At 42.1% G+C, this 288358-nt stretch overlaps 2 protein-coding genes across 2 annotated transcripts in view; one reads left to right on the top strand and one right to left on the bottom strand.

Moving 5' to 3' along the window:
• Positions 1-14861: 14861 nt before the first annotated feature.
• Positions 14862-160999, top strand: Plcl2 (phospholipase C like 2). The gene is made up of 6 exons (XM_051153047.1): positions 14862-15209; positions 99985-102471; positions 104713-104916; positions 129338-129413; positions 145471-145580; positions 160786-160999. The coding sequence occupies exons 1-6, from the start codon at positions 14889-14891 to the stop codon at positions 160963-160965; spliced, it is 3378 nt and encodes a 1125-aa protein (XP_051009004.1). The 5' UTR covers positions 14862-14888; the 3' UTR covers positions 160966-160999.
• Positions 161000-187141: 26142 nt separating this feature from the next.
• Tbc1d5 (TBC1 domain family member 5) overlaps positions 187142-288358 on the bottom strand; it is a 414735-nt gene continuing 313518 nt past the window's right edge. The window contains exons 16-23 of the mRNA XM_051153048.1: positions 266175-266260; positions 248603-248901; positions 244630-244695; positions 229631-229794; positions 207471-207570; positions 196824-196903; positions 195583-195726; positions 187142-187779 (exon numbers count right to left, since the gene is read on the bottom strand). Coding sequence (XP_051009005.1) covers positions 187486-187779; positions 195583-195726; positions 196824-196903; positions 207471-207570; positions 229631-229794; positions 244630-244695; positions 248603-248901; positions 266175-266260 — 1233 coding nt within the window. The 3' untranslated portion in view covers positions 187142-187485. The remainder of the gene's footprint in view (positions 187780-195582; positions 195727-196823; positions 196904-207470; positions 207571-229630; positions 229795-244629; positions 244696-248602; positions 248902-266174; positions 266261-288358) is intronic.

Consider the following 288358-nt stretch of genomic DNA (forward strand, 5'->3'; position numbering starts at 1 on the left):
TGACCTTCCTAAGTCCCTTTGACCATTTCTGAAGTATGTCCAATACTATTGTGCCTTTTTTTCCCTAGCTTCTAGCTGTAGATGCATTAATTTGAATTAAAATTTTATTCTTCCTTGTGTTCTTAGGTAATCCCTCTTTCTTATTGAGAACATGGTGATGGAATTTACGTGTGGCTTTGGTGTAGAATAGCTCTATGTATGTTGCTAATTTCTTATAACTGACTCCACTGATACTAGCGTTCCATTCAAGGGGGGATCCTGATTGTTCTTGTGTTGGACACGGCTTCCCTCCTGGTTTGCTTGTGAAGTGTTGCTTCAGGTTTTGCACTTTTATGAGTCTTTTTGAGGCTCAACGAATTCATACTGTTTTGAAGGAAGCACACCATACTTTACGACTATATCTTGAGCAATTTAAGCAGTGTAGACATTGCTTGTCCTTTGACAGAATGCACACTACTTCACTGGGAGAACCGTCCTGTTTTCCACGCCTGGCTATGTGTTTTCCACCACACGCTTATGCAAAATCAGGAAAGCGTGGCTCTTAAATCAATTAGTCAGACACAGCTGAGAATAATGGCTTTTTGTTGGTTTCTTTGTTTGCAGGCCGGGCACTGAACCCAGGGCAAGGCCTCTACCACTAAGCTGCACCTCCAGCCCGGAACGGTGGTGCTTAAAACTTAATTAAATCAATTTGATCTTATTAGTTAACTTGTTATTTCTCCCTCCATCCCTCCCTCCCTCCCTCCCTCTCTCTCTCTCTCTCTCTCTCTCTCTCTCTCTCTCTCTCTCTCTGTGTGTGTGTGTGTCTCTGTCTCTTTCTCTCTTTATTGGTTAATAGTTGGCCAGTTTTGCTTAATTTGTCCAAATGCACACTACATTTGTATTGGTTTTCCTTATAAGGTTGCCACCATGTTTTTATTTTCTTACTGTGTTTTGGCTCATTATTTCCGTGCTAGGAATTGTAGGTAGAGAATTAATTCAGGACATTTCTAATCTCATTTTCTTGGGAGGATGTACTTAGAGAGGGAAATTGACTTGCAGGAGCTCCTAGAATTTGTTTGTTGCTACTATAGGTTTCTTCTGTGAGGGTTAATATGGGACTTTGGCTTCCCTTTCCATGAGATTGCCTCTGCAGACTTTATTCTCTTTGTTTAATTCTAACTGTATTGCCACATTGTAGTGTAAGAATATGGTTTTATAGAGTTCATGCTTTTGTTTTCCTGCAGTTAGCGGAAGTGCATTTTTCTACCTCTGTATATGATGAATGTGTGTGACTCAAAAGGACCTTTTAGGTTGTTTGTTCTAGGTACACTTTCCGCATGTTGTCTGCTCCTCTGTTTCATTGCTTCTGTGTCCTCTTCAGCTACGGACTTGGACTCTCTGCTATTTGTCTTAAGGTTCTGCTATATATTTCAGTACTGCTATCCGCGGCTCTAGTCCCAGGAGGGTCTTCTGTTGTCCCTATGTGTTCTTTCCTAGAAGGAGCTTCTGGTAGGTTATGACCCACTCACAGCCTCCTATTCTCAGAACTTGGTCTAATTTTCTGCTGTTACTCTGACGTCATTGCCTTAGGAATTTTCAGCCATGTCAGTATTTGCATTTGCAGAGAGCACCTCAAATTACGTGGCCAACCCTGTGTAGTCAGTGAAATTCCGGTTTATCACAGACTGATTGGAGATGGTTTGTTGAATTTTTTTTTTCTAGATAAGTTATTCCATCGTCTAAATGAAATCCTTCCCCAGCAGGCAGCTTTGAGAAAGTCCTCGGCTTAGCCTTCACCACAACCAGGATGAAATTACTGCAAGCAGTTCTCTCTGTGTCTCCTTCACTTAATGTCAAATGTTCCTTTATTGTTTCCAGAGGAGCTTGAGGTCAGATGTCCAACAGATGGGACTAAGCTCAGGCCCCGCCAGGGCTTTTGTTTGGAGCCGCCGCTAGAGTAAAAGGAAGCTCTGGTTTTAATTTTCTCTCTCTCTCTCTCTCTCTCTCTCTCTCTCTCTCCCATAATCCGTCTGCAGTAACCACACCCTATCGTCACCTTGGAGGTACAAGACTCACATTTCTCAGAAACACAGCCCTTCCTTGAAGGAGTGAGGGAGGCAGCCGAGTCTTCTCGGAGTGTTCCAGATAATAGAGATGTCTTTGGGGGAGCAAGGTGGGGCCAACCCACACGGGAGCATACTAGAGCTCTGGCTTTCGTCCTACATCAGGGCATTCTCATCTTCCCTTCATAAAATGGAGAAAACAGCGGTAACCTTTCGTGAGCATTTCTGTGCGGCGAAGAGAGGAGAGTCTGAAGAAGCCTTTGAAATAAAGCAGCTGCCTGAGAAATACTCACCGCTTCTTCTCTGAGCTGCATGGCGGAGCCTCAAGGTCACGCCAAGATGGCAATGGTGTTTGAATTCTCAGACGTGTCTCCTTGTGCTGTGGTGTCAGGAAGGGAAATGGGAAGAGAATGGGAAGATGGGCCTTCCCCAAGCCTCTGTGCCTTGGTAAAGGAAAAGCTAAGCAGATGACTTGCCTTGGGTCCCAGTGCTGTGGAAATGACTGTGCTTGCTATACCTACCCATTCTATTGGGCTGGTCCTGACTGCCTCCCTTGGCATTGCCTTAGTTGTGACAGAAACGGGTTTGGCTCAAGAAGAGTTGTGTAATTGCAGCCGTGCTTCAGTGTGTCATCTGTGAAATGGACACAAGTGTGTGCATTAGGCCAGTCCTGTTCTTACTAAACTGCTGTTTCTTCTGTCACTCAGATGGGAGGGTGTTGGCTCAGAAGGAGATGAACACTGTTTGCTATCACTCTAATTCCCCTTGCCTCGTTCTTCTGTCTGTCCCCAGCTGACGGGTTCCTTTTCAATTTAGCTGATGCCGAAGGCTTAAACAGCAAAGGAATCCCACCTCCAGATCTTGGAAACAAGGTCTCTATGACGTAAATCCATAATGCCCAAACATCAAAGCAGGCCTACCATAAAAATCTTAGTGCACTCCCCTTGAGAGGCCGCTGTGACAGCCTGGGTGTGTAAGGCTACTCTCAGATGCCCTGCTCATCCCAGGATTCCTGGGGATCAGCTGGACTTGCCAGGAGATCCAGGAAATGAGCATTTTCCCACTGTTCTACCCAGGGCAGAAGTTAGACCATTGAGCTGGCTGCACAAGGAAGCCTTCGTTCTATTAGGTCCTATCATTTTGATACTGGGAACAATCCCAACCTGTGATCCTCATTGCCTATCTGCCTTTCTGTATTGATGAGTGGGTTTCCTCAAGGCAGGTTCTGTTTGCTAAGGAAGCCCCCCCACCCCCCTGACCCCTGCCTTTCTCCATGAGACCATCTGTTCTCTCAGTGTTCTGTTTCCTTCTCTTTGGAATCAACAGCTTAGATTTAGAAGACTGAAAGGGCTTTATGGCTAAGTATGGATGGAGAAATAGATGTGCAAACAACCCCCAAGCCAACAGGTCAAGCAGGGGGTCATTGTTAACAGATTTCGATGGGGCACAATGCAGTCTGCGTTCCAATGAATATCCATATTCCACATTAGAAGAAATATTTTATTATGTTAAATATGGAAATAAGGAGGCTGCTGCCTATACGATATTGTACCTAAAAAAAAAATAACCCCTTAATGAAACAGTGAGAAGGGAAGTACATTACATGTAAATGGGGCTGAGACTTCCTATGTGTGCCAGAAATGTTGGGTAAATTATTGGGAAAATTTTATTTACAGATTTACATTGCTACTTCTAAAATCTGTATTCATGATATTCTTGAAGTCTTGTTCCACCATCCACTTTGGGAACAAGATATAAAGGCCAGTCACTATTTTTATTTTTATTTAAAAATAAAATGTGTGTGTGTGTGTGTGTGTGTGTGTGTGTGTGTGTGTGTGTGTGTGTGTTGTTTCAGGAGTTGCTTCTTTTCTTTAGGCCATACGCACCTCTACCTTCTGAGTCATCTCACTGGCCCCCAGTCATCCTTTTTATCCCCATGTGTCCAAGGTGAAAAATAAAATCCCCAAGGTTTAAAGGATTTGTTTTATATCCAGCAGAGACTGGCTGCCAGGGTTCCAATCTACACTCCCAGGCAGAATGCCTCAGGTCTGGGCTGAGTCACCCACCCAGCCAGGGTGCTTCCTACTAGCCTAAAGTACACAGAAGGCTGGAATTCTGTTGAAAGTCAGAGCAGCAGCGCTAGCCCGACGGACAGAAATGTTTACACACCACTACAGAGAAAAGGGCTTAGGGAAGAGCTCTGAAAATAAGCTACATGTTTAAAAGGGAAAAAGAAACGTAGTGGAGACAGTGCGGATGGTTTTTATGGCTTTGGTATCAGCGCAGACTAATAAGGTCTTCACAGGGAGAAGGATGGGGAAAGAATGTGGTTCTGGCTCCGTGGGAGCTTGTGTGGAGGCAAGAGGGCTGAGTTTGATACAGGAGAATATGGAAGCGAAAACAACTTATTTAGGATATAACATGAGTTGAAACCCTAAAGGACCAATACCAGAAATGAGGGCTGAATGCGTTACCTCACATACCTCACATCACTCTTGCAGCATACCGTACTCCTAATTGTCCCTAATTATCACAAACACAGCAAGCACAAGAACTTACCATATCCGGAAAAAGGCATTTGTAATTGACCAAGTCACCCAGAATCTCTGGCTCAATGATAAAGAGAGAAAGGGAACCCCATCTACAAAGCAGGGGAAACGGGCGAGGTAAGTGAAATATTAGAACTCAGACTCTGGAAATACGTGAAGGCAAAGATATTTAGTTCAAGACCCTAAAACTCCACAGGAGAGAAACATGCGTTTGGAGGAAGGCTAAAACATCTCATTGCATCACACCAAATAGTAATTCCACTAAAATAGACTAGGAAGAATTGGAGGTGAGGGTAAGGGTAGGGAGACTGGGGGTTGGGGGGAGGGCCTACGGGGAGCTGCTGGTGGTGGTAAAACATTTCATTTGACTTCAATTATAAATTCAAAACCCACCAGTGATTGACCTCCCAGAATCACCAGGTCAACCAGAGTCTTTCATTATGACCTTTGCCTTGGGGCTGGCCCCGCCCCTATCATCCTGGCAGATAATTGCCTTCCCAGTTTCTCAAGGTTCTCATGAAAAGGAAATTCCAAGGCTCCATTGGTAATGCCTTCCAGTGCCTGACGCAGATCAGGAAGGCTTCCTCCATCCCAGCCTAGCTCAGGGTCCCTGATTCCTATGAGATCAAGATCTTTAAAGACCCTCTGAGGCTCCCTCCCCGTGGGGCCCTAACACCACTTAAATAACAGGAGGGCCATTTGTACAGGACGCTGATGGAGACCGAAACTAAGGTGCAGCTTCCCCGTTATGACCTTCTGACCCCATGCAGCAAGGCAGCTCCATCACTTCCTGCAAGGCCAGGCTCACCCAAGCCTGACTTCCTTTTTGTGCTCCTCTGGTGTTTCTGACCCTTGACTGACACCAAACCAGATGATACCAGATTATAAAACCATGACACATGATTCCCGGTCTTGTTACTTGCCCCAAGCTCCTCCATTTTGCCCCTCTCCAAGTCCCACAGAGGCTAGAATACACTGTTTTGAGTCTTTCCCTACTGGGCTTCATGCTGTCTTTTGGCACCAAGGATGAGGTGAAGTTTGGTGCTTCCCTCCCCAACCCCCACCCCACTAATATGTGTAAGTGGTAGCTGTCTGGGAGGGCTTCCTTTTGTCAGGTAATTCAATCATTTTAGCAGCAGCTCTCTGGAGATCCCATCCTCTCTTGAGTTGTGTGGTGGTAGTGGTGGGGATCTCTACCTATGGAGTTGGGTAGTATGGCAAGCTGAAGGGGTGATGCGTTTGGTCTGGTTGGGCTTTGCTATATCCTACCTCTCAGGTGTAGGCCAGGGGTCTTAATGCCCTATAGTGAGGGCTGGATGCTCCACTAACATATTTTTAATAGAACTGCAAATTTATATACAGCGGTCAGCAGATACACTTTCTACTCCAAAATTCTAATGACCTTCCTCCATAGAATCAAATAGTCACTTTCACAGAGGACTGTTGGTAGTTACACGAAGGACTTTATTTGTATGGAATTATAAGGCAAAAAAAAAAAAAAAAAAAAAAAGAAAGACGTGTAAAGTACAGAGTTATTAGAATGTCCACATATCCAAGGAAGAGGGCTTAGGAAACAAGAAAGGAGACAAAGCTTGTCTTATTAATTAAAATCTACAAATGTACTAATGATCTATGGTGTGGCAGGCCCTGGGTTGGCACAGTTGAGGGTAAATCCTATGTAATATCAAAGGCTGACTAACTTAGCATGGAGAAAAAGCTTTAAGTAGCGCTAACTCATATGGGGAAGGTGATTAATAAATAAATTAATGAAATAGATTTTAATAAGAGCTATGGTGGAGGTATGTACTTGGTGCTTCAAGAGCCTTGACAGAGTAATGAACTATGGTTTTGGCATTAAAATGTATTACACAAGGAAGAAATATTTATGCTTCTTGAAGAATGCCTCTGACTTCTAGTGGCAAGGAAAAAAAAAAAAGGAATTCTACACCTAGCAGACACCACAGGTAGAAGGTGACAATATCTGGCTTTCTCACATGTGAAACTGTTGAGCAGGAGATTATACTAGAAAGAAACCCGAGGCCCGACTTCTGATGGGCCTTGTGTATATCCATAAGAAAATAAAGTTTCCTTAAAGCAAGCTTGTTGGAGACTTTTGATTTGAACAGGAACACCCCCGCGCCCCCAAACATTCACTCCCCAATCCTTCTGTTGGAGCTGGAGAATAGCTTGACATGGGTAAGGTACAGCAGCAGGCAGGGTTAGGAGGCAAGTGCAGGAGTCTGGGTAAAGTGCGATGACACAGTAAATAGTCCATCCTGGTGAGAATGAGCTTGGGAGACATTTCTGGGCTGCTCTGTAATGCCTCAGTGGTTAAATGGAGCAACAGATGCAGGAGGTGGCTACTGATGCTGACTTTCAGTGAGGCTACCTTGTGCGTGGAGCACTCCTCAGTGACATATGGAGTATAGAAAAATAGATGGATGGTGTTCAGATGCAATGTTGTTAGGCTGATGTGTGGCTTAGTCAGGCCCAGAACCTTCGTGGGACAGGGAACAAAACTAAAAATTAAAATTCCAGCGTAGAATGCGTTCACTGGGTGCAAGCCAGGGTCTATAGGAGGGGAGTTCTGGTAGAAAGGCAGGAAGCAGACACACAGCCTGGAAGTAGAGAAAGCTACAAGAATCATACAACAGGATGTTTTCTAGACCGAGAAGTTTCATGTGAGAGCAAGGGGAGTGAGACGAGAGAAAGACAACGAAAGGCTTTAGGAAAGCACTCTACAATATGTTACTGTAGAACCAAAGTAGCCATGGAGAGAGAAATAGACTGAACAAAAAGGTGGGCGAGAGGGAGGTTAGGAGGATGTGGGGACCTGCCCCACATCAGTGAGATTATAGGAGAGGGCCCCCGACTCCAGTGGCTGCCTTGGCCTCTCTCTTCAACTCAAGAGTTCGGTTTGCCCTGGTATCTCTCATCAGCACCATGCTGTTTAGGAGCGAGGTAGGGAGGAGGATGTCCTCATTCTTTGTTGACTGTCCTTTTCTCCATAGTGACACAGCAGAGAGGAGCAATGATTGGTACCATCTGTCTTAAGTAACACCATCAGGGACTTAAACCACACAGAATAACTTCAGGCTGGTTACCTGGTGTTTCTACCTCCAGGGGCCAGCCTCGGGGAGCCTCTGATGAAGGAGCTTCTGCCTGGCTTCTTAAATTCCTTCCATCATTGGCTCCCTTTCACACCCCAAGTTTTTATGCCATCCATGTACATAGGTATTTAAAACAGTAATATAGATGAAACCTTTGCTGACAGTGTATCGTAAGCTTCTTTTAAAACAGTTCTTTGGACACATAGAATTTTACTATTTACTAAAGACAAAGGCAAGTTTCATTCTAATGAGATGTATGTACCATGTGGGTTTATTTTTACATAAAGATTAAAATCTTGGCTGGATATTAGCAAGATGTAGAACATCTTCAGTGTTTTTCAGAACTGATTGAAAATTTGATTCTATGATTGTCAATGCAAAGGACAATGCTTTGCATAAATATGTAGCACAAAGTGGCAGAAGTATCTGTAGGGCCATTTTGGTAGTTGTTGGAAACTGTCTTAATTCTAAGTCAAAATTCATTTAACAATTAAAAAAAAAATGGAGCTCAAATTAACAAGTTAAATGGCAATTTTAAATACAAATAATTCTGAGGCAACATGATCCAATACACTAATTGATATTTACATGCCAAAAACTGATGGTAGGAAAAGATTAGAAGTCGTTGTTTTCTGTAATTAAACCACAATTTATCAATGAACAGAAGACTCTGTGTCTTCAGCAAGAGCGCTGCAGCTCATAGCACACAGCAGGGTCTGCCTGAGCTGCGGTGCTCCTGGCAGCATGGTTGGTGTGGCACAGCATGTTACATGAGCGCAGAGTGCACTTCCAGATCCAAGGCTGTGGCGAAGTCATGCGATGCAGCAAGGGCGAGTGCTGCCAGATCCCTCACATTCATCATGCACTTGACCTTGAATGGATTTTGATCATGTGTTCTGAACCCCTTTACTATGGCCCAGTCTTTTGTGACCCCTTCCACTCACTTCTGTGACCCCATATGGAGTTGCTACCCATAGTCTAAGAGGCGGTGCCTGGAGCACACTTGAGGTACTTTGTTCTCTTCAGTCCTGGGACCTTGTGCATGGGAGCCAAGTGCTCACCGCTGAGCAGAACTCCCATCCTCTTCTGGAGGCACCTATTCCTTTGTTGCTTTATGATACCAGACTCAAGGCTGTCTCAAAAAAAATCTAGACTTCTCGCTCTTATACATTTGGCATTGGTATGGACCACTCCTTTGGGAAAGACTCCTCTTCACCTTGACTCACAAGATGGTAACAGCGCTCTATGATCTCCCAAAGACTAACCATGTTATAACAGAGGCTGACAATCAACACCTAACACACACAGTTTCTCATTTGAAGGGTTGTCAGAGGAAAGGAACAGCCAATGTAGTTTATTTCTTGAGGAGGTTTATTGTCTGTATTAGAATCCTAGGGCAAACTCCTAAGCCAGGGAGCCAGGGGGCCAATCAGAAGACCACTAGTTTGGAGAATAAAGATCTGTGCCCAGTACCAAAGGGTAAAACGTTGTCCAAAAGCACCGAGGACCCCACTAGAGACAAAAGTCACATAGTTTTCAGATAGCTCGGCTATGTGATTTTTTTTTTCTCTCTCTCCAGCTGAGTGGCAGCTTGAAGTACACATGGAAAAGGCCATGCAGGAGTAGATATATATGGGGATTTACATTGGCAAGGTGGACACTGGAGGGCGAGAATAAGAAAGAACTAGCTTGTCAGTGAGAATCTTAGGTTAAAAGCCTTGGCCATGGGGCCTGGCTGGTCAGGGGAAACTGATGTAAGGATGCTGGTGGATTGAGAATGGGATGGAGTGGAGGATGCCCAAGGCATCGAAGACTGGCAGGTGGGGTTAGGGCAAGGGGGTGGGGCTTGTGCAGGTTAGTGTTCACTGTCAATGTGGCACAACCTACCATCATCCCAGAACAGGAAACGTCATCTTGGGAATTTCCCAAATCCGATTGGGCTGTGTGGCTATGTCTGCAAGAGATTATCTTGTTTAATGATTGATGTGCCCGTCCCACCGTAGCACAGTCCCCAGGTGGGGTGGGTCTGGGCTGTATGAGAAAGCTAGCAGAGCGTGAACCGGTGAGTGATCTAGTGAGCAGCGTGCCCCTGTGGTTTCTGCTTCTAGCTTCGGCCTTGAGTTCCTGTCATGACATCACTCAGTGACGAATCGTGACCTGGAAGTGTAAGAGGAACTAAACCTTTTTCTTCTTCTCCAAGTTACTTTTGCTCACGGTTTGATTACAACAACAGAAAGCACACTAAAACAGGACTGATGAAATGGCGAAGTTTCTGGTTGGATCCTGGGTCCCTAGTTTTGGGTTTCAGAGACGAGACATTTTTAAGGTTGAGAGGTGGCTAACGTGGGGTGGCTAAATGAAGGGAAGTGGGTTGGGAGCAACACATTGCACACTGCATATTTAGCTGCTAACATTCATGAAAACAAAAAAGTGTGTCCTTTCAAACAATGTTAACAAGATACAAAGAAGTGCAAGTTTAGAAAGGAGTTTCCCAAGCTATCGCTTATCATGTCATTGAAGGTGGAATAGGAGAAAACAGGCTTTTCTACAAACCTTCTAACGGATAAAGGTGGACATGGTGGCTCATTCTGTAATGTCAGTATCCAGGAGGATTGCTAAGGGTTTGAGACTACCCTGAGATGCCTATTGACCTCTAGGTCAGCCTGGGCTACAGCGAGAGACCTTGCCTCAAAAATATTAATATAACAATAGAAATAAACATCAAAATCTTTTTCATTTTGTGGTATCGCTAAGAAAATGAACCGAGTAAGTAGCAATTTTTATAATCTTGGTTTGTGGCTTCTCTGGAAAAATAAAATGGTCCAGATGATCTGAGGCCTCAATACACAATATTGCTGTCCCACACTGGTTGAATGACAATTGTATTCATCAGTATGTTCACATGTCTTCCTCAGAGACAGGAGAACACTAGAATGTTTCTTGTGTCAAGTATCTATGAAAAATTAGAAAATCATAGATGAATCAGGCAAGATATTCCTCTGTATTTTATATGCAAAGTATATTACTGTTGAAACTATACATTCTAGCACTCTGTTAAACAAATATGCCAGGCTGTCTCATAGGCCACATAGACATTTATGTTTGCAATGACCAATTTATTACTCCTATAATAAAATAATGACATAAAAGCACTCAAGTATACAAGAGAGAATTAAAAAAAAAAACTGTGGTAAACATCATGGACCTTTGGGGTGAATTGTATTAGTTTATGATATTGTTATTTTTTTACTAGAATAATCTTATTGAATCCCCAGTAATTAATAGATTACTTCAAAGTGCTACCTAATTCAATAGCCACTAAGAAAATTTAATGAATTCACAAAGTGGTTCCTCCTTGACTGGAAAGCATTGATGTAATTCTCTGAGTGCACAGTTTCTTGGCAGCCACATATACTTGTAGAAGAAAGACAGAGCCAAGGAAAGTGGTTGAAGGTCCTTTCGTGCCAATGGAGAGTAACAAAGATGGAAATGAAAACTTTTGGCAGGTCTGATTTGCCACATAAGTGCCCAGAAAGAAAAGGACAGTACCCATTTCTTGTTGTTAAGGATGATGGTAAAATAAACAGTGTAAGTTTCAGGGCATAACAGATGGAAACGCAAAGCATGGATTGACTCAGGAAGCAAATGGGCACCATCTACGGACCAGTACTTTGATGTAATCTGCTACTTCCTTGAAGTATTTTATACTTTCTGCTCCAGTTGTCTCTCACTAAGCATGTGGGGAGCAGTCAAATATGAAGTGCTTGAAGCTGAGCATCTTTAGAGAAACATAGGAAATAAGATGAGAGTGGGTTTGGAGAAATAAAAGTTGTCATAATGCACTGACTGAGGAGAAATTAAAGTGGAGGCCAACCACTCAGTGAGTCAGAAAAATTTGGAGTCGTAATACTAGAGCCTATGAAGTGGAAACCAGATCCGAATTCATAACCTACGAGGGTATAAGTGACAGCGAGAAGTCTGTAAACAGCATCAGGGTTATCTGGGGAGACTGAAAGTTTACTACAGACCAGGGACCCTGAGCAGCTTAGGTCCCATGTCTCAAATTAATAATGCAAGCAGATAAAAGACAGTTTGGTGGAGAAATACAACCATTAAAAGCTGAGGTGATTGAAATGTGAACAAGGCTAAGAGAGACAAAGCTAGGAATTGGCAGCGTGCTCGAATGGGAGCATAAAAAGTATCTGTTGACTTTAAAGCATGAACAAATTGCTTATCAGAGTTCAACCATTACTGTATGGATGCCATAAACTTATACCAACACCGAAGAGTTACCCAGAAGGAGCATCTTACCAACAACATGAACGGATTTTATTGTTTGGCTCTAAAAATCAGTCGAAAGGAAACGCTAAACAGCATTTGTTGGGCGACTGTATTTTGGCTCCGTTTCTACTCTAACTTCTACGAATTTTACAATGCTGTGAAAACACTTCAGCAAGGATTTTGGCATGATAGTTACAATTTCTTTAATAACACTGCTCACGGAAAGCAATCACTTAGTAACTGAAGAGGCACAGGCAGGAAGGAGAAATAATTGCTTACCACGCGCTTTGTGATGAAGAAGTCTTAGGTGAGTTTAAGAAACAGGCTGGAGCCAAGAACTGCATGTCACAGGGTCACACCTCTTCCTGTCACCATATCAAGGTACCTCTCATTTGGCTGTTGGTGGAGCAAGTGCCTCACTAACACGTGTGTGACCCATGGCTTGCGGGGGAGACAAGCACTTAGGTCAGGGACGAATCCCAACCTGGCGCAGGTCTTGGGTGTCTGCCATCATTTGTTACAGATCTGCCAAGATGCGTGGGGGGGGGGGGGCATTTTAATTTAAACGCCAAGTATATTTCAACGAAATCTCCCTGCTGTGTGATCTGTTGGGACTCTAGAAAGAAACAGATAGGTGCTCATTTCGGAGAGCATTTGTGAATCAGATGATGGCTTCATAAGCAACAACAAACAAAACCACAACAACAACCCATTCTGGGTTCCTAACCCTCAGCTCAGAGCGCTCTTGGTAAGAGTTGATGGATGTCTGTTGGCCACAGGGTTCTGTTGTTGACATGTAAACACAGAGGACTGGAGTCTACTTACTACAGAACAGGCAGGGTCCTCCAGCGATCACTGAAAACAGCAGCATTGGAGAACCGCAACTGCGCGCGCTCTCTCTCTCTCTCTCTCTCTCTCTCTCTCTCTCTCTCTCTCTCTGTCTGTCTGTCTCAAGCTACTCACAGGGAACTAGGTGACTGTGACCGTGAATCTACTAAAGCAAATGAAAAGCTGACTTGAAAGCCTTTTCCTGCGAAACTCACAAGACAAAAAAATGTTTTGGAGCTAAAGTAGGAAAGGAGTTAATATAAAAGGGTGGGGCTGGGAAAGAAGTAAAGTATTGTCTATCGGTAAGAAGACGTTTGTTAATGTGTAGGCCCCGTTTGGCTTGCCCATTGGTTCACAAAGCACGGCCGGGGAATCATAAGAATACCAGGGAGGAATTATGATGTTGCTTCTGAGCAAGGGTGGGTATGTTTCAGGATCTAAAGCTCGTTTCTCCAGAGGCTTCTCTACAATTTGCTACCATACCACGAGGGCAAGGTCTCTTAAGTTCTGTCCCAGTGTGCTCTCAGTTTCTCCTGTGCCTCCCGCAAACGTATTTCCGGAAGAGGAAATGCAGTGAGAGGAAAACTGGGGTGTTAGAGCCAGACATGAGGCTGGGCTCAGGGTGCCAGGGATGGAGAGGTGGGTGGAGCCTCTGGTAGCACACAGGGCTGTGGTGCTGTCACTCTGCTAGTGGTTCCGCTAGGCTGCACAGTGGACCCCCACACTTTTCCTCCGCTCCAGGTTTAGGGAAAGTATTTGTATATGGGAGCAACACGTTGAGCACTGGTTTTTGATCCTGTCCCAAAAGATGGACCTGATTTGGATGATACCCAGCATGGGTTGGGGGAGCAAGCATCCTTGGTGGCAGGATTAAGAAAGACACAGGGAAGGGATTACAGTGATAAACCTCCGCGGGACAGCCCAGAGGCGGGGGATACATTCTGCGGATGTCTTGTGTCTCTCAACGCCTGCCTGCCACCCCATCCCTACCCCAGATCCTGGCAACAGGTCATGCCCACTGAGTTTAGCAGTCCGAGGGCACGCAAGGGGATTGATTGGTTTCTGTATGTGAAATGGGTCTGCTCCACTGAGCAAGCCCAGAGGGAGCAGGATGGGAAGGCGCAGGGTCCTGAGTCAAAGGGCTGGGGCTGGACACGAGGTGCAGCGGCCAAAACTCCGGCCTGCGGGCTCGCTGTCCCCTGGGGCGCGGGAGGGGGGAGCGCGGGGGGGATGCCTTCAGGTGACTGACAGCTGGCGGTGGGGGCGCGCGCCCCTCCGACCCAGCCTAGGAGACCGAGCACAACCGCAACGGCTGCGACCCGAGCCCCGGACCGGTCCCCGCGGCCTGTAGGGGGCAGCTCGAGGCTCGGGAGGCGATGGCCGCGGGTAGGTCGCGGTGGGCCCCGGGGCCGTCAGAGAAGCCGCCCTGGGCCTCGGCTGAGCCCTGAGGGGGGCCGACGGGGCCTGGGCGGAGCCGGGCTCCGCGTGTCGCCAGCGCCTCGGGCGCCGTGGAGTGGGCGCCCGTGTCCCTCGCGCCCCGCTGCGAGCCCGCGCGGGAGCCCGGGCCTGAGGGGGGACGCGGCGCTCGCCGGTGAGCGCGGGGCCTGAGGGGACGCGGCGCGCGGCGGTGGGCGCCGGCGCGCGCGCGTTATTTTTGGCGCCCGCAGCGGCGCGTGTACCGGGGCGTGTTTTCCTTCCCCAGGTGCCGGCAGCCGGGGCGCCGCCGCCCGAGCTGACTTGTCTCTCTCTGTCTCTCTCTTTCCGACCCCCCCCCCACCTCACCCTCCCCACCAGCAGGACCCCAGGGGGTAATTCCGCCCGCACGACGTTCTCCGCGCGGGAGGCGAGCTCGCCGCGCGCGACACCTCTAAATCAAAAAGAGAAAGAAAGAAGGAAAAAAAGAAAAGAAAGAAAGAAAAAAAAGAAAGAAAAGAAAAGAAAAAGCGGAAGAAGCGGCCGAGGCGGCGGCGGCGGGAGGCGGCGAGGAGGAGGGGCCGCGCGCGGCGGCCCGAGGCGGCGGCGGGGACGCGGGGACGCGGGGACGCGGCTTTGTGCAGGCGGGTCGTGGGGCGCCCATGGCGGAGTGTGGCCGGGGCGCCGCAGGCGGAGCCCTGCCCACCTCCCCGGGCCCGGCCCTCGGCGCCAAGGGCGCCCTGAAAGCCGGAGCCGGGGAAGGCGGCGGGGGAGGTCGCCTCGGCCACGGGCGGGCGCGCTATGACAGCGGCGGGGTTTCCAACGGAGACTGCAGCCTCGGCGTGTCCGGGGACGAAGCCCGAGCCAGCCCTGCCAGAGGACCTCGAGGTGTGACGCTCGCACGGACCCCTAGCCCTGCCGCCGGTCCCGTCCCTAGGGACAGCAAGCCGGGCGGCCTGCCCCGCCGGAGCAGCATCATCAAGGTAGGTTAGGAGACCCGCGCGCGTCCTTGGGCTCGGGTTCCCCGCCCCGGGGGAAGCGGTGGCGGAAGGAGGCGATGCAAAGTGAGCCCGCCGCGATGGGGAAGCGAGGGTGCTTGGGTGTTTGGAGTGCTGGAGCAGGGATTGGAAGCCGATGGCTTTGGGAAAGAATGGAGAGGTGATCTAGTGTGTGCAGGAGAGCTGGGCTCTGACATCCCCCAGAGCAACTTGGGGCTGTCACCTCTCTCCAGATTGACTTGGAATTAAATGGCCTTGTACCTGCCTGGGTAGGACAGGCTTTTCAGAGGCAGCTTCGCCCTGGTGGCATAGTCCTTGTGAGGTTTCTATTGTATGTTAAAAACAGGGATCGTTAAATATTTTCTTAAAACCCTAGGCAATGAACGTAGTGTTTAATAGGTTCCTTCCAACCTATGTTGTAATTTGGTGCCCCTTGCAAACAACAGTATTTGGAGGGTGCAAAATATTCCCTCCTTCAATTGCTTGGAGAAAAGGAACACAAATACAGATTTCCTCTTTCTTAGCCTCACAAGCTCTGAGAGATTACAGTTCCGCACAATTTAATTCTTTCCTAGCTGCCATAGGGAGGCCTCTAGATCAGCAAAACCTTTGGAATAGTTTTGCTTGTTTTTGTTTTTTACATGGTGTTATCTGGGAAGCCACCGATTGTTTTGCGAATTTTAAATTTCAAGAAGTGACATTAAGAGTTTATAGTGGTTTCCTTCAAATGTTACAGTTTAGTTGGCAACATAAAAATATTTCTTGTGATGTGAAATGGAAAAAGAAAGTTGATAAGCTAAGAAAAGTAGAGCCTTGAGTCAGATCAACCCAATATGGAGTGTCGCATTTTGAAAACTGAAGGGGTTTTTAAGACAGGGCAGTGAGTCTCAGAGCACGTTTGCAGTGCTGCACCCATCCTTCTTGTGGCTGGTAACCCTTAGGAGAGAGAGGTCAGAATGTGCCAGCAACAGCATAGAGTTGGCACTGGTGGTATTTGAAATTCAGAAACCTTCAAGTACTGTGAAAGTGTGTGTTATCAATGTCTGCAGCCATCTAGTGAAACACACCACTTTGCTCCTGTGAACGAGGCAGTTGTGAAACTGCATTTAGCCTTGTCATCTGTGTGTTCAGTTTATATGTGGACAAGGCACAGCTGAGGGCGTTGAAGATCAAGAACATCACCTTGCTTTAAAGATCAAGTGTTATCACCTAACTTTTAAGCCAAGAAGAGTAGCGGCCTGGTGCTGCCTGTGTGGCTTGTAGTGATGTATCTTTTCTGCTAGTCGGTAGTTTGTTTCCATGAAAGTTTTCAAGTATGTATGATTATTGATTCTATTTGCAGAGCTGTGTGATATTTCTGCTTTTATTGGTTAACAAATATTTGTGTTGATTTTGAATTGTGACATTAATAAAATTTTAATGAAAGTTTCAGAGAGTATGTAATTTTAACAGTCTTTTCCCACAAGGGGTTTTGAGGGCCTGTTTTTTACATTTAAAAGGCTAGCAACTATTAGCAACCATAGTCAGATTCATAGGGGAACCTAATAGACTGTAGCAGTGTTGTTCCACTTTACAGCTGTGGGAGCCAAGAAAGAAGGGTGACTTGCCTATTTGTGACACGAAATTGAGCCTGAGTCCCTTGGTATCATTTCTATGGTAGCACATGAAAAATGATGAATTTTTCAGAAATCACTTTTTGGGAAATAATAATGCTACTTATATTGAATTTTGAGTCTCAGAGTTATGGTTTCTTTTTTATTTTTTTTATTTTTTTTAATTTTAACCTTTATTACACAGTGCTGGTATCATAGAAGGTGCTCAGTAAGTTACTTACTGTAGAGCAGAGGAATGCTAGGCAGGTGCCTGTTTTCTCTGTTTTGTTACGGGCTGAAACAGGTGGTTTTGTATTGATCAATCATATCTTGGTGTCTTGTACCACATAAGATAACTAGACAGGTTCTCCTTTCTGGCCTTTATTTTCACCTTATTTTTTCTTAACCATTCTTGAAAATTCTGGCAGTAGTGTTGACAATTGATTGTGCTTACAGGATTCAAAAGATGGCCACTCTAGATAGCTAAGTAGTTGTGTTTCTCCATGAATTGATGTCTTGAAACATCTCGACTTTGGGAGTTTAGTGTTGTGGTTTCTAAGGGCACCTTGTCAAGATAATATCTTAACAGAATAAAGAAGTCTTCTAATTTAGTGCCCAGTGCCCATAAAGCTGTGAATATTGCACTGGTATGTTTGCCACATGAAATGGCAGAAATAACAAAAGTGCTTCAGCTCAAGCAGAGCCCACAGGAAAAGGTCATCACCATCTCTCTCTTTGGTTTCTTGCGCCCTTTCTAAAGGGCTTGAGGGAGTAAATGTGGTCAGGTGGTGTGGGGGGTGGGGGGTCCTGATGAGTAAGCAAAGGTGCTAAAGGCTGCAGCAGGCCAGTGAGTATTGGCTGAAGAGCAAAGGCTCCTATTTATGGGGTTGTGTTGGGTGAAATGTCAGTCTCATGTTTCTTTCCTGTCTTCCCTTTTTCTTTTCAGTCTTCATACCCTGTTAGGTAGGGGGTCACTAAATCAAGAGGCGTAAGGCCTAAATGTGATAAACGGTAGGCAAAGAAAGGGTCAATACTAACGTGTGTGTGTGTGTGTGTGTGTGTGTGTGTGTGTGTGTGTGACACGCTTGAAAATACCCTGTAAGCTGACCAGAACGCTTCTTATTTAAAAAAATATCTTTGGTGTCTCATATGTTTTTATAAATAGCAGAGCGTAAGAAATTGTAAAACTGTATTTTTCTGCCAAAACAGATGCACAGATCTATACTAAAAGAACTCCTCAATTATCTTAGCAATCTTGATGAAGATTGGGAGGGAGGCTTATAAAATCTTTTACAGGTGCTTTGAGATGATACAGAAGTCATGGAAAGCTTTCTTTAACTTACTGAGCATAACAGTGTGTTCTTGAGATTATCTGCAAAGCACAATACTGGACTTTTAGGGATGAAGCTATGTTAGCCATCTGTAGCAACCTACCCAATGAAGACAACACTTTCATTTTCTCTTTCCGTAATCCACTTGGTCACAGCTCTCAATACAATCTACTTTATTTCCAAGTAGATAATTTGGCTAGTTTTTCAGATGGCCCCTTATTTTTTTTAAATAAATAGTTTATTTTTTCAATTAAAATAGGAAATAGCATTTGCGGCCTTAGATTTATTTATTTATTTTAGAAATCAATCTATCAAAATGACTATTAATTTGGGCAGTTTGTTTTAATCAGAATGCATTAAATAATTTGCTTTTACAAGGGTTCTATGATTACAGTCACACTTGGTGTCAATTTTATGAGCTACGGCAAATGCATGAAATCTCCTAGTGACTCCCTACAGAGCAGTTTGACCAACCTTCTTCACCCTACCCCCAGATCGTGGTCATCCTCCACTCTTCACATTCTTAGGGTATGGCAGCCATTGATGCTGGGCCCTTTTCTGTACTTAGGATATGTAGCTATTGCATTACTTGGTATTCAGATGAAGTAACAGTAACCACTGCTTACTACACTCTCACTGTGGGCAGGACATGTGAGAAGTGTGCTGTTTACCCTAATTCTCTGACATGGTCCTGATGGAGGCAGGCAGAGTGTAGCGAGGTTAAAAGCGTTTCTGAGGTGCTGGAGCTGCGTGAGTGTGTGTCTCTTGACCAATCTGTGTTCCATTAATATTTTAATTACTCTATCTATTTACACTTTTTGTTTAAGTAGGGGAGCTTTGCTGGTCTTGAGATACCAAATTTTATTTTCTTTTTTAAATGTACAGGGTGTTGGAGGGAAAGAAGCTCTTTTCTGCTGGCTGAGTAGTTGATAGCAGAGAACATAGCCAGGCAGCTGTTTTGTCACCTGTCATAACTATTTGGCCAGCATCACAGTGACTTTGTTTTTCTTAAAGTAGATATCATATAATGCTGAGTAGGAAAAGTCATTTTACTATCTTTATATCAACATATATTCTTCTGCCTTGATGCCTGAACTCTCAAGCATTTAGAACACCAAACTTTTTATACCTGTTGTCCATACTCAAGCGAAATAGTACAAACATATCTGAGCATTATACAGGGGCGTGGTTTAAGTCAAGTAGGCTCTTCACTGGCAGAAGCTGTCATTGGCCAGTTCTGCACTGATGCTATAAGGCATTTGGTGACTGTTTTTGCATTCGAACGTGGTATTTGCATTCAGCTCTAAAGTTTTGTATTTCCATTTCTCACACAAGGAGAAAGAAACAAAGGCAACTGCGTGCCAGACACGTAGGAACTGGATCGCAAAGGAAGTCAGATCCTAGTAGATGCCCTTAGATCAGGGAATGCCACAGCCAGTCGGCAGCTCTGCATCCCCAGTGACAGCTGCAGAGTCAGAGCAAGATTGCTGGGCTCAGTCATGATTCAGTTGCCAAAGTAACCAGCGTGCGCTGCTTTTTATACACCAGGATTTCTTGCCTCCCCCCTCTTTGCTTTTCCTTCTCCTTTTAATCCTTCTACTCGATTTGCGTTTTAAATCAAATCCATAAAGACAGACGATGGGAAATTGTTTTACTAGTTGATTGTATCAGTCATTCAATTACTTCCCTAAAATGTTCTCTTCCCAGATCAGTTTGCTTTCTTCTTACAGTGCTGTGTGCTCTGTAAGAGGTTTAGAAGTTTTTAAGGCTTAAGTTATCAAAATTTGAGTTTCAACGGATACAGCAATATTGTTTGTAGCCAAAGTGCACATACAAGACGAACATTTGTAGTTTTTTTTTTAGACATATATATATTGGTCCCAAAGTAAGTGCTCTTTCCCTTGCAAGTTTTTGGATGGTATTGCCTATTCAACTGCTAAACCTCTGCGTTAGTTCTGCTACTTTTTGGTTCTTTACAAGTGGGATGCAGGTATTTTCACAGTCGGTCACTTGAATGGCAGCAGCTATTAAACTCTATGTTGAGACTATGTAAGCCACCCAACCAAGGCTTTTCCTACTGATAATCAGGAGGCTTGTGCTTGGCACAAGAGTATGTCATAACTCTACCTCAAGCCAGAGCCACTGGAGAAATCGTAGTCATACTTCTTATTTATTTGAGTTCTCAGAGCGTGTAATTAATCGCATTGGTCTGGCAGTGGGTGAGTTCAGGCTGCAGCAGAACACGCGACCCCTGTGTGCCTTGTCAGAGCGGGGTAGGCGTCTGCTTTCTCCACTTTAGCACTCTTCCATGGCAGGATTGGTTAGGTAAAATGTATTCTAGGTAACCCTCTTATTTTGGCTGCATCCTGGCTGTTTGGCACCTGTTTGGGTTCTTCCTAAGGCAGAATACTGAAGTTAAACAAGAGGATTGTGAATCATCTAGCTCTCCTGCATCCTCTTTATGTATCCCTGTGTACCCCCTATCTAGGGTGAGTAGGATAAAGGTCCTCTCATAGCACTGCTAAGGTTCTCTGAGATGGTGTGTGCTCAGTGCACAGCAGGCACTTGGAATGCCATGAGCATTATCTAGAATGTGTTTTTTTTTTTCTCCCATTTCTCACTGAAGGCCATTCTGAAATGAGCCGGTTCCTTCATGCTCATGGGAATTGAAGTTCACTAGTACTGCCATGCCCATTTTGGAAGATTTATCTTTCAGCACATATAGACAAATGCTGAGAAACTTCCCAGGTGGATGCTGTTGATGCTCTGGAGTTTTTAGGTGATCTTCTGAAGTCCATGTTTAGTCAGTAGGTGCAGCTGTGTGCCATTCCCATCTGTCTTGATTGGCTCAAGAAAATCTAGACTTTTTTTTTTTTTTTTTGGTCACTACAAAATTATTGATAGTGTCTCCATTCACGTTCAGAAGTGTCCCAGTTTGGAGGATCCATTCCTACCTCTTCAGGGACATTGTGGGATGGCCTTGTGTATCAAAGCTCAGCCTTTCTATTAGTCCTGCTGTTTCTCTGCTCGGAATGGTTTTCTCCTTCTCAGTCATGCCTAGGATGCTACTTAGTTGTCTCTCTGTTAGGGTGAGGTGTTTTTTTTTCTACCTCATTCACACACACACACACACACACACACACACACACACACACACACGAGGTTAATAAGTTCTGATGACTGACTGACAACTCAGTTTTATGAAGAGATTATTAGCTTTAACTCCAAGTGATTCTGATTGGAATATATTGCTTTGTGGGCTGCGTACTTCAAAAAGAAATTTCTTTCATGCACTTAATTTTGAAAATAATCAGAACATACCTTCATGTAAAGTTGGTCTCAGGAATTTCATTCCTTCCCGAATTGTTCGGCATGAGGCTAAATGATCTGTCCTTTTTGTGTTCCTGAATTAAGAATAGACCGTTGAACTGTTGTTTTGGTCTCAGAGTTTAAAAAGCGTAGCTGGAGAGTGTTGTTGTTTGTTAAAGCACTTATCTTTTCTCTCGTGTTTGGTGTTTGGTGACTTACATAGTTTTTGCTCTTTGTTTCTTTTTCAGGTGATAAATTACTTAAGCTTTTATTGTCATTGATATTGGAATGTGAAAAGGTGTTTATGGGGAGTGTTGTGAATTAATGAAAAACAAGGAAGCCTAAGGAGCACAGTTCTGATATGGAGGGTGTCACATGAGAATCTCCATTCCCTCAGCTTATTTTGTCATCTACTGCTGGAAACTCAGTCCTCTGTTGCAGTGAATGGATTAGGTAGAGAAGAAACCTGTTTCATAGCCGCCATTGCACACACCTCTCATCAGAGCTTGCAAGGAAACAGCCTTTTTTTTTTTTTTTTTACAAGCAAGGAAACCTTTTCATAAGGATTGAGAATTCCCAAGCAGGGTCACAGAATTTACAAGGAGCAAAGCTAGTGAGTTCAGACCAAATTTGTCTGTCTTGAAAGTCTTTTTTTTTTTTTTTGAGACAGGGTTTTTCTGTGTAGCCTTGGCTGTCCTGGACTCACTTTGTAGACCAGGCTGGCCTTGAACTCACAGTGATCCACCTGCCTCTGCCTTCCAAGTGCTGGGATTAAAGGCGTGCGCCACCACTGCTCGGCCTTTTTTTTTTTTTTTAATATTTATTTATTTATTGTATATGAGTGCTTTATCTGCAGAAGAGGGCATCAGATCACATTATAGATGGTCGTGAGCCACCATGTGGTTGCTGGGAATTGAACTCAGGACCTCTGGAAGAGCAGGCGGTGCTCTTAACCGCTGAGCCATCTCTCCAGCCCCCCCCCTTTTTTTTTAAGTATTCTCTTTTTATTTCTATTTGCCCGAGCCATTCTGGCTCCTTAGTTGTAGATGTTTCCACTACTCTTGAAATGGTAATAGATTTCTAGTTAGAAGAGTGTTGACACTTGTTTTTAAACTCTATTTTATTTGGGGTGTTGAAGCCTCTGCTCCCCTTAACCCTGGGTAAGAGAGGAAGACGGTTAGTGGAAAGAGGGGACATAGACACTTTTACTTCTGGCTGTTTAGGGTCCAATGGTTCTTTTGGAGCATTACCAGTCTCCATCGACAGCAGCGCAACAAGCAGTCCCCTCCAGCTGTTCCTCTCTGTACGCCACGCCATCTGTCTCTGGTCTCTTCAAACTGCTACACGCCTCACGCCGTCACAGCACGCCACCCCTTTTATGTAGGCCCCTGTATTTACTATCCTCATAGTCCTAGACCACGCCCCTCTTTATGCTGCACAAGGCAGGTCTTTACCAGTTGACAAAGACCACGCCCGCAGCTGTGGACAAGCTAAAATCCCACACCTGGGATTAAGACAAAAACATATTTACATAACATAACTGAGTTTACAAAGAAACCAAAACTTCCATTACAGAAGAGTGTGGCTTCCTAAGAGAAAGGTGCATATACCTAACCATGTGAGCCTAGAGTTTAGTCCTCACTGCAGTGCCCCAAGTGTTGTCTGATCCACAAGCCACTTTTCTTGACTGTGAAGTCAGTATTTGGGCATCTTCTTGTAGAGTGCTAATTATACTGAGTTGAAAGTTGCAGGTGTTAACATCCCCCAAACCAAGCAACTGGATTTAAAATAAATAAATAATGAAGATTCATGGTGTTTTCAGAGTGGAAAATGATCACATAAAAATTTGTCATTAGAGTTATACAAGGCCATACTGATTAGTAAGTATATTTAGCTCCTGGCTACGGTTGAATTAATTTATTTGCATAGCAGTATAACAGAATTGGAAAGTTTGTTATGTAATACTGCAGTATGTGGCTATTAATAGAACGAAATGTCGTCTTACAGATAGCAGTTTTTGTGAATTTTTCTGCTGTAGATAGCTGCATATATACACTCTCTACTCATGCATGCATATACTCTATTCATAAATAGTAAAGATTGAGCGCTACGTTAACCAAACAGTATAGAAGAGGTATGTTGGCCTGAGTCCAGTCTGTTTCATGACAGTATGCGATGGGTAGCAGGTTTCTGCTCTCTAAAGTAAAAATCACCAAGAAGTTGAATGTCTTTCTGAATATTATTTATGAAGATTTAGTTTCCTTTTTCCCCAATTAGTGGGATCACAGAGGAATAAAGTGACCTGTTTGTAGCTATCATTACAACCAAGCTGACTGGCCCCATGGTCCCCTTCTTCCTTTTATTTTCATCCCTTTTAAACATTTTTATCCTGTAGACATAGTAGCTATGATTTTTCAAGTTATTTTATATTTGAGTGTTTATTTAGATATAAATGAGTTGCTTGGTCTCCCCTCCCCCCCGCCATTGAGCCATTCACTGCAGCTGCCTATAGAAGTATTCAGATGCTCTCAGTTTGGGACTAATGAAATAATAGTATGAAGGATATATTTTTGGAGCCCTTAATGGTTTGTTGAAAAGAAATCTGTACATTGTTTGAAGGCTTTCATTGCGTATATATGGTCTCATAAATAATTTTCTATTTACTGAAATCCTAACCCCTTTCATAGGACATATTTAAGTTTGTTGTAGTAGATGCCACCAAGCAGTTTTTCTAGCTAAAGTAGTTCACATGTTAAGCAGGTTGAATAATTCTGTTTGCTCAAACATACATAATTGATATTGTCAGTGGGTTTGGCGTGGTTTTTTTCTTTCTTTTTTGTAACCATTTTCATGGTTACGTGATTAATGGGACATTACCATGATTTTCTGGTTGAATATCCTAGTGCCTATGATGTTTCTCATGTTTCTTGATCATTTGGATACTGTCTTTGTAAAAACAAAATGCTGGTTTAACTCCTTTGCTTATTTAAAAAATTGTTTTTTAAAAAGCTTGATTATATGACTTCTTATTTTCTGGATGTGTCTTTTGTGAGATAAGATATAGATATGAAAATGTCTTCTGGATATGGCTTGTCTCTTGACTTGCCTCAGAGGATATCTTGCAATGAAAAAAATTTCTAATTTTAGTGAAACCAAATTTGTTAACCTTTTTGGTTAGGGTTTTGATTTTTGTGTCCTGTTTTAAATAAATCTCTTTTTAAGACCATAAATATTTTCATTTATTTCACTTTTGTAACCCTTGATTTACTTTTCATATTCTATGTTGAATACATGCATACATACATACATACATACATACATACATACGTATATTGAGATGGGGAGGGTCAAGATTTTCTTTCCATAAAAATATATGATTCCTTCAACATCATTTATTTGAAAATAGAATCTTTTCTTCATGTACTGCATTGCCTTTTTTGATAAATCAAGTTGCTAGCTGTACGTGGTTTTTCTGTGCATTGCATTCTGGGTCATGGAGAAAGCCTTCCCAGTGTAATCATTTTTACAAAAAACTGATGTGACAGTGGAACCAGCACTATTCCTGGAAAGATGTGCCTGGATATTTCAGCCTTTGCTGGAAGGAGTCTTTACATTTCCTTTAATCCTTTCAACTTGTGCTCAAATGACACACCGTACATATATACAGTGCTGCTTACTCAGAGGAGATTATATAGGAATGCTTGTTAGCCCAGGTGCACTCCTGAGCAATTAGGTGCTCTTGTGTTTGGTGCATTCGGATTGTAATATCCTGTTGTTGGATTTTCCTTTAAAGAGGATAAATTGTCCCTCTTTATCTCTTGCCTAGTAGTGGTTTGAAGTTGATTTGGTCGGATATTAATAGCCACACCTGCTTGTTTCTTGGCTTCATTTGCTTAGAATACCATTTCCCAAACTTTTATCATAAGGTGATGTCTATCATGGTCATGAAGTATGTTTCTTTGAGTCAGCAAAAAGATGGATTCTTTTCTCCCTGATGTGTCTCTTTATTATAACGTAATGACCATTAATGTTAGGAATTACTATTGAACATTGTATATTAATTCCTGCCATTTTGTTTTTGTGATTCTCTGTTAGACTTGTTTTGGTTGTGTGTTCTGGAATTGCTTATTTGTTCTTTTTGCCTCCTTGGTTATGTTTAAAGTTCTCTTTAGACCTAAGAGTTCCTTTTAATATCGTCTGTAGAGCTGGATTAGTGGTCATAATTCCCTAAATCCATTTTTTAATCACAGAAAGAATTTCTTTCTGTTCAGTTGTCACCAGCAGTTGGCTGGTTACTGTGCTCAGGCTCTTCAATGACAATGATAACAACGATGATGATGAGGATGACAGCAACATGATGTAGTATTCCCATATCATCTTCATCCCAATCCTGAACTACCTCCTGACTTCTTGCCCTGTTTGTAGCTGTATCTTGAAAGAGGATCTATGCCTTCTTTCTCCATCTCCTCTTTTTGAGCTACTCCTGTCTTCCATTGGCCAAGATCACCAGTGCACTCCTAATGATCATCCCCTGTTCCATGGCTCATACTTGACAACCTTTCCACAGGTGTAGGTACAGTTAAGTATGGATTCACTGATGAGTTTTAATTTGATATCTTCATCTCAGGTTTCCCCTTAGCATCCATGTTAGCACATCACTCCAAACACCTTACTGCATATGGCCAAACTTAGTCTTCTTTTTCTCACCCTGTCATCACCTTCTTTGTCGTCTATTTCTAGTCTTAATTTCGTAAATGACACCGCCACCCATTCTTCTTTCTTTCTCTTTCTCTTTGTGTGTGTGTGTGTGTGTGTGTGTGTGTGTGTTTATATGTTTGTATGTGTATATGCATGTGAAAGTGTATCTGGATGTGGAGGTCAGAGGTTATTTTTTGATAAAGAGTCCATTGTTGAGTCTAGAGTTTGCCATTTCAGCTAGGCTGGCTTGTCAGCAAGATCCTAGGTTCTGTTTGTCTTCCTTGGGGTTACAGACACATGCCACCGAGTTCAACTTTTTATGGGGGTGCTGGAGATCCAAACCCAGGTTTTATGCTTGTGTGGCACTTTACCATCTGAGCCTTTCCTTCAGCCCCCATTTTCATTTGTATCCATTGAATCAGTTTAAATGAGAGGGGATATATTTATTTTTTTTCAAAAAGAAGTTGACAAGTTGACAAATTATAGCTTGCTTTCAAAGAGGTATGATCAATTCTTATTCTAATGCTTGCTATAGTATGAATGTGTGTCCTCCAAGGGCACTGAGGCCTTGGTCCCCAGGATGGCAGTGTTGGGAAGTGATGAAATAAATGTTTAGGAGGTGGAGCCTTGTGGAAATTCTTTAAGTCATTGAGAGTGCGCCCTCTTAGTGGGGATTATGGGACTTAATCCTACCTTGATTTGCTTCCCAGACATGCAGGTAACAGTTTGTTACAGAGTGTTACAGTTAAATACTCCCATCCATTACCGTCCAGTACAGCCACCAGAAGCCCCACTCTCGCATTAACTATCCAGGTGTATTGGTATGGTGATGGAAGTCTGCTAATGTACTGCTATGAAAACAAAGTGAGTGATTCCCTGTACAAGAATTAGGTATACCTTAAAATTTCAATCTAAAATGCTAAGGAAGGAATCATGTAAGAACCTAGGTGCTGATTTGCCTCTACCCTCAACCTCAATTATCTATGTGAAAATATCATCGCTATGCTGAAGTTGGTACTAAACTATTAGGAATCAGGTGGGATCTATTACCTTCATGTGAGATCTGGAAGTTGGCATTGGTGACCTTCACTTTCCGGGCACAGGTCTGTCCTGACATGTTCATAGACCCCTGAGAACATCTATTAGTTAGGGGCCCTACAGCTGTGATAAAACAGAATGACCAAAATCATGTTGGGGAGGAAAGAGTTTATTTTATCTTACAGCTTATAGTCCATCATCCAGGGAAGTCAGGGCAGGAACTCGAGGCAGGAACGGATGGATGGGTGCTGCTTAGTGGCTTGCTCCTATGGCTTGTGGAGCCTGCTTTCTTATAGTACCTAGGACCACCAGCCCGGAGGTGGCACTGCCCATGGTGAGCTGAACCCACCCACATGAATTGTCAAGAAAATGCACCACATGCTTGCCCACAAGCTAATCTGGTTGGGGAATTTTCTTAGTTGAGATTCCCTCTTCCACAATGACTATGGCTATAGCTGTGTCAGGTTGACATAAAAGTAGCACACACAGAAAGCAGAATACATTGAACTTCTGCTCTTTAATTTTACTTTCATTGCTGAGTATATAAGAGACGAGGCCCTTGAGCTGGTTTCACAGCAAGGCATTTGCCAGTGAAAGTGTGGAATCTGTAGGAGTTCTGGTATGTCTACCACTGTGCACCCATATTTGTGAGAGGATATAGTCTGAAGGTTGAGAGAGGTTGGGTGTCACACAGTCAAGTGGGAGGAGAAGCCACACCCAGTGGGAGGCATCCTGTGAAGCTTTATTTCTGGGAAATGATCAAATTGGGTTTGTGGCTGTGTGCTGAAGAAAAGATTTGCAGCAGTTTCTGTAACAAGGTGCTGTAGGCTCAAGTTCTGAGGTTTCTTTTGATGTTCTCCAGGGGCTTTAGGCAGACTGGGCCTCTTCAGCCTACAGTTAGTGCTCTGCAGTTGTGACCTCATGTTGGTTTCTGTCATTTATGTGTGTTTGGGAACTATCCAATAATTATTTTTTGGGAGGGGTGTTCTCTTGGAAAGTTCACTGTTCATGGACGCCTTTGACTGTGCTGGTAAGAAAGTGTTGTTCCCAGGGAAGAGACCATTGCATGTGGACAGCTAATCTGGCTTTTCTGATTTAATCAAAACAGACAAACAAACAAACAAATGCCCCCTATGTCTTGAGTTATCTGTAGCTTTTCATGTGTCTGTTCAGTTTTGTCCAGCTGTGCTATCTAGTAACTCTGTTAAATTGCCTCAGCCAGGGACATGATTTTTTACTTTCTAGCCTTTTCAGATCTTGGTAAAGACAAAACCATTACCACCACTACCACCACCCACCCACACGCACACCACCCACATCCACACCCACACACCCACACTCGTGCATACACACAATAATAAAACAGTATAGAATTTGTTACTCTCTAGGTTTACTGGTTTTCTAGAGAACCAGGTGGAAGGGAACATGTGATTGTGGAAGGACATTGAGGAGAGCTTTCAAAGAGTCAAACTTTGCAGGGGAAGAGCTTACTGGTGGGTTGGCCTATTTAGTGGCTTGCTGGCTCTGTGAATTAGGTCTTTCAGTTCAGTCTTTGCCATTCCCACAGTGGTTACTGCTCAAAAGCTGGGAGTGCTTTTATCCAGCTGCTTTCTGGAAGCACAGCCTGTAAGCAGACAGCCACATGCATCTGCAGGCTTGAGTCAGGAGTGCTTTGCAGTTGGCAGCCTCTTTGCAAGCAGAAGCCATGGACTCCAGGAGACACAACAGAATGTCCTTTAAAGTCACTCGATTCCCACAGCTTCCTGTTGAAATATGGACTGCGTTCTCTCCCTCCTGACACAGATGTCATCAGAATGGCTATCCTTACCACACAGTAGGGAGTGTGAGCATGAGGAGTGATGCAGGTAGATGTAGCCAGAAGACAAAGGACTTTCACTCTGCTGTACACACACCATCCCAAACCTGGCAGAATGGTCCTCACTCCCTGCTTGGCACCACGTGTCTTTGTTATCACTAAAACAAAACCTAGAAGCAGACCGCAGTTCCAACCTTTGTATGAAACTAAAGTAGCAGCCTGCTGGTGGAAATTCTGCTTTTGGGCCGGCGGTGTCTCACAACTGGTTATTTATATAATTTAAAAATTGTTCTGTGAGGAGAAAATGAATTGTCAGTTGTAAAATTTCATGGAAAAATAAACTATATGAAAAAAATTGGCAGTTATGTACATATGTTTCTGAAACATATTCATCTGATTTACAGAGGCCAGAAACCAAGCACTCAGCAAATGGTTGAGAGTAAACTCTGCAGGTTCAGTAGCTCCAGCTCTCTACTGGAATCTCCAGGGAGTGTCAGCAGCTGGCCGGAGCCCGCTCAGCTCTGCATCTCTATCTCTGCAGAGACTGGAGGCCTTGGAGATTGGAGAGAGCCCTGGGAATGATGGGATATGTGCTGATAGTGGCCTGTAAATTTCCCAGGCTTATCTAAGACACCACAGGCCCACTGTTGCTTCAGCAAGGTAGTGAAGAGTCACCCAGAAAAGTTTCTGGAATTGGAAGGACTGTATTTGCAGTAGGGCTACATAATGCTTTTCTTTGTGAATCTTTCTTCCATTGAAACAAAAATAAGAATGTCATTGTCTTTGGATATATTGACAAATAATGTTATATATTAAAACTACTTTTGACTGAAGTGACCTTTTCATTTTCCTGATTTTAGAAGAAAGCAAAAACATTTTTTTGACCTGTAAAAGTCCTGTGACCCTTATTTCAGCATTGTGTGGGCAGTAGATGTGTGGCCTTGATGTGTGCAGGCTGCCTTCTGATTTTCTTGCTAACAAGTGTGAGGACGGTGTAGAATGCAGAATTGAATGTTTCTTTTTACTTTCAACCTGTAATTTCCAAGCAGAAATTACTATGTTATTTAAAATTTGAAGATAGAGAATTTTGCAATAATTAATATTTAACTTGTACCATCAATTTAGATCCAGTGTATTACTAGTTTTTGCTAAGATAATCACTTTCAAATTTGAACAGATTAGAATTTTAAATTTTAAATTTTCAGATATTAACATTAGAAATGAATTGTCTACAAATTGTAGGATTTACTCTTCTAAGTATAGTATACAAGGCAAGGTATTTTAAGCACTCTTTATAGCTTACTTAATTTGTGAATGTATATAATACTTTTTACGTAAAGTTACTTTCTAAATGAAATAAGCTTCATGTAAGAACTTACATGTGCCTCTTTTTGATTCTGTGATGTTTCTATGAATTCTGTGAGTATAAAAAAAAAAAACAAACCCTATTTTAAAAAACAGCAGGCCATAATTTGTGACTAGGAGATTTCAGAGTGGCCAGGAAGTACATACTAAGAATAGAATCTGTGCTAATTTACTCCACTCCACCCAGTCTAAGGCCCAGCCGTGCGGCTGCAGATGCAGGGAAGGCCAGGAGTGACTTGGGAGACGCTTTTTCTCTAGTTGCAGAGTTGTAGAAATCATGCATTTGTGTAGCTTCTGGACTCTGTTTCATTTCTTTAGCAACTCAGATAAATTAATTTGTATAAGCTGTTACCTAAAAAAGAGTTTGACCACATTAGCTTTCAGTTCCTTCTTACTCTCTTTTCTGTTTTTCTATTTAATATTGGTCCATGATGGAAGTGTAAAATCCACTGTGATGCTCCACAGCTTCAAATGACTATTCTAACTGTATAGAAGTTCATTGAGATGTGTAGATTTTGGTTCTAGTTAATACCTGTGTGATTTTTTTTCAAATTTATTCTTTTTTAAATAAAGTTGAAAAATTTTTTAATAAAAAGGAAATTTTGAGGTTGTGGATTTTTGTCACTAGTTATGCTATGAAAAATTGTCACTTATAATTTATACATTTCCCAGATGTGCTGATTAATTCTCACTGTCAACTCTGGAAGATACAGGCTGGCGTTTCTTCAGTGTCATTCCCAGAGAGGCTTAAGTCAGCAACAAACACCCAGAGTGTGGCTCAGCCTGTGTTATCAGTCCTAGACTTGAATGGAAAGCAGAAAAGGAGGAAGCCAGCTTCCTGCTTCCTGGTCTGCCCAGATGTGGTAAGCCAACTATAAGTTTCTGCCACCATGAATTCTGCTCTGGCTTCCTCGCTTTGAAGCTATGAGCCAAGGCAACTAAGTCCTTGTTAAGTGGTTTCTGCCAGGTATTTGTCAGAGCAAGGAGAGAAATAGCCAGTGCACTGACATTTTAATGAAAGCCTAAAGAGTGGCTGTTAGCTCAGTGCATTTGTTCATTATATTTAAAAAGAGTCCAGGGGTCTGGGGCTATAACTCAGTGTTAGAGCACTTGCTTAGCATTTCCAAGGCACATGAATTACACACACAAACACACACACACACACACGCGCGCGCGCACTCTAGTTTAGATGCACTCGGCGGGTGGGGTGGGACGGAGTCTAGATAGTGAGCTAGGTTTTTGTGCAGCCTGAGAAGCTGGGAACGACACAGCTTGGGTCCTGAGAATCCTAGAGACACACACAGATACGGCAGCGCCACGAGCACTGCAGAGTTAGTCCATAACAGCACTGGGCCACTTACATGTGTTATTAGTCAGACACAGTGCTGGCTGGTCACTAACTGTGACCAAGTCTTGGGCATAAATGGAGCCCATTTCTATAGGGTGCTGCTTTGGAAGGAGGAGGGGACGTAGTGCTCAGGCTGTGGGTGTTAGTTACTCTAGGTTGAAGGTCATCTGCTACCTAGTTTCCTCATCTCTGTATTGGGTGTGATGCTGAGATCATTGGAGTTTTGTGAGAATTCATTGAAATGATGCAGGCAAAGCACTGTTTTCAGTTCAGTATTAAAGTTTGTTGTTGTTGTTGTTTTTACGAGTTAGAGAATGGGGTTCTTTGCTTCATGATGCTTTCTACTCCTTGCTGAAAAAAGGTGTCTATTAAGTTATGTCACCACATTGCAGCTCATCTTACTTCAAAATGCACTTTACGCATTTATTCATGACACTAACTTTAACATTTTATACCAAATAATGTTGATGTCAACATATGAATACTTACTGTTACTGGCAGATTTGGCACTAGCAAGCTGACATTCCTATTGTATATTTGACTCTCTCTGTTTCAAGCTTGCATGTGCTGGGGTGCACACCCTCTGTCTGTCTATGTCTCTCTGTCCCTGTCTATTTCTGCCTATCTGCCCACTATGGCCCATCCCGGCACCCTGTGTGTAAAATAGCCACAATAGAGGATGCTGTGTGCTGTGGTAAACTCACCCCACCCCCTGCCACACACGCGCGCACACACACACACACACACACACACGTACACACTTCATTGGTTATCACTGTATGGCTAATCTTGTTTTCTCTGTATTACTATTACTTATGCCTGTCTGTTGTTTAAAGAAAATCCCATGAACTACTATTACACATAAAATTAATAACTTCTAAATGTTATCAAATATCTAATCTGAATTAAATTAACTAACTAACTAAAACTAACTAAAAGCCACAACTTAAAAAAAATTATATCTCCAGTTCCCTGGACTTGTTTTGTAACAGAGTGAACAAGTAAGTTGACCAAATCAGTCGCTAATTAAAAAACAAAAACAGAAACCCACATTGATGATGTCCTGTCTACTTCTCAGTGTCGGAGCATTAACTGAAAGGGCCCCAGCTTCCATTTCCAATATAGTTTCTTTCTCACGTGTTGAGATAAAGGGAAGGTTGGGTTCCGCGGGGCCTGTCAGCTACAGTGCTTACACATATCCCCTCTATCATGGTGACCTCAGGTGCTTGATGATCCTCGAAAGTGAACTGCTAAGAAAACCAAGTGAAGCTTCATGGCCTCTGTTCAACTGCATTCTTTTTTAAGTTACAAGCTAAGTACTGGTCAGCACAGATGCAAGGTGAAGGCTCTGGGACCCTACTCCTTGACCAGGGAGTAGCAAGCTCACATTGAAGAGGATCATAGGGCTTGGGAGCCATTGTGGTAGTCATCTTGGAAATTTCTGCAAAAGAGAAATTGCAGTATCTTGGTATTTGGACCATATGACACCAAATTTTAATTTTCTTATGTGAATCATTCAATGTTTCATTATTCAAAACTTTAGTATTAAGTAGAAAAAATTAGACAAATATGTGAATATGCCTTTATCCTCTATGTGTGCTGCTGACATAGCTTCTGTATTAACTGCAGGAACCACGAAGAACAGTTGGCAACTGAAAAACTAAAACAAGACTGTAAGATTGTGCTGGGTTATTAGGAGGGAAACACATGTTTAAGCCTAGAAGATAGAAGATAAATGTTCAAACAATGGTCTTTTTGGAGTTTGCTACTGAAAAATATATACATTGATACAGAAACTATCACAAAATTAGATTTTTGAGTTTTATTGATCAAGTAATTCTGCCACATATCCTCAAATTTTTAATATGTCTGAAAATGAAGTCAATTTCAAATGACAGTGGATGACTCTAAGAACAACATAGGAAAGAAAGTAGCTTCCATAGATAATATATGAAAGCTCTCATCAACACTGATGGTTGTGCTGACCATAAATAGTATACCGTAGAAGTGCATGCTGAGATTCAAGTCCTACTGTATTATTTTCATAGTACAGATACCTGGCAGGGCTGTGTTCACAGGGTGTAGACTTAGGCCTTCCTGTACTGGAGGGAAAGACTAGGCTAACAGTTCATTCAACTCCCTGGGTCTCAGTTTCCTCATCTATAAAGCATAGATAGGGTTGAAAGCTCCTCTAATAATGTAATTCTTTGACTTTGCATATTTATAATACTGCAATAAGGCAGTTATATGGCAGCTCAAAGTTAATATTAAATATGGGAGTACAAAGATCATTTAGTTTCAGTTCAGAAAGTTTATAAATTCTAGCTACTTGCTACCAAGTAATCTGTTTGAACTGACATTCATTAATCCTAAAACTTAAACAGAAAGGTTTAGGAATACTTTAGGAAAACTCCAGATTAAGTAAAACATTTTTTAAAAGATATAATACAAAGCAGAAATCCTTGTTTTAAATATTTTTTCATACTCTATTTTGATCGTATCCTTTCCATTCTACCAAGTCTTCCCAAATCTTCCCCACCTCCCTGCTCACCCAACTTCGTGTTCTTTATCTTTCTCTCAAAAATAAAAATAAAATATAATCAAAACAATAAGATGAAAAACTACTAAAACAAAATAAAGTAAAACAAAAAGTCCACAAACAAAACAAAACAAAACAAACAAGCATGCAAGCAAGCAAGCAAGGAGTCCATCTTTGTTGTTGTTGTTGGCTGGTTACACCTCTGAGCAGCTAGAGTGCCCTGCAGGGTGGTTAGCATGCCCAGTGATACCCCACTGAGAACACTGATTTTCCCTCTCCCAGCAGGCATCAGTTGCAAATAGCGTCTGGGTCAGAGGTGGGACTTTGAGTCTCTCTCCCCTTCTCAGTGCTGGGGCTTTGTCTGCTTTGAACCCGCGCAGGTCCTCTGTGTGCTGTCACAGGCTCTGTGAGGCCATGTGTTTCTCGGTTCTGCTGTGTCTGGAAGATACTGTTTCCTTTGACTCATCCACCACCTCTGACTCTCACAATCTTTCCCTGTGCTCTTTTCCATATATTCCTGAGCCTTGCGGTTTTGTGAAGACATCCAACTTAGGACAGAGTGCTTTAAAACGCCCTCTCACTTTGTACATTGCCCTATTTTGGGTTTCTGTATTAACTGCCATACACTGAAAAAAAGAAACTTCTCTGATGAGGGTTGAGTGATGCATGGATTAATGAGTATATCGGTATAAAAGACATTTATGAGTGATGGCACCTAGAATTATTTTATTTAAAATAGTTAGAACATTTATGAGTGATGGCACCTAGAATAATTTTATTTAAAATGGTTAGAACATTTATGAGTGATGGCACCTAGAATAATTTTATTTAAAATAGTTAGATTTATTTATTTGAATTTATTTATTTCCTACACTAAGTTCCACTCATTTTTTTTCTTAGCAAAAATTAAATTACTAGATGATAATTTAATAGGAAATAATCTAATTTAAATTCTGACACTGTACATTGTAAATACAGACACTGCATTATTTTTATACAGTTCGGTTATAAATTTGTCCGTTTTGCATTAGTTTTCAGAAGTACTGGTGTAATGGTCATTATGTTCTCCTGTCTTTTCTGCTATCCACTGTGTGTGTGGTTTCTACTTTTAATGCTGTTGTTCATACTGTCTCTTTTCTTGATTGGGTGTGTCAGAAGTTTATCAGTTTCGTAGTCTTGACCAGCGTTGGCTTGTCAAGCTTGTATATTGTTCTGTTGTATTTCTTTTTTATTTCATCGACTTCTGGCTTTATCACTGTCATCCCCTTTAACTGTATTACTTATATCGCTTTTCTCCTTCTGATAATTAGTTTTTGTTCTTTTTTCTGACTTGTCAGTTGTCTGCTTAGCTCTTTAATACTTAGCTTTTCTCTAGTGTATTACTTTTGTGGCTCGTGTGCTTGCTTTAAAGTAAATGTGTAGTTTTTTTACTTGTGTCTTCGGGGGTCTGGCTGAGGAAAATTCTCCCCTCTTGGAAGTATTTCCCTCAAAGTGAGTGAGGGAGAGCCACCTCAGGTAGCAGCGTTTAATTAGGATTCTTTCCTAGGGCCCCATATCTTAAAGGTGCTGTGAATTTGGACCATATCGTCTTCTTTACATATCAGAATTAGTGAAGCAATGGGAAATTCATTCAGGAAGATACTAAAATGAATAGTCATGTTTTGTCATATGAATAGCAGCAGTATGGAACCTAGCCACCAGAATATATTTGTTAATACAGTCCCGTCGGCCTCAGAGGATGAATGCATATCAGTGAGATAAAATATCCTGTGTGTTCTTAAGCAAGGTGAAATAAGTTGTCTATTATGTTTTTGCTAATGGTGTTACTTATAGTTTAGTTGCTCTGTTGTTGGTAAAATATCTTCCACTTTCCAGCCTGTGAAGATGACACTGGGTACTTAAGACACTGGGCTGTGCGTCCAGATTCTATAGTGGCCTGTTTTTTATAAGGCAGTGACTTTTTATTAATCCAGTGGCTTAAGAATATCATTTGACTTTTTAATACTGCATTTGTGAAAATGTGAATCTTATAGATTATATAATAACATGTTAGTGCTGTGTTATGTGCTAAGAGTTATTTCAAATACATATGTTGATTTTTATATTCTATGATTATCTGATGTATCAGTCAAGGGTATGAGTATATGATATGTTTACTGAAAACTAGCTGAAAAGATCAACAAAATGTTGAAAGGGAAATATATAAAAGAGACAGAGAAAAAGCAAGAGAGCAAACCCTTTGAGCTCCACGAGGGGCTTGGATGCTGGTGTGGCTCTTTGGAAGGGTTTGCTCGTGGGGTGTTATTGTTTTGTTCATTCAGATATTTGAGACAGAATCGATCCCAGGTAGCCTTGATCTCACTATGTAGCCAAGGTTGGCTTTCAACTCCTAAGTCTTCTACTATCTCTATATCTCAAGTGTTGGGATTGTGGGAATGTGCCACCATTGGTTGCTCTATTTTTGATTATTTTAAAAATAGATTTATTTCTATTTAATAGGAGATCACCCACTTCCTCAAATGCCATGGATAAGTCAGTTTACTATATTGATAATCACTATCTGGTAGCTACTACTGAATGAGAACATAATAAAGCATTATGAATATTAATTTATCAGTATCAGATGACAATGTGTAAATGTGGTTTTTATAATTCCTTATTTTCTTTATCCTTGACTTTTGGGAGGTCAGTGTAGTAGCTGATATTAGAATTTTACCTGACTTAGAAATTTTTATGAAGACTACAATAAGTCCGTTTTTTAAAAAGGCACTTAATATATTTTACTTAAAAGCACCCCGTTCCCTCTGTGCTCGAGATTGTTTGCATATGCTTGACAAGTATCCTAGGCCAGCTCTTAAAAGCAATTCTAATTCCTGAGAAAATGGAGTCCTATTCAGGTGTCCCTTTCTGCATCTTTATTTTTTAGGGTATTGCCTCTGTTTGTTTCTCCTTCCTTTTTTCCTTTGCTCATTTATTTATTTGTTCCTTTTGTAAAAAGCATTTTAGTGTTTCAGATTCCATATTGAGGTCTTTCATCCATTTGGAATTGGTTCTTGTCTGGGGTGATAGATATTGGTCTGGTTTCATTCTTCTGTATGTGAACATCCAGGTGTCCCAGCACTATTTATTGAAGATGCTATCTTTTCTCTATTGTGTATTTTTGGCTTTAAAAAAAAATCAAATGTCAGATGGATATAGCTTCACGTACTAACTTTTGTATCTTCTCTTTTGTTCCATTGATCTACTTGTTCTTTTGTGTGCCAGTACCATGCTGGCTGTTTTCATTACTATATCTCTGTAACAGAGCTTGAAATGTGGTATGTTAGTATGTCCAGCATTGTTCTTTTTGCTGAAGATTGCTTTGTCTACCTGCAGTCTTTTGTGGTTCTATAGAATTTTAGGGTATTTTTTTTCATTTGGGGATTTCATTTCATTGTCATGGGGATTTTGATTGGGACTGCATTGAATGTGTAGATTGCTTTTGATAGGATGTTCATCACATTGTTAATTCTGTCAATCTATAAGTATGAGAAATCTTTCCATCTTTCAATGTCTTCCTCAATCTCTTAGGAGACTTGAAGTTTTCATTGTAGATATCTTTCAATTCCTATTTCTTCTCCTAGATTTTTTTTGGAGGAGGCCATTATGAATGAGAGTGTTCTTTTCCATACCTGTTTGTAGAAAGGCTATTAATGCTTATAGGTTGATTTTTTTTTTAACCTGCCACTTTGCTGAAAGTGTTGATAATTTCCAAAATTTTCTGGTGAAAATTTTTGGGTGCCTTATATATAAATAATTAAGGCCAACAATGGATAAATGTTATGGAGGGGGGCTCCTAAAACTGTACAGCAACAGAAAGAATAAACAGTGAAGAGGAAATATCCCAGTGAGAAAATCTTTGCCTGCAATATATATGACAGAGGATTAATATCCAGAATACACACACACACACACACACACACACAGAGAGAGAGAGAGAGAGAGAGAGAGAGAGAGAGAGAGAGAGAGAGAGAGAGAGAGAGACAGACAGACAGACAGACAGACAGAGACAGAGACACAGAGAGAGACGAAGACAGAGAGAGACAGACAGAAACATATATCTCAAGCCTCAACAGCAGTACTCTAGTCAGGTGCAGTGGCAGTCACCTGTACTAGCACTCAGGGAGGCAGAGGCAGGTAGATCTCTGAGTCTGAGGCCAGAGTAGTCTACAAAGAGGGACTAGGATAGCCAAGGTTACACAGAGAAACCATGTCTTGAGAAAAAAAACAATACCCCCCGCCCCCGTAAATTCCCACAAGACCCACTCATAAGCTGGGTTAAGGCTCTTAGCAGAGAATTCTCAAAAGAAGAAATAAAAAGGGCTAAAAAATCTCAAAAGATGTTCATCATCTTTAGCAGATAGCAAATCAAAACAACTTTGAAATTTCATCTTCCAATCAGAATGGCAAAGATCAATGAAAGATTCAGTAACAAATGCTAGAGAAGACATGGGGGAAAGGAACCTTCCTTCATTTACTTGTTGATGACAATTCAAACTGGTCCAACCACTCTGGAAATCAGTGTGGAGAATTCTCAAAATGCTAAAAATATGTGGAATTCATCAAGAAAATTGTCCATTTCCCTTAGATTTTCAAATTTTGTGGTGTATATGCCTTTGAAATAGGATCTTATGGTTCTTTGTCTTTCTCAGTGTCTGTTGTTATGTCTCCCTTTTCATTTCTGATTTTGTTAATTTGCATAGTGTCTCTCTCCCTTTTAGTTAGTTTGGCTAATGGTTTGTCTGTCTTGTTGATTTTCTCAAAGAAGCATCTCCTGGCTTTGTTGATTCTTTGACTTGTTCTCTTTGTTTCTAATTTATTAATTTCAGCCCTGAGTTTGGTTATTTCCAGACGTCTACTCCTCTAGGGTGTTCCTGCTTTTTTTTTCTCTAGGGATTCCAGCAAATCAAAACGACTCTGGGATTCCATCTTATACCCATCAGAATGGCTAAGATCAAAAATTCAAATGACAGCACATGCTGGCAAGGATGTGGAGATAGGGTAACACTCCTTCATTGCTGATGGGAGTATGCAAACTTGTACAACCACTTTGGAAATCAAAATGGTGCTTTCTTAGAAAACTGGGATTGGGCTACCTCAAGACCCAGCTATTCCACTCCTTGGAATATACCCAAAAGATGCTCTATTAAACAACAAGGACATGTGCTCAACCATGTTCATAGCAGCCTATTCATAATAGCCAGAACCTGGAAACAGCCTAAGTGTCCCTCAGTCAAAGAATGAATAAAGAAACTGGTACATTTACACTATGGAATACTACTCAGCTATGAAAAACAAGGAAATCCTGAATTTTGTGGGCAAATGGATGGAACTAGAAATGATCATACTTAGTGAGTTAACCCAGACCCAGAAAGACTCACATGGTACATACTTACTTATAATTGGACACTAGCCCAAAAGGGATGTCCCATGAAAGTCTTCACTTAGCAGGAGATTGGGATAGATATGGGGACTTCCTATTGGGACTCTAGGTGAAAGAAGTATGGGAGAATGGGTAAATAGAAGGATCCAACAAGAAGAACATCATGACGGATCTGGACCCAGGGGCGAGTGCTTAAACTACTGTACCAACCAAGGACAATACATGCAGTAAGCATTGAACCTCTATTCAGATCTAGCCAATGGACAGGACATTCTCCACAGTTGTGTGGAGAGTGGGGACTGACTCTGACATGAACGCTGGTACCCCGTATTTGACCACTTTCCCTTGATGGGGAGGCCTGGTGGCACTCAGAGAAAGGATAAGCAGGCTACCAGGATGAGACTTGATAGGCTATGACCATCTGGTGGGAGAGGAGGTCCCCTTCTATCAAAGACATGGGGGAAGAGAATAGGGTGAAAGAGGGAGGGAGGGAGGAACCGGAGGATACAAGTGAAGGGATAATAATTGGGATGTAAATCAATTAAATAAAAAATAAATTTGAAAAAAGCTAAAAACAAGTCTACCATATGCCCCAGCTGTACTACTCCTTGGCCTATGAAGAAAGGATGCAGCATCTTATTCCACAGAGACATGCTTAGCCATGTTCATCGCTGCTCTAGGCAATGGTGACAGCCTAACTATCCTTCTCCTGATGAATGGCTGAGGAAAACGTGGAACATACATACTATGGAATATTATTCAGCTGTTAAAAATGAAATATTCAGGAAAATGGATAGAATTAGCAAATATTATATACAGAGTGAAGTAGCCTAAACTCAGGAAGGCAACCATTTTACATTCTTTCTTGTTTGTGGACCTCAGCATTGGATCTTTAGATGTGAGTATATAACCTGGAGTAATCGCAGAAATCAGGAAAGTACAAGGGAATATTGGTGAAGGGTCAGGGAAAGGGCTCTAGAGAGAATGACAGGACATAAATGTTATAACATGGGAAAAGAATGCGGGGGGGGGGGGCTTTAATCAACAAGGGAAGAGGGGTAAATAACCATAGGAGAAAAAACCAGCAAAACATTTTATCTTCAAAAAATATATATATTAGTACACGTGTGTGTGTATATGTGTGTGTGTGTATGTATGTATGTATATATATATATATATAGAGAGAGAGAGAGAGAGAGAGAGAGACAGAGAGAGACAGAGAGAGATTATCTATCCATTCCTCCATCTATCCATCTTTACTCATCCATTTATCTGTCCATCTGTGAAGTTATGCCATTTGGGTTGATAATTCTATCCCAAGAGCCACATACTGTCTGACATTGCCAGGCATGGGAATCTTCCCTTTGAGTTGTTGGTCAGGGGAGTCCAAGAGACACACCCCCCAACACCATAGACTATTACTTGATTCCTGACAATTTCAAGGTAAGACCATATGTGAAGATGCCACATATTTTGTACATAGGATGGAAGAATAGAGCTGGAACTGACTTAGAAGCCTTCTCCTCAAGGACCATCTCTAGTAGTATCTGAGGTGTTGTGCATGCTGCCTAGGGAGCCAATCAGCAGTCCTAGCCCGCTGAAAAACCAGTGGGCCATTGTTAACGATCAGCTGCCAACATCTTCCCTGTGGTGCAATTGTGGCTCTTTTATCTGGGATAACCAACAGCTGTCTAATTGATATAAGGCCTGCTCAGTAGGAAGGAATTAATGCCTGGTACTGTAAACCTAGCTACCTCTGTGGCTAGTGATTGTGTGGAACCTAGAGGGAAAACTTATTATTACTGCCACATTTCTAAACCACTATAATTCTATCCCCTTTCTAAATACTTATCGTTATGCCCGCAGATTAAGTGCAGTTTCCACCTCTCATCAAAGAAGTTTTTGTATGTAGCTGGTAGTGACCATTGTAGAAATGGACAACTGGGCAAAAGTCAGAGTATAACAAACTATAGCTTTCCAACCCAATTGACACATCTATAGTGCAACCACTGTACCTGTGGCTTAGTGAACGTTTTGGAAGAAGGTGTGGGAAGATTATATGAACTGAAGGATCAGGATGTCTGCTGGGAGATAGTGTCTTTCCTCTATATATGACAGAGAAACTGCCTCTGTAAAACCAGGAAAACAGGCATATCTAAACAAGACCTGCACGGTGACGGTGACAGTACTGGTCAACATGCCAGTGCAGATGGAGGAAATCTCACAAGGCTCTCTACCTTAATGAAGAACTACAAGCAATTAATAGCTGCTGGGAAAGGGAGAATCAGTTTTCTCCAGGGAAGAACTTCCTGAGAGACTAATCCCTGGTGGTGCTCTCCCCCACCCCCCTCTGTGTGTGTGTGTGTGTGTGTGTGTGTGTGTGTGTGTGTGTGTGTGTGTGTGTCAGAGACAGACAGAGAGACTAAGAGGTCATACATTTGAAAGGGAGTCACCAGAGGGGTTGGGGTGTCAAGAGATGCAGTGAAAATGATGTAAATACACTATGCATGTAGGAAATCCTAAAAACTAAAAATGTTTAACATTAAGAAGTAGCTTTACTTATTTATGGACCTAGCTCAGAGAATAAGGTTCCCAAAGGCAAGGAACCAGGTTCTTTTCCTTAAATGTTTCTTAGCAGGAAACACTCTCCTTGAAAGGCCTGTTTTCGTTTTTTATTGTTTGTTTGTTTGTTTTTCGAGACAAGGTTTCTCTGTGTTATCTTGGCTGTCCTGGATTCACTTTGTAGACCAGGCTGGCCTCGAACTCACAGCGATCTACCTGCCCCTGCCTCCTGAGTGCTGGGATTAAAGGCGTGCACCATCACACCCAGCTGTGAAAGAAGATTTTACTCGGGTGTCTTATATGGGAGAAAGGCATTCCAACCTACAGTTCAGATACTTTGGAGGCTAGAACACGTTTTCTTCAAGATAGCCAAATACACATAGCCAAAACACTAGGAATGTAACATTAATATAATTCCTGATTGCTTCATGGTTCTTCTTGTTGTATGTAGTTTATTGTATAATATAAATATATATGTAAAAGAAAAGGAAAAAAGTAATAAAAAAGGAACTTGGGGAGCAAGCAATTAACATTTGAGTACATAGTAATTCCAAAATAAGCCCAACTGTTCTTAAAGTGATCTTACTTAAACAGTTCCATTTTCTTCATCATCTTTTCTTTTCCATAGACTGGTAACCTCAACTGACTTTGTCTTTAAGTTTGATGAATTTTCTAATGGCCCAGATCTGCTGTTGAATCCTAGTGAACCCTTTACTTCCCTTTTTGGAATGTAAAATGCCAGAATTTATATTTGGCTCCTTTAAAACTTTTTTATTCATAATCTGAAGTTGATGACACATCATTCTGGCTTAGAACTCATGATATAGCCCATGGGGGCCTAAATTTGTGATCTTCCGGTTTCAGACTCCTGATTGCTGGGGTTGTACACACTGCAGGAGATGCCCACTGAATGAGATGTTCCCTTTTGGACCCTGGATTAGGTACAAACCACACCCAAACACTGTTTTCATGTAGATATCCTTTATAAAGAGAGGAAGACAAGTTAGTAGATGCTTTCTGAATCAGGCAGAAAAACAGTGGCAAATGAACTGGCAGGCGTAAGTTTTAAGAAGAGAAAAAGGAGAGGCATGTGTTAGAATGGCCTAGGATGCAGTGGCATATTTTGCTTGGGCATGTTAATTAGAGCTTTTGATTTTTGGACTTTAACACTTTGATAGCTGGACCTTGGTGGTCAGCCTCAGGAGGAGGAAGTGGCCAAATAAAGGAATAAACCTTGGTGGCCAGTTTTAGGAATGTAAGCTAACATTTTTTAGCAAGGCAGAGGGAATGGCAGAGAAGGGCGGGGCCTGCAGAGCCACACCCAGGCTGGCTAGAGTCCCTCTACATGTGAACTTCTATGTTCAGCTTATTTCCTTTTGTTCTATAAACGCCACTCATTCATTTTAGCTCTTGGGCATATTTAAAAGAGCTAAAGATCTGTTTACCAAGTCCTGTGTGTGGGATTCCTCAACTACAGGCTTGTTTGTTTGCTTTTCCTTATCAATTGCCTTACTGGATATGACATGCAATTAAAAACCTTAAATTTTAATATTATAGTGTAGAAACTGTACATTAGAGTCCTACAGTAGCTGCTTTTGTTTGTTGGTGATTTTTTATTGTGCTGTTTTGTACTGTTTTCTGTCTGGCTGTTGGAATCTCTTTTCCATCTGACGCAGTCAGCTAGTGATTGAACTATAATTCTTTCAAAACACAAACAGCTCTCAGTCTGTGCAGTTGGACTTTGTGTTGACACTAGCTAGCAGCTTACAGCTCAGCCTTAGCCTTTACTTCCTGTTGTGAAGCGCCCGAAGGCCCATCAGAGGTGAGGTGAAGGTTATCTGAGCTCTGTCCCGGGCCTTCCTTACCACCTGCAGAAAACCTTGTTGTCCATCAGGGAGGGGCATGGAAAATAGTTACAGGTATCCCCCAGCTGTTACCAGAAACAGCATAGAAGGTAGTTTGCCATCGCTGAGGAATAGGAGTTAGTGATTGGAGTGCCTTTATCCTCTTGAATGCCAGGGTTTTAATTGGGTGTTAGAATACACCTCTAAGGCCGAGTTTCAGATTTTATTGAACTGTATTTTATTTACATGGGATTTACGTTTATAGCATATGAGTTTTTTTAAATTATTAAATGTGAATAGTCTAAGTCAGTATTGTTAACAGACGTCCACATTAGGTTATCTAATCCTCTGTATACACGTACTTACCGTAATCAGTTTCAGTTGTAAACAGGAGCTTTATTCAATTTCTTTATCACAACTGTTCGGTGCGTTTTGAGATACAGTAATTTATAAGCTATAAAGCTGACCTTTAGAAAGCATACAGTTCTTTATGCTTTTTATCATATTCACAGTTGTCTAGCCATTAATTACCACTGTTGGATTCCAGGACATCTTTATGTCCTGTAGCACAGACACCTTGTCCATTGATAATCATTCCCAGTCCTTGGCGACCCAAACACTCTCTGACTCCCTGCGTGCCTCTTTTCTGAACATATAAGATAAGTGAGACTATATAGCCTTTTCTAACTGGCTTTTTTTCATTTTCATAGTGTTTTAATAATTTATCCTGTATCAGTTTATTTACTTTGTATATTTGAATAACTATAGCCTTTGTATGCTCTACCATCATTTACTCATTCATCAACCAAAGAACCTTCAGATCGTATCTACTTATTATGAGCAAGGCTACTGGAAATATTAGTATACTGATTTTTGTGTGGACATATATTTTTGTTCTACCATAATACCTAGAATGGTACTGACACGTTACATAGTAGCTCTAATACTTCTAAATATATATGCCAAATTACTTTTTAATATATTTTTAATTGACATAGACGTTAGTCACTTTCCCCCACTCTTGCCTCCCTTCAACTCTAAGGTACCCTCCTTCTACCTGCTCCACCCCCCACTTCAAGCTGATAGCCTTATATTCTTTGTTATTATTATTACATGCACGTATATGTATGTATAGGCATAAATATATAACTGCAACCTGCTGAGTCCATTTTAGTGTTTTTGTGTATGTGTGGTCTTAGACCAGTCAACTCATCATTGGAAGAGGCTAATTCTTCCAGCAGTCGTCAGTTGCCTATAAGCCTTTGTTTAGGACCCCGTGAGCGGTTTCCCTGTCCACGTTCTCATTCCGTTGTTACTGCTGTTGTTTCAGTCTTGTTTCTGAAGTCCTTTTCAGGAGAGCCTGTTTCACAGCAGACTTCTTGTTATTCTGCCTCTTACAGCCTTTTCTGCTCCCTCTTCTGAGATGTTCCTTGAGCCATAGATGCAGGACCTGTGAAAACAGATGCATCTCTTGGAGTTGGGATCCACACAACCTGTTGATTTCTGCATTGTGTCCAATTGTGCTTTTCTGTGATGGTCTCTTTCCCATGAAGAGAGGCTTCCTTGATGAGGGTGGTAACTATGCTTATATCTAAGCACTAGCAGGGTTCCACTTCAGTTCATAGAGACGACACTGACAGGCTACATGGCAACTTTGATCTTTTAGCAACCTGCCTGGTTGTTTCCTAAGGCAGCACAATTTGCTTTCATGGTGAGTGTTTCAAGTTAGTGAAGCCAAGGAGCTCAGCTCTTTAGACAGACATACACACTAAGAACACCCTTTGCAGGGAAAATGTTTGCATGAGAACTGTTGGGATTCCTTCCTTTTGGAAACTCTGCTGGACTCCTTTATTACATCAGAAGCAAGTCATTTGGTGGTTCTTCACCAAAAGTCTGGCTCTTCTGTTTATTCAACTTTAAATTGCTTGTAATTTAACAAAACTGGCCCACTATTCACAATCAAACTCTCCAGAACAGGCAGAAACAAGATTTGCTTTGCTGCTTCCTGGTAGCACCACTTTAAGGAATAGCCACCTTTCTTGAAAAACCTTGAATTCCTTCCTCTGTGAAATGGGATTATTTTTACCTACCTCTTGGTGTTTCTGAAGGTGTTAGAATTGGAGCCTGGGGAAAAAAAAAAAAAAAAAAAAAAAAGAATAGAAGCCTGTTCAGAAAGACACTGTCAAAACACTTCTAAGTGCTCAGTGGATATTAGTTATTGCTGTTGTTATCATTATTAGGTTATTGCTAACAAGAAATTTTTCAGAAAAATGTTTTGTAGAAGATGAAATGAAGTGTATCTTAACTAAAAATCAGATTTTTAACTTAGAAAATGAAGTCAGTTATAATAAAAACCTTTTTTTTTTTTTTTATGGTGAAAAAAAGAATGGGAAGCTGGGCATGGTGGCGCACGTCTTTAATCCCAGCACTCTGTGGGAGGCAGAGGCAGGTGGCTTGCTGTGAGTTCAAGGCCAGCCTGGTCTACAAAGCAAGTCTAGGACAGCCAAGGCTACTGGGAGATACCCTGTCTTAAAAAACAAACAAACAAACAAATAAACAATGGGAGATGACTGGAAAAAAAAAGCAGTTGAATTATTCCTTTAAAAGCACCTATTTTTTGTGTGTGAGTTTTAATTCATTTATGTCTGTGTACCATGTGTGTTCTCGCAAAGGTCTAGAAGAGCATGTGAGATCCTCTGGAATTAGAGTTCAGATGGTTGTAAGCTGCCGTGTAGATGCTGGCAATTGAACCCAGGTCTTTTGGACGAGCAGCCAGTGCTCTTAACTCATGAAAAATTGTTCCAGCCATTGGAATTATTCTTTCATAATTTTTATTTATCTTTGACATGTATTGAAAATCAAAGCATTTTCCCCTTTTCCTTTCCTAAAGCAAATTGAGTTTAAACAAAGACTTATTTTTTAAAAAAGGATAAAATAGAATGCTAAACAAAATCACCATCTCTGTTAACACTTGGGCTGTCTCCTAAGTAAGAACTGAGTAAACCTTTCCAGAATGTTTGGAAAACATTTTATTTCACAATATGTTGTGAACTGTCACATTTCCTTTTAATTTTGCTTATCTTTTTATAGCTAATGATCAAATAAAGTAAGTTTTTTTTCTAGTAATATTTTTCCATAAGATAATTCTCCAAATGCATTGCAGATGAAATATTGGCAACAAAATGCAAAAATTAAACATAAACACATGTACAATCAGTTGAAGACAGAAATGGAAATAGCCAAGAAAGTTACTCAACAGTCTGATCAAATACTTTGTTAGTTGAAAAAGAGCACATCTTTGCTCTCTGTGCTAAGTAAGCTGACCCATTGTGTCATCTGGAGCATCTTAGTAAGCTTGGCATGACTTCTAGCATTAGAAGCTTTAGAGCTGGAGGGTGATGGTGGGAGTGATAGGCAAGATTGGCTTGTGTAAGGTTTAGAATCAGAGCATCATTGACATTTTATACCAGTAATCCTTGGTTATGTAGGCCGTGCTGTGCATTGTAGGATACTTGACAGCATCTCTGCCTCTGATCTATACCTCTTAAATGCTAGTTGTCCCCACACATGGGTAAACCACTAACATAATGTTTGCCAAAAGTGATTTAGTCATAGGAGAGTGTACAGGACACTCAAGGAAGAGAAAATCATTTGTTTATGTAGGTGTGGGGAAGTATGATTTGAACAACAGATTGACAGAGATTATAACGTCTTATCTAATGTGAATTTTCAGGAGGAGAACATAAACCTTAGCTTTTTTGACCATAGCCCCCTTTACAAAGGGCAGCAACACTTCATCCCCTTGCTCAACTCTGTCATTTTCCAGGTCAGAAATTGAGGCCTTGGAAGGTTACATGACTTGTCCAGGGGCTCTGTATTACTTCATTACTAAATGGACACCTGGCTGTTTCTTACTCCTGTCTTAAGGAACAGATGCTGGGCCAGTGTAACAGTGTGGTTATAACACTGAGGATGGGACATACTAGCAGTGTGGAGGGGCCACAGAGAACACAGAGAGGACAGAGAGAGATAGCGGGATTATAAGGAGGATGAGTAGCTGTGGGGAGGGAGTTGTAGGTAAGGGAGGTGAGAAGGGCTAGGATATTAGAGTGGACTCTGAAATGTGTAAGGTACTAGAGGAGCCTGGAGGCCAGCAAGAGCTTTGGCATGCTAATAGGCACCACAGGTAATCATTTGCCCCTTCTGCAAGGTGGAGGAGAACTGGCCTCACAAATTCCTAAGAAATGCTGACTTTTATCTAACTGCCAAAAATCCTCCTAGAGTCCAGGTTAAACCCTTTCCAGATATTTGGACTGCATTTTGGAGTTTGGGGCATTGGAGCTTCCTTTGAACCTAACAAATGTGAGCATCCCAGGGACAAAGAGCCAAGCAAGGATAGAATCCTGCCATCATCAATGTTTAAGGATGTACACAACACAAGTAGAGCCACTGAGGGCACAGAGGAGGGAAGGCAAGTACAGGAGAAGAGAAACAAGCTGTAGGTGAGAGCTTGGGCTTTAGACCTGAGCTGTGCTTTGAACTGTCTTCCCTTCCATAGCCTGTGTGCAGCTGGACACATCATCAATTAAGAAACTTAGCTGAGTGTATGTATGAAGTACAGAATACCGTGCTTGCCACACAGGTGCTCAGTAAATGCCATTCTGATTGACAGGTAACAGGAGGACCTCTTGCCTTTAGAATGTCATAGAGATTGTGGGAGGCTTTGGCAAGAATCACATTTCAGTAGGATAGTTTGAAAAGAAAGGAGGTGAAAGAGAAGAGGCTTTGAGGTCAAAACTTTCTCAATTAGTTGTGAGCAGCCCTGACCAGGAGGTTTGTTGCTGGTTTGAATGCAGGTTTGAAGGAGGAAGGCCCTGGAGGCTGGGGGATGGCAAAGTGCTTGTGAGCAGGAGGTAAGGGGAAGTGGAGGAGGGGAAGCGGAGCAAAGAGAGGAAAGTGGATTTAGGAAAGGCCGGCAGGTGGATTTTGTGGTCAGGGACCTGCTCTGAGGTTGGGCTTTCTCAGAAAGTATAAAGACTACTGGAGTTGAGATTGCTGATTCCTGAAAATCAAGGTGGAGTAGAGTACTATCCTTTCCATAAAGATGATATCCTCCCAAACTCTGAAGGACAGGAAGAGTCAGCAGTCAGTGTGCCTTCACAGCCATCTACCATCCTTCGAGACGCTTGGGAATGCAAATGTGTTTTGCACTCATTCTTAACTTTGATTAACTGTGTTAAAGGGGTTTGTAGCTCAGCTGGTAGAGTGCATGCCTTAACATACATGTAACCCTGGGCTCTATCCGCAGTACCACATAAAACTGGTATGGTGGCACATACCTGTACAGCCCTTGTGTAAACACTTGGGAGGTAGAGGCAGAGGGATCAGAAACTCAGGGTCTGTCTTAGCTACATGAAGGCCAACCCCTGCTACATGAGGCCTGATCTCAGTAAGTAAAAAATAAGCAAGCAGCATTCAAACACCTCCTAAATCTGAATGGAACGGTAGCCACTCGCTCTTTTCCTAATTTCTCTTGGTAGAGATGTGTTTGCCATAGTTTTCTCCTCTCTGTTGGCTAGTGGTCTATTGTTTGTCTGACTAGGCATACCAAACCCTCTCCTTTCCCAGTGTCCCTGCAATTTTGAAACCTTGGAGGTCTGAAGAAGCTGAGACCCCCTAGAACTTGATAAGAGGAGAAAGTCTTATACTTCCTGGCATCGACATGGCGGTGTGAAGCACCCTACGCATGGGTGCAGTGAAGCCAGTGGACAGCTGACCTATTTTCACATTGTTCGGCCTGAAAGGTCACCTGAAAGGTCACCTGGTATCTTAGCATTCTTTGCAGTTGTCCCCTTAGGGCCCCCTCAGAGTCCCGTATGAACTTGTGGCGGGCAGAAGGCTCTCCTTTCCAGACCACAGGCCTGGACTGCTGCAGAAGAATCAGGAGATTCTGAACTTAGCACCATCCTTTCCTGTTAACGTCTTCCTGGTTTGTCTTCTAGAGCTCTAAGAGCCCAGAACATTGCTCTTCTGAGGGAGGCATACCTCTTTGTTCTTTTTCTTACAGTCTAAAAGAATATTAGTATGGATAAATATGCCTTTGATTTTTTTTTTTTTCTTCATTGGATTTAAGGAAGGAACCTCTGGGTTCCTGTTTTTCCCCCTTGTTTAGAAGACAGGCAAGATTCTTTGAGTAGTTGGAATAACACCCAAATTTTCACGAGTTCTTCAAAACTGAGAGAAAATAATGGGCCTCCCTCGACTCCTGCAGAGCAAAGCTAGTATTGGAAACAGCTGTGTTTGAGTATCCCCTAATTGTTATTTATTCTATCTGCAGATCTAAAGCCCAACAAATGTATGAAAAGGATCTTTGCTCATCCTATCCCTGTTTTGGTCAGAATTGCTATAAATAAGAGAGCCACAATGTTCTGTTTTCTTAAACTTGCAGGGCTTTGCCACAGTTCCGTTTTTTTCCTTTGAGACTGCCGCCTTCCTTTCTACGACTTGAACTGAGAGAAGAAAATAAGCGATGTTGCTGTTGGTTCTGAGGGACTGCTTCTTAGCTCTGTGAGCCCTGTCAACCTCTAGGCCCCCAGGAGCTCTCCCCACAGCACACACCCACCTTCTGTATGTCACTCCCCCAGCGCTCTCTGTCAGTTAGTGGTGTTCTTTATGAACCCTGCAAGAATTCTGGAGAGAACATCTTCTTTCTTCTTACGTCCAGTGTCCGCCTCTTGCTGTGTTGCCCAGATGGATAGTCCAGGGAAGTTGCTTCTCTGTGGATGCAGGTTGTCTTCTTCAATCCTCTGTTCTCTCTTCTTTATTTCCTTTTAATACTGTGAACTCCAGTAGCAAAATTTATACTTCCTACTCTTCAGCTGTGCTGTCCCATAGTCCTGATTTTCCTTTACGGCTATTCCAGCACTTCTTTCTGAGAAGAACCTGTTCTAGAAAATTGTTGTACTTAAGTATTGTTAGCAAGAGGGGACATTTTATAGTGGCTGTTGCTCAGGTCACTGTGATAACAGACTGAGAAAGAGAAGAAAGCAGAGCCAAAAGAGAAGGCACCTCCATTTCCACCCCAGACACAGTTGCTAGGAATCACCTGACAGGAAGATAGTGCTGCTTCCGCCTACCGGCTGCTGATTCATGAGTGCTGGAAGAGGCGGTGTTTTTGCTGTGTGTGTTTGTTAGAGGGAGGAGGGAAATTAGCCTTTGAGTTTCTCCCATGAAGAGTTTTGTTAGTCCTGTCTAGTTAGTTAAATAAAAACCCAAAGCAAGCTACTTTTGAATTCTGTAGTACATTAGCAAGAGTTAACTATAAAGATGAAGCAGGGGAAAAGCCTTTGTTCCCTTCTGTCCCTTTTGTCCAGCTTCTGCCCCAGCAGTAGTGGCTGCGTAAGTTTATATACATGGTAGCTTGTTGCAATGTTGCTCTGAATTTTCTTTTAAAAACTTTATACTTTTTTCTCAAGTTAGTCTGTAAAGATGTTCTCCTTTTTGTGGCTCCACAGTTCTCTGCTGTATGGATGCATGATATCTTGAAGCAGTTTCCTCATGAGGAAGATTTAGGTTCCTGTTCATCCTTGACTATTACCAAAAGTTCTGAATTTAAGAAGCTGTTTTAGAAGTTCTCTTCTTGGTTTGTGAAGGTAGTTCTGTTCAACGATCCGGTAGAAAAATTTGTTTCCAAGTCCAGCAGAAATCACATTGGTAGGTTTTAAAGAAGAACCGGCAAACACGCGAGAATCCAAAAACTCTGAACTGTGGCTCCTGTGCATCAGGTAACTATCGGCAAGTGCTGTCCTACAGAAAAGTTAGCTGAACATGTGTGAAAGGAGTGTTAGTGCCATTGTTATAGCATTATAGGAGTGCCTTCCCGCTGGGGAATCCTCATACGCACTTAGAGAGTAAGAAAGGAAAAAAGCTCTTTAATAATAGCATGCAACTGGCTCTCACTAATGCACAAAGGTTACCAGCCTCAAACAGAAAATCTTATCAGCTTATAGGCTTATGCATCCCACATATGCAGTCATCCTTACATACCCTTCAGGTCCCAGCCCCAGGGTACGCTTTGAACAATTTAAACAGACCGGAGACTACAGGTCTGGCCACTTGGGCATATGGGGGTTTACCCAACAAAGACATTGCCAGATTTATTTCTGAAGTACACCTGTGTTGTTCTTTTCAAATAGCTGTTACCTAGGGTCGTCTTCCCCACTTGGCATAATTATGCTTTTTCTGACAAGAGCACAGGGGACTTAATGGCAGACCAGGGCTTGCTGATGGCTGTCACCTTGTTCTGCTCCCTTGAGCTGCCGGAGGCATGTTCTTTGGTATGGGGCTGATCCTAATGGCTGCTTATAAGTCAGGATTGTCTGTTTTTGCCAGAGGAATGAGCCTAACTGGAGGTTAATCTTGGTGAGCAAACATTAGCTGAATTTTTTTCTCTGCAACCCTAACAGCATTTCTAAACTTCAATTGTGGCACAAAATTTTCTTCCTTCAATTTCTAACAGGCCTGGTTAGTATACTGCTTATTTCCCAGTCATACTGGAGGCAGTATATAAATTCTGCGTTTTGTAACATAGTATTTCCTTACCAAGTTTATAGCATCATATTTATTACTTAAAGTGTCTCCTGTATCACTGTAGATCAGAGACGTTGTTGTAGGAACAAAGTGGAGAGATGGCCTTTGGGCATGTGGTGCCTAAACACAGGCTAGAGTTAGTTATATGAGAAGAGAGAATCCCTGAAAACACCTCTATAGGACTAGCCAGTGGGCAGGCATGTGGGCATTTTCCTAATTAGTGATTGATATGGGACAGCCCGTCTCACGGTGGCTGGTGCCACCTCTGAGTAGGTGGTCCAGAGGTGTATAAGAAGCCAAAGAGAGCAAGCCAGTAGGCACCTCTCAACAGATGTTATGGAGTTTGAATTTAGAAAATAGACCAGAAAGGAATCAGTTGATATAGTACTATAATATATAATATAATTAATATAATACAATGATAAGCTTGAGAGGCAATGGTAGCTTGAGCTGTTAGGCGAGAGGGGGGGGGGGGGGGTGGGGTGCACGTAGAAGAACCTTATTGACAGTGGTATCTTCCAGAGTTTGAGGTTGGAGAATTGTGTGTAGATGTGATATACTCAACATTATGATTGTTTATCTGTAACAAAAATATTATAAGCAAGGTACTCATTATTATTCATGCACCTTTGTGAATCTTAGTATTTCTATTGGAAGTAGAGCTGTTGAGTAAAAGGAAATAAAATTTGAAATCATTTAATAATGTGGTGAGATTGCCTCCAGAAAATCTAATTTGCCAGTTTGCATGCAATTAGGATGCTGCTTCAATCTACCCAGCATGATTGCTGTCAATTAACACTAATTGATAGAAAATTGTACTTTTTTTATTTGTTTTTTTTTTTTCAGTACTTGTGTTGTTGAACATTTTTCACTAATTCTTTTACAATCTTTTTTTTTTTTTTTTTTTTTTTGTCCCTCCTTCCCCTTCCCCCATGCTAGAGATGAACTCAGAAGCCTTGTGTGTTAGCAAACACTACCACGGAGCTAATTCCCACTTGGTTTTCCTTATTTTTATTTTGAGCTGTTTATCTTTTTTTTTTTTTTCCTTTTTGATTTTGGTAGTACTAGCAGTATTTAGTTGTTGTGCTCCTTGCCTTTTCTATTATGGCAGCCTTTCTCTAGTTTGTTTGTGCTTACTCTATTTATGTTGTTTCATTGATAAGAAAAAATGTCTAAGCATTTTACAGTAAGAAGCTTTGCCTCTGCGTTCTGCTTAGTTTTAGTGTCAAGAAATCCTTAGTCACCACCATCTTGTCTAACTATTGGTATTTGTGTAAATATTCCATTTATTTCCATTTTCAGCTGCTTCAGATATTTAATTCATTTTTTTTTATAAATGCACTATTGTAGGGATGTTGCCTTTTAAGTTTCCAATAGCCTAAAAAAAATGTAAGAAAAAATTAACCTTAAATCAGGATAACTTACTTTAACAAAAAATTTCAAAAAAATTTAAGTGTACTTTTATTTTATGTCTATGATGTTTTACCTGCATCATGTACTGTGTGTCTACCAAAGACAAAAGAGGGTGACAGAACCTCTGGCACTGGAGTTACAGGTGTGTGTGACCTGCCAATGGGTTCTAGGAATCAAACCTGGATCTTTATAACAGTTGTGAAATTATTTTAACTGCTCAGCCCTCTCTAACCCAAACAATGAATTTCTGTATAGGGCTTTTTTTTAATGGGGTGGAGTGGGGCATAGTCTCTGATTAGATATAAAAGGCTGGAATTTCCAAGACACACTGCTGTATTTTGCCAAAAGAAAAGAATGTTTGATATTGAGAGTAGATGAGAAAGTCCAGGTTGTAAAATACTGCTGGTGGTTTGTGTGTTTGCAAGCTGTATTGTTCATGAAGTTGGAAGCTGCCTTTTTTACTTTGAAACAGAGAAACACAGAAATGACCTTGCTGGCCAATAGTGGCTTTGATCTTTTCCTGTCTTTTCTATGCAGAGTATCCAAGACAGCCCTTCTCCTGAGTGGTAAAGGTCAGAACAAAACCATAAAATGTAGAATCGACCACAGCACTGCAGGGAAGCCTAAAGTGACTAAAGGGATCTTGGGGAAATTAAGTGTTACTCTCCCTGACATTTATCATCTGACACAAAATAAACATATGAGAAATAATTCCATTGCCTAATCGAATTGTTTATTTCTTTTTTAAATTATGGAGCGTAATTAGTTTTTCCTGAGGGACAGTGCTGCCTTTTCCCTGTAGAGGAGGAATTGAAAGATTGGAGCATGGTGATAGGACTGTTTGAGGTTTGCTGACAGGGTCTGTATTGCCCACACTACCATCTACCGTTGGGTTCTGCATGGCTTGGGCTCCCAGCAAATGCTGGCTGCAAAACTAAGGTGGGTCTCTGTGGTTATAGGCCACCCAGGGTGCCATGTGTGCCTGTTTGATAAACTCTGAGGTTCATCTGTTCCGTGTTTTTCCCAGCTTGCTTAAGAAAACACAAAACCAGAAAGTGAAAAGTAAACAGACATGCATAATGTGTTACATGTTTATTTTTAATACGAAAATTTGGAAATTGTAACTTAATTCCTGAAAGAACAAAAATTTATTTCCCTGGGAGATATTTATGGGAGAGGCATTCACACTTCAGGGAATTATGGGATTTGGATAAAAAGTATTTTTCTTTAAAGGCACAGATTTGCTGATGCCGTTTAGGAGACCTAACCTTGGATCTTATCTCTGTGGTCCAGGTATTTCCAGCCTCAGAAGCATCGCCACGGTTTCTGCCAACCAAGTGCTTCAGGCCCATTTACACCCCAGCTATTACAATTAAAAACTCCCATGGATATTGCCAGGTGTTCTCTGGCCGGGAGTATAGTACCTGGTTGAGAACTGATGGGAGAAAAACTAAAGGCTGGATCAGGATTTGTTTGACCAGTGGCTGGAGAGGTGGTTCAGCAGTTAAGAGCACTGGCTGCTCTTCTAGAGGGCCCAGCTTTATTTTCCAGCATTTACTTGGTGGCTCGCAACCATTTGTACTTCCAGTTCTGTGAGAACCAGTGCCCTTTTCTGGTTTCAGCAGTTACAGCAAATGGTGTACAGACAGACATACAGGCAAAACACCCTTACCTATTAAAATGGGAAAAAAAAATTGTTTGACCATTTTGTTTGCTTTTTGAGACTGTATAGCCCTGACTTGTCTGGCCTTGAACCTACAGTGATGTCTCTGCCTCCAGAGAGCTGGGTTGAAGGGTGTGGACCACTATGCTAAGGGCTGGGTTAACTTTTATGTGGCTATTGTACACAGCAGGTATTTGTTTTCAGAAAAATAGGCTCCTAGAAATCAACCTCACTAACTAAAAATTCATGAATTAGATCTGAAGATAGGTTAAGAGACTGGAAGTTGACTTCTTGTTGGTGTTTTGTTTTTTTGAGACTGGGTTTTTCCGTGTGGCCCTGGCTGTCCTGGAACTCTAGACCAGCCTGGCTTTGAACTCAGAGATCTGCTGGCTTTTGCCTCCTGAATGCTTGCACTAAAGATGTGCCCTGCTGAAAGGGTACTTTCTAAAAACACTGATCGCTATAGATTCCAGGTCAAAGGCAGGAGTCATAGGGCAAATCAGTTGTGATTGTAACATTTAGCTTTTCTGCGTTGGTGTATAAATCAAAGAACAGTAAACATCATTTTTGGGTTTCTGTTTGTTTGTTTGTTTTCAAGACAGAGTCTTTTTTTTTTTTTTCCTGTACTCATTCTGTAGACCAGGCTGGCCTTGAAGTCACAGAGATCCACCTGCTGGGAGTAAAGGCCACCACTGCCCAGCAATAAACATCTTTCTTAAAATATCTGCATACCCTTCTGGCTAGGCTGATCACAAGACTTGCCAGTTGTGGCCTCTTGTAAACATTTAGCTTCTTCAGATGAAGTGCTTGCCTGTCACAGAAATCTGGAAAATCAAAACCTCACTGACTATGTACTGTAGTAACTTCAGGTTACACACTTAGACTAGAAATTAGTGGTGTATGTTTCTTCACGTGTGGCTTAATTTCCTCTTCATTATTGCTTAGTTTTAAAGATGTTTTCTTTTTATTAATACTGACATACAGATAAAACAAAATCTGAGGAACCATGCCCCAGATTCAGGCTCACCAGTGAGTGTTATATGGGCATTTAATTTTGGGTGACAGGCTATGGTTTTACATTTTATTTTTGATAGCATAATAGAAATAATTTTAGTTTGAAAGATAATGGTTCATGTGTGATCTCTTGTTCTATGTTAAAATGTATTTGTCTTATATAATTTATAGTACCACTTCTCAGTGCAGCTTGTGTTATTTCATTGTTAAATGTATTTTTTACTAATTAATTAACAAGGATGAATTATAATGTTTTGCCAAAACAAAGAATCTTGCTTATACTGGACACACAATTAATCATGTTTTTAAAAGCTTTGATGGCTTTATAACACTTTGGATAATTAGGCAGAATGTAATGTTTCTGTATTTTAATGCATTTTAAAAGGCCATAAAATAATAGTTGGAAATTAGAACTATAGTTAATTTCATTTTAGTGATCACTGCCAACATAAGAAAGAAGAGGCATTCCAGAAAGCAAACCATCCTTTGCTTAGCCATCCTCATTTTCTGTCCAGTCTTAAGCTTCATCCTCCGTGAGAGGGGACTGGCCTTGAGTGGTGAAGCCACTGCCTTGAGAGAAAGCAATTCACTGTGAAAGGCTGTGTTAGTGTTGTTTTGTTTTCAGTTTCATTGGCCCTTGTTGGAATATATTTCTTTTCTTTCTTTTTTATTTTGCTGAGACAGTGTTTCTCTGTATAGCCTTGGCTGTCCTGGAACTCTCTCTGTAGACCAGGCTGGCCTCAAACTCACAGAGATCCACTTGTCTCTGCCTCTGGGTGCTGGGATTATAGGTGTGAACCACCACACCTGGCTGAATATATTTCTACATGAAACTAGAAAGTAATATTTTTTGTTGTTACATTTATAGTGCAAAGGTAGCATTTAAAAGCATTGTGATGGAGCAGACACCAAGATGGGTCATAGCCAGATGCCTTCTGGAACATGAAGATGACTTTAGGATTTGATCTTTCTGTATCCCTTTTCACACTCAGGTACCAGTTCTCTAAAGGAATTGCATTTAGTTTACTGCCTCTAAATTTGTTCCTGATGTAGAGAAAAAGAATTCAGAAACATGTGCTATTCACACACATGTTTACAGAAATATACTCATCCTATTTAAACCTTTCTTCAGTTTTTAACAGCTCTAGGAGTTCCTTGAATTATACCTTGAGTGTCTAAATATAGGCATTCCCAGGAATAGTGTGAATCTGTGCTTTTACACCTTGTCTTCCTTAACTAAAGTCCAGCCATCCTTGTTTTTGGGTATAATTCCACTCAGAATTTTAACTAGCTGGAGTACTCGTGGGTCTGAGATTTGTCTCTACTGACTGCTGACACTGTCTCTGCGGTCCTTCCACCGCAAGCGCCTCCTCAGGTCTCACTTCCACCGTTGGACCCATCTCTTAACACTGTTTTTCTTCCTTACAACTTGGCTTCTCTGTAGCCTGGGTGGTTTATGGAAGGGCAATGCATTCCTGAGGAATCCTTCAGTTCTCAGTGGTTCCAATTCGTTGACTTATGATGCCTTTGGCAAGAGTAAGGTGACCATGTTTATGCTTACCATGTGTTCTGTGAGGGCCAAAGCTCAAGAGCTATTGGGGTGTAGATGGAGCTGAATGGGCAGTTTCTAGAGTAGCCTTCTAGAGTTCTTAGGATGTAGATATGGACATAGCTATAAACTTTGGCTTGTGGATAGTTATCTTTGTACACTTACTCTAGGCAGCTGTGTTTGCTGAGTTTGTTGTTACATGAACTCCGAGTTCTGCTTCTGGTGCTTGGCTTTTCCAGACTTCATGATTACACTGTTTGTCTTGAAAGAGAACGTCTGTATGGGCTATGTCCAAAGAGCATCTTTCATTCTAGGACTCTAGTGCTCTAGGAAGAAACCAGGAAACAAGACAGACCACAAATTTACTCAAAGAGGTGAGAGGATTGTCAGTAATTATACACAGGGTATTAGAACAGGGAAGTACAGTCAGCCTTGGTGCACACGCCTTTAAAAATAGGCCTTGATACCAGTTAGATGGCTTATCTCTGCTATAAAGCTGACTGAAACAAAGCAACTTATTTAACCTTTAACCCTTGATGTTTGCACTACAACATGGGCTGTTGATAGCTTTTATTATAAAGATCAAATGTGTATAATATGTATGTAAATCTGTATGCGTTTAGCATGGGGAAGCCCCCAAGAAAGATCTTCAAGATGGATGGCTATTGCTACTGTGCTCCCTCCTACCAGGCCTGTTTCTACATTTGATTTTTCAGGCGTGTAGGCCTCTCCACACTCTGTCCTTTGGTTTCCTGGCTTGGACCTTGTAGGTTAGTGTGTTCTAGTCTGTGCCCACCCTGACCTCCCTTGCCTATTCTGCCTTTCCTTTTCTTTGGGTCTGTTATCCCTCCATCTCCCATTTCCTTTCTACTTTGCCACCTACACTCATGATTTTAACTCTCCTGGAAAGCTTATGATTCTCAAGTTTCTTTTTGACCTGCTGACATCATCACTGGGATGTTCATATTGCTAAACATTCCACCCTCTACCAACTCACTGTTGTCGTAGCGTCATAATTATTCTTTCTTTCTTTCTTTCTTTCTTTCTTTCTTTCTTTCTTTCTTTCTTTCTTTTCTTTTCTTTCTCTTATTCTTTCTTCTTCTTTCTTTCTTTCTTTCTTTCTTTCTTTTTTAAGTCCTTCTCTTCTCCTATTTTCTGTCTCCCCAAACTCTCCACCTCCCTTTTTTCTTCCTTAAAATTTGGCCATTCCACAGCCAGAATGTTTTCTAGAAAAAATGTGAATTAGATTGTTCCCATAAACCCTTTAGCCAAGTGCCTGGCACCTCTAGCAGGTCTGACTCCGGCCCCTGGTGCCTGCCGTTACAGCTCTGGCCACAGCCCGTCTCCATGTTGCTCAGCACCCTTTGACCATACTTCTGTCTCCTGACTCCGCAGCCATTTGGTGTCCTTCTTGTGCCACAGTGTGTGCTCTGGAAATAACTAATGCAGTCCATCCACCAAACGAGTGCATTGCCCACACTGTCCGCCTTTGTCTCCACAGGAATGCTTTCCTCCCTTCTCATCCCAAGTTGCTTCCCTTTGGCCCAGTCAGCCTCTTAGGAAGGACATCTTTGAAGTCTGGATGTTCTTAGCCCCTCAGTTTTTCTCACACAACAGCACTCCTGTCTTTCAGAGCTGTGGCCCATATATTGCAATTTTAAATGGAATGGAATGGACTAGAAAAGAATGCTGTATTTCATGCTTGTGTGCAGATGTATACAGAGTTGTTGGGTAAACTGTTTTCTTTCAGTGCCATTCTGTACTGAAATGATCTGTGGCTGTGGCCATTCTTAACACATTGCCTAATCGAGTACAGTCAATGAAGAGCTTGTGAAATGGAATCTGCCCATCCCTGAAGAAGTACAGTTGAAGGGAAATAGTGCATTTTGGAGCTTCTGTGAATGACTGTGGTTGAATACTGAAAAAGAAATCCATGCAGAAATCAGCCAAGAAGAGCCTTGCCGCCTCATGTCTAAGTGCATGCTGTACAGTGTCAGGTCCTGTCACTGTTTAGGGATAACAGCTCTCTTTTATTTTGGGGCTGAGCATTAGTCACATCAGACACTATAGATGACCTTCGGATCTCCAGGGGCACTTAGAGTGAAAAACATGGTAGAGGATGGTTCTTGGTTACTATATTTCTCTGCTGGAAGGACCAAAACAACCTGGAAGGAGGGGTGCTCCCTTTCTTTCCGTCCTCACTGATGTTCTTACAACGGAAGCCAGACCTCACAGTCCAGGCGCCTTGTTATGGTCCAGGTTCCTTGCTAACTCCCTTGTCTTGGCATGGAGCCAGATGTGACCCAGCTCACTTTTCTGTTCTTCTGGGTTGTTCTATTTTCCTTATTAGTATTGTGTTGCCTTCACTCATTTTCACCATCTTTGTGTAAGTTTTTCTTTCCATCTTATCCCCTAACTCGTTTCCCTAAAAGTGAAGAACTAAACACCTTTAATAAGACCTGGAAGTGGAGTAACCTATTTAGTGACTTCTACTGCATTTGCCTTCCTCCACTCAATGAAAGGAAGAGGATTTGTTTATTGTGCTACAGCCCACACATTAGAAATGATAGCAGTCCTGAAGCCAGCGTACACGCGCTGTCCTCATGGTGTAGCTGGAGCAGTGAGCACAGCTCTCTGGCCAGCTAGATGATTTTGTTAGCTCACCCTTACACATTTTTCCTGCTCTCTTTTTTGTGTCTCCATGCTGCCTCGTGTTTTCAAACATTATTATTGGCGTTTTATTTTATAATTCTGACATTAAAAATGAGGTTTGTTTATTTTGTATGAGTGTGTTGCCTGCATGTATGTACATGCACTATGCATGTCCCCGGTGCCTGTGGATGCCAGAAGAAGATGTCAGATTCCCTAGAACTTGAGGTACAGAGGGTTGCAAGTTGCTATGTGGGTTCCCAGAATGGAATCCAAGTCCTCAGAAGAAGCAAGCGCTCCTAATTGTTGAGCTGTTTCTCCACTCCCTTTTAATTGTGGCACAATGACAATCTTGAAAGGTGTGATACTATTTAAAGCGCCAGCTGTATAATATCCTTTCATTTCTTGAGGTCAGACACCTCCTTTGATTCTCTCGAGTTACTAGCTGTCAGAAGCTATTCTCTGAAGCAGCTCTAACCGTCTAGCATTGACATTGACACTGTGAGGCGATCTGGGGTGTAGTTTTTGCCATTTGCATGCAGTGCCTTCAAAGAAGTTTTGAATGCCAGCTAGTCCTAGAAGCCCTGAACTTGAGGAGAGTTTGAAGGAAAAGTTATAAAGGAATTTGTTTTAAAAAATACGGCTTGGCCTTTAGGTGTCTGCCATACCTGCCCCTCTGGGTCAGGAAGTTGTGGGTGGGGGCTTGTCTCCTGAGCGGTTCTATGGGTTTCTCTGTTTTGCTTTTTAAAAGAAAAGCCCCACCTACCCCTACACCACCCCTAAAGCAATACCAGGAGCCATCTCATGCCCTCAGTAGCTTGCTTCTGAAAGCAGACTGACCCAAGAGACCTCTCCCTGGGCTTGTATCCCAGTGTCCTCTTCTCCCTCAGGGACATATCCATTGCACCTGGTTGAGCTCAGGCCAAGGAACAGGGAATCTTGGGCAGGGGGGGGGGGACTCTGTATATTGTACATGTCACTGAGTACCTTCAACATAGCTGTCTCTTACCTGCCACTGTGTGAATCTGGCGGCTGAGTACCTCAGGCCCTTTGCATTTCTTCCAGCCACAAGGTTGGTTCAGCAGAGGGGTGGGGGTCTGGTCCCTTCTAAGTAATGAGGTGAATGTGTACATTTCTCAGGCCAAGGCCACCAGGGGTTATTTTTCATGTGATAGCTTGTACAATTATCTTTTCAAAGGTCCTTGGATAATAATGAAATAAAACCATTTTTTAACCCAATAAATAAATAAATAAAAATAACAGCTTGCCAAAATATCCTTTTTTGAATGATACATTTTACCTATTTTTGTATGTATATCTAAACATTTATATTCATATATTATATTAAATAGTATATTATATAATTTTAATGGAATACTCTAAAATTATATTTATATGCTTTAAAAAGCAGTCTAATAGATATACATGCACATAATATGTGTCTCCACAGTAGTGTTTTAATGGTTTCATAGTGTTTTATTATAAGGCTATTCTATAATTTTCTAACAAATAACATGTAGATACTCCTGTTATTTTAGCATTAGGAAGGTTGAGAACCACTGCTCTATCATAGTGTCCTGGAGGGGTATTTTCTTGATTAATGAGTGATGTGGGAGGGCCCAGCCCACTGAGGGCATTACCACACCTGAATAGATTGCCTTAAATCTTTTAAGAAACCAGACTGAGCAAGCCATGGGGAGCAAACTAGCAAGCAGCTCTTTTCAGGATCTCTGTTTCAGTTCCTGCCTCTGGGTTTCTGTCTCGAGTTCCTGCCCTTCCTGTTTTGATGATGGACTGTGGTGGGGACTTATAAAGTAAAAGTACTTACTCTTTAACCCTCAGTTGCCTTTAGTCATGGTGTTTGTCATAGCAACAGAAAGCAAACTAAGACAGGTTGGATTTATACACATACATTGTCTTCCTTTGGCTTTTTCATGCACACACAGGCATGAACACCACACACACACACACACACACACACACACACACAGAGAGAGAGAGAGAGAGAGGGAGGGAGGGAGGGAGAACCTTCCTATCTCTTATTTTGCTTTTCTCCACAATACTTTTATCACTTTACATGCACATAATCTATTGGTATTGGTGTGTGTGTGTATGCGTGTATGTATGTGTGTGTGTGTGTGTGTGTGTGTGTGGTATTCATACCTGTGTGTGCATACAAAAGCCAAAGGAGGACAATGGGTGTTCTAGTCTATCTCTCCACTGAGACAGTGTCACTCACTGAACCTGGTGTTAGGTTGGTGGCCAGGAAACCCTGGACTTCTTTTGTCTCTATCCCTCACAGTTCTGGTGGTACAGGTATACATGGGGCCACATGCTGCTTTTTTTCTTTCCTTTTTTTTTTTTTTTTTTTTTTTTTTTTTTTTGAGACAGGGTTTCTCTGTGTAGCCTTGGCTGTCCTAGACTCACTTTGTAAACCAAGCTGGCCTTGAACTCACAGCAATCCACCTGCCTCTGCTGGGCTTAAAGGTGTGTGCCACCATGCCTGGACACATGCTGCTTTCTAATGTGAGTGCTGTTAGGGATTTGGACTCCAATCCTCTTGCTTTCATAAAAAGCTTACCAAATAAACCATTTTCCTAGGCCTATTTGTGTTTTTAAGTTTGTGTGTGTGTGTGTGTGTGTGTGTGTGTGTGTTTAAGTTTTAACCAGTTGCTGTTGTATTTATAACTTCCACAAGAGGTGTTAATTTTGTCTGTTTGTTGTGTGTCTGTAGCATCTGGAATAAATATTGCTTGGCACATTTTAGGGTATTCTATAAATATATTTTCAATGAATAGATGTTCTTTTGACTCCCTGTTAGTCTTCTACCCTCTCATTGTGCGACATTGGATTTAGTATACTTTGCATATTTATTCTTCCTCTATAGACTTTAATTCCTTAGACATAAAGCTGCCATATAGCTGTTCCTCTCCAAGGTATGCTGTCTGTATACGTGCTCATAAAGGAGTATGCACAGCCAGCAGTCATGTGCCAGCTTGTTCTTTCCCTTTTCGTCCAGAGCAAACCTGTAGGCCTTGAGCTCACAGGCTGCCTTAGAGGTAATGTAGGGCCTTCTGACACAGCTCGACCTAGCTCGCTGTTCCCTCCACTATGCGGCTGATGATTCTAACACTCTACCTTTCCCTCAGTTCCCCTTAACTAGCTGTGAGTTTTATTTCCTTCCTTTCTTTTACTTTCAGTGAGTCCCTCAGTTTACTAAGTTAATTAGTGAGTGCAAACATTTGCCACCAAAGTGTTTATTACTTCACTAATTGACAAGATTTTAATTCTTTCCTCGTTTTTTCCCAGAAAGACTTTTCATTCTTTTCTCTTAAGAAATCTGAATCGAAGTCTAACTGCTGACTATGAATATTGTTCTAGTTATAAAAAATAATTTTTTTGGTCTAGAGAGATGGCTCAGAGGTTAAGAGCATTCCTTGCTCTTGAGAGGACCTTGGTTTGAATCCCATCCCTTACATACACTCTACCATTTGAAATGTTAGCTTCAGGAGGTCTGATGGTCACTTCTAATCTTCATGGGTACCAAACATTTATGTGGTACACATACATACATGCAGGATGAACATGCACATACAAGAGAAAGTGAATGCCTCTAATAAAAATTATGAGTTAAAATTCATTTCTTAAAAGTTGTTGAGAGAAAATTTGGAGGTTACCTATGGCTAATGTGATATCAATAGTAGTGCTCTTTTTATTACTTTTACAAAATGGCTCATGAGTCGCTGGGGAGTACTTGATGGTGGTGAATAAAGAGAACGTTTCTGGTTTAAGTCCTGAATATATATTAAAATATTCACATTTTTTACAATGGCTAGCAGTCACATAGATTTTCCTTTTTGAACTTGGTGATATATTAGTTGCCATCATAGATTTTTCTCATGTAAAATCAGTTATATTTGAGAATAAATTATGCTGTACTTGGTACGTTGATTGGCCAGTATTTTATTTCAAATTCTTTACATTTTAGTTCATAAGTACAGATGATTGATTTTTTTTATTTTATCATAGTTTGACTTATATATCAAGGTTATGCTAAACCATGAATACCAGTTTATCTTTCCTCCTAAATAATGATTTTTGTCTAGTCTGTGGAGAATGCTATTTAAGAAAATAGTTTGCCAAATCTAGCATAGACTATGCTCACAAAAGAAGCTGGGTGTTTCTCTACTTTTTGTATGTTCCTATATTGTTTATACAGCATAGACATTACATATTCTTGGGAAACTTGGCATAATTATTCTTAGTTGACCTGAGCCGTGTATCCTTTAAAGGTAGATAATTTAGAGCTATTTAAATGCTTTTCTAGGCTCTCAAATGATATTCTTACTGAGATAAATTTGATAATTTTTTATTAAAAGTCATTTTTGATTTTTGAAGCATACTATATTGCTCTGTGTGTGTGTGTGTGTGTGTGTGTGTGTGTGTGTTGTAGCCATACATGTACAGATCCAAAGTTTGTTCTCTGCTTCCACCATGTCAGTCCTGGGCATTGAACTCAGGTCTTCAGTCTTAGTAGCAAATACTTCAGTCCACTGACATAGCTTACCATCCGTGATAATTATATTTTCCTGGAAAAGAGCATTTTGTTCTTCAGACTTACTCATAATAATATTATTGCTTATTATCTGAATTTAAAAAGTAATAAGCCTGTTAGCTCTCTTTAAAAAATTAATTTTGCCAAAAGTGGGTTTCTTGCTTGTTTATTTATCCTGAGTATTCCCAGGTTTTAGTTTCATGGATCAGTCTACTATTATCTAGGTGATACATCTGTCTTATTACATTCATCCAGTTTTCTTCATGTTTATTTTGTTTCTTTTTTTTGTTGTTCATAGTTTTTAGAATTAAAAATCCAACTTTTCTTAGTTTAAAACAGATGTTTGAGGTGGTTCCTTTTCAGACTAGCAGTTTTCTAGTAGTACACATGTGGTGTGTGTCCATTAGTCACTTTAACCCTGCTGGTGATTTTCCCTTCCTTCCCCCCCCCACCCCCAACCTTTATTCTTTTCTCATATAGTACATCCCAGCCGGGGTTTCCCTTCCTGCCACTCTTCCCAATCCCTCACACTACTTCCTCTCTCTCTTGGACCCACTCTTTCTCCATTTCCCTTCAGAAAAAAGCAGGCCTCCCCCACTAAGACTAGGCACAAATGCTCATGTAAGGGCTGGGTAAGGCAACCCAGTAGGAGAAAGATCCCAGGAGCAGGTGAAAGAGCCAGAGACTCTCGCCGTCCTGCTGTTAGGAGTTCCTCCCAAGTACCAAGCTAGCAATCGTGACATGTATGCGGAGGAGCAAGCACAGACCCAGGCAGACTCGTGATTGCTGCTTCCGTCTCTGTGAGCCCCAGTGAGCCCTGCCTAGTTGATTGTGTGGGCCATGTTCTCCTGACGTCCTTGACAACCCCCACCCGCTGTTCCTACAATTTGTCTTCCCTTCTTCCTCAGGGTTTTCTGAGCTCCAAGGGGAGAGACCTGATGGAGATACCCAACCTGGGCTTTCTGTCCACCTAACGTTTGGCTGTGGGTCTCTGCGTCTGCTCCCATCAGCTGCTGGAAGAAGCCTCTCTGATGATGATTGGGCTAGGTGCTGATCATGTTTGTCTTCTCATTGTGATTTTTCCAGTTGTATTTGGATGACATTGTTTCTTTTGAGTTGTCTACCAACCCTGGCTTTCACAATATTTCCACATCCTCTTACTCCCAATAGATCCCTGAGCCCTGAGGAGAGAGGCTTGATTAAAGTCATCCCATTTAAGATTGAGTGTCCCAAATCTCTCATTCTCTGCACGTTGTCCATCTTTAGGTCTCTGTGTTAATTACTGTGTGCTGCAATAAAACACTTTTATGATGAGAGCTGAGTGATGCACAGACTTACAAGTCTAGCAACGTTTTATTAGGAGCCATCTTATTGCTATGTTCCTTTAGCAGAATAGTAGTATTAGGTTTCCCCGAACCCATGACCTATCTAGTCTCAGGTTCTTGGCATCATTTGCAGATACAGGCTCCATCTCATGAAGTCAGTATTAAATCCAGTTTAAAAAAAAAGTAGTTGGTTACCCGCCCTAACATTAGAATCATTATTGCAGCAATATAGGCAGGTTATAGGCAGGTCATTGGTGTAGGTCACAGTGTCTGTGCTACAGGGTAACACTGATGGTTACTTTTCACCTCTAGTAGTGTGCATAGTGCGTTCCAACACCATGAACACTAGTCAGTGAGGATGAAGCTTCCAGCTGGGGACCAGCTCAATTTCTCTATGTTTGACAAATGTCAGCGTGTCTTCAGCAGTAGAGCCTTACCATCAAGTTGTGGAGGGTAACCAATTACAGTCAAGAGGGTGTAATATTATGGGACCCCTTTGGCTAATGATTCAATAAAGTGTAGCCCATTTCTGGCACTAGGGGTTTTACTTGGCAACATAAGATGCCTAGTTAGGACATTGTTTCCATCATTATATGATGACTCTGTTTAAATTATTTTTATAATTGTGTGTTTTAGGAGACTTCTAAGGTAGAGTTGGGTTTTCATATGGCTTTTAGGGAATTCACTTGAACTCATTGGCATGTAAAGAACTGTCTAAACAGCATGCTGATAGCACAGGCACGGAGTCTAACAATTAATATATGGGATCTCATGAAGCTGAGAAGCTTCTGCACAGCATTATGAAGAGGCAGCTTACAGAATGGAGTAAGATCCTTACTAATTATACATATGACAGAGAGTTAGTATCTAGAATATACAGATAACTAAAAACAAACCAAAAAACTAACAAAGCAACCTAAACACCAAGAAAACAATTAACCTAATTTTAAAAACACATATAAAACTAAATGACTAGTTCTTCAAAGATGAAATGGAAATGGCTGAGAAGCTCTTTAAAAATGTTCAACACTCTTAGCTGTCAGGAAAGTGCAGATTATGACTACTTTGAGATTTAATCTTGCACAAATCAGAATGGTCAGGATCAATAAAACAAGTGACAACTCCTGCTGGTGAGGATATAGGGAAAGGAGAACGCTTATTCATTGGTGGTGGGAGTGTCAACTGGTAGAGCCGTTATGGAAATCACTGCGGCAGTTCTTTAGAAAACTGAAAATAGATCAGCCTCCATCCAGCTATATCATTCTTGCAACAAAGATACTTGCTCATGCACAGTCATTGCTGCTGTATGTATAACAGCCAGAAATCCAAAACAGCTTAGATTTCCATCAGCTGATTAAATGGACAATGAAAGTGTGGTTCATTTACACAATGGAGTGTTATTTAGCTGTTACGAAAGCAAAATTATGGGATTTGCAGGTAGAAATAATTATCCTGGGTAAGGTAACTTAGACCCAAAGAGACAAACATTGCATATTTTCTATTACATGTAGAAGTTAGCTTTTAAGATTTAGATAGGTCTGATTCCGAGTAAATACCCACAGAGGTTAGGTGTTAGGTTGCTAGTAAGGGTCCCAGGGAAGGGGGGAATCTTCCAAAGGAGGAGAAGTAAGATTTTGTGTTATGAAGAGATAAAGGGGAAACTAGAATAGGAATTCTAAATGGGGAAGGTTTGGAGAGGGTAGGCTAAAGAGAGGAATGTGGGGAGGAAAACTAAAACTATAGTTCATGATTTTTTCCCCTGAGACAGGGTTTCTCTGTGTAGCCTTGACTGTCCTGGACTCACTTTGTTGACCAGGCTGGTCTTGAACTTACAATGATCCACCTGCCTCTGCCTCCCAAGTGCTGGGATTAAAGGTGTGCACCACCATCACCCAGCTTATAGTTCATGATTCTTAATTAATGAACCCATCCCGACCACTTTTAGGAACATGACTCAAGGAAATGCAAATATAATTAGTGATGCTTTTTTGCTTTAATTTTTTAGGGTTTCGTTTTTTAAATGAATAGTTTTAGACTTATTTTTATTTTATGTATATGGGTATTTTGACTGCATGTAAGTCCACCATGTGCATGCAGTGTCTGCAGATACCAGAAAAGGACATGAGCTCTCTTGGGACTGGAATTAGAGATGTTTATTAGCCACTAAGAGGGTGCTGAGGATTGAAGCCATGTGTTCTGGAAGAGCAGTCAGTGCTATAAACTGCTGAGCCATCATCTATCTCTTCTGCCTGCCTGCATCCTCCTCCCCATTGTCATCATCATTCATGCATGCATGTGTGTGATGTGTGTGAGGGAGGGGTGCTCATTGCTGTGGAGTGTGTGCCGAAGCCACAGCTTTGTGGGGTTGGTTCCTTCATTTCTGTGGGTTGCAGGAATTGAGCTCAAGTCCTCAGGCCAGTGGTTCAGTGTCCTCTGAGCCTTCCTGACAGCCTCTGTGCATTACTTGCAATAATGAAAAGTCAGAGGTGTGCCTCTGGTAGACACAGGTAAATAACACATTCAGTAAAATATATTTAAGTGTTTCTTTTTTACAAGTATTAAACATTAATAACATTTTAATGGATGTTATTATATCATAGTAATAAATTTTCTAGAAGTCAAATATTTGGCACTGAGTACTTCTTGACCTCAACAAACTCTAGCGTTAATTTCACTGAAATTTATCTGGATAATGACACATAATTTGTCTAAGAAAGTAATTCATAAAATTAAGAAAATTAGTAACACTAGAGCAGATTTTTGGGGGAAATTCATAGGATTTGAACAATTGTATCTTTGATAGAAGACATAGAAATAAGTTTCAGAAAAAATTTTAATTATAATAGGTTATAAGTATATGACATTAGAAGATCTAGTATAAATGCTGACATTTTGAGTTGAGTTTTTATTTTCATATAATATACTGATGTACTTTAAAGTACCTGTTACTTTATACAGCATTAAGTTATGATTTTTCACTTCATAGGGTTTATATGATTGAGCATTTCTGTTATCCCTTCTTTAAAAATTTTTAGCTACCATAAAACACTAAGGAGCCAAGCTAAGCAAAGGATGTGCAACAAAACATTAATTATACATAATTATAAGGCTGGTCTTTAAAAATACAGTGCTTGTAGAAATGTCACATCAATTCAGATTATATGCTAAGTGTTTTTATGTTTCGATATTTTGTTTCTGATATCTGAAAATGTACTTTGTGTACAGTAAATGTGGGAAACATTTATAATAAGGCTATATAATAAAGCAAATTAAAAGTATAAACAAAAACAAGTCCTTCAATTTATACCCTGAAACTTAGAAAATAAGTTAAAGCCAAAGCCATTGTCCTTCCTTCCTGTCCTTTCTTTCCTTCCTTCTTTTTCGTTTCTTTTCTTTTCTTTTCTTTTTCCTTCTTTTTTTTTTTTTTTTTAGCTAGGGTTTCTCTGTGTAGCCCTGGTTGCCATGGAACTTACTTTGTAGATCAGGCTGGCCTCAAACTCACAGAGTTCCACCTGCTTCTGCATCCCAAGTGCTGCAGGTAAAAGTTTGCCACCACTACTTGGCACCATTGTTTTCTTTGAATCACGCCTACATAATTGAAACCAATACCATTTGAATTCTTTAAACACATATCAGGGAGGGGAGAAGAGGAGGAGGGAAAAATATTAGCCTAGAATAGCTGTCAAATTCTATATAAAAAACAGTCACTTTGAGCAACTTCCAGATTTTCCTTTTTTTTTTTTTTTTTAAAGATTTATTTATTTATTACATATTCAGTGTTCTACATGCAGGTGTACATGCAGGCCAGAAGAGGGCACCAGATCACATTATAGATTGTTGTGAGCCACCATGTGGTTGCTGAGAATTGAACTCAGGACCTCTGGATGAACAGTCAGTGCTCTTAACCTCTGAGCCATCTCTCTAGCCCAGGATGTTTCTTTTTAACCACTTGGAAACTGATGCATTAGCTTGCCTTCCTCAGCTTATGTCTCTCAGATCAAAGCAGATACTTATTTTCTGCATAAATTTGTTTAATTGCACACCTGTGTCAGGAGCGGTGCAAACCAGGTGTTTGGAACTGCCAGTGAGGTTACTGTTTCTGTTAGCTTTGCCCTTTCTTTCAGCTCTGTAGATAATGTGACTTGCAGGCCTGATCTTTAGTTCTCCCACTTCTTTACTGGGATTAGAGTTCTCTGCTCTGTTCCTTTTGCGTTTGGCTTCAGTACCTCAGACCATCTTCAGGGGCTTCACCTCACCCTTTGGCTTCCCAACAAGAGGCAGAGAAAAGCTGCACCACCCTTACCCCACAGCCAATTCTCCCCTTATTCTCATGGCGTCACCCTCAGTCCAGGATCTTTGATCATTCTCTCTGAGCCCAAACTTTCCATCATGATAGTCTGTGTCCCTTGGCTCTTAGTCTCTGCAATCTAAGCAACCCCTCTCTTTACTGATTATTTTAATCTTTGTGTTGCAAAATTCAAAGACTTCTTGCTTATTGTTTCTTGCTGTGGCCTATCTGCGGCACTCATGTCATTGACCATGGCCTCTGTGAGATTATTTTCCTTGTGTTACCCATCTAACCCTTCATACCCTATTTTCTAGCTTGCTGTGTTGGTTACTTTCCTCTGGCTGTTGACGTCACATGGATGTTCATCGTAGACACACTCTCAGGGCCACAAGCTTCAGTGTTGGCCTCACCTTCGTCATGGTTGTCAACACTGTGCCCCACCTGGGGGCAAAACCTTTTAGATGCCCAACTGCAAAGGAAAACCACCCTTTCTGTGATGCTAGTCTACCAGATTTCTTGACCTTGGCAAGTCGCTATCGTTTTCTAGTTGCTATGAATGTCAGCCACCCTGCTAGTGATTTAACCAACAGTCTAGGTGTCTCCTGTAAGTCTACCCACGCTCCGTTATACCTTATGAAGCCATGTACTGACTTAGATCACCTCTTCCAGCATGGGGCCATCACCCTGCTCCTTCTCCGTCTGACTCTTCTTTCCTAGTTCCTCAGGGTGCCTGCTGTCTCAGGACACTTCCTAGGACCACGGTACTCCGCCACTCCTTTTTCCTTTGACATTGACTTCATCTCCTATTAGGTACCTCATGGCAGTGCATTTCCTTTCTTTCCCCATTTACCATTCACTCTGCTTGACTCTACTGTCCCATTAAGGCTTAGTTTTAGAGGCCCTCCTAATTGGGATTGTCCTTGTCACCCATGCTAAGCCCTGTCCAGCTTTGAGGACTAGATGTGTACTCTGTAGAGTAGGTTTTCTGCTCGTGTCATGTGTGGGTGAATAACTAACCCATTAAATTCACCTTTGTTGAAGCCTTTCCATTTTCTACTGTTTTTAATTTTTAACTGTACTTTAGGCTTCTTGAGTGTAAGAGTATATCTTATCTCCTCTGTCTCCTGTGAGGACAATAGACCAAATTTCCATAGGTACTGAGTGGTTATTTAAGCTTTCACAGCTTGAACACCTATCTAGTTGAGAAAATATGAGATGTGAGGTTTCAAACTGTAATTATCCATATTCAACAAAACATCAACCACGTGTGCTGACAGTATGTACCAGGGCCTAACATTCCTGGAATTAAGACAGAAGAAAACTGTTTCTAAAAGGAAGCATACTAGGGGAGAATATACCACCCTGTTTCAATGGAGATAGGAAGCCAGCTGGTTCCCCTAAGATAACCTTCTAACACTACCTCAAATTATTTCATGTCATAATGTAGTGGAGTCTGACCATTCATGCTAGAAGGGCGTTAGAGATAGCTCTGAAAGAATGTTCTCTACTCACAGTTGACAATAGCCGAGAGTTAGGGGCTGCAGCAGCAAAGGCAGTGTATAGCCCTTTCCAGTGCGCATTTGGTATATTAGTGGTGCTGACTTTTTTTTTTTTTTTTTTTTTTTGTCTGTTTGTCACAAGCAAGAGTCATCTGGGAAGAAGGACCCTCAACTGAGAAAATGCCTCCACCCAACTGCACTGTCTGTATGGCATTTTCTTTTTGATGACTGATATAGGAGGGCCCTGCCCACTCTGAGCATTGTCACCCTAGGGAAAGTGGTCCTGGGTTGTATAAAATAGCAAGCTTAATGAGATATGGTGGAAGACAGTCAGTAAGCAGCATTCCTCAATGATCTCTGCTTCAGTTCCTGCCTCCAGCTTTGTGCCTAGACTGCTTGGGTTCCTGTAGCTCCATTATCCCTTAGTGATGGATTGTGACCTCAGAGTTATGATATGAAATAACCCCCTTTTTCTTCAAGTTACTTTTTCTCAGAATATTTTATCATAGCAATAAAAAGTAAGCTAGGGAAGGAATTGACTATGTTGTTTTCGGATGATTACAGAAGGATTTTGGAGCTCTGGCCTGGGAAAGCTACCAGGTACTTGGAGCTTAATGGGCTGTTATGAGAACTTGGAAGATAATGCTGAAAACAATGCAGACGATTGGGGCATGGCTTGTGAAGTGTCTGAGGAAAGTTTGAGAGTTTCAAAGATGATCGAGGGCTCTAATTTGGTGCTTTGAATTAAGAATCTGTGTTTTCTGGTCACCTGGGTCTGAAGAATTAGTTGTGATTAATAAAAGACCAGCACCACTAAAATGGTACCTTTGTTTTACGGGGACAAACGATACTGGTTATCTGGGCATGGTAATAGAAGACCAACATCATTGAGGCAAACTCTTCAGGAAATTATTATCTCAGGGTCAGCACAGTATACACAAACTGTGCTCCAGAGGAGGCCAAGACTGAGTTTTAAATTGGCAGGAACTTGGTGCTGTGTAAGAGTCTCGCACACGGCACTGGCTTTGCCAACCTAAAAGCTACGGAACTGGAGGAGTCGTGGAGAGAACCTGAGGCTTAGTACCGCATGGCAGGGTCAGAGTCACTGAGGGGGCCAGTGATGAAGGCGCAGCCTCTACTGCAGTGGAAACACAGCACACTGGAGACGCCAGGGTTGTGGGACCACAATCGAGAACAGTCTCAGTCTGCCTCCCCCCTGCTGGGATTTCAAGAATGTAGCACTGTGCTTGGCTTTTTGTCTAGGTCCTGGGGAGCTGAACTCAGATCCTTACGCATGTGTGACAGTCACTTTACCAACTGAGCCATCTCAAGTCCCAAGGATTCATGTTCAACATCTAAATTTTTAGGAAGTCACATTCACATAAAACCTACACTGAAAATTTATTTAGTGCATATATTATCCAGTTTTTACGCTACCTCAAACCTTGCTTTATTTTTTATAGTTAAAATGTAGTCTTATGACAGAAGAAACAATAACCTTTCTTTTTTTAGTTGTTAAGAGGATAGTCTCTTGCCAGGAGTAGTGGCGCACGTCTTTAATTCTAGCACTCGGGCAAAAGCAAAGGCAGGAAGATTGCTGTTAGTTCGAGACCAGCCTGGTCTACAAAGTGAGTCCAGGACAGCCAAGGCTACACAGAGAAACCCTGTTTCGAAAACCAAACCAAAACAAACAAACAAACAAAAAGGACAATCTCTCATGGTGACCTATTGAAAGTTTAATAAAAATGACTACAAAACAAATTAAAATTGATTTGTGATGGGTCCTTACAGTGAAGGGCTGGCCCATTATCATAAATGCTCACAAACCTGATAGACAGTTTTCTTTGGTGTCTTGTTAAATAGCAAGGCTCATATTGTTACTCACAGTTTTGTGTCAGCAAGCTACCACTGTCGGCACTCCTAGTTCCTCCTGATGAGAAGGAACGAAGCAGAGAAGATACCAAGGGCAGCAGGGAGCTGGTGGTCTGCTACCTACTGCCATGTCTTTTGCCAGTCAGCAAGTTTGGGTCTAGACTTTGTGTATTAGTTACTTTTCTGTTGCTGTGATAAAACACCATAACTAAGGCAACTTGTAATAGAAAGAGTATTTGGGCTGATAGTTCCAGAAGGATGAGAGTCCTCACAGAAGGGAGGAGTGGCAGTAGGCAGGCATGGTGACTGGGGCAGCAAGGCAAGACTTCACACCCCGAGTTGCAAACATAAAGCAGAGAGGGAATTTCTTCTTTTTCTTTTTATTTATTTATTTATTTATTTATTTATTTTATTATTTTTTTTTTAATTTTCCAAGACAGGGTTTCACTGTATAGCCCTGGCTGTCCTGGACTTGCTTTGTAGACCAGGCTGGCCTTGAACTCACAGGGATCCACCTGCCTCTGCCTCCCGAGTGCTGGGATTAAAGGCATGGGCCACCAACAACAGCCGGGCACAAACTGGGAATTTCAAAGCCTGCCTTCAGTGACATGCTTTGTCCAGCAAAGCCAGACCCTTACCTTCCCATACTGCACCACCAACGGCCGACCAAGCCGGTGTTAACACTCTTACTCAGCCGTCACTCTCCATATCACCACTCAAGAAAGAAGAATAATTTAAGTGTAGAGAGATGCCAGTAGCCACAGTGCTCCTGGGAATGAAATCATGCACGAAGCTCATTAGTTTTCTTCCCATAGAGGCACTCATATGCACAGGGGCCAGAGGACAGTGTATCAGTGCAACAGACCCAGAATCCTAGCAACAGACTGAAGGATGCTGACTTTCTGCAAATAACCCTTTTCACATTCAGAAGTTTCGTTGCCAGTGAGGAAGCATAGCTTTGTCAAGGCATAGAAAAACTCATGTTAGGTTTTTTGAGTCCCTGTTCTTCTAGGGCAGTGGTTCTCAACCTTCGTAATGCTGCAACCCTCGTGTTGTGGTGACTCCAACCATCAAATTATTTTCCTTGCTACTTCATAACATAGCTTTGCTACTGGTATGGATTGTAAATATATGATATGCAGGATATCTGATATGGGACCCATGTGAAAGGGTTGTTGAGCCCCAAAGACTTAAGAACAGCTGTTTTAGAACTTTTGGTAGGTGCAGTGTCACTGGCCAAAAGAAAATGATTGTAAAAAAACAACAGTAAGGGAAGTTTTGTTGGGGATGTTTACTGTTGTACGTACAGCACTGTAAATACTGTTCCTCCCTTTCTGACTTTGGGATGATCAGCCTTTGGGCCATTATAAGCCCAAAGCCCAGGAGAGATCTGATTTGACTGGCATTTCAAAGCCAGCTGCTACTGTGACATCTTCACCATAGGTCACATTTATTTTCCGATTAAAGGCCTCATAAGGGCTGACGAGATGACTCAGAAGGTTCTTGCCTTAAAACCCTAATGACCTGTGTTCCATCCCAGGACCCACAGAAACATGGAAGGAGAGAACTGACTACAGAGTTGTCTTCTGACCTCAACATGAATGCTGTGGCACGCACCAACACACCCCATATACAATAATAGTACATAAAATTAAATAAAGTCCCCCAGTTAAGTCTACAGCGTGAAATCTTATTTCTTTTAGTCCTCATGTCTCCCAGAGTATTTTGTACACACGAACTCTGTTTGAAGTCTAGTTTAATTTTGAAATACTGCTTTGAAAAGAAAACCTGTCAAATGCTGGATTATAGTTGCCATAATTTATATTTACTGGAATTGGGCTTATTTAAGATTATAATACTAAATATATTGATCAAATAGCAAAAATGAAAAAGCACATTTCCCTAGTTTATTATATGTTTTAATTCAAGATAATTTAATATCAGTTAGGGTTTTTTGTTGTTTCTTTTTAAATTTTTGATGTACTTAAAAGATGTATATTAGGGATTTGGAAATAAGAGCCATCCATAATATCTTAACTGAAATTGGGGCATTACTTCCATTTTTAGCATCTAGGAGGAGTGAGTAACTTTAATAGTAGCAAAGCAAGCATGGAGTGTAATTTAAGAGTGAGGAGGGTTCTGCCAGTGCGGCTCTTCACTTTGCTGTGATTTCTGTTATCTACAGGGACATTTCATGTGGTTAAAGTTTGTTTTTTGTGTAGCCAAAGGCTGTCTTGAAGAGTTAATTACTTCATGCCTTCCCTTTCCAAAAAAAAAAAAAAAAAAGTGTTGCCATCTATTTTAATTTTTAGTGACCTACACAAGAACCGTTTGATAAATTACATCCTGACAGGGAGATTCCACAGGGACTTGTACTTGCTACATTCTCCTGCACAGTTAAAATTGTGAGGCCTTGTTGTCTGCCACTGTAGCCAGTTTGTTAAGAAGATTCCAATATGTAACAACAGCAGTTCATACACTTTATGAATGATAATGTCTTAGTTCAAAGCTCCTTTGGCTGTTACATTTTCTTTTTCAAGTATGGTCCATGAATCTATAGGTCCCCTCAGATTCTTGAAGCTTTCTAGTTAATAGTTTCATCTTCATGAAGTGGTGCAGACAGGGAGGCATTTCTGATGCAGAAATACCTGTACTCTGTGTCCAGAATCCTAGTTCATTAGAAAAACATTTTGTAAATACCTGTTCATTCCTGCTGACTGTACCACATAACTCTCCCCAGGCTCTAAGCACTGTTCTCTGAGTGCCGTTTGCTTCATTTAGCTTGTACATTTTCTCATTTTACTAACCTTATTAGGACTTTGCAAGGTTTTAGGAACCGTGCTGTGGCTGCCGAGAATTCTATAAGAGCTTCTGAGCTCTGGATCTTACAGCCGCCACTTTTGTCCTTCTTTCCTGTAGTAGAGTGTCCACATGCTTTGGGGTGGCATGGCATTTGTTATCACTACAGCAACATACATGACCACGACTGTTCCTCAAAGCCCAGGGGAAATTAACATCTCTGAGGGAAGGATTTTTAACCTAGAAGCAGTTGTCAGAGGCAGAGCCAGGGACATTTTGGTTCCCGAGCCATTCCAGTTTAATTTAGCATTTAGTGTCTAGCCATTGTGTCCCTTTCTCCTGTTCTTAGGAGCCTGCTGGAAAATGGAACGTGACTTTGTAACAGCAGTGCCAGTTCTTCCTTCATTGCTAAATTTTCTTTTCCTTCCTCTGCTTTTCTTTCTTTCCCTCAGTTTATCAAACGACAGACGCTGTTCTACCTCTGCATGTTCTCTTATGTAACAGGAGGGCAGGCCTGTAATCCCAGCACGCAGGAACTGAGAGCTGGGCTTTAGGCTGCAGGTGACTACACAGTGACGTCACAGACAACTGGGCTACAGGAAATGTTACCAAAACTCCAGGAGATGGGGTGAGGGAAGGCTGAGGAACAAAGCCATATGGTTTTACAAAACAAAACAAAACAAACAAACAAAAAAAAACCAACAACAACAACAACAAAACAGAAAGAAAGAAAGAAAGAAAAAAGAAAATTATATTCCTGGAAAATTCTATCTCTACAGAACGTGGGCATAATCATTTCTATTTGTATGATGACTTCTTTTCTCAGATGGAAAACTTAAATAATAATGTTCTATTAACAGCATTAATCTCCAACTGGCAAGTATTAATATTTGCTTTTGGTTGAAATGAGCAACTATATAAGTGGTTTTAGGTATTCTAGTATTTTTTTTTTTTCGAGACAGGGTTTCTCCGTGTTGCCTTGGCTGTCCTAGACTCACTTTGTAGACCAGGCTGGCCTCGAACTCTCACATCAATCCACCTGCCTCTGCCTCCTAAGTGCTGGGATTAAAGGCGTGTGCTACCATGCCGGCTCTGATATGTTTCAAAGAAGTATGATCTGAATAATTCTAATAACCTTGTATTTTATGTAAATACTAATGCATTAATCTATAGTTAGTAAGCTTCTGTTTCAAATTATGTTTTTCCATATCAGATGTATATTTCTGTCTTTCAATTTTTCTGTATTGAGAGTGATAAGTATATGTCAAAGAACATTGTGGGTGCTCCCTACAGTCTCATCCCTCTTACTCAGATATATTCATTACTTCATGCTGTGTTCTAGCTCTAAAGAATGGGTTTTCCTTATGGTTTGCTTTGTCATGGTTCATCCAGTCTCTAATCCACATTCCTTTGGGTTTATAAATGGCTGAGTTGCAAAGTCTACAATTTGTGGCCGTGGCTCAAAGGGGAGCTAAGTAGACTGAGATAAAGTGGGCAATGTGGGTTGAGAGTCCATGTCTGCAGAACAGTTCTGCAGACAAATGTGTAGCCAGATGTTCACCACAAGTCTTGTACAGAGCCATTAAACTCAGAGGACTTGGATAGTGGCAGAGAAATGCTGCTGGGAAGGCTGATTTTACACTACCTAGAAAATATCCTCAGACATTCCTGGGATGTCATTAGAACAGATTCTTGTTCTTGGATTACTGTTGAAGACGAACGAGTGCTGTCCGTGCTAAGGCTTTTGTTTCATTTCACAGTCCCATTTCAAATGCAGTGATTTTGTGCCTTGCTGTGGGTTGGCCACAGTGTGTTTCTATATGGGGTAAAGGCAGTTAGTCAGAATGTGGGAGCTGTTTATTTTCAACCATTTAGGTAAATTGTTCTTTAAGATTGATTATTCTATTGTTTTGTCAGAAGTCATCTTACTGTTTTTGGCTTTTGAATATATGGAAGATATTTCATTCCTAAGATACTAAGAGGCCACTAGCAGGTAGTTATCCTTGCTTTTAGTAAAGATGAGGAAAATATGTATGTATATTACTTGTAAAATTTCTGACATATTTATGGAAGAAATATGATTCTAATAATTCTAAGAACAAAAACAGCTTGCCACTAGCTGTTTTCACTATTTCATCCTTTCTACTTTGTGTAATGATTCTGCTTCGTGGTCTTATAACTGGTTATAAAGTTCTGGGTTTAGGGGAAAATAATGTTTTATTAAGTAATGAATCACTTCCCTTGCCTTTGGTTGTAGGACTTATTGCATGAGCAGGAGTGTTAGAGTTTTTTGTTTCTGTGTGAGTCTTCTCAGTTTATTTTTAAAAACAATCTATTTGGCTTCTGTTCTTTGAGTAATGTGTGAGAAAATCTAGCCCCCTGAGGTTGTCTGTCCTGGCCAGGGACAGCAGGGATGCAAGCACTAGTGTGGCCCGGTGTGTGCATGGGATTGCTTCCTGCTTTGATTGAAACACATACCGGCCTCCAGCAGGTCCAGGCCACCATGAATGCCAAGGCTGGTCTGAGTTCTTCTCACTGACTTGAGGCCCTGTACCTGACATAGTAAACTATTCAATAAATATTTACAAGCTAGTGAAAAATCTCAGGGTACAAAACTGATTATTCCAGCATGTGGCAGATTGTCAGCCATATGAAATTTGTCATCTTTACAACTTTATTGAATTGCTGGAAAACATGACATTTATTAACAAGAGCTCCACTCTGGTGGCTATGTGGCAGCTTAAAGATCTGTGTTTAGAATTGAACAATATGTAAAAAACTGACATAAACCCAAAATATGTCAGTGGTTTCAAAACTTAGACTAAGGAGACAAATGCTGCCTCCAGAGAGAAGCAATCTGATTGTACACTACAAAATATCCTTTAAAGTAATGAAAATTGACCCACATATATTTCACTTAGTTTTCTCCAAAGTTTTAGTGCTTGAATATTACCATTATGAAGATTTTTTAAAAAGCAGTAGTGTCTTCATGAAAAGGGCAGTGTTTATTCAGATTGAAATAAAACAAATATTAAAAAGTAGTAAACTTTTTCTTTCCTTAGCCTAACAAAATGACACTGTTAGCTGTGTGTGTCATAAGGATTTTATATGATAAATCAGAATAAGTAGCTGGACATTCATTATTTGTTAGCAGTCGCAGCACCATGGGTTTGTCATGGGATCTAATGAAAGATCTACTAGGTTAAATAAATAAAATTTTAGTTAAGTTAGGCTATTTTCACTGTAGTTTACAAAAAGGCGGTCATTCCTCCTAGGGAGTGTCCTGTCTTGTATGGGATAGAATTTGTGGGACCTCGGCCCCATTTAGAAGACAGGGATCATTTCTATAACTCACCTGAGTTCTGTGTTAGTTTTTAATCCCCTTTAAGTGCTTTATCTTAGACTACCTTAAGCTGCTTAATATAATATCAAGCATACGCAATCATTTCAGTAGCTTTGGGTGGTTCTTTCTGCTCTTTTAGTATGATCTGAGATTGTTTTTTTTTTTTTTTTTTTTTTTTTTATCTCAAATCTCTTACTCTGTTTCTCTCTGTGTGTTCTCTCTCTCTCTCTCTCTCTCTCTCTCTCTCTCTCTCTCTCTCCCTCCCTCCCTCCTTCCCCCTCCTCCTGTCTCCTTGACCTTGTTTACTTTGTGTTTGGTGTGACTTAATAGTAGTTTTTTTTTTTAAGTTTTTAAGACTCTGAAAAGTGTTATTTCTTTGAAAAACTACAGATTGGCCTCACTTATCTTTATAAATTATAGCCTTTCTTTCCAGCTAGTGAATCTAGTGAGCATTTGCTGGGTGCTCTAAACTTTAGGGAAATCATCACCAGAGAAATATCAAGGGAGATTTGGAATTTAGAACATTCCTGCCCTTGGGAAGCCTGTCATCCTGACTTGACCTACCTGGCATGGTAGCCGCTGGCTCAATATTTTTGTTAAGCAGTGAAAGGAGTTAGTCCATAAGGAGAAAAGTGAGATGTGCTATAAATATAAATTGTGCTAAGTTTCAGAGGCTTAATGTAACACAAAAAAAAAACCCAGATTATTTCAATTATTTTCATATTATGTAGAAATGATGGTGTTTTAGATATTTAGGTATAGGTAATTACTAAAGTTCATTTCACTTGTTTCTTTTTATTAAAAAATTCATACATATATATTGTACTTTTTATAACTTTTAAAAATATGACAATTCTTTTGAGTACGATTAATTACAGGATATCTTTACATCCTTCCATCACCACTTGTAAGAGAAAGTATCCATATACAAAGAGGTAATTGAAGTTTTTCCCATAAGTAAATGTGTTTCTAACCACCATAAGCATTAACAACCAAAGTATAGGATAAGAAACCAAAGTATAAATTTTATAAGCCTCTTAACCCTTTGTTATACAAAATCGTGATTAATAGTATAATCTTTTTCTTTTACAGTATGATAAAATTAGTAGTGATGCTGGAACTAAGGGTTCTAGGTGCTAGAGACAGACTAGAAATAACACAGAAGAAAAGAGACATGGTGGCAGGAGTAGGGTGTGGGAGTATCCCTGTGACTGTTTGGTATATGAAGCTGAGACTGTCACTCTACTGGAAGTGATACAGATAGAAGAGATAGCTCTGACCAAGCTCTGACAAGATACAGAACAGGAGGAGGAGGAAGATTAGTAGTAAACCAAGCTCATTATATGAACATACAATCAAGATTTTAGTGAGGTTTTGTGTTGTTTTGTTTGAGACTAGTTGGCAGGTACCAATACTTTAGTCTGTGCTCAGGACTAGCCACACTGCTGATAGTGAACTGGAAGTCAGATAGCAGCCAGCAGCCATTACACCACAGTGCTCTGCAAAAGGATGGTGTACTCCCTTGGCATAGCTTATATTGTAGACGTCAGACTTTGGAGACCATTGGCCTCCGAACTCCCTTCCTAAAAGGACAAAGTGTTAGTAAATCACACTTGAGGCTTTTACCAGCATTCTGCCATCTATATCCATGAGATTAGCTTGAATGTTGATTTCAAGTAAACTACCTTTCAGTGGATAGCTAATTCTAGCAAATGAGTCTTGAGAATTTGTACATCTGTGCTGGCTAGTTCTTTGTCAATTGGACACAATCTAGAGTCAATGCAACCCCAATTGAGAAAATTCTTCCATCTGATTGGCCTTAGGCAGCCTGTGGGGTACTTTCATGATGAATTATTGCGATAGGCAAGGAGAGCCTAGTCCATTCTAGGTGGTGCCGTCCCTGGATGGTTGCTCTGGGATGGATAAGAAAGAAGGCCGAGTAAGCCTGTAAGTAGCACTTTCCCATGATCTTTGCTTCAGCTTCTGCTTCTGCTTCTAGGTTCTTGGGCAAACTTCCCCTCATGGCGAACTATAAACTAAGCTGAAACAAAGCCTTTCCTCCTCAAGTAGCTCTCATGGCCTTTATCATAGCAATAGAAAGCAAACCAGGACAGGGTCTCAGTGAGTAGCCTCTCCTGGGTTTTCACCTCCATATCATCTCCTTATTGCCTTCTTGCCTTCCTGAACCCAGAAAGAAAGTAATTACTTTGAGAAAGGTTCTTCTAAGACCACATAGGCAGTAAGAGGGGCCCAGCCAGGAGTGAAGTCAGAATGGAGACCTGTGAGGCCAGGCAAACAGGCTTTAGGATCTGACTCTGTACCTAGCAACTAGAGCTTTAAGCACTTAGCCATTCCAGGGACCCAACTAGAAAAATAGTATCAAAACACAGAGGCCGTCAACAAGGGGCATGCCCAGTGGTGTGAGAAGCAAGAGGTTAGACGGGTACTGAAGCCACCAGAGGTCGTGCCCTGCAGAAAGTTGCCCCATTTCCTGATAGCGTCATAAGATGGAACTAGAGGTCAGGAGCCATACGCATGCAGAGGGGCATGCAGCCTCTACTGGTGACCTACTGGTGACCCTCTCCCATTCTTTGCGGGGAGAGGAGGAAGAAGCCCACTCTACTTTGACCTTCTCCCTGTTCAGCCAGTATCTGTTGCCAGAGCCCAGATCACCCAGAAGGCAATGGGCAGACACAGGTCTGAGGAGGACTGCAGGCCAGCCAGGCATTGCCACATGGAGCTGCACAGGGATCAGGGATGACCACATCTGCCAGGGTCAGCTGTTGAACCCCTGAAATGCGGTGATAGATAGGGCCTGTTTCCCAGAGCTGAGGAATTTACAAGAGAATGCGTGAGAAGGGCCAGAATGTGGGAGTGGTCTAACCTCAACCATCCTGAAAAGGGAGATGGGCTGAGCTTCTTAAGCCGCCACATGGCTTGGAGAACCTACATATGGGCTATTGCTTGCCGAGCTTTTGAGTACTATGAGCAATTGCAGATTTTTCTTGATCGCGATTTTACCCTCTACACTTCATTTTATTAGGAACTTTCTTCTCTCTTAATTTATAAAGTAAAATCCATTCATAAATAAAATCTATTACATTTTCTAGATCAAAGAGGCTATAATGGGCTGCAAGAGCTGTTACAGTACAGAAGACTGATCTTCTCAAACTCTTAGTCCTAGCTTATTCTTAAATTATAATCTTATTAAATTAAAACTGTTCTACAGCAATGCTTTCAAAAGCACAACTAAATTAGTTTTAAAATTTATAATTGGAATAAAACATGATTCAGCTAAAACTCTAGCTTTTTCCAGAGACAAATGTGATTTCTGTTTTGCCATTATAGTTTCCAGTAAATCTGAGTGAATTTTACATCATATTTGGGTTGGAAGAGGGAAGAAAATGTATGAAATTAGATTAAAAGAAAACCATTTTTCTAATTTAAGTTTTGATGCATCTCTCTAATATCATAAGCCACAGAGTAACCTTGGAAAGGATTTCTGAACTTGGAAAGTTAAATTTTGGGATGATTGCAGGATATAGGAGAGCCCTAGGCTTATCAGTGGTGGTACAACAGCAATGACATCATTGGTATGTAACATGTTTCTATTTGACTTAAAATGTAAGTAGAGTGCACTTGCTTATGAGTAGGGCAGGGACATGCAGTGGCAGCTGGACACTGTGCAGCTGGACACTGTGTGATCACCAGGAGTACCAACTGGTCATCTGTTAGAAAGTCAGCTGGGCTAGCCCATGCACCAGTTTCTTCAGCCTCTTGTTTTAGATCCATGACCTCAGACGTAGTCTTCAACGTCCCCCTCCTTTGCAAAGGGCTGTCACCTGCCTGCCCTTCATAGTGCTCATGCGTGCTTGTGATCCCGTGAGCTCTCCTCTATGTAGCTCTGGGCCACCTGTAGGCAGTGCAGGCAAACTTTCCTGAGATAAACTAGGAAAGCCAGCCCGTGTCATAGCTAAGAATGAGGGATCTTAGTTAAAACATCCGAAGGTGGGGCAGTGCACCCAGGCCAATGCTGCCAGCGCAGTACCTCACAGGAGTCACATGCGAGCAAGACTTTGCATGGCCAAGAAGGTAGTGCCGCTTTGTGCTCCCACAAGTTCTGTGCCAACCTACAAAGTGCAGCCAGCAGCTGGGTTCAGTCTCCATTCTAGTCAAGCAGGCTGGGGTTTAGTGAAGGGTCTACACACACAAAGGGAAGGGCGAGGAGGAACTGCAGCATCCTCAGGATATGAACAGGGCCTCATCCTAAGTGGCCAGTTTACGATGGTCAGTACAGCCTGCCCACGTGGTAATAGTGAGACTAACCCAAACCCGGTGAGCAGCTGTAGATGGACCAGGAACTGCCTTCCAGAACTGTCCAGCCAGACCAGTACTATCAGCCTGCCTGCTTGCCAGTCAGAGGATGGACCTGCAGAGGCCTTAGACTTGATTGTACCTGCCTTTCCAGTGTCTGGAACTGCAGAGTTACCATATGTTTCAGTTTTCTCTGTTGCAGCATATTTATTAATATCCACTTTTCAGTCATAAAGTGTCCCCTTCAGGTGTTACTATCTAAAGGTGTGTATCTACTACCCACAATTATATATGTACTATATGCCAGAGACCTTATGTGCTCCCTGCTCCTTCTAGGAGCCTCCTGCCTTGCACCAGTTCACCGCCTGTGTGCTTTCTCTTAAGAAACCCTAGCTTTAACAAGCCAGCATGGAGGTGTGTATGGAAAGGTGAGCTTCCAACCTCAGATCACAATACTGCTTAGAAGTGGGGGTTAGTCACGGCAACCTGATTTGGGAATAAGGATGGCATTGTATTCATTAAGGGGTTTTGGTGGTTAGTTTACAAGTAGACTCAGAATTTAGTCCTTTGTTTTCTGGAGTGTTTTAATGAAATAAATTACAGTATAATTAAATGTGACATTTTAAGATTACATTATAATACCTAAGCGTGCTTTATAAATGACTGTGTTTCATTCTCACACCAATTTCTGTATAATTGGTATAATAATACAAAGCCCTTTTAATTCCATGTGTCACAATTAAAGTTTGCAGGATGTATTCTGTAGGATTGCCCAAGTTTCTTGCTTTTGTAGTTGGTATGAAGTGGTATATAGACTATTAATAGGGTTATGTTATTTCAAGCATGGATCATGTTTAGGAAGCTATATTTAGAATGAATTGCATGTGCCCTGTGAATTAGTTGTGTATTTGTTACCAACAAATTTATCTCAAAAGCTGGGACTTAGAGTACTGGGGCAGAAAATGGTGATCTCATTGACGCCGTTAAACTTTTAGGTACTGATTGCACATGCCATCCAAAATACATAAATGATGAGACTTGTTCTTTTTTAAACTGCTTTTCATTTTGGTTTGGTGAGCTGATTAATTTGGAAGAGACTTGTGGCTTTGAAAAGGTCTCCTACAGCTCAGGGAAATGGCAGAACTGGACCTTTTGCCGTCCAAATTGGCTTTGCAAATGCTCCGCACCAGTCTCTTGTGTTTTCTGGGTTTCTGCCATACAGGCATTGACATTTTTATCGATTTCTTAACCCAAGTATAGCTTTTAATTTAACAAACCAGGAAACTTGCCATGGGTATGATATAAAACTAGAGTGTTTTGATGCTCCCTGCCAAATGGACGCAAAGACAATGAAAATGTATCTGTTCCACATCAGCGGACACACTGGGTTTGTTTTGTCCTTTAGAAAATGAAAAACAGTGACTTCGAATTTACTATAATTTTAAAGTTTTTAAAATATTTAAACATTTTTGAGCTATGGTAATTGAAGTATTTTGAAATCGTGGCAGCTATTTTAAGCCTATTTGTAAAAATACACCACCTTCTCTGTTGTCTCGCAGATGCTCAGGCATCAAATGCCAATCTCTGTTCCCAGCCAGGTGTTCAAGCAGGTTGGCAGGTTTAGGCATTGTTTATTATTTAATTCAGATTTATGAGAGTGCTAAGGCAGAAAGAAGACACACCCCTCCACAAATGGGCTGGTGGTTCTTAGAGTTGTAAAGCAAGCAAAGCCTTTCCTACCTGTTGACCTTTAGAAACAGGTGGTGAGGTGTATTTTCACACATGGGGAAGTGTGGCTTATCAGTGTCACACATGTTTGTATCTGTTCTGTCTGGTGTGACTTCTCCAAAGAGGCACTCTGTCCTCTGGCTCCAAGGTTGGCCAGCCCAAAGCTCACCACTGAGCTTTCTTGTCTGCTTCACCTTGTTCTGCCCCAGGTCCCATCAGTTTCTTCCCACAGTGTGGCCTCTTTCCTACTGCATACCTTTGTGTTTGCTGCTTGCTCAGATTACCCTTTCCCTCCATTCCTTTCCACACAAGCATCTAGCTCACAAGTTACCCTTCGGGAAAAGCTACTGTGAGGCCATGCTCCATTGCGTCCTCAACAGCCTTGTTCCCTTGGGTTGTGGCTCCCTCTCCTGCACATTAACTTCCTCCTCTTTATTGGATTCATAATCTCTCACATAAGCAGAGACCACTGCTTTTTAGCTACCAGTTCATCGCCCCGTTTTCCCTCCACAGGGTTCTCTGTCCTCACTTCCTGCCTTCACATCCTTTATCTCTAGGTCTTTTACCTATCGCCCTAAAACTTAACTTGCTGAAGTCATAAAAGAATTTTGAGCTGCTAGATTTCCAACATACTTCAAATAAAAAAGCAAAAAGACATGATACATTTAGAAAAGGTAAAATGGGAGGTAAAATTTAACTGCCCAATACTAAGGTAAAATATGAAGGAATGGAATGGTCCAATCAAAGGCAAAGAAAATAAAGCTAGATTTAAACAAAAAATGTTTCTATTCTGTGTTGTTTATAATTTAGATTCAGAAAGACAAAGAGTTTAAATATAAAAGAATAGGAAAAACACCATACAAATAGCAATCATAAGAATATTTTAATCATTTCCCTTCTTTGGGGATTATGATAAAATTACGTCATTTCTCCCTTGGCTTTACTCTTCCAAGCCCTCCTGTATGCCCCCACTTCCTTTTTTTTTTTTTTTTTTAAACTTCATGACCTCTTTTTAAATTCACTGTTGTTACACGCATATATACACATTATTTTCCTAAATATTTTCTACTCAGTCTGAATAGTGTTACCTATGTGCATGTTCTCAGGGCTGGCCATCTGGATTAGATAACACTTGTGCTGTTCCCTGGGGAAGGCTATTTCTTCCACTCTCAGCACTCCTGAGTTGCCTGTGGTTCTGTGCAGGGCTGAGGCCTTAGGGTCTTGCCCTCATTTGCTTTGCATGTTTATTGTTTCCTTGTTAAGTTCATGTCTCAGCAGTCATATTGGTAAGACTTTAGTGGGTGTAATTTCTGACAATATTGAGAAACAGTTTCACAAACTCCTTCTTACAATGTTTCTGCACCTCTTCAGCAATGTTCCCTGAGCCTTGGGTACAAGAGTTGTATTTTAGTGGTCAGTTACTGCATTAACCAGCACGTTAGCTATGTTTTCCTGGTTCTTGAACCCACAAGAGCTGTTCAGTGTCCCCCTTGAAAGAGTTAAAACGTGACCTTTCTTTTAGAGATTCCTACAGTCAATATACATGATTTTATGTTACTGCAGCAGGTGTACTTTATGACAGGCAAGCCTGTATTTGTTTAGGAATTTTAGAGAGGAAAAAAAATATGGGGAGAAACTGGGATCAAATGAAAATACCTTGTTTCACCATTGTTAGTTCTCAACTTCATAGAGAATGGTAAAGCTGGCCTCTCCTGTAACGCAGAGTAAGAGAGCTGTACGGCACATCCCAGCACGGTCTCGGGCATCCTTTAGAGCCTTACTCTGGTTAACCGACTCTCAGCTTAACATTATGTCTGTTGAAACTCTGATAAGCATTCCGCTTTTGTTATTTATTACAAGTGTCAAGTCTTTTGACTATTAAAGTACCACTGTAATTTAAAGCATCCATGTGTATGAGAATTTCTTGTATAGTATTTAATAGAGTAATTTCAAAGAACTCTAAATGGTAAGTTTGCTATAACCAAACACTTGTTTTGAACTTTTTTCAATTATGGTGTTCTTATAATTTAAAAATGTAAACTGTATTTTAAATCCCAAACATTAAAAACTGAATGCTCAAAAAAAAAAAAAAAAAAAAAAAAAGTTGTATTTTAACACTGCTAAAACTATACACTTTAAAAGTGGCTAAGCAGGGCTGGAGAGATGTTTCAATGGTTAAAATCACTGGCTGTTCTTCCAGACGACCCAAATTTAATTCCCAGCACCCACGTGGCCTCCTCAGGCTTATACATGGTGCATCTATGCATAAAGTAAAATTTTAAGAAAAGTGGTTAAGGGTATAATTTTTATATTATATATTTTTATTATAATTATTAAAATTTTACATTAAACGATAATATTAGAAGTGTTATATTTTCTCTTTATATACATTGTAATTAAAATATTATATCCCTTTTCTCCTTCCCTTTTCTCCTCTAGCTCTTCCCAAGGCCCCTCCCTCTATCGCCTCCCATGCCTCCTTCACTCTCACATTGGTAGGCTTGCTTGATGTAGGCTTGCTTTTTTGATCCCTGTACTTGGGAAGCAGAGGTAGGTGGATCGCCTGTTTGGTCTATGTATCGAGTTCCAGTATAGCTAGGACTAAAAGAGAGACCCTGTCATAAATTAAAAAACAAAACAAATTGATATCCTCTTTTTATTTGATTATTATTGTTACATAGCATGTACACACCACACACACACACATACACACACACACACACACACACACACACAATCTTCTAAGTTTGTTTTTTGTTGTTTGTATGCACATAGTTTCAGGGCTGACAGTCTCTGTTGGGTGGCCGGTTAGGGAGTCCGTCGCTGGGAGAGGCTACTTCTTCCACTTGAAGCCATTATCAGTTGACTGCAATTTTTTTGTCTAGTGCTAGGACCCCTTCTGTGGCATTATATTTTAATCTGCTTTGCTTTTAGCATTTTAGTTATAGTCTTTGAAAAGGAGCTCATATTGCTTAAGTTCAATTCTGTTTTTCTTAGTCTATAAGCATGATCTTAGTCTTTACAGGACGCGTTAGACAACTCGGAGTATAGTGAAATAAGCTCTTTATAAATGCATGCTTCAGCTGGAGAAGGATAGTTCACAGGTTTTATAAATAATTTTTGTTTGTGTAAAACAAAAGCAGAAGAACATTTAGAAGAGAGAGATTAGTCCATCCTCCACTGTCCGTTTCCCAGACTGCCTGGGATATCAGCCTAACTTCTAGGGCCCATGCGGGCGGAACAAAGAATGACAACAGCTGCGGAAGTAGGCCCAGGAGTAGCTGATTAACCTTAACGTTTTATTGCAGGAAGTAGCTTGTGGCCAGGGAGAGATGGAATATTCAGGAGCACAGACTACTGACAATCCTGTCAGCGGCTGGGTACAGGGTGTAGCAATAGGTCCATGGCCGACAGTGTTGTGTTTGTAGCTCTGGGCTCCTGGAGAACAGCAGTGCTGTCAAGTTAGAGAGGGCTGTGGTGTTACGTTGACCTGGTGAGGGTTTGGATTCATTTTTCTGCTTTGCAAGCCCTTCGTCCTCTTACTTGAAGCCTTAAGGTAAGCATGCATCTCCTTGAAGTGTTCTGAGGATTAGAAAGGAACAAAACATTTAGTTCAGTTGTCAGCACATGGATACTAGTTAATATTTGGCGGAAATAGCAATTTCTATATTGACATTTTTAATGAAGCAGTATACAATATTTGCATGCCATAGGATTGCTGCTCAAGCCTTCTTGAGGGCCAAGTCTGTTACTGCATGCTGCTTGGGTCTGCTCTCCTGGCTAGCCTTGTCTTTTAACCTTGTCTTTTAGCCATGTCTTAACACTGTGGGCAGGGTCAGCTCTGCATAAACAGATCATATCACATAACAGGATCGTTGAGAACAGAGTGAGCGGATAGTTAGTGAATGAAAAATGAAATGAGGACATGACTGCTCCTAGGTATGATTGAAGAGGGGTATTGTAGATATGAGGGCGAGCACAGCCAGAGGCAGAGACAGAAGTCAAATGAGTTTGCTTTTAGAAGGAAGAGCTGAAAGGGGTGGGGGTGGGGGAGAGGTAAAACATTAATAGTAAAGGGAGAAATATTAAATTATTGGTATACTGCCTTTCAACTATGTCTGCTTGCTATTGTACAACTGAATGCCCTCTTAAACTGACGTTTTTGAAAAATTCTTTCCAGATATTTCACATTAGGGTAATATAACCTGTAACCTTTAAATTGAAGAAATAACAAAATGATTTCTACTTTTTATGAAAATAAATAAATAATACTTTTTATTAAGTTCAAGAGTTAACTTGTTTGGGCTTCCTGGTAATTCCAAGGCTGCAGTGAGCTTTATTGAAATGGTAAACTCATTAGAATGAGTTCTTGTCTGGCTGCCAACTTTGATCTTGTTAGGGCAGTCTAGAATGTATGACAAAGCCTGTTTTCTTTAAAATTTTACATCCTACTTGAGATAAGACTGACACGCATAAAACAATCAGAGCAGCAGATCAGCTATCGTTAAGTGTTGAATTACAGAGCAGAGACGATAACTACAGCCTAGAGAGGAGACAGCACTCCTGAGAACTAGTGTAGATTCAGGAGTGGCTTGGAACTTACAAAGAATATTTTACAGAGAGCTGAGATTTTCTTTGATATGATTCATTATTTTATGTCTTTTTTTCTGATCTGTTACCTTTACACATGTAGAACTTCCATATGTGTGTTAACGAGATTTTTTAAAGGCCCTGGAAAATTTTTTTCTACAAGATTGAAAATTGAGTAAATATATGCACTTATAATATAGTTATGGGACAGTATCTTTGTTACTGTTCTGTTACTATGAAAGGCCACCATAACCAAGGCAACTTATATCAAAGAAAGCATTTACTGGGGGCTTCCTTACAGTTTCAGAGGGTGGGCCCATGAGCATCATCATGGCAGGGAGCATGGCAGGCATGGTGCTGGAGGAGCAGCTGAGAGCTTGCATCTAATGCACAAGCAGGAGGCAGAGAAAGTGACCTTGGGCCTGGCTTGACAGACCTCCTCCAACAAGGCCACACCTTCTAATCCTCCCAAAATGGTTTCATCGGTTGGACTCAAATATTTGAGCCTGCGGGGGCTGTTCTCATTTAAGCCATCAGAGGCAGCTCTCTTTAAAATTTGACTTTTAAAAAGTGTTGTAGAGCTGTTAAATTTCCTGATGAAAAAGTTGCTGTTCTTCACTCATTGTGTTTAATCTGGCCAAGGGCATGAGTTTTCCTTCCAACTGCTAACTGCTGCTTTGCTCTTCCATTTTTCTCTACCCTGACCAATGCAATATTCAGGAGGTACAAGAGGAAAAGACCTAAGTCTTCTTTCTAAATTATCTTTGAAATAATGGAGAACCAGCACAGTTTAGGGGAGAAAAATTAGTGATAAAAACAGTGCTCTTAGAACTAGTCAGTCATATTAAGTGATCAGCTTATATTCCTTTTCAAATTAAATGCAATTTACTAGAAAGTTTTTGACAGTTATATGAGCACGCCTTTCAATCTCTGTGCTATACAAGTCATTAGGCTCTGTAATGTACTACATAGGAAATTATCAGCTGGGCACGATGGCATACCCCAGCACAAGGAGGCAGAGCCAGCTAGCTAGATTGTTGTGAGTTTGAGGCCAGCCTGATCTACAGTGAGTTCCAGGACAGCCAGGGTTATGTAGAGATCCTATCTCAAAAAAAATTATCATCTATAACAAACACTGCTGATAGTTTCTGTATCAGATTTGGGACTATTTAATTACCATTATTATAGTTCATAAATTAAAATGCTTTAGCATCAGTATTTCCCCTGGAATTAAAGACTAATTTATGGGAGCCCTGAGCTTTTACTATTAAGTTTTTCATTACTGTAGAAAATCAATGAGCTTTATTGCAGTTTACATTAGACACATATGTAAGTCATGGTTTTGAAAATGTACTTTGAATAAACATCTCAGCAGTGGTGAACTCTGTCGTTAAAACACTCTTGTGAAGGTGCCATTCATTTATTACAGCCTCTGATTCCATAGTTATAGACCTTGCTGTTTTAAGGGAGCATCCATCACAGCAAGTGGTGTGGATGCTTCTGCCTGACCTTGAAAGCATTATTTCACAGAAATTGGCAATTTGCTTTCTGTCCTTAGAGTTTAACACTGTAATATCTACAATAGAATTGGCATGAATATGAAACAAACACAGTCATCTGAAGAAGTCTGCTCACAAATGGCTTTGAGTAAGGCCATTGGAATTTTGTCATGATTTTTTTTCACATTTCCATTTTTATATATGGTTATTTATATAGAAATTAAAGTGTGGAGAGTGAATTACATGTGGACATGCATGGACTCAATAAGTAAACTGATGACAGTAGCACAGGCTCTGAGAACTGGTTTAGTTATTTCTCCCTGGAGGGAGATGTGGAAGCATTGTGTTGAGAGGGCTTCTGGCTGCCATTGACACTTCAATGCGTTTTGGCCTTACACTCACTGCTCATGCTCAGAAGCTGTGTGGTTGCCCTCAGTAGCTGCTGTCTGTCATCAGGAGCTGGAGAAAGTTGTGTGTGGACTGTTCCTTCTGAGACAAAACAACTATCAGCTGACTTAAGTGACTGGACTGTTACAGTTACATATTTACAGTGGTATTTTGCTTTGTTTTTTCCCTCATGAAGAACTCACATTTCACAGAACCTAGTAAGATAGGCCATGCAGAATTCCAGGCAGCATGTAAAGCTCCTCTCAGGTATGGACTAATGTTATCCTAACAGTTCTATGCTGTAGCTGCTCTTCATAGCTCATGAGGGGTGAATATTACCTTGAGGCCTCTTGTACTTGTGGGAAAACTGAGGCACAGCTAATCATGTAGCATTAGCTCACACTTGTGGCTGAACTAGAAACTATGAGCTAGTGAGCTAATTGTTCTTCCTTGGTATGAAGAAAAACATATTACAGCTGTTGGAGTTTTTTTCGGATTCATTTTATTTTTATTAATAAAATGCTGTTTATATTTCTAATTTATGTACTATCTGTTTTTCTTCAACCTTCATTTTTCTTCTTTCTTTTTTTGCTTTCACTCTAATGTTTAATAAGGTTGGCATGCTTTCCTAGGGAGCCACAATCCTTTTCTTTGCCCTGTGAGTCATAGCTAGTAGTCCATGGTCATAAACCTTCTAGATGAAGTGGGGGATGGTTTTACCCAGCGCTTGGAGAAATGGATCAGTCTTTAGGAACTACTGAAATGAACTGGGGCTCCTCAGGGCCTGGCATCAGGTGCCCAGGGACAGCTTTGTCATTGAAAACACAAAGCACTTCAGAGACTACTTGAAAAGAAGTAATTGTTCCCTTAAAACTGCCATACATTTGTAAGCTGCTCATCAAGTAGATAATGCATGGCTCCTTGTAAAGATGGTCGCTAATCCATATGAGCTACAGTTATTTATGCTTCTTTGTATGTAACTTTCTTCTCTTGCTGCCTCCAACTCTTTCTCCTATTAGAGTTTTTAATTGTTTGGCTCCAATATATCTAGTTATGTGTGTTTGATTCTGCTTGGTCTAATTTTTCTTTTAAATTCCAGGACACTGGTGAATGAAAAAAAGAAATAAGGAAGGATATGAGAAAGGAAGGAGGAGAAAGTTTATTGTAGATAAAAGAGAGAGTATAGGCAGAGGCAGGGACATCTGAGAGAGTCCAGAGTGGACGTGACCCTGAGCCGTGTGAGGAGAGCCGGGTGGGGAGAGATGAGTGCAGCCGCTGGCCAAGAGAGTAGCCAAGAGAGTAGAAACGGTCAAGGAACCCAAATGGCTGGATTTTCCTTATATAGGGAAGGGCAGCTCAGACCCTGGGCTGGAGAGTTCAGGGTGGGAGGTGGCGTGTCACAGCCAGGAGGACCTAGTCACCCATAGGAAGGCAGCCAGGTCCTTTTTGATGTGTTAAATAGGCACCTCAGCCCTGTGTCCTGTTTTTGTGACCTAACAATCCTGTTGATTTAGAGGACCCTGTTCTCTTGGTGTCCTCCATCCTTTTTGGCTTTTACACTCTTTCTGCCTCCTCTTGTGCAGGGTTCCTCGTGCTCTTAAGGAGAGGGATTTATTTGGCGAGGACGTCTCATTTAGGGTTCTCAGTCTCTGGGCCATGTAACTTTCTGATGCTTGGAGTTAAGCATCCCCACACATAAGCCAGAGTCAGCACTGACTATACCTGAGGGCCTTCGCTCATACTGTCCTGTAATTCTTCACTTCATCTCATTCATACATGAGTGATAAACAGAGTGACTGTTTGCCCCAGATCTTCTTCCTGTCCCCTATCTTAGCAACTACATCAAAATTTTACTCTACAAGGTAAGCTGCTAGGCTGGCATGACTGATTCTTTAAACTCAGAGTTACTGTTGTTGAACTGTGCTTGCTTAATGGACCTCATTCATTCTTCCCTTTCTCTTTCTTTCTTTCTTTCTTTCTTTTTTTTTTGTTTATTTTTTTTGTTTTGTTTTTTGTTTGTTTGTTTATTTGCTTTTAAAAATAAATTTCTTTAGTATGGTGTTTCTTAAGTGATCTAGACTCCCCTGGATAGATTCATTTCTTTCCTCTGTGATAGTTATAATCCAAATGAAATTGTTTCATTCAAAACAAACCACAAAGTATTGATCTGCTTCCATGTTTTAGCCTCTCGTCATTCTGAAATTCTCCTGTCCACACACTTGCTTCTCTACTCAGACTTATCCAGTCTTTTGCAAAGGTATTGATGCTGGGTATTGATACATGATTTTTGCATGGTGTTTATCAAGGAGTAATCAACCTTCTGTTATGTAGCAAATCACTTCAGAAGATAATGGAAATGCAACAGGAAGTGGTGTGCCTGCCGCCTGTGTGCTTGTGGGTAAATTGTACCTACAAGATGGGCTCTTTTCCAGGAGCAAGTACATCAGTGCCTGCCACTTGGCTGCCAGCAGGGGAAATGAGGCTCACCTCTTTTCTACCTCATCTCAGGGTGAGAATTTACGAACTCTTGCCCATTATGAAACTGCTCCTGCTTAAATATCACAGATGGCCTTCTAATTTTGGTCACAACTTTCTACTAACTAAAGGAAGCAGGTTTTTTTTTTTTTTTTTTTTTTCTGGAAACACAGTGTGGCTCTTTGAATGCTTGATGTGAGTCCTAAAAAGATTTCAATTTTTTTCCCCCCGAGGTTTGCTGTGATGAAAGAGTTTCCTTAGTCTCATCCTAATTCATTGCTTTTTCTAAAATCATTCTTTGTGCAATATTCCTGTTCTTTAAATAAGTTTTCATTTGTGTCTATTGGAATCTTTAAGCATTTTTTATGGTTCTTTATAATGAAATGGAAATTTCCACAGTTGTTAGAAAGGTAAATGCTTTAGGAAGCCGTTTATCTCCTAGTCCAGGCTGTTGTCATGCTCCTTCTCCTGATGTTGATGTGCACCCCGGAGCAGCAGAATGTATCCTTAGACCAGGTTTTCATATTTTCATTTACTCTATTCCAAAGTGGCAGGCATGTGTATAAGCTAGCTCTGAGAAGTAAGTCTCAAAAAATTTTAAACTATTTGAGACATATCCAATTCAGCAGAAAGCTCTATTCTTTTTCTCTAGTTTCAGATGATGCATGTCAGATCCACTTAGTTTGTACTTAAAATAAAAAAATAAATAAACCTGTATTATGACACATATAGTTTGAGTCCTTTTCAGTATTCACTTTATCCCAGCTTGTGTTAAGAAACACATACAGAATTGATTCCAGCTGTGCTACTGACCCGCTGCTTAGCCCTAGCAGGGCTAAGTCATGGCTGGGTTAAGAAGTGAAGGTCAGGGCCTGGAGAGATGGCTCAGAGGTTAAGAGCACTGTTGGTTCTTCCAAAGGGCCTGAGTTCAATTCCCAGCAACCATATGGTGGCTCACAACCATCTATAATGAGATCTGGTGCACTCTTCTGGCCTGCAGGCACACATGGGGGCAGAGTACTGTATAAATAATAAAATCTTAAAAACAAGAGGAGGAGGAGGAGGGAGAGGAGGAGGAGGAGAAGGCGAAGGCCAAGCAAACTAAGCAGGAAAGCGTAGAGGCCAGGAGTTAGGTGGTTTGGGGACTGGCCTTCCTCCATCTCACCCTAGTTCTTTCTCTTCTGCTCAGCTACTTCTGTCTTCCCTTTCCTTTCATCTCGGCTATAGGGAACCCAACTGTACAATTGTCTTTGCATCATTTCCACCTGTTTTTTTTTTCATCCAGGAAATCTGGTCCAGCTAATGATATATAAATCAAATTCACACCTGTTCTCCTCATTGACCGAACAGCTTAGTAAAACATCTTAGAAAGAGAAAGCATTTATTTCAGATAGTTGTTTAAGAGGCTTCAGTCTGCAGTTCTTGTCTTCATTTTTTTTTTTTTTCTGATCCTGTTGTGAGGTGGAATTACATGGTTGGGAGCACATGGAGAAGCTGCTCACCTCATAGCAGCCAGGAAACCAAGAGTGAAGAGGAGCAGGGACAAGATACACCCTTCTAGGACATGCTTTCCATGACTCACTTCCTCTAACAAGGCTCTAACTTGGAAAGCTTTCGCCACCTCAGATATTCCAAGTAGTTAGGAATCCATAAATGGAATAATGGTTTTGTCAGTACTCTCATGGTCCAGTCACCTCCTCAAGGCTCAGCCTCTGAATGTTGCTGAACAGGGATCAAGCTTTCAACACACGAGCTCTGGGGAAGGAGGTACAGTTAAAATCCAAACTATAATAGTTGGTGAGCAAGCATGGTCTTCTCCTTGAGATTTCTAGCGACTTTATCTGCTAGTAGTGAGGGAGAAACAGGATGATTCTTACGGAGAAGGCAACATGGCTTTGGCTAACAGCAAATAGGGAGGGGAGACTGACTAACTACAAAGGCTGCATTTGAGTGTCCATCATGAGTGTGCGTCAGTATAGCCCGTGCTCAAGAGTCACCAGTCAGAGCCTGGCCTGGGTTGGAAAAAGGGAGGCAGTACCTGTAAAGCCACAGTGTGGTATGCACGCTGATGTCTGTCCCGCAGACACTGGCACTAATGCATGTGTATGCTGTATGCACGCTATGAAGGAACTTGGCTGTTTAGTCCTCTCCTAAGAAAACCATGAATGTGAAATGTGACTTTTGCAGCAAGCTAGAAGGTAGCAGTAAATTATTAATCAGTGTGAAATGGGAGAATAAAAGATGGAAAGTGCTGAGAAAATGCTATGTATTTTTAATGCATCAGTGCATAAACACCTTCATTTGTCTTTGTGACTTCATTTAACCAGTAGCACTTTGAGGTATAATTTATAGATTGTGAAATTCCCTTACTGAATTATCATGTTGCCCTTACTAAAGGAAAAATGTGTCTTTTTAGAGGCAAAGATGCATTTTGTTCTGACAAATAGGAAATTTATACATTTGTTTCGTGCCCTTATGCATGGCTGATTACAAATTTGATTTTATGCCAACTCGCTTAAAAAGTTAGAATGCAATCTCTGCTCTAGGGATTTGGAACAACTATGATACAATTCATCTTACAGATGCTGTTGTCAGAGCTTTCGCCTCCTTTTGTACTTTATCATTCCGATGATATGGTGATGAAGAATGCTCTGCCCGATGGCTTCATGTTACCTTGTATCTCAGATCATCTAAAACTCTGAGGAAAATGGTACCCATATGATTTAAGGATTAAGTTTAGTTACCGTCTGCAAATTGCTTTTGGAAGTATAATCAAAGTAAAAATGGTTTTAAATTTCAGATATAGATAGAATAATGGTTGCTTTTTTAAATATAGAGGTACTTAAATAGATTCTGTGCAGAGCAGGAAAAGCAGAATTGCCTTTGAATATGTCTACATGATGAAATGTTTTTCTTTTAGTCTCAAACCCACATTCCTATTCTGCTCCTTATTTATGAATATAGTAAGTTGCTAAAATTTGTCACAAATTTCATATGCTTTCTGAAAAATCAGTGTTTTTTAAAGCTCAGATCACCTTTTTCTTTTCTTTTTCTTCAAATAAAGGTATCTGTCTGTGTAGGAAAGGTGTGTATTATACAGTTGAATGTGACTGTTAGCACTTAAGTGTGAGTGAATATGTTGAATTTTGCAGGAAAACAGAGTATGCAACTTCCCTTTAAAATAGGGCGTATAGCTCAGTGGCAGAATGTTTGCCTGGCCTACACAGAGCCCTGGGTTCAATTCTTACTACTGCAGAGTCAGAAAAAGTCAAACAAAAAATAGGTGCACCCTGAAGCTTTTCACTTGGGTAGCACTATCACCCATGTTTATATTGGAGGTTCCTTGGCAGCAGCATCCAGATGCACAGCAGCAGGTTTTAATAAATCTAAGCTTATAATTTTTGACGCACCTTAGCTATAATCTATAGCTCCTCTTATGCCCAACATGACTGCAATAGCAATCTGTGTCTACCTGAAGTATGCAGGACTCTATTGTGATACTGCAAAAAGCCAGGAATTCCAGTTATTTAATATACACCTTAACTATGGGTCCATCCTTAACCATTTCTAGCCTAGTCATATATAAAGTTCAGAAATAAAATAGTCAAAACATACTAGTGAACCCAAGTGGCTAGAAAATGTCTTTCAGACTTTAGTCTATGTACCCAGCATGTGGGCTGCTGCCTGAGTACAAACTCCTGCTTCCACCCCTAGAGATCTGATTATATAGGCTCAGAATCTTGAATTTTAACCAAGTAACCTAGGTGATTTTTTGAAGCATGTAGTGCTGAGCCCATAGGGAACACTGATGTAGGAGATCTGTACCCGTACAGAGACATCAGTGGTGTAGTTGCAGGTGGGTCTCTGTGAATTTGAGGCTAGCCTGGTCTACAAAGAGAATTTCAGGACAGCCAGGGCTATTACACAGAGAAACCCTGTCTCAGAAAACATAAAAACAAACAAAAAAGCAAAGGCCTCACATGCAAATGGGAACTGTGGTTGCCTTAATGTTCTTTTGATGCCTTGGAATTCTTGGTTGTTCGTGAGCAAAAGAGTCTTCCTGAAAATTATGTAGCCAGTGTAAACAGGTGTCTGCTTTGAGTGACTGAGATTCTTTGACAGATATGAGTGTGGTTATTGAGCAATAGTTTCTTGCCCATCGGCATGAGAGCACAGTCTCTCAGACCTCTTCTAAACTCTACAAAGATGAACAGCTGACAGGCATCACAAGATGCAGAATAGAAAATCACATTATACATTTTCTCAGGGAATTCTATTTTAATTCCTAGTCTGAACATGAACACCTGTGTTTGTGTTTTCCTAACACAACTTTTCTTCCCTCCAGGATGGCACGAAACAGAAAAGAGAGCGGAAGAAAACTGTGTCGTTCAGCAGCATGCCAACCGAGAAGAAGATTAGTAGTGCAAGTGACTGTATCAACTCAATGGTTGAGGGTTCTGAACTCAAGAAGGTTCGGTCAAACTCCAGAATTTATCATCGGTATTTTTTGCTGGACGCCGACATGCAAAGCCTGAGATGGGAGCCATCTAAGAAGGATTCTGAGAAAGCCAAGATCGATATCAAATCTATCAAGGAAGTGAGAACAGGGAAAAACACAGATATATTCCGAAGCAACGGAATTTCCGAGCAGATATCTGAAGATTGTGCATTTTCAGTCATTTATGGAGAGAACTATGAGTCACTTGATTTGGTTGCCAATTCTGCAGATGTTGCAAACATCTGGGTGACAGGACTCCGATACCTGATTTCCTATGGGAAACATACACTCGATATGTTAGAAAGTAGCCAAGACAACATGAGGACTTCTTGGGTTTCACAAATGTTTAGTGAAATTGATGTAGATGATCTTGGACATATAACTCTGTGTAATGCTGTGCAATGTATCAGAAACCTCAATCCTGGTTTAAAAACAAGCAAAATTGAGCTTAAGTTCAAAGAATTGCATAAGTCAAAGGACAAAACTGGTACTGAAATCACTAAGGAAGAATTTATCGAGGTTTTTCATGAACTTTGTACTAGACCTGAAATTTACTTTCTTTTAGTTCAGTTTTCAAGCAATAAAGAATTCCTTGATACCAAGGACCTTATGATGTTTCTTGAGGCAGAGCAGGGTGTAGCACATATAAATGAGGAAATAAGCCTTGAAATTATTCACAAGTATGAGCCATCCAAAGAAGGCCAGGAAAAGGGCTGGCTCTCCATTGATGGGTTCACTAATTACCTGATGTCACCTGATTGTTATATATTTGATCCAGAACACAAGAAGGTCTGTCAGGATATGAAGCAACCTCTGTCTCATTACTTTATAAACTCATCTCATAATACATACTTAATAGAGGATCAGTTCCGGGGTCCCTCTGACATCACAGGATATATCCGAGCTCTTAAAATGGGTTGCAGGAGTGTTGAGTTAGATGTGTGGGACGGGCCAGATAACGAGCCTGTGATTTACACCGGCCACACCATGACCTCTCAGATAGTCTTCCGCAGTGTCATTGATATTATTAACAAGTATGCATTCTTTGCTTCTGAGTATCCTCTCATCTTATGTTTAGAAAATCACTGTTCTATTAAACAACAGAAAGTGATGGTTCAACACATGAAGAAAATTCTAGGGGACAAGCTGTATACAACATCACCCAACTTGGAGGAATCTTACCTACCATCCCCAGATGTCCTGAAAGGGAAAATTCTAATCAAAGCAAAGAAGCTGTCTTCAAATTGCTCTGGTGTAGAAGGGGATGTTACAGATGAAGACGAAGGAGCCGAAATGTCTCAGAGGATGGGGAAAGAGAACGTGGAACAACCCAACCATGTGCCTGTGAAGCGATTCCAGCTTTGCAAAGAACTGTCTGAACTGGTGAGCATCTGTAAGTCAGTCCAGTTTAGAGAATTTCAGGTATCATTTCAGGTGCAGAAATACTGGGAAGTCTGCTCGTTTAATGAAGTGCTTGCTAGCAAATACGCCAACGAGAACCCTGGGGACTTTGTCAATTACAACAAGCGCTTTCTTGCCAGGGTCTTCCCTAGTCCGATGAGAATTGACTCTAGCAACATGAACCCTCAAGATTTTTGGAAATGTGGCTGTCAGATTGTAGCCATGAACTTTCAGACTCCAGGCCTGATGATGGACCTGAACATTGGCTGGTTTAGGCAGAACGGGAACTGTGGCTATGTCCTTCGACCAGCCATCATGAGGGAAGAAGTCTCCTTCTTCAGTGCCAACACAAAGGACTCTGTCCCTGGAGTTTCGCCTCAGTTACTTCACATCAAAATCATAAGTGGGCAGAACTTTCCCAAGCCCAAAGGGTCGGGTGCCAAAGGGGATGTGGTGGACCCTTATGTCTATGTGGAAATCCATGGAATCCCTGCAGACTGTGCAGAGCAAAGGACAAAAACCGTCAATCAGAATGGAGATGCTCCCATTTTTGACGAAAGCTTTGAATTTCAAATCAACCTCCCTGAGCTAGCCATGGTGCGCTTTGTAGTCCTGGATGATGACTACATCGGGGACGAATTTATTGGCCAGTACACGATTCCCTTCGAGTGTTTACAGACGGGCTACCGCCATGTCCCCCTTCAGTCCTTGACCGGAGAGGTCCTTGCCCATGCTTCCTTGTTCGTCCACGTGGCTATTACTAACAGAAGAGGGGGAGGGAAGCCTCATAAAAGGGGCCTTTCTGTGAGGAAAGGGAAGAAGTCCCGGGAGTACGCATCTCTAAGAACACTGTGGATTAAAACCGTAGATGAGGTGTTCAAGAACGCCCAGCCCCCCATCCGGGATGCCACAGACCTGAGAGAGAACATGCAGGTGTGTGCTCATGTTTAGATCTCTACTTTGTGCATGTCTATGGTTTGTAGATAAGTTTTTTGTTTGTATGCTTGCTTTTGTTTGGTTGGTTGGTTTTTTTCTTTTTGCAATAGATTTAATTTTAAATACTTTGTAATTTTCAAATGTTTACTAGAGTGTTTATTACTAGTCTCATTTCTGAACATTCCAAAACCGTAGTTGTTGAAATACTGATTCCATGCTAGTATAAACTGGTTTTGTTGCTGACTCCTAAACTGCTTACCCATGTTTCTCTTATGACCAGTTAACAGCTATGCTACATGGGACTCTTTGATGTGGTCCTTAGGTGGAACACAAATCGATGACCTATCAAAAGGAGGTTGGCTAAAGTAAAAGGGATGTGTTCCGGATCTTTCTTATGGAGCTCCAGTGCTTAGGAACACTTATGAGCCAGTGTTCTCTTGATTTTAGAGGATAGTCATTTACATAAAATACTTATGGTAAATGTGTTTATGAAAGTCAAGATGGTAATTTGCTCTGAAATAACATGTCTTAGAGCAGTCAGTTAGAAGCTGTGTAAGTGTTAAGTGTGGGCCACATATCTACCTGTGTGCTAGGATTGGTGAATGATGTAGGTATAGAGCCCTGGGCCCCCCCCCCCCGCCCCTCGGAGAGCTCACAGCAGTGTGTGAGGTGTGCTACATGTGGCACACACTCTGTTTGTTCTTTTAAAACGATTTGTTGATTTTTATTTTACATGTATGGGTGTTGTGCCTGCATGTGTGTTTGTGGACTACATTCATGCCTTGTGCCCACAGAGATCAGAAGAGAGTGTTGGATCCACTGGGACTGGAGCTAATTATGGTTGTGAGCTGCCATGTGAGTGCTAGGAATCAAATCCAGGTCATCTGGAAGAGCAGCCGGTGCTCTTAACCACTGAGTCATCTCTATCCCATTTGTTTGCTCTTTCACCACTATTACAAAAATGACATTCACAGTAAATTCTAAGCAAGGAAACACTTTCAATATATGTGTCCTATCTAATTCTGTAACCTCCCCATGAGTAAGAGGTTGCCTGCAATAAGGATGTTTATCGTCTTCCTCTCAAGGTCAAAGCATAACCAAAATTAGAAGGGTTTCTCCATTGTGGAAGGTGCATGCATTTTGGCAAACTGTCAGTTCCAAATAAACCACACTGTCCCCTGCCTGTGACTACTGACGCGCATATGGAACATGATTCCTCCTGGGACCTGATAGGGCTCAGCCATCATGCCTTCAGGACCTGTCTGTACTGAACCCCACAGAGCCATCTGTAGTGGTGCTTAGTAAGCACCTGCTCTGCACAGTCTCCTGGCTGTGAGAGCCTGGTGGAACCAATAGGCAGCAGCTTGTCCTCGAGGGACTTGTGCTACAGTTGGGGGTGGGTGGCAGAAAGAGGAAGTGCAGGCTGAGGTGGCAGATGCAGGATATGCTCTGAAGAAAAATAGAGTTATCAGACTGCTTGGGGGACCATACTTTAGATATCACAATAATTTATTTCTGTACATGGTCACACAGTGATTTTCAACAAGATTTTCAACAACATGGCTTGATGGCCATGTTTAAAGCAATATTAATAAAAATGAAATGTTTAAATTCAAAACTTGTTTCTAGAACATGAGTTACTTAGGAGCTTAGATCTGCTCATTCTGCGCACCTGTTCTATCTAGACAGGGCAAAAGCATGCCTCGAGTCATACACCTGACTGTGTGTGTATGAAGACAGACAGACAGACAGTGTATGAAGACAGACAGACACACAGACACACACACACAGGGCTTTTAAAGAATGACTTACAGGCTGTGGTCTCTGTAGTCCAACAATGATTATCTACCAGTGGTAGGTCCAAGAATCCAGTAGTTGTTCAGTGCTCCAGGCTGATGTCTCAGCTGTTCTTCAGCATACATTGGAATCCTGAAGAATGCCAGTGAGGGAACGGACTTGCTAGTGAGAGTCAGAGAAACAGTCACAGAGGGAAAAGGCTCTCTTCTGCTGTGCCCCTGTATATAGGCTTCCAGTAGAAGGTGTGGCCCAGATTAAAGGTGGATCTTCCCACCTCAAAGATCAGATCCAGATTAGAAATGGATCTTCACACTTCAAATAATTTAATTAAGAGAAACTCCCTCACAGCTGTATCTAGACATCTGGATTTAGTTAATGTAGTCCAGTTGACAACCAAGAATAGCCACCACAATGACCACAGGTCTCCTTTCTATTTTGCAGAATGCAGTGGTGTCATTCAAGGAGCTTTGTGGCCTCTCTTCAGTGGCCAACCTCATGCAGTGCATGCTGGCCGTGTCTCCTCGCTTCCTGGGGCCGGACAATACCCCCCTGGTGGTCTTGAATCTTAGTGAGCCCTACCCCACCATGGAGCTGCAGGCCATAGTGCCTGAGGTTCTGAAGAAGATTGTTACAACTTATGACATGGTGAGTGCTGTTTGTCCTGTTCCTGGGGAGAGAGGTACCTTAGGTTACCACACAGGATGGGCTCAGCAGCCTTTGGTCACCTGTAATTGTACTGTCCCATGCTTCCTGTACTTACATTGGAAAAGTGTTTGGCCTGGCTTTGTTGTGCTTGAGTTTTGTGTTGTATCACTGTATTAGAAGGCAGGAGCCACAGACACTTTTCTCCTCCGTCAGACTAAACATTAGCTCCCCAAGAACTGAATGGGAATCAGCTTCTAATGAATGCTTTGTATCTTTTTTTTTTTTTTCTTCGAGACAGGGTTTCTCTATGTTATCTCGGCCGTCCTGGACTTGCTTTGTAGACCAGGCTGGCCGCGAACTCTCAGCAATCCACCTGCCTCTGCCTCCCGAGTGCAGGGATTAAAGACATGCACCACTGTGTCCAGCAACAACTCTGTGTATCTTCTATTTATGTGGCTTAAAATTTTGTATCCCATTTTGGAACTAGTCACTGATTTATTTTGTTACCATTTTTCCCTCAGCCCAGTAAGGTAATAAACTTGATGTTCTAAAAGATGAGTTTGAAACACCGTTAAGGCAGCTGCTCCCATCATACAATGCTGTTGTGTGGTGGTTTCCTTCCTGGAGCAGCTGCTCTGAGACATCTTCATTGGTAATCAGCTTAGTGGTAATAAGTTATGTTCAGGACACCTAGAATAGTACAGTTTTGCCTTTAAGATTTATCTTGCATTGTTCTTAATTGCACGCTGCTCTTTTGTTGTGCTTTTATAATTTTTCAAAACTCTGAGGGAGAACTTTGTCTTTTGTGGGTTCATGTGTGTTTGTGGAGGGCTGCTGCAGCATGTGCCATATCATGTTTGCCTGGGTCAGAGGACAGATCTTGGGACTTCTTCCTCTCCTATTGTGGAATGCAGTGAGTGAGCTCATATCCTCAGGCTTACAAGTCCAGGCCTTTTCACCATTGAGCATTTCACTGGCCTGCTAAGCAAGAATTTAATTTATGACCAGCACTCATTTCAAATTACTAATATAGGATAGAACTGGCTGTGTGTATCAGTAGTGACTCTTTGGACTGAGAGTGCTGGGCACTTCCAGGTAGGCAGGGCTGTCACCTTTTACCATTGAGGATATTCAGTGATAAGTACCTTGCTGTCTCCTCTTTCACCCTAAAAATGCCAGGTAGGCCAGACTGGGATGGTAGTGATGGTGGTGGTGGCACACACCTTTAATCCTAGCACTCAGGAGGCAGAGGCAGGCAGATGGCTGAATTTGAGGAAGCCTGGTCCAGAGAGGAAGTTCCAGGATAGCCAGGGCTACACAGAGAAACCCTGTCTGAAAAAAACCAAAAATAAACAAGCTAACACCAACGAAGGCCAGCTGTGTTCCAGGAGAATATAGGATTGGCATCATTCATTTTATCTAAAACATTTTTGGCTGTTTTTTAAGTTGGTCTGAAAGCTGTAATTTAAATGAGCTTAGATGATTCAAGGGAAATACCAACATTATAGGTTAGCATTTCTCCTGCTGCGTTATAAGGAACATCACCTGGGGAAAGGTTGCATAGAGAAGCCATTTGGGGAAATATTCCTGAGCAGCGGTCATTACTGCCTTCTCCTTTTCAGGACACCAACTCATGGGATGGAGCCACCTTTAGCATAGTCAGGGTGGCGCTTCCTTCCCTTGTAGGGGTGTGTTTTCATGGTGACTCTAAACCCCACAAAGCTGAGGGTGAAGATCAGCCATCACAGTAGACACACCTTATTTACCTCAACTTTCATGTCAGCTTAGATTCAGAGAAATTCAAGAGATGAAGAGACTGAGCATTTCTTCCTGGAGAGACAAGCTCAGAGAGTATCATCCACTGGAGGGAATATTTAGTTCTGAGGAGACGTTTAAACACATCTAAGAAAGCAGAAGGAATAACCGATTCCAGAACATGTAATCAAAAAGGTATAATAAAACACCATAAAGCAACAAAATGACAAAAATGAATATACATTTTCAATAATAACTCTTATTATTAATCATCTCCCTACCCCAATTAAGAGACACATACTAACAGTTTGGATTGGAAAACATCCAATGAAATAAAAGAAGTAATTAAAAATTCCCCAAATTAAAAAAAGAAAAAAGAAAAAGAAAAAGTCTAGGGCCAGATGTATTCAGTGCACAATTCTACCAGATTTTCAAAGAAGAACCAAAACCAATATATTTTTTTGTTTTTTTTTCTTTTCTTTTTTATTAATTTATTCATATTACATCTCAATGGTTATCCCATCCCCTGTATCCTCCCATTTCTCCCTCCCTCCCATTTTCCCCTTACTCCCCTTCCCTATGACTGTGACTGAGGGGGACTTCCTCCCCCTGTATATGCTCATAGGGTATCAAGTCTCTTCTTGGTAGCCTGCTACCAAGGGGCTTGGAACTAAACAGAAGTTCTGAAAATATAAAATAAATATATAAATAGCTGAATAATAGTTTTTAAATTCTTCAGCATTTTTAGCCACCAGGAAAATGCAAAATAAAACCATTTTGAGATTTTATACTACCCAGTCAGAATGGCTAAGAATAAAAAAAAAAAAAATGCTAGCATCGATGTAAGGAAAGGGGACACTTATTCATTGCTGGTGGGAGTGTCAACTGGTACAGCTATCGTTGTAAAACACTACATACTTGAATCATAGACTATGGAGAAATCAAGCTTCAACTCTAGCTAGCTTTCATAGTGCTGGAAGGTGCCAGAGAAGAAAATAGCTATAGATTTTACCTAGCTATAAACTTTGCAAGCTACAACAGTGACTGGTATGGCAGGATATGCTTACCGGTGTAATAGTGGCATGAAAGCAACCAAACACGTTCTGATTTTAATTAAGGCCCACAATGTAAGATTGGACCCATACCTCACACCATATTCAGTGCCAAGAACATGTGATTAGACAGGTCCTTGGGGTGAATCTACTGCTATTATTATGCTAAATGGACATTGTATTTAACAACTCCTAGTGAGTTATGCTGTACCCAAAGATTAATGTATCTCTCAAAAAAGAGAAGCTTCTTTTTGTAGAAATCATGAATATCACATAGATTCACAACTGGTCAAGGTGCAAAGAATAAGCAACTGGAGTAATTAGCCCTGAATGGGACATCTGTAATACACCTCTTCCTCTACGTCCCAAGACTCAGGGGTATTGCAGAAGAGGAGGCAGGTAGATTGTAAAAGCTGAGGCAAAAGATGACTTCAACAAAGCAGTGTTTTCCACTCACGACAGCGTAGTTGCACAAATGAACTCAGAGTAGTTGTGACATCATATCCAAGACTTTTGCAAGCCCAAGATAGACAAAATCCCAGCATAGAAGGGAGGTAGGAGTGTGGTTCTGGTAAGTGGAACATGCTCTAGTGGATGGCCACACACCATATATACACGAGAGTATACAGCCAACAGTGATTGGGGCAGATGTGTTTTTTAAAATATAAGGACACAAAATTGGGTACTATGAACTGAGTGGTGGATCTGGGCAGAGTTGCAAGAGGGGTGCATATGAACAAAATACAATGCATGAAATTCTAAAAAAAAAAATAACTAAAATATATATCTAAGTAAAAGAAAGTAGACAGGCCAGGATTGTGTGTGCCCGAAACCATTGGGGGCACAGTATTCTGGTGTCTGAGGGCCCACATTACCCATCATGAATATCCCCTGTCATCAGAGGTCCATCCAGTTACTACATGGTAAGAAAGGTGACAAAATCGACTCAGAAACCTATGCTGGGATTCCTTTTGAATGCTCTAGAAAAATAAAAGGATGGAGTAGAAATGGAAATGTTTGAGGTACTTTTCCATGCCCAGTCATTTCTTGACTCTAAGTTATATTGGAAGAAGATCTAAGTAATAGTTGGTATTTATAGATGCTACTTAGATTAAACCTCAAATAAAATTACAGACCTACTTCATTGATCAAAACCTGACATGATTTAGCCATAAATGACACTGCTTTCTGTGGCAGTCACACAGTGACTTTTCTTTTTCTTTTTCTTTTTGCTTTCCTTTTCTTCTCTTTTTTCTTTAGGTTTGTTTGTTTGTTTGTTTGAGACAGGGATTCTCTGTGTAACAGCTCTGGCTGTCCTAGACTTACTTTGTAGACAGGGCTGGCCTCAAATTCACAGAGATCTACCTGCTTCTGCTTCCCTGAGTGGTGGGATTACAGGTGTGTACCACTGTGTCCCACTCAGTGACATTTCTTTATGAAGAACTTTTTACCAGGAATTCTGGAAGTAGAGTAGGACTCCCCAAATGAAAACAGGTACTCTGGCTAATCAGTTTCTGAGGTCCAGTGCTGATGAGGGCAGGAGTATGATCCTGTGTGGGATCTCAGGATCCCCTTAACATTCCTCAGGGACACTAGGGACTTTTAAAAACTCACAGGTGTATTTGTGAGTACAACTGCACAAACTTCTCAGTGTGTTTTGGTTCCCTGCCCCCCTTCTTCTGAATTGCTAGATTATAACACTTATTACATAACTCCTATGGTAACTGGTTTTATAGAAGTCACACAACAGAATTTTCTAGCTTTTATAAAGTTTCAATTTGAATTACTTTTTTCTAATATATAATCGAAATTCCTTTCTTTGCAGGATTCCCAAAGTTTATCAATTTGTTCTCTTTTTTTTAATTGTTCTATTTTTAATTCCATTTGAACTGTTATAAAATATTTTAATTAAATTCAAGTTGTTGCTGTAGTAATAGTAAATTCCTAAATTGTATAATCCTTTTTGGAGATGTAATGTTTTCTTTTTCTTTTTTCTTTTTTTTTTTTTTTTGCGGTGGCAAGTTAGATTATTATTGTACAGCTTGCAACTGTGAGACAACAGGCAGTGCTTATTGGAACCCGTCTTCCTCATGGGATTATATTACCTTTTTTTAAAATTAATTTATTCGTATAACATCTCAATGGTTATCCCATCCCTTGTATCCCCCCATTCCTCCCTCCCTCCCATTTTCCCCTTACTCCCCTCCCCTATGACTGTGACTGAGGGGAACCTCCTCCCCCTTTATATGCTCATAGGGGTAATGTTTTCTTATATTATGACAATCAATTTGTTAAAATTAGTGAGAATAATAGACCAAATGTTGATTAAAATATACTAAATATAATCTCAAAAAGTAAAAGATAATTTTAAAAAAGAATGACGTGAAGCAGCTAGAAAGAAAGGCCTAGTGGCTCAGGCCCTTGCTGCTTTCCCAGAGGAGTGGACTTTGGTCCCCACATCAGGGTTAACTACAGCTGCAGGAGATCGAATGCCCTCCAGTCTGTGTGGGTTGCTCCCCCACATGTGCCTACACACACGTACACATAAAAAATCTTTATGTATTTTTTGCTTAAAAAGCTTTTCTCATACAAATAGTATCCCTTATTTTTTAATTAAAATTTCATAAAATATATTTTGATCAGTTGATATCTGCTTTTAAAGGGAAAATCAGTTTTCTCCAATGGAGTGTCATTTAGTTCATCAACCACACTCCAGGGTGGCCCCCAGCCCAGGTGTAGCTGACTAACTCAAAATGAACTCAGTGGTATTGTTGTAAACCTTTGCTTCGATGTTTCCCTTGTTTGGGCTTTCCTCTCCCCTCCCCCTTTGTTGATCTTTTTCTTTTTTTGTCTTTTCTTTTTGTGGGTTCTGTTTGTTTCTTTTTTTTTTTAAAGAAAGTGAGAAAAATCATAAAGGTGGGTGAGTAAGATTATGGGAAGGCTCTGGGAGGAGTTGGGGAGGGAAAACATGATCAAAATACATTTTATGAGAAATTGTTCTTTAAATATGTGAAATGAAGACTTTCTTCACACAGCAGTGTTGATTGTTGGCACTGAGATCAGGAACCTTCTGTTCATGCTACAGACATGGCTTTGTGTACCTCTCAGGCCACTGCTACACTCCGTGTTATGCTCAGTGAGGTCTCATAGTCAATGTAGCCTGCTACTCTGGTTCAAATCAGGGGTGAGGTGCAATTACAGTTACTCTCCACCTCCGTTGCGACTCCTTTTGTCACTCTCCTCTTGAAGTTGAAAGTGTCTTTCACTTAAAGGAGTCACCTGTGTCAACAGTATTGGAAGAGTGGGAATAAGAAGATAGAATGGTATGCTTTTAGAACACAATTGACCTAAAGAGAGGGAAGGGAAGAGAGTCGGGGAGTGCAGGAGGGGTAGTTACGAATGTGAATGCATCTTGCAAAAAGATGAGAAGCCTGTAGTTTGTAGTTTTAGTTTAGTGGCCAGAGAGGCTCAGCAAGTGATGCTTCTGAAACCACATACCTGAGCTGCTCCTGTTTTCAGTTGCCAGTGGGAAAGAAACATTTACAAGGCAGTGTGATGGCAGCATCACATGTGTCATCGGGAGCTAGGAGATTGTACGTTTCTGGATTATAATGTCTCAAAGCTCACACACAGCGGTCATTGTATCTGACCCAGTTTTTAGCTTTGTGTGCCTTCGCAGAAACCATTATGTGAAAACTACATGTCCTTCCCCTACCCCACACAGTCCATCTTGTACACCACCCTAATGATTTTCTTTCTGAAGTATCACCTAGAAAAAAGGTTGGGCATTCCCAAGAGGAACCAGGAGGAAGAGCAAGAAGTAGACTGTGAGGTGGTCTAGTCAAGCTAAAAGGCTTGTTCATGATCATTGAAAAAAAATAGAGCCAGACTATTCTCTATTGTCTTGACTGTTGTCAGATGAATAATATTTTTCCTCCAGCATCTTGGCAAAGTAGCAGACTGCTGCTGGCCCTCAGGGCCTGGGTGAGACTCAGGATGCTCTCTAGCTTTTCAGTTAGTAAGAATTACACATGTAAATGTCTCTATAAAGATACTTTTGCTAAAGATTCATCTTGTGGATGAATTGTTTAATATATCATTGTGTCAGGGTGTGTAAGTTTCAGTGATAATATAATTTTGTTTATTAGGAATGTCATGCCATCCCCTGACTTTAGAAATGCAGGACCCACTCACCAGGAATTAACCTAACCTGTTGTCACCTAGTACTGTGTCATTTAGTGAAGCATATGATATTCAATTAAAAACTTCAGTAGTACTAGATTGAAATGACGTAGAATTGTTAGTTATAGGATAGGGGATAGCTCAGTCAGCCAGTACTTGCTGTGGAAGCGTGAGCCCCGAGTTTGGATGCCCAGAGGTCATATTTTTTTTAAAGCCAGTTTTGGTGGTGGTGCACTTGGAATCCAGCACTGAGGGAGAAGGGAGGATCCCTGGGGCATGCAGGCATATTCCCCTCTTTACGCACCACATATGTTACACACACACACATGAACACAAATGTTTAGTTGTAATGCATGGGTGTGTTTATAAATGCAACAGTGAGTTTGTCTATATTTGTGGCATAAATTTCTTGGGTGTGCATACCCATTGTAGGAGGCATCAGTCCAAGGAAAGGAATAATTTACATGGGGTATACTCCATAAAAATGAAGCTTTTGAAATATTCAGTTTATATGAAATATATGGCAAATCATATACTGCAGAATCGTTTTCAAGTGAATGTAACTGTTAACGCCTACTGAGGCCACTCTTTGGTATCTTTTCCTGGATAGTAGCATACACTTAATTTCCTGTCTACTCACTTGGTCATGAACTCAGGCAAATGTTAGTACGTATTTTTCCACAGCTCTTTTAATAATGAGGGACTGACTTTTACCATCCAAACAGGTGTATTATTATAAATAACAGTTGACATTTTAATAAAGCTTGGAAGCCCTCATTTTGTTGCTATGTTACTTTTGGCCTTAGTGCATAAAAACAAAACAAAACAAATTAAGTGTTGCCTATCAGTTCCTTATTTTATTTATTTGCATGGTGGAAGGACTTGGCCTCACCCTCACTCTCTCCAGACTTCTCAAGACTGCATGGCCTGTGCACACTGCCTGCTCCCCACTGGGAAATGCCAACAATTCCACTGTTCCTCTGTTTTCTTCTTGTTGTTATTTTCTTTCCTTTCCTTTTTCTTTTTCTTTTTTAAACAGTTCTCACTCTGTAGGGTTTTTTTTTCCTATAAACATTGGCGATCTTCCTAATTTACCCCCAAATTATCTCTTATTATTGGGGGAAGGTTTGTGTGTGTGTGTGTTCAAATGTATGTGCACAGATACATGTGCATCTAAGTGGGCATGCTCGTAGAAGCACATGTGAGGCCAACATCGGGCGACTTCCTCAGTTGTTCTTCACTTGTTTTTATAAGACCAGAGCTCACCAGTTTGCCTATGCTAGCTGGGCTGTGACTCTCTGCCTACGATTAAAGGCATTGCTGCACTTAGCCCTCAGGTGGGTGCTGGGTAACCATACTCCAGTCTTCATGCTTATGTGGTTAGCACCCTGTGCTGTTTCCCCAACCCACAGTACTCTAGCATTCGTCACTAGTGTCCCTCCAGTTTGCTATGAGATAACTATGCCACTTTTCCTCTAAATCTGAGCCATCAAGAACATTTACTTTTGCGTAAACTCAGTGGTAGAGAAGTATAATGTAGTAAGAGGTGTTTAATTGTATACATTTTATCACTAATTAATTTAAAAATAATAAAGTTTAATTAAAGAATATAATTTCTCTACTGAATATTTACAGCTGAATGTTACATTTTTTGAATGTTACATTTTTATATGGAAGTTTTATATAGGAAAGTTTTCATCCATTTACAGAAATCCTTAATCTTAAGTCAATGTGGATCTTTCTGGTTGTCTTTGTAATTATTATACTTCTGCCCTGAAAAGAGGTCAATGGGAGTTTTCCATTGTTTATGTCATTATGAGGCTTGAAGCCATAAAATAATTTTAGCTTCTATATCACTTATCTTGTGCCAAAACAAAACAGCATAAATCTGTCTTTGTGAATAGAAATAGTTAGTTGACTGTTGTTAGATGTAGCTGGAAGAGCACCCAGTAATTTTCAGCTCATTCTTTGAAGTCAAGCTCTCCCTACCTTTGCTGTTGTATAGTAACTTCTCCATAACATAAACTTTTCTTTTATTGACAAATATCTTAAACAATTTTCTCCTTAAAAATTGTAATTGTATTTGATTTTTCACATTAACTTCTAAAGTGTGCACATAGCATATCAAATCTATATTATCCTGAATACTTTTAGTTGAATGTCATATATTTTAGAGGAGAAATTGGAAAACCATATTAATAGCCTGCAGACTAAGAATGGCTTGCACATTTCTAAATAACTAAAAATAATTCATAATGTGAAATTTTTATAAATTTTGTTTCATAATATGTAACCACAACCATCAGATATTACCAATTACTGCTTTCCTACCATAGAACCAAGTGGCTACGGCAGGAATCACTCCTAACCCAAGGCTACAGTATTTACTCTCTGCCATTGCAGTATGCCAGCCCATCAGAGGAGTGAACAATGTTGACAATGTGTTTTCTAAATAGCTTTGCCAGCCTAAGGCATGATTTTAATTTTTTTCTCATTTAATGTGCTTAAATTAAATGTCTCACAAGAACAGGATTTAGTTGCTGACCCAGTAAGAGAAAAACGTTGCCATTGTCTGAGTCCTTCTTGCCTGTAAAAGCAAAGACCCTTATGGTTATGGTCTTAACCTGAAGAAAGCAAGAGGTGCGAATCAGAAGAGAGGCAGTGGGGACTGCCGTGTGCTCTGACTTTTTATATCATGTGTGAGACAAGAAGATGGTGTTGGGCCAGGAGGGCTTTGTGTGAAAGCCCAACAAAACGTGAACCAAAGTATGTGCAGCTTCGCGCATATCTAGTGCTGTCTATAGTCACAGTTGTGCTGCTTGATTATAAATGAACCAATCAAATAATTGAATGTAAGTCACGCTCTCTTTCTAAAACCAAACACTGCATTTCTTGGGGTGGGGTGGTGAGGGCTGGGTAGAGAAAAGGGAACTGAGTGGAAAGTTGCTAAGACTGAAAAGCCCCATTTCCTTTTGCTTCCCTTCAAGAGGGGAAGAGGGATCTTCTCAAATTAAATCCAAGCTTTACTGAGCACACTCTGCAAACTGTCTAGTAAAGGAGAGACTTGTAAAGAGTACTGGTGCCAAGGACTGGTCCTGGAAAACCCACTCCCTCCTGGGCAATGGAAGGATGCTCTGGGCCCCACTCACTACCCAGTGCCTGTTGTGGATCCTGCCCCAGGTACTGGTCATGCCAGTCGCTTCCCTCTTATTTCGAGACATGCCTTTCTGATGGTGACTGGGTGTCCTTCTTGTCTTGGTAGTAGATGAGACTCAGACTCCCTAATCAGTGGTTGTGATCTCATCAGTGAGGTGGTCTCAACCAGAACCACAAAGACATCTGAGGTACTTTCAGCTCCAGATGCTAGTCAGGTAGGTGGTGCCAAAGGCAGGAAGGCTGCCCTGAGAATGGATGAGGGGGAGACAGGCATAGGCAACTGTGGATGTTCCACTCCTGCGTTGATTAACTTGTGTTCAGACTTAGTGATGGCACCTGGATAGATACACGAGCCAGTTAGTAGTCAGTGGTGTGGTAAACAGTGATTGTAGTGTATGGACTGGGTAGAGGAGAGGAGGGAAAGTTTGAGTGGGCATGGGTTTTCTGTTGGATCTACTAGAAAAGTCCTTAAAAGACAGCTAATTTCCCCCCAACTATAGCACATCCATTACCCCAGGAGGCCCTAGTGAGGCACCATATTGCACTCCTGTGCTTCTGGAGAATGAGGTCTGACTCACTTCCTGATACCTGCCAGTCCCAACCCCACCTTGGAAAAGCACTGGTTTTTTTCTTTGTCCCTCCCTCCCTCCCTCCCTCCCTTCCTTCCTTTCCTGCCACTGTGAGCTGACTCCTAGGAGATGATTTGCAAGGATGGGTCTTAGTTAAGTACAGTAGAGAGTTCACAGACCACCTAGGTAGGTGCACATGGGTGTGAGCAACATGTTGTGCACACCATTTTTTTTTTTTACATAAAGATACCATGTTTAATTTGAAACAGGAAGCTACAGGAAGAAGAGCTAGGTGGCTGGATCTTGCTTTATTCACTGGTATGATGCTGAAAGTGAATGTGCGTCATGATCCCACGGAGTCCCACCCCCTGGCTAGGCCTGTGGGCTCCAGTGACAAAGGGGAAGATACTCCAACACTCATGTTGTGCATTCAGCAACAGGAGGATTGAGGTCCGTGTGTGGTGCTCTGCCCACAGTCCTATGCACGCTGTCTCTGTCGGAGCGAGGGACACCATGGGCGCTACACTGTGCTGACAGCCTTTACACAGAAGTCTCCGGTTACTTTCCTGTCTTAAGTAACATCTATAGGCTACCCAGACCTGAGAGAAACGAATGGAACTAGAGTGAGACTATGATCTAGTTACTTTTAGCTAATTAGGAGTTTCTTAATCACCTTACTTTCCTTGGAGAAAAGACATGATATAAATAGGCAGTAATAACAGTGCTACTATGTTTAATTCAAACGAGTGTTTTGAAATTTAATTAATTTAGTAATGATAGATTTAAACAAGCGTTCAGCACTCTCAATGGCCATTAGACTGGAAAGAGTGAAGCTCCTGTCACTCTCCAGAAGTGACTTGCTCTCTGAAAAAAATGTTTTCAAGCAGCTCAGGTTCACCTTGCCTTGTGTAGAATGACTCAGGCCAGCTTTTGAGCTGTTCTCCCTGCTGTTCTCTATGTAACATGTGGCCTCTAAATTTTCTGTCTTTTAAAAATCTGAGACTGAAGGAGACAGAAGGATCTGGCCTATTATATGCCAGAGGCGGAAGCCAGTGTGACTGTGCATGGCTACCCACAGGTCCTGTCACAAGTTCCTTAGCTGCTTAGCCCCTTCATGTAGCTATACCACTTTGTGCTCTCGGTACTGGCGAGGATATTTGAGTGCAGTGTGCATTTGAGTTCCGAGCTGCCTGGAATAATATGCGGCTGTTGTGTAAGCATGCTGTCATTGCAGTTTAGAAACGCAGAGGGTAAGAGGCTGACATGACAGAGGCCCAGGGAAGGGTGGCGTCTGTGTGTGTTCATCTTTAAGGTCAGCACGTTACAAGATAATCCCTTTCATGTACTTGGTAGTGTAATGTGTGAGGACATAGCGTCAAGGTCCCCATAATAGTCATTTCTGAAATGATATGTTGCACACCAAGCTCTTCCCCAACAAGACATCAGTACATAAAAGGTTGATAGTAAAATGGAGTATTAAGAGACTTGGTACAATTTATATGTACACAAGTTTGCTTCCCTGGTACTGTCCATTTGGAAAATAACAATAGGACAAGCTTCTTGAGCTGGTAGAAATTGTGTAGCTTCGACAGGGTTAGCTTTATAATTCCATAGAGTTCTTTTTCAGCATATAAGTTCTGTTATGATTTTTATTTAAAGTTGGTTATTTATATTTGATGAGATTTAAACATCTTTTGTTTTTGTTATGAATATAATGTGAAGAAATAGAAATAATACAAATACAAATTTAAAATTCTTTATTTTTTTGGAAATTCTGTTTGAAATAACAGTTTTTAAAAAGGTACTTGTATTTTTAACATTTTGGTTAAAACTATACAAAATTTAAAATTCAGGAGTTTATAGTAGCATAAATGTCTCAGTACATTGACTTCATAACTAATTATTTCAGGACAGTTAGACGCTCTGGCTCTTCGGAGCCCTCTTCTGTGTCCCTTAGGCTGTTTTGCATAGCAGGGTATCCAGCCTGTCATGTGCATTCAGTCTGAGATCTCCAAGCTGTACTGCTGTGACTTTTGTGGGGTTTGCTGTCGTCCACCACCACCACCCGCCCCTGTCAACAATTTATTTGTTGTGAAGTGAACTTCTCTCCGTTTCCTCTTTGTGGTGTTTTCCCTTGTCTCTGCTTCTTTCTCCTCACCTCCCTGCCTAGCAAATGTGTATTACTAAGGACTTCTAGTGGCTAACTCTGGAAGTGCCTCCCAGAAAAATGCACAAATAGAAACAGTTGGTTTATCTGCTGTTACAAGCTGCCACTGCAGCTAGCAAGAATCTTGTGGGAATCCTGGTTTGTAAGTAATTTTTACTACATGATACTATTTAATTTCATGAAAATTTTACTAAATTCCAGTGATTGTTTCAGTAAGAAGAGCCCATGCTTTGTATAATAAGCATTTGAAGTTATCTTCTAGTTATGAGACTCAGTTCAGTATTGAAGTTTATTAGACATCATCTAATACTAGGTGTGTATTGGAGGGTTAAGTGATAGAAATATTTGCTGTGGTCACAGAAGCTTTCCATAATGTGAAAATTCAGCCACGGACACTGGAGCGTTACTGCTATATGAGCAGAGATCCAGTGCGCAAGAGGCTCTGGGTGTGCTGTGGCCTGGATGGAAGTCATGTGCCATGAAAGCCTCTCTGAGACCCACCCGAGCTTGGGCGTGAGTGTTATAAAAGGTTAGAGCAGATTGAAAAGGTACAGAATTCTTGGCTTTCTGGGTTGGGAGCAGAAGTCGCTCACGACTCCCAGTACTCTGCGTATTTACTACACTGGGCGTCTTCTCCCCCAAGTTTAGTGTGTTATGGAAGCAGCTTGTGTGATGCCACACACCATTTGGATATTTTCTCCCTTTATAGTGAATAATGGGATTAACTTGATTTGAGAATGCAAATTTGTTCCCAATTGATACATTTAAGAACATTCTGCGAATAACTTAAATTTCCACTTTTGCAATTTTGTCTGGAAAAAAAAAAACTCTAGATGAACCAGAACACGGTGCCCGGGTGGACTGAACGCTAACCCTGTGTTCCCTGTGTTGGCTGAGCGTGCTGTGGACTGTAGGCATCCGTATGTTGTGGTGCTGTGAGATCTCAGGTGCCCTTCTTGCACCTACCTCCCAGCCGCTCGCAGCACAAGCTGTAACCTTCCAAAACCTACTTCTCCTTCAGGGCTTTTTCAGAGTCAAGTGCCACATTTATGGTACTGCTTTTTATCAGATTAGTATTTATTTGATTCACGTTATTTCAAGTCTTTTTTTTCCAGCGTTGCGCCCTTAACCTACTTTCCTTATAAATCCTTATGTTTTTTAGTTCAGCAGCTTTATATGATGTAGTAATTTCCAGGACTGATTTTGCAGCATTATTACAGCACTGTTGATACTGCAGTTACCCAAGGTTACCAAGTGACAGTGCAGGGCTCCCAGGACCGTGGACAGCTTGTTTCCCGGGACTCCCTTCACGGACAGTGGACATCCAATGATGCCCTTGTACTTTCTTTCCCTCTGGCTGTCCCTGCTTGTTAATTTGGTGACCCTGAGGCATCACCACAAGGCTCATTTATCTTTTCTTAAGTAATGTTTTTATTAATTATTTGAGGATTTCAGACTATATTTTGATCATATTCATCCTAGCTCTTCCCCAGACCCACTTCCAGCCCTCCGCCCCCTGCTGTGTTACTCAAGCACTCTTGCTGAGGGGCCAGCACTGGAGAGTAAGTCCACCTACTAGGGAGCCCATAAAGGAAGCTGCCAGTAGCTCTTGAGGTAGGTAACCCTCAGCTTTGTGTTCAGCCCCTTGATGCTGAGATTTCTCTCCATCCTGAGTTTGCACACATCTCATTTGTGCTGTTGGAATCACTGTGTGTTCACATGTATCTGGAGCACTGTTTGGTAGTAGCCATCCACCACCTCTGGTTCTTACAGGGTTTCAGCTCCTCTTTCTCAGTAGTCCCTGGAGGCTTCTTTACCTTTAAAGTTGCTTTTTCACAAATTCAAACATAAATCTTAGCTACTATAATTGCACAGAACAGATTTTCCAAATTTCAGAGCTCGGCTTTGCCTAATTTCTCCCTGGTGCTGGAGATCCTCCCAAGATGCTCCGTTTGCCCCCTTTGCTCCCTTCCGTGATATCTGTGGCTGTGAAGCTGACCGTCACACACCCGTGCCTACAGTGGTCGATGAATCACAAACTGTAGAGGGCAGATTCCATCCAGACCTGGTTCTTTTATTCTTTTCCACCCATAAACTCTGCTTTTCTCTAATGGGAATTGAGACAAAGGATATGTTTCATTGTTTAACTCCTGTCCTACGTCTCAGACCCACAGGAGTCCTGTGTGTAGTGGCATCCCAGTATGTGTCTGTGTTTAAAATAGCTGGGGAAAGCCTTTAGGTTCTTCTGAAAGCTTTCTTTAGGTGTCTCCCTATAATTTTCTATAATCGTATCATGAAAACTCTGGACATAGGGGTGAAATGTTATGAAGAAATCAGACAAGTTACTCTAGAAATAATTTGCTGCTTAAATAATATTTTCATAGTGATCTTGAAAAAAAAATTGATGACCACAATTCCTAGTGGCATTGCAGGCCCTTTGAAGATAGCTGTTTCCCAGTCTTGATCCAGTGTAGACAGCAAGAGGAACTGGGTTTCACTGCAAGCATTTCCCACAAGAAGCTGTGCTGTGAGCTGGGCGTGGTGGTACACACCTTTAGTCTCACCCTCGGGAGGCAGGGCAGACAGATCTTAAGTTCCAGGCCAACCTCGTCTTTACCATGAGCTCTAGGACAACAAGGGTCACACAAAGAAACCTGTCTGCAGGAAAATAAAAATAAAAATAAAAAAAGAGGTTATGTTGTGTGTATGTACGTATGTATGTATGTATGTGTGTAGGGGGTGCTAGATTTAAAGTGTGTGTATGCGTGCATGCGTGTGTGCCTCTAAGGGACCATTGAAAAAGAGGGGGTTGAAAAACCATACAAGCCAGAGGCGTAGGGTCCTCCCAGAGCTAGTTTCTGGCAGTTGAGAGGCACCTGACATGAATGCTGGGAAGCAGACGAGGGCCCTCTAGAAGAGCAGTACACACTCTTAACTGCTGAGCCGCTGTCTCTCTAGCCCCTCATTAAAAGTTACTTTATGCCCCCCCCCAAAATCAAATTTAAAAAGTTACTTTCAGTTTTGTGTATGCGCGAGCGTGTGTGTGTTTCAGTGTAGATGTACAAGTGAGTGCATGAAGGTAAGAAGAGGGTGTCAGATCTGAAGTTACAGGTTGTAAGCTGCCCAGTGTGGGTCCTGGGAGTCAAACATGGGTCCTCAGAGAGGGCAGTATGCACTCTTAATTAACAAGCTGTTTCTCTAGCTCAACATTGAGCTTTGAAGACTTGTCTCAAGCCATTTGTACTGCCACGACAGTTACCATAGGCTGGGCAATTATGTCAACAGTTGTGGAGTGCGAGAAGTCTACAGGTGCTAACATTTGGTAAGAGAATTCTTACTTCATCAGAAGGTGGTGGAAAAAAGAAATTCTCTGAAAACTGTTAGAAGCTCTTTTTATGAAGCATTTAATTTCTTTCACGGGGGAACCCCTGGAACCCTTTTTAAATGCTGCTACCATCACTACCACCACCACCTCCTCCTCCTTCTTCCTCCTCCTTGTCCTGTCCTCCTCCTTGTTTGTCTTCCTCGTCCTCGGTCCTTCTCCCCCCACCCTTCCTTTTTGTTTTTGCAAGACAGTGCTTCAGTATGTGTCCTTGGCTGTGCTGGAACTTGCTCTATAAACCAGGCTGGCCTGGAACTCAGAGAGATCCACCTGCCTCTGCCTCCTGAATACCACCACTGCCAGGATTAAAGGCATGCACCACCACTGCCAGGATTAAAGGCATGCACCACCACTGCCAGGATTAAAGGCATGCACCACCACTGCCGGGATTAAAGGCATGCACCACCACTGCCAGGATTAAAGGCATGCACCACCACTGCCGGGATTAAAGGCATGCACCACCACTGCCGGGATTAAAGGCATGCCCCACCACTGCCGGGATTAAAGGCATGCACCACCACTGCCAGGATTAAAGGCATGCACCACCACTGCCAGGATTAAAGGCATGCACCACCACTGCCGGGATTAAAGGCATGCCCCACCACTGCCGGGATTAAAGGCATGCACCACCACTGCCGGGATTAAAGGCATGCCCCACCACTGCCAGGATTAAAGGCATGCACCACCACTGCCAGGATTAAAGGCATGCACCACCACTGCCAGGATTAAAGGCATGCCCCACCACTGCCGGGATTAAAGGCATGCCCCACCACTGCCGGGATTAAAGGCATGCCCCACCACTGCCAGGCCCCACTTTTTAACAGCATCACATTGGCAGCACATTAATCTTGGAGACGCACATTCAAACCACAGCACAGAGACCACTGCCACTCCTCTCATTCTGATTAGTGGCAGGAGACCGCCTTAGATGAGTGCCTATCTTCTGCAAACCTCATCTTCAGTTCATGACTGCAGTTTTGATCCCAATTCCTAGAGTCCTCAGGCAAGGTCCAGTCCACCTACAGTCTCCATGCTTGGTGAGGCCTGCACATGACCTAACATGACCCTCCAAGATGGCTTCAGAAGTCTAGGTACATTAGTGTAGAGGGCGAGGTACATTCAGTGCCCAGCGTGTTTGTAAACTATAGTCTTCAAATTATTTGAGTTTGGGGAAATTTTTAACTCATAGTTGTAAATAACCATGAATCCTCATAACAGAACAAAGATACTTTGCTACAAAGCTGCTCTAGGGTACGGTGACTGTGCAGCCTGTCTGGAAGGCCACAGGCCCCGATCACCTGTTAAGCTCAGGGATGAGCAGAGGAAGGCATAAGAGGTAAGGGCTTTTCAGAGAAGAAAAGAGTACAAATCTAAAACTCATAAGATATTATTGAAATTTTTATCACCCAAAGAAAATGGCAAACTAGTCTTGTAATTACTGAGAATATCTTGTGTTAGATTTCAACCCTCATCATTTTTCCTCCCCTCTTTGCTTACATGGGCCAGCTCAGTCTGGTCATGTCCATCTGGACTCTCCCAAAGGTCCCTGGCTCTAATCCTGCTCTCCACTTTATCTATAATAAACCATCTCCTCCACCATACCTGTGTTTTTTCTTTTTTACTTCTTTTTTCATTCATTTTGTCCTGAAACCTGGGAATGGAATGTCATAAATGAATAAAAAAATAAATAAAATAAAGAGGAAAGGAAACACTTAAGTGACGGGAATAATCTAAAAATCAGATATAAAATACTCATATGAAACCATAACATTCCTATTCCAAAACCAGAATTCTCTTAATTGTTGGAAAACAAGTTTCAAAACAAAAAAGCCGTAATCTATAGCAACTCAGTGCTATGATATGTAGTAAGTTTTTCTCATGGTTTTAATTATAGACCTTAGGTTAACATGGGGAGTTATTTTCACAGCATAGTTCTCTTATAAAAGGCATTTCTGATTTTTTTTCAAGCTTAATAAAATATAAATTTTAACTTTTTCTTTACTTTTAGTTCAAACTTTCTTTCCATGTGCTTTAGTTTTGTATTATAACTGTATATTAGAGTTGAGCAGATTTATTAGATGTATTTCTGAGACTTTCCTAATGCATAGTGTTAGAAATTTAGGAGCTACTAGTAAACAAGCCACTAAAGAAATCCATTAGCAGTGACTGTATAACAGTATTTTGAAGTGAATAAATAATGTCCATGACCATATGGCTGGTTACTCCACCTGGCAGTGAGTGTCTGATTTCTGTGCCAAGCCTCATACCTCTGCGCTGAATAGAGACTGATGAAACTGATTCACTTGTAGTTTTGTAAGTAATGCTTATAAACTCAGCCTCTATGCCCAGCCTTGTATGCTGTTGACATATCAATGTAATACGCACAGAGAGGATGGGATGACTTAAGGGACCTTCGTCATTTGGCTTCGTGCTTGATGTTATTCCCCACGTAGCTGCTTTTGTCTGCACTCTGATCTGCGATGTTTACCCTAGTGCTTTGACATTATGTGTAAATTGTATTATTATTTTATAATAATAAATTGTTAAGTAATTTGCTTATTGCTATAATATTTTTTAAGGATTTATTTATTATTTATACAGTATTTTGCACATATGTATGCTGCAGGCCACAAGAAAGGACCAGATCTCACTATGGATGGTTATGAGCCACCATATGGTTGCTGGGAGTTGAACTAGGGACCTTTGGAAGAGCAGGCAGTTCTCTTATCTTCTGAGCCATCTCTCCAGCCCCACTATAATATTTTAAATGCATATTTTCTCGGTGTTATATTGAAACATCATTTGAAAAGATAGTTTTGGTGTTGAAGTTCAGCAACAGTATCTTTGCCAGCATGACAAGTTCTGTGATCTCTCTAGCATGGAGGAAGCAAACTTTAAAATTTAAGAAGAAAACCAGTGACTTTGATCCGTGTTAGTAATGGACACGTTGCTTCCTTTCTGCATTCCACTGAGCAGTGACACAGTTGCCTGTTTTGAATTTTCGTCTGATTGGAGTGCCTTTCCCTCTTTACTTGAGTAGGGCGCTACTCGGAAGATGCCATACAACAGTCGCAGGCTTTGAAAGTCAACGGACTGCCGACCCACTTATCAGTTTCAGTCCATTGCCCACAGTGCCAGACAGCCCTAAGAAAGTGGCTTACCTCTCAGGTGGCCCTTTGCTGTTCACGTCTTCGAGGCTAAAAACCCAACTTCCTCACAAGAATCATGTGAGCAGGCCTGTGAGACATAGCACTTACCCTTTGTATGGAGGAGGTGTGAATGCTTTATGCCTTGATTCATCCAGCCAGCGTTCATACTGTAATTGCAGCTGGCTGTAAAGCAGCCGACCCAGGTAGGAATTGCTTCTTATTGAATCATTCTCCTGCGCCCACAGACTCCTCAGAGCCACATGTTTTCCATTCCATCATAATGGCCAGTGGAATAGAAAGAAGACAGCAGTGTCCTTAGGAGAGCCCACACTTAGCCCCCTCTTCTGGCCTGGGACAGTCTTGCTTTCTACAGCACAGAGCTTCCCAGAAGGATCCAAGGCTCTGGCATTGAGTATGTAAAGGCTGCATAGTTGTAGGTTAGTGAATTCTATGCTCTGGGCAAGGACCAGGGACTAATCTTTACCAAATATTAACTTAATTGTAAATACCCCCAAACTGTAAAAAGATAACAATCCTGTAAACTACTGGTTCTTCCTTCCAAAGGAAATAGTGTAAATAGCATTTTTATTTCCTCAGAAAGTAAGATGAAATGATAGCCATACCCAAGTTTTATTGTTTTTATTAGGATATATGGCTTGGGCTGAACTCAGAGCATTTCTACCTAAATATTCCCAAGCTTAGGCCTAGAAGCTTCTAGCTTCTGTACAGTCTAATCTTCTGCAAGCCCAGACCTTGAAGGGTTCAGTTTTCAGTCTCCATCTGCTAATGTAGGCCTACAATATTTTCAGCCTCTGAGAGTTACTGCTGAATAAGCTCACCCTTTCTAGCTCTTTCTGAACTCTGGTTTACTGGTTCAGTTCAGCTGTTTTGGCTCAAACTCCTCTCCAAGCTGACTGATTCAAATCAGCTTTTTTCAGCTTCTGACTGATTTGCTCTGCTTGGAAAAACTGCCTCTGAACTCCATGAACTGAGCTCCACCAGACTTCCTCCACCAAACTCAACCAAACTGTACCAAACTGTATTGCACCAACTCTACTGTATTGTGTTATTCTCTACTGTCTCTGTGTTGCTCTTAAGTAGTTTCCCCTTTCTGTTCTCATGAGAGTTGGGCATATCTATCTCTGACTCATTCTGTCAAGTCTTTCTCTGATTCATCACTTTGTCCCTCAATTAGATGCCATTGTTTAGGATTAAAGGCATGTCTGTATTCCAGCCAGAGGGATAAAAGATGTATACTAAGGGTATCTCTGTATTCCAGTGGAATCACACAGATTGCTGGATTAAAATTCCTTTACAAATCAGTGCAGACTTAAACACCACCAAACCAAATAACCCAATTGAGAAATGGAGCTCAGAACTAAACAGAATTCTCAATAGAGGAATATCAAATGGCTGAGAAACACTTAAAGAAATGCTCAGCCTCGTTATTAGTCATCAGAGAAATGCAAATCAAAACGACACTGAGATTCCATCTTACACCCATCAGAATGGCTAAGATCAAAAACTCAAGTGACACCACATGCTGGCAAGGATGTGGAGAGAGAGGAACACTCCTTCATTGCTGATGGGAATGCAAACTAGTACAACCACTTTGGAAATCTATCTGGTGCTTTCTCAGAAAAATAGGAATAGGACTTCCTTAAGACCCAGCTATTCCACTCCTTGGAATACACCCAGAAAATGCTCTACCACACCACAGGGAAATATGCTCAACCATGTTCTTAGAGGCTTATTCGTAATAGCCAGAATATAGAAACAGCCTCAGTGTCCCTCAGTAGAAGAATGGATAAAGAAACTGTGGTACATTTACACTATGGAATACTATTCAGCTATTAAAAACAAGAAATTCCCAAAATTTGTGGGCAAATGGATTGAACTAGAAATTATGATAATGAGTGAGTTCATCCAGAAGCAAAAAGAGACAAATGGTATATACTCACTTATATTGAGACACTAGCCTAAGGGGCATGTCCCATGAAAGACTTTACTTACCAGGAGAGTGGGTCAGAGGGGAGGACATCCTATTGGGACTTTAGGTGAGAGAAACATGGGCGAATGGGGAAATAGAAGGATCCAGAGGGTCCTGGAAACCTACAAGAAGAACATTATGACGGGTGGATCTAGGTCCTGGGGTCCTTCTCAAACTATGGCACCATCCAAGGACAATATAGGCAGTAAACTTCGAACCCCTACCCAGACCTAGCCTATGGACAGGACATTTTCCACTATTGAATGGAGAGGGAGGTCTGACTTTCATATAAACTCTGGTGCCCTATTTTGACCACGTCCCCTTGATGGGGAGACCTGGTGGCACTCAGAGGAAGGATAGCAGGCTACCAAGAAGAGACTTGATACCCTATGAACATGTATAGGGGGAGGAGGTCCCCCTCAGTCACAGACATAGGGGAGGGGAGTACGGGGAAGCGGGAGGGAGGGAGGAATGGGAGGATACAAGGAATGGGCTAACAATTGAGATGTAATATGAATAAATTAATAAAATATTTAAAAAAAGAAAAAATCAGTGCAGACCTTTGCCGACAGCTATGACAGTAAATGTGGTTGGCTAAGGACTGCAAGTGTTTTCTTCCTGCTGCTATGCTGATTGTTTACTGTGTGCCTCTTTCTTTCAGGATGCTTCCCCTCTGGAATTCCCCTTTAACATGTTCTGTGTGTGCCTGCTGCTGTTTACTTACAGACCAAACTCTGTTCTCCACCCCAAGTATTAACCACCTTCCTTTGTACACACTGCTTAGGAGAAATACAGGACATGATTACCACCATCATCAGCAAGGACCCTGTGGTTGAACATGAGCCATGCACACACAGATCCCTATGTACATATCAGCATGGATATCCTTACATACCCTCTCTCCTTCCCTCCCCTCTGTTCCCCCTTCTCCCTGTCTTCCTCTCTCCCCCTCTGTCCTTCTGTCCCTCTGTCCCTCTCTCTTCTCTCCTCTCTCTCCAAGCATAGGAGACAGAAAATTTTCCCAGTCCATACCTTTGAGATATCTCTCAAGGAATTTTCACGCCTTGAATGTATTTTAAAACTGAAAGGTGTAGAATGATTTAACTTTGGTGGTTCTTTTCCCTGGAAGGTGCTTCTGATAACAGCAGTGTGGTTTGTTGGTTCTTTGAGCTTCATCACAGCAGACTTTCCAAGTACCACTGAGATTAGTAATGTGCTGGCAGCATTGCCGGTGAACATAAGAGCATAAGGCATACGCATTCCGCTCATTTTGAGCTAGCAGAAAATGCTCTGCCAGGCCTCCTGTGTTAATGGAGACTCAGCTATGGCATACACCATTTGCAAGTGTCTACATTGAGCCACTTTTTAAAAATTAATTAATTTATTTATTCACCTTACATCCTGATCATAGCCCCCTTCTTCTTCTCCTCCTGGTCCCTCCCTCCCTCCCTCTCCCCTTCCTCCCGGCTCCCTCCCTCCCATCCTTCCCCATTCCTCAGAAAAGGGTAGTACCCCCCACCCCTCACCAACCCAACTCAGCACATCATGCCAGGATGGAGTTCATTCTCTTCCAAGGCAGCCCCGCCAGAGGGAAGTGATCAGAAATCAGGCAACAGAGTCCATGTCACAGACAGCTCCTGCTCCCTAGTACTAATGGATCCACATGAAGCCTGAGATGCCCATCAGCTACATCTAGTAATTTTGGTTAAAAGTCTATTTTATTAGATAATAGACTGTCTACTCCAGCTTGCTTCTTTAGTCCATTTGCTGAGCTAAACAGGTAGCAGGGAAGAAATGTTGAACACAGCAGACAAAATCCAGTTGGAGAAAACCCTTAGTGGGCTTGAGGAAGCACACACATACATCAGGCATACAGAAAAACAGAAAAAACAAAACAAAAGAAAACAAAAATCTCTGAAAGCAGAGAGGGACATGTAGGAGCCCAAAAGTGGTTTCTTTTCCAGGCTTATCTTTTAAAATCTGTGAAGGGTCTTCCTCTCCTAATTTAGGGTTGGTTAGTCTGTAGGAAGACCTGATGATTGATTAGCTCAGAACCGTTGTGCTACCATGTCCTGATCTGGCCTTGAACTTGTTGAGACAGTCAACAATCAGCAGGGGCTCTACTGGCAGGAAAAAAATCTGCAAGGCCTTGGTTTTAAGTGGCCAGGTTTTGTCTCAAGTCAGAAGGGTGAGGAAGAACCCAGCCATCTTGGAAGTTCACCATCTTTATCACCTAGTCATGTCCCCTCTCCCTGTCTGTCTGCCTACCAGGGAATCTGTCGAACTCCTAGTCCTTCAGGTGGGTTCTGAGTAAAACTATTGACAGAAACATTGGAAGATGGGATATGTTGAATAGTGTTTCTGATGAACGGTATCACATGCTGCTGCTAGTGGTTTCGCCTCCCTCTCCTCCTCCTTTTCTTTCTCTGTGTGCACATGCATGCATGTGTGCATGTGCTGCTGCTGGGGATTGAACTCTATGCCTTTGTGTATGCTCAGTGAGGGTTTTACTACTATACTGCATCCCTAGCTCTGTTGAACTTTTTAATTTTTATATGAAGACATTTTGACTAAAGTGGGTGCAAGTTTCTAAGTGTTAGAGCTGTTTGTAAAATGATCACTATAAAGGAAGAGGGGTTTTAAAACTTAGATCAAAGCCAGGCACAGTGGCTCCTTCTTATAACACCAGCACAAGAAGGTTGAGGTGGGAAATGTGTCCAATTTTAAAACAAAAAACCCCTTAGATGCCTTAGATAGGTTGAGCGTACCTCCTTATGTATAACTTCACTCATTAGTGCCTCTGGGCAAGTTCAGTGTTTACCAGCCTAACCATACCTGGACTGCAGATCTAGTCAGTATCATGTAAACAGGAGAAGATGTAAGGGTTTATCAGTTTTCGCCTGCATGTGACCCGAGCCTCCGGAGCAGAACATCCTGTTTGTAGACAGGTCTGGTGTGTTATGGCAGGAAGAGGCCTGGCTGTCAGCTGTGATCTCATGTCTGGATGTTCCTTTTACAGATGATCCAGTCCCTCAAGGCACTGATTGAAAATGCAGATGCTGTGTACGAAAAGATCGTGCATTGTCAGAAGGCAGGTGAGTGAACGCTCCTTAAACAAAAGCAATGCCACCGTCTCTTTTCCTCACAATCATGTCATATTTTTGATACTCTGACAAGAAGAAAAATAAAACTATATTTCCATGGCTAAAGAAAACACTAACGCAGCGGTTCTCAGCCCCAGATAACGGATTCACCTAGGTGCACCAACATTGGTCTCAAGTGTCGGCTGGGAGATTCATAACTACTACAAATCTGCACAGGATCTGAGCATAGTGGTTTACACCTGTAATCCCAGCCTTTGGGATTCTGGGATAGGAGGATGGTGAGTTTAAGGCCAGGCTGGCCTACATAGTGGGGCCTTGCTTCTAAAACTCAAAATTTCTAGGCAGTTCTAACATGGAGCTATGATTGAAAGCCTGTATTAATCTCTTCCTTAGGTCTGGATTTGTTGGCAGCCCTCCTGTCAATTACTTGTGAGTGTCTAATGTGGTGAGAGAGACTAGGCAGATCCCCTGGAGCTGGAATTACAGACTGTGAGCTGCCATATGAGCTCTTGGAATTGAACCCAGGTCCTCTGGAAGAGCAGCGAGGGCTCTTGACCACCGAGCCATGTCTCCGCCCCAAGGAGTGGCTCTTAACAGTGAGGACAGGCCCCTTTTATGGCTGCTTAGTGTGTTTGCATTTTTAGGTGTTTGATAGATTGCCAGTTTAACAAAAAATGTACTATGGCTATAAATTCTGCTTATGTAAACAGCCTCAACAGACAATGAGATTATGTTGCAGTGAACTTCTTGTCAACTTAATTCTCATATAGTAAAAATGCACTGAACTGGCCACCCTGATAAACAGTGTGGCTTAGTAGTTCACTGCAGAGCATAGGCTGTTGCCCATGAACACGTGTCTGCTAGGAGCCACAGCTTGTTGCTGCCGCCTAGCCTTGTGAGAAAATATCATACCAAGATGGGGAAGAGGGCAACATCAAAACTTTAACCATATATTCTTTCCACTTTCACTCCCTGATAAGGTTTTTTAAAAAATCACAAATTTGAGCCTTCATAAATCAGAAACCATCTGGTTTAAGTGTCAGATTGGAAGGTTCTATGAAGACTATTTTGCTTTAAATAAGGCTGACCATACTTCTGTTTAAAATAAAGAGATTTTTACAATTGCTGTGCTTTTTTAAAGTCACTTTTTTGTAAATGAGTTAAATAGGTTGAAAATAAAGACGTGTGAAACTTTTGGTATTTAGCTAATGAATATTCATATTTGTGACTAATCAACAAACTCTCAAATCCTCAGCTTTTTTCACTCAGTAAAATATTGTTAGCAAAATGGAGTTTTTATTTCTAGCCCTTTCCATGCTATTCTCCCTACAAGATCTATCCAAATGCCATTTGGGCATATCATTATCCCACACAGAATCATGAATTAGATTACCATGGTGTCTGGATGTAATTCTGATCTCCTCACTTCACAAACAAGGCCATCAACTAAGTCTCCTACCATTTTGCCAATATTATATAAGATTTACCACATACCGTCTGCTCCTACATTTAATAAGTATGTCTTGAACTTCTATATGTATAAGGCTCTCTTTGTAGCTCTTGAAAACTAAAATGTGGAAATTAAGTAAGTCTAGTTTTATCCTTCTAGAATCTTCAAATCATGCAGAAGATACGGAAAGGTTGAACACTCGGTGTGTCAGCAGTCTCAGCTCACTCATGAAGTGATGCAGAGCCATTGATGTTTTGAGGAAAACAGGAGGGCGACAGCTGAAAGGCTAGACAGCTGTGTACAGAGAATTTTAAAGGGCAAGATCAGATTGGCGCTATTGGCAGTCTTGGGAAGGTGCTTGGGAAAGGAGTGAATTGCCACCAGCAGGCTGTCCTTATTCTTGCTTTTCCCTGCATATTCTCCCCTGTCACTTGTCACAGGCTGCCCATCGCCCGCTGCCAGCTTGCAGTGCCTTTGGAATTGCCCAGTGTTACTGAAGCTCTTTCATGATTTTAGGGCTGTTACTACAGCACTCTGTCCAGTCCTTCCACCCACCAGTTTCCTCCAGTTGATAGAACTTCAAGCACTGTGTGCATTTAATTAATTTATTCCATCTTCTGATCAGGATAGCTTCCTGCAGCACCAAGATTGTATATTGTTCCACTCTGTATCTTACCCAAAGACATCTGTTGTAACATTCTGTGAAGAGTGGGGCTTGAATGCTAACTAACAAAATGTGATTTTAATTTTATTAAGTATTCTGTTAAACACATGCATAAGTATTTTGAATTTTGTGGAATTTTAAACAGGAACTGTTTATTAATTCAATGATTTGATTATGTCAGTTTTGCAAATTCACTGGTTCATGAAATTTGATAATTTCTTCTATAATGGGCTTTTGTTGTTGTCCTTTTGATAAGGAAACGCTTGCTATACTTAGCGGAGTGTCATAGTCCAGGAGTTATTCTGGTGGGGAGCAGAGAATGACCACCGTGTTAGGTTCCAGGTGCCCTAGGCATAAAGATATTAAGAGGTAAACCAAGGTTACCTCTTGGTTCCCTTGCCACCTACGCAGGAATACTGAGAGCCCTGGTCTCTCATTTCTCATATTTACATATGGTGTAAGGACACATATGATCATTAGTCATATAAAGAATTGCTAATCTGTATTGAGTTCAAATGCGTCTGTGTAAGATTATACTTCAGAAACTCTGCTTATAGAACTTCAGTCTTAGGAAGGAAGGTACAGGTCACCAAAATGTCCTAAGAAAGAACTGAGAAGTATCTCTGTCATTTAAACATAACTCTATACTTGTATTGGATAACAGTTCATTTAAACAATTCAGTGAAGATAGGAGTTCTGGTCAGCACGTACCACAGTCACTTTTTAAGAAGTGCTCCTAGGCTTGGGCTCCTTGAACTTTAACAGATTTTGAGGTTGAGAAATGTATCCTTGGTGTTAAGTGGAGAGGGAGTTGGGCAAGCAAGGTTCTCTTCCTAATGAAAACCTCTAGCCACGAGGGGCTGGCAATCCGCAGGTCCCCAGAGGACAGAGACATGCAGGGCAAGAGAATAAGCCGTGGGCACAGCACTGACGAGTAGCAAGGCCTCTGCAGCTTATTCTTTCAGGAGAAGCTGGTGGCAGAGAGAATTAGGGGAAATTTTCATAAGAAAACTCTGTTCCTAGGAATATGAAGTACTCAGTGAGGGGTAAAATGTTAAAACACACGTGTGTGCGCACACACACCCAGGCACACATGCACGCACGCACGCACGCACTTTATTTCTTTTCTTAAGGTAGAGCTAGGAAATGGAAAGCGTGAGGTGAGGAGGAATAGAATACTTGCTTCTAGGAAGAGAGCAGATTTTGTTTTTGGTTTTTGGTTTTTCAAGACAGAGTTTCTCTGTGTAGCCTTGGCTGTCAGGGACTCACTTTATAGACCAGGCTGGCCTTGAACTCACCGAGCCCATCTGGGCAGATCCTTTTCTGGGACGGCAAAAACTGTGTGATTTTTAGAGAAACCTAAGACCCAGAGGAGAAGATTGCACAGGGCAGCACCACCACAGGGGACCTCAACTTAGGGTGAGCAGATGGAAAAGGGGGTAGGCATGGGGATGCTTGTTCAGTCAGGGCTCAGCAGTGCCACCTGAAGATGCTAGCTACAAACTGGATCGTGCAAGGTGGTGCAGGAGGCAGTGTCTGAACACCGTATGAGTAAGACCAAGAAGTAATAAATGACAGGGCTATTCAGGAATGAGTGTGTATAAGTGAACACACCCTTTCTCAAGTGCTCAGGAACACATGAGCTGAGCAGGAACATGCAGAGCAAGAGTATCATAAAAGTTATTTTTAAAACATTTATAAACACCAAAACATCTGTCATACTCTTCCAGAAAAAAAAAATCTTTGCCTCTCAACTCTATTTCTTTTTCTCTTTCAATGGCTAAAACCATAGCTTTGCTTTGACTTATGTTTTTTTTCCTCATAACTGAATTGATTTGTTTCATGAAGGAAAGAAAAACAAAATAGAAGGAAACGTGTTTTTATTAAGTAATTTTAAATGGAAAATTGTCTCTGAAGGAGTCTAAATCAATTATGTACTCCCTATTAAAAAATTAATACCTTTGTTTAATTTCCACTCCTCTTGAAGCCTCATTAAAATGACCACAGGGGGCTTGCCTTTTCTTTTCTTTTATCCTTTCTTCCTTTTTTTTTTTTTTTTTTTTTCAAGACAAAAATAGATAAAGACAAAGAGAATAAGAATAGCAAAATTTGAGAAATCGAAAGCAGCTGAACAAGTGACACTGGCCAAATAAGTGATAATTGCTTATCTGCCGCCTCAGGAAAGCTGCAGGAAGCTGGCCTGGTGGCAGTGGCCCTGGGCAGGGGGTGGGGGGTCTGTCTAAGAAGCAGTCTCATTCACACTGCAGACCACCTGCTTGGATAAGGAAGAGCCCTGCTGTGAGAAAACCTGTAAGGTGGGGAAAAAGAACTATCTGAACACTATTAGAAAGCAGTTAGAACTTTCTGTTCTGACGACAGCAAAATTAAGAACAGAGAATTCTGTAGGTAAAGCTTGAAACATTCTGAGAGCTCAACAATCTGAGCATGTTACTAGAAATAGGAACAAAGCTCTACAAAGGGAAAACAAATCCGCTAAAGGACTTGAATGTCATGGGTTCAGGGGGCAGGGAAATTGGTGACAACTATTTGCCTCCACACTGTTTAGCAGAGTTCTGATCAAAGTAACATGAAATCTGAAAGAAAAAAATAAGTAGAAATCAGGAGGTAGAAGCTGACACAGGAGCTGAGGCATTCCTGGAGTTGTAGCCAGTACCCATGAGTCTCAGGAACCATACGGTCTACAGAAGCCCAGGGTGAGCTGAGGCCTGTGGGCTGGGTGTGAGGGCCTGGCTCCCTGTCTCCGGGATTCTCTCAGAATGAGTCTCTCAGGGGTCTGGACTCTTTCAGGATGATTGTCCAGGGAACACTCAGCTCTAACAGAAACAAACCCAGCCAAGCCAGCTGCTGTGTGCAGAAGCTCCTGGAGGCCCACAGGCAGGCCCTGGTCTCAGCATCTGAGTGAAGGAGTAAAAGTCCTCCAGACAGTGGAAGCTTTCTCTTACCTGTTTGGTAGAGCTTCTTCTATCATATCCTGAGTCCCGTGTATCTCTCCTGTCTTAAATATTTTTCAAATTTTATTTTAAAGGTTTGTGCTGATGGCTGAGTCATCTGCAGCATCTCTGGAGGCTATGAGTGTTTCCCCAGGAGCCTCCAGCTTGGAGACCATTACTCTGCATTCATGTCTCACTTGCTATGTTCCCCTTTGATGAATGCTAATAATTCTATTCTATCTCCTTTTATTCAACTATCATTTCCTGCTCATTGACACTAGGTTTTCAACCTTCCATTTGTATACTGCTTTATTATTCTATCTGTGCAATGCTTCTAGTCTGCTGAGCTGCTGGCATCTACTCCTGGATAGATTTGTCTCACCTAAAGCAGGTGAGGACCCAGCACACTTATGTATGGCGAGGATAAGCAGAGTGTCAGACAGACCTATCTGGTCTGGGTTCAAGTTAGAAGCCTATGTTTTCATTTGTGGACAAGTTCCTTATAACTCAGACTATTCCTGGGAGCTGCAGTCACCAGATGGGGAATTTGTCACCATCATCATATGGCTCTCTCACATCTTTGTTTAGCCCAGAACACAGAACCACAAGTCACCAGGAAGACCCCTGCTAACAGCAGTTCACTAGTGTTCTGTCTAGAAAGATTTGCAAAAGGAAACCCAGGAGGCTTTGGCGTGCTTTCTAATGTCTGAGTGTTTCTCTCACTCGTTCTGTCTTACAGAAGGAAGATTTACTCCCTGGGAGGTGTCTTCTTGCCTTCTGATCAGTGCTTTGGTCTGTGACTTTTGTCTCTTGAGGCCTTCTCTACCTCACTTACTTCTTGGTGGCATATAATTCCCCGATATCAGCTTGGGTGCAGTAACCTAAGATCAATTGCATGAGCAGTGTTTTAGAATGACTTGAGTTCTGCTGCTTAAAAAGGTTAACAGATTGGTGAGGTCACTTCATATAATGTTCCAGGATGCGTCAATTACAGAGTATCTGCATGAATTTTGAAACAGAGGGAATGGTTTCTTAATTCTTTGCCTACCTCTGAAGGTGGAGTGTACCCCTTTGAATACAAAGCCCTGGGAGGCTGTGTCAAGTACCACTCAGAACTCCTTGGGAAACCTAATATGTATCTTCATTCCTGAAATGAGGTAAACGGCTGTCAGTGACCTCAAGGTAGCCTTTCTCTTACACACTCAACGGGCCTGCTCTGAGACAAGCTGCAAATGACTAGCAAGCATTAGTGAACGCTTTGGGAAGTCGAGAGATAGCAAGGCCAGCAGCGTTCCTTGCTCTGTTTCTCAGCCTCCTTTCTCTCTCCCATCATAAGGGAAAGGATCACAAAGGTGACAACTCATTCACAGCACAAAGCTTGCGAGCGACTGGTCTCAGGAAGCCTATCTCCTGAAACAGCACCTGACTCAGCCCCGACATTACCCTCTGCACTGGTGATGCTTCAGAAGGCCATCAGAAGCTCCTGGAGATCTGGTCCCTCTAAAGTACCACCTCACCCTGCTCAGGAGCTGAACTGTTGTGAGCACCCTATAGTTTGAGAACCGCTCTTTCTAGGGAATGGAGAGCAGACCCTCTGGGGCATCCCTGGCCCATCGGGGGCAGAATGACAGCTCAGAAGCAGACATGGATTGTCAGAGTGACTGAGGAATAGGCAAGCTATCCCTGCAAGATTGACTCCTTTTTGTATGCAAGTTTCACTGGGACATTTCCCTGGTGCCACAGATGAAGGAAGTTGTGGAGGGCTTTCCTTTCATGACATACATGCCCTGTGATCAAGTTCCAAAGCTGTACTGTTTGGCTATGTCCTCCTCTGCTTTTCCTTTGTAAACACAGTCTCTGAACACATTCCTTTCATCTAAATAGTAACTTGCTGGTTTGCACAGCTGCCGAAGGTGGGGCCAGGTGTAGTCCTCCTCAATTTGTACTTTTGTCACTGGGTAAAGAGCTGCTCTGGTGCTGTGTCTGCTGTGTCTGCCCACTATAGCTGAAAGCTGTAATGCAAGACTGCAGGCAAGTCACTTTACTCACACAAATACTAGAATAGTCTTAAAATTCACTCATAGCCATAATAAGATTCATTAGATCCGAGATAAATCAGCAAAGATGATTTCTAGGGACTTTCCACCTCCCAAATGCAAATCTTTATAATGAAATCATTACAATAAGACATACTTATAATAATATAAAATGCAGTACTATATAAGGCATTGTAACTGCTAAAGGAATGGGACATTTTGGGTGAGCAACACTTAGAGGACTTCATCATGAAGGTGTGCTGTCAATATACATGAGTGTTTTTCTGACTAAAGGGAAATATTTAGCCAGGACACTGAAGAAATTGGGTTTGGAAATTCAGGTTGGGCCCAGTGATGGAACCTTAATTCAAGGCGAAAGCATGTGCGTTTGATTTTATTTTTTTAGGATAACACCCCAATGTCTAATTCAGGGAACAGTAATTGTGCTTTGCTAGAAGTCCATCATCAGAGCTCCCCAGGTCACCCCATCGTGTTCCTCGCTTGCAGTTACAAAGCCCCTGTTTCAGTTCCTGTCCATGTCCTGAACACTTCAGGAAATGTATAGGCAGTGAGGACACTGAGTACTTTGAAACCCACCCAGGGATCAGCTGGTTGATCTGTCTCTTTCCAGCAGTGGGATGTGAATACCTGAAGTGCTTGCCTAAGCAGGCATTAGTTGTTGATACCCAATACCTAAGCAGGCATTAGTTGTTGAAGCCCTATTTCATGTGCGGTGCACATGGTGGTCACAGCAGAATGGCCAAGTGGAAATAGCTCTCTATTGTAGCTTAGCAAAGCTTGAGGTAGAGGTCAGACCTATATAGAGCAGGCGGCCATCCAAATGGAGGAGCTGCTTGAATGGCAAAATTTACTTCTGAAGAAAGGGCCTGGAAGGAAGTGCAGGAAATCCTAGGACATGGTCAAGTCTGATTCGGGCGGATACCTTCACCCTTTTGATGGTTTCCTTTGTCAACATGACATAATCCAGAATCACTTGGGGTACAAGCCTCAGTGAGAGACTGTCTGCGTCAGGTTGGCTGTAGGCATGTTTTGTAGGAATTGCCTTTACTCCACATTAACTTATGAGAGGTCACCCATTATGGGCAGCAGCATTCCCTGGCTCTGAGTCCTTAATCATATAAGAGCAAAGAAAGCCAGATGCGTGCTGGACACACGTGCACTCTTCTCTCTCCTCACAGCTGGAGATGTGTCGGGACTGGCGGCTCCAGGCTTCTGCTGCTGTAACTTCCTGCAGTGATGGACTGCAAACTGGAGCTGTAAACACTAAATCCTCCCCCCCCCCCCCAAGCTGCTTTGTCAGCATATCTGATCACGGTGGCGGAAAGGAAGCTAGGGCAACTCTGAAAGCTTAGGAGCATCCTCACACAGACCCCTGGCCTTGCTCTCCCTTGCCTTCTGTGTAGGCATTACCTTCTAGCATACCTTATAGCTACTTGTATCTGTTTCCTTTCATCTAAGGTATAAAGTCCTCAGGCTTGAGTGTCTGTGTATTCATAGCACATTCCAGACACCAAGAACAGTGCCTAGGAGAGCTTGCACAGAGCAGTCAGCCCCCGTGCCATCACATGGCAGATGAGGCCGGGATAAAGTCACAGGGCTCTATTGAACTCGTAAATTAGCAGCTGTGGTTATTAGACACACTCCACAGTCTCTCTGTGGCTCAGACTAACAATCTGAAAGTTAGACTGATAGTACTTACTGGTAAATTACCTATGGTAGGATTAAAAAGAGGGGAGTGAGTATGGCTTGAGATCTTTGTCTCCTTCTTGAGAGATGGAGCTGCTATTTAGCACTGTAGGAAACCTAGGCAGGTATGAGTCTGAGAGGAAAGATCAGGTTTGTTTGGAGTCAAGTTAAATGTGACTTGGCTAACTGACTTCCCAGTATAGCATTGAAGAGAGGTCTAGACTCGAGGTAATACATTTGGAAACCATAAATATAAAGGTGACTGTGAGGTGAGACTGTGGACATCTGAGCCTCCAGCGTTTCACTGTCAGGAGATGCAGAGTAAGCGCTAGCCCAGTGCAGCAGCCCGTGCGGTCGGTCGGTCGGGTGAGAGTACTGACCCGCAGCAGGGCCCAGGCATGCCAGAGGGGCGCTGGCTGCCCTCCGTCAGGTCCAAGTTGAAGAACACGTGCACATTGTGAGAGCTTGGTGAGGATGTCAGGGAGAGTGGTAGCTACCTCATAGCTGGCATGTGTCAATTGGGTTCAAACTTAGGAAAGCCATATGGAAAATGTCAGAATTGCAAATTATACATATTTTAAGTCAGCAATTCTATTTTTTTTTTTTTAGGATCTTTGTACAGATATGATTGCATACTTGACAAAGTTTACTTTGTAATGTTGAGAACAATCTAAGCATTCAACAAGAAGTCCCTACTAAGGTACATTATAAACATGTGTGTAATGAACAGTAGATGTCATAATGTGTATGTGTGCATATACATATACTTAATCACATACTATATGCACATATAATATGTACATACTGATTTTTATAAAAATACATATTATTTACATTATTTGTTTTAAAAGATGGGACTAGAAAAACAGTGCCGATGGCTATAGTACCTCCTCTCTGGAAGGTTCCTGAGAGATTAACAGCTCATCTGGAGAGGGACATTAAAACTGATAGATGGAGAAAGGAAAGGCACTTCCTGTATTGGTTGGTAGGCTTATGCTTTTTAACTTGTTGAATCGTACATACTGTCCAGAAGTAAATAAAATGCAAGAGAATTGCAGAGAGGGCATGGTGGGGTGGGCTCTGCATAGTGTGCGTGCATGTATGCATACATACATAATACATACATACATACATACCATACATATATTTTTTCCAGTTCTTTAGAACAAACCTAGGGCTTTGCCAATGCTAAGGAAGCATTCTACCCTCTCACCAAAGAAGGAAACAAGCGAGCTAGTTTCAATATCCGTGGTCAGGTAGCCCCTGTGTCTCTCTGTGACAGGACAGGAGTGTCTGGCTGACGTTAGTGCTTCTTCTGTCACCCAAGTGAACCACATGTCTCTGCATGGTGGTTAATTCCACAAAGCATCAAGTTATGCAACTTCACTCACCTAGATTTACCCAGATGGAAAATGCTGGCAGACGGGAAGAGTCTCATATAATTCATTCACAAATTGTACTGCTGTGGATTTGACATCACAGGAATCTTGCCATCCATCTGGTTTTGGGGCTATATTTAAGAGACCTGGTTTATCTAGTCTGTCTCATGTGGGATAGGATTTAACAGTTCAAAATCCGTCTTAAAATAATTTGGCTTTTGTTAATGCCAAGATTGTTTTGGGGAGATTGCCAAAAAAAGGAGCCTCCTGAGTGGAGCCCTTTGGGAAGCTACTTTGGGAAGTAGCCAGGTGTTTCCACACCTCCCTCCACAGGGTGAAGAGGAAATGCCCCTGTGCTCAGAGCATGCCCACAGCAGACCTCACACTGGGATGGACAGAGTGCTTAACCAAGGCTGCATAGTTAAATGTACTATGTGTAAATTAGCTAAAGAAAATGACCAGAGGCCGCATTTTGTTTTCAGGGCAGCGTGTTATTCTATAGTGTCTTTACTGTTGATGAGTTGACCTCAACTTACGTCCCAATATCACTATCATATATAGTCCATCCTCTAGGAAATTTCACTATGCAGAATTTGGGGACTTGGAACTATTAAAATTATGCAATCTAGTTCAGTTTTGCTACTGTTTATAAACTGCACTCTTTGATTTCCGTTTCCATCTTTTGAAATATTCACAAATACTCTTGTTTGATTTTGTGTGATAAGAGGACTTTTTAAGCACAGATAGCAAAGTAAATTTTCAGTCAAGAACTAATTGTTAGTGTCGCTGCAACATTTTCTATCAGGAATTGATTGAATCCACAGATATAGAACCCATGGAAGCAAAAGCCTACTGTATTTAGTTTGGCAACTTCAAAATAACTTTAAATAGTGTAAAAGGCAAAATAAAACTAATCTTTAAATACATCATTCTAAGATCAGTGTACAAGAGTGTTTAAGTTGGCATATGTTATATGCTGTATTTAATCTCTTATTTAGCATTTATACACAAAACTACAACCAGGAGTTTTAAAAGGTCACCTGTGGTGAATTTGATTAAGAAACATGGCTCTGACTTCAGTGGGATGAGGAGACGATCCCCTGCTTCTGACATGTTAAGAACGTGTGCACATATATGTGTATATGGTGTATTTTATACTTAGGAATGATTAAGGTGGGTTTTTAGTATTAGTTGTAATGGGAAATAGAAAAACAGCAGAATTGGAAATTACTATCAAAGTGTGTGTGTGTGTGTGTGTGTGTGTGTGTGTGTGTGTGTGTGCGTGTGGTTTAATTAGATCTTTTGAAAATTGTACACCCTGTTATTAATCTGAACTAAACATGACAATCTACCAATGTTACCTAGCCTTTTCCATTAAATGTAAAGCTCCTGAAACCTCCCCTTGAAATGTAAGAACTATCTCCCACCAGATGACCATAAGAACAGCCAGCAGAGTAGCTGAGGCCAGTTTCTGAAGAAAGTGAAACAAACTGAGAGACCCTGGCCCCAGCCTGTCAGCAGGCATCACTGAGCTGTGCCTGCAGGTGTCCCTGGCTCCCCTGTGAGAGGCAGTCCACAGACAACCTTGCCTCCTCAGCCTCCCATGGGAGGAGTTGGCCTTGATATGTATGACTACTTAAGTAAACCTCAGGACTACTTTCTTAGGCTTTCAGAAATGTAAATTTGTCTGACATTACCTTTACTTTATTTTATGAGATTAAAATCATTTAAAATAATCTATTAACTGTAATTGGTCTTATAAATTTTGCATTGTGCTACATGGCTTTATCTTCCGTATGGCATGCTTCCTAGTACAAAAATCCTGCCTTGTTGTTACACATATGTAGATTTTGGCTCTGATTTCAAACAAAGTCATTGTTATATATTTTTGAGTCACTATTTTAATGATATTTCTTATCATCTTGGCTATAAGATGTCTAAGAACTTTGCCATTGTGTTTTCTAGCAAAATAATGAATAGTTAAGCTAATTATTTAAACAAAAGTTTCCATTCTCTGTTTGCTGTTTATGCACCTAGAAATCTGTGGCTGTTGTTGCAAAGCAATTGGCATGCTTAAATAATGACTTTTGGTATACCCTAGCATGACTTGAATCAAATCGCTTATCAGTGGTGTGTCATCATTAAGTGTCATTTCCTGACCACATAATGTTTTCACTTCAACAGTCAAGAATTACTCTCATCCAAAGTGGAGAGATCCTTTGCTCTTATAGATAACTGAGTTTAACTGACAGAAACAGGAAAGTACTCTTACAATGCCCACATGGCAAATAGCTGCCCTCTTCCTGCTCCTCCTCTTCCTCCCCCTCCCCCTCCCCCTCCTCCTCCTCCTCCTCCTCCTCCTCCTCCTCCTCCTCTTCTTCTTCTTCTTCTTCTTCTTCTTCTTCTTCTTCTTCTTCTTCTTCTTCTTCTTCTTCAAGTAAGTGCTCCTCATTAAGTTTCATGTTAGAATCTTTTAAATAAGTGAAAATGTAGAAAGCATTGTTCAAGATAATTTAAAAATTAATGTCTGTGTGAGGTAGGCAGTGACAAGAAAAAAAAAAGAGTAGACTCTTGCCTTCCCCCGCCCCCTTCTGCCCCTCCTCACTTCCTGTTCTCTCTTTCCTTAAAGGGCAGGCAGTGTTGGTAGTCATGCAGTTCCTAGGTCTTTGTGCCGTCTCTCTGAGCCTACTGTATATTCTCTCGTCTGTCCCAGCTCCAGCTCTCCTAGTCCAGCTCTCTAAGAAATCCCTTGCCCTGCCCTGTTGCTTGGAACCCTTCACAGTACTTGTTAAACATGCCTGTGACTGCACCCATCCCAACATCCCCAACCACGATCTGCATTTTAGGTGCACTGTGGGTGATGAGGTTTGAGATCTTCTCCCTAGTCCTTGTAACTTTTCAGAGAGGCCTGTCCCTGACAGTCACCCTCTGACAAGCTCTCGAAGCCCCACACTCAGACCCGTGTGCTCTGTAAAGTATGAGAGCAGCTGCAGCTACAGCCCCCCCCCCCCTGTTTAGCAGCCACAGATGCCTCCTCCCTTCCCCTGGCCCATCTCCTCCTCCCTATACCCTTCACTCTCCTATGATTAAACAATGGGAGGTTTAGAAACAGATCTGGAGCAGGCTGAATGGCTTAGTCTTAATATTTGTTTATCTGTTTATCTGATTTTTTTCTTCTTTTTCTGAGACAGTGTTTCTTACCAGCCACTGTAGGGCTCACTCAACCCTTTAAACAGGAGATTGGGATAGTTATGAGGACATCCTTTTGGGACTCTAGGTGAGAGAAGAATGGGAGAATGGGGAAATGGAAGGATCCAGAGGGCCCTAGAAACCTACAACAAGAATATCATGGTGGGCGGGTCTGGGCCCAGGCCTTCAGCTCAAACTACTGCACCAACCAAGGACAATACTTGCAGTAAACATCAAACCCCTTCTCAGATCTAGCCAATGGACAGGAAATTCTCCACAGTTGAGTGGAGAGCAAGGACTGTCTCGGACATGAACTCTGGTGCCTCATATTTGATCACTTCCCTGTGGTGGGGAGGCCTGGTGGCTCGGAGAAAGAATAAGCAGGCTACCAAGATGAGACCTGATAGCCTTTGACCATATAGTGAGGGAGGAGGTCCCCCTCAGTCACAGACATGGGGGAGTGGAATAGGGTGAAAGTGGGAGGGAGGGAGGAACGGGAGAATACAAGGTATGGGATAACAATTGAGATGTTATCTGAAGAAATTAATTAAATAAAAATTTTAAAAAGGCTTCCTATGACTTAATAAAGAAATTCTTGGTAAATTACTATCAAGGGGTGTGTGTGTGTGTGTGTGTGTGTGTGTGTGTGTGTGTGTGTGTGTGTTTTCACGTGGGCAGGTACATCTATGAGTGCATGTATCTGGAGGCCACAGGTCAACCCCAAGTTCCTCAGCCACCATTCCCTTGTTTTCTGAGACAGTGCCACTTAATGGCCTGGAGCTCATCAAGTACACAAGTCTGACTGGTCAGCTAGTCCCAGGGATCCTCCTGTCTCCACTCCCCAGTTCCAGGATTACAAGTACATGACAGCACACTTGGCTTTTGTGCGTGAGGTCTTGAGATCACACTTGGCTCCTCATGCTTGCACAGCGAACTCTTTACCCACTGAGCTGCCAGCCGCCTGCCTTTCGGTTTTGTGTGTCCTCTTTTTCTTTAGTCTGTCAAAGAGAACAGTGGTGACAGAGGGTCATCCCACTGTCTCACTGCCCACCAGCACCGATAGCCTGGGCTTAGTTAATTACTGTGGGTCGTTCACTGGGGCCTTGATTAGGAAGCAGAAGGTGTCCGTACAGGATGTGCGGGGCTCCAGGCATTGCAGTGAAAATGTCCAGCTGCTCTTCTTAATTGGAATCAGGGAGGTTCTTAGACCCATTAGTCCATGGATAGTTTTAAATGTGGGAAAAATAGAAAAAAAAATACTAAGTTGGAGCCTCCCCAAGGCTCAGGGATCTTTACTGTGTGTTGGGGGGAGGGGGGACAGGGGAGATTATAAGAGCCAGATGTGGTAGATGACATCAGGTAAACAGTGCTTTCTAGACAAAACAGGGAAGTCACATATAGTAACTTGCAGCAGTTTTGACAACAGACGTAATCCCTGGTCAAGCCAGGCAGAATCCCTCAATGGAGTCGGGGAGGTGGGTGCAAAATGCCACCATTGGATGAGAAGTTTGACATGTGATGGCTTCAGCTAAAAGGGAGAGTCGGTTTTATTTAATGGTATGACCCCTCATAGGGTAAATATACTTCCGGGTAGGCTCCAGGTGTAGGAGTAGTTGACCAACACAAATTGAGTTCAGTGATGTGGCAGTCCAGATTGAGTGAGGAAAAAAGGGAGGGTGGCTCTTGGAGGAGTTAGGGGTAAGTATGAACAAAATCCTTAAAAGTTCTTTTAAAAGTAAAGAAGGAAAATTTGGTAACATGGCTGTCTATGTGGAAGGGAAGTATATGAGATCGTGCACATGTGAACATACACTCTGTGTGTGTATATGCGTGTGTGTGTGTGTGTCTGTGTCTGTGTCTATCTGTCTTTCCCTCCCTCCCTTCCTTTCTCTACCTTCAATATCTTTGGAGAAAATAGCCTTGGGAAGTCTAGGATGAAGACTGTATCTGGAAATTAGACTGTATTTTCTAGAAAGCCAGGAAGGTATCAGAGGCCGGTTGGCTGTGTAGGAACATGTGGGAACCATTCTGAAGGTTCTCATTGCCTGGGCAGGATGGCTGCCTATAGGGAATGAGCAAAAACAACCCAAGAGTTCTCGAGACTGCAGATAAAAGAAAGAGTTTTGCAGTATTGCTGTGAGGACTCTTCTAGAGAAACTGTTTTTGAACAAAGCTGGGACTAGTTATTGGGTTAAGTCAACCTTGTGAAGAATCACACTGTAAATTCAGTGCTGGAGGCACTTCTTCCTTTGCAGCAAGTAGGTTTGATGTCTGACCTAACCTTATGCTGACCTTTACTGGTGGGAAGCATACAGCTTTGCGTTCTGCTCACCTGTGCCGGTGCTGGGTCCTCAGTAGAGATGAAATTTGCCTCTGAGCCTCTAGATAGCTGGGTCAGTCTTAGCTCCTTTTCGTGATTGTTGACACCTCTAAAATAAGAGCAGGTGGAAATAAACACTTCCAGCCTGGGAGGAACTTCCCTAGCCTCAGAGCCTCTCCATCTGGTGATGAGTGGGTCTCCCATGATCTCTCTCATCACATTCTGAGACACACTTACAAAGTTCCAGTGCAGCTTGGAATTGTCCTAGTTATAACTAAAAATCCACATTGCCAGCTCATTACCACCTATAGTGTATGGAAGGGATAACCTTCATCTGTTTTTATTTCTTCAGCCATGGAATTTCATGAGCACTTGCACAGCATAGGCACCAAGGAGGGACTGAAGGAGCGGAAACTACAGAAGGCGGTGGAGAGCTTTACCTGGAACATTACGATCTTAAAGGTACTGTCCTTAGTTTGTTTGTCTGTTATGTGATGAAGTGCTATGAGCAAAGCAACTTACAGAGTTTGTGCTGTTCACCACTCCAGAGGGCCGAGTCCACTATGGTGGGGATGCGAGGTAGCAGGCAGGAATGCTGGCCAGAGCAGGGGGTTGAGGACTCACATCCCTGACCATGAATTTTAAACAAGGGGAGCAATCTGGAAGTGGGACACGGCTGTAAAATTTCAAACCCAGCCCCAGTGACATACTTCTTCCAGTAAGGCCTTCTAAAGTTCTCCAACCAGTGCCTCCAGTGGGAACCAAGTGTTCAAGTGTCTGAGCCCCTGGAGGGTATTTCTCATTTAAACCATCATATTCTGACCCTTGATTGCCATAGGTTTGTGGCCATATCATAATGCAAAATTAATTTAGTCCAACTCCAAACCGTAATCTTTCAGTCTTCTGAGATTCAAAGACAACTAATTGTAGGCCCCCATAAAATAAAAAAATAAAATTACATGCATCCAACATATCATGGCACAGAATATACATTACCATTTCAAAAGGGAGGCATGGGGACTTAGGGAGAAAATACTGAGCCAAAGCAAGTCCGAATCCCAGCAGGTGAAATGCCAAAACCTACACAGAGAAATCCTGTTTCAAAAAGCAAAACAAAACAAAAAATTATTATCTCTAGCAATTAGGGAAATGAAAACCAAAACAACTTTGAGGTTTCATTTCACCTCAGTCAGAATGGCAAAGATCAACAAAACGGGTAACAGCAGATGCTGGAAGAAGAAAGGAGCTGCCATTCCCTGTTGCGAACTGGCACACCCACCCTGAAAGTCAGAGTGTGGAGAACTCTCAAAAAGCAAAAAGAGAGATCCACTTTATGACCCAGCTCAAAGGACTACGCATCATATTCCACAGGCACTTGCTCAGCCATGTCCATTGCTGCTCTAGTCACTGCTGCTCAGACATGAAAACAAGGGATAGATCGTGATAATAGGTACACATACACTGTGGGATATTATTCAGCATAAAGAGAAATGGAATCATGAGCCTTACTGGTAAATGGACAGAACGCGAAAAGACCACTGGAGAGAGCTAACCCAGACTCAGAAAAACAAACATTTCATGTTCTCTCTCACTTGAGGCTCCTAGCTCCAGATCTTTATGTGAGTGTATAACCTGGATTAACTGCAGAAGGTAGGAAAATAAAAGGGGACCATTGGCTGGGGGTGTGCTCACAGTGTTCAGCCTCTCTTCTAGCCCAAAATTGTAAAGTCTTCCACTTTCTTTTAGAAAACAGCATGGTCTGGTTCTGCACAGCATCAGGTCACCTCTTGGTACCAACTATATTAGTCACTTTTCTGTTCCTGTAGCCACATACCAAGGCCAGATTGACTCATGGAAGTAAGGGTTAATTTCAGCTCACAATTCCAGATGGGTAAGAGTCTATCATGCCTAGGAGATATGGCAACAGGCAGCCACGACATCCAGAGCAGGAAGCTGAGAACTCACATGCTCAACTACAGACACACAGCAGAATGCAAACTGGAAGGGACCAAGTCTTTAAACTCTCAAAGCAGTTTTCAGCTCTTTCCCTTGAGATCATATTTCTGTGTTTGTGGTACCAGACATCCAGGCCTCAGCAAGGACACAGGAATGACTGACAACACTACACCGTCTAGCCCCTCGGCCTTGGCTCAGAGCGAGCACACAGCTCCCTGCTAGTCACACTGCACTTCTGCTGGAGAGACAAAGTACCCCTTCAGTTAACCCTTGAAACATTTGGAAGTTTATAAATACCTACTGCTGTTTGTGAAGTTGAAAATACTGATGAGTAATGGAAAGATTTCCGTCTCTCATGGCCGTTTAATTGTACTCTTAATTATCATACTATAAGCCAGAAAAAAATTATGTGGGGCATAAGCAAAGGAAACAGCAAAGGAATTACTATTTATAGGAAAATTTCCTTCAAGTATGAAGCCTTTTATAGTTATATCTTACTTCAGTGTGGCTGCTTTAAACTTAACTTTTTTATTATGAGTAATATGTGTTCATTACAAAATAAAAGAGCAGTAAGCCATGGAGGACATGAGTCCAGCATCCAGAGAACACTCATGTTTGGCTGTTTGGTGTACATTGTTCTAGAGTTTTTCCAGTGGTATATGTAACACGGGGTGATTTGAACATGATGTGGTGTATGTACCTTCTGACTATTAATGTTCTTCCCAGGGCTAGGAGTGTTGCAGAAGTATTTTTGATCCAAGACAGATGCATGTAAAATAACCCTCCAGTACTCACCCTCCAAGCCTCATGCTCAGTAAAAATGCAACCATAGCCCGGCGTGGGGTGCACACCTGTAATCCCAGCACACGGGAGGCAGGGGCAAGTAGATCTTTGTGCGTTTGAGGCCAGCCTCATATACAAAGCAAGTCCAGGACAGCCAGGGCTACACAGAGAAACCCTGTCTTGAAACCAACCAGCCAACCAACCAAACAAACAAACAAACAAAAAACTATACAGACACTATGAAACTGCCTCTTTTGGCCCCTAATTTTGCTGATTTGCCTTAATGAAAGGTCTCCTTTTTAAAATTAGCTAATTTGTGTTCTCATGTAAAGTCTTGATCATTTTACAATTAAAATCACCTTCATGTAAGCACTTGCCTTCACACACACACACACACACACACACACAGAGAGAGAGAGAGAGAGAGAGAGAGAGAGAGAGAGAGAGAGTTTGTATGTGTGCTGTGTTTAGAATATAGAACACTGATGTTTGCAGTTGAAAAAATATCAGACATAAGAAAGTATAATAGAAAGGGATTTGGCTTTATAAGTTGCTGACAAGGTACACTATATGTCTCCTGTAAGCTCAGAAATACAGCATGGTGCGTTAAGCCCCATGGGAGGAACAGATCCCTTTGCTTTTATTGTATTGCAGGGAAATATGAACGTGCAGTGTGGTTCAGAAGCCAGCCAGAGAGCTAGCCCCAGCTCATTACTGTGAAGTTGGAGGTACAGGCGCCCCTCTACTTTCTGCAGCTCTTCTGCAATAAAAAACAGTGTACAGAAAGCCACAGGCTGTGCGTGGAGGGTAGTCACAGAGTATGGTTCCCCATAGCCCAGTGTGGCCCAGACACATATACCACGTCCTCATGGCAGAGGGGCGGGATAGAGTATAAACTGGGAGGCACAGTAACTGATTCTAGGTGTGAGCAGCCCTGGGGCTCACATCATAGTGAGTGAACAGAGCCAAGGGGGCTGGACACAGACAGGGGCTTATGCCCAAATCTGAGTAGTATGTTTCCATTCTGTGTTTTCTCCTGCAAATAGGAGTTTAATCCATCATAATTGGGGAAAGGACTAAAGGCAGTTAGTTACATTATTCTTTCAAGAGTTTGATCCTTATGCAGATGTCAGAAATTCAGAACTGTCTTCCAGAATCTGCTACTCTTTGGGGCCTTAATTTTGAACTGACCAGAACACTAGTTGTCTTAGTTAGGGGTTTAATGCTCTCAAGGGACACCATGACCATGGCAACTCTGATAAAGGAAAATATTTCATTAGGGTTGGCTTACAGTTTCAGAGGTGTAGTCCATTTATCATCGTGGTAGAGAGCATGGCAGTGTCCAGGCTGACATGGTGCAAGACTTCTACATTTTGGTCCAGAGGCAATAGGAAGAGTCTGCGTGCCACACTAGGCATGGCTTGAGTATGTATAAGACCTCAAGGCCCGCCTACACAGTGAGTGACACACTTCCTCCAATGAGGCCACACCTCCTGATAGTGCCCCTTCCTATTGGCCAGGCATTCAAACACATGAGTCTGTTGGCCAGGGCTGGGGGAGAGGGGTGTTCTTATTCAAACCACCACAACAGGATAACCTCTTTTAGGGTGGAGTCCATGGATTTCTTCATTACAAGTATAGGAGAGGGCCAGGTGCCTACGGTGTCTCCCTGGCCTGTTGTCTAGGCTTTATGGAGGCTGAGGCAGGAAAGTTGCAGATTTGGAGTCAGCTTGAGCTACATAGAAAGACACTGTTGAAAACAAACAAGAACAGAATAGTGGTTCCTAGCCCAGCCCCACTGAATTATAGCCTGGATGTTCCAAAGTTCCCTGGCTTTGGTTTTTAAGTGCACAAAGCTTGAGAAGCATTGTGCTCAGAGTTACTAGAAATGGGAGCCTTACTAATGAGAAACAGCACAGTCTGCAATAGCTGAAAATAGGCAGCTGGTAAGAACCGCTGTGTCAGAGAACCCTTTCCTGTGAGTTATGTCCAGGAAAGAGAATACCTCAGGCTGTGTTTACATGGAAAGAAATGAGTGGGGTTGGGTAATGGGTCTTTTACATTTTTCTAGGTGGTTACATATTTGCTTTAAATTTATTTATTTTACATGTATGAGTGCTTTGCCTGAGGGCATTTGTGTGTACCCTTGTGCATGCCTGGTGCCTGTTGAGGTCAGACGGGAACACTGCATGCCCTGGGACCAGGGTTACAGTGATGGTGAGCTGGTTTCATTACTTTGCTCTGATCCTGAGGCACGATTGCTTTAGGGTCAGCCCATCTTTCCTTAGGCCTCACTTTGTTAACTTGAACCACAGGAGAGTCAGGTGCCAGCCATGCCTGGCCTAGAGCAAGCAGGGAGTGTTTTTGTTCTCACAAGAGATGCCTGTAAAAGTTGGTAAAAAGTTAAAGGAAAAAAGTCCCAGGATGTCCACTTGGGTGTTTTGTTGTCGCTTTATTTTTGTTTTAAATCTTTGCTTGCTTAGCTTTCCAGTTTTGAAAATGGTTTTAAATTATGGAGACATGAAATCATCTGTGATTGTCAAGTCTAGAGCCCCCTGTTAACGTCTTGGCATGTTTACTTCTAGTCATTGTCCCTTGGACCAAGCTGCAGTGAGCATCTGCCCTTTTGTGCTTGTCCCCTCTTGGGTGAATACTGGGTGGAAATGCCAAGCCAGATGCACCTCACAGATACTGTGTCAGACCTCATGAGGAACTGTCAAAGTGACTCACAAGCAACAACACAATCCACAGTCCTGTTTGCATTGCCCTTAGGAGTGTTAATTTTATGGATTTGGAGTGTTTGTCAACACTTAGAATTGTTAGCATAACTATATTAGTGAGAGAAGAGTGAACATATTTTTGTAATTTTTAAAAATGTAATGGCTTTTTAAAAAGATTTACTTTATTTCTTCTTGTGTGTATGTGTATGTACGTGCATATGTGTACTGGTGCCCACCAGCCAGAAGAGGGCATTGGGTTCTCCCGAGCTAGAATTACAGGCAGTTGTGATTTGCCCAGCTTAAATACTGGAAATCAAGGTTTGAGATTGTATGTGTGTGTGTGTGTGTGTGTGTGTGTGTGTGTGTGTGTGTGTGTGTCTCCACGTGTACACGCCGACATGCACTGTGTACATGTCTTGATACTGTTCCACAAGACAAATTTGTTCATAGTCTTTTTCTCAGTTTTAAATCTTATGTTATTTTTAAGCAACACTGCTATATCCCTAAGCATTGTTGCTCTGCTCTGGAGCATAACATTGCTATCAGTCATGCTCAGTATATGGGACAGGGGCTGGGGATAGAACGCACGACCTTCTACCTGCCAGACAAGCACTCTCCCACTGAGCCACACCGTCAGCCCTTCTCTTTCACATCTCTTATGCCTATCGCGGCCTCTGCCTGTACTGTGTGTCCCACACTGAGCATCGGCTTGGAGCTCCTCTACCAGCCTGCTTCAGATCTCAGCCTCAGCGGCTGCCCTGAGTTACAAGCTGCCTCTTGTGTGGTTCCACTCTCAGGCTCTGCGGTGCTGCTTCTCTCTGGTGGTGCCATTCTCTCTCGTGTTTATCTGGTTTTCTACCTTTGAATCGGCCAATGTCACGTGTCTCTTCCTTCTTCTACCCAACTGCTTTATCCTCAGCTGCACACACAGAAGATAGAAGGGCCATGGTTAAGCTTGTGCCTCCCTCCTTTGGTTGAGTGTAAGGTAGGACGTTCTGTATTTTTATGCCATCACAGTGTAATTCTTATCAGCTTTATAAGCCTGTTAAGTTAAGCATAGTACAGTGCACCTGCCTGTAATCACAGCACTTGGGAGACTGGAGCAGGAAAACCGAGTGTGAGGCTAGCCTGGGCTAAGCTAGGCAACAGGACCCTGTCTGCCATTGCACATCCTGCTCTCAGGTAAGCTTACTTGGATTCTTGCTGGTTTCACTCCTTCCATCAGGCATGTGGGGAGGGACTTCTGCGGCTCCTTTCCTACCAGCACTGTGAGGACTAGCTCTATCTTTATTCTGTCCTCACTGAAGTAGCCTTTCCCTGAGAGCAGCTGCCTTGCCGGTCATTGCTGTTCTTACAATGGCAGAATCTCATGGTTGTAAAGTGCTGCTGTAGCTGGTTACCAGGAGCAGAAATTCACTCAGATTGACTGGCAGAGAATGGGTGAGAGCGTTGGCACACACTGGAGATCATGAGAGACCCTAGGGAGCTCTCATCAAAACACTGCATTCCTGCCTCAGAGGGCCAGAAAGTCATCAGAAGCTCTGGTGGCCAGGAACGTCTGTGTCCCGTAGGCCCAGCGCTGTGCCAGCTTGGCTCTGGCATCTCTGCACTCTTCTTGGCTGGCTCGCTCCTGCTTGTGCAGTTCCTACTGTGCTCTAGCCTGGCCTCTCCTTGGCCTTCCACAACTGCTCTTTGTGAGCTCTGGAGTAAGTGTCCTCTAGAGTTCACTGGCTCAGTCTAGCCTTTTAGCTCCAGACCAGCAGCTCCACTATGACAGGCCTCCTCAGATTGCTTCTTCTCCACCCTAATCCACTGTGGCCAGAAGATGGCTGCCTTCACTGGCCGCTCCTGTTTCCTGTTGCTGTGTAACAAACTACCTCCAAACTAGTGGCTCAAGATGCTGGCAGCGTGATTCTGTACATTAGCTGGGCTCAGCTGAATGGTTTCCCTGATTGTGTGGTGCTGGCCAGGGTCACTCAGAAGGTTTTGCATGGTTGGGAGCTCACATGGCTTGGACTATGGAGCAGGCTTCGCTCGGCTGGCATCTCACTCAGGAGATGGAGCAGATTCTGCTTTAGTCTGTGTTTTGTGGGCTAGAGCAAACTGCTTAGAGCCCAAGCTGTCATCAGATGGTTCCCCCATGTCCTGCACTGTCTGCCTTCAGAAACAAGGATGGGAGGGAACTCCAAAAGTAATTAGAGACTTATTCTCTCTAGGAACAGAATACTTCTGCCAAAAATAAGTCAATAAACCAGATGGTGTCTGTACATACATAAGCTAGATTTTCTTCATTTGTTCTAGGTATAACGCTCACCTTAGAAACTTGGTAACTGTCATTCATTTCTTTTCCAGAGATTAATGTGATGATCCATGGATGACTCTTCCTTTAAATATTAATTCTCAGCTATTTTAGTTACTGCATTAGAAGTGATATCATATGTTTCCAGTTTTTCTGGAAAGCTATACTTAAATGAAAGTTAATTTCTATTTAAATAGTGTGTGAAAATGTAAAGTGGCTCAGAAAACCAAACAAACATCATTAGGCAGGCTGCTCTTTCTGATCCATTTAAAATAGTATATCTCCCAAGGACCCTACCAGTGTGCAGTGACTCTTTAGGTAATGTGGGGTCACTCAGAAGGTACGTGAGAGGGCTCCCCACTGTGAGGAAAGTGATCAGACAGAAGCTGTGTGAGAACTCCTCAGTGTGAAAGAAGTGATTACTCAGAAGGTGCGTGTGAGGGCTCCTCAGTGTGAAGGAAGTGATCACTCAGAAGATGTGTGTGAGGGCTCCTCAGTGTGAAGGAAGTAATCACTCAGAAGGTGCATGTGAGGGCTCCTCAGTGTGAAGGAAGTGATCACTCAGAAGGTGCGTGAGAGGGCAGGGTCCTGTGTGTGCTTCTTCTTGTAGTGCTCTCAGAGATGTAGCCCTGATCCTGGCCCACGCCTCCCTCAGTACTCCCTCTCCACTTCCTTCTCTTTGATCTTCATCTGCTCTCTAGGTCTCATCGGCTCACTTCCCTGTGTGCATGCTCCTGAAGCCCCTCCCCACCTGCCATCAGGAGGTCTGTGCGGTGCCAGTGTATGGGCCTGCCTTCCCTATGACAGGTCCGTGGCAAGGACATGAGTCAAGAGTCAGGTTAGAAAACACTGTAGTCCACCCTGGTGCCCAGCAATGGCTGGACTGTGGTGGTGATCCTGGGTGGAAGGTGCCATTCCCGACAGTCCTTGGCCATGCCAGGTTCCTTCCCTGCTGTCCTGTCCAGGCCTAGCTCAATCCACCTCCTCTGTAATGCTGCCTAGGAACCTCCAGCTTAGTTAAAGAAAACAGGAAACTGCTTTCTCCTGAGAGTGGCATTTCTTCTGGATTTAAATTAAACTGACTTTTAATTTGAAAGTTTACAGAGCTTTGGTAAAGTTGGGGGGATAACTACAGATTAGAGAGAGCCCAGAAGTGGCGGTAGGAGTGTCAAGACTCAAGAACAAAGATGAAGCGACCAGCCTTGTATAGTTAGATGCTGCACCATACAGCTGATATATCTCTTTGGATTAAGGAGAACAATTGAAGCCAGAACCCAGTGTGTTATTTTCATTCTTCCCCATTGCCCTCCACTGCCTCTCACAGAGCTGCTGTAGGATGCAAGTGGGCAAAGCAGAAGCAGCTTCCTTGTATCTGTAATGCACAGTTAGCCCTGCCAGCCGTGAGCGCCTGGACAGACATCAGGGAAGGTTTTGAAGGTTCTCGTGACCTGTAGAAAAGCATATGCCTGGTTGCTCTGGCAGTGGCTCGCTTTGATCTTGGGCAGTCTTGTTTCTTGTGTGAGGTTTACTGAGACTTCAGTTGGAAGTGGGCCTGAATAACAGGAGACCATCTTTGGTTGCTGTGCTTGGCTTTAGCCTTCCCCAAAAGAGGATGATGAGGGATGTTTTACATCCCATAGCCAGAACTCTCACAGTCCCACCTTTCTGTTCGATCAGTGCTTAGTCGACACATAGGAGCTGGGAATCTGTTTCTGCTCCAATATTTGAATCACAGGAAGCATGCATGTGCTGCTGCAGTGTTGACATGCTGACTACACTGAAACAGTGGAAATTCTATTTCATTTGCTTTACAGTGCTGCATTCACTGAGTGAGGCTCAGCTCTCTTTAGGTGGGGCCCCATGTTTACTGGAAAGGAACACAAGACACACACATGGAAGTAGGTTATTCTAGTGGGGTTTGCTGCTTTTGTTCTGTCTTGGCCAATGATCCTAATATGTCTAAATTCAGCTTCCTCACTCAAATAGGAGCAGAAAAGTAGGCCTCCTAGACATGAGACTGTGGTGAGCCGTCTTTACAGATGCAGACTACAGCACCTGACAGCAGGTAGTCATTCAGTGAATGGCAGCTAGTGCTCCCAGAAGACTTTGCTGTTTTGTCTCTGACAAACTGTAGGCTCTGTAGCTTCTGACTTACTTGGTAATTACAATTCAGAGCCCTCCAGAGTCACTTTCAATTGTGGCAGAAAGAAATGTACTGCGGGCTGGAGCTGTGGCTCAGCACTGACACTTTCCCAGGGGACCTGGTTTTGAGTCCCAGCACCTATGTAGCAACTCACAACCATCTTTAATTCTAGTGCCAAGTACTCAAACATCTCTGAGGCCTTTGCAGGCACTGCACACACACGACACATAGATATGTCTGCAGGCCAAATACTCACACATATAAAATAAGTCTTTAAAAACTAAGAGAATATATTAAGTAGTTCCCACAACGTTTCTAAAAGGTCATTTGTTTTCCTATTGCTGTTTTTAAGTTCATAGCAAAGTTGAGAAGAAGGTTTCAAGGTTCCCCACATCCTGCCTGTTGCATGCATCACCTCTTCTTATTGTCACCTCCCAGCAGAGGGATGTGCTTTCTGCATTCGCAGGGAGCCTACATTGGCATGCCATTATCCCTCAAGACCATAATGTACACTAGTATTCACTCAGTGCTTTGCATGGGGTAGATTTGAACAGTCTGTAACAACACACTCCCATTGTTTTCCCCTGGCCTTTTTATCAGTTCTGGGGATTGGATCCAGGGCTTTACACATGTTAGGCAAGCCCTATGCTCCTGAGCCCCTTTGTAGCCTGCCGCTCATCAATTTATTTCTGAATGTGCCCATTTAAGTTGTCTAACTCTGTGGTTTTTTGTTTGTTTGGTTGGTTTTTTTTTTTTTTTTTTGGTTTTTTTTTTTTTTTTTTGGTTTTTCGAGACAGGGTTTCTCTATGTAGCCTTGGCTGTCCTGGACTTGCTTTGTAGACCAGGCTGGCCTCGAACTCACAGCGATCCGCCTGCCTCTGCCTCCCGAGTGCTGGGATTAAAGGCGTGTGCCACCACGCCCGGCTAACTCCGTGTTTTAGTTGTGCCTCTTGTATAACACAGTCTACACCTTGTTCCAATGCTCTAAGCATCCTCTATGTTCTTTCTATACCTGCCACCCGCTGATCGGTTCCTGTCTCCCTGGTTTTGCTCATAGCTCTTACAAGAGGTTTATACATTTGGCTTGTGATTCTAATTGCTTATGAAATAGTAAATTGAAGCATATTCACTTTGTAGATGAGTCTCCCACCTCTTACAATAGTAACCGTAAAATATTTACTAAAAGACAACATGGTTGGGATTGCCTGCTCTCAAATGTGTAACCAGCATGGGAAAGGCCAGATGTGTGGCCAGCATAGGAAAGGCCAGATGTGTGGCCGGCATAGGAAAGGCCAGATGTGTAGCCAGCATGGGAAAGGCCAGATGTGTCGCTGGCATAGGAAAGGTAACTGTCCTATATTGATGGCTTATATGTCCTATCCCAAGATGTGTGTTGGGTTTTACAGTCTCTGATGCCTGGTTAGTCTTGCAGAAAACACTCAGATATAAAATGGCATAGCAACCACACTGTACGCCATCATCTCCGAGGGACACAAATGGATACCACAGCCTCTTAGACATTTACAGGATAGATAAAACCCACTTCTGTGGTGGAAAAATTAGATGCATACAGACCTAGTCACCAGGCAGAGCCAGCACATGCACCAGGTCTGGATGCACCTGGACAGTAGCCTATCTTCACTAGCCTTGGTGCTGTCCAGACCTCAGCCTGAGTTGGCTTTAGCTCTAGGAAATAGATGGGCTTGGTTGGCACGGTCTGCTGCATTCCGAGGGGATAAGAAAATTAGAGCAGGTTGTTTTTGAGCACTTAGCTAGAAGATCTAGGGAGGAGGGACAAATAATACCAAAGATGTTTGGAAAAGCCTTAAGAAGTCATGCTATTTTTATATTTACCTAAAATTACATATGATACATACATGTATATATATACACACATATTATAAATTTTAGAGAGTGTAAAATATTATTCATTGAGTTATTAAACAACTGTGGTGTTACTGCTCCTCCTCTGTCCTTTTCCTGTGTATTGCCCTTTCTCCTTATCCTTAGTTTCCTCTCCATTTCCCACTGTGTATCACCTGTCGCCTGCTGCTCCTCCTTTCAGCCACCCACACCCCAACAGCTACGTCCCTTCATACTGACCTGATTTCTGTGTTTATTCCATGATGCATAATCACGTCCAAAGATTTGGAGCTAAAAAGCATAGATAAGAGAGAGCAGGCAGTGTTTGTATGTTTGGGTTACACCACTCAATGTCATCATTTTTAGGTCCATCTGCTTGTAAATTTCACAGTTGCACTTTTCCTTACAACTGGATAATATTCTATAGTGTGCATGTACCATAATTTCATTATCTATTTAGCTGTTGAAGGGCATTTAGGCTGTTTCTCTTGCCTAGCTATTAGGAATAGGAAACATGAGCGTTGCTGAGCAGTGTCTGTGGAGTACGATGTTAGAGCCTTGAGGCACATGCCAAGGATGTGTAAGTGGGTCCTGTGGCAGATTTGTTTTAGCTTTTGGGGGATTCTCCACCCTGATTTCCAGAGTAGCTACACCAATTTGCATCCCTACCAGCAGTGACTGAGGGTTTTTCTTTGTCCACAGCCTCACCAGCACTTGTTGTCCACTGTTTTGTTGATCTTTGTCATTCTGACTGGGATAAGATGAGCTCTGAGTTGTGTTGATTTTCATCTCCCTAGTTGCTAGGGATGGTAGCCATTTTTGAGCTATTTCTCAGCCGTCTTTAGATGGTTACATGGCTTGTCTTTAAGTTCACTTACGTGATTGCTGTAGTTACTGACCGTGCATCTTTAACGAACCCCGCACTCCAGGATAAGGCCAGTTTGATCATAGTTGGTCTTCTTGATGCTAGTATTTTACTGACAATTTTCATGTCTGTGCTCACCAGGAACGGCAGTCTGTATTCTCGCTCATTGTGTATTGGAGAACTACTAGCTTCATAGGACAGTCTTGGGGGTAATCTCTCTGTAGCACCCCCTTTTTTTTTGAAGAGTTTAAGAATTGGTTGTAGTTCGTCACTGAGGTCTGTAGAATCCTTGTAGTGGCGTCTCTTAGAGGTTATTTTGTGGGCCAAAGTGAGAGCCTTCAACACTTTGACCTAAATTATTGGAGTTCTTTCACGATGAAAGCCAAATGGAGGAAGTGACAAAGTTCAAGCTGACTGTAAGACTGAATACAGTGTGGGTTTTCATCTAAAACACTGTAGAGCCGGCTTGCAGATACCTTCAGGACTAGTCACATGTGTCAGCGGCAGGACGCTTTTAAAAGTCCTTTCTCTGTAAAGGCTGTAAAACACTGGCCTTTGAACGCTGCCTCAGTGAGCGCTGGCTCCTGCAGAGCCACTGTGTTTCACACTGGAAGGCTGAAACCAATTTCTGCTGCCGCCAGGCTTAGCTGTGTTGCCCCTGAGGCTCCTTTTCTACCACATGGATAGTGGTTGGGCACCTGCGTGGTCTCTTTCAGATGCCATAATGACTCACCTAAGTTTGGGAAACAGACGCGTCCAAGAACCCTGTTCTTCTGTTCCTTTGGGAGATTTTTTTTTTAAAGTCCTTTTTCATCATGTGGTAGATCTATTTATGCTGACAAAGAAAGAACAACAAAACATAGACTGTTTACCCTACGTACATGATATCACGAGCTCAGTTGGCACAAGCTGAGCCCTAGAGCATCTAGGCATTACACCTACACGCATTGTCACTAAAGACCAACGGATCTGCATTAACAACAGTAGCATTCAAGTAGCCATCAATAGAATTGAAGACAGTAAATGGATTTAAAAATCACAAAACAAAAAGCTGTTTAAGAAAATATGTAATAAAATCAATGAGCCTCAAGCTAGGCTGAGGGCAGGGGGAGAAGATAAAAATTACCAGTGAGTAAAATAAAAGGATTTCAGATCCTGTAGCCATTAAGAGAATATCAAAAGAATATCAGAAGCTGCTCTGCCCACATATTTGGCCATGGACAGACAGGGAATGGGCAAATTCCTTGGAAAGCATAGTCTTCCAAAACTCAATCACGAAGGTCAGTATTATTCTAAACTTAAACCAGAGGACTTTAAAGGAAAAACAAAACCAAAAAACGTATAAGCCAATATTTTTCATGGATAAAGGTGAAAATGCAAAAATGTGTAAGTCATGAACACGGAAAATCTGTACTGGACATGCTAAGTGGATTTAGCTTGCAGAAGTTGATTTGTGCACTGTGTCATGTTAGTGAGCTGCAGAAGAAAGATGGCACAGCTACAGCAGTGGATGCAAACAAGATTCTCACATGGAATCCAACACCCATTGCAGTGTTCATTACTCAGTAAATTGGGAGGAACTGCAACACCTTAAGAGTGTCTACACAAAGCCACAGCTGACACGGCTTAGCGGAGGAACCTCAAAGCTCCTGTTTAATATCAGCAGCAGATCAAGGATATCCTATCATTGCTTCACCCACCTTCACCACCGCGTCACAAGTCCTACCCAATGTGATAAGACAACAGGGGAAAATACAGGGCATAAATATTGAGAAGGGAAAAGGACTTATTTTGTTCCCAGGTGATGTAATTGCTTATGTATATTATCTGAAAGAAAATTCCTGGAACTGTGGTCTAGTTTGTCTTATGTTGCTGTTATGTGCCAGCTGGTTTTGATGTCACCTTGACACAAACTAGAGTCATCTGGGAATACGGAACCTCAACTGAGAAACTGCCTGACCAGATTAGAGGAGGAGGAGGAAGGAAGGAAGGAAGGAAGGAAGAAAGAAGCTAAGGACATGGTGGGAGTGTCAGCGCTTCAGAGGTTGAGGTGGGAAGGTCAGGAATCCTGGGCCAACCTCTGCTGTCTAGTGAGTTCAAGGCCAGCATGGCCTACATGAGACCATGTCTCAAAAGAAAACAACACAGCAGGGAAAATCAGTAAGGAAGAAGGCAAGAGTGTAACTAGGAAGACTGTCAGTGGCAGGCAGCAGGTGGATTAGATTCGCAGTAGGGAGCAGCATGGCCCCTCTGCCCAGAGATGCTGCCGCTGCATCAGCTGTCTCTCAGGGACTGCTTCGCCGGCAGTGCCGCAGACATTTGTGTCACAGCGGAGGGTACTCCTGGGGTGTGAATGAAGATAGAGTGGTCCTCAATACCCTAAGGTGCACAAGGCTGCCCAGCCCCCAGAGCCAACAGTGACAAAGTAGGCACGCAGCATAGACCCATCTGCGGCTCAGACTCTAGACCGTGGCCTGTGGTTCGGTCCCTCCAGCTTTTCTCACCGTGCATGTCCTAGGCAGTGTCTGTATTAGGTCAGCGGTCAGACCTCACACAGGAAACTTAACTAAGAGCTCGTGTCCAGACCAGAGCGCCTTTGCTTCACTCTTCAGCCAGGGCTGCTGCGCACCCACACTCTGTTTACCTGGTGTGAAAAGTCCTGCAGCAGGACCGCATCAGAGAGGCACAGGCACGGTAGTGAGCAGTCCCACGTGCCCTGTCCCCAGACTCAGCCAGTCGTGGCATCTCACGAAACTGTAGTATAGTGTTGGACCAGGGCATGGCATTTGTACGGTGCACCCCTTAGTTATGTGTCACTTTATTTTATATAAACAATACTGCATTAAGACACAGGACTAGGCCGGTGCTACCCAGAGCTCTCATATGCTTCCCCACCTCCCCCTAGCCACTCCCCACTCTGACAACCACTGACATGACGCCACCCTGGGAACTGGCTTTGAACTCACAACCTTGAGAGTGCCATAGGGTCCAACAGTGCTCATGTCTGTCTAATGCTGTTTAATTGTGTTCTGTTGTAGGGACAAGCAGATCTTTTGAAATACGCTAAGAATGAGACCCTGGAGAACCTGAAGCAGATCCATTACGCAGCTGTTTCCTGTGGACTTAACAAACCCGGCACTGAGAACTCTGAGGCCCAGCAGCCACGCCGGAGCCTGGAAGTCATCCCTGAGAAGGGCAGTGATGAAAATGGAGACTAAGGGCCTCCCCGTCACTGTAGAGTTCCAACCCTGGGAGCAGTCGACAAGCGCACTGCACTCAGTAATGAGCATAGTGTCTGGGATTCTAAAGCACAACTGGATACCCAGCTGCAGTCTATTACAGCTGCGAATGTATGTAGCAACCTCGCGTGAAGGCAAATAAACTCTCTAACAAGAAACTCTATCCCTGGCCCAAACATGCTCTATCTGTATACACAACGCCCTGCGTTCCACTGTGAAGGACAGTGTGTTTGCTCTAGGCCCATCAAGAAACAACCGTTCCTGAAACCAGTTCACTCAGGTGGAAATGGATTGGATTGTTAAAGTCGTATTTACTGGTAGAAGGGTGACTGTGCACATCTTATTTGCGTGTGCTTACCAGCCTTGAGGCGCTAGAGGCATCGGTGGCGTGCTTGCTGAGCCATATTTACTAAGCAGAGTGTAAGGAGCCGGGAGCTGAGGACGACATGCTAAGGCTGCCTGCCTGGCTGAGGACGGGCTGTGTCAGCACGGGCAGCTGGACAGACAGAAGCGGCAGGCACCTTGTACATAGTTTTTCATTGTATGACATAGTATTCACATTAAAGATATCTTTTATGATATTTCTCCAATAGCAGTACATGCTTTTAGTGAACTCTTAACTTTTAAAACATGTCCTCTTCCATGAAGCCGATTACTTGTTAAATGACCGCTCAAAGTAAGGTGTGTAAGTCACTATGTGGCCTTTAGGATGGTTCTGACTTTTTGAAATGATGGCTAAGTGCCTGATTCTGAGTAAGCTCAGACTCCACACTGCCCTCTGCTGGCCTGAATCACCAGCCTGGCCAGGGGTGCCATGCTGTCTGCAGTATGGGCAGGAGTGGGGAGAGTGGGGGCAGCGATGCCAAACCCCTCAGGTGGGTCTGAGGCCGCCTTTCTCCTTCATAGTGAAGGGCATGTGCACCAGCTAAGCTTCAAACCAGTGGAACTTGACGGTACTCTCGAGAGTCAAGAACCCTGCAGTCTATTTAATGGTTCCCACAAACCGCACTCTCTTTCCCTGAGGAAAGCGAGGTTCTGAGGATTCAGTGGGCGGTTTGGGTGTGCACTTACAGGATAGAAAGCCTGCGGGTGAGCTCACAGCCTTTCCTCCTGTGGACCACACTCACGCGGGTGGCTGCTCCCACGCCCATCGCTGCTCAGGTCCTGCCGTGCGCCTTCAGCCAAGTCTGAGTCTGGATGGAAAACTGTTTCTTCGATGATGCCATAAACACCAGTCAGTAGCTGAGGCCAATGAACTCTGACAAGGAGAAAAATGCATGGAAAATCAGAATAATTTATAGAAACAGAAAGTGATGGCTAACATTGTTAGTGGTCCTTAAACTTAGCGAATAGCAGCGTTCAAGTTGAAGTTAAACAGTCTAGACATCATCTATAAAAGTTATTTAAAATATAGTAAAAATATAGCTGTGTCTGAGATAATGGTGGTTACCATAGAACATACAGGCCAACTGGCTGTTACTGTAAGACACATGTAATTTGCTGTGGCTTATTCAGGCCTAGAATCAGTGATTCTAGAGTAAAAGCTGGGCATGGACCCTACAGGTCACACCGGGAGACCCTGTCACAGAACAACAGAAGACTGAGGGGGTTGCTGTCATTCACTCATGTCCCTTCCCAGATGTGGAAGCCGTGGGTGCCTGAGGTCTCAACATCCATTAGGGCCATGTTGGTGCTAATTAGCCAAGTTGCTTTCGGTATCTTTAAAGCGGTATGCCAAGAAGAGCAGGTGCAGTGTCAGGAGGCTTCCCAAGGCAGACGGCATCCCCTGGCTGTCTAGTTCCTGCCTGAGGACTGTGCTACCTGTCACTGAGGACAGTGCCAGGCAGCAGAGCCTGCATTCGGTTCCCCTTTCCTTACCAAATTGGGGGGCGGCATTTGTCAGACTAGAGAGAATCAAGGCTCATTTACAGACCTCTGGGAATGATTCTCTTGAAAAGGTCTCACTGGGAGATCCTTGCTTTAGGGGTTCAGAAATTGTAGGGACAGTCACGGTGGTGTGCAAGTTGACTTCCCTCTGCCATCTGCGCCGGCTCCTGGGGAGCAGCATGTGAGTTACCTTAGGTACAGATCCCGTGGGTTCGACTCTTACATGTATTGACTGAATTGCATGTGTCTGAGCACATGAGTACGCGCGCGCGCACACACACACACACACACACACACACACACAAGTTTTACTCCTATTTGGGGGGCTGGGTACTTCAAGACAGCACAGGAACAGTAAGTAAATCTTCACTGAGGACCTGGGAAAATGAAGAGCTGGACCAAAATGCACAAAAAACGATAAACACCTGCTCAGTCCTGTGACAACAGAGTCACGTTGTGTGTGAATGAAGCCAGGGTAAGGTGATAGCCTGCTCACAGAGTAAATCCTCGGCGTCTGTGACCATGCGAGGCGCCAAGAAAACTGACCCTCCAGATCCTCCACCTAAGTTTATCCTACGGAGACATGGTAAGCCCTTTATTTATTTATTTTATTTATTTATTATATTTGCTTCTGTAATATGGCTTCTGAATGATAGGAAAGAAGTCAGAGACCAGTGCGCTTACCTCTGCCACCTCAGGGCAGTGTGACCCAGGAACCACACTGTGTGGGAGGGGTACGTTCCTCTCAGGCTGGGTGTTTAAGGTAGCCTGAGGAGGATGTCCTTGTCACCCACATGGAGTTGGGGCCCCACCCAGCTTGCGTAGGCTCTTAGTCTGCAGCACGAGGCCTCTTTTAGCATGCTGTAAGTGCAAAGTTTAACATCACGGCATAGCCCCGCTTCAGCTATGCAGACAGGATGCCTGGCATGGACAGGTCAACCTGCGGTTCCCAGTAGTTGCCTCTGCAGTTGGCTTGAGCTTGAGCAGGCTTTGAGCAGTCGTCTCAAAGCGCTTTGCATTGCTTGGGTTTGTGAAGGAGGCGTGTCTGTTGTGGCTGTGAGCCGAGGGGTGTGCCCAGGGCACTTGGCTTATACCATGTTCTGGTGGCCTAGATCTTAAATGTGTCCTAAAGGCTCATGTCTTACAGGCTCAGGGCCCAGCTTGGGATATTGGGAGGTCCTAAGTCATTGACATGCTCTTGAAGGAGATGCTGGAATGTTGTCCGCACCCCCCCTACTTCCTCTCCCTTTGCCTCCTGACCAATAAGTGGGCAGTTTCCTGTGACACATGCTTTATGCTACCTCCTCACAGTCCCAAAAAGGTGGCTTCAGCTGACACCTTTAGACAAAGCCAAGTCCCCTCAGAGGTCAGGGGATGAGGAGTGAGTCGGGTGACAGAGGAGCAGCGTGTCAGTGCCAGCCTGAGGAGTGTGGCCTGCTGTGCAGTATCAGGCACAGCCAGGACCATGAGATGAGGAAGGGGAAGGCTGTGGTGAAACAGGTGACTTATGAGCCAACCCAGGGCCCAGCTCTTTTCCTCAGGGTAGGGCTGAGCATCAGCTTTATTTATTTTATCATTGTATTGCTCTTATTTAATTATAAGCAAACACTCATTTTCGCAAAAAAAAAAAAAAAAAAAAAAAAAAAAATTCAATTCTGTTTGGTTTTTGGTTTTTCAATACAGGGTTTCTATGTGTAGCCTTGGCTGTCCTGGACTTGCTTTGTAGACCAGGCTGGCCTTGAACTCACAGAGATCCCCCTGCCTCTGCCTCCCGAGTGCTGGGATTAAAGGTGTGCGCCACCATGCCTGGTGTGGAAACACAAATTTAAAAGTGCATGTAGGCCAGAGAAATGGCTCAGCGGTTAAAGGGGCCTGTGTCAATCCTGATGACCTGAGCTCAGGCCTATGACCCACGTGGTAAAAGGAGAGATCCAGGTCCTGCAGGTTGTCCTCTGGCTTGCCCATGCATCCCATGGCACATGCGCATGCATACACCAAATAAATGTAAAAGTAATGAAGTGTGTGTGCCTTCACCCTGCCCATCTCCCACTTGCCGTAGGAAAAGGCACCCCTAGCTCCTTCATGGAGATGCTCAGTTGCTACCAAAAATGTCTCCTCTCTCTGGGAAGTTCTGGCTTCAGTCAGTTGTCGGAGAAACTATTATTGTCCATTAAGACCAGGAGCATCAAGCACGTGAGGACCAAAGCTGTGGTTGAAACTGAAAACAGGAATCCCATCTTAACTACAGCTATAGAGGTTGGGAGGCAGTAGAGGCTAATTGTGTTTAAACATGACTGTTAGAACTGACAAGAACAGGTCGTAACAAGAGAAAGGTCTCCTTGGATGACTGTACTTCACAAAAAATATTATTCAAACATGACAAATAGAAGGCTTTTTTCATATGGACGAAAGCTAAGAGAGTTGACGATGGTATGGCATGGACTGTTCTAGGTATAGAAGTGGATCTGCACAGGCAGTGAGAAGAACTAAAAGTAGTAACGATACAGCAAATCGGTTTTCAAATTAGTATCATTACTTTAGTCTGTTTAATAGAGCACTGGCTGTTTCAAAAGAATGCATTGGAGTCATATAGAATATGCACTATGACAGCAGGTGTCCTAAGAAAAGAAATGGCGGTGTCTGCCCATGACAACAGCATGGGGTCTGTCTTAGTCAGTAGTGTCCTACTGCTGTGAAGAGACACCATGACCCGGAAACTCTTATAAAGAAAACTTTTTATTTGGGGCTGGCTTACAGTCTCAGAGGTTTAGTCCATTATCATCATGGTGGGAAGCATGGAGGCATGCAGGCAGGCACGGTGCTGGAGAAGGAGCTGAGAGGTCTATACTTGGATCTGCAAGCTGCAGGAAGACACACACACACACACACACACACACACACACACACACTGGGTCTTGCTTGCGCTTCTGAGGCCTGAAGCACCACCACCCCTCGCCCCCACTTCCTCCGCCACCACACCTACTCCTACAGGGCCACAGCCCTAATCCTTCTCCAGTAATGTCACTTCCTCCTCGTGACTAAGCATTGAAAGACAGGAGCCTGTGGGGGCCATTCTTATTCAAAGCACCACATTCCTCTCCCTGATCCCAACAGGCTAGCAGCCACATCATAATATAAAAATGCATTCAGCCCAACTGCATGAGTCCCTATAATCTATCTCAGGCGTAACACTATTTAAAGGTCAAAGTCTCTTTTGAGACTATGGTAATCTCTCAACTGTAATTCCCTATAAAATCAAAATCAAAAAGCAGATCACACACTTCCAGCATCCATCGGCACAGAATAGACATCACCATCAGAAAAGGGAAAAAAGAGCATAGTGAAATAACACAAGACCCAAAGTCACTGGGCAGACTCCAGACGCCGTATTCCCATGTCTAATGTCAAAGGCAGCTTCAGATCTTCAACTCCTTTTATCTTTGTTGACCGCGACACATTTCTCTCTCGGGTTGGGTACACTCCCTGTTAGCAGCTCTCCCCTGGGCACTTCCAGCATCTCGGGGTTTCTAAGGCAATCCAGACTTCACCTTCAGAGCTTCACACTGTGGCCTCTCTGGAGCTCCACGCAGGGACAGCCCTGTCACATGCCTTCCTCCGCAGCTTTCCTTAGCCACAGAGGGAGCTTCCACACTCACTTTCTTGTAGCTTTCACCCTAAAGCCAGACCCACCTGCTGAAGCTGCTGAGTTCTGCAGCTTGCTGGGGCTGGAGCATGGATGGCCCCTTCGCTCAGTTCCACCTGCATCAGCACTCTGTGGTTGATGGTTTCCTTCACTGCTTAAGCTTTTACTGTTGTTGTTAATATTAATTATTATTATTCCTTTTCGCAAGTGGGAAGCTTAGCTGGGCGGGGTCTTTCCCTCAAGCAGGGCTTTTCCTGTTTTCTAATCACATTGCAGTATGCTGTCTTTTGAACAGCTTTCCTGGGAGGCCTCTGCTCTCCTGCCCTAATGCCTGCTGATCTTGCTACTGCTGCACTGGTTTGTGTTTAGCGCTGCTGCTTTCCGCTGCGTTTGACCCCTGTGACCCCTCCCCCCCAATCACCATTTCTTCCTTTCAGGCAGTATTTAGAAAAGGTAGATTTTCAATCTTTTAATATTCAGAAAGTCCGTTTTCAGGTTTTATTGAAAGTTTGCCTAGGCATCTAATGCTATGTTCCAAACCATTTTGTCTCTGAATCTTGAAATTCCACTCCATTTTCCTTTAGTGTTGAACTTATTTTTCTTGTAGTTTACTTTTTCATTTTCTTGGGGACTTTTTGTTTGCATTCATTTTGCTTTCTACAATTCACCATTGTCATGGTGATGTAGATTGGCTTTTTCATTCATCTGACCAAAAGTTTTTTTTTTCTCTATATTGTTAGAGTGCTTGAAAACTGAAAGCTGGGAAGTAATCAGTTAGGCTCTTCTCCTGGAAGTCTCATTCTGAGTGTGTCATTCAGCATGCGTGGTGGCCCGGGTTCCACTTCTGGTGGGTCGGCCCGGGCATTGCTTGCTCTCCAATGAGAACAGATGGACCTTGAGATCAATGGTCCCAAGGTTGTCTTTCTCACTCAGGGGTGTCCCAGGGTACTCAGGGTGAGGCCCGGGTGCTAGGATAGGTTCCTGTTCTTACCCAGAAAGGTGGAAATAATTTTCCACCAGGTGGTAGAGTTTAGCGCTGGCATCAGACAGCAATGGAGACGTGGGAAATCCACAAGCCTCTGATGATACCAAAACTGTTATAACTCTTTGTCTAGCTGCTATGTTAAGCACGGCAGAGGAAACAGGTGCTTGTCTGAAACCAGCAGGCAGGCAGATCCCGTGAGACGTGAGACACAGGCCTGGGCAGGTGCTTCACTGGTGGTCAGCACCAAGCTGATGGAGCAGATTCCAGTGGCTGCCAAGGCAGTTCTGCCATCACCGCCTGACCACTGGGCATCCAGCCGTGGCTCTCCCCTAGACTAAGTGGATTCTCAGACACTCATGATGGAGGAATGACAAGAACCAGAGAACAAGCCAGCCAGCCTTTATTTATAAACCTTGGACAGTGGGGAGGGGGTTGTGGGTGAATGTGTCTGATTCACTAGGGCTAGAGGTGCCAGGATACTTAATCTACATGCACTAGTACAGTGCCTCATTTACATGCAGTAGCCGGGGTCCTATCACAAGAAGGAAAACACAGTGCTTAATTATCCTATGGGTGGGGGAAGAAATTCCCGGTATGATTAAAGATCATTTGCCAGAGGCTAGGATCTCCTTAGCATAGGGTGGGCTATCTCCAGGAATGCCCAGGTACTTGCTGAACAGATTTCTTGTCAGGAAAGGGTCAGGCCTGTAATCTTCCCTGAGAGTTATGTGATGCTCCTTATGGGATGTGGGGTTCCCCACATTAGACAAAGAGAGAACCCTGCTGAGAAAAGGAGTCCATGTTATAGACTGAGTACAGAGGCTATCCAGAAATGTTAGGCTTCACTCTCTCCAGCAGAGCACTGCATGGGGGTGTGGTGAGTAGATGAGATGACCTTAGAGATGGATGAATGGATGAGGGGTGCATGAGGTGTTAGGGGAGGGGACCGTTTTGAGGTGACACCTAAGCAAAACTGTGAATGATAAGGACCCGTGAGGGGGTATGGGAAAAGCAAAGCAGCCCAAAGGACCAAGGTGGTAATAGACAGAGTGCTTGGGACAGAAGTGAGCTAAGTGGCTGGGGAGCACAGCTGGATGGCAGAGATGGGGGGGGGGGGGGGGACGTGGGGCGGGCACAAAGCCTACAGAACTGGAGAAGCTGAGGTGGTAGGTGACCTGGCTCCCACATGAACAGTCATCCTGGCTTCAGTATAGGAAGTGAGGCAGGAATGGCCCGAGCAAGTCACTGCTGTGAGCCGGGCAAGCCACAGGGTCACAGCAAATGCAGGGAGCTACAGTCAGATTCAGGTGGACACAGCAGGAGAGAACCTCCATTTTAGCCTCGGCGACTAGGGGAGTAGAGGCACTAACACAGAAGGGAAGGCTTGAGGAAAAGCAGGATTGGATAGAGTGCTGCTTGGACATGTCCACACTGAGCTGCTGGCTAGGCAGGTGGGTCTGGTGTGTTCAGGGCAGCTGGAGCACCATCAGTGGGTAGTGAACCAAATGCACCCTGCCTCTGACCCGCACCCCGGTCCCCAGAGCCCTTTACTGTGAAATCATGTGCATTGTCAAACTCCCCCTACTATTTATTTACTTACATCCGCTTATTCTTTCCAGAACCCTCCTTGATGGACACAAACCTCCCGGAGCAATCAATCCATGCACAGGTTGCTTTTCTTCTGTGCCTTAGCTTCAGTTCCTTGAGCTCACTTTCTATCAATTCAGCCTTCTTCTGCCATTCCGTTCTTACTTTGTGACTTTAGGACCCACGTGAACCATTGCAAATTGTTCTCTATGCAGTGTTTCCTCTCTGAGCTGTTCTGTTTGTCTTGGTCCTTTGCTTGGTACTAGTTTTCCATTTTAAGTCAGGAAGCATAGGGCTCAGCTCATGTGTCTGGAGAGGTCCTTCTGAGCACCTGTCTGGGATGCTTTCCATGCAGGTATGCCGCCCTCTGACCTGACCTTCTGGTGAGGAGACTGATGTACCGGGTCCAGTGTGTCCATTAACTACACAAGCAGGAACCAGCAGGCAAGCTGATGTCTTAAGTGGTTTTCAACTTTGTGAGGTGTGAGCTCTTCTGACAGAAAACCAATGACTGGTCAGCAGATAGCTACTGTCAGCTACAAGTCCTCAGTGACTTTCTGTATCCTCAGTGTCAAGGCACATAAAAGCTCAGCCAGACACCTGGCCATGGTGTTTCAAGAGATGGGGCCCCACTTCCGTGAGAAGAACTTCTCTGGAGGAAGTTCAAGGACAGTGAGGTCTGGGGAGGGCACCTGCCGCCAGTCACTTCAGAGGGGCTGCTGATGCATAGGGAATTTTAGCTGCGCCTGGTACCTTATCCCCATAGTCCTAGAAGTGGAGAGGTTGAGGCAGAAGAATCACTGTGAGGTAAAGACCAGCCTGGGCTATGTAGTAAGTTCCAGGCCAGGCCAGCCTCAGTAGTCACAAACAAACAAATTATCTATAAGATCTTTACGTCAATCTTATGAAATTTCTACTAGTTTTATTTTCGTAAAATAAAACTAGCAGTAAAAACTTTCTTTCCCAGCAGTGGACCCCATAGAAGTGGACTCAGAAATGGGGACAAGGACACACAAAACAGTACCTTTAGTGTAAAGGTCACTGTTACTGGGGTCCCCCTAGACTAACGCTTTGCCGGTGTTAGAGACGGTGCATGTGAAGATCTTGTCTTTTCCTCCCCATGTCCATCACTGGCTTGTGGTATATTCTATGCCCAGAAAAATATGTAAAATCAACATGAATGATAATTAAGGGGAAAGGCTAAGTGAGGTCATGTGGCCTCACCCAGCCCCACCCCGTGAGCCAGCCCAGAGACCACGCCCTGCTGAAGCCAGAAGGTGGCCTCCAGCACACTTGCAGGGCGCAGTCCCAGCTGGTGGCAGTGTCTCAGGCTCTGCGGCCACACTGCGCAGCTGCCATCAATTTGCTGCCCTCATTCATTATTTAAAACCTAACTCAAAAAACGACGAAGGCCAGCAGTCATTCTGAATTAATTAGCTTTTCTGGCAGCTGCCATCTGAGAATTAGGAATTTTCCAGAGCCAATAAATTCTAACTGATACTTTTTTTGTGTGGTGTCAGATTGGATTAAAGGAAATGTTGTGGGGAAAATTAAATGCTACGCCTTTCTTATTGCTTCAGTTGCCTCCAGATCACTGCTTTTCATGATGATAAGTAGACCATAAATTCTTATAACAATAACAAATTCAAATAAATAGGCAGAAGAGCCCACAAGGCTGATTTTCCTTCATAAGGCAGCTTGTTTACTGCTTACTGAAGTGTCTGGGCTTTGCTTTTCAGAGATTTTCAAGTCCAGGGTTGGTGTAGATTCCTCAAGGAATTACCCAAACTGAGCTTGTGTGTTCGCCTTTGATGAGGTTCTTGATTCCGAGAAGGGCACCGTGTTAATGAGATGAGAGCAAAGAAACACCGGCGCAGGGTCAGGACTTCAGGGCTCTGGTTCTGCCCTTAGCCTGAGACAGGCTGGTTGCACTGGACCCTGCTGTGCTCAGCTGTCAACAGCCGTGAACACAGCACCATGCTGACTCCTGTGAGAAATGGTAGGCGTGGCCATTGTGCAGAGGATGGACCTTGACTTCTGACATCACATGAGTGGGTTTCCCAGCACCCAGTGGGTCCTCTAGGCAACGGCCTCACAAGCTAAAATGCTTGGGAGGAGGAAGAAGTCTGGGCATTCGTAAGTGAAATGTCACTTTAGTTCTAATAGTGGGCACATGCCCAGGTAATGGCACCTTAAGTTGGAGGCTTTATTTTATGGTAACTGAGTTTCAAAGTCCTAAAGCCCAAGTTAGGCTCTTAGAGGTCTTAAAAGTCCATGGAAAATGGAGTTTGTTGGTTAATATTGTCCACTTGTCTTAATTGACAGATGCCTTAGGGTTGGGAAGCCTGCCCCTGGGTCCAAAGGCGGCCGCAGAGATGATTGGCCATGGGGTTCTCTGACAGCTGAGTGAGAACAAGGCTTTGTAACTTGTCTCAGAGCGTCCCTTCCGGATCCCAGGACACACTGTCCCTGGGCATCAGACTGGGGGACATTCTAAATTATTCTAGGATGAAATGGGCTTTTCCTGCATTGCTTTCCCTCTCTAGTGACAATGATGGCTTTGAGCAGCTCTTTTCTTGACTAAGAATGTCCCTTAAGCCATATGGCCTCTGAACTCTGCTGTATTCGGTGACACTTGGTAATATTATGCTTTCTTTCTTTCTTTTTTTCTTTTTCTTTCTTTCTTTCTTTCTTACTTTGTATTGATTTTTTGTGAGTTTCACATCATGTGCCCTACTCCCACTTATCTCCCCGTCTCTTTGTACCTGCCCTCCACTTTTGCAACCTACTGTCAAAAAGAACATCATCATCAACATCATCATCATCATCTCATCATAAAAGCTGTAGTGTGTCTCATACATACACACATAACCTTTTGCTTAAATAGCTCTACTTGCGAACGTTCATTGCAATGAGTCATTGATCTGGTTCGAGGCCTCTGGCTTCTGCTGCACCATCAATACAGGATCCTCACTGGGCCTCCTCTAGGACATCCTGTTGTCGCCCTGTGTCATGGAGATCCTGCAGTTTTGGATCTGCAGGACCAGCTCCTTCCTACGGGCCAACTCAGAACCCTGGATCTGGGTCTGGGAGGCAGCTGAGGTGATCCTCCCCCCCCACCAGCTCTCCCACAGACACACACCAGGGTGCGCTCTCCAGCACTTGCCCCCAGCTACCTCACCCAACGCTGCAGCTGGCAAGGGACAGGGTCAGCTCTCCTACTCTCATGCCCTTGGAACAGGCTCACCAGGTTCCATGCCACCAGAGCCAGCTCTACTGCGCTGCCCAGGTGAAGGGAAGGGCCCACTCTCGCCGCGAGGGGCGGGGCCAGCTCTGCACAGCCCTTGAACACCACCATGGTTCCAGGCAGCAGTCCACACCAGCGATGTCCACATGGCCTTTGGTGGTGATATGAGCCACTGACAAGGACACAGACTCCTGCTGCTGCGTGGCCACTGGCCCAGACATGGCCCTCAGTGACAGGCCAGGCCAGGATTTCACCAGGACCTCAGGTGACCAGGCAGGCTACTCACATCAGGCTGCTCCTCTCTGCCCTGAAGTCTGTAGTTATGCCTTGGGCTGGCAGGCCTCTGGGTCCCTCTGCCTGCCTGTGCAGCGTGGCATCCACTTTCAGTTTTTTAAAAAAGTTGTTTGTGTGATTGGGTATTGGCGATTTGGTGTGGTTGGTGCCCAAAATGTTTGTAACTTTGCCTAAAAACTTATTCCTATTTGACCAATAAAAAGCCAACATACCTATGCAAATGTGATAGGTGTGGCTAAGGTTAACAGGCTTTTGGGACAGAGAGATTCTTGGGAAAGGAAGCAGTCAGAGACCGGAAGAGGATCTTGGGAAGGAGACGAGAGAGGAGAAGAAAGGAGGCCACCACCGTGGATGCCGCAGAGAACATGGCCAGTGTGGATGGAGATTCGGCCTGGATGATGAACATTAGCAAGTATTTGGGATTATGGATGGGAGGAAGCTTGGTAGAAATTATTAGAAGCAAATGGCATGGGATTGGGGCAGGGAGAAATGGGAGGTAGTTTAGGGGATATTAGTTTAATATCTGCCTTGCCCCAGGTGAATCAAGGCTATTTTAAAATGTAACAGGTGCCTGTATTTTCTTGATTGGTAGCGAGTTAGAAAATACCACCTTGGTAACTATAACCTAATAACAAACATTCATTAAGCCATACTTCTAAATTAACCATAACAATTGGGTTTTTCCTGTGTGTGTCTGTGTACCATGTACATACAGTTACTGTGGGGGCCAGAAAAGGGAGTCGGACCTTCTGGAAGTGTTAACTGTGGTGATTAGCTGCCATCTGGGTGCCTCTGGGAGAGCAGCCAGTGCTCGTACCCTTGACGAATACTCACTTTCTTAGGGAATTATTTGGATTTTTAAACTCTCAGCATTGACTCAAGAGCAGGCCATGGGATGAGTTTGCAGGACACTATCAACACTTCGAACATGATAGAATAAGCATGGGTGGGCGATTCCAGAATCAGAATGATTATCTCCAAGACAGACAAGTTTATTTCCTAATCCTTTTTGGAGTTCAGTGTGTGATGGGCACAGCTGACTAACAGGATTTTCTTTCCATGGTCACAGCTGTGTCTCCAGGAGGGCCCACCCTGAAAGGGTGCTCATACCCAGTTCTAGGTGACGTTGCGGAAGAGGCAATTTTTCTTCTGGGTCAGGCTCCTCTGACACTGATGGGAAACTCTTGAATACTGGGGCCGCACAGTGGGCTGGGTCCCTAAAACCCATGTGAAAAACAACAGGAAACCTCAGGTGAAGGGCAGACGAACTTTGCTTCAGCCTTGAACACTTCAAAAATGTACTTTTTCTTATCAACATCCTTTTTTTTTCTTTTAAAAAAATGTATTTATTGTTTTTTCTGAAGCAGGTGGATCCCTGATTGACTTAGAATTTGCTATGTAGATCAGGCTGGCCTGCACCACCACCACACTGGGCTTTTTAATTACTCTTATTATTTTAAGTTATTTATTTTTCCTGTTGGTTTATTACTCCTGAACATGAGGTCTGCCCTGGAGCACACTTGATATACCCAAAATCACTCCCTCGGAGAGACCCGATGACTCTCCTCTCGGAAGGCATCAATGCGGAAACCTCCTTGGTTAGGGTTGGGGCTTGGTGCCTCCTTCCACTTTTCTGTGCTGAGAATTTGTCTGGCTTGAAATGGTGCAGGTGTTGTGTTGTCACAGTCTCGGTGGGTGCATATGTGCAGCAGCTCTGCTGTGTTTGTAGACACTGTTCTCTTGGAGTTACCCACCATCCCTGGCTCTTACAGTCTTTCTGCCTTCTCTTCTGTATAGATTCCTGGGCTTTGAGCAGAGGAGTGTGATTAAAAACATCTCATTTAGGGTTGAGTGCTCCAATGTCCCTGGCTTTCCAGCAGTTGCTGATGATGGGGGTGATTATATAATCTCTTCTGTAACTGCTTCTCAGCTGAAATTAGGACAGTTGTCAGGGCCCAGGAAGTCTGGAATACTAGGCAAAGACTGGGGGGTGGGGGGGTGGGGAGAGGAGTCCGGCAGTGGCAGGGGACATGTGGCTCACTGCCCAGGTTCTGCAGTCCCCTCTTCAGCTAGGGAAGTGCTGGCCACGTTGGAGAAGTCTAAAATGCTGGTCTAAAGCAGGGGCGCAAGCCTGATGGTAGGAGACCTGAGGGAATTCTGTCTGCTTTACTGACCATTGGTTAATTTTGCCATTCTTTCCTAAAATAATAACCTGGAAGGACAGGGGGCGATCATTATTACAAGGAGTATGGAGATCAGTGGGCCAAGGAGAAGTAAGAGTCAGGGGCCCAAGGGAAACCAAAATTAGAGTTCTGCAAAGGAGATGGAGCCTGGAGGCAGTAGAGTTCTTGATGGCTCGTGTAAATTTTGACCTTTCTTCCACCCACATGTACTGGTTTACAGCAGCCTTCCAGCACGGCCAGGGCTCACTGGTCCTGCAGGACCACCTGAGGCTGGGGTGGTGCCGGCCACTTTAGAAAAGGCTGCAGGCTACAGTTGATTCCTGGATGGTATCTGTAAACTGAGTAGAAATCTGTTCAGACAGATATAGGCCAGGGTCTATCTAAGGTAAAATTCCGGTACAGTTGAGGAGGTTAGGGGACATCTCTATCTTGGGTATACACTTGGAACTTGCAGATCTGTGGTCCTGGTAGTTGGGGTAGTAGTGGAAGGAGTCCCCAAGACCAGGCATAGGCAGAAGGAGGGAAAACTTGAGCTGTTGACTGGCAGAAGTTTGTATCTGGAGTCCGTTTGACCTACGACAGGTGGACCCAAGTCATGATTCCCAAGCTTATATGAATTTTTTTTTTTAAGTTTCAAAAAGAGAAAGGTTTGGATATATTAGCATGACTACTGTTTGTAGCCTGCACTGGAATCCTCATTGTAGAAAAAGCAGTTAAGCTGGGCGTGGTGGCACACGCCCTTAATCCCAGCATTCGGGAGGCAGAGGCAGGTGGATGGCTGTGAGTTCCAGGCCAGCCTGGTCTACAAAATGAGTTCAGGACAGTCAAGGCTACACAGAGAAACCGTGTCTCGAAAAACAAACAAACAAACAAACAAACAAACAAACAAAAAAAAGAGAAAGAAAAAAGAAAAAACAGTTAAAAGGTCTGTAAATGGCTGGTGAAGACTCAGTCCTTTGAGCCATAACAAAAACTTGAGGACCCAAAAGGATGGTTCTGGGTTAAAAGCATGAATACACTTTCCTCTGCCCAAAGGGCTGGATAAATATAGATTGGACAGAGATGTTTTCAGTACAATGAGAAGCAATTTTGAATCTATATTTGTAATGCCCAAGATTAACCCTGGCAGTGGTGCTACCGGCAACAACACATGGCTGGTTGCCATGCTGATTTTAAGATAAAGAGGGTGGAGCTACGGCTTCATCCCCATCTTGACTAGCAACCATTTTGTTGTGGGAGAGTTAGTGCTTCCCTGTCATTTTATTGAGGGCTACCAGCTCCAGTGCATCGCCGACCACCAAATGTAACTTCTGTCTGTTTAGGCTTTGGCTGTTTGGTCTGCATATTTAAAGTCATGCTAAGAACTGAAGCAGTTAATTACAAGGTTAAGGTTTACCTAGTCTCCTGTTTTACATTTTCAAGGTTAAGCCTAGGGTTAGTACTTAAAAACAAGCAAAGTATGTTTAGTTCAGTTGGACTTAATAGAGTATGGTCCTCAAACCTATCAGAGAATCTGCAAAATATGGCCTTGAATACTTAATTAAAAAGCTTACTGTGACAGAGACCCCAGCTTCTAGTGGTGACCCCAAGGCCTCCAAGAAGATTTGGGCACTATGGAGATGACTCCACCTGGATTATGATACTGGGCAAGACTGCCCCAACTGGCCCACTGCTAAGGCCCTGCCTAAACTGTGGATAAACACGATACCTGGCGAGCTGACAGCCCTATTTTGCCTAGACAAACACAGTTAGTCAGTCTCCCAAGTTCCTCCTCCACAGAAAAGCCTCTCATATCTTGTGGGCCTGGCAGCGAAAGACAGATGCTGCCCTAGGACCTGACCCCACAGGAGCCTAGTGGGAAATCCTTCTGGGTGATGGGTAAGCCTCTGTGATGTTGATACATAGGTCGCTTGGACTCTGCTTCCTGCAGTAATTTGTTCTTCACAGGCCTCTGATGCATTTGAAGATCATTTTAACAGCAAAAACCAAGGCTTCAGCTGCCTTCTCATAAAACTTAAAGTTTATGAGCTTCTGATAAAGTATTTGAGGGTCTAAGAAGTTGTTTTAAGGTTGCTAACTGAAGGTTATAAAGGTTGGAGATGATGCTCATGTATTTCAAATCTGTCTATTTTTGTAAAATTAAAAGATTCTTGTAAGTTTCAGGGAATATGCTTCTCACAGGCAAATGGATTTCAGAGAAGTACAACAGCCTGTTTGGCTGAGGGTGGGATCTACTCCCCTTTCCCTAGCCCTTGCACCACCTGCCTCCAGCTACCAAGAGCATGGGCCTAGGAGTTTCAAATGCATGCCCAAGGAAAAATTTTCTTTCCCTAAACTCCTTAACTTTATAATCTGTCTCTAACACATACCTGTTCCAGCATCCTTCCAGGTGTTTCTTCAAGAGCTGCATCCAAAACTCAGGTGCTCCAGTCTAACCCTCAAAGACTGCTCCAGCTAGGATTGCAGTCTCCTAGTCAAAGATGGTCTCACAGATTCTGGTCAGCAAACAGAACAGCCTGCTCTTTCTGGGCTTGGCCAACATTTTAGTCTTTTCCCTCATTCTACCTCCAAATATCAGTAGCCTCAATTTCAGTAGGAAATAGCCAAAGACAATGTCTTCACCCTTTATCTATTTCTCATTAAAAAAAAAAAAAAAAGGCTGAGATGTTGGGTCCCTACCTGCTGCAGGTGTGGCTGGCATGCCCCACCTCTCCCCTGAACGCTCCAGCCCAGGGCCAGAGCTTCCCCTCTTCCAGAGGCTCTTTGCTATATAATCCAAACATTTTGGTTCTTATCTCTTTTGCATCCCTCTCTCCCTCTTCTCCCCCCCCCCCACTCCCTCCCTGCTGTTCCCAGTAACCTGCATTTATACAATATAACTTTGTCTTGCCATTAACTCATTCCATTATAACCTATTAGATTTTGGAGAAAAGTTTTAAATAAGCTTGCTCTGGTCTGGAGAGAAAGCACCATAACCCAACTACAGAGCCAGCTTTTTTTTTTTTTTAATATAGAACAGAGCAGCATTAAATATTTTTAATATTACCCATGCCCAAAGGCCATTTGCATCTCTGTAGGACTGAATCCTGTGAGCAGAGCGTGGGACTACAGCAGAGAGCAAAAGCAGAGATGAGAGCAGGAGCAAATACAGCTTAGAGAGAAAACATTTTTGCCAGTGGAGAGCAGACAAAAGTTTAGAGATAAGGGATTTGGGGACCATTTGTGAAGTGACAGGAGTTGTTGCAGTCTGAGCTAATTTGGAACCTGAGTGTGCCATCATCGGCTCCTGAGCTGTTCTGAGGCTAAGCTGTTTGCAGTAAGACACCGAGGCTTAAAGAGTCTCAGAGTCCAAGGAGGAAAAGAAACTAGGGAAGGCAAGTGAGGGGAATGCTGAGCAGGAAAGAGCCAGCTGAGAGGTGGCACTCGGAGCGAAGGAGATATCTGAGGCTTAGGGAAAAGGCTCACAAACAGGAACTCTACCAGAAGAAGGAGTATTCCAGTGTCTTAGAGGCCCGGGAGGGCGTGGAGAAGTGCGTGATGTACCTGCAGCTACCTGTTGTTAACAGGCTAACAAGAGGGACACAGAGGGACAGAGACAGGGCAGGCATCTCCTAGGGGAAGGTGAGGACTCTACAGGAGGGAGTGAGAGCAGCCAGGAAAAGAGTGAATGGTAGGCAAGAGAGACAGAGCAAGCTCCAGGAGCCAGCTGAGAACATGTGGGGAGGGACAGGGAGAACGGGAGAAACAACGGTTAAGTGTTCTGGTGACAAGAACTTCAGCCCAGGATGTCCCAAAGCAGACCAGGAGGCTTGTCAGAGAGAAATGTCCCAAATCACAAGGGAGATGGAGACAGACAATCTGTGTCCACCTAATAGATGCCCAGTAGAGTGTGAGGAGCTGCCTGACAACTACCATGACGTTTGTAGCAGTACCAGGCTCCAGGAACTAACAGAGACAGGAAATGCAGCTCTAAGGTGACACTTACCTGAGTACCAAGGCAGAGACAGAGCCTTTCCATGTTCCCAGGAGAGTGCAGAATGCTCCAGGAATCACACACACACACACACACACACACACACACACACACACACACACACACACACACACACACACACACACACGCCCTGGGTCATGGTGGAGAAGCATAGTAGGTGGAAGGAAGAAGCGGCTGAAGAGGTGGACTCTAGAATTTGTAGTCAAATGTGGCGCGTGGCAGAAACCAGCAGAGGCACATGATCTATACCTTAGGAGAGTCAACACAGCAGCCTTGTCCAACTAGCAGAGGTCAGGTCCACTGGGAAGTAGCTCATTTGTGCCTCTCCTAGGTTTTTTGGCACCAGATGTATAAACTGACCATACGACACGGTATGCTTAAACCTTTATTTTAGATATGAGAGAGAAGAGCCAGAGATATCCACAGGAGTCCAGAGAGAGAAGGTAGACTGAACATGGCCAGGAGACTGGACAAGGACATTAAAACAAAACAAACAAACAAAACAAAACAGAAAACAGGGGGAAAGCAGACAATGAGAGAGTGAAAGAAGTATGAGAGTGAGCGAGCAAGCGAGTGAGCGATAGAGAGGGAGAGAGAAAGGGGGGAGAGGTAGGAAGAGAGAAAGAGAGAAAGAATGAATCAATGAATGAATGAATATATCTGAAATAGCAGGTTTATAAGAAGACTGTGAGCTAGAGGAAGATTAGGGTAAGGGATGAGGTAAGAGGAGAAACTTGTCCCTTCTGTCTTTTGAAATTTGGGGACATAAGGTTTCTTTTGGACTTGATAGTAACCAATAGCACCGGGAATAGCCTGTAATGTTTTGGATGTGATGGGACCCTTTTGGCCAATAACTTAAAAATATGTAATCCATTCTTGATATTGGTTTTAATTGGTGACATACGGTGCCTGCTGAGGAAGGGGAAATAGAATATAGTATTATAAAGGGATAAATGGAAAAACTACAATAAAAGGTATGGTGGTTTGAATTGGTATGGTCCCCCAGAGACTTTTGGGAGTAGCACTACAGGGAGTAGCACTATTAGGAGGTGTGGCCTTGTTGGAGAATTAGTGTGACGTCATTGGAGGAAGTGTGTCACTGTGGAGGTAAGCTTTGATGTTAATATGTGCTCAGGTTACTCAGTGAGACTCAGTCTCCCGTTGCCTGTGGAAAAAGCCATAGCACTCTCAGCTCCTTCTCCAGGACCGTGTCCGCCTGGATGTTGCCATTCTTCCTTCCATGATGATAATGGACCGAATTTCTGAAACTATAAGCCAGAGCCAATGAAATGTTCTCCTTTAAGAGTTGCCTTGGTCATGGTGTCTCTTCACAGTAATATGGCCCTAACTAAGACAAAAGTTGTTACCAGGGAATTGGGTATTGCTGTGATAGGCACGACCATGCTTCTGTTTGGAGGAATGTGGGTTAGAGGGCTTTGATTTGGGAAAGCAGTGGCATGTTTTAAGCAGGGCTCAATGGGCCATATAATAGGAAGATGGAAGACAGTGGCGCTGAGGATGATTTGTACTGTGGGGAGCTGGCTCAAGAAGTTTCAGAGAAGAATGTTAATATGTTGTCTAGAAGTGGTTTTTGTCATATTTTGTTGAAGAATGTGGCTACTTTTTGCCCTTGTCCAAAGAGTCTAAGGTGAAGGGATTAATTGCATTGGCAAATAAAATTTCAAAATAGCCTAGCATAGACTCTGTCCTGTGGTTCATGCTTATGAAGAGCATTTTGATGAAACAGAGCAAGCTTAGAAAGGAAAAATACAAAATGTCTGGTTCAAGGATCAAAGAGGCACCAGAAAGTGGATTGGAAATAAATCCTGTGTTCAAGGATGTGAAATGGAATTAAGGGAGTGGTGATTTCCGGGCAAGATCCCACCCAGCTAAACTTTAGTCTTGTGAAAATGAATTAAAGAAAAGCTTAGGTCCAGGCATGGTGGCACATGCCTTTAATCCCAGCACTCAGGAGACAGAGGCTGCAGATCTGAGTTCAAGGTTAGTCTACAGAGCAAGTTCCAGGACAGCCAAACTTAGGCAGTGCAGGAAATAATGAAAAACAGAAAGCTGAAGTAGTAATTGGGCAAAGGGGGCATGTTCCAGCCCCAGAAAACAGCAGGACTTGACAGCTTTGGTGATTTTTTTAGAATCAAGGATAGAATTTTCCTCTACAACCAAGGAAAGCCACCGAGGCCAGGAATGTGTCAGGGGGCCCAGAGAGACCATTGTGTGAAGCTGTGAAAGCCAAGCCTGGATTGCTTTGGAGACCCCAAGAGGTTAGTGATGCCAGAGCTGTGGGATACCTGTTGAGGAAAGCTGCTATCAGGGAGTGGAACCAGCCCAAGAGAAAGAAGTATGTTGCAGTCAACAAAGTGAAAAGGAGTTGGAGATCTGAGGAGCATTTTGACATCAGATATGGAGATGCAGAATTTGGAGTTTGCCCAGCTGGTTTTTGGTCTTGTTTTGGTCCAGCATTTCCTCAGTTTTCTCCCTTCCCTACCTTTTGGAAGAGTAATATATATCCTGTGCCATATGTTGGAAGTCCTGCTTCCTCCCCCAACCCCCCAGCCCCCCATTTTTTTTGAGACAAGAGTTTTCTTGTGTAATAGTCCTGGCTGTCCTGGCCTCACTTGGTAGACAGGCTGGCCTTGAACTTACATAGATCTGTCTGCCTGTGCCTGCTGTGTGAGCCACCACAGCGAAGAGAGTGCATGAATCTCAGAAGAGACTTTGAACTTTGGACTTCTTAACATTGTTTTGACTGTGATAGTCTATGGGGACTTTTGAAGTTAGGCTATATGCATTTTGCATTGTTACGGCTACAAGCCTACGGGAGCCAGGGAGTGGAATGTGGTGGTTTGAATAGGTTTGACCCTCATATATTCATGTGTTTAAATGCTTGACCCATGGCATGTGGTACTATTAGGACATGTGGCCTTGTTAGAGCAAGTGTGTCACTATGGAGGTGGGCTCTGAGGTAATATAAGCTTAGGCTATGCTTGGTGAGACTTAGGCTCCTGATGCTGCCTGTGGATCAGGAAGTAGAATTCTGAGCTCCTTCTCCAGCGCCATGTCTGCCTGCACGCAGCCATGCCTCTGACACTGTAGGCCAGTCCCAGTTAAATTCACTCCTTTGTAAGAGCTGCTACCGCCATGGTGTCTCTTCACAGAAATAAACACATAACTAAGACAAAAGGATTAAATAGGTAAATGAGAGGGCAGCATAAAGCAGGGATATGGGGAGGACAAATAACACTAAAGCCACGAGGAAACCTACTACCCGTTGATGCTTGCCCAGATACATGCATATATAAAAGGGATCTAAATGGAATCACCATACAACAACGGAGGCAACACCGTTATATTCATGATGGGTGGTGGAGGATGGCCACTGTTTCCTTTGACTCCTAAATTGACACTCTGCATGCCTCAGCCCCTGGAACTTCTCCGGGGGAGCAAAGTGCTGGCTGTTGCTTTGGTTATCTCTAGGTGACCGTGTGGTTAGCCTCTCTTCAGTGCCTGCCCCAGGTTTTCTTTGAATCTCTGAGAAACAGGATTCCGAGAAGCCAGCAGCAGCTTTGCTCCCACCTGCTACAGTGCTAGGGCTCACACACTTGCTAGCCCAGCACTTTCTTTTTTAAGCCTTTAAAACAATGCTTTGTTTTTACTTCCTGCACATTGGTGCTTTACCTGCATGTATGTCTGTGTGGTGGCCACTGACTCTGACAAGAATCCATCCGGTAGTGGGAAGGGTGAGAAAGGCCTGTGCCCTGCAGGCAGCTCAGAGATGAAGGATTCCCACCACCGCTTGGTTACCCTTCCCCAGAGCTTACAGCCCCCCGCCAGTCAGGTGTGCCTGTGATGGTGTAAGTGGGGACAGCTTGGCGGTACACCTTTGCTCTACAGTCTGCTGCGGTTTCTGTGACTTCAGTCCTGGATCTCTGACTAGGGGAATGAACAAAGGACAGACACCAACACAGTAAAGTACTGCCCCACCCAGAAACTGTTTATTAGGCACAGCACAGAGGGGAGGGGTTCCCTAGTCCCTGAAGGAGGCCTCTGTAGGCAAGCAGTCACAGGCTGTAGACATCTTTGCACACACTGGCCAATCAACCATCAACACTCAGACTTGGAGTAAGGAGGAGAGCCTTGCCATTCCTCAGCGCTTCAGCTCTGGATAAGGCTTTGCCACTTGAATGGGGCCTTGGAGCTCTCCACCTGGCAGTGTCTATGTCAGCAATCCACACTCAGCCAGGACTTGTCTCACCTAGGGGATGGGCGAAGTGAAACCAAACTGAGACCTGAGGATGCAATGTGGGTTGGAGTTGGACTGAGTCACACCAAGGGGCTGCCTGGCTGGCAGGACTGGCACTTTTCAAGTGGAGACTGGGGACCAGGGCTCAAGTAGAGGAAGGGAGATGGGTGGGCTGGAGACTCTCCACACCCAGCAGATAGGGACAAGGACAATTAGCCCTTATTTACAGTGAAGGACAGGGAGGCTATGAACTGGGCAGCAGTGGCTGTGGACAAGGAGGCAGGAGTGACTATGCCATGTTGAGAGCCAGGCAGTGGGAAGGTTGAGGTGAGTGGCCATCTCTCTCATGGTGGTCATAACTGGTTCTAATTCTTTTGTAGGAGATGGCACCCATTGCAGCTCCATCCCCTCATTTTTTCTTAACTACAGCCACAATTCTGACACTGGGCCCCCATAGCCATTGTGATCTCTGAGTGTGCTGCACTGGCGGTTACTGAATGTTTGGTCAGGTTTTTAGTGAAGGGGCACTCCTCACAGGCAACTGCCTCTGTAGCTGCTGCGATGCTACCTTGCAACAGCACCCAGCACTTCCTGAACAGGAAGTAGGTGTGTCCACTGCTCACCACAGGGGGACAGGCAGCTGACTGATGCCAGACTCCTGGCCCTCCACCCAGGCTGGATGGAAACATTCATCTGGGTTTACTTCGTCTATGTGTGCCTCTTCCTGATGCAGACATGTCTTTCCTATCCCTTCTGGAATTTAAGAGGCTGTCGTGTATCTTCGGCACACAGGCAGTGTCACTCCTCAAGGGTACCAAATGGGCAGATGTGCTCAGAGATCAGAAGTACCAGGTGGCACAGACCCTTAAGAGTGTGTTGGCTGGCAGGTGCTAGTTCCAGTCAGTGGTCCACTTCGGGGTGCCAGGAGCCACTCTAACAGGGCAGTGGCCACGGGGCCCAGCTGGCAATTGGGTAGACCAGGATTCCAAAATCAAATGTAGAGGGGCTGTCCTTGCTTTGGATGGGTCCTGTATTCTGAGCAAGGGCTTCACTCGGCCAGGCGCCCTGGCTACCTCCCTCAGGTAGAGCTGAGCTAGGTAGGAGGAAGTTCTTGTATCACCGGTCAGCTGGGGACAAGGGTGGAGGCATTTCTGGGACACATGTGGCTATTATTATTCTGGAGAAGATTGGATGGAGTGGGCCTGTCCCTGTCCTATAGTGATGGCTTGTGGCTGCTGGGACATGCTGTGCTCGCTGGCTGGCTAGGCTGGGTGGGACCCTGAAAAGGGGCCTAAGCACATAAGTGACTGCTCGCTTGCTGGTTCCCTGGCTTCATCTAAACTTCGGGTACTCTTCCTCCACTCTTTGTCCTGTGTGTCATTTAAGATGTAGAGTGCCCTGACCACCTCCCCTTCCCTATCCCGTGGCAAACCCTGTGCTTCAGGAGGCTGGAACAGTGATTGAGCTGGGCTGCCTCTGCATTCCACACTGTCATGGAGGAGGGTTTCTTCCTTCAGTGGCTCCTCTAGAACCGCAATCACCTGAAATGGCTCACTACTAACTTCACTCCTGCTTGTGCCTAACCTGTGTTAACCCTCACTGCACTGGCAGTGTAGAGCAGCATGGAGGTATGCTGCCCATCAGCAGGCGGTGATGGCTGCCCATGGTGCAAAAGAAGGAACGCAGGTGCGGCTGAGCCTTGCCTGACCTCGGAGCCAGGTGCCTGGAAGAAGTGAATGTTATCGCAGTTCTCATTAGTCCTTTGTTAGAACACATCAAATGGGGTCGCTCTGGCCAAGCGGCGGCCGTTTCCTACATGAGGATGGGTTCCAGCATGGAGACTGCTGAGGGCGCCATTAACTAGATGAACAGAGCCACAGCTAGGCCACCAGCACGACCCACCCCAATAAGGCCTCCAGCCTGGCTACGTGAACTTGACACTTTTTTCCAACAAGACAGAAAGAGGTTTGCAGCCTAACATGAGGAAGCCATGTGATAGGGAAGAGGCCTGGCTGGACAGCTCTCCATGCACGTGGCCTCTTCTTCAGGCTCCCATTTCCCAGCAGTTGCTGCCCAGGTGAATGCGGAGGCCGGGGCTGTGTTCGCAGGGGACAGAGGTGGAAGTGGCTGGCGTAGGGCCACAGTTGCTCCCCACTTTGTTCTTTAGTGGCCATTGGGAAGCAAAAAGCAACCTGCATCCGCAGTGGCAGCTCCTAGCTAGGTTTTGCGTTTGTTCAGCTTCTCTGACACTAAAGGCACTACTGGCACGTTTATCCAGCACAGCCAACCCCAGTGCTGAGACACATCCCTACAAGAGGAAGCGGGCTGCCTTCTAGAGTCACACTCATGTGGCAGTGTGGTCATTTCTTTTCAAGTTGCAGTTAGTGCAGACAGCAGCAGGTCATCTTGCCAGACTAACCCAGGAAGGTCCCACGAACCAAACTGAGGCACACCTGTAAGACAAGGCAAGTCTGGAACCCTCTGTGTAGCACACAAGTACGCTTTAACTCACACGTCCAATCTGATCAGAGAGGACCACATGAAACACAGGAAGGTATAAGAAAAGTAGATGACAATGGGTTTAATCTAAGCTTGGCATATATAAAACTGTATTTAGCTGCTAAAATCAAAAAGTGAGAGATTAAAATTAATGATTACCATGTGGTCAAAGGAAAAGGCTCTAAATAGCCAGGATTTTAAAGTGTGCAGTTAGAAGTACCTGATAAAATAACAGGGAAGGAATGCATTCCACACCAGCACTGTAGGTGACGGAAGGGAAACACTGTTCAACAGGAAGAATGGGGTCACTTAGAAAAGACAGCTCTTTCTGTTCCTGTGTCTGACTGGGACCATTGAAACATCTCAGTGTAACCCAGGGGTTCAATGTGGTACCCACACAAGCACAGGATAAGGGGGCACACCTTGGGTATAGGCAGGTGGGTCGAGGACCCATGAAATGCCCATTCAAATGGCAAGGAGGCAGCCCATCTTCCTCTTGGTCTGGTGGGTCACCAGTGACATTCAGCTATGGCTTGTCTTCAAAGCAAAGGAAATGTTGAGGACAGTGCCTCAGCTGTCCCAGACCTGGAGGGATGAGCCAATACTTCCTACCTTAGGTCTAAGGGTACTGGCACCTTTGTAACTCAAGCCTTCAAGTGACACGGCTGGTGGCAACCTTCCCTCAGAGGATGGGTGCTTGTTATGTAGTAGTCTTGGTCCTTACAGAGTGTCTTCATGGGACATGTGTGGCAGCAACTCCGCAGAGTGCTGAAAGGACTGGTCAGAGTCAGGGGCAGGGCTCCTCAGGCACTGGCTGAGCCTTGCCACCATGTGAGCAATCAGCCCTGCTATCCAACACAGCTAAGGAGAAGCCTGCACAGCAGCTGATTTGAGCGTTCCCATTTTCCAAGATGGCGTGAGCATCATGACATTAGCATACTTATCTGCAGAGAAATACAAGGGGACACTGCCCAGAGGCTCTGCTACTCTCTGAGAAGGACAGAAGGCAGAGGGAGCAGCTGCTGCATCTATCAATAACCCCCACTGTCCCTAGCTTTGTGTCTGATACAGCTCTGTACTCTGCCAACAGAAGACCTATCTCACTTATACCCGGGCTAGGCGGGGGCCATCCTTGCAGGGGTGGCTCGATGTAGAGGTTACAGCTGAGCTCACAGAGTGGAGGAGGCCTGAGTAGGAGCCCCACATCCTTGTGGCATCTGGAATGTTCCTTAGGAAGTCGGCTCCCATAGAAGGTACTCCAGGTCTAATTCCCAGGGGTGTCTGTCCACAATAGCACACACTGGCTTACAGCAACCCCGCTTCCTGGCTGTGGAATACAGTTGTTCAAGGAGCAACAGTGGTGGCTGAAGTTTATTCAGCCTAGGTCCGGAAATGGATTTGTGTCAAGCCAGAGTCTGATTTCTAACCGGAGAGCCTGCTAGTGACGCGCACTCTGACTGCAGCCCTGGGAGCTGCTCACTCTGCTTTGTCCTGCTGCAGCTGAGTCTGTGGCTGAGCTCCCAAAGCAGGAGGGAGGCAGCTGGCCGGTTTCCACACAGTACCAGAAGCTTCCTGGGGCTGAAGCCTGATAAGAGGAAGTCATAAAACCAGCTCTTCCTTCTAAGAGCAACTGGCTGAGCTGCTGGGGAGGAGGGGATGGAAGACATGTGGCTCTGCTTGTGGTCTGGTCTGTCTGACAATAGGTTTGGAGCTGGGTACCTGACCTAGCCCTAATTTAGAGCAAGGGTCACAGGGTCAGGTAAGGGCCTGGAAAGCTCTATCTGCATTTTGGTAAACATAGTGCATTGAAAGAGGAATATTGGCCTCTTTCTAAAGAGTTCCAGTGGGTTGAACCAATGCCAAATACATGCTAGGAAAGAAACGCTGGTTTAACAGGGACTCCACTAGTGAGGTCCCTGTATTCAGATGTCCAAGGGGCTCACGATGGTGAAGCCAGAGTCCTTGCTGCTGTCGTCATCGGGGCTGGAGCTGGGGTTGCTGGAGGAGGCTGAGGCTGGGCCCATCAATGGGTCTGAGAACACCAGTGGGGAGCAGGCTGGGACTCGACTCTTCCCAGATGTGTTTCTGAGGGTAACAAGAGGCTGGGCCTGGCCTGAGAACACTCCTCTGGCACTGCGCCCTTCATCTTCTTTGGAAACCAGAATGAAGTCGTCAGAGGTCACGCCACCTGAGCACCCTGGCATCTCTGACGAGGCCTGTGAAGCAAACCAGAGGAGAAGGATGGTGACAGTACTGACCAGGGGCTCCTGAGTGGAGCGGCTGTGAAGGCCAGGTGGCCACCTCACCCTGTGCTCAGATTGGAAAGATGCCTGTTGGTCCTGCTGCTTCAAGGCATGAGCAAAAACCAAGGAGACAAACTTCAGTCCATAGTTATTTTCCCCTTTATAAATTTTAAGTGGAATTTTACAGTTTAGCTGACACACACATAAAGGTTTGGAGTTAGCTGGATATGGTGGCTCACACCTTTAATCCTAGCACTTGGCAAGTAGCTTGATCTACACAGTATATACCCTGTCTGGAAAAAAAAAGTTATCTAGCAAAGCTATAATCTTGCCAAGACCATCCGGTACCAGCTGGTGGGGACACCTTACCTCAGCATGGCACTGCATGCTGACGGTCTGCACCTGCCTCCTCTATCTTAGGACTCTGGGCAAGGTGGAGAGCCTGGGAAGGGACCTGGCAGCACTTCTGAGGGAAGCTAGCCTCTGGCCCTGGCCAGTGCCCCTCTCCAAAGCTCTGGTATTTGGTGACACCAGGGCTGACGCAGGCACTTTCCACCTCTGACATTCACAGCATTAGATGGTGAGCTGGAAGGCAGAAACAGCTTCCCTAAGCGCACAGTCATCTCTGAGGATCCCAACTTACGTTCCAAAGCTGCTGGTGCTGGGAACATATTAGTTACTAGAGATAGAAACCAATGTGCTACTCAGGCATAAGGAAGTTTTACTGACAGTGGAATTCACTTAGGGGTGCCTGACAGACACTTTTTCTGAATTGAGGGTAAGAAATCTAACACTATCCCTGTTTGAGGTGTTCCTGGCTACAGCCATGTGCCTGCTTTGCATGTGCTCACAGTGAGCAGTTAAAGCTGTTTAGGAGTCAACCTGGGCGCAGGAGTGACCTCTGAGTGGACCTTTGCTCATTGGCTGTCATTTTGTGCTGTAAGCTTTGCTTGTTACAATCTCAACTTCGTGCAACTTTATTTGCCAGGACAAAGTTCCTGTTAGTTTTGCTGCTGTTGTTTAGAGCAGGTCCCTAACTCACGATCTTCCTGCTTTGGCCTTCTCAGTCCTCAGTTCACAGGCAAGCACCCCCACGCCAGGCATCTGTCCTCTAGGTTTAAACATGCGGTGTGATCTTACGGTTGTGTGCATGTGCCCAGATCTTCATGCTCTGGGAAGCCCCAGTCATGGGCATACATAACTACCCACAACAAAACCCTCCTGCTGCCACTGTTCAGAGGGATGCCTCCTTGGCTACCATACCCATGTTCCCTTCATGGCTGTGTCCTGCTTTGTACTCGTTAAAGATTATGTGCATTTGGTTTTGTTACAAATTCTAGCAATTCTGGTGGGGGCCTTTCCGGTGATTTCTCAATGGCACTTAGCCTAAGTGAGCTGCCACTATCCACTGCTTTGCCGGTTCCAAGCTCTGTTTCCTACGCTGCTCAGGGCAGAGCCTGAGAAACACTGGGGCACCCACTTGGCACTTGACTTGATGGCTGTTCAGTGCTGTTAATTCTCATTTGCTTTGGCAGTGAGTGGGTTGATGGTTAAGAGCCCCAGTGCAGTATAGTGCAGAAGATCCTGGGCCAGGGAAGCCTGGGAGATCATGGGACTCTCCTGTCCTGGCCCAGCAAGGTGGTCAGCTGAGCATGCTCAGCTGCAGTGAGCTTCAAACATTTACAGATCTACATCACAGTCAAGGAAAACTATGACCTGGTACTCCAGAGGAAGCTATGTTCTCTTGAAACTCAGAAATCTGTAGACAGTGGACCAAACTAGAAAAATCAAACCTAGGAAAAGAACTGTATGGTTTGCATTCTGAGTAATACCCTCTGACACATACCTCACAGGCCACTAGTGTGGGCAACAAGGCATCCAGACCAAAGCAGAGCCTATTAGCATGTTTCTGTCATAGGCGGATATTTGACTATTTGACAACGACTAGAAAATTTCCTATGGACACTACAGGGTTTTATAGTGCTATATCAGAATGAGGGATTCTAACTATGATAAAAGTGAAGAAGGGAAACTCAGTCTAGGTGCTTGAAAGTCTTCCCAAAGAGGAACACACTGCCTAGCCTCCTCCTGGTCAGGGTAAAGGGGCCACTCTCACTCCTCCCACTCCTATAGAGCAGAGCCCTGCATGCTCCCTTGCCTAGAGTGGCCTTGCCTAGGTCCCTTGTGCCCAGGTCATCCCATGACTATCTTCTTCTTCCTGTAGCACCATTAGACACAGCGCCAATTACAAACCAGCAAGTGGAGTCCGTCTCTTCCAATGTGTTCCTAGTGCAGCTGGAAATCCTGCCTATCTGCAGGCCTCCATCACCTGCAACTTGTACAGATGGAAGACACAGCCAAGGTCAGATGGCTTATTTATAAGGGACAGTTTTAGGATTCAAACCTTTGTTGACCGACAGTCAAACTTTCTGCCAATTCTCCTGATGAGAGAAGGCAGATCTGGCTGTGTTGCCAGGGGCCACCATAACAGAAGCTGCTAAAGAACCATGCTTATCAGCATCACAGCAAGATCTGGCTGCTCACTGAGCTGATCCGAGGAGCCCCTCTTGATTGAGGTCCTACTGTGGTTGGAATGGAAGCCAGCTTGGATCATTAGAGAGGTTCTAAAGGGATGGTAGAAAAATACCCAGTTAATTGGGACAAAATGAGAATCCAGCAGATGCCAGGTGAAAACCCTTTGGTTTTCATGCAGAGGGTTGAGATGACCCCAGAGAGATATGTAACAGCAAGGGTTGTAGTAGCCACACAGACTGGGGACTTGCTTCACATTTTAGAGTAATCCTTGACTCTTGATAAAACCCCAAAATTGGCTGTGGGTCCAGAAACTAACCCTTCTCAACTAGATGGTCCTTTTAAGGTTTCCAACAGTGTAGATGTGGATAAGAATATGAGGATGCAGGATGCCTTGTTGGCACTTATCTTCCAAGTCTGTTCTAGGCAACCCAAGAGAAAGAAAGAAGCCATCACTGGAGTTGCTGGCTTATCTGCACAGCTGAGGCAATCGAGAGAGGCACCGAGAGAAGGAGTGCACAGACTGTCCTTGAGAGGGAGGCCAGAGAGCACACCCAACTCCTATCAGCTTCTTGAAGATGAAGACAAGGCTACAGGCTCCCTTTAATGTGAACCAGATTTCCACAAGGAACTTGGGAAGATACATTTCTCCTCGATATTGAGACACGCATCCTGTGCTGACTACTCACAAGGTTCTGTGTAGAGGAGAAAAGTCTCCAACCTGTGAGGCAGTTTCAAACATTTCAACCACTCATTCCCAAGAGGACACCTGTTAACAGAACAAGTCCTCTTTAGCAGGACAGGATGGCGCTGTTCCGTGAAGCACCAGCAGTCTTCCAGACTCTCCCTGAAAACGCACTACTGAAGTCACACCTGAGATCTGGGTACAAGACCAAGCAGGGCCAGCTCTCAGCACCCAAAATAGCTTCCAGCTTGTCTTAACAGCAAAGTAAGAACTGGCCTCAAGTATTCTGAGTTCGAGGTTGGAATCCAGCCTGTGCTAAACCAAATGTGGGCCTCAGGCAGTTAAGAGTCCAGATGGGGAGAAGAGGTTTGTCCACGGCATACAAGCAGGCAGGGAGCTGTGCCGGGCATCTGTTCCTACTTCCTAATCAGCATGAGCTAACTTCCTGGGGACAGGAAGTTCTGCACAGTGCTCGATTGAAAGGACATTTTGCTTTTGCATCCTGCTGGATTCTGGGTCCTGGGAATTGTTGATTGTAAGTGAGCAGATAGACACATTAAAACCAACTTCTAGTCAGGGACTTAAAAATTCCACTACCATTCCTGGGAAATTCCTGGGCAAAGACTTGAGGAGACTTTGTCACAATATTTAAATTATGCAATACTAATTGCAAGCCTGTCTATTGGATTCAGGTAAAAGCATCTTTGAGGTTTAAATTTCTTGGCTGAAAGGGTTACATGGTTTCTAAGGGAAAAGCACAGGTGTCTAAAGACACAGGATAGACCTGACTTTACAGTATCTCAAAAAGCCTTAACCAAGACAAGATGCTGGCAGCCTGCCAGTTAGCCCTTCTAAGGACCTAGAAGCAGCTGTGAGAATTCCTAGGCATGGCTGGTTTGCATCCTATTTGGAGTCTTGAATTGTAATTAATCACAAAGCCCCACACATGATGAGTTTCAGGGGAAAGAGGCTGATTCCTTGCAATGGGGCAGACAGTGCAACCAAGCTTTTAGGAAGCTCAAGGAGCTGGTGCTGAACGTTAGTACTTTAGGTCTGCTGGACCCAAATGCGTGATATAATTTGGCTAGACAGGGAAGATGAGGTCACCGCGGGTGTGTTGACTCAGATGCTCTGTCCTCTAAGAGTGATGGTCAGTTTCTGTAAACAATTACATATTGTCTCCCAAGGATGGACATCACGCTTAGTCAAAGGTAAAAAATAAAAACAACGAAAAACAAAACAAAACGAAACATAAAACCAAAAAAAAAAAAAAAAAAAAAAACCAAAAAAACCCCACAAAAAACAAAGAACAGCAACAAAACTTGACTATGGGCAGCCCTAAACAGTAAGCACCCCGCACCCCACACCAGCTCACTAGTGTCTGGAGACACAGAGCAGTGCACTACTGGCTGACAAATGACCAGATGGTATAGTACCAGCCCAGTTGCTAGATGTCCTTTTGTTTAACTCAAAAAACTTGACAGAAATATAGCCCAGCTATGTTGCTTACAGGATCATAAGAAATACTGGTGCACGAGTGCACTGGAGTTCACATGCAGGAAGGCTCTTCAGACAGAGTGCCCGGCTGAGTGCTGAAGAGGCCGTGTGTGAGCAGAGTCAGTTCTGTGGACTGGCCTGGCTTTGCAGCAGTCTCTTCCTATAGGCCCACTGAGACAATAGCACCTGTCCTTGAGAACTTCAGCTTAAAGGGCTCAAGAATTAGACGTGAGCTGGGTGCTGGAATTAGGAAAAGGAAAGCTGCCTATATAGATTCCAGTTCTGTCTTCTTCATGATCCATGCAGTGGTCTGAAAACAGAGGCTTCTGTGTCAACACAGGAAATCAGACATGGAAAGTGGGCCCTCAGAACACTCTAGGCGGTATCTGTCCTAAGAAATTAGCTGTAGAAGGCATCCGAGGAGAGACTCTGAGATAAAAGGAAATGGCACAGCAGGTACTGCGGTCAAAGCTGCGGCCTTCGCCTTGTCTGTTGAGTTTGCAGCTGCTTTTGATTCTTGCCCTGTTCTAGACTAGATTTTACCTCTTACTCAGAGGAAGTAAGGACAAATAGGTTTCCAAATGTGTACTGCCTTACAGGGGTGGGTGGCAGAGAGTCAAGGAAAAGCCGAACAGCTGAAAACAGTGGTGTGGACAGTTTTTAGTGATATCATTAAGCTCATGGAACATAGTAAGAATCCAGGCTTAGAGAGCACAGGTAAAGTCACAGAATAAACTGCAAACAAAACCACATTCAGAAAAAAAAAAAAGTCACACCTGTGTCCCACTGGTGAAGGTGATACAGGCCAGGGGCATGCTGTCAGGAGAGGCACAGTCAAGCTAGTCTGCTGGTTTCTGAGGATACTTTATAGACGGCTAGAGGCCTTCCTCTGCAGAACAGAAAGAACAGGAGAGGCCGCAGGAAGACACCAACTAAGGACTAAGGACTTCTTTATCTAAAATGACAGCACACTTGCTTTTATTTCCAAGATGGTTGAGGTTTCCCAGATGCAGCATGGGGCCTCAGTTACCTGGCAAGGCTAGAAGGGTCGACTGCAAGCTCAGTCCTTGGGCCAAACCCTGACCTGCATCACTCCCATTCTCTACAGGAATCTAAACACAGGCCTCCTTTGAGATGCTACACTGAACCCTGCCTTCAGCTAATCCATGAAATCTAGCACTGAAATTTGCAGTTAAACTATGAAAGGGATCCTGTGCACTCTGACAGGACACCTGCTTGTGGGGGCTTTGAAGGAGCCCCAAGGCATAGGCACGTCTAAGCAGTGGGTGAAGAAGAGGGGCTTGTCTGCTTTGGAAGTCACTGCTCCCATGTGCTCCTAACTGCTTCCCATAAGGAACGGTTAGGAGCATCTTGGCTGTGGTTACTGGCTCTGTATTTACCATGGGGCCAACACACCTTGTTCTCCTACCTGTTCTCACAATTATGAAAAGCAGCAAGACTTATCCCTGGCTTAGTGCAGCAGATGGTTAGTGCTCCTCAAAGAATGTTTTTATGTTGTATTTTCATACAGTCAACCAAAAATCATGTTAATTTAAAAACTGCCAATTAAAAGTAGTTGGTGGGTCTATGTGCAACAGTGTTTACATACATACATACATCTGTGTAGGGAAGGGAAATATGGAGAAACTTATCAAATTAAAATGCCAATGTTGTATTTCTGTGGGTACAAATGCACTCACACAACTTCATGACCATTTTCAAACAGCTCTACAAGTCTACTAGAATTCTGCCATCTGGAGGAAAACCCTTAAAACTGGAAAAAAAAAAAAAATCCCAGTTCCAACACTGGGGTTTTGCTAAGGTTCATTTTTAAGGATGAACTTTGTAAGTTGATTTTTAAGGCATGTCATGGGAACACTAGTCCTGATAGTACATATATACCTCTGATCCCAGCACCTGGGAGCTGAGGAAGGACGATCTCATGTTTGTGGCTAGCCTAGGCTATCTAGTGAGATCCTGCCTCAAGAAATCAAACAAAATCATTAGAACTTTAAACTACAGGGTGCAGAAAGCCATTGAAAGCTGGCTCAGTGGGCAGAGACGTCTCAGCGAGCTGGCCAGCCTGAGTTTGATCCCTTGGAACCACACGACAGGGGAGAATCAACTCTAGGAAGTTGTCCCTTAACCTTCAGATACATGTTACACAGTAAGTAAATAAGTGAAATATAAAAATTAAATTTAAGTTGGGCATGAACAACTGCTGTTGGTTGGCCAGTGATGCACATTAAGACACATGGAGGAGCTACAGCTTTACCGCAGGGGATACAGGGTCTCCTGCTCCACCACCCTTCATGCCTTTCTTGTTCCGTTACTGATAAACAGGTCGGACCCTTCTAGCCAGAACACCCTGTTAGAAGGACTCACAGATGGTGCTGACACCTATCAGGAGAGATGGGCAACTATGTCTTTCAACCAAAGAATATATTACAGTTTTAAAGGGTTCTACAAACAAATAAACAAACAAACAAGCAAGCAAGCAAAAGAGAAAGAAAAACCCAAATGTGACAGAGACAATCACATGTGGTGGTAAAGCCTTTCACAGGGGACACTGGCTTGCCCTTGTCTCATCAAGTAGACAGGGATGTAATGAGAAGGTCTTCCCCATGAAGGCAAGAGAGCGACTCTGGCAAGAAGGGGACTAGGCAAGAGCAGTGCACTCTAGGCAGCAGTAGGAGAGCTTATGGAGTCCCTCCAGTGTTAAGGGACTAGAGGTACAGCTGGAAGGAACTGTCCGGTCACCACATCAGATACCTGAATTCTTATCTCAGGGTGGCTGGAGGCACAGACCAGTGATGCCACTGTGCAACTCTTAGACATAAGTCTCATTGTCACTACTGTGAATGGTATCACCTCCAGCTCTGGAGTGCACAACCTGTACAACAGTACACAGCACTTAGGGCTTAGGTGTGTTATTTCACAGCTGAACTTCAAATGTGACGGCGTGAAGCACTTTGATAGGACTGCCCTTATTCAGAGCTTTGAAGAATTATGTTAATGTCATGAAAGCCCAGTCTCGTCAGTATTCATCAAATCGTCTGTACCTGCTTGCTGGCCCTAGGAACTTGGTTGCCCTGGTCCTGGCCACTGGAGCAGTAGTGGTCATCAGCGATGGTAATCTGCTCATTCTCCTCAGCCTCTAGCTGGCTCTGGTTGAAGCGCAGGGAACCTTTCAGGATGTCTTTGATCTATTTTCAAAGGAGAGGAAGATAACGAAAAGATAAATGAGCTTGTAGTTAAATGCTAGGAAAATATCGCATATATTTGAAGCGGACTTGTCATTGACTTGCTGTTGTGCAGTAATTCCCTTCATTTGTAGTGCCAGTTACCTTCAGTCACTGACGTTGTAGAGAGACTAGGTCCTAAGGCTTAAGTTGTGTGCTAGTCTGAGTAGTCAGATGAAATGCGTTGCGATCTCTAGCAAGACAACTGGCAGAAGAGCTAGTGCAGATTGCCCATGCCGTGTGCTCTGCTCTCCTACTTAGCACATTGACTGTTCTGCATCAGCTGCACAGGAAGCAGACACTGCATCACGGCGCCCCATCACCCTCACCTCACTGCACCACTTTACACTATTGTAAGAGGAGAAAACATAGCAAGTGGTTCTGAGAAAGAACACATATGAACCGTATTGTGTTGTTATAGTCATGCTATTTATAGTTGCTGTTGTTAATCGCCCACTGTATCTAATAGCAAAACCTTAGTTTAGGTCAGTATGTGTAGGGAAAAAAAGTATATACATGACACAGTAAAACTTGTGATTTTAAGCATCCATGGAAGGGTCTTGGATGAAATGTGGACTTTCATAGCAAGAATGCTAACATCTTACTGTAAGAAATTGGTAAAAGTCCAACTGTTTCAAAGTTATGGCTGATTAAAATTTGACTGTGTTAATGTCGGGTTTGCCACATTCAGAAACAGGTGTCCCACTGCCAGTTAAAGTGAGGACCCTGAACATTTTTGACTATGGCTAGCGCTTCCACCAACATCCAAGTATTTGTAGATAGATAGCCAAACCTGACATCGAGGTAAGGCACAAACACAATGGGTCTGGAAAGAGGAAGCAGGGGCTGATGATGGGGGAATGGAAACCCTGACTGGGCTCCCAGCCAGTCAGACAGCATCCCTAGTAGGAAGGAGGTGGGCTTCAGAAGGGACTCTGTGTGGGCTAATACAGTGAGGACAATGGCGCCGATATGTACTGTGAACTGTAAAGTGCTTCCGCAGAGCAGGCAGTGGGTGCTGCCTGTGGGACACACAGGCAGTGTCACAGTAGTGCACATACCTGTTTTAATCCTGCCAAGGAAACCAGAATTTGATCTTCTTTTTCCAAATTCTCTTGTAATACCACATCTTGAATATTTACTGAAAACAGAAAAGTGACATTTTATAACAAACGATCTGTATACAACTTGCATGTTGCCACACAACAACTTTAGAGAACTCTAGATAAGGGTGCTCTGCAGACTGCAGATGGGAGCAGGGAGGGCAGCATTGTGCCCAGCAAGTACATCCTACACACAGCCTTACCTCTTGCACTTCCTGAATGTGCTGATAATGACAGGCAGTGTTCAACTCCAATGTGAAAACAGGGAACCTCTCGCTGACTTACGGTTTGGGCAGTAATGGCCCTTGTCCCATTTCTATGAGGAAGTGTTCTTGCTTGAGTTTTCTTCACCACCTCACAGCTCAATGGAGCTTAACCTGTTTCGTTCTAAAGATAAGGTTTTCCTACATATCAAAATGAATGAGCAGGCTGTCTCTGGGGATCTGTAAAGGTAGAACCTAGCGCCAATTCAATGGTATGTTAATAGTAGGAGGAGAACACCATGGCACTGCGACCTCGGATGCCAATGGCTATGCAGCCAGCTTGCTTTAACTCAGTGTGTCAAAGCAGGATGTCTCTGTTCTCTGGGAACCTCAGGTCATGGGCTCTCCTTCAGATCTGACCCAAGGGACCAACCAACCAGTGCTGACCATCACTGACACTCAGTCACCCACTGACATATTGCAGTGGGTTATGCAGGAGTACGGCAGGGTAGGAAGGCACTATTAAAAGACAGTTCACACAAGATATTGAGAGGCATACCGCCTTTGAGGCTCACTTTAGACCTGCCCAGGAACACACGGACCACGTGTGCCTGCTTTCTGGCACATCCCCTTTTCAGGCAGAGGCCCAGCTCACACCACTGCCTATTTATCCCCCCATTCCCTAAACAGGGAGTCCAGATTCCCACCACCAACTTCCTGGCAATCTCTGTCTAGTTCATCCATCCCTGCTGTCCTATCCATACGTGGCCCTTCTCTATGCAGGCACTAGACCCATGCCACTAATCCACTCACCCCCATGACTTGCAGTAGCAGCACATGCTCCCTGCCTGCCTTCTTAAGCTCATTCTAGCACGCCTCCTCCCCATCCTCTTTTCAGTTAGGGAGGCCTAACTCATCCTGCTGACTCCATCCACCCTGCTCAACACTCTTATATTCCCATCTCTAGGCAGGGCATTTAGACTCCCTTTACCAATTGAACCCCTGCCATGGCAACTCCACTCTCCCCTGCTGCCCACACTTGGCTTCTTTTGTAGCTAGACAATAAATTCACACTACCAACTCCACCCATCCCCAAGATTTGGGGACCACCCTTCTCTAGGAAGGCTCACTAGATATATCCCTGAATGAAACTCCATTTAGCCCCATGATCTGCCAGAGGGACATGTGCCCAGTGTGTCTCCCACCACACCCCTGCGTCTCCTCTTCAGGGAGGGATCCTATTGCCAACTCCACCAGCACCCTGTGCCTGAGGGAGAGTTCTGAGTACTTGCCCTGGGCTTGGGAAGACTGGTAATGACATCTTCTGGGCTTATAGAAGATCTCTGCCTGGGCTTAGAAACTTAGCTTAGCTCAAGCTAAGACCAAAATACCTCTAATACTCCATTCAAACATCAAACAGTGGACACTGCTGTGTCCAAAGTCTGACCCTTAGTCCCCCATATAGCTGGTCGGTCAATCTGACAAATTGGGGCAACAGGAAACAGAGCTTCAAACACACACTCAACAAAATAAAGATCAGATTTTCATACTAAGCAACAGCACTGAAGATTTAACTCCAGATGCTAGGTCCCATCATAAATATACAAACATGAGCAACCAAAACAACCAGTCCCCGCCCAAAACTAGTACTCCATGGTAACATGAGAAAAGCAATCTAGCACAAGACAATGGTTTGGAACAGCAACAATCAACATGAGGTAAAAAGTCAAAGAGAGCATGGATAAATGCTAGGATGCAGACCACAAAACACAAACATTTGAATGAAATAATGAAAACAAATCAAGACATGAAAAATATAATAAGAACCTCTGAAGAAAATCCAGAATGAAACAAAACTTGAAAAATTCAGGAATTAAGCAAACAGATAAGCAAAACTCAGAAGGAAACCCCCTCAATAACTTGAATCAAATAGAGTAGAAAGTATCAGGTCCTAAAGGTAGAGGAATTGGCTCAATCAGTCAAACACAATGTCAAAACAAAGCAAAACAAAACAAAATCCAACAATAACAACAAACACACATGAAGAGAACATGCAGGAACTTTGAGGCTGTGGCAGGAGGAGAGACCCTGGCCAACAAGATCAAAAGAAAGCTTCCCTGACCAGCAAAGAGGTGTCTGTCAAGTTCCAAGAAGCACACAGACACCAAACACACAGGACCAGAAAAAAGCTGTGTCACATAATAGCCAAACACTAATGTACAAAACAAAGAAAGGATTCTGAAAGCGGCAAGAGAGAAAGACCAAACCATCTACAAAGGCAGGTCTATCAGAATCACAGCACATTTCATTGGAGACACTGAAAACCAGACAAGAATGGACTGAAGTTTTACAAATTAAGAAATACCACAGATGCCCGCATAGAATATTATTCCTAGTAAAACTGCTAGTCAGCCATACTAGGAGAAAGGAAATTTTATATGATAAAAACAGATTTAAGGAATTTATAAGCCTAAACTACCAATACAAAAGGAACTGGAAGAAATGCCTATGTCTGAAGAGAAGGAACAAGGAACAAATAATTTCGGAACACTAAATCAAGAGTGGGCTAGTTGGGGCTAGAGAGATGATTTAGTCTAGAAAGCACTGGCTGCTCTTGCAGAAGACCTGGATTCAATTCTTAGCATCTACATGGCTGCTCACAACCATCGGTAACTCCAGTTCCAGGGGGTCGGACATGCTCTTCTGCTCTCAGGGGTACTATGCACACATGTAGTGCAGAAACATGCATAAAAGCAAAACACTCAAACACATAAAAATCAACAATTACAATACAGGTCTAACTGAAAACCATAAAAGCAAGAAAAAGAAAGAAGTAATATACATTTAAAAAAATAACTTAAAGTTAACGATTTCAACTCCCAATAAACACAGACTAACTTCTTGGACCAGAAAATTAGATTCATAAGCATTTTGAATCATATAAACATGCTTTTGGCTATTCAGAAGCTACAGTGGGGGCAGACACTCAGAAATGTATAGGAACAGAACTTTCTTTAAAGTCCAGCACGGTCCAAGTGGACATTCAAATGGCAGTGATGGATGGGTCCCTTCCTAGGACTCCCCTGGCAAGGAGAAGAGACAGCACAGAAGCGCTAACATTTACTGAAATGAGACAAACAGGTGACCTGTACAGGGTTAGATGCACTCAACTGACAAGTTTAAATCTTGGGATTCCCATCTAATTACCAACCAGGTCTCCCCTTGCTTAGCTTCTGAGATTGTGCACATGAAGGATGGTACGGCCACAGATAAATTTAAGTCCTTAAATTGCCTCTAATGGGGATGTAGCTTACAGCAAGACTTCTGTAGACCTGGGCTTAGGCACATAGATTTCCTATGTAGATATGACAGTGATCACATGAGATCTTAAAAACTGACACTAGCTACATTGCTACAAAATCCTGTGAATCATAAAGTTCAAACCTGTGTCTCTTGGATGCTCCGTTTGTGATCCCCCCAGGAACCCATCACCTCAAAAGTGGCAGTGATGACTCAAGGAACAGGGACTCCAGAGAAAGGGAGTAGGGTGACACAGAACATAGGGTCTTCCATGTCAGGTCTGAGGGAGAACAATGTTTTGCATCTCCAAGGTCACTTCCCCCAATGAGTAAAGGTCTCCAATCCCTATCACCACCGTGCCTATCAGGTCTGAAGAGGCAGCAGAGTTACTAGTGGGTCTCTTTTCTCACCAGCACATTCAGGGTGCCACTGTGTACAGTCCTTGCAGCTGCAACTGGGCATGTGACATCACTCTGGCCAGTGAAGTGTTGGAGAAGTCTGTGGGCGGAGCTTATGAGGAAGCTCCTCAAAAGGAACTGGCTCTACGCTTGCCTTCTGGGTCCTTGCTGTCAGCCTGAAACACTAGCAGGAGCTCCTCGGGCTATCTTGCAAACATGTGCGTGAAGAACTTCTCACAGGGAATGCCAAGCCTTTACTTGAAGGGAAAATAACCCCATTCATTTTCCTCAGTCCCCTACCCACAGCTGAATTATACCAGCTTAGTTTCCTGGGGGACTAAGTACTTCAAACATAAAGATGTAGCACAGTAGAACTTTATTTTCTCACAGTGCTAGAAGCTGCAGTCCTAAGTGAAGGTGCTGGTACGTCAGGCTCCTATTGATGGCTGTAGGGAAGAATTTTTCCTAGCTTTAGGCACTTGTCAGAAATTCTTGGTATCTTTTGGCTTATACTGATCTACTTTCTGTAGAAATTTCCCCTTTCTTGGAAAGACAGTACTCATTGGGTTAGTGCCTACACCGATCTAGTGAGGTCTTATTTGATGACATCAGTAAAGTCTATTTCCGAGTAAGGTCATATCACAGGTTCCAGTGACATGAATATCTGAGATAATATTCTGTCCAATACAGCAGCGAAAGCTGCCTGTTGTACAAAATAAAAACCACCTGGTTCCTCCAAAGAATGTTCCCATTTCTCCTGCAAGCACAGTATGGTGTCCAGTCCAGGAGAGGATTGGCCTGATGTACAAGACAGCTGAGCAGGACCCAGTGCAGAAAGATAGCCAGGGAGGGGGACTAGCCCAGAGCCTTGGCCTTATGAGCAGTGCTGCCCTTTCATCTTATAAATCTTTACACTTATTTTTGGTATGTGGCCAAGGATCACCTTTTAGCATCTGATGACAATACACATTATACATTAAATATCCACTTAATTTCAGGAATAAATTAACTAAGCTGACTTAGCTTACTTTGAGGAATTCAGGGTAATGATATCCAAATGAAAATACAAGTATCTCGTTAAGAAGCTATCAGATGTTTTGACTGCAAAGTTCACTGTATGTTAAGGTCGCATTACTACATCTACTAACCAGTAACATCCTAACAAGCCTCGTGTTCATGCCACAGCCGCATATAAACACGAAGACAAGTCTTTTCATGGCTTAGAATGTTAAAGGGAGAAGTGGGAAGTGCTTTAATTTTTAATGCAATGTACATCTCTCTTTATGACAAAAGACAGAATACACTATACTATAAGTGTCTTTCATTTTGCTTCTGTGTAGATGAAAGATAATAATCCTTATATCTCATACTTATATATTACATTTGCACTGAAACTAAAGGGAAAATGCCACATTACTAGCTATTTTTCCTATGGAAGTTACTCACTAAAATGTCATCCATGTAACAATCTCATGGTGACGTCACTTTTTAAATGAATTGTCAATGCTACACAAATAGCCCTCTGGGGGCTGAGATGATGGCTCAGCAGGTAACAACAGCACAGGGGCTGCTCATCCAGAAGATCAGTTCCCAGCACCCATATGGTGGCTCACAACCATCCATAACTCCAGTTCCCAGGGATCTGACACTCTCTTCTGGCCTCCTGGAGCCCCATACACACATGGTGTACATACTTAGATGCAGGCAAAACACCATATATACAAAATAATAATTAAAAAAACAGATCTTTGATTTTGAGTGTAATAGAAATGATACATAAACTACTTGGATTTCTCAAAAGCTCCAGATTTGTTTTTAGTGATAGAATGTGGTATTTTCATCTCCATGTTTTAAAAGGCTGGGAGGAAGGTAACAGAGGCTCTCTCAAGGTGTAGAAAGCAGACTTGTCTGTCTTGGAGGAGTAGATGGGCAGGGTGTTGAACTTCCTCATTCTTGTGGGTAGCAGACACAGTGATTCCCTCACAACACTGCTGTGGATGGTAGCTAGGACAGTCAGGTAAAGACCAGGGTAGCAGCTAACTGGCTGAGATATGGGGGTGGCCCTGCATAGAAGTCACAATTCAGTGCAGCATCTTGTAGACACAGGTCATTGTTGAGTACTGGTCCTGGTAGGGCTGCCAGGGAGCTACGACATGGCCTATCGTAATAACTTCTTCCAGAGGGAGATGGATAGGGTTGGAGGGGCAGACATCAAAAATGCTGATACCATGAACTCAGACTAAATTTAATGAAAGATTTGGATATAATAATTTCCACAGACATCCTCTGAAAATTGTGTTTATAAATTATCAGGAAATCAGATTTATAAAAGTTAGTATAGAGACCAAGTACATTCATTGACTTTCAACACTGACCTTTCCAGCTAATTCTAGCATAAACATTATGATGTGCAAAATCGGTAATGGTGTGTACCACCAACAGTGGAAAAGCTGAAGGAGACAGTGAACTGAGTGCCGCAGGTCCAGGAAGGGCTTGAGCTCGACTCCAGCTTTTCTGAACCTTGGTTTCCTCTTCTGTGAAATACAGAACAGCTGGGGTAGTTCCAGGGCACGTATTTTCTTTTTAATATACTTTAATAATACTTTGTGCGTGTGTTTATATCAAGTCTCCTGGATCTAGACCAAAAAGTGGTTGTGAGCCACCTGATGTGGGTGCTGGGAATCAAACTTTGTTCCTCTGCAAGAGCAGAAGTGCTCTTAACTGTTGAGCCATCTCTCCAGCCCTAAGCATCTTTCATGTTCTATGATACTATGAGGTCTGCACTCTCTGCAGGAGCACAGAAAGGTGATTCTGTTACATGATTGCATATGATCCTTCCACTGTATGACACACCTACACAAAGGCAACCTGCTGTTGTTAATGAGGTCCTAAGTCCCAGACAATCTAGTGGAGACATTTCACTGGAGCTGTCTGCTGGCCATGGGGATTCAGCAGAGTAAGCAGCTCTCGCACACACGGAAATGGTCAACAACACAGTCCAGCTCTCAGATGATCCAAGTTCAGGCGGCCCACTCATGTGCACTTATCTGTGAAATTCAGCATTTTTTAAGATATTGAGCTCAGCTACAGAGGTTAATATTGTCAATAGCTTTCAACTCAACTGTCAGGATGATGAGCAGGGGAGTAACTATAGCAACAGAAACATGAACATGTAAAAAATAGTCCAAAATTGACAGGAAAGTTTAGATCTAATAAAACACGTATTTTCAATTCTAAGTCTCTGCATCTTACATGGAGTTAATAAAATTAGGAGTCTGACAAAACGAGTCCTCCTACAGTACTGAGCTCCAGACCAGGAGATGCCACAAGCTTGCCAGCTGCTTGAACAAATATCACTATATAATTTTTTTCTCCAAGAAGCGTCTTTATTTGTTCTGCTATCAGCTATAAAACAGCCTCGACTAGTAGTTGACATTTTAAGTAATTTATTGCACACATGATGAAAACAAAGAGAATGATAAGGAATTCTTTTGGGATGGACAGAACATCAAAAAAGGAATGGACATGACCGAAGAACCCAGGAGATAGCTGGTGTACCGATGCTCTCAGATGGCGCTCAGCTACCTCGGCAGCCTGCAGCCTGCACAGAGGCACGGCTCAGCAGGCCCCGTGTCAGGGAATGCCGGGCACCAAGTTGTGATCAAGTTATTCTTGTTCAGAACCTAAGTCTAGGGCCAACATATCAAATGCCGGACATCTACTGGTGCCATTTGACACGTCACTGTGTGTTAGGAGTATAACACTGATCCTGGATCTTCAACAAGTCATGGGGTCCTGGGTAAGCCAAAACTAAGTGCTATGACCCTGAGATTCCTCAGACTCATAGGGAAAGAGGAAACAATTCCTGTTGAATATCATATGTGAGTCATGTCCCCATGCTATAGTTTAAAAATAAATTTTGGCAACAAACTGGCAAGACTGATATTCTTGTCTCATTTTAATGAGGACACTCACAGGCTGGCAGGGCTAAGTGGCAGAGCCTGGACCAGGTTCTCTGCTTCTCAGGCACCACCCTACCACTCTCACCAGTGCCTCCTGCCTGATCTGTATACACAGGGTGACTTCCAAGCACAGCCTACACTTAAGCTGTCCACACATTTTCATGACTGCCTCCTATTTTCAAGTACATAGATTAGGTGCCTAAGAAAGTCCCCTTATAATTTTTCTTCCAGACAAGCAACTGCTAATGAATGGTTACTTTCATATCAAATATATTCTGCTACCTGTTTTTTAAACTTAATCTATGTTAATGAATAAAAATAATTTTAATCTTCACAGACTGTATTGCTATAACATAGCCAATCTCTTACTAATGAATATTTCAGTCATCCCAATTTTGTTCTCTTTCTTAATTAGAAATTAAAAAAAAATCATCATATGTAAAGAATACTAAAAGTAATTAAATTAACACTTGCATACATTAGATAAATCAAGAGCTTTGCCTGAATCAATTTTTGTTTTATACAAATCTTCTTTCAGGTATAAAATTACCTACCACTAAAGCAACCGTTGTTACTTTGTATAGATGCTAAGATGTTTCCGTGGGCCCTAGGGAAGGCAGCTCTTCCCAGAATTTTCAACCCCACTTTGAAAAATGCAACCATGCTATGGGGAAGGAAGTTGACAGCTACATGAAGGGATTCTGTCTGAAAGTGAAATGTACGCACAAAACAAATCTACTCTTGCAGTTAGCTGGACATTCATGACTGGCGTGGGCTTTTCTTTCCACTTTAATAAAAGTCCCGCCCCACCCCTACCCTGATGCCTTGAGAAATACTCCATTAGCACTGACTGAAGACCAAAACTAGAATTAATCATATAGCACACATTATTTCTATATAAATTATGTCATAAGTGCTTTTTGTTCTTGTTTGCACACATGTAATGTGTGATGTGTGATGTAATGTGTGAACTGTCTATTATTCCTGTGTGTGTGTGCATCTGTGCACAGAGGACGTAAAGCACAATGCCTTGTGTGCACACGTGTGATGTGTGAATTGGCTATTATTCCTATGTGTGTGCACCTGTGCAGAGGGCGTAAAGCACAATGCCTTGTGTATGAATCCATCCTTGCCTTTCTGTCTTGGGTGGGGTGGTCTTCCCAGATGCCACGGCAGGTTACCTAGCCCAGGAGCTTCTAGCCATTCTCCTGTCTCTGCCTCTCATCTCTCCATGGGAGTGTCCTTGGGACTACGGAGGCTTGTGTTAATGTGCCCTATTTCTTAAAACCCAAACTTGGGTTTAGGCTTGTGGGGGCAAGTGCTTTACCCATGGAGCCATCTTCTCATCCTCGCCTTTTTTTTTTGATGCATTTTCGAGTGTGATCATATTAAAGAATACAAGAGTCATATATACCCGGTGCCACATACACTTTTAAGTGATCATCAAGTACCAACTGTAGAAAAAGGTTTGGAAGGAGAAACTAGACATGACTGGGCTGCTGTTGTGGTTGTGACAGACATCAGCCTCTCTGCTGCCCATCGACCAGGTCATCTTCCATTGCTCCTTCTATTCACCATTTTCCTCAACACAGGCTTGAGAGGAGGAAAAAAGGCGTAGAGTAGATGAGGCCCTGGCCATTTGCTTCATGAGGCAATGAATGCCAGTCAGTCACTAACACCATCAAATACCACATCTTTTTTCTTTTCTTTTGAGACAGGGTTTTTCTGTGTAGCTTTGGCTGTCATGGACTCCCACTGTAGACCAGACTGGCCTCGAACTCACAGTGATCCACCTACCTCTGCCTCATCTTAAGACAATACTTCTTACTCACTTGAAGTCAGCATGGGTTAGGCTAATCCAGATGACAGCCACATTCGTCAATTGAAACAGACTCAGGACCTCGTGGCCTTAAGAGACTGCTTGATGAGTTTATCTCCAGTGCAGGCTCCAAGAATGGGTTACACCTGGAACAAGCCTTGTTGGACACCGTCTGGTTTTCCTCAAAGATAATCATGCTTTGCATGTATATGGGTGCGTGCATGTGTGTGTGTGTCCTGACTTCTCATAATACCTGTTGCTGACATTTTGCCATGTTATCCTGGAGCAGCACACTACACATGGGCTGAGAACAAGCAGTACTCACAACAGAGGCTTCTGCAGGCAGCACGTAATTACTGCAGTAATACACAGTGCCTTGGCAGACCAACTTAAACACAGAACCTTCACAAATGGAGAAATGGCAGAAGGCCTCTTGATGTGGCACTTTTATGATGCATGTAATCTGAACTTAGGGTATTTCTAATTTATAAGGGCCTGCACTTATGATAGATAGTTAATAAACTACAGAAAGCATTATCAAATTAAGAACCATATTAGTGACTGCAGACTGATAGCCTCAGCAATGTAGCTGATTGGTTTCAAAAGCTTAACCTTTTGGTTTGAAGGAGACAGATATCTACAAAGGTAATGTGGCAGTCAGGAGGTGAAAATCCATTTGTTTTCCTTTGATGTTAATTCCTACTCTGCTTATTTGTGATAAAATCTTGGGGTAGTTTGTTCTCTGTGCTTGTTTCTGATTAGCATAGTGTGGGAAGCGACAGCACTCCTGCCACAGGGCTTTCTTTGAGAAATAATGAGATGACTCACTCAACAACAAGAGCTTAATCTGGGCCTAGCACACAGCAGTGCCACTGTCACTGACCTGACCACTGCTCTTTCAAGGGACAATGCAGTTCACTTACCCAGATGCATGTCCATGACCTTTGCGCAGTACTTGCACATGGCGTCCAGATCATTCAGCTGTCCTTGTAGGAAGGAAATCTGGGCTTCCAATTCCTCTTCCTAAAACAAAAGGCAGAAAGATTTTTAAAAAGTTGAGTACTACATATGATCTTAAGTTTTTTTTCTCCTCAATAATGATGATGATGAGGAGGAGGAAGAGACAGTGTCTTATTTTGTAGCCCTAGATAGCCAGGACCTCTCTATGTGGACCAGACTGATCTTGAACTCACAGAGATCCACCTGCCTCTGAATTGTAAATGCTAGGATTAAAGGCATGTGGCACCACATCTGGCCTCCATTTATAAACAAAACGATAAAAATAAATAAATAAAAATAAAAACAAGCCCACTATTATCACCGTCAACAGAAAGAATAAAATAGAGATTTAAAATAAATCTCACTTAGGATATTTTCTAGCTCCAATCCATTTGCCTGCAAATTCCATGATGCCTTTGTTTTGTAATAGCTGAGCTGTAGTCCATTGTGTAAATGCACCATGGTTTCTTTATCCATTCCCTGGTTGAGGGACATTTAGGTTGTTTCCAGGTTCTGGCTATTACAAACAAAGCTGCTATGACTATAGTTGAGCAAGTGTCCTTGTTGTATGGTGGAGCATCTTTTGGTTACATGCCCAGGAGTGGTATAGCTAGCTGGGTCTTGAGGTAGAATTATTCCCAATTTTCAGAGAAACTACCAGATTGATTTCCAAAGTGGTTGTACAAGTTTGCACTCCCACTAGTAATGGAGGAGTATTCCTCTCTCCCCACATCTTTGCCAGCATGTGCTGCCACTTGTGTTTTTTATCTTAGCCATTCTGAAAGGTGTAAGATGGAATCTCAGAGTCATTTTGATTTCATTTCCCTGACGACTGAGGACCTTGAGCATTTCTTCAGGTGTTTCTCAGCCATTAGAGATTCCTCTGTTGAGACTTGTCTGTTTAGCTCTGTACCCCATTTTTAATTAGATTATTTGGTTTGTTGGTGTCTAATTTGAGTTCTTTATATATTTTGGATATTAGCCCTTTGTCAGATATAAGGTTGGTGAAGATCTTTTCCCAGTCTTTTGGATGGGGTTTTGTCCTATTGACAGTGTCCTTTGCCTTACAGAAGCTTTTAAGTTTCATCAAGCACCATTTATTGACCTTAGTGCCTGAGCTGTTGGTATTCCATTCAGGAAGTTGTCTCCTGCATCCCTGATTTCAAGGCCCTTCCCTATTTTCTCTTCTATTAGCTTTAGTGTATCTGGTTTAAGCTGAGGTCTTTGATCCACTTTGACTTGAGTTTTGTGCAGGGTGATAAATACGGATCTATTTGTAGTCTTCTACATGCCGACATCAGATGATGCACATCTTGATGTTTATGTGGGTCCCTCAGCAACTGGAGGGGGGCCTCTCTGACTCTGGATCCCATTGCCCTATCTGGGCTGCCTTGTCTATCATAGGAGGGAGAGAACGTGTCTAGTCCTGCAACGACTTAATGTACCACAGTGGTTGGTACTCAAAGGGGACCTCCCCCTTCTTTGAGGAGGAGAGGAAAGAATAGGGGAAACGGGTTTATGAGGGGGGACTGGGAGGAGGAGGGAGCTGTGATTGGAATATAAAGTGAATAAATAAATAAATGAAGGACAAAAAAAAAAAAAATTGCAAGGCACAGGCTAGCTGAGGACATCCAGAGTTGCTCCTGTTGCCATGCACCTACCGTGGGGGGTGGGGGGTGGGAGGCTGGAAAATACCTAGAGGTCATCTGGAACCACTATTAAGTGCAAGTATGTGGTGGGCAGATGGGAGAGAAAGAAAAGGGGAACAGTTTGAGCATTATAAAGAGAGATGGAACTGGACACATGGCAGTGGAGTGGAACAGGCTGTTTTAAGTGAGGTCTCAGCCTGTGCTAACCTCATGTCTGAGTCTATAGCCATGTAGGGGCAAGGGTCTGTCTTGATGGCTGTGGCTCATATTATCATTAAACACTGTGTGGACATCCCTGGTCTGGGTTGCTGCCTGGGACCAAGTAGATGTCCAAGGTTTGTGCAGAGCTGTCCCTGCCCTTCAATGGCCACTGCACTCTGAAGAGCTGGCCCCACCTCTCACCTGCTGCAGCACTTGGGAGAGTAGGCCCTGTACCTTACATGGGCAGCACAGTGGACCAGGCCCTGGTGGCAGGGGAATGGGTGGGCTGGTCCAGAGGGTGTAAGTGAGGGAGAGCTGGCTCTGCCATGAGGTAGCGTGGGCACAGAGGTGATGTCCTCTGCCCCCTTGCCTCTTGCTATCTGCAGCAGTCATGAGAGCTGGAATTGGGGTCGTGAGAGCTGGAGAGCTGCCTCTGCTTCATCGTTGTCATTGTCGCCGCAGCAGCAGTACTCAGGAAAGCAGGCCCTGCACCTCAAGGGGGCAGCACAGTAGAGCTGGCTCTGTGACATGGGCATAGTTGAGCTGGCCTCGAAGATATGAAGGTGAAAGAGCTGACTCTGTCCCTTGCCTGCTGTAGCATTGGGGTGGGCTGGCTGGAACAGTACGGGAGAGCTCCCCCTGGTGGTGCAGGTGCGGATTCAGGGCTTTGAGCTGGCACACAAAATCTACCTCCTTTATGAACTGCTGGAGTGGTGAAAGGGATGGCCCTGCAGATCCACGGTTGCAGGACCTCTGTTACACAAGGCAACAGCAGGATATCTGAGAGGAGTCCTGGAAACAGATCAATGGTTCATTGCAGGAACATTTGCAAGTAAAGATCTGTGGTCAAAAGGGTGTACTGTGTGACACTCTGTGACACACTACAGCTTCCTCAATGACATGTTTTCTATTCTTCATTTTGTTTTGTTTTTATTTTATTTTGGGTGGAGGTTGTGAGGGCAGAGGGCAGATGCGAAAGGATAGAGAGATGAGTGGGACTGGAGTGCATGAGGTGAAACTTACAAAGAATCAAGAAAAGGTAAAGACAAGCCAAATCTGGATTATTTCTAACTAATTGTAGCTCCAAATATCTGTAAACATACAATTTTGCATTAAAAGTATGTAAACATGCTTTTTATTTCCTACAACATATTTGATCATGGTTTCCCATCCCCCAGCTTCTCCTGGTCTCTCTACACTTCCCTAGTTACCAGTTTTATGCTCTCTCTTTCTCTTTCAAATAAACACCAAAGCAAAAATCAAAAGGAACAAACAAAAAACCCCCAGCAAGTCATAAATGCCAAAACAAGATGAAACAGAAAGCCTACAACAAAAATATGGAGTTTATTTTGTATTGGCCAACTAAGCCTTTAAAAATACTGAGCAATAAAAAAGGGAGACTAGGTTTCATTGGCCTATGCTTCCGCACACACCTTGAGAAACCAAAGAGCATGTTTGTCACAGAAATCTCATCCTTGTCTAGACAATGATAATCTCTTAAAATGTAAGCTTTCCAAGAAACTTGTAAGTAGCTATTCTTATATTTCCCTCATGAAATGAAGCTGGGGTATTTTGTTCATTTGTTTCTAGAAAAAATACTCTGGGTCGAGCCATTAAATTCCAAAATTAATCTAACTAGAGCATGAAGATAAAGTCTTCCTTTTAAGGAAAAATTAAACACGTAAATAGTTTTCTAGAGAATTATGTGATATTCTAGGAGATCTTCCTCAGATAAAGAGAATAATATGCCTTATAATTCGGGATATTTTAGCCAGGAAAGCTAGAGTAGGAAAGAAAGAATGATGCCAGGGCTGATACAAGTGATAAAATAGATTTTCCAGCCTTAGATTATTTTTCTCATATAAAAGTCCTCTGTGCCTTTAACAAAAAAGGAAGAGATACCTCCTGAGGCATTTCTTTTCTTTTATAAAGAGTAATTATAATTTGACTAGTTGGGTGGAAAGTAATAGTTGAAAAGGTCCCCTGTAGGTGTACTGCAGTTTGAAGACACATGCATACAGCACTAAAAAGCACTGACTTGAACTGCAACCTCAAGAGGTCTTAACAGTATGCATTGAAATGTTTGACACAAGCCAGACAGCAGTGTTCAAAAAGTGAACTGTGGAATGTCTACTGCAGGATTACACAAGCACTTCCCATGTTCCTTATGTATCCTATCAAGTTCAACAGCTCCTTCTGCCCTCAATAAGGAAAAACATCACCAGAAGCTCAACCAAAGGATGCTAATGGGGGTAAGTAGAGCTACCTGTCCAACTCTAACTGGGTATCCATGTATAGAAGGCTCTTTCAGACCTCTTATATTTCTCCCTTTCTCTATCCCTTCCACAGGTTCAGTAGCTATCTATGGGAATTAGAGGTCCACGACAGCTGCAGCCAGTCTGTGAGACGGCATCTCATACTCCTTCTCTTGTGTCCTCATTAGCTTGCAAGATCCCTCTCCATCTCTTGCATCTCTACTGGACTCACTAGCCTTAATTTGGAGAATACAGAAAAGTCAAACTATGTCAATTTGGAGAAGGTTTAAGAAGGCCGGAAAAGTCTGCTTTCCCTACAGGAAGATCACTGTGGGTTGTACAGTGAGAGGTTCAGCCTACAACATCCAGGAGAGAATCATGAAGAAAGAAAGGCGTAAGAGGAAACAGTGAGACTCTATGTAGTTCTGCATCCGGTGGTGGAGGGCCTGGGCCCCATGTCCAGCGGGTCAGTCCAGGTGCTGCTTGTCTCTGGACCAGAACAGACAGATCTGGGATCAGAGGTCTCAAGGTCCTGTTTCTTGCTCAGGGGTGAGGCTCATGGCCTGGGCATTAAGTCAGGTTCCCAGCCTATCTTGGGGAGGTGGGAAATGAGTTTCCACACTGGGTGTTACAGTTAGCTTTTTTAGAATGACACTGCAAGTCTCAAAAGGCAATGGAGACTCAGGAGCTCCACAAGTGTTACAGCTCCTTGTTTGAGCTGCTGTGCCAAGCACAGCAGTGGAAGCAGAAAATGTCCGAAACTTCCTGGCAGGCAGGATGAGATGCAAGCCCAGCAGTGCTTCACCAGGAGCCAGCACCAAGCTATTGTTAGTGGCTGTACAGGCCCTAGTGGCTGCAAAGCCATTTCCACCATTGCTGCCTGACCACCAGGCATCAGCAGCGTTTCCCCCGGAATAAATGGAATCTCAGATGGTCATGGTGGAGGAATGGCGAGCAAGAGAGCATGAGCCCAAGCAGGAACATGGGCATGAGCATGCAGGAGCACACACCACCACACCCTGCAAGTCATCAGCTTTATTTATGGGCAGTGGGGAGGGGATCTGAGGGGGAATGTGTCTGATTTGCTAAGGCTAAGGGTGCTTAGGACACTTAATCTACATCAGTGGTACACTGCCTCATTTACAGTCAGTAATATGGGGCCCTATCTCAAGAAGGAGAGAAAAGTACTTAATTATTCTATGTGTGAGGGGATGACTTCTAGGACTATTTGACACCCCTTAAAAATCTGGGGTTACCAGATCAGGTGGAGTGAGAACCCTGCTAAGAAACGCAGTCTGATATGCTCCACCATGTTCATAGCGGCTTATTCATAACAGCCAGATCATGGAAACAGCCTAAATGTCCCCAGTAGAAGAATGGATACAGAAACTGTGGTACATTTACACTATGGAATACTACTCAGCTATTAAAAACAAGGAATTCCCGAAATTTGTGGACAAATGAATTGAACTAGAAATGATCATAATGAGTGAGTTTACCCAGATGCAGAAAGAGTCAAATGGTATATACTCACTTATATCTAGACATTAGCCCAAGGGGCATGTCCCATGAAAGTCTTCGCTTACCAGGAAAGTGGGAGAAAGGGGAGGACATCCTATTGGGACTTTTTAGGTGAGAGAAGCATGGGAGATAGGGGGAAATAGAAGGATCCAGAGGGTCCTAGAAACTTACAAGAAGAACATTATGATGGGCAGATCTGGGCCCAGGGGTCCTTCTCAAACTATGGCACCAGCCAAAGACAATACGTGCAGTAAACTTCGAACCCCTACCCAGATCTTGCCGATGAACAGGACATTCTCCACAGCTGAATGGAAAGTGGGGACTGACTTTCACATGAACTCCTGTGCACCGTTTTTGACCAAATCCCCTTGATGAGGAGGCCTGGTGGCACTCAGAGGAAAAATAGCAGGCTACCAAGAAGAGACTTGATACCCTATGATCATTTATAGGGGGAGGAGGTCCTCCTCAGTCACAGACATTGGGGAGGGGAGTAGGGGGAAAGCGGGAGGGAGGGAGGAATGGGAGGATACAAGAGATGGGCTAACAATTGAGATGTAATATGAATAAATTAATAAAATATTAAAAAAAGAAAGGAAGTCTGTCTTCATAGACAGTGTGACATGGCTATCCAGAGAAGTCAGACTTCAACTATTTCCAGCAGAGTCCCGCAACTCTAGACATGTTAAAATATTTTTCTGGTACCTTTTAGTCCATGCCAGCTGTAGCCAGGCAAGCAAAAGACTCAGTTAATACTATATGGAACAAAGCACAGACTAATGAGCCCTGTCTTAGTTCTTAAGCCACAGACTGAAAAGAAAAAGGAAACCCTATGATGCTGTTCCTTATACAGCAAGAGAGATGGCTGAATGTGGGAGAATACTGTAAGAGAGAAACTTACATATAGCACTGAGAAACTTAAGTTCTATCCCTGTCTTGTCATTGGCCAGCCATACGGCCGTTTGCTATCTCCCTCTCCGTCTCTGGTGGAAACAGTCCTGGAGGATGTAAACTCACACTCTGCTCCCAAGGCACTTAGCAACTGTGCTGGGACATGCAAGTGGACCAGCCATGTGGTAGAGTGCACAAGTCTTATAATGAAATAAGAAACAATTGCTCAGGGAATCTTGGCTCCAGCCTCTTGTTTCCCTCACTGAGTCATCTTTTACTTAGAGATACAATCCTAACCAGAATCTAACCCTGGACCAAAGCTAGGGTCTGGTTGTGGTCTGAATGATGACAGCCCAGAGTATACAAAGAACACCAGAAAAGAAAAGCTTCCTGGCTTAAAATCACCTGTTTACTCCAGGTAGAACTTTACTTGAGATCAGCAACCATGTCTGTTAAAACACTAAAGTCCCTGGGAGCTTTAGGCCCAGATAGACAATCTTATACTCTACTCAGTGGCTGACTTTTGGAAAGCTGGGAGGGAAGACCTTCAGAAGACACATTTTAGAGGAGAGAGGTGTGGCCTTGTGGCTTGAGGCACTGGCCAGCTGGAGAAGTGTCTGCAGATCAGAGGTCCTCTTCCTCCATGCTCTGCTGCTCTGGCATGCTGGATGCTATCACCATCGGATAGAGACCATGGGCACCTGTGAGGGGCTGCCCGAGTAGTTGGCTGCTAAATTGAGAAGAAACCACAAACTTCCAAGTTTTCATTTTCCTTCATGGCTTTGTTGCAAGCCTAGAACTCAACTGAATCTCAACACAGACAGAATGTGTCAACACAAACACCATGGATAAGGGCTTATTCATTCATTCAAAACTGTTTTTTAAGGGAAAGCTTATTGAGATTAAAGGGGATTGCTCTGGTTGAAGCAGGTACAAAGGGCCAAGAACTCTTCTACTTGGCAGCTTGAAATGCAGTTCACTGTCCCTATAGAGGCTGCTGAATCTGAAGAACAGTCTTAAAGCCTTCAGCTATCACTCAGAGCTTATAAATAGAACTGGATCACATGGAAGCAAAGGGTGGTTTGCCATTTATTCATCATATTATATAATTACAATTCCAAAATTGTCAGAACCTACTTTAATCTCTGCCTTAGAGTCTTGTGCTGTGCACTACTTCCAGCTAACAATACTACCCGCAATGACAGCTTCAGTCACGTGCTTTCATTACCCTGGCCTTCTGCAAGAACAAAGCAATGCTTGCCTAATCACTATCATGCTCTGTGAAATGCTTATCGTGTTTACTCTTGCTTGTGTGTTCTACTTTCTATTATAGGAAGGAGTATGTTGGGGTCATCATGGAATTCTGGAGCAGACATTGCTTGGTTTAAAATCCTTTTTGCCCCAGTTACTAGCTGAATAGCTTTGGATGAATTCTTTAAATTCTTCTTTATACCTCTATCTGTCAGAAACGGTGGAACAAGGAAATGAATATACATGCAGATTACCGGCACGAAATATGTACTCAATAAATTAATTCTTACAGTTAACAACAACAACACAAATTAAAACAATGAAATAGGCTTAAAGTACTGAGTTCTGTGATTCACTGTCAGAAAATACTAGTTTCTGTTTTCAAAACTCATGTGGTAAAAGACCAATAAGGACAAAAGACCCCAGCATTGTCCTAAGTTTGAAGAGCAAATTCATATACAGGGCAAGAAATAGATACCCAAGGCTGGGCCACCCGCGGGCCACTGAGCAGCACCCAGCTGCATTTGGAAGCCCTGTGTGTAGGAATTAGAAGGTGGCGGCCACTTTACTAGAAAAGGAAAAGAGCAAGCACCTAGGAGAGTGACATTAATATACCTGACAATGAGATTTGCATGAATGAATCTATTTAATCTTCACAACAAACCTGTGTGACAGATCCTGTCATTTACTTGTCAGCCATATTCTCTGGGAGTGTATGGTCAAGTTCATGTAGCTAAGGAAGGAAGTCACTTGGCCTACTATCCTATTTCTTCCGTGTATACATACTCACTCATGTTCTATGGCCTTCCCAGTAAATATGTTTCTTTTAACGAGATTTACCAACTGTAAAGGAGAGTCTTAACTTCTAGTTGCTAACTAAATTATTTCCTTTCTGAGACATTTAGAAATGGTTTAGCATTATGGTGCATTTCAAATTCTAGTACTTGGAAGGCTGAAGCAGGAAGTCTGCTGGGAGTTCAAGATTAGCCTGGGCTACAGGTGAGACCATATTTAAAAGAAAAAAGGCCTTTCTACAGGGTCATTAAATTGTTCAGATATTATGCAACTTGGTTGCTTTTAAATAGCAGTATAAGGTTTTGCAGTTTACTATCTGCTCACCTATTTATCAACTTGTTTAATAAATACACTCATGTGCATTGTGTTAAGCCTTGTGGCAAACACAGTAATAGATGAAATGTGGGCCCCTGGCCTCTGTGAGTTTAGAGGAAGACATGGTCTGTGTGTTCTTACAGCCATGAAGGGAGCAGGAGGCTCTGCAGAGGATGTGGGAGGGCTGTTCACAGACCCTGAAAGAGGAAACAATTTCCAATACAGGAATGAAAGCATGTTTCCTAGATGACATAATTCTGAGGATACCGAAGAAGGACTCAGAAGAAATGATGGAAAAGCATGTTTCAGGAAGCAGGGACCCAGTCAACAAGGTGTGTGTGTGTGTGTGTGTGTGTGCGCGTGTGCGTTTGTTTGCATGTGCTGGAGCGTGGCAGGTGAGCTAAAGAGGGAGCAGTAATGAAGTCAGAGCACTGGGAGGAGCAGGAGCTGCAGGCGGGCAGAAAGCCTTCTCTTCCATTCTTCCTTCCAGCAGTGTGCTAGAAGCTGGGGTCTGACAGGCGGTCTGCTGCACACACTGTCCTTAATGGAGACCATGCTTGAGGATCATTCATGGACAACAGTGTCTGTCGGTCCTGCAGCAATGTAGGACAGGAAGGGCTCTGGGATGGGTTCTGCTCAGCTTCTAAGAGTGTCCTTAGATCACAAGACAAGCAGACAAGGGAGCCAAACTGACAGTGGCAGCAGGAACCAGCCAAGAATAGCAGCTAGAAGACAGGAAAGGCGCCCAGTCTTGAACAGATGGGTGAACAAGAAGTGGGGAGCACAGGAAACGGAAAGCCTTGATGAGAAGGAGGAAGGCTGCAGATGCTCTGAGGAAGCTGTGGTGTACACAGGGTAAAACACACACACGCACGCACGCACGCACTCACGCACGCATGCACGCACATGTGAGCACACGTCAGTGTGAAGGAAACCCAAGCCAGAAGCATATGGCAATAGTCCTGGAAGGCAGCATCAGGAAGAACAGAAAGGGAGCACAGTGTCTGTATTTTACACTGCGCTAAGCTAAGGGTTCAGCAGCCGCACTGGAGAACAAGCTGCCATCTGAATGCTATAGCCCAGCATTAGTACACAAGAGGCTGCCACATACCATCTTTGTGACCAGTTAGCAACTCTTTGAGCCTGACTGTAAGATGGTAATAATAATTTGTATGTCCTATAATTTTAGGGGGCTGATTACATAACATTTTCCCAGAAAAAATACTTTGGACACAGCTTGACATAATAACCACTATATGTGTTAATTTTTTGTTGTTTTATAGTATCAGTGTAATCCTAGGAAATGATCTCAAAGAACCATGGGTGCATATAAAAACTGGGGATTTTAGCCCAACACCTAAGGACAGCACATATACACACATGAATCCTATGTGTTATTTACAATGTTCTTGTTGGAGGACAATTCACAGACATGTGATAGATGACTAATTGGGAAAATAGACTGTAATATACAAGTTTTTTTTTTAGTAGTCTTGACTTTGTAATACATTGTGGGATTATAAGTGTCTTCCCCCCCCCCCCCTGGATTTTCTACAAGGAAATGGGGTCATATTTGTAAAAAATAAGATTATTATGAAAATAAAATGCTAGGGAAGTTGGGTGGGAGGTGGCTCAGATGGTGCAGTGCTCCTGTTCAAGCATCCGTGCCCAACTTTAGATCCCAGCACCAATGTCACCCAGATGCAGCAGCAGTTATGTGGGTCCTGGGAACTGAACCTGGGTCCTCTGTAAAAGCAACAAGTGCTTTAAACCACTGCCCAATTCTCTAGGTCCCTCTTTTCAACTTTTAATATGAACGAAATATTACCTGGGTCTTGTCAAAGTGTAGTTTATTTTTGTAGTGCTGGGCTAGACCTGGGAACCTATATTTCTGCCGAAATCCCAGGGAACGCTGTGAGCTGGACAATGGACCACGGCTGAACAGCATTGGGAGGACCAGTTTCATGCCCTTTATTTACTTCTAAATATACTTTTCAATCCTTCTGTAAAGGCCGTAATATTTTACTATCTCCCTGCTCTAAGGTAGTTTTAAGGGATGGCTTCTCTGCCAGATGCACATTGGCAACAATTTAAAAGGCCTTTTCTCGGTATGAAGTAGGAGGCAGGGAGAAAGAGAAAGGCGACACACTTTCACGACAGCTTCCCAGCACTCCTGGGCCAACTCTGTGCAGAGTGCCTCCATTATTCTACTCAGAAACAATTTTTGGAACATTAGTTCTCATTGTATTCATAAACACAAGTACTTAGAATTGTTTGGCTTAAATTAAAGGGGCTGGTACATGTCCATAATTCCTATTTGGATCTATCCATGGTTTTCTGAAATTATTTCTTATAGAAGCCAGGAGTCTTCCCATGTTGTTTTGGCCATACTGTGTGGGGTGTGAGGCTCAAGCATCCTCCTGTTTCTGTCCAGCAGTAGTGGGGATTCCACGCTTGGCTTTTACATGGGTGCTGGGGACCCAAGCTCTGGTCCCCGTGTGTGCACAACAAGCACTTTACCCACCGAGCCACCTTCCCAGCCCTATTAAAACTTTTTAATCTTTAGAAAAATGTTTTTTATGGTCATTACCATTCCTACTTTGTGAGCTATTTTAATGTTGTTGCCTTTCTAGAAGTTGCTTATGAAAAGTTAAAGAGAATAAACAGAAAAGACAAGAGTAAGTGCTAGGAAATACAATCATGTGCTATGAATTCTAAAACACATTGAACACATTTACAACCCTGACACAGACTGGAAAAGGATTAAAATCTTCATGACAAACGTCACGTAAATGAAGCATAAGAATAAAGCCTCTGTTGCACGGCCACTGGCTTTCCTATCTGTAAGAGCCCTATAATTTCTCTTTATATAGACGGTGTGCGCTGTGTGCATCTCAGTAAGTTCTTGGCCTGGCGTTCAGGAGGTGTGGAGGTGCTGTCCTGGGATGGCCTGCCCTTTAAACACTGTGCCTGGGAAAGTGCTCTCTTCTAGAAAGGCCTGTGGATAAGAATTTAAATGGCACTGTTAGAGATATGACCTCATCTTCTAGACTTCTGGGTTGTCATGGTGTATTTCTATAATTAGGCTACCTGAACAATCCCACTAACTCCAGTAAGCTCCCTCTTCCACCAAGCCAGTGAGCACAGATGATGCTCTAGTAACGAAGGCTTTCTATTTGCTACTTGCACGTGATCAGACCAACAGATGAAATCACCCAACCTGTACCAGGGGCTTTCATTTGAGTTTTTCATAGTGCTACTGGCTGGGCAAGATCATCGGTGAGATCTTTTCTGGCACTAAAAGCAGGCACTTACACAATGGCTGACCCAGACAGAAAGACCTTGGCCAAGGTTGCTTCAGTTGCTGCTGTTTTGTTTCATTATGTTAAAGATAACTGGCCATGTCAGGATGAAATAAGACACTTGTATTACCATTCTCTAAGCTAAATGATCCCCCATAAGGGCAAAAGGAAGTCTGTACCCGCACTGAGTGCAGGGTGAGGACAAAGAATGGAATAAGAATCACAGTGAGCTACAAATGGCAAAGGGCGCCAAGCGCTAGAACTATCACAGTGACATTTCTCTTGTTAATATAAACACTACTAGTTATGAAAATTTTGAAAAAATGAGAGTGAAAATGCTCTGAGTTATCTATATGCCCACCACACTGATTTACAGGAATCCCATCTCTCAGTGTCACCAGCCAATTTCTATTATCTTTGAAAAATTGCTATTGGCCCTGGAAGATGCCAGACTGATTCCTGTTACACTGACTACACTGACGTCACGCAAAAACCTTTAAGAACATGAATTTATTCCTAGTCGTTTCCTGAGCACCAGATACAACACGTGATATAAAGAATAGTCAGAGAAACCACAGCCTATGAGAGCTTCCAAGTGAAAACACGAACACAACATTTAAAGCAGAATCAGCACCTGTGTATGAGTCAAACTGGGATACTTTGGATGAACTGGATGGATGAACTCTAAAAGCATATCCTCCTATATTTTCTCTTCTAACATGCTAAATTCAGAAGGCAAATGCAACACAATATAGTTACTTGTACCATAGTGCTTGTTTTGAAATTGTAAATTGGTTCCAATGAGAATTATTTATTAAGGAACAACTGAGATACGTTGAATTTCACATTTCCTCATCTACTATGTTATTCTCAAGAAATGCCTGGTAATAAAACTGCATGCAGCTGAAACAGGAAATGCACAACACACTCCCTGCACATACTACGGGTGCCTGCCAGCTACCCAGTTCACTGTGTGATATGGGTGACACCTATACAACTCTGCCCACCACTTCACAGTAACTCACAACTATTATCAGCTACATCTACTTTGCCATCAGTTAAAATCACTAATACTGTTCCCCGGTCCCATTTTCCCACGAGCCCTGAGGTCTCCTGATGCATGGTTCTTCACACCTGTAGTATGGAGAAATGGATTAGCCACTTCAGAACCAACTCCTCTGAAGATAATGGTTTATCAGAAGATCTGCATATACTTTATAACTAAACATATTTTTGTGCAAAATTAACTATTTGTAAGAAGTCTTTATTATAGACACTGGACAGAACTGAGCAAGACTGGATGAAATTTTTAGTGCCTGTCTTCCCAAGAGACCCTTCATTTACACCGTCTCTCCAGATGAATCTGATCCAATCCACAACTGAGGGGAGAGACAGCTGTGGGATCTGTTAGTGGGCTAGGTCAATGGTACATAAACTCCTGTGTAGTTCTGAAGATGTTTTTGTCTTTATATGAAGTCACGGTATTTATGAATAAGAACACTGTCTTAGGGTTTTTTGTGGTTGTGATAACCGCCATAACTGAAAGTACCTTAGGGAGGGCAGGGTTTATTTCATCTCACACTTCCAGGCATCAGTCTCACTGAGGGAAGTCAGGCAGGAGCTGAAGCAGAAGCCATGGAGGAGTGCTGCCTCCAGGCTTGTTCCCCATGGCTTACTCAGCCTACTTTCTTAATGTTCAGGACTTCCAAACCATGGGCGGCGCGGCCCACAGTGAGCTGGGCCCTCCTACATCAATCATTAATCAAGAAAGTGCCCAATACGCTTGCCTATAGGCCAATTTGGTTGGAGCATTTTCTCAATTGAGGGCTCCTCTTATGAAATTGTGACAAGCTGACAAAACAAAATAAAGCCCAAGCCAAACCATTAACCATAAGAAACAGAACAATTAAAGTTGAATTTCAGATAGAGTACATTTTAAAAAGCATATTTCACATATTGCCTGATACTTACACAAACAACAAACCAACTCAATGATTACTTTAAACTTAACTGGACATTCTGTGTGATGCAACAGTATCTTAGGAGGATGCCCAGGAAGACACAGTCTGTGTCTTCTGGATATGGTATCTTTACCTGCTATGGTTACCTTGCTTTGATCCCAGGTAGGGCCTATCCTAGGCAGAGCACATAGAAAGTGTTTGTCTTTGAAGACACTGGGGAGCTTCTATAGCAGTAGTTATAACTTGAACTGATGATCTGGATTCTAGGCAAAAGTATTAGGTGTGCTCATTCTCTTGAGAGAAAAAGCTGGTGTGCTGGCCTAATCTCCTTTTCAGAGGAGCTTAGGTGTGGTGAGTATTGAACACTCAATCTCCAGTTGGTAGTGCTGTTTGTGGGGATCTGGCATCATGGGTGGGCTTTGAGAGCTTAAGGCCGCACCTGACCTGTAGCAGTTTGTTCTTTATGCTTTGTGTTTGAGGCTCAAGATGTGAGCTACCAGCTTCGTGCTGCCACGGCTGCCATGTCTTCCTGACACAATAATGACAGACTCTACTCCATCTGGAGCCATATGCACAAAGAAACCCTTCCTTCTGTGAATTGCCTTGGTCATGGTGTTTTATCACAGCAACAGAAAAGTAACCGACACAATAGGGTAATACCTTCAGGCTTGCATCTAATTCAGACCTTCAGCAAGAGTGTTAACACCCGCATGTGGCATGTTGTGATCCCAACATTCAGGAGGCTGGGATAGAAAGACCTCTAGTTTGAGGAGAGCCTGGGCTATAGGAAATAAGATGTTAACAACTTCAATGTTAGACGCTATTAAAATTTGATTGATGTCTATAGTTGAAGTTAAGCTTTGCATAAACATTAATATTAATATCAGGTACATGTTGATTTCATTTATATTTTCTTCAATTAATTAAAACATCTTAATATTTTATAGAATATGCATTTTTATGTCATGATACTTGAATAAGATCTATACACAAGACTATACAAATACGCTTCAAACCCAAAAGATTGCCTAGACCCAACTGATAAACATGAAGGTAGGCATTTTGTTAGCATCTCTCAATGTTTACTTACTCCGAGTTGACTGGGGCACTTCCCTCTGTATGAGGCCTCCTTTACACTTTAGACTTTCTGGGTGTACATGTATACACATGCATGTTAATGATTCAAGGCACAAGTCATTTACTTGCTAAGGGAAATAAGGAAGGCTTTAGGTAAATATTAAAAGCCGTGTTCTCACTGAGAAGCAAAAGTAATGATGATTAATGAATGGGTCAGAGTGGTAGCCCAGAGTAACCCCAGCTGCTGGTCTGAAAGGCGTTCTGTGCAAGGACAGGTGAAGCTGAATGTGGTTTGTTTAATGAGATCAGGCTATTTGGATGAATTCATTCAGAAAGGAAAAATAAGAAATATCAGAATTTTAAAAGTAGACTAGAAAAACTTATTAAAGGTGAACACATGGTTAAACAATGTGAAGGGCAAGAATAAGAATCTAATCCTGGGTTTAGGTATGGGGGAAGGGACAGAAGGAAGACAATAAGGCTACAGATAGAGCCTAAACACTGAACAAGAGTTGATAATTATTTCCAAGGGAAATAGCCATTCTAGTTAAGAAAAAGATGTTTGGGGAATTTAATCTTACTATCTTTGGGTGATCCATATGTTAAGAAGTTTAAACTCCTCTAGCTAAACTGTAGTGCCAGGGCCTAGAAAGGTCTTAGTACTTATTTTTGCTTTTACAGATATTTAAAATGTCCATGACCAACTGTATTTTACAAACACCTTACACTAAGAGTTGTTTGTGTAAGCCAATCCACCAGTCTAATGAGCTACAACTATAACAAATGTAATGAGATGTTTTTTGTAATGACAGACCTGCTTATAAGTAGATGCACTGAAACAAGAATGGTGAGCTCTGTAATCTATATGGTTAACATTATTATTATGGTCTACTGAACTCTGTTTCTGCTCCCCTGGCCTTCATGTTAATACTATCGTAACATGTTTTTCTGGTACTATCCTTTTTGCTTTGCTTTTAAAACCACCACTACCAAAATACAGAAACGTCTTCAATAGTCTCCCCAAATACAGTTTCCTCTTGATTAGTTCAGCACATTCAATAATTTAAAATATGCTTTTAATTAAAAAATGCCACCCCTTCTGATCTAATGTGTGTGGAGTATTTCCTTTGTTCGGAGGGAAAGGTTCTCCCTTCAGGCCAGTGCAGCTCCCAGGATATGCTAGGCTTGTGGCTTATCGAGCAGAGCATGGGCTGCTGCCTGCCCTTTCTGCCATGCTTCTGTTACACTTCAGAGTGCATGACTTTCTACATGGGCACGATGGGGCAGAACACCAAGAAGAAGGGGAATGTCTTAGTGGAACATCTAAATGGAAGAGAGATCTTAGTAAGCAACCTCACTCGGGCTTTGGACCAAATTTCTGGGTATAGGAATTCAGCTACTAAGGTTATTTCCAGACCTGCTATTCTGTTTAATAAGCCTGGAGTTCCTTTGATGAGAGCAGAGCTTTCATTCTTTCTGAGTGGAAGCCCTATAGATTACTGTAATCTCCTGGAAAAGTTAAGCATAAAAAAAGATGAGCTGGTGGGGACAGGTTTTTAATCACAGTTAGATACAAAGGGAAAACAGGAGACAGCACAACCTTTACAGTATGACTTTTGGCCTTGGCTGACTTTCCTCTGTACAGAGTAATTCAGAGTTCTCATTTCCTTCTATATCTGCATTTTAGGGAACAAGCTATCCCCCCCGCCCAGGGCAGTGTAGCCTTGAAAGAACACATAAATATGGTTTTCAGAAAGGCCATTGGAAGGAAGCAAATGCTATGAATGACACATTTAATCTAGCATGATTCAAGCCCATAGGCAGTGCAAATACATCAAATTGTTTGATTTGAGCTTTCCCCAAACTACTGTCTATGCCTCCCAGGCAGGGTTCATTGTGGGGACAATCTGGCATCTTTGTATCTTACAGAGACGGTGGAGATGAAGACAGATGATGGAGGAAGAAGGCCTAGCAGGAGGGGGATGATCATCTTACTTGTCCCTAAGGGTGGCATCCATTTCCTGTGAGTCTGTGTTCATACTTATGTGTGTGTGCTAAATAATGTTCTTGAGGCATTAAGAAGGAATAGGAGGAGGCAAGTGATAGGATAACAATTGAGTTTCATCTGAATAAATTAATAAAATTTAAAAAAAAGAAGTTAAAAAGGAGATGTTAAATCTCACTTAGAAAAGCAAAATCAAGATAGTCTGCTCTGCATTGTGGAGACAGCTTGTTGATGCTTCTTCCTTCATCCCATGTCTCTGTGTGGAATTACATGGATGAGGTGAGATCAGAGATGGAGATGAATTCATGCCTAAGACTCTAAGTCTGTTCTCTCAACCTTGGCTGGCTCCCTGGCAGAGAGATTATGAACAAAGTTCAAACAACTAATTGAATGTCATGCTACAAATATCTAAATTAACTTGACATTAGATTAAAAACTCCTAGTAAGAGTTTTAAAAAGCTAAAAACCAGGTTGGCTTCTAAATTAATTTGTGTCTATTTATGTCAATAAACTAGGAAATAGGAAAGCCACTGTCAAATTATCTCACAGCCTGAAAATGGACCCCTAAAACCTGACTGATTACAATAAAACTTCTTTCAAATGTAAATGCTTCAGCAAAGGACAAGATAAGCCATTCTGGAAATCAACTTCCCTGCAAGTCACTGGCACTGCCCCATTACAGTCTGATCACAGTTATAGTACTTTATGTTAAACTTCCATCTTAACAGTGTTAAGGAGTGAGCAGAGAACTTAATTCTGGCCAACAAGAGAATGAAAATCTCCTTGTGAGGGAGAGTCTTGGTTGCTAATATAGCATTTAAGCATCTAAGCTCTTGTATTGATGAGATATTTTTATTTACGTAATACTCTGCCTTACTACAAATATCCACAACAGGACAGTTTTATTACCTTCCTTATACAGATAAAATGTTCATAATTCCAATTCTAGAATATGCTTTGAAATAGATTAGACAGTGTTCAAAGTGGTTGGTTATACTTCCAGAGGAAATTAAGAGTCTTCTTTTATTTCCTTCTTTAGAGACTTGAACTTTTTTTCATACAGGTCTTTCACTTGCTTGGTTAGTTACACCATGGCTATTGTGAAGAGTGTTGGTTCCCTAATTTCTTTCGCAAACAGTTTGTCTTTTGTATAAAGGAGGGGTATTGATTTTTTAAAATTGATTTTGTATCCAGCCACTTTGCTGAAAGTGTTTATTAGCAGTAAGAGTTCCTTGGTAGAATTTTTGGGGTCACTTATGTATACTATCATCTGCTTTTAGTGATACTTTGGCTTCTTCCTTTCCCATTTGTATCTCCTTGGTCTCCTTTAGTTGTCTTATTGCTCTAGCTAGGAATTCAAGTACTATATTTAAGAGATATTGAGAGAGTGGACAGTCTTGTCATGTCTCTGATTTCAGTGGAATTTATTTATGTTTCTTTCCACTTAGTTTGATATTGGCTATAGGCTTGCTGTAAATTGTCTTTACTATGTTTAGATATGTGCCTTGTGTCCCCAATCTCTCCAAGTCCTTTTAACGTGAATGAGTGTTGGATTTTGTCAAATGCTTTTTCCATATCTACGGAGATAATCATGTAGCTTTCAATCTGGCACTTCCCCAGAAAATTGGTAATAGTTCTACATCAAGACCCAGCTATACTACTCCTGGGCATATACCTAAAAGATGCTCCACCATACAACAAGGATGTTTGCTCAACTATGTTCATAGCAGCTTTATTTGTAATAGACAGAACCTGGAAACAACCTAGATGTCCTTCAACTGAAGAATGGATAAAGAACCTGCGGTACATTTACACAATGGAATACTACTCAGCTATTAAAGACAAGGAAATTTGAAATTTGCAGGCAAATGGATGGAACTAGAAAAGATCATCCTGAGTGAGGTAACCCAGACCCAGAAAGTATAAGCAAATATTAGTCACATAATACAGGATAACCACACTACAGTACACAGACCTAAAGACACTAAATAAGCAGGAGGACTCTAGAGAGAACGCTTAATTCTCATTCAGAAGGGCAAATGGAATAGATGACACCAGAAGCTATTGAAGAGAAGGAACAGGACCATGGGAGCCTAGCATAAAGGTCCTCTGAAAGACTCCACTCAGCAGGGGATCCAAGCAGATGCTGAGACTCACAGCCAAACTTTGGGGTGGAGCACAGGGAGTCTTATAGAAGAGTTGGGGAATAGAGGGACCTGAAGGGGTCAGGAGCACCATGAGGAGACCAATGGAGCCAACAAATCCAGTTGGAGAAGGGGTGTGCTGCAGAGACTGATGCATCAACCAAGAACCATGCATGGTGAGGACCTAGACCCTCTACTCAGATGTAGTCGATAGGCAGCACAGTCTCCTTGTGGGTCCCATAATATGGGGAGGAGGGACTACTTCCGACATGGACTCTGGTCCCCACACATTGATCACTTCCCTCTGGCGGGGCAGCCTTGCCAGGCCACAGAGGAAGAAGATACAGGCAGTCCAGATGAGGCTTGATAGGCAGAGGTCAGCTGTTAGGGGAGGAGGGCTCCCCTTTCTGAGGACTAGGGGAGGGAGGGAAGGGGTATGAGGGAGTGAGGGTGGTGCCAGGAGGTGAGAAGGGAGGGGCGACAAGCAAAATGTAAAGTGATCAACAACAAAAAAAAAGAGTCTTCTTGTAAATCTGTCTTCACTTATCTGGTGCCATTGTCACTGTGACATGATTATGACTATTAACAAATTAACAAATGCTATAAAATTAAATTCTATCAAAGTGATCATGGTCAAATTACCAAAATGCATAGGATAAGAACCCTGAAAGTTGCCCCATGTTCTCAAGGTAGATATTCATTCTGTGTACTGCAGACATTTTGATTTCACATGGTTTACAGAGGATTCTGAATCATGGATACATTTAGATCTTTGGAGAATGGCATATAATTATCACAAAGCATGACAAAATACTTTGCAATTCATTAGGAATTTAAAATTTGCTATTGGCTGATACATCAGTTTTAGATTTTCCCTTTATTATTTTCTCTATCCTTTAAGCATATCAAAAAAATCTTAGAAAAAAGTGAAAATATTGCTAAAACAAAACAAAAAACAAACCCAAAACCAAACTCATTTAACAGTCAAACAAATAATCTACAAAAAGATTTCTAGAAGAACTAAATACTGGCAAAAAATTAAAGGTATTAACATTTCATTGTTTTGTCTTCAAGACCAATAAAAAAAATCAGAACTTAATTAAAATCTAAATTTAATGAGGTGAACTTCCTCTTCTAGGTACTTTAGGGAAAGAAGAAAGAAAACTCTCTTCAAAATAAATAACAATGCTCAAAAACATGGTAATTTTTTCATTTTTGACACAGGTCACAAGCCTGGAACTTATTGCTCTGTGTCCAGGTGCTGGGATGCAGGTATCACCACACCTGGCCCCACAATAGGTATGACTAATAATGAAGGATCAAACTTTAAAAACATTTTACTGCTTTCCCATTTTAGCAAAGAAGCACAGTGATGTCTTTTGTTGTTATTTTTCTTTTAGGAATAGTATCTATGAACGTCAACATCCCTAAAATTATGTCTTTTATAAACATCTGTCCAACTTTTTGTTACTTCTTTAAAGTGCCAATCATAAGTATTAAATACCATGCACTATAACATAAAAAGGATAACCTATGGAGTGCAGCTTTAAATGATAAATGTGATACATGGCCAGGATATGAAACGTATGTACCAATTTTAAAAGCACTTTTCAAAACAGCATTTATAGCAGATTTGCCACACTTATACTGGTTGCCATGATGGTTCCTCTGTGGTTATGTCTGTCTTCTGCTTATTTAGCCTTTTTCTAATTAACAACAATCTCTTATATGGGAGGACTTGGAGGGAGGAAAGGGAAAGGAGAAATGATGTAATTATAATTTCAAAAGCAGCAGATAACAAAAATTTAGATGAAGACTAAAGTAGCTCATATACTTTGAATATGTCAATATACAAAGCATCTATACAGAATCCATGAAAGCACCCCACTAGAGAGGTTAGAAGTTGGCTCAGTGGTTAAGAGCACTGCCTGTTCCTCTTGCAGGAGACTTGGTTCTGTTCCCAGTACCTACACAGTGGCTTAAGACTAGTTGTAACTCTAGTTCCAGGGGACCTGGTATGCATCCGAGGGCACCAGGAACATACACAGTGATCACACATACAATGCAAGCAAAAATTCAAACTCATAAAATAAAAATAAATACATCTTTAAAGCTAAACAAACAACAACAACAACAACAAAAACTTCACCATAATAGAAATATAGTTCATACAGTTTTAAAAACAAAAAAATAAATTATTTTATTTTCAGGCACTACTTTAAAATGAAAAGATTATTATGATTTTCAACTGATATATCCTCTCACCAATAAAGTGTAATCCATTAGAATTTAGGAAGACAGTCGGACAGGGAACTGTACAGAGAACTGATGGAGACTGGTGAGGGAAGATGGCCCCTTTCTGTCTAGCTGTAGCTCTTCCTTATCTTTTGTAGGTGCTATTTACCGGGAAGCCTTTTGTACTTCTAACTCTGGCTCAGGGTCTGTCACCTGAACACCAGAGCCTCTAACAACCAATGTTGGGCTACGTCTTGGAAGGATTTGGAAGACATTCCACTTATTTTGAATAGATATTTTTCCTTTTCCTAGGTAACAGAGATCACAGTCTTAAAATATTCCTAAATTATAATGATAACACTAACATACTTTTGAAGAAATAGTTTGTTCTAGTCTATAAACACTTAATGAACTTTATAAAACTGGACATGTACGCCTCTAGGGCAAAATGAAACATTACAAACAAGCTGTGCTTAAACACTTACAGACTCTTTTCTGCCCATGGTTTTGCTGTGCGAGCGGGAACGTGCAATGCTGCTGAAGAAGGAATCCTTTTTAGTAGCGGATGAGGGTGGAGAGCCGGTGGATTCTCTCCCCCCAGGCAAGCTCTCGATGCTTGGAGATGAACTGATGGTTTTAGAGCTTTGCCCTGTAAGAAAATTAAGTAGCAATAATTAAACATAGACTGTCACTAAGGCACAGAGTATACTAGTGTTAATAAATGGTGGTTAGCTATGAAGTGACCTTTTCACAATGCTAACATAAAGACGTTATTTTTTTAAACAATGAAGTACTAGTCTAGTTTTCCATATGTAATGTATGCTGCATAGTTCATGCATGTTTTAAAAAACAAAAAGAGAAACAGAGCCTAATTTCCAGAGATGAAGGGTCAGTGGTTGGACAGCTCCTCCACTGTGGAAGCAGAGGCTACTATACTATGCATGAATACGATTCAATCTTTAAAGCTTTCAGCAAAAGTTTTCAAAGAGCTTCTTTCTTTTCCTCAGGAAAAGGAGAGATACAGGACAACCCCAAGCATGCCGTAGAATCTTGAGATGGGCTAGGGTGCTGTCTTACACTGACTTTCACAGGCCTGTGCCCTGAGAAGAGGAATGACATCAGGGATGCTTAGCATACATGCATAACTAATAGACGCTCCGTGTGCAGTCTTCTCTCTTGGGTCACTAGATACAGAAGCTACTAATTGTAGTTATCTACCTGAGTCTTCTATCTCTGACCTTACAACCGCTGTCTGCCTCTGCAGCCTCCTTTCTATCAGGCACTAGGGACAGACACACATGCGATTCACCTCCCCAGAGTCTAGAACCTGGAGGCAAGGGGTGAATGGCAAGCCAAGAGGAGTGACCTGGGGTAGTGCCTTACAGCAGGGACTTCCCATTTCCACCCAGATGTCCTCTCACAGGAAGCCTGTAATTCCGTAGGTATGCACGATGCTACGACAGCACCCCTCCCACGCAGTCCCCGTCCTCGACAGCGCCCCTCCCACGCAATCCCTGTCCTCGAAAGCGCCCCTCCCACGCAATCCCCGTCCTTGACAGCGCCCCTCCCACGCAATCCCCGTCCTCAACAGCGCCCCTCCCACGCAATCCCTGTCCTTTTGCATAACTGTTTCCCCATGAACCGTTTTTGTTTCCAATTCCACCTCAACAACTGAGTCTGTAATGAGTGATACTGTGATTTCCAGTTTAGTACAAGGTCCTCTAAGCTAGAAAAAGGCAGGGAGAACAGATTCTTATGGCCCGAAAAGCATCTTGTGCTGACTTTAGGACCATCACAGGAACATTCCACCCTACCTTACCTTGGCCTTCCCTCTGATTCCATGTCTCCTACCCACCTGCAGGGCTTTGGGCCTTAAGTTCACTGCATTATCATCTGTTTATGGCAATGACTCAGAGACTAGGATCTGTCTGGATGGAAAAAGATCCAGGGAGCCATTTATTAATTTTCTTTTTAAAATCATACCAATAACATGCAGAAACATTCTTAGTATATTAGACTAAATGAGAAAGCTATCTTCTAAGAAAAAACTTTAATGACATATATTCATATATCATAACATTTGCCAGTATAAAGTGTGCAATTCATTGTTTTTTAAGTATCATCGATAATTTAATAACAATTATGCAATCTAAAACTGAAATCTCATGCTATTAGCTGTTTTTCCAAATCCCACCATAGTCCTTGGAAATTACCCAGTTTGTGGCCTTCTGTGACCATTACGTTTTCAAGGCTGGTTTATGTTGTAGCATGTGTTGGGACTTAATTTTTTAAATTGCCAAGTGATATTTAGACTACGTTGGGTTTAACATCAATCAGCTCATGAACAGTTAATATCTATTTCTTGGCTTTTAAGCATAATGATGTGAATACGTGTAGATGCTTCTATGGACCTGTACTATTTCTTTCAGGTAGTTACCTACAAGTCAAGTACTGTTGTGGGCTCCTTCCCTTTTCCTTCCCTCTTCTCCTGAGTCAAGATTTCTCTATTTGGCCCAGGCTGTCCTTAAGTTCACTATGTACTCCAGTCTAGCCCCAAACTTATGACCCAGAGAGCTAGGATTCCAAGCATACACACCATGTGGGGAATCATGGAGTTGGCTGGGCCTAGCATGTTTCCAGAGGCTCTTCAGGTTAGAGGGTGTGGCTTCTAGGACACTGTATGCCTTTCAGTTCCCGAGAAACAGAGGTGCTCCCTCAGGCAGGGAAGCATTTAGGCTGCCTTATGCCTTTATATTCCCTAGAAGTCAATGAAGCATCTAGAAGTTTGACAAGACACTAGTCTTAGATACTACTATTGTGTGTGTTGCAAACATCATTGTATCCCAACAACTATCACTATATTAATCCTGGCAGTCTCCATTATATTCTGTTTCTGATAAGGGTATAAACGCCTGATTGCTAGCAATAAACTTGTCAGCCTCAGTCTTGTTGTGACCCTTCCAACTTGTGCATGATCAAAATTCATTTCTCATTGGCGCTATCAGTTAGCAATGACCCAGTAAATAAAAGTAAGTGCTGGTACTTACACCACCATACCTGTTCACAGAATCTATCCTTAAACTAGCTATACTGTTTTATACCTCTATAGCATTGTAGCTGTGTTTTGTTTGTTTGTTTTTTGTTTTTTCAAAACAAGGTCTCTGGGTATCCCTGGCTGGTTGTTCTGGAACAGGCTGGCCTTGAACTCACCGCTGCATGGCTCGCAGCTGGTTTTTATTGGCTCTCTTACTGGTTACTAACAGCGTCTGATTCTGACTGGAGCATCTCTTTAAGGCATATCTTCTCTGGAGAACTATTTTTCAAATTACTTACATTCTTTCAAAACTGAAGTTTATGCTTTTACATTGTTGAGCTCTTTCCACAGTCTGGGCACAAGTCCTTCACCACGTTCATGAGTTGAAAACCTTTTTTGCTTCTGTGCATTGTTTTCACCTTCTATATGTTGTCATTTGAAACTCAAGTTATTTAATTGTTTAAAATCTCATCTATTTTTCTTTTTGTATTTATGCTCAGACCTATGAAACCACTACCTACAGGTCATAGGAATTTTCTTCCAGCTAAAATTTTAAGTTTAATTCATTTTCCTTCTTTGTAAGACAGGACCTCATTTGGCCCAGGCTAGCCTTGAGTTTAGTTTATAGCTGAGGATGACACCGAACTTTTGAGCTTCCTACCTCTATCTTCTAAGTGATGGTATGACACCATGCCAGATTTCTTTGGTGCTGAGATCACACCTAGAATTTTGTGCAGTCTAGGCAAGAGCTCTTTCACCTGCACTATATGTATCTCACCCCTATTCATAGCTGACTATGATGTGTCTAGCTGTGAAACTCGGAGTTTAAGCTACTTGGAGTTAATGGACCTATTTTAATGTATATATGACTATTTTTCATAAAATTATGGACTATTTCTGCCATTTCACCAAATACTCTGCCTTTCATTTGCTTTGCTTTGCTTTTTTTCTGGTTCACCACTGTTTGTATATTGTTACTATTAATGGTGCCCTGTAGGGTTTTGAATTTTGTTTATTTATCTTTACTTTTGTCTTGTTGTCCTCCAAGTGGATACTTTCAAATGATACATATTCAACTTCTGGGTCTGTATCTGTCAGCACAAATCTAATATTGAATTTTAGAAGTAAAATTTTCATTCTAGTCATATTTTTCAACTCCTAAATATCTTGATTCTTCAAAAATCTTTTACTTATTGATGTTCTTTCTCTGTGCTGAAACCCTGTGTTCACTCATTTGGTCCTTACAATGGTTTCCTGTAGTTCTCTCAACACGTTTATAGTAGTAAGGTTTATTTCCAACAAGTCTAATGTGGATGTTTGCCCAGAAAGTCCAGACTGCTTTACCCAGGTATAAGCCATATTTTCCTGAATGCCTTATGGTTTCTATTGGAACTGAGATGTAATAGAAAGTGGCAATTCTGGAAATTAGACCCCATGCAAGTCTACCTCCTGAATCCACCTATCCTGCTCTCTGCTGTTGTGTTAGTGACTTTACTCAAGGGATTCTAAAGTCCTTCTCCATTTTGTGTGGTCACTGAAGCCTTTGCTTGGATACTTCAGTGGTCTACAAATGGACAAGACTTTCTTTTCTTAAGTCTTTGCCAGGGTTCTGTGGGTGTTGGGGTGCATCAAGGATGTCCCAGCAGGCAGTTTATAACTGCTGTAGCCCTCACTTCCTGTTCATGCAGAGGCTCAAATTCATCCACAGTTGAGAGACTATGTCTATATCAGCCTTTCTTGGACACCAACACAGTACTGCTTACACGTGTGGCCTTCCAGAATATGTTGGAATCAGAGAGCCCCTTGTTGACATCCTATTCATACATTGAAGCCCTTTTTGGCTTTTGACCTCTGAACTCCTTGTTAATCTTTTTTCTAATCGGTACTGTTGCTTTGGGCAGTTGTGATGTTTAAGGATTGCCAGCAGTTGCCTTCCACAGACACCTCAGGGTAGGCTCTCTCATTTAGCACGTTCTGACAGAGGCAGATGAAGATCAGCTTGACTGTAGAGCTGCTGACAGGTTAAGGAGCAGTAACTCACTAGGACCTTGACTTGAGGGTACTCCACATCCATCTGTCCCCTGTAAAAGCTGCAGGGTGCTGGCTTTCAAGGCTGCTGTAGAGGTGGGTGGTAAGAGAGCAAGAGATTCTATCTTTTTCTTGGAATAAAGGCTTTTTGGATTGTTGTAAACCTCTGCTTGGATTCCAGGAGTCTGGATCTATTGATTTTGACTTTTTTGGGCCACTGTCCCTTGGCTCCTGCTGCATTTCTCTATAAGAGAAAGCCTTTAGACATCTCAATGCCCTAAAAGCTTCCTTCTGTGGCTTGCTTCTGGGCTTGTCTTGAAAGTCTGCCTATTTTACATATACAGCCATTAAACTTAGAAACTCATAGAAAAAGGAGTTTGAATCACCATGACAAAGTTTTTGCTTTGACTTAACTATGCGGCAAGACACTGTTTTTATTTTGTAGCCATTACAAAATGGTTCTCTATAGTTTTTTGAACATAATTATCTAGTAAAATCAGATGTGTAAGTTTCTTCAGAGACAGTCTTCTGATTGCTTTTAACCACATTTGAGCACGGTTAATTTTTTCTTATCCTTGGCCTTTATAAATACAATGGTAACCAGTACTTTAAAAAGCTGCGATTTCACACAAACAAACAAACAAAAAGTAGAAGCCGGGTAGTCGTGGTGCACACCTTTAATCCCAGCACTTGGAGGCAGAGACAGGCAAATCTTTATGAGTTCAAGGCCAGCCTGAGGACTGGGCTGTTACACAGAGAAAACCTGTCTCAAAAAGACAAAACAACCAACCAAACAAAAACAAAAATGAAAAACCCCAAACACTAAAAGGCTCTGTTTCTATAAAGTAGATTTATATGAATCCAACACCTAAGTCTATATGTGCATTTTGTTTAATTTAAAATATTTTTGGTTTTATTTGTTTGAGACGGTGTCTGCTATGTAGCTACAGATAGTCTGGAACTTACTGCATAGCTCACTCTGGCCTCAAGCTTGTGGCAGTACTTCTGTCTCTGCTCCGGATGTGCTGAAAGTGGTGTATATGCTACCATGTTTTACTAAAAGCACATTTTAGATGGAGATGAATGATCCCAAATTGCCTTCTTTTAGACTTTTAAAAGTTTGAAACTGAGCATTTTTAAAGTATCATCTTTGCAGAGACTGAGCATATTTTGCACATGTATAAGGATATGTATTACTATGTATATTCTAACAAGTATCTATTCATATTTACTTATTTAGTTAACAGCATGAAAGGTAGACTTTACTGTATTTTTGAAGTCTCTTAGTAACTAGTAAGGCTGAGAGTCTTTTATGACATTTTGAAAGGTTATATGAAGCTTTTTACAAATTGATTTAAAGATATTTTTCTACAATTCCTGAAATTGGCTGTGTGTGTGTGTGGGGGGCATACGTTTTGTGTGTTGTATGTATGCCCGTTCCTTGTATGTTTCTTAACCTTAGATGAATATGGGACATTATTTGTGCATTTACTATAAAGCCTGGCTTTCCCCTTTCCTTCAGGAGTTACTCATCAACCCTGTACTACTTAAGTAGCTTTCCTGCCGGGCGCTAGGTCCTCCAGCACTCCCAGGGCCAGGAAAGTGGCATCATTGTTCTCGTCAGAAAGCAGCAGTTTTTGTTTCTAACTTCCTTATTAATTCAAATCATGTAGACGGCTACTTTCCTAAGTGGAGACGTGTATAGGAGTACATTAAAGTAGTACTTGGGTACGGGGAGAGTGAACAAGAACTGGAAAGAAGCTATGTCTGCAAGTGTGGATTGACTGATTAAAATCTCATGAAGTGGAGAGGTTGGAATGTTGCAGGTCTTAGAGCCTAGTTATTTATCTTGGGAGTCCTTACCTTCACACATAGCCATTCTTGGGATGTATTAACAAAATCCAGTGGCCTACAGCTGAGATTTCTCCACTTTGCCATAACCACCTACTTAATGTTTCCAGCAACGTATTTGAGAAGCACCACGATTTATGATTTTCTTTGTTCTGTTTTTAAGAAAAGTTCATGAACTCACATCCATGTGGGAACATGGAATTTGAGGTAATTTGTTCCCGGGATATGATCATTCATATTTGGCTCCAGAATGCTCTCCCTTATCTTCTCCAGGCGAGAGCTGTGCTTTAGTGTCAACAGGAGGAGAGTGGATCTGCTGGTAGACCTGAGTTCTTACAGGTGCCAAAGTGTAATACAATTTTCCTGTAAAACTCTAAATATAAACAGACCCCATATGCTTCAAGTCCTCCAGGTTTCTTACGGGGCTTCTAGAGATGGGCATGCTTCATTTTCACTCTGCCTGTTAAGCTGTTTTCAGTCTCCATGCCAGTATGTTTCTTTTGCTCTGGGAAATTTTCCTTATTGCTCCCTTGATTATTAACTCTACTTACATTCTCTAGACTCTCAATACTTGACGTTATAGTTCAAATTCACAGTTAATCTAAATTCCAGATAGAATAATTTAAATTTTATTATACCCTTAGAACACATTAGTACTTGTAGATTATTATAGCTCGTTTTTTCTCATTTTCTTCCAAAATGGAAGAGTTGTGAACAGTTACATACATCATATTTTGTAAAATGTTAGCTGCCTTGAATATTTTCAGAAAGAAGGCACGTGGCGTGTATTACACAACCATGCACATCCATCTATTCACAAGGAGTGTGTAACATGTAAGTAAATTTTCATTATAATCCACTGGGACTTTGCTCCATTAAAGAAAATAAACAATATCAAAGGACAAAATCTTATTTGTATCAATCAATGATTTCCATGGTTAAATGATAACAAAACTAAGAAATTTTTGATTCCAGACTTCAAATGTGTAAGAAGAGTACTAAGCATCTTCTTCCCACCCTTCTTACAGTCCTACTTTTTGGGCTTACTTACTTCAGTAGTAGAAGCCAGAAAGAGGAACAAGACACTGTACAGGCATTGTGAATGTAAGTTGACTATGGTACATATGAATCCATCCAATCCTAAACATGCCACGAGGTGCTTATAAAAAATCGAGGCTCAAGAAGTTTAATTCATTAGCTTAAAGACACGTGTGTGTGTGTGTGTGTGTGTGTTAGCATAAGTCAAACAGATTTGTGCAAGCTTTAAGACTATCCCAATAGAAGTAACTATATTTCTGAATCCTGGGTGTCACATAAAAACTTTGCACAAAATGTTTTCCCTCCTTAACTATCTAAATTAGTTTGATAATATTTTTGTTATTTTAGAAGTACCATGGTTTAGACCTTACGGAAGTAGAAACTGTACTAATTTCCTTCCCTCCAGAGATCTTCTGAAAACATTTCTGCGTGAGCAGTCCTGTCTTGGGCTGAAGAGTTTTCAGAAAGAACAAGGGCACTGGCATGACGCAGTGGGGTGACTCCCCAGTCATCACTCAGCCCAGGGCTAAGTGTCCTCAGCATGCCCACGTCCCAGAAGCTACAGAGAGGCTCTGGAGCTGTACTACACTAGATATGAAGCATAAATAATAGGTGTACTACACTAGCTAGGTAGGAAGCACATGGCTGTGGTGCTCCGCATCCAGGCTACATTCTGCTTATCCAAGGACCCCCTGGAGTGGGCTGTGGCCTTCTCTGTACCTGTCAACACACAAAGCAAGTGGCTGTGTTCCTCCTCGAAGTCCAGCAATGAAAGTTATTTGTCAAAAATCTCTTAGGAGCCTCGACTGGCAGAGGATGAAGAAATAGTATAACTTATGTTCCTGCTGTGTCTTATGGATAATATTTTTGTGTGTTTCTTTTTTCAAAAGACTCAATGAGATGAACAAGAGCTAGAGCATATTTCAGACAGACAGAACGTGAGTCTAGACACGAGAGATGCAAAAGCAAAGTAATCAAAAGGCTCGTTCATTAAGGACAGAGGTAAGAAAGACAGCCCAGGGGAGTGAGGAGGGAATGCCAGGAGCAGCTTGGCCCCGGCTTGACTTCATACACGAGAGCACTGGAAGCATCTGCTTGCTATCTGAGAACAGCTTGTTGCCATGAGCAGCTGAGTGACACAGAGTATCAGAGCTTGATCCGTACTCACTACAGACATGTATCTTGATGCCAGGAGACAGTGAATATCCTGCTCTAACCCGACTGAAGAAGTCAAGCACTGCTGGATTGCGTACTAGTTTCCAAAAAGAAAAAAGTGTCTAGAATATCAGAATAATTAAGAAGTATAGATGTGTTGGCTATTTTACAATTTTCCTTGAACAAAAAGCTCCTTCATAATTTGATTCTAAAAACCAGGAAGGTGTTTGAGACTACCATCATCACTACTTGAGCAGGTACAGGTACGAGGACGATGTAAAAGGAACTTTTATTTGCCTGTTTCAGTTGTTGTCTCAGATGCTTACTATCTCTGTCTGCTAACCTAGACCTAGTCCTGGAAGCTTCTAGCCTCCATACAATCTAACCCAGGCCTAGAACCTTTTCAGTCCCTGAGACTTATTTCTTATTTAGCTCACCCTCTCTTGTTCTTACTGAGCTCTTGCTGGTTGATTCAATTCAGCTGTTCTGGCTCAAGCTCCTTTCCCAGCTGATTTATTCAATCTGGCTTCTCTCCTGGCCCTTGAATTGCTCTGCTTGGCCTCAAACTAACTCCAGCAATCTACTCTAAACTTCTGGCTCCTTTGCATTCTCTGGCTTGTTCGTTCTGTCTTAACCTATGCCTAGCTTGTTCTGTCTTCAACCTGCCTCTGTATATCTTTCCTGGTAAAACTGCCCCTCCCCACCTCTGTCTTTTGGTGTTTTGAGACAGGGTTTCTCTGTGTAGCCTTGGCTGTCCTGGACTCACTTTGTAGACCTCGAACTCAGTGATCCACTTGCCTTTGCCTTTACAAGTGCTGGGATTACAGGCTTTTCTCTTAATTGACCCTTAAGTAGGTTCCTTTTCCTCTCCTCCTGAGAGTTGGCTGTATCCTATTTCTGTCAAAAATTTCTGATTTGTCACTTTTTCTGCCACTGAATTATAAATCACTTTCAAACATGGTGCTTCCTTTTATAAACTAACTTTACCTTCACTGTTTGGGATTAAAGGCTCTATTCCAGACTGGCCTCGAACTCAGATCTGCCTGCCTCTGTCTCCTGGATTAAAAGTGTGTCTATATTCCAGCTGCATCACACAGACCTAGAAGGTCTCTGGATGTGATTCTTGCCACATCCAATGCGTAATGCAAGGGGCTGTTCTTATTCTCTCACTATAAACAAGAGGCTCAGTCACTAGCCCAGCTCATCTAGTGATTCAGCCAGGACTTGGACCCTGGCTAGATTGTAGGGCCCATTCTGGGCAAGGCTGCACCACTCTGTTTCCCTAATAAGACCTGTGTCACATAGCCAGTAGGAATTGTGGCCTAGCATTAAGGAAACATAGAACAGAAGGAAGCCGTTTGGAAAAAAAAAAAAAAAAAAAAAAAAAAAAGAAGAGGCCAATTCTAAGTTTGTTCTCAGGAAATGACATCGACACTGATAATGGTGGTGGCGGCTCGTGGTGTTGATGACGACGACGACGACAACAACAACAACAACTCACTGCCTTATGGATATTACAGTTATGGCAAAAGACCATGACTAAGCCCTGGCATGGTGGTTCACACCTTAATTCCTACTTGTAGGAAGCAGAGGCAGGCAGATCTCTGTGAGTTCTAGGCCAACCTGATCTACACAGGGGAGGCTAGCCAAGGTTACACATTGAGACCTTGTCTCAAAAACAAAGAAACAAACATACAAACATGTTGCTTGCTGGCTTGACATGGCTTGCTGAGTTAGTTTTCTTTATATACTCCAGGATAATCTACACAGGGGTAACACCACCCATGTAATGGGCTGTGGCCTCCCACAGCAACCAAGGAAATTCCCCACAGAGGTTTGCTTACAGGCAGATCTCATGGGGGCATTTTCTCAGTTGAGCCTCAATCCTTTTAAACAACTCTAGCTTTTGACAAATTGAAAAAACCCAACCAGCACAATTCATCCCTTGTCAATTTGACACACAAAGACATCAGTCTTTTTTTTTTTTTTTTAAGACATCAGTCTTGAACTTTAATCTTTCCTTTCTCATTTGTCCCTAAGATGGCATATTGATATTAATACCATAATATATTTCAACTTTTTAAGTCCCACCTTCTTTTAAATTCAAACACTTGGAACTTGGAAAGACACTAAGGATGCTGTAAAGAGACAAAGTTCCAAGTCTCTATAAAATATACAAAGAAAAATCTCTCAGCTGCAGATTCCATGAAATCAAAAAAGAAGTTATATATTTCTAACTCAAAGAGGAAGAACCAGGAAATAGTCACAATGAGATCAAAGCAAAATTAAACTCCAACAGAAAACAAAAACAAAAACAAAACAAAACAACAACAACAAAAAAACAAGACAAAACAAGACCGATGTCTGAAGCTTACAATCCTCTGGGCACCAAGGACTCGGCAGCTCCACTGCTCTGGCTCTGCCACCCACAGCACAAGCAGCTGGCCTTGCCTTGTATGTTCAGGCTGGCTCCACTCCACATCTGGGTGGTTGTCCCACAGTACCAATATGTCCAGTATGCTGGGGTCTCCACTGCCACTGGGCGGCATCTTCATCAATCAGCAATCCTGGGTTCTCTTCTGGACTTTCTCTAGACAAGGTGCCAAACCTCAACTTCTCTCCACTACCCACTTAGTGCTGGGGCCTTCTAACTGCAGCGGAGGCTGCACGGGCACCAGTGACAGGCCGCAGCTGCTTTCCATGCGTCTTCTGCCTGGGAGTCTTTTCACACCAGTACCTAGTTCAGCTGCTAGCACAAAGCTCAGTCTTGGCCTGCTCTGGATCACACACTCTTTTTGCAGCCTGGAGGAAACACTTCCTAGACTGTTTGCCTCAGTAACTCCGGTCTCATCTTAATCACAGCTGATTCTTCAGCCCTATCTGACAATTATTGATTGAAACAGCAAAGCAAAGGTTTCACTTTAGTGGTTCTGGTCCCTTAATCATGATAATTTTTCAGCTCCTGTGGACCAGAACTGTAGGTTCTTAATTCAAAATACCATGTAAGTGCCCTGACACTCTTTGCTTCCTTCTGAAACTTCACAAACTAGGCCTCTATAATCTGCCCTGCTCTCAGCATTATCTTTCAAGTTCCCACAGCAACAGCTCATTAAGCTCTGAGTACTCAGTGGCTTTTCCAGCCCAGAGTTCCAAAGTCCTTCCAAATCCTTCCATAACCTGATTTAACATGGTTAGCTCTGTAAAAGCAATACCCGGACATGGTACCAATCACTTTCTATCTTCATTAGGCTTTTTATCACTGTAATAAAACACCACAACCAAAAGCAACTCACGGAGGAAGGACTTTATTTCGGCTTCCAACTCATACTCCATCACGGAGCGAAGTCGGAGTGGGAACTCAGGCTAGGAACCAGGAGCGAGGACCTGAAGCAGAAGCTACAGAGGATTGCTGCTGCTGGCTTGCTTTCAGGACTATCTGCCCAGGGACGGCAACTGCCCCTCACCACAGGCTGGGACCACCTACATCAATCACCAACCAAGAAAATGCACCACAAACTTGCCTAGAGGCAATCTGTTGGCAAACTGAGCTTTCTTTTCTCATATAGCACAGCACTTTTCTTGGTCAAGTTGAGAAAACCAAACCAAACCAAACCCCCCAAAAATCAATCAACCAATTAACCAACCAAACTTAGCCAGAACACTCATTTACTTAGTGTATTTTTGGAGCAAGTAGTCCATAAAATCACATTTTCAAGCTAAGCCATTTGTCATGTAACAGTAATGCTAAACACAACGGAGCTGTTTGTCCACCTCAGGCTTACCATAACAGTAGCTCGAGTTGCTACTTTTTTTTTTTTTAATTTATGTGCATTGGTGTAAGGGTGTTAGCTCTTAGAGTTACAGACAATTGTGAGCTGCCATGTGGGTGCTGGGAATTGAACCTGGGTCCTTTGGAAGAGCAGGCAGTGCTCTTAACCACTGAGCCATCTCTCCTGCCCCTAGAATTGCTACTTGTAAAGGAACTTCTTTGTTTAAATTTTTTTTATTTCTTCTGTTGCTCCTGCAAGGAGGAGCTGTCTCTTATTTTTTATTGTGTTCTACTCCAGGTGACTTGGCCTCTTACTTCTTGTCCTAACAATTTTCTGCTTGCCATCTGCACTTGGACATTACTGTTAATTAACAGTCCTCAAGGGAGGTCATCTATAGACAAGTGAGCTCTTGTCAAATAAACATGACTCCCATCTTCGTCCTCAGTTTCTCCCTGCTAGAAGCAATCATATGAAACCTAATGAAGGCTACTCAGGGTATGTAATGGTACACTGCTTTGGGTGTTGTATATAATATTTATTATATATATGTATGTATATATATATATATGGCATAAATATACACAGAAATAAAAACTTTCAAGATATTTATGGCAATAAAATATCTAAAATGATATAAAAGAAACATGATATCAAATCTTTAAGAAACAAATTTTGCAGTAACAAAGTTTTTTTTTTTGTGATTGCAATCTACAATACAAAATATAGAAGAAAACATCTAATTATTTTCTAGAAATTATTTATTGTTCTAACTCATGAGCCTATTACATTCCCATTTTTCTTTTAAAAAATCCACACAACTACTGTGTGTGTGGCTGTATGCAGTAAGTGGTCTCTGAAAGTTTGATATTCATTTCATTTCCTCATTTTCTTTATTGCTTTGCTCCTGTTCAGCACAGACTAAAGAGGCTGAGCTATTACCACTAACTGTTCTAGTTTGCTTTTACTTCTTCTCCCTTCACACTCTTTAGTAAGTCTGCTGAGGGAAGCACACGTGCCTTATCTAGTCCAGAAGATGCAGGGGCCATCTCCTTGTTCCATTCTTGCTGGGTCATCAGCACTGGTTAAAAATGCATGTGACATCAGATGGCTGCAACCTTCCCTATCGGATTGATACCCCCTCTGTCACAGTGTGTGCGTGTGTGTGCGTGTGTGTGTGTGTGTGTGTGTGTGTGTGTGTGTGTGTGTGATTGTGCAGGTGTGCGCGCGTGCGAGCTGCGTAATGGGGATTCTAAACACACTCAGAAAAAGGGCTAGTTCCCAACTCAGTTGTCTTGATTAGCCATCTTAAAGCACGAGTAACTTCCAAGAAGCTAGTGACACTGTGGGGACCCATGGGACCAACAAAAATAGCTTGGCAGAGAACAGGTACTTCAACAAATGCTTCTTGGATAAACTTGAATGAATATTGTTGAATACAGAGTCTCAGTGAAAGAAAAAAGAATGATGAATGGTATTTAATAAATATGGTTTATTATATGTATCTTTTAAGTTAAGCAAAACATGGTATGAGTTTAAATAATACTGTATTACTCTCATTTTAGCTTGTATTTGAATGAAAGAAACTTTAAGTCTAAATTTCCATGTAACACAAATATTCTCTTTATGGCATATTTCACCAAAAAGGTGCGAATAAAAATTAATAAAGTGATCTTAAATACTTATGTTTTAAAATCCCATAAGGAAGTACTGAAAATATATACACTTTTTTGTATTTCTTAAACTAAACTCATGGATATATTAAAATGTTTTTGTTTTTGACTGTAAACCATTATCACTCACTATGGCAGTATGTTGCACTGGCTAAATTGGATGACACAATTTTTAATATGAAGGTGATACTTAAAACATTTTTAAAAAATAGCTGTAAAAAAGACTGGTGATAATTTTTAAGGTAAAATATGGGTAGTCATAGCATAGAAACAAATCTTATAACAAATTTGTTAAATGTTACAGAGGCCCTATCCAATAACAAAATACCCTCCTTGTGCCAGCTACGCTACAGAACATAATGGTAAAAATGACTGCAAACATAGGTTGAATCATATTTTGCAAAGAAAAAGATTGTGCACAGTAAAGAGAAAAGCCACATTAGAGCCTGATGCCACCCAAGTCGAAACTGAGCATAAACCTTTGTTTTACACAACAGTGCCACTTAGTGGCCAAACTATGGTAGCAGACCGATAGACCGATAAGCTGAATGGAGGGTAAGGCCAGAAATAATGGGTTTGGGAGGTGGAGTGGTTTGTGATACTGAAAGTCAGGTAGTGTGTGGTGAGTTAACAAATGCGAGAGAGAGAGAGAGAGAGAGAGAGAGAGAGAGAGAGAGAGAGAGAGAGAGAGAGAGAGAGAGAGAGAGAGAGACACAGAGAGAGAGAGACAGAGAGAGAGAGAGAGAGAGAGAGAGAGAGAGAGAGAGAGAGAGAGAGAGAGAGAGAGAGAGAGAGAGAGAGAGAGACACAGAGACAGAGAGAGAGACACAGAGAGAGAGAGAGAGAGAGACAGAGAGACAGAGACAGAGAGAGAGACAGACAGACAGACAGAGATAGAGATAGAGATAGAGACAGAGACAGAGAGGTAGCAACAGTACCTTGGAGGTCAGTTAGAGCCTGGACAGGAACAGAAACCTGAGCATCGCTTCCTGTAACTACATCCCCTAGATTTCATAAGAAAAAATAATTAGATGTAATAAAGGAAAATAGGCAATCTTTTGTCTTTCATACTCAATGGGGTAATATTTTTATCAAATTACTAAAAATATAGTACAGAAAATACAGTGAAAGCTTAGAAAAATATAAATTTATTTAAAAGAATGTTTCCTATGGAGATTTTGTGTTTGTTTTTACTAAAGGAAAAACACACAGGCTCCTACTACACTAGGGATTGGAACCGCAACCAAAAATGATTTTCTTGAGCAGATTTTATGATATTACACATATTAGTGTGATTTTTAGATATCTTTTAAAAAAGAATTATTCAAATGTAAGTAATACAACATTTATTAACTGGCATTCTTTTGAAACTGATGTATTCCTATATCAGAAAATGTTTTAGACTGAACTTTAAAGCACAGAAATCTACCAAGCTCTGGTTTCATGTTTTCCAGTGAAAAGATTTCCAAGCTTACCACATGTATTTTCAAATGCATCTGTAACTGCACACCTTTAACTTGATATGCTTCTATAGGCAACGTTTAATTACAAGTTGGAACGGTAGCAAATGCTTATAATAAAGCAGTGTTCAAATATAAAAAAGAAAGAGATGCACATATAGAAAGGAAACAGGGATGGAAAAGCCCGTTTTAGTAACCCAGGCAAGAAAGAAAAGGAGCACAAAAGTAGACGCCACCAAGATGGGTACACAGACACTGGATTCTCATCTCTTCCGTGTCCTTCTGGGCTGACAGTGCTCAACAACGGGGACAGCCACAGTCATCAGGGCCATGCCCTGCACAGCACCGTCTCAAGACTATTATGAGGTTACTAAGCAAAAGAAAGCAAGCCTTTTAAAAGGCACCAGATTTCTTGTGTGTAGTCTATGATTTAACAGGCCTGTTTCTTCTTTAGCTTTTATAATACATATGTATTTGTATATAATTGCTAATTAATATACTATATAATATAAATAATATACTGATTAACATATATAATCACACACATATTTTAGTAAAAGTTGACTTTTGAATTGAAAAATATCCCTCAGTATTCTGGTCACTTTAATGCACTGTGACCTGTATCATGGTCCTGTGCTATCAGCACCCCATTTCTATGAACTAACAGCACACAGAAATGTTCTAGAAATGAAATAAAATTTGTGAATAGGAACGTATCCCAAAGAAGTGCTTTAAGTAAAAATGAAATGGTCACAACCTGAGTTTTCATTATACAGTTAGCTAAACTGACTGATAAATGGTGGGATGGATTTCTATACATTTTCAAGTCTATACGGTTACTCATTTTGCTATATAGATCTTCAAAGATCTTTTGGTCTCTACTGAGACACTAAAGACTTGTCTTAATATTTACTCTAAATATTACTAGGAAATGGCTCTGGTATCTCTTTTCCCTCTGTGGATACACAGACTACCCTATGCATTTTAAGTCACATGTGCATGGCTTTGGGTAGCATAACCTCCTGTTAGAATTGCAAGTAACTATATCGTATAAAAGCTATAATTTTCTATCTTTACAAACAACCACTTTTGAAAGCAACTTTCAAACTTTCCGTCTGAGTATACTAAGAAGGCTGTCACATTATCTCTCCTCAAAGGCACTTGGTGGATGCTTCTGTCTGGATGGGCCTCCATAGTTGTCAGTGAGGACAGCACAGCAAGAGTTCTGTGGGAAAGTAGCATCCAGGGCCAGTGTTGGAGGACTGCTCTTCAGTGTTAAGTTAATGGTACACTTGTCACCCAGAGGTTTCTCCACAGGTTTCAGGAGTCTGTATACTCTTGTTTTATGTGAGAAAACAGAGCTTCAGGTATTGTTTACCAGAAAGTGCAGAGAGGAATGCCATAAAGCAAAAAGTCTATCTCCATAATGGTTCTTCTGGCTCTTTACTTCAGCCAATCTTTTACATAAGTAGGAACACTAGCAGGGATTTTTGTTGTTAATATAGAAAGTAAGCAAGTTGTTTTTAGGTGTGTGTGTGTGTGTGTGTGTGTGTGTGTGTGTGTGTGTGTGTGTGTGTTTCAGTGGGAGTTGACATAAGACGAATGAGCCAGAAACAAAATAGAAGAACTGTTAAAAAAAAAAAAATCAAGGGCAATTTCTGTTAGGATAGGGATCAGTTAGGAAGTGCCTCAGTGATACTCATGTTCCCACACAGTGCTGAAGAGCTCTGATGTCTCCTTGTAACTGGGGATTAGTATTCAGCAATTGTTCCAGCTCCATGCACTTCCTTTCTCACTTACTGTGATATTAATACTTGACATTTCCTTAGAGATACAACTTTATATTTCTATAGTCATTTGGCTTGGTTTCTCAGAAAATTTAAGCTAAAGCATTAAGAGATTCTCTGACTCATTTGCCTGCCATCAGTTAGAATTACAACAGACTAAAGCTTGTTATCAAAGCAATATTGAAATCATATTTGTTTAGAACAATAAAACAGTACAATTAAGAGATATATAAAATAACATTCATTTCCATTCTGGAAGTGGGCATGTCTCTTGGCATTAAGATACATTTTCAACATGTTAATGACTTGATATCTTTTCTTTAAATCATGTATGACAGTCTACATTAAAAAGAAAAGAATGTAATTTTAAATGAGCATTCTCATAGAAGGTAAACTGAATATTCTAATAAGCCTTAAATACTAATCATATAAAACCTAATCTTTCATATAGACAAAGTAATATAAAAACTAAAAACACAGTGACAGCAGTGAAGGGCTTCAGAAGCACATGTATGTGCACACACATGAAAGACACATTAATTAGCATCACCAGGTACTAAGCTCCAATTTAAATGCCAATATGTAAAATCTTTATAATTTTGTATGTCCTTAAGAAAGTAACTTTTGTTCGTTCTGACATGACCATTACTATTGACTGCACTAAATGCTGAATGCTGCTATATTGTAGGTATTCACGGAAGGCACGAGTCAGGTTTTCCGGCTGAGCCATCTCTCCAGCCCACGAGTCAAGCGTAAGTCAGGGTGCTTGCAGGGACTCCAGGCCACAAACTGCTACGCTTTCTCGGCAGTTGTTGCCGTCATGCTGCTACTTCTTACCCCCAGTGTATAGTTACTAGTCCCACCAATGAAAAGAAATGTATTTGTTTCTAACCTGCTACAGAAAGTAAATGTGATGGCTCTAAATAAGATGCATAAGGTTCTGTGGGCAGAGCTTACGGGAGAGGAAGCACTGGGCAGGCCAGGAAACAAGGGAGATCAGCAAGGATGCTCAGGACAGTGCTTTCCTCGCCTAATGAAGTGCACTGCCTCCATCATCCCTCAGGCTTTCCCTGCTCCTATGCCCATTTTATGGCTGTACCATTTAGTGTATGGCTATGAATGTTTATTTTGGTTACTTAGGATTTCATTTAGCAGTTTTTGTTCTCCTAGAGGTTCAGTTTGTATTCCTTAGCGATGGAACAAGTGCATGAGATGAGAAGCCACAAACATTCCTCTAAATGGTTGCTAATGACTAGTGTAGCCCATGTTACTGGGCCTTCCCACCTCAGATTCTTCTGAAAGATGTGAAGACTCAGAAACATTTGCAATGAAGCTATCAGAGAACAGTGATAGCTTCTGTCAGTCAACTGATGAGTTCTGTGCTAGACAGTTCATAGCATCACATGACATGGACATCCATATAGCAACATGTAGAACGCACTGCAGTACAAATGCTAAAAAATATCTTGTCAAATAACTCAAATGAACTTAGTCAAGAAGAGTACAATGTCTAAGCTCTAACTGACAAAGGATCACAGACAATAGATTCTTGAAACTCGAGTTTTCATGGAGTTCTGCTTTTGAGATGTTGGTTTCTCACAGGAAAGTGAGAAAGTCTCAGGCTACTCATCAGGTTCTTTACATTTACTGGAATTTCCTCCTACCTTTGTTCAACTGTACCGGCATGCTTTCAGATTTCATCAGTCTCTGCTGCTGCTGCTGCTGCTGCTGCTGCTGCTGCTGCTGCTGCTGCGGTTGTTGCTGTGGTTGTTGTTGCTGGAGCAAATGGTGCCTGGGGGCTTCTGTGGAGGTCCTGGTGGGGATGGCAGCAGAAAAAGAACTGCTGCTATTGCTCCCAGGTACAGGGCCTGGAGCCGAGGCTGGAGAAATCAACTTCCTCCCAAAGTTGATCAGGCTGTTGGAGACCTTGTGTATATTCAGGGGAGCACCTCTGGCATTGGTCCTTTGAAATGAAAAGGAGAAAAATCACATGAAGTGGGTCAACATTCTTTAACTTGGAGGATAATGCATTTCACATATTCCTCTGGAATAAAACCAGCATGTCTAGCCTTGAAAGGGGCCGCTTACAAAGTCAGCTCTGCAAAGAAGTACAAACGGAATGTGACCACAGCATAGTAAAGTGGCTTGTAGACCATGAGGATCGCCAATCATTCCCTCCGACAAGGCACATCTGGGCCAGTGCTTCTACTCCTGGACGCTCCAGCTAATAACGAATCCGTATGGTCTGACTTGTTTAGCTGTAACAGAGTATCTGACTTAACTGAGGGAGGACAGGAAGGGGAGACGGCAGGACATAGGAAGGAAAAGCTCTTCATCCTAGAGCCTGCTGGATGCCTCTAGCCAGCTGAGAACCAAAGAGTCTAAGAAAGCTCACACCATTTGCCTCACAGCTCTCTCTTCTCCTAACTATAAGCCTATGATCTTCCAGGAGTTTCACTAGAAAGCCTTGTACTCACAGCCCCAGTGGCTCCTGATTTTACTTTATCAGATGATAGTCCCATCCAAGGCATCTCTGGAGCTGCTTATAACTAACTCTCTTGTCAAACATAGGCAGGAAAGGTAGGAAGCTTCTTAGCAAGCTTTTGAGATGCAATGTGAGAGCCACTGACATAGCACTCATGGCTAATACTGAAACACTAATACAACTATCCCTTTGTAAGCTCATGTTCTACCCTTGGGTGTGTCTTACTCTTTTCCCCAATTGGCACTCTTTCTCTTAACCTTTGTGCTTGAATCTGTATCACCAATGCCCTTGTAACAAACCAGGGCTCTTCTTTGAGAAGCCCTACCTAGACTCTGAGATGTGTCTGTCTTTCCTTGTGCCTCTTTACCTTTTATCTTTGGACTTAACATCTATATGAAAAAGCCCAACTCTGTTTCATACTGAGTTATCCTAAAATTCTTTTCTTGGCTGAAGACAAAGATCTAGTTTTAGATGGGTTGAGATCTCTATAATTAAGACTGATGAGGGTGACGTGTAGAGCTGTACTTCCGCACGTCTCCAGAACTGCCTGGAGGACAGATGTGCTTTGGCTCTTGGTAAGTCAGTAGACAGCTAGCTCCACCGTCTTGAGTGTAAGGCTAGGGAGAGTTGTCATGGTTGGAAGCACACTGCAGAACTGCTACTGACTTCATAGCAAGCAGGGAGACTAGACATGAAGGGCCCAGCAAAGAAACTCCAACTACATGCCATCTCCCATATGCAACTATCTTTTGATAATGTCATCGTATTAGGAATGTTTGAGCAATTAATACACTGAAAAAGTCAGAGCTCTCAAATGATCCAATTACTCCTCAATGGTTGGAGGCACCAGTTAAGGACTAAGCTAGATACAAGAAGCTTTTGGGAGGAATATTTCCTATCCAAACCATATTAATAAAAAAACCCCACATAAATATGGCTCAGAGGTTAAGACCACTGTATGTTCTTCCAAAGATCTTGAGTTCAAATCCCAGCAATCACATGGTGGCTCACAACCATCTACAATGAGATCTGGTGCCCTCTTCTGGCAGGTAGGCACACATGTGGGCAGAATAGTGTATAAATAAATAATAAATAAATCTTTAAAACCTTCTTTGTGGTATAAAGGAGACCTACAAAGAGAGTTGGATACCATCTCTAAAGATCCAAAAGTCCATATCTGTTGTATTCTACCATCTAGTAGATACTAACCTTTAAGCATCCCTCCCTCCATCAGTCTCCTATCCCTCCCTCCACCAGTCTCCAATCTCACATTGTATTTCTTGTCTTCCATGGTTTGCCAGGCTCTGTGTTATAAATGGGTCTGCCAGGAACCACCAAATGAATATTTGTTATATAAACAATTATTTCCCAAATGATTCAGTTTTGTAGCATATCCCAGGGTTACTTACCATAAATAATTTTAGTTGTAGGAGGTAGTACAACTCAATGACAACACGAAAGTTTATATTTTTACTAGTCAACTCATTAGTAGACACTTAGCCTCTTCTCATAAAAGTGAAACCAAGGTTACTAGAATTTAGTTACCTTGACTTTTACTTTTATTTCCTTCTCTCATATCTACTTGGTAGCACTTTCAAAGCATTTCTCCTTTTCCTATGGCAGTTATATACTTGGCATTACTAGCTGCCACTCTGAAACAGAACCAATCTATAGTTCTGTAATAAAAAGGAAACACCATCATGTTTCTTCCTTCCGTAAAGTTTCCTCAGATGGCATTAGCTAATGCTCTGGGCTAACTACTGGAGGACTTAGACTGTATTTGAGAAGAGCAACTCAAATATAAAAGTGTTATAAAAGAAATACATATTTACTTATAACATAATGCAGTGTAAAAATAATTTAATAAAAGTAATTCAAATGATTCCTTTTGTATTGTTTCATGTTTGCAGAATTGAGCTATTTAATATTTTTCCAAAAATTTGTTAAAAATATTTCCTAATGGCAGTAAGGATATACAGAGCGTAGACACCACTTATTTTTCATCTTCTACTAACTGTTATTGAAGCAGGACACACCCAATATGCACACACCATAGCTAGGGGAAGACAAGGGTCTCAACCCATGCTTACTGCTTATAAACAATGAGTGAAATAAAAAGGACTCTGGACTAATGAGGCAGTCATCTCTGCTTCTGTCACTCAGCCTGCACATATGCCTGTTCCTAGTGAGTGGCAGCACACGGATGGCTGCCATGCTCAGCTGCATTTCAGTCTTGTGTGCAAATCAAGATCCATAATTCAAAGATATGAAGAAGTTTATAATGTTGTTACCCCTTTATATAAACAAAAATGTACTAGTCAAATTCCCATATTGCCAGTTGTGAAATTTATATGTTGATACAAGCACTAAGAAACAGCTACAGCATCACCAGGAGAGTGCGGTTAGCGCATCTTCATTACTACTAATAACCACAAAACATACAGATCAAGCTTGTGCTGAGAGATTTTTCTCCTCATCTGAACAGCTTTTAAAAAGAGATGAGCTTCTTTTAAAAATGTTTTTTAAAACATATTCTTCTTCATCTACCACTCAGAACTTTTAGAAGCATATTTTCTTTTTAAAACAACTCTTGAAGGCAAGTGTTTTTAAGATAGAAGCAATGGCAAATCATGTCATGAACTTCTAAGAAAAGCATGTCTTCCATGGTTTGTTTTTCAGGCATGACAGTTTTTACATCAAAGTTATTCAATTTAGTGCTTAATAAAGTAGCAATATTCTTCACATGAACTAATAAACACCTTAGGATAGTACTAGTGGCTGTGGTGTGTGCTATTAAGTCACGGGAATTAATGCAGTTGTCAGATTTGAAGGATGGTGGGGACCGGAAACAGTGTAATATACACTGTTGAAAGAAACAGCCAGAGGAACCTGGAGTTAACAAGACATTGGATACTCAAATCTGTGTGACTGAAGTCTGACAGCACAAATAAGAGAGATTTAAAATAGTGCCGAGATCTTAGACTTTTGGTATTACCTTTTCCAGCAGCATTTTCAGAAGAAGCAAGAATCTCTCTGAGACACTCGCATCATAATTCAGCTTTGATTGGACTATTTGGGGACTTCTTTTGCTCAGTTTCAGTGACTGCGGAAATGGGAGACTGGCTGTCTTTCCTACCCCTGGTTCCTTCCTCAGCTTAAACAGCTCGTCTTCACCACCTTATGTGCCAGAGTCGTGACCCATTTTCAGCCACTATCTAAAGCATTTCTGAATGCTAACAAAATGAACAAACAAAAAACACCCTAAAAAACCCAAAGGCCCCCAAAAGACAAACAACATTTGTTTAAATCACTAACTATAATACAATTTTCTTAGATTCTTCCCTATATTTTTGAAAAAGAATAATTTTCAATTTATTTTGAAGTATCCCCATATCCTTCATTCATATTTACAATTTCCATGTTATTCCTTTTTACTGTTTTTTTCCCCAAGTTTGAATACTTGGATTGCCCATTTAGTTGTTGATTTACTTATCTTTTCTTCATTCTCTGCCTGTCCAGGGATAGCATTTAAAGGCATATTAATATCTGATTAATTTCTACCCTCACTTTTCTCAAGTCTACCAACACAATTGTTATGTAGGTGCATGTCAACATTTTTAGATGGCTATGCTTATTGTGTTTTTTTGTTGATTGAAAATATAATTATCAGAAGAATGAAGTGTGAAAATATTCTACCTTTTAAAAAGTATTACAAAAACTACAAATTGGAAACATAGGTTGACTTAGATAACTTTTGATTTTTATTTTTTGCTAATTATTTGGACCTGGATAGTTTAAATAATCACTATGGTTCATTAAAAAGTCAATTTAGGGCTAGCAAGATGGTTCAGTGTTTAAGGGGACTGGTTGCTCTTCCAGAGGATCGAGGTTTAATTCACAGCACCCACATCGTGGCTCACAACCATCTGAAACTCCAGTCCAAGGGGATCTGATATCCTTTTATCTTTTACAGGAACCAGTCATACCTGTAGTGCAGGAAATGTGCTCATAAAACACCCATTCACATAAAATCACATCTCTAGTCATCAGGGAAATGCAAATAAAACTACTTTGAGATATCATCTCACGCAGATGGAATGGCTGCCACCCAGAGATCTGACAACCAATGCTGAGAGGGCAAATGAGGACAACCATTATGGAAATCAGTATAGAGGCTTCCTAAAAACAAAACAAAACAAAACAAAACAACAAAACCAAACCAACCAACCAAACAAAACCCAACAAAATTATCCTATGACCCAGATATAACTACTCCTAGGCATAGACAAAGGACTCTATCCTATGTGGACATCCATGTTTACTGCTGCTCTTTTGCATGGCAACAGGAAAATGGAAGCAGCCTAAATGCCCATCAACAGATTAACAGGTAATGAAGACGTGGTGCATATGCACAATGGAATTTTATGCAGCTCTAAAGAGAAATGAAAATTTCAGGAAAATGGATGAATCTGGAAGGTAAAATACTAAGCACGGTAACCTAAACTCAGAAAGACAAAAAATTTGATGTTTTCTTTCACATGTGAATCCTAGTCTGTAATGTCTGTGTGGGGTTTGGGGGTGACTAACTCTTAAAAACTAGAAAGGAGACAAAGAGAGGGTAAAAGATAAGGAAGGAGGGTAAAGAAAAGGAAGAACTTGGGTGGGTCAAAGGGCACATTGGACATGAAAGAGGAAAGACATGGGGAAGGACAGGTGACAAGACGTGGTTAGGGATGACAAAGGGGTAAGGAGACTAGGAGGAAAGAGAATCTATCATATCTTGATCAAGAATGCTTTAACGCCATCTAATGCTTTAGATAGCATTAAATTATCAAATAGTAATTTAAAATAATATTAAATAGATTACTTTTAAGTGCAAAAGTACTTAAAAGTACATATACACATCTGGTTTTGGGAAAGGAACAATCTCCCCCCATATTCCTGTGTATTGCTAGTTTGTTATTACGGATCTACTCTGAGCAGATCATGGTTCAGATTTATTTATTTTATGCTTTTGCACAACTACTTCTGTGGGAATTTAAGACAGTTGACAGAATTGCAAGATAATACTATTTTAGATTATTGTAATGCTTACATTAGCATTCAGAGCCATTTTCAAGATAACTCTAACATCTAAGCTAGTATTTAATATTATATTGATATTGATAATTTCATACATACATATATTTTGATAAAGCCTATTCTCCATTCCCTCTCTTCCCTCCCAAGTTCATGTGTTCGCTTTTTTTTTTTTTTTTTTAAACTCACGGAGTGCTCTCAGTGCTGCCAGTATATGCATAGGTGAAGGGTTACCTACGGAAGCATATACCCCCTCAAGGACTGCATCTCTGAAGAAATGAACTCTCTCTCCCAGAAGCCATTAACTACCACATCTCCTAAGCTAGAGATAGGACTTCCTGGTTACAGCTCTCTTCCATGCTGGAATTTTGTCTGGCTTGATTTTGGGCACGCTATTCCAGCTGCTGTGAGTTCAGTGCATATGTGAAACTGCCCTATTGTGTCTAGTAAACACCGTTGCATTATAGCCATCCGCTGGTTTTGACAATCTTTCTGCCCCCTCTTCCAGCTGTGAACCCTGAGATTAATAATGACTGGCCCGGCAAGATATGCCCAGTGGCATATAGTGGGATGAATGTATAGAGGAAGTAAAAGAACACTTTAAAATTGAATTTAAGGCCAGTTCCTCAAGAATAAACTCATGCTTGGCACTCTTAATGGGCCCAAGAACCTGAGATTGGGTAGGCCACAGACTGTATGGGAGAAGTTATCACTGTTAATCTGCTAGGACATAGTAATAAACCAGCGCTAATTTATCATTATACACACACGTGAGTGCACCTTTTACTCCTCATGAAAGAAGCTTATTTTTCACAGCAGACAGTGATTAGCATGTAGAGAGAAAAAGACCCACAACTGGTCACTGTTCAGATAATAAAAGAGTGCATGTAGTTAGCACAAAATATCTATATCATAAGCCTTCTCTCAAGACTCAGAATATTTACTATTCTTAAAAATTCTTTTAAGTTGAAAAGTTTTAATTATAAAAAGTGAACTAGTTTTCTAAATTTGGTTACTTTGGGTGTACTTCCTGAGTGAGGTAACCTGACCCAGAAAGACACGCACGGTATATTCTCACTTATAAGTGGATATTAGCCCAACATAGATGTCCTCTGAGAGACTCCACTCAGTGGGGGATTGGGACAGATTTTTCTGGGCTCTGAGTGGAGTGCTGAGAGTGGTATAGACGAAGGTGGGGATGGTTTCAGGAGCCCCACAAGGAGACCATTAAGGCTGTTGCATCTGGACCCAGAGGGGCCTGCACAAACTGTTGCACCAACCAAGGACAATGCATGCAGCAAACCTAGACCCCCTGTTTAGAGCTAGCCAATGAACAGCTCATTCACCATGGTTGTGGGGGAGAGCAGGAACTGTCTCTGACATGAACTCTGGTGCCCTCGATTTAATTACTTCCCCTTGGTGGGGAGGCCATGCGGGCACACAGAGGAAGGGGAAGCAGGCTATTTGGATGAGACCTGATAGGCTGTAGCAATATAGTGGGGGAGGAGCTCCGCTTCTGTCAGAGGTCCAGGGAAGGCGAATAGGTAAAAGAAGAAAGGAGGGTGGGAATGGGAAGATACAAGTGAGGGGATAACAATAATAGGGATGTAATATGATAAATTATAATTTAAAAAAGAAAAAGACAAAAGAAAACAAACCGACCTGAATGTGAAGCCCTCACTCTGATATATACACCCTCCCTACACTCAGTCCTAAGTGACAACTGGCCATCCATGGCCTTGAACTTGCAATTTTCTTGCCCCAGCTCCCTGGGTGCTGAAAGTACAGAGTACATGCCATTAGACTTGGCTTCTAAAGATATTTATGTCTAATTTTAATTTGCTTGTTATGAGACTTGTTATCTTTATTTTTTGTTTTGTTTTGCTTTTTGAGACAGGGTCTCTATTATGTAGCCCCGACTGCCCTGGAACTTACAAGGTAGATCTGTCTGCCTCTGTCTCTGCCTCCTGAGTGTTGGGATTAATGGTGTGAACCTCCACATGCAGCTGAGGTTTCTCATCTTAGAAAATGAATTCACTTCCCATCTCAAGGAACTCCAGATCTTATAGGATGTTATTAAAACTACAGGATAAAGTATGCCTCTATTACTTAATACTTATGAGTCTTGGTTGTAAGGGAAACATTTCCATTCAGTTCTAATAACTACCGTTCTGGCTGGGTGTGAAGTGTAGGCAGGAGAGTAATATTCAAAGGAACAGCCTTGGCTAGGATGCAAGAGACCCTGTCTCAATACCTTCCTTAGCCCCAAATGACTACAATTCTCTTAACACATGGCAGGTAGACTGTTTCCCAATATGATGCAAAACAAAAGAAGTAGTGCTTATTTTGAACAAAAAGGTTGGCACTAATAAACGGATAGGTATAAGGTGCACCCTGGAGCTTACCTAATTGGGTCTGAACAGTTTACAACATTGGCTAAACTAACAATAACGAGTCATTAGCAACTATACATTAATCATAGGATATAAAGCCATTAAATTTCCCAAGATATATCTACAGAATAAACACTTCTATTTCTTTAATTTATTTTCTGGTTTTATGAGCCAGAGCCATAAGCTGTAAGCACAGCATATACTCACTGTCTTAAGAGTCAAGGAGCCCTGCCTTAGAGACACACTAAAATGAGAGAGGACATAATTCTGAATGGCTCACTCGCTGGGAAGTTTTTCCCCTTCTTTCCACAATATGAGAATCACCAAATACCTCACAAACAGGTTAGGGTAGTTGCAGTTAATCATATACTGAGAGCTGACTGCTAAGGCAGGGGTACGGATGCCAGTACAGCACAAGGCAAACGAGTCCATAAAAGACAATGATCATATTTTTTAAAACAAAGAGACAAATTAGATGTAGAAAAGGGAGAGAATTAGTTTATTCTTATTTAAAAATGTCTAGGACACCTATAATACTAACTGTTAGGTGGCTAAGAATGTGAAGGAGAAGCTGAGTGCGGACAGACCCTAGGGGCCCCGGGCAGCAGCTCCTTCCACACTCTCCACAGGTTTCACTCTCCTCCTGCCAAAATCTCACCAAAACTGCACAAAGCCAAGAGCTGGTCATAAAAGTTATCTGAAAATTCAAGGTTGAAATAGCTGAAGTAAGAAAAAAGGAAGAAAATTGAGAAGACAGTCTACCTAAAAATCAACGTTTGATAAAATACACATAACGAAATCCAGTGAGTTATGAGAAAGGGCAGAGTCCAGAAAGGAACCTCAACATGTATGGCAAACTGATCTTCAACCAAGAACTTAATTTAGTGCAAGAGGAGAAGGAAAGACCTTTTAACCAACTGTGGCGGAAAAGTTAGACATGTACGTGCGGTGGTTTGAGTGAGAATGGCCCATATGCTCACATGTATGGACAGCTGGTCCCTGGCTAGTGAACATCTTCAGAAGGAGTGATCAGTGCAGGCTTGTTGGGGGAAGTATGTCACTAGGGCTGGGTGCTTGGCCTTCAGAAGCCCATGCCAGGCCCAGTCTTGGCCTCCTGCCTCCTGCCTGCAGATCAGGATTAGGCTCTCAGCTGCTACTACAGTACCACGACTGCCTGCTACTATGCTTTCCACCAAGATGATTGTGGACTCTGAGACTGTCAGAAAGCCCCCAATTGATATTTTAAAAATATAAGCTGCCTCCATCATGATGTTTTTTCACAGCAATAGTACAGTAACTAAGACACTGTGTAAAAGAAATAAACCTCAACTCTTAAATTACTCTACATACAAAAATTCATTTGAGGTGAATAACAAACTTAAACACCAATAATCGTATCATACAACTTGCAGACAAAAACAGAGGTCTGTGGTGCAGCATCATTTCAGCAGCCCTAGGCTGCACTGCACTGTGTGCTCCAGTGGTATTTGGGGCTGGCCTCTGGCTGAGTCCTAGAATATCACCTCCAAGTCTCTTGCCTAAAAAGAGTGTCTAAAAATACCCAGCCCTTTGGCCACACCAAATAGTTTGTAGTAACAGTGGGATTTGCAGAAAATACATGTTTTCTGTTGACCCAGACCCTGTAACACACCATTATCAGGCAAGCCCTCCACTCTTCCCCTGAATCCCTCCACACTAACTCCCTCCTCCTTATACAACCTTGTTTCAGATGGATCTCTAGAGAGACTGAGTAGCTCAAGTTACTCGTTATTAGTACTCTCTGCCTACAAGACTGAACCTTCAATAAAACACAAGGCGGCATGAGGGCTGAGTTGGCTCCCTTGCATGTATTGTCATACATTATTGCTGGAAGCTTGGACTCCACCACCCCACCCCAGGTTCTAACCTTTTACTCCTCCCGATTTTATTTTTTACTCTTTCTGAAATATGCTATAAACATGAGTATTACTAGTGTCTTTATTAAATAGCAGTGTCTGGCTGAAAGTGTTGAGAAGCTCCTATAAGAGAAACAGAGTAGGAAACAACACTGGAAGAAAAACCAGGTAAAATTAGCTTCATCAAAATTATTTATTTTTCTGTTCATCGAAAGATAATACTATGTAACCTGGAGTAACCTAGCTATCAGGCAACACTGTGAAAGAGGTGGTGGAAAAATTGTGAGAGCCAGAGGACTAGAACATCTGCTACAAGATAGTATTTCTTTCCTTCCTTCTTTCTCTCTAAATAAGTAAATTGACAAGAAAATAAGTAAGCGAGTAAGCAGATAAATAAATAATACAAGGTGAGTAAGAATCTGGGAGAAATCCTTGAGGGGAGGGTTTGATGAAGACATTCCACTGAAAGCTGAGTGCTCCAAACTCGCACACTCTGCATATTGTCCAGTTGTGGAGCTCTGTGTTTATTACCATCTACTTCAAGAAGGTGCTTCTCTGCTGAGGGTGGAGCAATATGTCATTAGGAATAATTTTAATTCTATGTTCCTTTAGCAGAATAAAAGTAGTAGGTTTTCCCTTAGGCCCATGACCTCTCTAGTCTGAGGTTCTTGGTCACCTTAGCAGTGTCAGGTATGGGTTCCGTCTCATGGAGTGGGCCTTAAATAACACATACAAGTGGGTGGCTACTCCCATGACATTTGTGCCACTACTGAACCAGTATATTTTTCAGGCAGGTTGCTGTTTGGGGTCACAAACTGAATGATAACGATTCTATTTTCTCTGGTATCATCAAGAGGACCTTCCTACACTAAGTGGTTGTTTAATCCAGTGTATCTCCTCCTCCTAAGGTTCCAGTTACAAACCAGGGCATGATCACACCAAAAGTTTACCCTCACAACTAATGAGTCTATTGGACTTGTTTACAGTACACAGGTAGGGGGTTATTCACAGGAATGTGAGTGACCCCATAGCAGCTACACTGGGAAATCTTCACACAGAATGGAAGATAGCTTCCATGTAGCCACAGAGATGGAGCCCCTTCTAGACTTTCCCAGCCTGTATACTCTATCCCTTCCCTAAGACCCCAAGGGCATGAGCAGTTAGGGCAGAACTGCTTACAACTGTACATGACTGGCTGGATGCTTAGGTGAGGATTCCAACACTCTCCCCACCCCTTTGATCTAGGAGGGAATGTTATCAAACAGCTGAGACCATGTTTGCCGCTCATACAGCTGAACTTCTTAAGATGTAGGCTGTTTGGCTTGGAGGAGAGTGCTGTACAGCAGTGGTACAGTACAGTTAAAAGGACAACTATAGAGTTTTCTTAATGTAAGAAGCAAACAGAAACATTTCTGCAATCAGTAACCAGATAGATAGATAGACAGACAGACAGAAAGACAGACAGACATACATACAGACAGATTAATGAAATGCTGTTTCAGGCAGTATTGGTATAAAAAAGAACAGAAACCAAGGACACAGAGGGAAGGGGTCCGTCATTGTAGACCAGTAAGAAGAATCCTCTATTTGAGTAGAGACTGAGTAGACATTCCAGGCATGGGAAATACGTGCTGTGCACATGAAGGAATGGAGAGCTGTAGCCCAGTGAACATGTGCACAGAGCATCATAGTAAATGAGGACAGACAGACAGACAGTAGATAGCAAGTGTCTGCATTACAAAGTATGAGAAAAGTTTCTCTGGATTTTGACTTAGGTGTTTTAAGAGGCTCTGAGTAGTGGATGGTTTCTACAATAAAGGGAGGAAGCATGGTCAATTTTGACCTGGTTGGTACTGGCAGTACAGAGAGGAAAGCCATTTGTTACAGGACACATTTTGAAGAGGATTTGCTGGTGGAGCTGATGTGTGATATAAGACAAAACAGAAGTCAAAGATGATTTCAGGCCTCAAAGTAGGACTACTCATCACCCTGTGTCCTGCTGACATCCCTGTGGCACGGAGGTAAGGGCTTACAGGTACGAAGGTGAAAATAAAGAATTCATCTGAAAAGGGTTACATTTGAGACTGTATATTGGACATCCAACGAAGTAAAAAAATGATGAAATATATGAGTCTAGAGAAGGAATAAAACTGAAGACAGAGCCGGGCGGTGGTGGCGCACACCTTTACTGCCAGCACTCAGGAGGCAGAAGCAGGCAGATCGCTGTGAGTTCGAGGCCAGCCTGGTCTACAAAGCGAGTCCAGGACAGCCAAGGCTACACAGAGAAACCCTGTCTCAAAAAACCAAAAAGAAAAACAAAACAAAACAAAAAGGAAAAACAACAAAAAAACTGAAGACACAAATTAAGAACCCTTAATAACAAGCGAAGTCAGACCTATGCTGAAGATCTATAGGGAATATGATCAGACAAAAAACCCTGGGTGGTATCTTGGAATTTAGAAAAAGAGGAAGAAAAAAAGCATAGCATTACCAGATAAAAATCTTGAAACTTTTATTGAATTGTATATGTTCTTTATTCATTAATCATTTTATGCTTTTTCTTCTACATGTTAGTTGTGGCATCACACACACACCACACACACACACACACACACACACACAGAGAGAGACAGAGAGAGACAGAGACAGAGAGACAGAGATTACAAAGTACTTGTTGCACTGTTAAATTCATCAGTCATCTCACTCATTACTTGTAGGTAGTTGTTCTTTATTTCTGGTTTCTTACCACGCACTTCGGAATTTATTTTGACGATAAGTTTTTGCCAATATCCCCACTGGCATCTAATAACTCCTTCCTTGTTTACTGGCCTGTGATATTTTATACTTAATAAAAATGATATTTAACATCGACTCAATTTCAATTTTAAGCTTTAAAATTGCAGAAGAAGGGTTACACAGATGGCTCAGTGGTTAAGAGCATTTACTCTTTTTTAAAAAATTAATTTATTAATTTATTCATATTACATCTAGATTGTTAGCCCTTCCCTTGTTTCCTCCTATTCCTCCCTCCCTCCCACTTCCCCCCTTCTCTCCTCCCCTATGTCTGTGATTGAGGGAGACCTCCTCCCCCTATATATGCTCTTAGAGTATCGAGTCTCTTCTTGGTAACTTGCTTTCCTTCCTCTGAGTGCCGCCAGGCCTCCCTGTCCAGGGGACGTGGTCAGAAAAGGGGCACCAGAGTTCGTTTGAGAGTCAGATCTCACTCTCCACTCACCGGTGGAGAATATCCTGTTCATCGGCTAGGTCTGGGTAGGGGTACGAAGTTTACTGCCTATATTCTCCTTGGCTGGTGCCTTAGTTTGAGGAGGACCCCAGGATCCAGATCTGCCTGTCATAAAGTTCTTCTTGTAGGTTTCCAGGACCCTGTGGATCCTACTATTTCCTCTTTCTTCCATGCTACTCTTGCCTAAAGTCTCAATAGGATGTCCTCTCCTCTGACCCACTTTCCTGGTAAGTAAAGGTTTTCATGGGACGTATCCCTTGGACTAGTGTTTTGATATAAGTGAGTATATACCGTTTGTCCCTTTTTGCATCTGGGTGAACTCACTCATTATGATAATTTCTAGATCAATCCATTTATCCACAAATTTCGGGAATTCTTTGTTTTTAATAGCTGAGTAGTATTCCATAGTGTAAATGTGCCACAGTTTCTTAGTCCATTCTTCTACTAAGGGACACCTTAGGCTGTTTCCATGTTCTGGCTATTATGTATAAAGCAGCTATGAACATGGTTGAGCATATGTCCCTGTTGTGTGGTAGGGCATTTTCTGGGTATATTCCAAGGAGTGGGATAGCTGGGTCTTGAGGAAGCCCTATTCCCATTTTTCTGAGAAAGTGCCAGATAGCTTTCCTAAGTGGTTGTACTAGTTTGCATTCCCACCAGCAATGAAGGAGTGTTCCTCTCTCCCCACATCCTCGCCAACATGTGTTGTCACTTGAGTTTTTGATCTTAGCCATTCTGATGGGTGTAAGATGGAATCTCAGTGTCGTTTTGATTTGCATTTCTCTGATGACTAACGAGGATGAGCATTTCTTTAAGTGTTTCTCAGCCATTTGATATTCCTCTATTGAGAATTCTCTGTTAAGTTCTGAGCCCCGTTTCGCAATTGGGTTGTTTGGTTTTGTGGTGTTTAATTTCTTGAGTTCTTTATATATTTTGGATATTAGACCTTTGTCAGATGAAGGGTTGGTGAAGATCTTTTCCCAGTCTGTAGGCTGTCGCTTTGTTCTACTGACAGTGTCTCCTGCCTTACAGAAGCTTCTCAGCCTCATGAGGTCCCATTTATTAATTGTTGACCTTAAGGCCTGGGCAGTTGGTGTTCTGTTCAGGAAGTTGTCTCCTGTGCCTATGTGTCCCAGACTCTTCCCCACTTTTTCTTCTAACTGAATTAATGTCTCTGGTTTTAAGTTGAGGTCTTTAATCCACTTGGATTTGAGTTTTGTGCATGGTGACAAATAGGGGTCTAATTGCATTTTTTAACATGTAGGCATCCAGTTAGACCAGCACCATTTGTTGAAGATGCTATCATTTTTCCATTGAATAGATTTGGCTTCTTTGTCAAAAATCAAGTGAGCAAATGTGTGTGGATTCATCTCTGGGTCTTCAATTCGATTCTATTGAGCCACCAGCCTATTGCTTTGCCAGTACCATGCTGTTTTAATTACTGTTGCTCTGTAATACAGCTTGAGATCAGGTATGGAGATTCCTCCAGAGGATCTTTTATTGTATAGGATTGTTTTTTGCTATTCTGGGCTTTTTATTTCTCCATATGAATATGAGAATATATCTTTCAATATCATCAAAATATTTTGTAGGTATTTTGATAGGGATTGCGTTGAATCTGTAAAGCATTTACTCTTTTTTTTTTTTTTTTTTTTTTACAGAGAACCTGGGTTCAGTTCCTAGCGCCCACATGGTGGCTCACAGCCACCTGTAGTTCCATTCCTAGCAGTATTAAATTTTCTTCTGACTTCTGTGGGCACCTGCATAACGTGGTGCACCCACAGGCACACATACATACACAAAAATGAGTAATAAATCTAAAAAAGCTAAAATTTCAAGAGATGATGAAAAATATTTCTCCTAATCAACATGATATTATATATACGAATCTCAGTATGCTTACAAGGAAGTGGTTTTAAAAAATCTGCATTCACACATGCAAAATTCAAGGGCAGCAGACTACATAGGTAAAAACATGAAAGGACAGAAAGGGCACACAGCGCATTTCATCTTTGGGAGAATGATGTGGGCAATAAGGTATCAACAGAAAACACAGTGAATATTTGTTGAGTGTTCTCCCTGCATTGGGTCCTTCTTACCAGGTGACGTGAGTGTCTGAATATCAACATGTATCTGGCATCAGCGAGTGTAGATTATCATGGGCAAAACCTGACAGTTACCCAGATGGATGAGGATGCATTTTAAGAATGAATTCTCAGAAGGCACTGGGATAGCAGACAGGGAAAGGATAGCCTGTTTTAGGAGTGGTCCTGGGCGGGGCTCTTCCTAGAAAGGGCATGGCAAGGCCAGGTAGGTAAAGTGCTGAGTAGCCAGGAAGAGTTAAAATGCAAATGCTCAAAGCTAAGGTAAGAAAGCCATACAGTCTGCTGTGGCATAGGAGCTGAGAGAGGTGGAGATTGGGAAATAGTGACAAGAGGGAAACTTTGGAAGGGGTAAGTGGAGGTATAATCCGAATGAAAGGTAGTTAGTTAGGGCAAGGTAAGTATTAGGATCTCCAGATACAAAGACCTTATAGAACAAGTGAACCTAAGATTCTTTTTTCTTTTAAACACAAAAAACTAAATACCTGGCATAAAGAGGAAGAAATATAAATGAACTGTCAGAGTCCTAGGGGCAGGGATTTTAGTGTGATCATTAAGTGTGTGCCTCTGGTGCCTAAAATTATCAAGTCAAACATTCAATAAAATTTGTTGAATTAAATGGACTAGTTACTAGTTGTGAAACTCAGATAAAATGAACAACTAAAACAGAGCTCCAGATAAGTCCTGTGGGCTATGGTCCTGGCTTCATAATTACATATACTATGGGACAGACATTGCCATCAAGGCTGGGTAATTGTCAGTAACCTTGCACTGTTTTTACTGTTGTAGTACCGGGGTTCAGATTTTAGTTTAAAAGTCAGCCTCTTTGTTGTACAGTTCCCTCAGTCCTCAAGCCACCAGTTCCTAAGTGGTAGTTATTTTAATGCAGAACACACTGTATGTATGCACTCCATAAGTGTTTATTTAGACTGCTGGAATTCTCAAGAAAGGCAACCACACAAGAAATGTTTAAGAAAAAATTTGGACAATTTGGCAGCATTTATCATTGCTAACATTGTTTTCTAGAGTAAACTTTGAAATTGCATTCTAATTTGAAATGGTTCTGGCTTGACAAGTTAACTCTTGAGACATCTAAGTATAGTATTATGAAAGAACAGAACTGTTTATCAACCCTTTATGCCAATGTTAATTTCTTTTAAAAGCACGATTTTAATGTTTTTTATTCCTACAGTGACCCTTAAGATTTCTATGTATGCAATCACTGATGCACATACAAGATGCATTTATAAGCTTATTTTGTAGTTTTAAAGCCAATTGGGAAACGCAATTTTAATTTTGTTACTGAAATAATTTAAAAATATATCATAGAACTGCCTTTTTTTCATTCAAACAGTAAAGATCCAGAAAGAGATTATACCAAGTAGAAACTATTTAGCTTTTATTATAGTCAGAAAAATGAAGCTGGCAACTTAAAAAAGTATTCTTCTGATATATTTAAAATTTTCCATGGTATGTATCCACTGTACATGGTACTGTGTTATAAAAGGACGTTTACATGCATGCATATGTGATATGTGAGCATATCCCCACCAATACTGCCTTCTTTTCCCTCTTTGCAGCCCTTTTACGGCTAAAAACCATTCTGCTATGTATACATACTACATTTTCTTTATCTACCTCTATGTTGCTGACAATTAGGTTAGTTTCAAAATGATTATAAATAGTTATACAATAAATACTCATAGCAAGTGTTTCTGTGACATGATACTTTGGAGCCCCTTGATAAATACCCTATACAGCTGTGTCATGAGTTAGGTCTAGTCTTAGTGTTCTGAGGACACACTATACGGATTACAGATTGCCGCAGTGCCTGTATTAATTCAAATTACCACTGTCATAAAAATATTATTTTATGATGCCTTAAAGAACTTGGGTGATTTATTTAACAAAGATCGTACACACACATTAGCTTTGACATGCTAAAATCTAGAAAATAATCCTTAGGAAATACATAAAAATTCCTGATGACTTGACAGCGTTTGTGCCTCATAACTATAGCCAATGGAAAGGAGCTTACCGGCTTTTATTCATAAGGTCTGCCCCCCGTGCTTTGTAGTAGTCTAAATTGGGGTGAAATTGGTAAGTCACTGGCCGTGGATTTCTCTAAAGAAAAAGAAATACAATAAATTACATATATTAAAAAGATAGAAATGATTAAAATACCCATTTTAATGTCCTATACATATATAAGAGATTTAATAACTATCATTTTTGAATTTTGGTTCTTTCTTTAGCTGATCAAAACTGAAAAAAATTCAAATGTATTTTATTTTAACCTGTGTTATTGTTCAAATAGTTTACTGTCAATAGATTGGTTTTTTAATGCTTTCAGATACTTTTGAATATAATTTTCAAAGATGTGATAAGATGATGGCAAAACTGAGAATTACTTGATCTGTAATATAAACATGAACAATCAAAAGAGGCCAAGGGACAAGTGGAGGAAAAGTAAAAATAATCATGAATATTTGATGACCAGAAAACTAAATACATCCACTAGATGGCACACTGAGTCCTCCTTCTCCCAAAATGAATTCTTTAAAGTTAACAATTTCTATGTCATCTTATCTTATTTATGAGTTTAATAAGTGTCCAAAAATGCGTCAGTCAATGGAAATCTTAGAAGGATGACCATTAAACTTACCAATGCAAACTGACTAGTGCACATTTCCATAATCAGCAAAACCAGCCCTTTCTGCATTTTAGTATTATTTATAGCATGACAGAAATGTTCTTAAATCATTAGGTTGGGTGTGTCCATTTAAATGGGTAACTACTGTTTAAACTGTATTAATTATATGAATGTGCCAAGCTCCTTACAGGCAAATAAAAATTACATATACTTACAATTTACAAAATCTTAACATTTTTACACCATAATTTAATTGTATGCCATAATCTGAAACATGTAAAATTACATACATTCCCACTAAACTGTTTTATAAACTTCTGAATGTTTTCTAATGTCCACCTAGGCATTTAATTTAGGTAACAAGAAGGCCTTTGAACTAGAGCATACACTGTTCTCGTTGAGATCTAGTTAGACACAGAATAGCTGAATTTTATCTTAATAAAAAAACACTGATATGCTTAGACAACAATCCTTGGAGACCTAATTCCAAACACTGATACGCTTGCATGCTGGTGTGGGGTAGAGAGGAGATATAGTTGTTAAGGTTAAATAGTTTGAAATTCATCAAGCTAACAAGATGCGTCTTAATGGCCATGAAAGACCTTTTCTGTTTTTGCTGCGAGTGTTTACACAGCTCAGCGCATTCATCGTTTCCAAGCCAGCCCTAGTCATCTGACAGAAATGACACCCCCTGATTCAGCTACAGCCACTGCTCCATTGGCTTGGTATTCAACACAGATCTGTAATAATCAAGTCTGAATTGCCTTGATAAAGATAACGGATGCTTCCATGACTACCATACTTACTATTAAACCTAACTGCAACTTTTCTCTAGGAATTACATAGGTTACTTATGGTAGCTGATGACAACCTGGACCCAAGTATAATGGAAAAATAAAATAGAGGTTAAAGCCATTGGCAGCTTACATTCCAAATCACATTCTGCTCGTGATCTATTTTAAAAATTAACTTCCACAAACTATAATTCATGACTGATTCTGCTCTTTATTCTCTGTACCTGGAAAATCATTTTGTTTTTGCTAATATGAAAGGCCTTTCTTTTCTGACTTTCAACAAACTAATAAAGGAACATGCTACTTTTTGCTAGAAAATAATAAAAAAGCAATCCCATGGCACGGTTTCCTGAAACATCTTTATAAAGAAATGACAAGCAACTCAAAACATGAAGTGCTGATCTATCTAAGCACTTAAAGCCATTATTAGGAGTAATGACCTGACTTGAGCCATGAATGGGCGCAATGGGCCTTCACTGAGACCTATTTAACTTCCTAGGAGACTTGCTAGAATCACAGGGACACGGTTTTAAGTACTGAAACACTGGGAATAACATAAAAAAAGATGTTGATATTGAATAACTATGTATGAAATACTAAAAATAAAAAGGAATTACTGTTCAAAGTTATTCAAGAAGTCTCCTGTTAAGATGATGTTATTTTTAAAATTAAAAACACACAAACATATAATCTGGACAAGGACTATGAAAAAATATATAGTGGGCCTCCAAAACAAAACTTTACTGATAATTAACACACACAATCTCTTTCTCTCTGTATTGTTGTCTTGTCTGTCTCTGTCTTTGTGACACACACACACACACACACACACACACACACACACACACACACTTAAAGCAGTGGTTCTCGCCTTCCTAATGCTGCAACCTTTTAATACAGTTTCCCATGTGGTGAACTCCAACCATAAAATTATTTTTGTTATTACTTCATAACTGTGATTTTGCTTTGGTAGGGATCATAATGTAATTATCTGATATGCAGGATACTGATATGTGACCCCAAAGAATCTCAACACACGGGCTGAAAACCACAGAGTTACAGAAAAGAGGACATGACTTTGAGAGAGTGAATGTGGGCACAAGGGAGGTGATGCAAGAAGGAAAGGGAAAGGGAAGGAGGAAATGATGTAATATTAAAAAAGGCTATCACACAATAAACATTTCCATACTTGTAAAAATGTGATAAAAACAAATTAAAACTAACTAATTGATCCCAACTATTACTAAGCATACATATATATGCATACATGTGTAAGACTATGTATCAACATGAAAGCAGTTCTTTCCTCAGTGGGATAAAATTAGCAATGAGCAGAGTTCGAACTTAAAAGTAAAGAATTACTTAATTTCCTTATTTTGAACAATTTCTCTGAAACATAATGTATGAGTCATCTTTATATTCTTTAATGATGTATAATTTTTCTCTAAAATATGAGGCATTAGACTTTAACATATGCAGAATCTTATATGAAGAAGTCTAGACCCCATGAGAGTTACAATTTTTCAGGGTACAGAATGTGTTAACACCTTTAATAGCATGTCTTTTTAAAGCTATTTTCACATTCCAGATTTCAGACTACAAAATCACCTTCAAACTCAAGTCTATTAAAAACCTACCAAACACACACACACAGTGGCACGGATGGTCTTGAAGACCAAGTGACTTAGTCTTAGAAGGAAAAGCAAACCAATATAACTAAACCATGCAGCGGCTGCTGGCTTTCCAACATACTTTTATTTTCAAAGGATCCCAAAAAAACTTCCATAAAGGCTTAGTTATAAAATCAACTTAAAAAATAAAATCATCTATCTGTTACAGTAAGTTTTTTTCACTTCTCAGGTCTTCATTATGAGAATTACCTGCCCCGTACTGTAAATCCAGACAAGGGAATTGTCTCAAAAAAATACCAGTTTGAATGCTAAGCAGCCAGTCCTGTAGTGCCTTTAGTAAGGCAAAATCTGTAGGTAGAATTTAAATCTCATGCCTCTGGCCTACTCTACCCTCAATAGCAACATTATAATACTTTTAGCTCAAACTTAACTTTTTATTGTAATACAGACATATTTAAGTGCTAATTCATATGAAGAATAACTAAGTAGAAGATACTGCAAGAAGTATATGTAACTACCAGATAGTATACAACAATTTTTCTTGTTTAGCTTGGTAAAAATCAAATTCACGCAGAAAAGGTCACTACACACAGCACTGTCTGCTTTGACGTCCTCAGTCTTGCCCTTCATCTGGACAAGATTATCTCTTTCCAAATCGCTTTTGAAACCTCACAAGGAAAGCCTGAAGTGCTCATTCCCTTTTGAACACAGAGAATCTTTCAGAGGACTTCTACACGGACACAGGAGAGAGCAAAGAACAGAGGAGCCAGCTTTTGGTATACTGCTCTTAATGTCCCTTTGTACTCGGAGGAGCTCTACAGACACGCTAGAGGGCGTGCACCAGCGAGGCTTGCATGTGCTCAGGCCCTAGCTACTCCTGAGCACGTGGGGAAGAGTCAGTCACATTCTTGGTCTAGTTTCACCACCTGTGAAACTACAGCAGGGACTCATTGACAGTGAAAATAATGTGTCGCACACGTGATAAAATTTCAGTGAGATGGGAGCTATAATAACCTCTGACACCAGAGCACCGACATACACAACAGACTTTGACCTAGAAAGCAGGTATGATAGTATAATAACCTAACATCCCTGATATTTAGTGGGTGGAACAAAGTGATGTTCTGTACTGTTCACATATAAGCTTACAGTAGGTTCTGTGGAACACTACACACACACACACACACACACACACACACACACATACACGACATTCATGCACATGTGCTAGGAAGATGTAGCAAGCAAAACAGATTTTGTATGAGGAGGGAAAGACTGTCTTATTATTGGATAGGAGTATATATACTTACAAAGATTTAAAACAATACAAAACCATACTATTCAGTATTTGTTAGCTTATGATATTTTAATAATCATAGTGGTTACCTACAATATGTTCAAAGTATTGCCATTTTATAGTTTATTGGCCATGATTTTAATAACAAACTAAACTGAAAAAGTTCCTATAATATCCAACAAAACTTTATGTTTGTAGCATAAATTGTGTCAGACATGCAGAAAATACTTGGCAAATGAATTATTCAGGTTTCTTTCTCCTAATACTGTGCTACCAATCCTTAATTTTCATAGCATGCCAGATTAATAAATGGAAGAAATAAGGCTCTGAAGGAAAAACGACACTGTAAAAATATGTGAAATGTTTTTGTTTGATAAAAAATACCTTTATTTTAGTGAATATATCATTTCTTCAATGTTAGGGGAAAGGCAACTGTCATTAAAAAAACAAATTGTGCAGCTGTTTACAAGCAAAAAGCTCTAGAGGAATTTTTCAGGACCCTAAAGGCAAAGCATTCCAGGGTTAGACAAACATATGTTGCAGGTGTTTAGAAGAGGCAGGTGGGAGAGCCTGAGCCACGGCAAAGAAGTTAGTTTAACACTCCATGACTGACATAGCCTTACCACATCCAGACAGAGACGCCACAGCAGAAGCAAGTGCAAGCTGGAAGGCAGACACTCGCCCAAAACAATTATCCCCCCGGTGCCAAGCAGGATACTTTTATAGAAAATAAACACTACCAATTACAAAAAACAAAACAAAACAAACCTAAAGGTATTTTAAAGCTGGAACAAAAAACAGCCTGAAATGGCGATCATTATCCAAAAAAGATAAGGATGAAGCATTGTTGCTTTTATTTAAACAAATATTCCTAAGGAGACAGTTTGTTGTAATATCCCCTCTTTGGTTTGCTAGGCAACATTAGATTTATCATAATTCTCCTAAAGCCTAAGATATTTCTATATTAAAATGCTAATTGTGCCTTTTCTTCTGCCTGTAATTAAAGCTGGAGAATTCTGTGGTCTGATATTCACTGACTGCTAGAGGGTTCACAGAAGGTCTTACCATTCTGCCTCTTATTACCACGTACTACCCCATCATTAGATACAGATACAGTGATCAAAAAGGCAGACATTTTACACACACACACACACACACACCCCAAATATTACTGTTTGGACATTACTGTAAACTCAGACTTTTGTACCTTACTTCTTCCTTGTCATTTATCTAGGAGTTGAGTCTCATACACTACCTATGATTGAGCGCAGCAGTCATTTTGCTATAGTGGTAAAATATATGCTGGCTAGAACATCAAGCCATTCCTTCTCCATATAAGCCAATGTTCTTTTTATAAAACAATTAAAAAACCAATTTAATGCAGCTTAAACTGTGAGGTAATTTCAAATGCTAGCTATAAAATAAATTGACAAGAAATCAGATATTGAAAAATACAGGTTTTTAAAACATTATTTGAAAATATAAAAGGTATGAATAGAATGCATTTGTCCAATTAGTAGATTTGCATTTGAGATAAAATTTTCTAATTTGGTAGTATTCTAGACTATTAGCTCAGCATCAAGATTAAAATGATCTCTTGTATATACAAATATTGCCTACATATTTTGATGAGAAATATCATATTACAAAAGAATATGAATATATTATGAACAGTGAATATTAAAATCATAGAGCAATTAATATATAATTTTAGGTAAAAAAGAAAGTTTAAAAACTAGAAAGCAAAACCAACATTAATTGGGCAACAACAAACAAAACTTCTGAGCCATGCCAGCAATATTTTATATACTGAATAAACCTAATTCCCCAAAGTGACATCCCCATCTATGCCCTGGCACGCCAAGGTCTCAGATGGCAGAGAAGCATTTTAAACCACCTGTGCTTTCTGTGCAATTCTAACTTCATACAATAAATAAATACCAGAAGAGAGATATTTTTCTTTTTTTGTTGTTGTTTATATTTGTGAACTTTGTATGCAGGTGGATGATAGAATAATGCACTCCTCCAGCCCATGCTATATTTGATATTTATATATACGAAAAGTAGAGGTTAGCTGTCCGACTTCTCTTTGTCACGAATACTGGGCCTCAGAGGATCACCCTGCAGGTAAGCATGCTCTTTCCCATGACTCCACTTTTCCTCCTTCATTTTCCTTTAGTGTCCACTGAGCAGAGGGCAGGGACTTTAGTGATTTAAAGAATTTCAAATTCATTTGTGTGTTTCTGAGAATGATTCTCTCCTTTCTAATAATTATTGAATTCAAATGATAAAAACAAAGAACAGTTTTAAGAATAATTTTAGGGTTTCTAGACCTTCGTGTATAGACTGTGGATCTTAAGAGACTTGAGAACCCTGGTTTCAGGAACATTGCCCAATTTCTTCCCTTTTAAGTGTCAAGGTAAGAAACTGAAGTACTGCACAATAAGGACCAGAAAAGGAACCTAGCACAACCAAGCTTTTGATGAAATTTTGGAAATAATTTCAATGATAGAACACCTTAGTATTTAAAGATCATTTACTAGAAAAATCTATTCACGTAGACATTTTTCCCTTAAGATGGTTTTTAGTTTACCACAAAAGTATGAATAAATAACTTTGTGTTTCTAAGTGAATGGAGCCCATATAATGTCAACTAATGAAGATTAATATACAAATCCAAATGACAGTATTGGTGGGTGTGCCTAATTCTTCCACAATAAAGTAGGTTAAATTGGAGGAGAAGACAGAGTCCAGCTAAGTTAGACTTTAGAATGTCTTGACTATTTCACTCTGGATTCATGTGGTTTTATGTAAAGAACACTGGTATCTGGCACACAGTTCTGGAGAAAGTAAACAAACTGGCAAATATTTTTCTTTTAATAACTAAAGATACAGCTCAGCTTAAAAATCAAAGTCCCCTCAAATGTCTAGTGGTCATAAAGAACACATCAGTTTCAGGGGACTTATAATGTCTAAGCTATTGAGCTTACTTTAGCTTAAATTTAGTTCATTAGATAACTTTATTTTTTGAGATTATAATTATATATTTATATAATTGATACAACTTTATATATTATATGTAATTTATACACATATATGCAATTTACTTATCTCTTCTCCTGCCTCCACAAGCCCTCCCATATGCTTTCCCTTGCTTTTTTCCCAATTCATGGCCTTTTACCATTACATACACACACACACATTCCTATTATGTGTGTGTGTGTACATATATATTCCTAAATATGACCTGCTCAGTCTGCATACTGTTACTTGGATGCACAACTGGTTGGTCCTGGATAGCCACTTGGTGTGCTCCTCCCTGTGGAAGACTATTTCTTTCACTTTCAGCACTTTTTAGAAGTTTGTAGTTCTTTGTGTAGGGCTGAGGCCTTCCCTGTCCACTTTGGCATGTCTACTGGTGTCATCCTTTTCCAGCTCATGTTTAGGCAGCCATGTTGGTGAGACATGGGTGAGGCTTCTGACATATCCATATCTGACATGGATAGAAGACACAGTCTAATAGCAGAAGCCCTGATCCACTGACTCTTAACAATCTTTCTGTCTTGTCTTTGGCAATGTTCTCTAAAACTTTGTTAACAGTTTTCTCAACTTTATTTTCCATAGTGTTTACTGAAAAAGTGTATTTAAAAAACACAAGCTGATGGAGTTAAGGCTAAACTTGACAAAACTGTCAGTGATGAAGGCTCCGTCCGCCTTCATGTTAGATGTTAGGTGTTGGACCTGTTTGTGATCTGGCTTTTTGTCCTTATATTTTGGTCTACATTGTCACACTCACCAATTTTGTTTTAATATATATCAATATTAAAAATGAAATATTTCAAATGCATTCCATTTAAAGCAGACAGAGTATGATGAGCCACGTGCTGTGATCTGTCTTTGGAGAAGAACACCATATGAGAAATTTTGAGAAGACAAAACAAACAAACAAACAAACAAACACCCAAAACAACAACAACAACAAAACCAACCCAAAACCCAAAACACAACAAACAAACAAAAACTAGGTACAACTGTAATTTATTTTCATAAACTCAGGAGGATGCATCATTACCTCTATCTTTTCAGCTGCTGTTTAGAGAAACCTAGTCTGATTTTCTTACAAAGGTTCTAACTGAATGAATCTACTGCATGTCCCTCTTAGTAAGGTGAGCTATTGACAAGAAAGAAAGTCAGCTTTTATTACAAAATCAACTATGTAGTTGACTTTATGGGTACATCTTGCTGGGCTCATATGGCCAACTACATAGTAAGTAATAGTAACAATGAGTCAAAACTAAAATTTCAACATGTATTTAAGATATTCAATTCAAAAGGAATTGGACTTTGATTGAACAAGAGAGACTTTGTTATTGAAAAGATAACATTTTTATGTCTTAAAGTATTTCATTAAAGATTTAATGTGTGTTTGCATATATACACATAGTTCACTAAAATTAATGTAATTTATTATTACCATTCCTTTAGCATGAGAAAACAAAGCCTGAAACATTAATAGTCTGAGTACTCTGTTAACTTTTTTATTCCTTTCACATTTCCTTCTTTCTTCTTCTGTTTTTCTTTTTCTTTTCTTTTTTGCCTCTAGGATCTTTATTTCAATTTGACTTCATCTTAGGCAGGGACGGGAGGTCCAGGGCATTCACTGGGCTTTCTCTGTTACTTTTTAAGTTTATTTTTTTATTTTAAAAATTTTTTTTGGTTTTTAAAAAATTTATTCAGATTATAACTCAATTGTTATCCTATCAGTTGTATCCCCCCATTCCTCCCTCCCTCCCACTCCCACCCTATTCCCCTCCCCTAGGTCCATGACCTAAGGGGATCTCCTCCCCCACTTTATGGTCACAGGCTATCAAGTCTTATCTTGGTAGCCTGCCTATTCTTTCTTTGAGTGCCACCAGCGTTCCCCACGCACTTTTTCTTTATTAGTTTACTCACTTTACTTCCTGGTCATAGCCCCATCCCTTCTCTCCTCCCAGTCCTCCCCTACCTCCCTCTTTTCCATCCCCTCTCCCCTATTCCTCAGGAAAGGGGAACACCCTTTACCATCCTCCCAGCTTATCAAGTTGCATTAGGACCGAGCATGTCCTCTTTGCCTCAAGGGGAAAGTGATCGAAAAGCTGGGAACAAAGTCCAGGTCAGAGAGAGGCCCCTGCTCCCACTATTAGAGGTCCCACATGAAGCCTGAGCTGCCCATAGGCTACATCTGTGTAGAGGCCCTAGGTCCTGTCCATGCATGGTCCTTGGTTGGTGCCTCAGTCTCTGCACGCCCCTCCGAGCCCTGGTTAATTGGCTCTGTTGGTCTTCTTGTGGAGCTCCTGTCACCTCCAGGTCCTTTTCTCCTTTCCCCTACTTTTCCACAAGACTCCCTACACATTGCCCAATGTTTGGCTGTGAGTCTCAGCATTTGTTTCGAACCACTGTTGGGTGGAACACCCTAGAGGACAACTCTACTAGGCAACTGTCCTCAATCATAGCAGGGTTTCATTATTAGTGTCAAGGGTTGGCTCTCTCCTATTGAGGGGGTCTTGGGTTGGGCAAGGCATTGGTTGGACATTCCCTCAATCTCTGCTCTATCTGCTCCATCTTTATCCCTGCACATCTTGTAAGCAGGATAAATTTTGGGTCAAAGTCTGTGGGTGGATTGGTGTTACTTTCCCTCTACTAAGAGTCTTGTCTAGTTAGGGGAGTTCTCTTCAGTCTCTATGGCCCCTGCTAGTAGGAGTCTCTGCTAGAGTCCTCATATCCTCCACTGCTGGTGGGAGTGCAAACTTATACAACCACTTTGGAAATCAATCTGGTGCTTTCTGAGAAAATTGGGAATAGCTCTACCTCAAAAGATTTACTCAAAAGATGCTCCACCATACAACAAGGACATTTGCTCAGCCATGTTCATAGAAGCTTTATTTGTAATAGCTAGACTCTGGAAACAACCTAGATGCCCCTCAACTGAAGAATGGATAAAGAAACTATGATACATTTATACAATGGAATACTATTCAGCTATTAAAAACAAGGAAATCTTGAAATTTTCAGGTTAATGAATGGAACTAGAAAAGATCATCCTGAGTGAGGTAACCCAGACCAAGAAAGACACACATGTACTCACTTATCAATGGACTTTAGCCCTATAGAACAGCATTAATGTACTGCAGTGAACAGACCCAGAGAAGATAAGTAGCAAGGATGATCCAAGGGAACATGTTTAAATCTCACTCAAAAGTAGAAAAAGAATAGAGAGGGGTAGTGGTTGAAGAGAGGGAAAAAGGTAGGAGAGGGAGTGCAGAGAGATCTGAGGGTGGAGATCTGACCTGGGAGAGTGAGAGCAGGAGGATATAAGGCCTATAGACTTTGGGGGATGGTCTGATGTATTTTGATGCTAATTACTGCTTGCTGTCTCTGTGACCCACCTTTTGACCAATAAAAGGTCATCACCTGGGCAGGGCAGATGAGACAGGTGTAGCTAAGGTTCCCAGGCTTAGAGTGAGACAGCTGAATCCTGGGAAGAAGAAGGAGACAGAGAGAGAGAGAGAGAGAGAGAAAAAGAGAGAGAGAGAGAGAGAGAGAGAGAGAGAGAGAGAGAGAGAGACAGACAGACAGACACACACACACACACACACACACACACACACACACACACACACACACACACACACACACACCTGAGGAGAGAGAAGAGAAGAGGCTATCATCATGGGTTAGATGGAAGAAAAGCATGTGGCCGGCATGGATGGAAGATTTGACCCAGATGAAGAACATTAGCAAGTATTTGGGATTATAGATGGGAGGTAGCTTGATAGAAGTTATTAGAAACAGATAGCATGGGACAGGGTATAACATACCTGCCTCACTATGGAAAGTAGTTTAGAGGATTAATGTCTGCCCTGCCCCAGGTTAACTAAGGTTATTTTAAAATACAACAGGTGTCTGTGTCTTGGTTGATTGCTAGCAGGCATACTGAGTAATAATAATTATAGGCCTGATAATAAACAATTACTAGGCCACTACTGATAATTTAACAACAAGTAGTGCCCAACGTGGGGCCTAACAATACAGATAACTTAAAAGCAACAAGTGGTGCACAACGTGGTAGGCATAGTAATATTGGTAACTAAAAGCAACAAGTAAAGAAAAGAGAAACTGTGGGAGGAGGCATCTCTGTGACAAGCTGGAGACCTAAGTCAGAATAGACCTCTTCCTCCTTTTTAAAAGATACAGTTTAATTTTGAGTGTGGTGAAAAGTGGACGACACAGATTATAATTTTCAAAATTCCTGGTTACATAATTAGTAATGAAATGGTACAGTATATTAACATGCTGTTTTGGTATAGTTGTATATATGGACAGTTTAAAGTTATAGATATTATTTATCATTAAATAGGATAGATTTGCAAAATCAAATTGTAAGTGCTTACAAGGCCTCAAAGAATGGCAAGTAAATTTATCCTTCCCTCACTGCACTCCCATTGATGTCTACTCCTTCAAACTGCCACTTCCTCAGAGAAGTCTTCCTAATGTCCTTTGTAAGACAAAATCCTTGTTTTCTTCCCCAATACCATATACTTCAGTCCTTACGCACCCTCTGCAGACACAGCACTGTTGCATTTAATTATTTGGTTCTGTCATCCTATAGGATGTGACACCTAAGGGTAAATCACAACACCCCTGTGGCACAGGGCCACACAAAACGTATTTAGAGACAGATTCATGGATGGGTGGAAAAAATGGGATGTTTCTTCCCATATTCTTTTTTTTACAGTTTTTCTCCCCATTCCTTCTAGGCTAGTTCTTCCTCTTCTAGAAATTAAACAACCACTGTCTTCCACCACTGATTTAATCATACATTTTTGGTTTTAAAATTATGTCTATCTTCTCACAATTTCCTGGTAATACTACTAATGAAGTCCCAGGAAAAACTTCATGCCACACTGTGATGGGTGCTCTTTGTTGTCAGCTTGACTACATCTGGAATTATCTAAAACAAAAAAATGGAGGGGCACACCTATGAGGGATCTTTGTTTAATTTGAAGGGAGAGGATTTTTTTCCTGACAGAATTTTTCTGTGTAATAGCTCTGTCTGTCCTATTAAGGACTATTCAGTCTATTCCACTGCTCTATGCACAATAGCTAGAAAATGGAAACAACCTAAATGTCTTTGAACTGAGGAATATATAACGAACTGAACTTACTTATACACTATGGAATACTTTCAGCTGTGAAGAAAAATGAAATCATGAACTTGGCAGGTAAATGGATGGGACTAGGAAAGATTGTATTGAGTGAAGTAAACCCAGACCCAAAAAACCAAACAGTGTATGTTCTCTCTTACCTAAAGCTCCTAATTTCAAAACTTCAGATATGAAGACTTATCCTAGATCATCTGCAGAAAGCAGAAGAGTAAAAAGGGACCATTGTTGGGCTAGGAGGTTTGGGAGCAATAGAGAGGGCACAGCAGCGTACAAATGATCTGCTCAGGGAACTGGAAAATGGGGAGGCTCTTTAGGGAGGCAGGAAGGAGGCATATACAAAAGGAAGGAGGAAGGTAAAATAACAATAAGGATATCTGAAAAAGTAGTAAGAAATTATACTATTATCTAAAAAACACTATAATGTAGGTGAATTTGTATATATAAACATATATAGTTAAAATGAACTTTTCTCTTTTTTGCTGACAACGCTCCTTCCAAGAGCCAAAGACCATCAATAAAACCCCCAATACCAGGCATGAGAAGCCTTCTTTTGAGCTGTTAATCAGGGCTGTTCAGGGAACTTCAAAAACTTAAAGCCTATTGCTGATGCCCTTGGTTGGCCCCAGAGGTAAAAGATAAGTCCTTATTGCTAGAGACACCATGCACTTCAGACACAAGGCCCAGAGGCTTCTAAGCTGGAACTAACTTGAAAGTCTCTCCCTTGAGGACTAGGTTCCATGGCACTAGAAGGTACCGTGCTAGCTTCCAAAGGAGGAAAGCAACTGATAGTACTACCCATCTGTGATACCTCTGAAGAACAACAGTGACCAGCACAGTGCAATAATCCTAGGGGTCCAGAATTAGCACATGGATTTTGGTGGTAACTAAAATCTCTCCAATTGGACTTAAGACTTGCTCAACAAGAGGGCAATCATGCCTGACACTACAAATCTGGCTAGCTACCCAGTGCTAGTTAAGTCATGGATCTGGCGAACCTCCAAACAGCTCTTTAATAAACCAGCATAATTCACAACAATTTAAACATTTGTCTTTATGTTCATAGATAATTATAGTCCTTACCCCTCATCAAGGAAATTTCTCTTTGCAACAGACAAATCCTCACATAAACTTGAAATGGATCAAAATGCAGAGTTATGGAGCTTACTCCCAATGGATATGACTGCAAAACACTTGCCCACCTAAGGCTCAGGAAACATTCAGGAAGAGGGGAGGAAAGATGTTTAGAGCTGAAGGATCAGGGAGTCTGCTGTGAGATTGTGTTTCCTATCCATGTCAGAAGCCTCATCCATGTCTCACCAAACATGGCTGCCTAAACATGAGCTGAAAACAGATGACACCAGTAGACATGCCAAAGTGGACAGGGAAAGCCCACAATGCCTCAGCCCTACACAAAGAACTACAAGCTACTAGAAATAAAAGTGGAAGAAATAGTCTTCCCTAAGGAGGAGCACACCAAGACCAAGTGGCTACCTAGGACCAACCAGTCATCCATGAAGACATGCATCCAAGTAACAGTATACAGACTGAGCAGGTCATATTTAAGAATAAATATGTATACACATACATATATGCATGTAATAACAGTGATAAAAGGCCATAAATTGGGGGAAAAAGCAAGGAAAAGTGTATTGGGAGCACGTGGGGAGGCAAGAGAAGGGATAATTATATTATATTATATTATATTATATTATATTATATTATATTCTCAAATAAACTAAGTTTAATAGCCTAGACATTATAAATCACCTGAAATTGATGTGTTCCTTATTAACACTAGATATTTGAGGGGACTTTGATTTTTAAGTTGAACTGTATCAGAGGTTATTGATTAAAAAGAAAATATTTCCTAGTTTGTTTACTCTCTCCAGAAATTTGTACCGGATACCAGTGTTTTTATATTAGCACATGATTCCACAGTAAAATAGTGAAGACATATAAAGAATCTACAGGCAGCTAAGAAATGCTCAGTGTGGAAGAAATAAGTCTTCTTGGGGGAAGAACACACACACACACACACACACACACACACACACACACATCTGTGTGTAACAACAATTAATGAAAAGAAGCCATGAATTTGAGAGAGCCAGGAAGGGTATGTGGGAGGGCTTGGAGGGAGCAAAGAAAAGGGTAAAATGATAGTCTAAAATATAAAAGAAGTACTAATAAAATAAGGAAGTGGAGAGTGAACAGCTTTATTCCACATTCAAGTTTTCCCCATCAGAGAGGATCTATGCATGCAGTTTACCAACTGCCATCTTTTTTACAGCTGACCCTGTGGCTTGCACCAGCATGCATGCATTTTCATTTGTAGGTCTGAAAAACAAAGAAGATATTGTCTGGCAAGATATTCTTGTTATATTTGACATATGTGGCTTACAGAATTCTCTAGTACTAAATATTAGACATCTTCTCTATGAGAAGAAATGTGATGAACTGAGAGGGACACTTTCCTTCCACTCAGCTCAGCATCCAAAGAAAGCCAGAGAAAGAGAAATCACACTTTAATTCCCAGCTCCACAGTAAAGAAAGTGAGGTGGTTGGACAACGTGATCGGAATCTGGCTCCTGCCTTTTTGCCATAATAACTGAATCGGCTTCTTCTATTTCCAGCACTGTTGCAAAACTGTTGAATGTTAAGCAGTGAAGTATGGCATGTGGTAAACGCATGTTATCTTCCAGTATGTAGCTTAGCTGTTCCATAGTTTTAGTGACACCTGCTGAAGAAACTGGGGAGTCCGGTTTTCCCTCAGCTATGATCTCCACTAATACAGGGTTTTGTTTTTTATATGCTTTTTCTAGTCTTCCTCTTTACTGGCTTTATAGTAATAGTTATTTTACTTCCACTGTTTCCCAACCTGTATATTGTTTATAGCTTCTTATTTATGTACAATATGACCTTGTATGCAATGAAGTATACTTTATGGAAAAATATGTCAGTTTGCAGGAAAGAATCTGATGACTCAACTTCTGATTACTGAAACAGTATGTGGTTAAAGGATGTTAAGATGTTAATATCCTTATAACAATGAATGAAGACAGGAAAAAATTTTACAATGTAATTTTCAAAAATTAATTTTATTAATAAAGGGATTCTGAGGTACTTAAGAGCTATGAGAGTTAAAATTGTAAAAGTCATATAAAGCACCTTTGAGCAAAGATATATAAAGCCTTGTTCAAGAAAATAGATGATCTCCAGGTTAGAAAGACTTGACTGTACCCTTATATACTTACTACTATCTATAGAGAGATGCCAATCAAAAGCACTAGCAAAATAAATTCTGCTAGTTAACAAAGGTTCAGACCATAGCAGTTTGTTATGCAGAGGTGAAAGACTTATCATGAAGGGATGCCGGTCTCAGTCTTACAGCTACCTTAGAACTTACTATACATCAACAAACAAACATGACTGGCTTTACATAGCCAAATAGCTGGCGTTTGTGTCTGGCTTGTCTTGACTAAGACTCTTGACAAGATCAGATTTCTCAAGTCGTAAGACTGAAGATCATAAGCTTCCTGTAATTTTACTTTTCTCTTTGGAAGAGTGCTCTTAAGAGCCTCATAGAAAAAAGGAACACAAATACTTTCACTTTATAGGCAGCCACTGACTGCTTGCCCAACCTGCTTCCTCTTCTTTCTTGGTATACAGCTCAGGTACATCGGAAAGCCTCATGGGGTTAGGAATGAGTTCAGTTGATGAACATGAATAAAATGATGCCCGTCACCCACAGGCTTCACAATAAAGCCTTTGGAAGCACAGATGTCCATGCTGTTTCTTTATCTTGTTGGGGATGCCAAGGTACATGAGGACCTTAGATGATGGAAGTTGATGTGCGAGACCTGGCATCAGCCCGAGGAACTGTGTAACTGCGACACTTTCCCAAAGTTTCAGTGTACTGTTCAAAGGATGAAAATCAGAAATCTATTGTGTTAAGAAGCTTAACCAATACACAGCACACAGAAAACAGAGTGACGCTTAAATATCTTAATAATAAAAAAAAAAACCAAAAAACCAAAAACCAAAACCAAAACAAAACAAAACAAAAAAACCAACCCAGTGTTGTCCAAAATGGTTTTCTTCTGTATCCAATTCTTTCTATAAATACATACTTACATTTTCATATTATTATCCCCCCCCCCTTTGTGTCCTTTCCTCCAGTTCACACTACCACTTTGAACTTTTTGAGCTCTTTTCCCTCTGGACTGATCTCTCCTCTTTTTGTACTGTCTTCCATTTAATGGCAAACACTGTAGTTTCATGGTTAATAAAAACACTCTCAAAGGTCAGTAAATTTCATCATATGATAAAATTGCAATTACTATTTTTACATATTTCCCCCTGTTTCAATCACACTGAGTGTCAATTCCTTGGGGGGAATCTAAAGGCCTGACTTGGCAAACTAATTACTATCATAATATACCAATATTCAAATTCGGTATTCTATTCATGAATAAATGAGAAGTTATGGTTGGAGAAATCAGGTTCACACTAACTGTCCTAGGTCATTTTCAGTTAGGGACAGTGGGCAGTGGGAAAGTGGAGTAGTCACCACAGTTTGCATTAGAGAGATGCAACGAGAAGCTAAGAAGGAAGAAGACTGGTGGGTCCAGAGTGAGAGCAAGAGCTAAGATATGTCTGGATTATGGCGATTTTACTTCTCCATCTTGGGCCTTGGGGGAAAACCAGGCATACATGACCTCTAGTGTTTTAACCAGCTATAAAGAACACATTAGAAAATGTATGGCACATCTATCACTGAATGTATTAAAGGACTGACTTAAGCCTCAGGACCATTAAGAAAAAGCACTGTATTCAGATTAAACAACATTACTGCAGAACTAGGACGTTACAGTCTGTCTTCTCAGTGTTCCCCAAAAATGCCATCTTGCTGTGTCCTCCTGTGGCCAAAGGGGTGAGCTAGGCATCTGTGTGTCTTTTCTAAGGTACTAGTCCCAACTATGAGGATGGCCCTCATTATACGAGGACCAAAACTGAAGGATCTTTTTCACCAGAGCAGTTCAGGTGAACATCAATAAGGACAAGAGAGACACTGCATCTTGCCTTGCCGCCTAATCTGGGGAAAGAAAGTTGTTGGCTTAAACTCCTGACCTGCTAAATACCACAATCCCAGGATCAGTTTTAAGGAGAAGCTATCTCTTCACATATTTTATTATACTGCTACTGAAGAAACAAACATCAAGTGTTCTGCACCACAGTAATGTATGTTTTTGTTTAGAAACCAGATACATGTGAAACCCACACTAATTTGTTTTGTATGCTGCAAAATATATGCATAATAGAATTTTAAAATGAGATGAAATGAGTACATTTAAATTACTTTTATAATGGTTTATTTATGTTTTTGTTCTGAAAAATGATTTTTTATCAATAGCAATAGAATTGCATATGCTTCTCTACTCTTTTTTGGAAAAAAGATTTACTCATTTAAAACAAATTTTTTATTAATTTATTCTTGTTACATCTCAATGGTTATCCCATCCCTTGTATCCTCCCATTCTTCCCTCCCTCCCATTTTCCCCTTATTGCCCTCCCCTATGACTGTTCCTGAGGGGGATTACCTCCCCCTGTATATGCTCATAGGGTATCAAGTCTCTTCTTGGTAACCTGATTTACTCATTTTTATTTTATGTGCATGAATGTTTTGCTTGCATGTATGTAAGTTTACCATGTGCACACCACGCCCACAGAAGCCAGAAGATGGGAGTTCAGTTTCCTAGAACTAGAGAAATAGTTGTTATATATCATATGGATGGTAGGAACTGAACCTGAATCCTCGGTAGAAACGGCAAGTGTTTTTAATTGCTGAACCATCTCTCTAGCTCAACTTCAGTAAGGTGTGTGTGTGTGTTGTTGTTTTGCTTTTGGTTTTTCAAGACAGGGTTTCTCTGTATAGCTCTGGCTGTCCTGGAACTCACTATATAGGCCAGGCTGGCCTTGAATTTGGAGATTGCCTATGTCTTCCAAGTGCTGTGATTAAAGATGTGTGCCCACCACTGCCCAGCTGTTTTTGTTGTTTTGTTTTGGAGATAGGGTCCTTCTATGTAGTCCTGGTTGGTCTTAAATTCTAGAGATCCAGTGCCTCTGCCTCCTTGAATGCTGGGATTAAGGCTATGAGCCATCATACTTGGATAAGAGCTAAACAGAGAATTTCTCAACAGAGGAATATTGAATGACTCAGCAACACTTAAAGAAATGTTTAATATCCTTAGTTATCAGGGAAATGCAAATCAAAACGATTCTGAGATTCCATCTTACATCCTTCAGAATGGCTAAGATAAAAAATTTAAGTGAGGGTACATGCTGGCGAAGATGTGGAGAAAGGGGAACACTCCTCCATTGCTGGTGGGAGTGCAAACTTGTACAACCACATTGGAAATCAATATGGAGCTTTCTCAGAAAACTGGGAATAAGGCTACTTCATGACCCAGGCATACCACTCCTGGGCATATACCTGAAAGATGCTCCAGCATACAGCAAAGACATTTGCTCAACTATGTTCATAGCAGCTTTATTCAAATTAGCCAGAATCTGGAACAACCTAGATGTCCCTCTACTGAAGAATGGATAAAGAAACTCTGGTATATTTACCCAATGGAATACTACTAAGCTATTAAAAACAAGGAAATCTTGAACTTTGCAGGCAAATGGATGGAATTCGAAAAGATCATCCTGAGTGAGGCAACCCAGAGCCAGAAATATTGGCATGGTATATACTCATTTATATGTGGATATTAGTCCAATACAGATGTCCTCTGAGAGACTCCACTCAGCATGGGATTGAGACAGATACTAGGAATCAGAGCAAGACTCTAGGCAAGGATTGCCAGTCGTATAGAACAGTTTGGGGATGGAAGCAGGGGTGGGTTGTCAGGAGCTCCACAAGGAGACTATAAAGGCAGGCAGATCTGCATCCAGGGGGCCTGCACAAGCTGATGCACCAATGACACTGCAAACAGAGAACTTAGACCCCCCTGTTCAGATGTAGCAGATGGACAGCTCATTCTTCACATGGGGAAGGGGTGGGGGAGAACAGGAGACTGCTTCTGACATGAACTCTGAAGCCTGATATTTGATCACTGCCCCTTATTGGAGAGGCCCTGCAGACACACAGAGGAAGGGATGCAGGCTATCCAGATGAGTCCTGATAGGCTATGGTCAGATGGTAGGGGAGGAGGGTCCTCCTCTGCCAGAGGTCTAGGGGAAAGGAGTAGGGTAGAAGAGGGAGGGATTGTGGGAATAGGAAGATAAAAGAGAGGGGATTACAATTGGGATATAATGTGAATAAATTATAACACAATAAAATAAATCCCCATTAAATGCTATGTCAATGCCAATTTTACTTTAGAAACACTAAATCTGAATGGAAGAAAGAAATTGTTGGTTGCATCTGTATAGTATTATGTCATAGCTCACTAATTATGCTAAGATTCTTAATACAATTGCTAGTTTCTTTAATGGCAACAGAATCTTAAAAATCAGGTAGACCCCATTTCTACGTTTTCAAAGGCAGACTCAAATCTGATTTTACCTTTCCATTCGGAAGTTTATGAACAAAGTGACAATTTGTTTTCAATATTCCAGGTATTCTTTGAGACTTTATAAGATGTGATATACCCAAATTACCTTTAGCAAGAATGCCATAAATGAACAAAACAGTCCCAAAATATCCCTTCTCCAAAGAATGTTTTCTCCATAGAATAAACTTCGGTAGAAAAGCTCTTACTTTCATTATTAAAACATTACCATCACCCTTGAAGGGACAAATTGTTTGCTTAAAGAAAAACAAATCCAAACATCTGAGTGGTACCTTATTACTGACAGCCAACTACAGCACCAGAGGTGGAAGCAAACTTGAAGGGATATTTTTTTTAAGAAATTATATTCAGTGATCCCTTTTCTGAATAAATTACCAGATACTATCAAGTGAACCCACAATGGATGCTTGTCCTTCTTATCTCCCTGGCAGTGTATATGTGCTATCTTAACTCAGAAGTCCATTTAACTGGGCAAACCGAAACTGCAAAGGTGCAAAGTGAAAGCAAATAGGCCAACACATAAGTCCCCTTTACTCCTAGCGGACCTCACAGGCAACGAACGGTTGGCTCATACACAAAAACCCTCCACTGCTACCCTCTACATTAAGCAGTAAAACTAACTAAGCAGTAAATTTTGCTTCTTGTCTTTAAATCAGGTAAGTATATATCCCATTATCTTTGTATAGTCACTGTGCATGAACATACTGTACTTTGGAGGTCACTGATTTAGCACCTGGGCTTCTGTTTTAGGGGTTGGCTTTCAATCTGTATAGGAACATTCCCCCCCCCCCAAGTCTAATAACCTTTTCAAAGTATTGTCCATGGCCTGCTAATTTTGGCACAGTACAGAATTCTAGGCCTCACTGTAGGTTTATTTTTAACTAGATTCAGAATGCATATCTAAAGTGCTCCTTCTTATAATTCACTGTATTAAGCTGCATACTCGGTGTGTCGGGGAGGGTGCTGTGCCCTCTGTACCCAGCACAAAGGAGGCATGAGTAGTTGTTGAACCGAACTGCAATGGATACAGTAACTTCCTGTCTGGCAAGAACTTGAGGTTTTTGTTTAGGTTATTATAGTTGTTCATCCATCCATTCTGACAGATATTCATAACAAAATAAAACAGATAGAGGCAATGTCTTCATGTAATCGATGCACTGCCAAAGACATACATTTAAAAGCCACAGAGCAAGTCTGTTCGTTATCTACTATGGGGAGGGGACAGGAGGCCACTGGGTTTCACTGAAAGCTGGAAAGACAGGGCGATCAGCCAGACGTATATGCTTTGAGTGGCTGCAAATGCTACTCACCTTTCTTTACAATTCCATTCACCAAGATCTCTGACATAGTAAGACTTTAGGAAATTTTGGCTAAATGAATAGAATAGTTCTTTAGAGAAAGAAACTGTAGAGAAATTAAACTATAAAGTTCTTTTTCAAAATTAGCAAATATAACCAAGTAAATAAAGAATTTTCCCAAAGTTTCTTTGGGGGGTGGGGAGGCAGTGCTGGGGAAATCTATGTCACTATTAGCAAATGGGGGCCTTTCACAGAACTAAGCTGCTTTGGTGTGGAGGATCTGAATAGTCCACACACATGAATGTTATGGGACACAAGGATTACCTTAGTGATTTGTGCACTCCAGAATTTACTTATATCTCACAAAATAGTAGTCATAAAGTGACTGAATTAGATCTATTTTAAGACTCACCTTTAAAAATATTTCATTTGTGATTCTTTTTGAGAACAGGTAATTTATCAACTTTCTACTGCTATAGAAAGTATCAGAAAGGCTCTACTGAGCTCAGTTTAAGAGACTTTGATCCATGGTCAATGGTTTATGCCCATGGTTCATGCACTTGTGGGAACATATGGTAAAGCACAACATTGTAAGAAGCTATAAAAGAGACGGAGTAGCCTCTCTTTCAAGGCACAGCCCAAGACTCACAGACCTCCTTTAAGGCTCAACTTATTAACGTTTCCATCATCGTCTAACAAGATAAAAGGACAAATACATCTTTGCCACCATGGCCTTCGGGGAAAACTCAACATCCACAACACAGTACT

Source organism: Acomys russatus, chromosome 11, assembly GCF_903995435.1.
Source record: "Acomys russatus chromosome 11, mAcoRus1.1, whole genome shotgun sequence".
Lineage (NCBI taxonomy): Eukaryota > Metazoa > Chordata > Mammalia > Rodentia > Muridae > Acomys > Acomys russatus.

Coding starts and splice junctions, on each gene's coding strand:
- Plcl2 (XM_051153047.1), top strand. CDS start 14,889: ATGGCGGAGTGTGGCCGGGGCGCCGCAGGCGGAGCCCTGCCCACCTCC. Junction 102,472..104,712: donor ACCTGAGAGAGAACATGCAG/GTGTGTGCTCAT, acceptor TCTATTTTGCAG/AATGCAGTGGTGTCATTCAA. Junction 104,917..129,337: donor TTGTTACAACTTATGACATG/GTGAGTGCTGTT, acceptor TTCCTTTTACAG/ATGATCCAGTCCCTCAAGGC.